General features: G+C 39.3%; 4 protein-coding genes across 13 annotated transcripts; 2 read left to right on the top strand and 2 right to left on the bottom strand.

Annotated features, from left to right (window-relative positions):
- Positions 1-11,335: 11,335 nt before the first annotated feature.
- On the bottom strand, positions 11,336-25,376 carry fam210b (family with sequence similarity 210 member B). 2 transcript variants are annotated; one of them, XM_047346992.1, is made up of 3 exons: positions 25,018-25,376; positions 16,230-16,420; positions 11,336-11,813 (listed from the first exon to the last, which is right to left on the bottom strand). In XM_047346992.1, the coding sequence occupies exons 1-3, from the start codon at positions 25,195-25,197 to the stop codon at positions 11,597-11,599; spliced, it is 588 nt and encodes a 195-aa protein (XP_047202948.1). In that variant the 5' UTR covers positions 25,198-25,376; the 3' UTR covers positions 11,336-11,596. The 2 variants fall into 2 exon arrangements, with proteins under 2 accessions (XP_047202948.1, XP_047202947.1); XM_047346991.1 differs by having other exon boundaries at positions 24,742-25,373.
- A 12,033-nt stretch (positions 25,377-37,409) lies between these two features.
- Positions 37,410-148,246, bottom strand: ppp1r16b (protein phosphatase 1, regulatory subunit 16B). 6 transcript variants are annotated; one of them, XM_047346985.1, is made up of 11 exons: positions 148,085-148,245; positions 110,821-111,252; positions 76,965-77,035; positions 64,797-64,942; positions 58,427-58,530; positions 50,149-50,273; positions 43,488-43,616; positions 43,325-43,400; positions 42,983-43,112; positions 42,735-42,861; positions 37,410-40,661 (listed from the first exon to the last, which is right to left on the bottom strand). In XM_047346985.1, exons 2-11 carry the CDS (start codon positions 111,086-111,088, stop codon positions 40,188-40,190), a joined length of 1,650 nt encoding a protein of 549 aa, XP_047202941.1. In that variant the 5' UTR covers positions 111,089-111,252; positions 148,085-148,245; the 3' UTR covers positions 37,410-40,187. The 6 variants fall into 6 exon arrangements, with proteins under 6 accessions (XP_047202941.1, XP_047202944.1, XP_047202942.1 ...); XM_047346988.1 differs by lacking the exon at positions 148,085-148,245 and adding an exon at positions 130,418-130,538; XM_047346986.1 differs by lacking the exon at positions 148,085-148,245 and adding an exon at positions 113,260-113,320.
- A 22,654-nt stretch (positions 148,247-170,900) lies between these two features.
- Positions 170,901-204,108, top strand: LOC124857426 (rho GTPase-activating protein 40). Of its 4 annotated transcripts, XM_047348684.1 has the most exons (16): positions 170,901-171,096; positions 175,742-175,896; positions 187,261-187,487; positions 189,173-189,393; positions 191,696-191,774; positions 192,285-192,433; positions 193,519-193,684; positions 195,208-195,299; positions 195,548-195,625; positions 196,825-196,984; positions 197,618-197,700; positions 199,054-199,260; positions 200,134-200,274; positions 200,421-200,572; positions 200,779-200,834; positions 201,257-204,108. In XM_047348684.1, exons 3-16 carry the CDS (start codon positions 187,280-187,282, stop codon positions 201,361-201,363), a joined length of 1,899 nt encoding a protein of 632 aa, XP_047204640.1. In that variant the 5' UTR covers positions 170,901-171,096; positions 175,742-175,896; positions 187,261-187,279; the 3' UTR covers positions 201,364-204,108. The 4 variants fall into 4 exon arrangements, with proteins under 4 accessions (XP_047204640.1, XP_047204639.1, XP_047204638.1 ...); XM_047348683.1 differs by lacking the exon at positions 175,742-175,896; XM_047348682.1 differs by lacking the exons at positions 170,901-171,096; positions 175,742-175,896 and adding an exon at positions 180,804-180,960.
- A 24,901-nt stretch (positions 204,109-229,009) lies between these two features.
- slc32a1 (solute carrier family 32 member 1) lies at positions 229,010-235,766 on the top strand. The gene is made up of 2 exons (XM_047347671.1): positions 229,010-230,065; positions 232,256-235,766. The coding sequence occupies exons 1-2, from the start codon at positions 229,673-229,675 to the stop codon at positions 233,441-233,443; spliced, it is 1,581 nt and encodes a 526-aa protein (XP_047203627.1). The 5' UTR covers positions 229,010-229,672; the 3' UTR covers positions 233,444-235,766.
- The last annotated feature ends 2,765 nt before the right edge of the window (positions 235,767-238,531 follow it).

Here is a 238,531-nt window from a genome sequence, read left to right as displayed (position 1 = left end):
GCCATGATGATAATCTCCGCAGGCTGTCCTGAAGTTTTTCACTAACTACAATACTGCTCTTGTCCGATGTGTAAACAATGGTGTCATCGGCATACATTTGCAGGTTAACTTCAGGACAAATTTCAGGAAGACTGTTAACATACAGACTGAAAAGGACCGGTCCTAGGATAGTTCCTTGTGGAATCCCTGTTACTATTTTACAAAAGACAGATTTACTATTATTAATGACAACACATTGTTCACGATCTTTCAAATATGATTGAAACCAAGACAATGCACGTTCTGAGAAATTAAATAATGAAAGCCTTGAGATCAGTAAATTATGATTCACCGTATCAAAAGCCTTTTTCAGGTCAAGGAAAACTGCACCAGTAATTTGTCCCCTGTCAAGTGATTGTTTAACCTTTTCAAGCAGTAGACTTATAGCCGTCTCTGTTGAATGATTATGTCTGAAGCCAAACTGAAGAGGATGCAAAAGATTGTTATTTTCTAAATACTATAATAGTTGTTCTAGAATAATTTTCTCCAGCACTTTTGACATGACCGGAATGAAACCTATTGGCCTGTAGTTGCTGATTTCCTGGGGACTTCCTGATTTAAAAATCGGTTTCACCAAAGTTTTTTTCCATGCATTGGGGAATTGCCCTGTTCTGATGGAAATATTAACTATGTGAGTTAAAGGTTCTACTAGAATATTACTGTATTTGTTTAAGAACATAGCGTCTAAATTATACATATCCTTTGCGTAAGAATTGCTTAAGCTATTGATTGCTTTTTGAACATCAGAATAATGAATTTCCTTTATCTCAAACAAATCGGAACACTTTTTCGTCTGTTTTGTACCATGTATATCCATTGGAGCTGGTAAGAACTTTGATGCCAAGTCTTTAACTGAAAAGAGCAAAAAATCATTAAACATTGTTGCTAGCTGAGCAGGATTAGTTATGATTTTTCCTGCTACCGCAAGTTCATATTTGTCCTTAGTGCATCCACTGGGATTCAGTAAACTGTTTAATTGTTTCCAGATCATCTTACCATTCCCTCCTGCTTCTAACAATACATTTATGCAATATTTAGCTTTAGATTTGAACATTTCTTTAACTACTCTGTTCCTCAAACTTTTAAAAAGCAGCCAATCTGTGGTCCTTTTGTTTTTAAGAAAAGATTTTAGGGCATAGTCTCTCTTTTTCATTAACTTCTGAATGTCATCCGATACCCAAGGTAGCTGTATTTTTCTTCGTCCCTTCATTTGAGTTTTAAGAAACTTATTCATAGTATTACAAACTTTGAGAATATATGTATTACAGCAATCATTTATCTGATTCTGGTTTGAGACGTCATCCCAATTAACCCTTGCTAATTCGGCCTCAAATTTGGGTACGTCCTTTCTTGGAATTTGTATTACAATCTGTTTCTGTGTATTATAACGACTGACAAAACGATTTCGGGGTAATTTTCTTCCAATGAGAGTGATATTATGGTCGGATAAGCCGCACACTAAGTTATAGGCTTTTATGATTTGACCAGGTTTATTTGAAAAAATTAAATCTATTAATGTTTGACTGTTTTTGGTGATACGAGAGGGACCATTGATTAATTGATGAAAATCTAATTTTGCTGCCAGTTCTTTAAGTGGTTTTTTCAATTTATCGTCTATCCTGTTTATGTTAAAATCTCCCAAAATGATTACTTCATTGTTGTGTTTAAATCCTGTTAAGAATTCTTTTAAGTTATTATAAAAAGTTGAGCTGCAACATGATGGAGGATTGTACACTACCATAATATTAAAATTCATACGAGGTGAAAGACAAACATTTATACATACACATTCCATTAATATATGCTCATCTATTAATATCTCATTGACGTTAAATAAGTCTTTTATATAAATTAATACTCCCCTTCCTCGGCCTACAACTCTGTCCTTTCTGAAACATGTATATCCCGGTACATCAATCATATTAATAGGAATGTTATCAGTTAGCCAGGTTTCACTTAGATATAAAACATCCAAGTTAGATCCAGTTAGCAATGTTCTTATTTCCTCGCATTTGGGTATGAGACTTCTTATATTTAAATGTCCTCCAAATATACCTTTAGGTTTAAGTGCAAGGTCCCAGACCACTCTAGCATGGTTAACAGTTTGAAAACATAGATAATGTTTTTGTTTGTTTATTGCCTCAGTATATAATGTCTTTAACTTACGTCGGTCCGGTCTCTGTCTCTTGGTCTTGTTGAAATTGGCCATCAAGTTCTCACTTTTACTTCTTTGTAACAGTTCGTTGTTGATAATCCCAAAACTAGTATTCAGTGTAACAGGAGGGGCGATCCAAAGATCTCCAAGATGAAAATGGTCAGTATCTAACTACAATGACCATTGCTGTTATAAAGGATAAAGGAGAAAGGCTGTAAGCCAGAGATAACCATATCTACTGTAAAGTATGGGAATGAAGGCATCATGTTGGGAAGGGGTTTTGCTACAAGAGGCACTTCACAAAATAGATGGCATAATTAGGAAAGATAATTATGTGAAAATATTGAAGCAACATCTCAAGGCATCAGCCAGGAAGTTGGAGCTGGGGCTGAATTGGGTTTTCCCACTAAAAAAAGGCCACAAACATAGTGTTAAAGAAGTTTATTTAATAAGAAGTGGCTTAAGGACAACAGTCAATGAGTTTGAGTTGCCATAACAAAGTCCAGTGCTAGAACTCACAGAGGATTTATGGACAGAGTTGAAAAGGCACACTGGAAACCTGTCTCAACGATACCAGTTCTGTCATAATAAAATGGGCCAAAATACCAGCAAACTTATATGAAATGATCCCGAACACATTTGCGTTGTAGAGTATAAAGGCAATGCCACCAATTACTAAAGAAATGTATCAAAACCTTTCAGTTTGCAAAAAAAAAAAATATTTCACTATGTTTTGGCAATAAACAAACAGAAATAACTTAAGTAAACCTAACTGAACTAAAACAGTAAACATTTAGATAGATATATTTAGACGGATATATATTACAACGTTCACATTAAACATGTCTGTGCTGGTAGAAAAATACCTGTAAATCCAGCAATTTGAAGAAAAAAAAAAAGAACAGCACAATCAACTGGATTAGAGCAAGGGCGGAGAATCAAACCTTCACTAAGTCTCAGTATTCTTCATCTGCTGATCTGAAGTCAGTCATTAAGAAGCTCGGACTATTTGACAAGCGTCAGACTGCTGGGTTTTGAGGTAAACTTGCAAACATAATCCAAAAACCACTTTAACAACTCACACCTGCTGCCTCCTGTCAGTTATAACCGACTAGATAAACTCCCAGCCTCTCCCTCAGCTAGGTTCTAATTACCAACATTTAACAGTGGATATTCTAAAGCAACGAGAATATGTGGAGGCAGAGCACAGACGCTCAAATGCACACAAAAAAATAATAAACGCACGCATGTCTGGTGAGAAACTGGCACTGGTGTTTAAAATAATAAGATGCAGCTGTTGATCGTAGCTACTGTCTCCAGGTTTACTTCCATGTGGCCTCGATGGCAGCACAGGAACCGTGATGAAGGCAGACAGCTGACAGGTGCTCCAGGATGCTGCTGCCATCAGGTGCATCTGCTAAACTTAACTCCGTGACAGGAAGATGTAGAGGAAGGAAAAATAGCAAAGAAAAAAGGAGGAGAGAGTGGTATAGGGGGGGACAGAAGAATGGCCAAAAAGAAAAGCAGTGAGGGGGAAGGGTGTAAGGGTAAAAAAAAAAAAGGAAAGATGCAGTGTGTGCTCCTTGAAACTTTATGCTGTGTGTAAAGACATTCACAGAATTGCTTTGAAGGTGCGAGGCTGACATTGAAGATGCCTCTTCGTCTAGACACTGACACTATGAAGGGCTAACAAGTTTACTGAGCAGGTCAGGAGATGGAGAAGCAGAGGAGAAAGGAAATCAGGGGGAGATAATGAGAACGTGCAGGAAATAATGGAGAGGGGATGGTAAGGAGTAATAGAAATAGCGAAAAAATAAATAAATAAAAGGTGCAGGAAAAGAAGGCGGTTTGTCAAGAGGTAAGTTTGAGTGTATGGTAACAGTGTGTGTGTGGCAGAGGATAGGCACTTTCCCATATGTGTATATATTACTGTCTGCATCAGCACTTTGCAGCTACATGCCTTCCAACTCTTGTCAAAAAAAAGGAGGCAGGGTGTGAGTATACAGCTGTAATGCGACAGTGGGTGACGCTTGCTGTGTGTTTTTGACTTTAATCAAAGGTGCACAAGTCAGGCATTAAGGCAGTGGTTTGAGCCCTTCATAAAAGCAAAGGCTGAACACAGATCATGTGATCTTACAGACCTCTATTCTATTGCATGTCCTGCTTTTTTTTGCGGGGGGGGGGGGGGGGGGGGGGTACTGTGGAAAAAAACCTGATGAAGCCTGCCGCTTTTCAGGTAGTCCAACAGAGTGGCTCGGAGCATTGTCACCAATTTGTTCCTAGCCATGGGGGACATGCAGGGGTTGGAGAGGCAGTGGCAGCTCCCTGTTCTCGTCATGGCTAATGAGGCCTCGGCTTCTCCTTCTTCCACTGTCTGTGTGCGTCTGACAGCAGTTTGTAGAAGTTTGTGTCAGACTGCTCCCTTTTCTGAAAAATCATGACTGGTATCTGACTCAGACCAGCATGTACTCTTACATGCAAGTCTCCTTTCTGGATAATTCACCTGATCAAGACTCACACATTTACACACTAGAAAAGAGGGATCAGGTCTTTAAAGGCAGTTACAATTCAATACACAATTCAGGAATGCCACGCCAGCCGAGGCTTTCTTTCTCAGCTGAATTATACAGTAAATGCTTGAGAAATCAGGACAGAAGAACAAGGTGGCACCTGCCTATGATAACTGAAACACAATTTCTACTAAGAGAAAATCTGAACAGTGTATTATGATCTGAACCATTTGTTTGAAACAAACAGTCCATCTTTAAGCTGCATGGAAGGATGGAAGTATTATTCCTTTGTTTATTTTGCACAGAACTTACTAACTTTATGGTTGTATATTGTGCTGTAATGTGAGAACATGATGCTATATATGTTTAGGCTATAAAGAATGCAAAGCCATGTAATCTACAGACGGATACTGACTGAAATAAGCACAACTTTATCTGTAGGTCAGGAGCTCCCCAGTGTGTTCAAAAGGTGGAAGTGCAGCCTTTTTCATACTTTCACTCAAAAAAAGGATTCATTTGGATCTTTCTTTAAAATGCAAAAGAAGAAAAATCAATTCAAAATAACTTTTTTAATCCCAGAGGGAAATTAACTTTGTTGTAGCTCATATTATGCAGGTTTCTTCAAAGAGCTGTTGTAGATCCTGATGGCTGTGGGCAGGAAGGATCTCCTGTAGCAGCCTGTCTTAAAGCAGATCTGAAGAAGCCTCTGACTAAAGACACTGTTGTTGTAGGACAGTCTGATGAAGAGGATGCTCAGGGTTCTCCATAATGTTCTTCATTTTATGAAGAATCCATCTTTCCACAATGATCTCCAGAGGTTCCAGAGGAGTCCCCAGAACAGAGCCAGCCTTCTTTATCAGCTTGTTGAGCTTTTTTAAGTCCCTGGCTCTGATGCTGCTTCCCCAGCAGATGATGGCAGAAGAGATCACACTTTCCACAACAGACTTATAGAAGATATGCAGCATCTTGCTGGAAACACCAAAGGACCTAAGCTTCCTCAAGAAGTACAGTCTGCTCTGTCCCTTCTTGTAGATGTCTTCACAGTTGCATCTCCACTCTAGTCTGTTGTCCAGGTGAACACCGAGGTATTTATACTCAACCACCACCTCCACTTCTTCTCTCATGATGGAAATAGTGTTGGACCTATTCCTGTTTCTCTTGAAATCTACAATAGTCTTCTTTGTTTTATGCACGTTCAAGATTAGATGATTGTTTCTACACCATGCCACAAAGTGGTCCACCAGGTCTACTCAGCATCTTGTGCATCTGTGATACATCCTATGACTGCAGAGTCATATGAGTCTACTTTTTGTAGACCACTTTCTGAACTGGAAGTCTGAGGTGTACAGAGTGAAAAGGAATGGTGAGAGTACTGTCCCCTGTGGTGCTCCTGTGCTGTTGACTACCTGGTTAGACTCACAACCCTTCAGTCTCACACACTGTGGTCTGTTTGTCAGGTAGTCTTTGATCCAGGAGATTGTTGAGGCCTCCACCTGAGTCTTCTGGAGTTTCTGACAAAGCAAATCATGTTGAATTGTATTAAATGCACTGGAGAAATCAAAGAACATGATCCTCGCAGTGCTACTGGCTTTGTCCAGATGACAGTGGGTATGTTGAAGCAGGTGTATGATGGCATCTTCAACTCCACCACAGTAAGCAAACTGAAGGGGGTCCTGAAAGTTTATTGTTTGCTTAATGAGATGGGCCAACAGGAGTCTCTCTAGGACCTTCATAATGTGAGATGTCAGGGCAACAGGTCTATAGTCATTGAGGACTGGTGGGTGAGTTTTCTTTGGTACCAAGACAGAAGGTCTTCCACAACACTGAAACCTTCTCCTGGGTCAGGCTAAGGTTGAAGAGGTGCTGCAGAATCCCACAGACCTGCTATGCACAGGCCTTCAGTTTCTTCAGCTGCCTCTTCACCTGACTTTTTGAGACAAACAGGTGGAAGAGGAAGGCAAATGGATCATCAGAATTTTCTAATTTTGTTGAAGACAGGCATGTAGAAGCAGAAAGGTCCATGGCTAAAGTGGAAGTTAAATTATTTCGGATGTGACAGGAAAGCTTTGGGTCAAAGAAGTGTTGGATGTCTGTTTGGAAAGCGTCCGGCAGGAGAACCTGACGCTTAGCCTGTTCCTAAACTGAATCTGTTGAGAATGTGTTTAGTTCAATGGCTCTGTCCGGACATCCAGCCAATCGTCCTTCTGCTTGAACCCTGTGATCTTGATATTGTTTTGCTGGAGCTTGCTCTCCAGCTTCTTCCTGTACACCTACTTGATGTATCTTCTCTTGACTTTAAATTGATTCCGTACACTCCTGAATAATTCCCGGTCTCCCTCTCTGAAGACTCTTTTTTTCTTGTAAAGCAGGTCCAGGGTGATCCAGGGTTCTTCATTGGAGAAGTATCTTGTCGTTATGGTGGGGATGGTGGTATTCACACAGAAGTTTAAATAGTCGGTCATGGCATTGATGTGCTCTCCATGTCGCTGGCACAGTGCCAGTCCCAGTCTTTAGCCTCAAAGCAACCTCGCAGGGCTTCTTCAGCTTTGCGTGACCATCTTCTCACAGTTCTTTTTATTACAGGTTGCATTTGGACAAGGGGTTAATTTTCAAAGCACAGAAAAAAGAGATTGTGATCTGATTTGCCTACAGGAAGTCGTGTTTTAGAGATGTATGAGTCCTTGACATTTGCATTAAACAAATCCAACGCTTAGTTTTCTGTGGTAGAGCAGCTGACAAACTGTTGAAACGTTGGGAGTGCAGCAGAGTGAGGTGTGATTACAATCACCAGATATTGCCACAACGCATTGGGGTATTATGTCTGTAGGTTAGCAACGCCAGAATAACACTGGTCAACTCTCTGGGTAAATAATATGGGCGAAATCTTACTGCTAACAGTTAAAAGAGTTAAATCAGGAAACAATTAGAAAAGGAATCATATTTTAGCGGCCCGCACTTACAGTAGTCTAGTATTATGTTTTGATATGTTTATGTCTGTGATGTCAACTTTGTTTTTCTCCAAAACATGAAATATACCCCTAACATCCATTAACCAATTATTATGGCATAATAATAATAAAAAACTGGATTGAAGTGAAAAAATATAAATAGCTCCAATAATTTAAGCAGTGACTGCCTACCTGCTGAGTTGAACTGTCATTTATTTAAAAAGTGTCAAACATATGGGTGATGAGGAAGAGCTTTTAATTTTCATGTCACTTTTTCTGTCTCTTTTTTTATTTAAGACCAAATCAATCTTATCAGTATAAAAAAGCTTTTCATTTGTATACCCAACATTTTACTTGCACTACGATACTTCATATAATTTGAATGTACAGAAAATATCACTGTCTGTTAAACAAAGTCTCAGACTTATTTATGGTATGGTATTTATTTGGCAATGTCATGCTATAGATGTCAGTCTGTTGCATGCAATCATGGAATATTTATGTCATGGATGTTGTCATTCTTATACAAAACAGGTTGCATAGCCGTGCTATTGCTTTTTAAATTTTATGACAAAAAAATACATAGGTGAAGATCATTTCTATAGCAGTCCACACCACAGGAATGCAACAATCCCTGGTAATGTGGAACAAAGGAACTTGAACACCCATCTGCTCTCTTGAAACCTTCATTGATTGGACATTCTGGGCATCTAGTGATCTACAAATGCAGTATAGAGTGACTGGTGAACACAAAGAAAGCCAAAAGGGTCACAATGTCACACAGGGTCACAATTGCTTTGCAATACATGGTGGTCAATAATAGTGTGCTCAATATGTGTTCAAAAGAGAGAATTTCCGAGCTCAAAGTTGTAAAGCTTAACTGGAGTGCTCCTTGAAGTCCAAGTCCTAACTTGGAAAGGTATAGGTTAGTTAATGTTGCAGAAATAAACACGGCTGATAGCTTGCATCTCGTCAAATCAGTGGTACACATAGTTTGACTCTGATTTCATTGTTCAGTAAAACATTGTTGTGTTTCTTTAGTGTTTGAATGCACAAAATACAGAGAAAAGGTTGCCAGCTTGTATTACTAATGCTGATAAACTTGGTCATCTAAACAATGTCAAACTAGGTGAATGGTGAGGATGTAACATTTTTTTGTCTATTTTTACATTTGGAAAAGTTACTCAGTTCTATATGACCTTTTATCTTGTATCAGGTTTAAGGCCAAATAAATAGAAACAAACCTACACAAAGACATTTGTATATGTACTACTTTTGTAATGAGAATTACATTAACCTTTTGTTTTATAATTAAACTTTTTGTTTGACAGTGAACTTACTAGAAGACACATCCTGCTTTGCTGTGTACAGACCATGAAAATCTAATTAGGCTTTGTTCCCATTGTATTGATCTTGTACAATAATGAGACACCGAAATTGAGGTATATACAGGACCCCGACAAAATGCATACTACTAATACCACTAAAGTTTGTCTAAAAACCCTGAATCAAGATACCACAAAGTTTGTGTTTTGTTTTTATGGGATTGCAATATATAGATATACTTCATTGCAGGGCAGGTCATTTCGCTCCTTTTACCTTTTCATTCATTCCTTTCGTGGTGGCATTTATTTCTACGTGTTTTGAACTGACCACACATCAATGTGTATAAGCCTTGACAGGATTTAGAGTAATTTTGTATTTTCAACTGATAATCTACTGTAGGGAAATATAGTTATATGAGTCCATGAAATAACATCTGATGGCAAGAGGTCGCTCAAAGCGAGTCATCATTCATAAGACATTTGATAAGTGTCAACTTATAAAATAAAAGCATGTGTTAATGTAAAATCAACAATTGTAACAATTTACCCATGAAATGTGAGGATGTTTATGATAATTTATCTCCATAATTCTTGAAGACATCTAAACTTCATAAAAATTATACTCGATGGCTTTAGTACATGGGTATGAAATGGGAGTACAAATCTGCCAAAAGTGGAGAGCTGACCTAGAACCATAATCTTAAAACTAAAGGTGATTTATGCAGACTGTTCACAACCCTAATTACTCAGTTTGCAACATTTTCCTGAGTGGTTTTGAAGGGGATTTTTGTTGTTGTGTCTGCTGTGACCTCATTTATCTTTATGATTATGTTTTAGGGGCTGTTTTGTACGGCGCCCGGAGACAGACAAGGGGGGAAAATATATATATATAGCGTGTGCACGAAATACTAATTTATGCCCACGAAGTACTGATTCGTGCCCACGGAGTGGGCTTCAAGTGACCTGTGTTGCAGATGTGTAACTCATAAGTGATGAAGCTCTGTGTACGGTGGGTGTGTAAATGTGCATGTTTGCGGTGGCGCTGTGAGACTGGGACCACGAAAAGAAGAAAAGTGTGCTTGGGTTGCGTGTTTTGGCAGTATGCACGATGGCGACCGTGTAGGACGTTCAGCTGGCCACGGTATATTTACCATGCAATCAGTGTGCAGTACAGTTATTAAAAACTCCCCGTGACACGCAAGTACATGAAGTTAACCCCGTAGTGAACAACCAGTTTGGCCCTGGAGGAAGCATCGACCAGTCAGGAAACGGAAGCAGGAAGCAATGAATTTTCAATATGCCAGACTTTTCAGAATCTCTTTGTAAAAATAAACTCTATCAGACTATCCCTGTCCATCCAGTTGTTGTTCCTCTGTATGTTTGAGAAAGTGCGCTGTTTTAGTATTTTGTGCGCACTCTATATATTCTTTCCCCATGTCGGTTCCCGGACGCCGTAGTTTTGCATCTGTCTCTTTTTGATGTTTTTTTTTTTTTACCACCATAGAAATGCTGGCAAAAACAATCTGAAGAAAGTTCTCAGCTTTCTGAAATCCTTCTTTAAGTACTAAGTTGGATTTTAAAAGGCATGGTCACTAATTATACACTTACCAATGGCATACCAAAAATGAAGAGCTTATTGAATTTAAATTAAGTATATGTGGCAACTTTAACACTCAGTGTTTGAAATTGGTAGCTCCTTATCTAATGACAAAGTGATTTATCCATTTTTCAAAGCGCACATAACTGGAAAAAATGAGAGATAACCTGAATAGGTCATAAAATCTAAAGAGCCAGCTGAAAATTTCTGAAGGACAAACTGGGCTAAGAAGCCCTGAGTACTTATTTTATTTTATGAATCATTATTCAAAATGTTGATTGACTGCATCAGGTGGGCAAAGGATTTTGAGGCAGGATTTTATATGAAAAATATAGTTTGTTACAATTGCCTCTAAACCCCACAAGATTTTACTTTTAAATTTCATGTTGAAAGATTCACTCAGGGATCAATGTGGTATCACTACTTGGTTTGGGACATTTTTGAAAAGAAAGGAAAAGAAGAGAGGAAGTAAAGAAGACTATACCAGGGAGAATATGGAAAGGAGAAAAGGGGTTAAAGGTTTAAACACAGGGGACCTGAAGTTTCCTGCTGACAAACAAAACACCACAATACAGCAGAGTCAGCTGCTAGAGTAGAGTGGAAAATGAGATCAGCTTTTTTTGTCTTTATCCCCACTGGAAACTTTTACAGCTTTAACTCATTAAGACCCAACCAGAAGGTGTCTCAGTTCAGAAAAGGTCAAGAGACAAATCTGCCAAAAAGCTCAAAACTTAAAATCCCCAACTGTAAATAAACAGACATTATTTTCTCTCCTTTTATTTCAAGAATGAATAAATATTAAGACATAACATCAGACCTTTCATGGTAAAAGCGATTATGTTACAGCAGCAACAAATGCAGAACATATTTTACCTGATTTCACAATTGCAAAAAGACTGTATGCTGTACAGAGCAAAAGGGAAATGGAGAATAAAAGAATAAATTCTGGGCTTTTATTTTATGACCATTCAGGATGTTTGCTGTTTCATGAAGCAGCGGAAGAGAAGAGGAGAGGAGAGTCATCAGGGTGCAGGTGTGGGCGGTTTAAAGAGTCCGGTCTTTCTGAAGTAGCGAACGATGAGAGGTACCGACACCACAGTGATGCTCATGCGAACGGGAGCAAAGAGCTTGTGGATGGCGTAGGCAAGGACAAACGTGCTGGTTCCTGCTGCCATTTTAGACTGAACCAGCTCCTCGCTGAAGCCCAGTTTGTACAGCATAGCCGTCATGTCGATCCCACTGCAGAGCCAAAACACATAACTAGTTAGAAAGTGCATAATTAACATACTGGCACAGTTTCTCTTCATTTACTACCAATGAAGGATTGAATTCTCCTCCATATAGAATTTTTAGGACATGCAGTATGTTAAACAGGTATCTAATATCAGAGCTTATACTGAACCCTTCTGATAAGAGTAGGACAACTGAGAGCCTTTTGTAACAGAATCAGGCCCACAGCATCACACATCACACATCCAACACCATCCAACAATGTTTTAGCTAGTTATCCATATATATTTATCCCTTGTTTTACACCAGACCCACCTGGAGCATTTGTTGCCAAAAAGTTCAATTTCAGTCGCCCAGCTCCAAGTTAAGAGTTAAACTAACTCCACATGAACCGCTTTTCCAACAAACACGTTCCAATGCTAAACTAGTGCCAGTGGTTGGAACCACCTGATTTTTGTGTTTCCACCACAGCAAGCTCTGACTCTAGAGCTGATAAACTGTTTCCTTTTATTGCACCACCTCTGCGCTGAGCTAGAAGACGGAACTACCTTTGTCAGGAGCTGGTGGTGGGCCTATGGAGAACATTCAATCAATCGCAACATTGTGAACTCCATGTTTGTACCTCAGGAGTTTGTTTCATTTTCATCTGCTTAATTTAAAACAAAATAATAGAAAGAAACATTGGCTTAGCATATTAACAGCAATTGTGCCTCTGCTGTTGGGGTTTGTGGTAAGAAACCACATATTCTATCTTGGTTGTGTGGTTTCTTAATTTGAATGCAGGTAGCTCGTTTCAATGTTTGTATTTATGGATACTGCCGCGTTGTCACACATTATTTTAAAAGGCTGCTTGTGTTTCAGTCAGCTGCATGTGGGAGTGATGATGTGACAGGTATAGAAGTTGTTTTTATGGTTATTAAATGAACTGTACCTTGAAGTGTTACCAATTTGATTTTCATGTTTTTGAAGTTTCGACAGCCCTGCTGTCCTTTTTGAGTTGAATTGAATAAATTGCTTTTGTTAGTCCACCCCAGCCTATGGACAAAAAACCTGCCAATTGATACTGTGAGGGAAGACTATTTACTTTGTTTTGTTTTGCCTTTTCTGGGCACCTCCCTACGGGACAACAATGAAACTTAGAGCCACACGCCCTTTTGTCTAAGAGACCTGAACTTGTATTTGTAATTAAGGTGTGAAGTCATGTGGGATACTAATGTTTGAAATGTTAACTGAGGTGATTATTGATTGCTGTGGTTATTCCCTCAGGTTCATTTCTTCGTCTCCTTTGGTTTTCAGGGTATGGTGGGTTTTAGGCTTAGGCTGTAAGTGCCACATTTATGTATCAGTACATTTGTCTATGTTGTTAACTTGAGGGAGTGACTTGACTTTTTGTGTTGAACTTGCTTTGCAACATTTTACTATCGCCTGCCAGGCTGTTTAAGTGGGTCAACGTGTTCACAGCTATGCACACAGCTGCTATTTTCTGCTGAATCAATCAGCACCATTTCCTAGACCTTAAACACTGTTGGTTATACAGTATCACCATGTGGTGTTAACAAACCTCCTGTAAACATTGTGTTTAATTTTTCCACTATGCCACAGAGATCCAAATATTAGAGTTAGGTAGCAAACATTTAGTGGATGAGACATTTATAGTGAGGTAAAGACAATGCAGTTCTTTTAAAGAACCAGTTAAGAACTGGCTCTAGAACTAGCTCTGTTTAAGCACTGGAACTGTTTCCCATTGGTGAAAAAGCCTGAATAATCCACACACTTGCAATGGTAAAACAGATTAAGCCTTATAGTGGTATCTCTTCCAAACAAACCTGTTGGCATGTAGATGTATCTGGTCATTCTTATGGAGACTCTGTGACTCCAGGGTGCCACTTTTTGCTGCAGATCTCTAACTGTGAGCTTAGCAGGGTTTTTTACTAACATGTTTTGCATGGTGGAAAGATAAGTATGACTTTCCATCCAGGCTAAAGAAAGGAGAAGGGTACATCTGCAAACTGTAAGTGGGAGGCTCGAAACTTTAGGCATTTTGTCCACACAAACATTGATTGGTTTGTTCAATTGGCTTCCAACAGTTTTCCCTTACTTTTCGGCAGTATCAAAGCGGGACAAAAAGAATGAAGGTAATGCATATTTTAAACATGAATTTTGTGTTTTTAGAATTATATTTAAAATTGTATCAGTTTGTGTTATGTACATGTATAAATATCTGTAAAAAGGTAGCTAATCAGATACACCCTTAAACCAAAGATACGCCCCTGGTGACATGCTCATCCAATCACGTGTTTTGCTTTACTTAGGTTACGCTTTCCCTTAACTTGGAAACGCATTCACTTGTTGCAGATGTACCTACTTGGAGATAAATAAATGGGACCTGGTGTCATGTCATGGTTCACTAATTTAAAGTTCATAGAAGCACATATCAGCTTCTAAAAGTGAAATAATGCTTCAGATTCATTTATTTCAAGTGTTAGAGGTACCAACAACTGTCCCATGTGAGTTTGTTAATTATATCTTAACATGGGACTTTTTTTCTGCTCTGAATAATTTTACTTACATTAAAAGGTTGGTCTTTTATTTATTTATTTTACTGTAAGATCATGTTGCAGCATTAAAAGAGTAATTAATGTTGAGCCTCTTTACACATCCTTACCAAGGGTACTAATAAATGTTTCTTTATCTGTATAAAGGAATAAATAAATAAAACATTTTAAACATAAAAATTATATCAACTGGGCAAGAGGAAGGGACTTTCTCACTTATCACCAAATACAATTTAAGATTTAGCATTCATGATTATATGAAGGTGCTTCTAGTGGCCGTGACATGGGTATCTTCCACATCAGTGAACATCTGTGAGAGGATCCTGAAAAAGCATTTGAGAACCTGGTCTAGTCTTCAGAACATTGTTTTTACAACCTTTTATAGACACCACCTCCCTGTTGTGTCAATGCCACCACGAGGTGGTGACAATGCTCAAGCTAATAAGGATTAGCACATTGGAAGAACTGATGGTGTCAGCTTTAAGTTGAAAAACTGTTGCTGTCAATAAACACAAAGTGGTTGATACTACTTTTAAACAAAAGGTCGATAGATGGTTTTTCAAAATTGGATGAAATGGAGAATTTAATATGATTTGTATTCTATTTCAATAAAATTAAATAAGATTACAGATGAACATTGCATGTATAGCAAAACTGCAAATGCTGCTCTCAAAAGTGTTAATCATATTTTTGTGCTGTTGCAGTAGTTTGAGGTGTGATTCACGTGTCTCTCCACAAGAACCTCACTGAGAACTAATGTGCTTCTCACATCTCTTTTCACACAGTTGACCTCCGCTTTAATTGTCACATAAATTCCAAGGACTTTAACCAGCTCTGCGTTTCCCTGACCTTATAAAACCGGCTTTTGTTTTGTACAGTTGTGGCCTTTGCGTCAGAGCTGCTTGGAGAAATAAATATGCAAGGAATGTGGCTTCAAGCTGCTTCTGTCAATGCAGCCTTTCTCATGCTTAACAGTTCAGCTAAACTCAGCTCACTGAAGTCTGCTAAATATGTGGTGTCATTCTGCACCATGGCAAATGTTTCCCCTACCACATGGCAGGGCTCACAGTGATAATGCTTAAAGTCACTGTACATTACAATGATTATCACCACTTACAGGAAGAACTCTCTCCAGCCCACCAGGTTATGTTTTTCTAATCCCTCTGTTTTGTGGCCACGCAGCCACAGGATAAGCCCAAAACATGTAGTATTGAACTCAGGCCAAAAATAAGGCATGTTGTGCTGCTTTGGTTTCTTCATTGTGCAACATGATCAACAGATGCCAACGAAGCTCAGGGGAAATTAGAGACTTTAAGCTCTGCACACAACAAAAACCCTTTATTTTAAGAAAATACAGATAGGCTCTGTATCCGTTTAAGGCAGTGGTAGCATTTTAAAAAGAATGAGCCCAGTAATATTTGACACAAAAGATATTTTGAGGTACTATTTACTTTACTATCACAGAACAGGCCACATTTGTTGCATTCGTGCTAAATGTATTAGCATTCCTCAGGGAATGAGCACCACTACATTTGGTTTATACTTTGCATTGTGCTCAAGAAAAGTAAAAATTACACCAGCATGCTCTGGCACTGCTTAGTAACATTTTTAAAATAACGTTTTGATTCATTAAAAATAAACCTGGCCTTATGTGGAACGTATTTTTTGTATTTACTCATGTTATCTTTGTTTAATAACAATTTCTCAGAAGCATAAAAAAAGCCAGAAAAACAAGAAATCAGTGAACACTTTGTCATGGCACGGTAAAATAGCTTTTGAAAGCTTTAATGGTTAATTTTTTTCAGGGTTTAAGAGACTTTAATAAGATATACGTGAACTGCGTTAGACTTTTGAAAGTCAGTGATGTTACCTGGATATAAGGAGGTAGAACATTCCCAGAGACATGAGAGAGATTCCAATATGAAAGGAAACTCCCACTGCTCCGTATTCTTTGAAGACCTTCTTTAGCTGCTGGGCCTTGCTTGGTTTTCCTTCCTCTGGGTCTGGTGTGTTTCCTGGGTCTTTTTCTGTGCTTGAGGTAGAGGAAGCCTCCTGGAGATCCTGAACATATGGCAAAATGACATGAGGTAAAAAAAACGAGAGTTAAGTAACATTTCAGAATGAGTCAGGACTGAAGGACACACAAAGTTGTAAGAAATGTGTTTGAACCAGTTCTTTGTCCTGTGAATGTGACTGAACAAAGCCTGGACTTTAATGAGCTTCCCTGGTAATGAAGCAGAAGAGTCAGCTAAATAAACACATTCAGCTGCTGCTGCTATGTGCTTTAGCTAATTCACATTAAGCAAGTGAGTCAGCATCTCCCACACACACAAAGAGCCTCTCATCAGCACACAAACAGACATGACTCAGTTCGCGACCTCCTGACACAAGCACCACATCACCTGCAGCCGTCTGACACGTTGCCAGGAAAAGGCAGGTCACTAAGGAGCGAGTGTGGGGGAGATTAGTGAACCAACATCACACAAAAGGGGCGCTTCAAGCTGCAAGCTGTACCAGAGTGCTGACCATGAGGAGCTGTGGAATTTTACCGACATATAACAAACATAATCATCCATCTGACAAAAGTAACATGAGCTGCATTTTACAACTTTAGGCACAGAATCTGTGCAATACGATTCAAGGACTTAAGGAAATGTAAAGCCCTGAGATACCAGTTTAAGCCACGCACAAGACAAATCGAAGCTGATCTCACTGAGCAATGAAATTGAAGTTTTCTGTTTGAAATTGATTCATTGATTCGTAATACCTATTTAAATGACAAACTAAATGGGACTTTTTGGACCAATTTTTTATAAATTTACGAAAATAAATGACTGAAATGACTGAATCCACATCAGACGTTTAATAATAGCAGTGCATCGATTTGTACCCGGCCAGTGGGCATTTTGCACCCGCATTGACAAACAGGCTTTCTGTCAATGTACCTACAGGTTACCCATTTGTCCCTTCCTACTTTCATAACTGTAAAACAAACTACTTAGTACCCATGTAATGATGCTTATGTCAATCTAAGGCTGTTCTAATGGAGTACATGTCCCAACAACACACTAAAAGAGATTTTCAGAAAGTTACTTGAAACAATTGGTTTATAAAGCAGGTACCAAACGTCCGCCAGGTGGGTATACATTGATGCATTGTAGGTACCAAACGTCCTGTGGCAAGCGGCTCCTTTTTGTACCCAAAACAGTCGGGAATGAAGCCCAAACAGCATAAGTATGAAATGGTGAAGGGTTAAAAAAAGACCAGCACCAGTCATGGCCAAGGGACATTTTGGACTGCCTGTATGTCTGCCTATATGCTAAAACTTACAAATGAGCATTCATCACTTATTGGTGCAAATATTTTTTTTAACTCATATACACAGCATGTGAAATACATCTGAGAGACAGGATAAATAAGTCTGGCTGAACTGATAGGCATGCAGTACACAAAACGATTTGTTTACAGATATGAAATTGCAATGCAGGAATATAAAACAGGGACATGAAGTTACAAGGGGGTGAATTGGCCCGGAGCCTATTCAGACTGTTTATGAGATCTAAAGTTTACATTTGTTTCTTTAAACTTTTTCTGCATGAGAAAAGTTTATTAGGTTTAAAGCTTCAAGCTACTTGCCTAAGAAAAAACTGTAAATAAAACACTGCGATTACATAAATTGTATAAAAATATAAGCTCTTCTTATGGCAAAGCCACCAATGGTTTTCCTCGTCATCTTGCCGTATAACAGTTTTAGCTAAAGATGAGTCACACTCCTCCTTTAGGTTTTCACATTTTACCATTTAATGCACATATATTACCTTTAGTTCGGGTTATCGTGATATACTTCTTGGTGAAATAAAGCAGCTTGGTATCAGCTGGTAAGAGGGCGTCTTAACTAGTGGTTGAATTTTTAGAGCATGCTATAATAGTTCTCCTCTGCCAAGATGAATGAGGATTCTCCGTGAAAACAGGAAATGTCTGTGTTCTATTTTCAGGCCAACACTGTGTGCTTTTAAAGCTGACAGAGCTCCCACTGAACTCTTGTACCTGTAGTCTTCTAAAAGCTCATAAAACACTAAAATACAGCAGTAAAGTCAAGATGCACACACTGATCAAATGTGGCACTATTTTTTGTGGGATCAGCTTGGATGTGGTATATCTAATTTCTTCAGACTTCAATTAAAAGGTCAATTGCAGACAAGGTTGTTTGGCCTTGCCGGAGACGTATCGGCATATTATTCATGGGCGCAACCTACATTGTCAACTCTGCTGCTCAACTCACACATAAAACTGACTGTTGTGCATGGTTTCATTTTAAATCATTTGTTACCTTATGAGTGTTGGAGCCCTTTGAAAAAATGTTAACTGAAACTTAAGTGTAGTCTTAACATACAGTAGCTATTATTCAAGTCTTGTACCATGTTTCTTTGCACTGAATGCAACTATTTATCTTTTTCAGGACATGCTGAACAATACGAAACCAGCTGATCTTTTCTTTTAGCTGAATTCTGTCTTGTTAAAGTTTGGCCCAAGCTTTCTGGATGAAGCCATAGCCTTGGTCACATTTTCACTGTGCTGTCATCAACAGACAATGGAGGACTCCAGAGAGAGTGAAGCAGCAGAGCCCTTTTACTTGCTTTTCAGCACTGGGACAGGCCAAGCTAAAAGTAAAGGCGGGCACCACAGTGAGGAGGGTCATGTGAGCGAGCGGCTACAGGGAGCTGTGCCATGATGGTTGTATAGGACAGGAACAGTGGGACTGCTGTCTGTGAGAGCAGCTTTTCATTGCCATGAAAATACATGTGACATGCAAACAGAGACAAAGGCACACTCAGGCTCTGAACAAACATGCACAGACTGGAAGGGAAATGGTGAAGTGGTTGTTCCCCCAGCCAGCCTGCTGAGTGTCCAGCAACAGAATGCTCTGATTTACATTAAAGGGATGTTTGTACATTTTTAAGTGCAGGTCAATTCTGGAGAGCACATCTTTCTCTTGAATAGATCACATAGCCATTGTTGAAATTGTACAGAGTGTGTCATTTCAGCCAGTCCTGTATGAATTTAAATGATTAAACTTTATGCTTTTTTATTGGGAAAATTATTGGCCCTTTTTAAACCCTCTTTACTGGATACTTTTCAGATTCTGGATCTTCATAAACTTCCTATTTTATTATGGAGAACCCTGAGCATCCTCTTCATCAGACTGTTGTACAACAACAGAGTGTCTTCAGTCAGGCTTCTTCAGATCTGCTGTGAGACAGACCTCTACAGGAGATCCTTCCTGCCCACGGCCATCAGCATCTACAACGGCTCTTTGAAGAAACTTGTATAACAACGTGAGCTACAACAACATTTTGGGATTAGTAAAGTATTTTTCAATTGAATTGAATTATTCAGTGAATGTGCAGTGCCTTGCAAAATAATTATGACCCTAGATTTTAGGTTCCACATTTGTATGTTACAACTTGAATTTATTCTGTTGGAATTTTGATAGACAAAACAAATTAGCGCCTAACTGAAGGTGAAGAAAAAGGATTTATTTTTCACAAATAAAAATCTGAAAAGTGTGCTGTGCTTATATATGTTCAGCCTCCTTCAGTTGATACTTTGTAGAACCACCTTTGATGGCAGTATGGCTGCAGGTCTTTAGGCGGAGGTCTCTTAAACCTAAGCACATCTAAAGACTGAAACTTGTCAACATTCTTCATTGCAAAATGGTTCAACCTTAGTTAGATTGGGTGGAAACCATTGGTGGACATTCCTTTTCAAGGCTCGCCAGAGATTCTCAATTGGATTTAGATCTGGACTTTGACTAGGCTATTGCAATATATAAATATCATTTGCTCTAAACAAGGGTCTGTGGAGTAAAGGAAATGCATATTCTATAGAGCGAATTTATCTTCTACCAGAAGTGTCCATGTCCTTTCATTGGCGCCCTTGACAAGTAAGAAGGTACACAGTGGATAGGGAGCAGGAAGACAAGCATCTGAGCTGACATGGAGGAGGGAGCACGTGGCCGTGGCCAGTTAAATTGATGTTTCTTTGTTCTTGTGTCGTTAATCTATAGGTAGGGTTGCATTTGTGTCATGCACCTGTCTCTGAAGTCTCTGTGGTCTTAAAAGCTTGAGATATTGTTTTATAACCTAACCCTGCTTTTAACTTCTCCACATCTTTTTGTATAACTTGTCTGTCTGGCATGTTCCTTCTAAACATGTACCATTTCCTTCTACTTCAGTCATTCTACTTTGTGTTGAAATTCCTTCATAGATGTTTGTGTTGACATCTGAAAATATTCCTGTTATATAACAACTTCTACAAGGCACTAAATGTGTGTCCAATTTGCATGAGTTTGCAGCAGGAAATTGTTTTTCATAATTTTATCTCTTGCAAGCATTGAAATTTGGGTCTCACAGGGCAAACAATTTGACACACCTAAAACTACTCATAACTTTATACTTTTGGTAAAATTTTATTTAGAATTCATCTTGTATCAAATGTAAAGGCATGACTATAACAATTTAGATTCTAATTAACTTTACAGGTTTTTACTAAAATGTGTCATTAACTGCAAGGCATTTACTCGAGGTGAAGTGAACTGGAGAATTCAAGCCTCTCTTATTTGAGCCTTATCTCTAATGAACCTTTGATATTTCACTGCTGTAGTTTGTCAGTCAGTTTCAGTAAAATGTTGCTCCAAAGTCCAGACTTTCTGTTAGCGTCCAGAAGAGTCTCTGTCAACATATAAATATATATTTTTAGGATTTTAGCAGTTTCTTAAAGCAAAATCAGTTTTCTTTTGTTCGTCAAGCGTCAGCTGACATTTTCTAATACTGATTTGTATCCTGTTGTCCCTTAGTGTAGTTTGAAGCTGAAAAAATTTAAATAAACTTGGACACTGCTCATTATCTCAAGGACAGTTATATTGCTGTGTATGTCTGCCCACAAACCCAAAATTCAAGCTGTTACACAATGTACAGTACTGTGCAAAGGTTTTAACCAACCCTAATTTCTTCTAATCTCCTAATTTTTCTTCTAATCAATAAATCAGGTTTTCTAAAAGGTATTTTAAAGTTTTTCTTTGGAGCTAGACTGTTTTATTACCCACCCACTGTCCATTTCTGGTCACTATGATAACAGTAGAGCTGCTAGATTATAATAAATAATAATTATTATAATATAATAATTAAATAAATATTTGACATGATTACTCGTTATGTTTGAAAAGTCACCGCCTTTATATTAATATAAAATATAAAAAAAAGCAAACTAATTTGAATAATAATATATAGCTTTTGTTGATTACACCATTTTTGTTTTGAGTCCAAATCCTATTAGGAAGTGACTGAACTAAAAGAAATAATGAAAAGAAAAGGTTGAAAGGTGAAAATCATCGAAATCACATGTTGAAGGAAGCAGAAAACTATTAGTCAGACCTGACACAGGACCTATCAGAATCAGCCTTTTTGCCAAGTTTGTGCACACAAACAAGGAATTTCACTCCAGTAGACTTTGCTCTGAGTGAAGATTTTTTTTTCCCCAATATAAATGGACATAAAAAATATAACTATTTTTAAAATGTAAATGTATACACAAGTGACTTTACAGAGAAGATAATGTGAGATCTGTGAATATCTGTCTATAGATAATGTACGCCAAATTATCAAATATCACCTCCTTTTTTGTGCGAAGATACTGTTTTCTAAATCTGTTTCATTTTTTATATTTTTCATAGATTTGATTCAAAGTAATAAAAAAGAACTGGATGTGGCAGGCTCCTGGTACCAAAGGGCCTAAAGAGATTGTTTATCAGTGGAAACAACACTAGTTCCTCCCTTAGGTTTCAAATGTTGAAACAGATTTCCTTAAAAACCAAATAAGATCCAAAGGGAGAAAAAAAATTGCAACACCTGCAGAAATCTCAGAACCATTGATCTGGTAAGAATCCCTTTTGTTGACTTGAATACATACAGGTCCTTCTCAAAATATTAGCATATTGTGATAAAGTTCATTATTTTCCATAATGTCATGATGAAAATTTAACATTCATATATTTTAGATTCATTGCACACTAACTGACATATTTCAGGTCTTTTATTGTCTTAATACGGATGATTTTGGCATACAGCTCATGAAAACCCAAAATTCCTATCTCACAAAATTAGCATATTTCATCCGACCAATAAAAGAAAAGTGTTTTTAATACAAAAAACGTCAACCTTCAAATAATCATGTACAGTTATGCACTCAATACTTGGTCGGGAATCCTTTTGCAGAATGACTGCTTCCATGCGGCGTGGCATGGAGGCAATCAGCCTGTGGCACTGCTGAGGTCTTATGGAGGCCCAGGATGCTTCGATAGCGACCTGTAGCTCATCCAGAGTGTTGGGTCTTGAGTCTCTCAACGTTCTCTTCACAATATCCCACAGATTCTCTATGGGGTTCAGGTCAGGAGAGTTGGCAGGCCAATTGAGCACATTGATACCATGGTCAGTAAACCATGTACCAGTGGTTTTGGCACTGTGAGCAGGTGCCAGGTCGTGCTGAAAAATGAAATCTTCATCTCCATAAAGCTTTTCAGCAGATGGAAGCATGAAGTGCTCCAAAATCTCCTGATAGCTAGCTGCATTGACCCTGCCCTTGATAAAACACAGTGGACCAACACCAGCAGCTGACACGGCACCCCAGACCATCACTGACTGTGGGTACTTGACACTGGACTTCTGGCATTTTGGCATTTCCTTCTCGCTAGTCTTCCTCCAGACTCTGGCACCTTGATTTCCGAATGACATGCAGAATTTGTTTTCACCCGAAAAAAGTACTTTGGACCACCGAGCAACAGTCCAGTGTTGCTTCTCTGTAGCCCAGGTCAGGCGCTTCTGCCGCTGTTTCTGGTTCAAAAGTGGCTTGACCTGGGGAATGCGGCACCTGTAGCCCATTTCCTGCACATGCCTGTGCACGGTGGATCTGGATGTTTCTACTCCAGACTCAGTCCACTGCTTCCGCAGGTCCCCCAAGGTCTGGAATCGGCCCTTCTCCACTATCTTCCTCAGGGTCCGGTCACCGCTTCTCGTTGTGCAGCGTTTTCTGCCACACTTTTTCCTTCCCACAGACTTCCCACTGAGGTGCCTTGATACAACACTCTGGGAACAGCCTATTCGTTCAGAAATTTCTTTCTGTGTCTTACCCTCTTGCTTGAGGGTGTCAATAGTGGCCTTCTGGACAGCAGTCAGGTCGGCAGTCTTACCCATGATTGGGGTTTTGAGTGATGAACCAGGCTGGGAGTTTTAAAGGCCTCAGGAATCTTTTTCAGGTGTTTAGAGTTAACTTGTTGATTCAGATGATTAGGTTCATAGCTCGTTTAGAGACCCTTTTAATGATATGCTAATTTTGTGAGATAGGAATTTTGGGTTTTCATGAGCTGTATGCCAAAATCATCCGTATTAAGACAATAAAAGACCTGAAATATTTCAGTTAGTGTGCAATGAATCTAAAATATATGAATGTTAAATTTTCATCATTACATTATGGAAAATAATGAACTTTATCACAATATGCTAATATTTTGAGAAGGACCTGTACTGATTTACAAAGGCACTAGCTAAAACTTTCATTCTTTGAAAGCAATGTTCAGAGTGATATTTAAGGTTAATTTAATCATTCTGCTGCTTCTTTCAGGGCTGGGTCACATTTTGTGCATACTTCAACTGTAAAATCAATGTGTAAGTGTTTTATCCCCTGTGTTTGCTAGTGAGCAAGACCTTAAATTTTGCCCCTCCTCCCCAACTCCACTAATACAGCAGTTATTGCAATGGGCTAATCAGATTGGAGACATTAAAATACCTTGAGCTGTGTCTGGATCAAGACCGCTTTAAAAGTTTGCAAGAAAGTCTGGGTCCTTGAAAGGTAAATATGAAGAAATATGGGACGTTTTTTTTTTCTTCCTATGATGCGATTTTGTGTGGTTGTGCCCCTATGAACACATGTTAAGTGTCTGTTGCCCTGTTGTTGACTCGCCAATAAAAGCCACGTGTAGGGAGCAAAGTAAGCCTGTATTTTATTCAGCTGTAGGTGGGTTTGAACATAATGAATCACTGAGCTGTGAACTAGTCAGGCATTAGTGCAGCACTGAGCATGTGTTTTGCTTGTAGTGCAGACACATTAATAACATGCACAACAGAGAGAGTTGTATAACAAGCCTGTTCGCTTACATGTGGTCTTCTTCAGTATAGCTGAAGGCGCCACAACCTTCCTGCTTACTGAATATTTTATGCTGAAGTTATGAATCCTGAGCAAAGGGACGGAGAAACAGGCGTCACGTTGAGGCTCGAACCTCTGAGCTCCCAATAAGCTGGTCCTTGAGTGAAACAAACACTATTAATTACCGGTTTGCTGCTGTCAGTCTGCTCCTCGCTCCTCTTTGTGGCCGCAGCTCTGGTCTGCATGCTTCTGCTGCTGGTTTTACCTGTAAACAAAGCGGCACCCTTCGCGTCTCCTCCGAGCCTTGTCTTACAAAATTCACCGCCCCCTTGGTGCACGCTTCTGGACAAATTCCCAGCCAGGGCTGCAACCCTGTCCAAGAGTGCCCACTCTGTTATTACCAAACAAGCCGACTCGTCCCAGTTCTGGACGGGTTCAGGTTTGTGGGGCGCTCGCTTTACCTCGAGTCCGCCGGTGGACGCGCTGAGGAAGCGGAGACGCTGAAACGTCGGGCCTGTCCGGACTGTCAGCGAGACGTACCTCGGTCCGTTTGCTTTGACCCGCACCAGAAACGAGCCCGGACGTTCAGAAGCCTGATCCAGAGCCGCTACTAACAGCCTCCTCGTACGGCACAAAAACATTGTCGGCGCGCCTCCACGGGCGAGTTTAGAGTGTCTAGAAAATCAAATAAAGCGAGTTAATCGACCCGAACAACTAATTATGCGAGAGGGTGGCAGTAAACATGTTGCCCTGTGCCCTCCGGTGCCCCCCCTTAGGTCCTCTTGTTGACCGATTATTGCCGACAGCCAATCCGGAGTGACGCGCAACCGCAGATAGTAAAAACCAAAGAGAAGGGAGGGGGTATTTAAAGGCATAACCATGCAAAATTATCTAATAGAGTTACATCATAAACAGAACATCAAACTGAGAGCAGTTTATCTTATTTTAAAGTACTGCAAACAGATGTAAACTGAGCTGCAGGTTTCCAGGCTGTTAATTTTAGGTTATTAGTTTTAAGCGCAGGTTAGAGGAGCATAACTCGTTTTACTGTTAAAATAAACCACAAAACAAACACGAATACACACTAGCCTGTTTTTAAGCACATAAAAGGTTAAATAAATATTTAATGAGACCATAAGTCATAACATGTCTTAGGATATTTAATTCCCAAACATCCTGAGTTACAGCAGACTGTGTTTGTAAATTTTAGTGATGTGTTCTTTCTTGACCTTGGTTTTATTTTGAATACCACACCTGTAATATAAGGGTAAACACAAAATATTATGACTAGATTTTCCCATACAGGTACATCTCAAAAAATAATGTGATAAAAAACTCTATTTTTTACTTAATTTGCTAAAAAAAAATCAACCTCTTATAATTAGATTCATTACTCAGAGTGATACATTTAAAGGGTCTATTTCTGTTCATTTTGATGATTGAGGCTTATAGCTAATGAGAACCTCGTTTTTTTAATTTAAATGTAGAATTAGAATAAGCCTACATGAGATCAAAAAAGGAGGGGATCATGAAGCAATGTCCATTCAAGAGTTTGGAACAGATTAACAAGGTGTGGACTGCGGCTGGAGTCAGAGCTTAAAATGTCCACCCACAGACACATATGCAGGACATGGACTGTAGCATTCCTTGTGTTAGGTCACTTCAGAACCAGAGATAAAGTCAAAAGCGTCCTTCCTGGGTTAAGGAGAAGAAAGGACTGAACAATTGCTCAGATGAAAGTAAGTCTTGCACTTATAAACAACCTTACTGTTGCATTTAATGGGACCCCAACAATACATTGCTTTTTCTCACGGACATTAAATCAGACTATATTTTTCCTGCTTTAGGTCAGATGGATTATCAAAATGATTTCTAATTGCTAAAGGACATCATAATAATAAAGTGAGAGAATGCATAGTAATTAAGATTCCTGCACCTTGTCATTTTCCAAGGTAAACAAGTCCTGTCCCAACATGAGCTGATATGTCCCTCAGAGAGGAAGAATTCATTACTCCAAAAGCAAGTTAAAAAGCTAGAGTACAGTTTGCAAATGCACTCAGGGACAAAGATCTTATTTTTGGAGATATGTCCCCGTAGTCTGATGAAACTAAGATCTAAGTGTTTGGCCCTAATGAGCTTTGTTGCATTTGGAGGAACAAGTGGAAGCTTGCAAGCCTGAGAACACCATCCCAACTGTTAAGTATGAGGGTGGCAGCATTATGTGTGTTTTGCAGCAGGAGGGACTGGTGCACTTCACAAAATAGATGGAATAATGAGGAAAGAACATATTGAATCAACAAGATATCAAATATATAGTTATGCTGCGTTCTATTTGTAATCAGAAGTCGGAATTCCTGACCTCTGAGTAGGAAATTTCAACTGGAACGCCTGCAAAATTCGGAATTACAAGTCGGAAATTTGGGCCAACATGACCATACCCGACTTCCACATTCAAGATGGTTGCTACTCGCATCAACAGTAGTAAAACAATCTTACTGTGACTGTTTTTAGCAGTTTATTATTTATGCAACATGTAGTCAGTTGTACATTTCCTACTTTTCAGTGTTTATAAGAGATGTTTCAACGCTGTTTACATGCATGAAACACATACAGTGTTACTGTCATTACTATTATTGTAAGATTGTTGCTAGCAAAAGAAACGAAAACAAGCAGGAAAACTGGAACACTATGAGTCAGAGATGACGTAAACTCCTACATCCCAGTTCCGACTTCCGAGATTGATGGAACGCATGCTTTAAAGCTTGGACACAGATGGGTCTCCCAAATGGACAGCATCTTTAATCATACTGCTAACTTAGTTGCAAAGTGGCTTAAGTACAACACAATTATCATTCAGCATTGATCTCAATCCCGTAGAAAATTTGTGGGCAGAGCTGAAAGATGTGTGAGCAAGGCGGCCAACAAACCTGACTGAGAACATATGACCCAAGTCGTGCATTTAAAAGGTCATTTTACCAAATACTAAGGAAATGTGTTTAAACTTGTGAAATTGAAGAAAGTTTTAAAGCATTCTAAGAAACCTATCTTGATCATTATTCTGGGATTTAGCAAATAGAAATAATTATGTTAATGCTAACTGAAACCATTTAGTTTTAGCTCTGTGTTAGAGATCAGAGTTTTCAACCTTAAATAAAAATGCTTTTTAAAATACGTATTGTTGTCCAAACACAGAAAGATGTTTTCACATGTTTTCACAATGAATGATTGTGTCTGTTTTCACTTGTGTTGTGGAGAAAAGGTTTAGGTGGGAGATCACCTTTCGATGAAAGCTCAACATCGACTTTAACACCCTAGTGTATGGTTGTTATCCCCTCAAACAGCATGCTGTCACATGGCCCATCCCTGTTACACAGCCTATTAGATGCTGTGTCATGATGAGATAAAACTGCAGAGGACAGGAAATTTAACTGAACGTGCAGATTACACAAACCACATTCTGAGAAAGACTGTATCGCAAACCGGACATTCCTTTGTGTTCTCTTAATTGCAGTCGTGCAAAAAGTCAGAAATGTAAACTAAAGAACTCCAGCTTTTAGGGAAGTGGTGAGATAGACCTAATCATTTCAGCTCCAGAAACTTGACCGCTGCTCTAATACAGCACACTTCCCTAATTATTTCTTGTTATCCAAGGATGCTGATGCATGTTTGAATTCAACAGCTTGTCATGTGTTGAGGCTGACTAGTTTCTCTGGCATTTGAACCACTTTATAAATAACGCACATCTGCACATTCATGATGTGAAAGTCAGACAGAAAAGTGATAGTGAGTAGGAGGTGAGATAAAGAGGGTGGGATGTTGGCAGGAAGCTATCAAAAACGGTCCGAAGTGGTGGAGCACCTGACTTTACATCAGGAAACCCACAAAATCAGCACGTGGGATGATTCAAAACTGCTACTTGTTTGAGCCATTTTAGATTGTAAAAATGGAACGTTTTTCTGCTGTATCTCCGATACACAATGGATTCCTGGCAGCAGTGGAAGATTGTGTGCCTGACAACAATGTCAGTCAAGGACAAGGAAGATTTGTACATAATTGGATTTCTGATATCAGGATTTCTGTTTTTTGGAGTTGGCGGTTACCTGGCTTATCGAAAGATTTGTAAAACATTGGCAGCTGTTCAAAGCACTCCAAAGCTGCCTGGGATGTTTGAAGGGATCTTTAGATCTCTCAGCACTCAGACTGATATGTTAAGAGAGCAGAATCGCAAGCTGGACGCGATCCTTGAACAGAATCGCAGTCTGGCTGCGTTTCCCGGACTCAAAGGTGATATGATTTAATCTTGGAGAAAGTTGTTTGCTCAAGATCTACTGAAAGTACCAGACATTTAGCTATTTGGATTTGAAATTGAGAATGCCAGTAAGACTTTGAAGGCAGGCGGAAAATCAAATCACAGCCGGCCTGAACCAAAACTAATTCAGGCGCCCCGATATGGCCTTCGCAGGCTTCTTATCAAAACATTTCTCCTGGATGTTCTGTAAATACGACGCTCTACCCCAGCAACTGTATGGCCGTTTGATAAAACTTCCATCTCTTTTTCAAGGACAATGGCACCTTCGTCAGTGTTGACAGTCTAATTCTTCGCACACATGATCATACTTAAATATTGGCACCCTCACGAGTCCACCATGCCCCTGCAAAATCTTTGCTTATGTGTGTTGCTTTCCCATGCTCCTTTTTTTTTACCTAAATGTGGATTTCATTTCTTCTCCTTTTCATAGATTTTTAGATTTACCAGTGAAAGGAAAATAATACTAGTTTCTTAAAAATTTGAACAAAACCTGTTTTTACACCAGTGGCTCAGCTTCCTTAGTTAGAACTCATTGATTGCTTAGTTAAATTTCAATGGATGCAAATGACTGTTATTATTGGACTACAACGGCATTATACCAGCAAACCCAAGGATTAATCTCTCTTAGCACAAGATGCTTTCCCCTATATAGAGGACTTAATGATAGAATAACCTCTTTAGAAATATTGGTTTAGAACCAGCTCTTACCAGTAAAACCCAAATGATTATTAATGTTATCTGTATCATTGTAATGTTGGCCAGAGATTTTTAGATTACTCAGAAGGATTCATAGATTTTTAGATTTCTTAGAAGGATTGTAGTATCATTTGATTTGTTTTTCTGTGTCTGTATCTGTGTTTATTTTCTTTGTGATTGTATTGTAATTGTATGTACAGCGCTTTGAGTGTCTCGTTGCTGAAAAGCACTATATAAATAAACATACCTTACCTTACAGTAGTGAATACAAATGTTAGAAAATGAGACTAACTTATCTGAGAGCAAAAATGCTATTTTTATACACAACTGAAAACATGCAAGTTTGAAAAAGTAGAGTAAAAAAACAAGAAAGAAGGGAAGTCAGTAAAAATCGGAAAGTGATTTAAACCGGATTAAAAATTAATTTAAAGCAATTTGATTGCAGTGGAGTGTCACGCTCTATTTGGGTCAAATGCTAATGAAATGACAGGTTTTCAACTGTCTGAGGTCTGAGCAATTCACATATTAATAAGTAAGTTGTTCTAAAGGCACAGTATCTGTTTTGTGTCGGGTTTGCAGAGCATCTACAAGAATTTATTCATTAGATCTGAGTGTTCTTCCTGAAACATTTGTGTGCAGCAGTTCCTCAAAGTAAACAGGGCCAGCACATTCAGAATAAGTGATCTAAGCCTAGATACAGTGACTTATGGTAGTTGACAAGTGAGAAGAAACAAATATAGGAACACTTTTTCATCTTTTTGAGCTATATTGGGGTTTTGCTTAAGTAAGGGTCTTATCCACGAGAAGCTTATTGGAAGAATTGCGCTTCTGTGTTTCGCAAGTTCAAAACATTAAAATAATTCAGCAGGGGCAACCCGTCGCGTAGAGGCTTTTAGTCCTCGATGCCGCCATTTGGGGTTAAATTACCGACCTTGGGACCTTTGCTGCATGTCTTCCCCCATTTTCTTTCTGCCCATTTCCTGTCTGAATACTGAGCTATAAGGCAGATACATTAAGAAAGTTTAAATTTAACCTCTTTTGAGGTCATTTAACGGAGGCTTAAATTTAATCTTACCGGTAAAGCAACACAAAAAAAAATCGATCCAGTCCTAAAAACTATGTGCTCATTCTAACAGTAACAGTTGGAATAAATACCCTAATTTATGACGGTAAATGTCACGAATTAGGGGATTGTCCCGTGATGTCGAAAACATTGTAAGGATTATGTCACATCTATCGCTGTAGTTTTATTAACTATAACTGCATTGTATTTTTTGCCATTCTCTGGGATTATATATCAATTCAGTTGTTCTCCAATTTTAACCTCAAGGTCTCTGTAACTTCCTCTTTTTTCCCACTGAACCGTGTGATGTGGTTAGTGTTGTTCATCCACTGCTAACAGTTTTCATAAGTCCTCTGTTTCATGTCACAACTTCCACAGTAATAATAATCATAATCCGACCTTCTTCCTCTGGATTTTGTTCCTGTTTTTTGTTAGTTTTGCAGAGAGTAATAACTTTTAATGTTAAAAACTTTGATAAGAAAAAGAAGACTAAATCCACCAACCCATACACATTAAACTTTATAAATATTTTGCAATTCTTTTTTTTCTTCCACTGATTCAACATTTCATAACTATCTACCAAAAACTGTTCTTAAAATCCTGTCCAGGGTGAACCCCGCCTCTCGCCCATAGACTGCTAGAGATAGGCACCAGCTTCCCATGCGACCCACTATAGAATAAGCGGTAGAAAATGACTGACTGTTCTTACAAGGAAATAAGTTAAGAACTGTTCGTGATGAGCTTGAAAATAATGTATGTTGCTTTTGGTCTAAAAGTGTCAGGGTTTTAACATGCTGGCACAGTGTGGTGGGTGGCTGTGGTTACTTGTCTGTTTTCTTTTACATGCAATCCCTAAACACAGACATCCTTACGACAACCTGAAAACAACAAGTTATGCCATGATGACTGCCACAATGAGCTGCTTGGTTTGATTTTGGCACAAAACTACATGTTCATGTTGGATCAAGCATGTCTGCTTTTACTTTTCCCTGTTATTTTTCTAGTTGTGCGTGGACAGCTTGCAGTAAATTCACCAGCGACAAAGGCCAATTCAAATTAAAAACTATAGCTGTTTCAACTTCAATCAAATTCAGAAATAATGAGTTGAATATCTAAAATTGTGGTGCAGTGCGTCTCCTACTGGGTCATGAAAAATATGATTGATAGGAGATTTTAATTAAGTGGGGCTTTAATATGTCTCACAGTTCCCTGAAAGGGAGTAGATATTATAACCAGGACTGAGGACCCAGGAGGAGTTAATCTAGGTTCTTTAACCATGGCAGGCGGGACAGACAAGCTAGCGGAAACTGGCTGTGAGGACGCTTGGGTAGAACCCAGAGCCATGGTGCGTAGCATGGAGATTATTTCACTCATGCCGGAATGAAGACGGGCAATGGAGTTAACACAAGCGCGCCATTGTTGTGCTGGCGATGGGTACATTTTTGGCCATATTTTTCTATTATAACCAGGACCGAGGACCCAAAATTTCAGCCAGACAAGGAACAGAGAAGTGAATAAGAGGCTAGAAAGAATTTAGATAAATCTAAAATCAGCAAAGCCACTAACCTTCTCGGATCCTGTGTGAGAACGGGGACAAGGAAGTGGCTTCTCAGTGGGAAAATGGCTGATCCGGAAAACAGTCCAGAATGTCCGTGTGTGGCGGGCAGCTGTTTGATGTCGGACTGCCGACTGATCGAAAACTAAGACTCCAGGCAAAGAGGAGAGGCAGGCAGGCTGAGGCATACCAATCCGAGGGCTGGGCAGAAGCATAATTCCAGAAACGGGAAATCACATAGGGCTTGATTCGAGACACGTGAAAAGTAGGGTGAACCCTCATGGACTGAGGTAACTGGAGGTGAACAGCCACTGGGTTTATAACCTTGGGGATGGGAAAAGGACCAACAAAACGAGGTGCCAACTTGCGGGACTCCACCCGTAGGGGAAGATCTTTAGAAGACAGCCAAACCTTTTGGCCCACCTGGTAGTCCGGTGCAGGAGTTCGCCGGCAGTTGGCCGTCCGGGACTGCACCTCCGACATCCTGATCAAGAACCTCCTAGCCTTCCTCCAGACCCGCTGGGACCTTAAGGCCGCAGCATGAGCCGAGGGTACTTCTGCCTCCTTTTCCTGGACGGTGAACAACGGTGGCTGGAACCCAAACACAACATGGAAAGGGGAAAGACCAGTAGCACTAGATGGAAGGGTATTAATGGCATGTTCAACCCAAGGTAAATTGTGAGACCAGGTAGTGGGGTCGGACTCACAGAGAATGCGAAGTTTGGTCTCCACTTCTTGATTAGCCATTTCGGTCTGGCCATCGGAGGACAAACTAATGGAAATCCCCAGCATGGAGCAGAATTCCTTCCGGAAACGGGAAACAAACTGTGGTCCTCTGTCGGACACTATGTCCGTGGGCAGCCCATGGAGACGGAAGACCTCTTGTGCCAAGACCTCCCCCATCTTCTTAGCTGAAGGCATCTTCTTCAGGGGGACCAGATGGACCATCTTGGAGAGCCTGTCGATAACAGTTACCGTGAAACCATTTGAGGTAGGCAAACCATTAGAGGTAGTCACAAAATCCATGGCGATGTGAGACCAAGGACGAGATGGGATTGGCAAAGGCAGCAACAACCCAGCGGGCGGGCGGTGTAACGACTTAGCCGGGCAGCATTGGGGACAGGCGATGACGTAATCCGTAACGTATTTGGTCAAAAAGCGTCCTGCTGACTCCAGGGTGACAAACAAGGCGAGAGTTATGACAGAACCCTAGTACCATGGGCACGAGGCGCTCCGGAACAACGCACCGGTCGGGCGGATATGAAGCCGAGGCAGGAAGATCCTTGGTGGTATCTCTGACCTCTCATCTCCCTCCTTAATACGGATCAAATGGTAAGCATTTCGTAAATCTAATTTAGTGGAAATCTTGGCACCCTGTATGTGGTCAAAAGCTGTATTCATGAAAGGAAGGGGGTAACAATTCTTTACAGTAATGTCATTTAAACCCCTGTAGTCAATACACGGTCTTAGGGACCCGTCCTTTTTCCCCACAAAAAAGAAACCGGCCCCAGCTGGAGAGGAAGAGGGTCTGATAATCCCAGCTTTAAGGGAGTCTTCTACATACTTTTTCATGGCTTGCTGTTTGGGCCCAGACAAAGACTAGAGACGTCCCCTAGGGGGAGACGTACCAGGAAGGAGATCGATAGCACAAACATAGGGTCTGTGAGGTGGGAGAGCGGTAGCCCGAGACTTGTTAAAAACCTCCCTCAGAGTGTGATATTCGGAAGGAACTTTGGACAAGTCTGGGTAAGTCTCTTCAATGGGGTTATCGGGAACAGCGTAAGTACTGGCTGAGGATAAACAGGTAGCGGAACAGGTCCTAGCCCAGCCCAAAATTTCGTTGGCCTGCCAATCAATATGGGGGTTGTGTTTCTTGAGCAACGATGCTCCCAAAACAATGGGCAGATTGGGAGAATTAATAACCATGAACGAAACCACCTAGTGTCAGACTGACCTTCTCCGTCAGCAAATGAGAATTGTTCATGCTGTGTCCATCCAGGGCCAGAACCTAATGGGTGTCAGACATAGGAATGAGTTTTATGCCATGACCCTTGGCGAAGGCCTTGTCCATGAACTCTGTGTCGGCACCAGAATCAATAAACACCGACACCTGATGAGTGGCAGAGGAGATAACAATATTAGCAGGGAAAGAACACGAGGATACACACAACAGGTTATGGCTCAGTAGAGTTCTCCTCACCTCTACTGAGCCTGTACCTTTACCAGACACTTTGAGGCAATGTGGCCCATACCCCCACAGTAGAAACACAGATTAAACTGTCTTCGACGAGAGCGCTCCTCCAAAGAAATCTTTGTCCTCCCAAGTTGCATGGGTTCAGGATCAGGAGTGTGTGCTGTAGGGGAAGAATGACTCATGGTCTCAGGACGGAGAACAGAGCCGCGGGCTGAAGAGGCCCGAACCTCCCTGTGGCGCCTCTCCCTTCTTCTCTCACAGAGCTGGAGATCAATACGAGTGGCCAGGTCTTCTAGTTCAGAAAGAGAGGCAGGATCATCTCTGGTTGCCAACTCATCCTTAATATGTTCATTTAACCCCTGCATGAAAGCATCCATCAGAGCCTGTCAATTCCAGCAACTGTCGGCTGCCAAAATATGAAAGTCGATGATGTATGAAGTTACAGTCCTTTTTCCCTGCCTTAAGGAAAGCAAGCCCCTGGCGGCCTCACGGCTGGGGAGAACGGGGTCAAACACCCTGACGAGTTCCTTAGAGAAGGCAGTGTAGGAAGCACAGGCCACTGAGTCATTCTGCCATTCAGCTGTGGCCCACTGTTTTGCTTTGCCGGACAATAAAGAGATCACACAGGCCACCCTGGAGCGCTCTGTAGGGAATGAGGAAGGCTGTAATTCAAAATGAATCTCACACTGAGTCAGAAAGGCACGGCACTGGTCAGGATCTCTTTTAAAAACTTCAGGAGGAGTTAATCTAGGTTCTTTAACCATGGCAGGCGGGACAGACAAGCTAGCGGAAACTGGCTGTGAGGACGCTTGGGTAGAACCCGGAGCCATGGTGCGTAGCATGGAGATTATTTCACTCATGCCGGAATGAAGACGGGCAATGGAGTTATCAACACAAGCACGCCATTGTTGTGCTGGCAATGGGTACATTTTTGGCCAGATTTTTGTATTATAACCAGGACTGAGGACCCAAAATTTCAGCCAGACACAGGTAAAAGTTAAAGATTTATTTTGATCCAGGAAACAATCGCACTGGTCACCACCAATAAGCTTCCAGGAATCACAAGGAACAGAGAAGTGAATAAGAGGCTAGAAAGAATTCAGATAAATCTGAAAATCAGCAAAGCCACTAACCTTCTCGGATCCTGTGTGAGAACGGGGACAAGGAAGTGGCTTCTCAGTGGGAAAATGGCTGATACGGAAAACAGTCCAGAATGTCCGTGTGTGGCGGGCAGCTGTTTGATGTCGGACTGCCGACTGATCGAAAACTAAGACTCCAGGCAAAGAGGAGAGGCAGGCAGGCTGAGCCATACCAATCCGAGGGCTGGGCAGAAGCATAATTCCAGGGGCAGAAACGGAGTCGAAATCCAGGGCTGGAGACGTCCATAAAGGGGCAGGCAGGAGGGAGAAATCCGAGAAACAAGACTTGGTCTGGAAACGAGATCAGGCAGGAAATAACGCTGGATATCTACTCACTGTGAAGCTTTCAAAGAGGCTCTATTTAACTGCAGTTCAACAGGTGTGTGGCATGACAGTGATTACTCTGAAGCGGAGCAGCAGACCGGTGAAGCAGATGAGTTGATTACATGCAGGAGAGCAGGGCAGAGTGGAGCAGAGCAGGCAGATGGGCCAGAATCACAACAGTAGATGGTCAGGGCCATACATCCATATATGCATTTGCACTTCTTCTAACAGTCCTCTAGGGAATCTTCAATCATCTAATAAGAAATTTATTTTTAAATGACATTTAAAAACTATTTTCCATTGACCAAAGGGCATTATTTTAAAAATGACGGGAATAAATTAAATAAATATCCAAAATTGATCAACTATAACTATGAAATATAAAAGATGAATGTGAAGATGTTCTGCTCAACTAGAAAAAAGTGAGAGAAAATTAAGAGGTTTTAATCAGGGATTTGAAATGGTCAACAGTCTGACCTGCTCAAACTGAGAACGGTAGACTATTCCACAGATATGGGAGCACCACCAAAAAAGCTGTGGAATTTGATTCTGGTTTTGATTATGGATCTGGGAATGTTCAACGGTATCTGGTTCGTGGATCTCAGAGCTATAGCCTTTGACTGATGGTGGAAAGTGAGTAGAGGATTGGACCCAAGATAGAGCCCTGATTTACCCCACAATTAAGTGGGCACACAGTAGAGGACCTTCCTAGAACCGAGAAACTCCTACATCATAGATATGACCAAAACCATTTAAGTGCTGTGCCTTTAAAGTTTATTTTACTGGCTCTTCTTGACAAACATCTTTTCATTATCTTTTCACTTTCTACCATTGCTTAATTTCAGTCTTTGATCCAACACGTCTGTAAGTGTTTCTCTGTCTTCTTCTTTTAGCACTGAATGGTTGGTATATGTTTGTACATGATTCCAGATTCGATCCGAGCCGCTTTTCAATGAAGAGGACAGAAGGAATGGGATCAGAGCCAGCTGGCCTAGACTCAATAAGGCTCAGACACAATGGCAAAGACGGGTAACATGAGGGAGGTTAATGCAGTTCAGATTACGTGTTTTCAGCACCACTGTTCTCCACTCAGACTTTATGCTGTGGATACGCTCGCCGTCCAGAGTGGGCTTCTCTGTTCATTTGCTCTGACAACATTACAGACTGTAAGCTGATATAGATGTTTGACAAAGGAGTTTTAGGTTTTTCTATTGCTTCCTTCTTTCAAATCCTTGAACTGACTGAAAAGCCAATAGTGTTATTTAATGAGAGGTATGTGTATAGGTTCTCATGACTTCTATTCGCTAAGAACCGACCCACTAAAAACTAGCAGTAAAAGCACGGAGGCTCAAACAAACATGGAAATATTCACAATGCTACTGCTTTGTTTTCAACCATGAATATATATATATATATATATATATATAAACCAAATTAAATTGAAATCATAGGCCTTCAGAAACAAAGAAGAAAACAAAATCATGAAATAAGTAGCCAACATTTGGCTTAACACCTTAACAGCTATGTGACAAAAGGAGGAGGCATAATGTGGGCTTTACCATTTCAGACACCATTTAAAACTTTCAAAATATACAATTTATTCAAAATATGTTAATGCAGCCATCAATATATTCCAGTAATTACAAAATCAGTAGTTTTTGTTCATCATTTCATCCTTATAGATAACGGGTCTTGCAGAAAACAATAAGCATTGATTCAGGCTTTAACAGGTTGCTGCCCCTTTCTGACTCATTATAATAACACTTCATTAAGTCACAACTTTGACCGATTGAGTTTCATTAATAAAATATTACATGTACTCATATTCACGGTTTGCAGAAGCTCAAGCATCAATGTATTTCAGATAACTCACTATAAAAAGGTATAAAAATAAGCAATGATATTCAGTCTACAGTGAACAAAAACAAAAAAGCCAAAAAACGTTACTTTTCTAATCCAATTTAAAAAAGAGCTTTGCTGAATCAGAAAAAGATTCAGTCAGACTTTTTTTTAAATTGGCCTAAAAGAATTTGACCTTTTTAGATGATGTAAAGAAATCAGTCTCAGGGAGGGGGGGCCACGTGGATGCATGCAACAGACTTATAACTACTGGATGACTTCAAAGGGGCACTAAATATTTTCTGCATTCCAACCATGAATGTGGGGATATTGTTTATTAAGACAGGTGACAGTATTAGTTCCCCGACAGCAACACTACAGACATGTAAAGGCAAACCATGAGAACAGATCCTTTAACACTGATACAAACATATTTCCACACTCATCTGTACACATCTATATAACACTGTACAGGTAATTATGAAAGGAAAATGTTTTTAGGTCAATTATGAAACTGCAGTGGGTCCTAACATTTAGGCATCAAGACTGAAAATAAAAGCAAATTAAAAAAAACTGCAACCCACCAGCCGTTCAGGGATTATGGCATCAAAGGGGCGGGGATTACAATAACCTACGATCAGAACGTTGTTTGCACAAAGTCATTCAAGATCTGTAACATCATTAAGTGACTTTGGATAGTCCAGTACTGACAGATTATCATTTCTGACTAAACCAAAGTTACTCCAAAAAACATCTGCTTGTAGACATTATATATAACAAAAATGTCATACAGTAGACAAACATTTTGGACGACTGCTTTAAACTGTCAGTTGCCAAAGCGGGTACGGAACGTCCTGCCGGCAGGTGTGATTAATGCATAAAATTGCACAAAAATGATAGACCAATGGTCTATTTCATATCTGATAAAAATCAGGTAGAAAGCAACCAAAACTATAAAGGTGAAAAATGGCAAAGAGCTACAATTAAGCATCTGTTATACTGTCATAATGTGGACATAGTCACTTAACCTTACAGAAACTCTCAAACAAATATGAATGACATAAAGAAGATTTGACATTAATTATGGTAATTTACAATAAACACTTTTTTGGTCTGCTAGTGGTAGGATGTAGTGGGCATTGGTCCCTACCACATTATGCTTATTAGGTGGGATGAGCTAATTGTCCAAACTAATGAACAGAGAAAAGGAAAGGACAAAGACTGTATTTCCAAAAATCTGACACTATTCCTTTACTTTCATGTCTTATTTTAACTAGAAAGTTTGTATTTTGAATTTGAGCCATTTGCAGAGTACTTAAAACGACAGCATAAGCCTCTGAAAACTCTCACAGTAATTCAGGAGAATTTCTACTAACAGAAATACAGTAAATGGCAAACAGTAAAACCACACAACACCTACCAGAAAAACAATAAAAGCAAACAAGCCTCTTATTCGTTGAGATACAAACAGGACTCCACCCTAACAGGATGGGTTTGTATTTAACAAAATGTACACGCGACGGACAGTGACTTACTTCTCTACCATCAGATTTTTTTTTCCATGTTAAAAGGTGCTCATCTCAAACTGCATTCATACTCTCCACACAGCATCCAAATAATAAATACACTCAACTTTAAAGAACCATAATGTTTTTACACATTTATCTAATAAATAAGGACATGTACATCAACCAAATTTGCTTAAATTATCTATAAGAGTGAGCACAAAGTGGATTATAGAAAATGCACAGAATGGTCTGCCAGTTTAGGTTCTAAATAAGAGGACGGTGAGGTGAAGCTGAAGTATAGCCAACATCTTATAGTGACATTTTTAAACAGTGCAGGTGTCTTATTTATATTATCCACTGTGCAGTAAACGTTTTAGTTAACACTGTTTTCTGGTATTTATTCCCTTTTACAGTTTAAATGCAAAGGAGTTCTGAAGACATCATGCTACGCTTTACTCTTCCTCAACAAAGTGTGTTACAATCTTCCTGGATGCCTCCAGCTTGGTCTTCCTGCACATTCAGAAATGACAAAAACTATTTAAAAAAGCAGACCGATGGAACTGGACAGGAGATTTGTCCTGGATGAAAATGTTTCCTGATCTGATAAAGGTCAATTTGATGGAAATTTCCAATAAAATAAGCCGTTTCCAGCTCAGTTTGAGGGCAGAACATGCATCACACTGGGGAATTTTTCACTTTACTCCATCAAGATTTTTGAACCCTGCACAATCTCTGTGACTCTACCAAAGATACTCAGGCCCATCCTACTGTACCTCTGACCTTCAATCAAACAGCTCTGTTCAGCTCTTTTCCCACTCTTTCCCTTCTTTAGAAAGATCTCTCTGACTGCAGGAGGATTCGCACACAACAGAAGTCCAACTTTTTTAGGCCAAGTTTAAAGTGGAGAGGGAGCATGATGTCAAAAACAGGAATACTTTTCGTTGACTTCATTCTTCTCCTGCTTTCCTCTTTAGTTTTTCTGCTTTGTCAACAGTCACATGAGGCTACGACACACAGCAGCAGGTCCGCGCCTTTGGCTGCTCCTCCTCTAAGGGCTGTTTAAACTTGAGGAGCGGAGGATCGCCGCTGGCAGGCGTGTAGTAAACTGCGTTGCCGTTGGAGGAGACCAGGGGCATCCGAGGGTCCTCAGAGTAAACTTTGGCATCAGAGAAGGAGTCTGTGGAGCCGTTGCCAAGGTAACCATTAAACAAGGGGTGATTCAGCAGTTTGGCTGCGGCCCTCTGCTTCTTTAACTCCGACAACGTCTGAGCGCGCTCCTTCGGTGCAACCTCCTCCTGCGAAGGCTGGGAGGTGACGACAACGCTTTCGTTGGATGTCGGCGTGCTGCCATTGGAGGGCATCTGAAGGGGCATGGATGTTGTTGTTGTGATGAGACCATTCTGTTTAACGCTGACATCTTTGAGGATGGTGGGCAGCTTGGGCTTCTCAGACAGCTCCACAGTTATGACAGGCTTCACCTGCAGAGGGTCAATAAAGGTTACTATGATCCCTCTGTAGCTCAGAGATACAGTGCCATGTATTCAGTTCATACCCCATTTTTTCATGTTCCAGCCACAAACCTATGTTGGGATTTTTTTCTGATAGACCAACAGAAAGTAGAACATAATTGTGATACGGAAGGAAAAAGATACATGGTTTTCAACATTTTTAACAAACATAATTGTAAAAAAAAATCCTTATTTTGGTCTAGACTTTGACTAGGTCATTCTAACACATGAAAGTGCTTTAATTTAAACCATTCCATTGTAGCTCCGATTGTATGTCCACAGTCACTCTCCTGCTAAAAGTGAATCTCCTTCCCAGTTTCAGGTCATCTTAATTTGGCATATGAACCTCCCTGTTCCAGTACTGAATAAAAACATCTCAAAAGCATGATGCTGCCACCACCATGTTGCACAATTGGGATAGTCTGCCTTATGGTGATGTTACGTTTTGACAGTTTTTACAGTATTCACATAATTTTCATTTAGACCAGGCATCACCAAATGACTGATCTTGGTCCGGATTAGGACCGAGTGATGGTTCTGTCCTGACCAATGCCCAATCTGATAAATTCACAAAAATAGATCATTTTCTTGGAGCCTTTTTTCGACGGTCACGACTATAGACAGCTTAAGGGCAGCGCCAAACAGAGATGCGGGCGGTGTGTTTTTAGGGTTCACCTCTACTCCAGGTATTATGGCAACCAATCAAATCTTTTGTTTTCCCAGCACGGGCAGCGCAGTGAGCGTGCCGGAGCAGAGTGGAAGAGGCAGCGGAGACTGCATGACTTGCTCTAAAAAAGTAAAGGTAAAATAGCTGTTTACTATAATGGTGCACTTTGTTAAGAGTGAAAATGTGAACATATGCATATAGGGAAGACACGAAAAGACAAAAGCTGGACTTCCGTTCGGAACTTTTACGAGGAGGAAATTTTAATACCTGGACCTCAGTGAGTTTTAATTGAACTAAACTGATTTAGACCATAAAATGTAACGTTGGTCTCACCAGGCCAGAAAGGAGTTCTTCCACATGGTTGTTGTGTCCCGTACATGGTTTGTGACAAACTATAAACAGGACTTCTTAAAGCTTTCTTAATTAATCGCTTTCTTCCTACCACTCTCTTTCATAAAGACCACATTTGTCGAGTACACAGCAAATAGGTGTCCAGTCTCTCACCTAAACTGTTGATCACTGAACTTCCTCCAGAGCTACCAGGGGCCTCTTGGATGCTTCTCTGATTAATGATCTCCTTAGCAAGTTTAGATTGACAACCATGTCTTGGTAGGTGTGTAGTCATGCTATTCATAGGATGAACTGAATAAAGCTCTGAGATTTTCAAACTTGAAATATTGCTTTATATCCTAAACCTGCTTTAAACTTCACCCCAACTTTCTCCCTGACATTTCTGCTGTCCTCCTTAGACTTCACGATGTTGTTTGTTCAGATGTTTTCTAACAAACCTCTGAGGGCTTCACAGAACCGCTGGATTTATACTAAGATTAAGTCAACAGATGGACTCTACTTCCCAATACGTTTACGTGTGAAAGCAATTGGTTGCACTATATTTTATTTAGGGGCATCAGAGTAAACAATGCTGAAAAAAATGCATGTCAAACTTTTCAGATTTTTATTTTTCAAAAATTTTGAAAATCAAGTAGAATTTTTCATCCATGCACTTGATCTTGTACAGAAGAGATTGAGTAAAAAAAAAATACTATAAAACTTTTTTAATTATATATTTATTTCCTAAGAAAATGCTGCTATGCATACATTTTGATATATTTCTATGCAACCATAGTTGAACAAAAGTTCACATTTTTCATATAACTTTCACATAATTCCCCTTCAGCGCATTGCTGAGTATTTTTAGCCAGCCTGTGTGGCTGTTGGAGGAAGTCCTTATCTCTCACATACCTACAGCCAACCTGACATTTATGAGAGATGGTTTTCCTACAATCCTTTTTAAAAACACTCATTTTAATAAGAAGGAAAAACTCATGGCGATAATTAGCTTCTTTACACCTTTCAAAAATTCTCAGATTTCCCACCTGATTATTCTCCTGATCAGACTCCTTCTCCTCCTCTCTTCCTCCCCTCCACACAATGGCCTCAGTCTCGTATTCCTTGCGACACAAGTTATGCCTGTCGGACAAACTAGCTCGCCGGACCACTTTCCTGTAAACACAGATGGAGTTCCAATGGATATAAAATAGAAAGATAAGTGTTTATCTTCCATCTAAATTCAAACCCAAACTATGTAGTAGCAGACTAATGACCAGCAGGTGGAAGCATTTACCCACGACTGCCTGCGCTGGATGTTCGCCTGCACAGTGAGGTCTTGTGTTTGAGCTGAGACTTCATGATGGTGTCGTGCTTGTGTTTCAGGTCCAGCAGGATGGCTCGAAACTCCTCATCCTCACACAGATCTTAAGGAACAAAGATGAAGCACATGGTATATCAGCTTGGCTTGGGATATGAGATTTGAAAAGATTAATACAGAAAATTTAAACAAAGACCTTATATAGTCAGGGACAGCTTTCCTTAAAAAAAACTTATAAACCAGTTTATAGTGGGAATAAACCGTTTATCTCAAACATAAGTGAGTCCCTGCAGAAATGATTTGTCTTCTTTAACATACCTATTGGAGTCTCTTCCAGGAAGGTCTTGACATTGAGACTGGCTCCATGTGACACCAGCAGCTCTGCCACATGCATCTGAAACAACAACCATGGAGTAAATGACACTGATGGTTCCATGTGCATGCTCATCTTTTTTCATGCTTCCTGCTGTGTTTGCCTTACCTGACCCCAGCATGCTGCAGCATGAAGAGGCTGCCATCCATCCGAGTCCCTCAGGTCTACTCGAACTCCCCCCTCCAGCAGCAGCAGCTCTGCAGCTTGCACGTAGCCATTTGCCGCTGCGATGTGGAGCTGCAAAGACAGAGTACAAATGAAGTTTGGATTATTGTCAAGTGACATGGATATACGGTAGATTTGCTCTGGGGTTTATATATTGTGACTTCGGACTTCATGCACAAATATTGTTGCATGAACTCCAAACTAATGGCCACAGAAGGTGTCAGTTTGGATGAACCATATTACATCTAAAAAATTTCAAAAGGCTCTATTATATTAGATTTCAGCTGAAAACGTTATTAATATTCAAAAGTATTTTTAGAGAAACATGATTAATTTGTGCTAAAATCAAGGAAGGACTGCAAGTAACGACTCAGCTGCAGTAAATTGGCATAGAACCTACAGAGTTTCTTATGCTGTTAAAGCTTAGAAATAAGTTGCATCTTTTCTTTGATGGAAAAGCCACAGGAGGCCGACACAAAAGCCGATACATAGAACCTGATACAGTTATTAATAAATAACTACTGATGACAGGAAGACTAGAAAAAGCTAAACAGTTTGTGTTATTATAAGAGAGATAATTCAGCTGCTTCCCTTCCTCTGCAGGTCTCACCTCCACATGTAGCCAATCAGCTATTACTATTTAAACGATATGAAGATCTGCTGACAGACACTCATATAATGTGTGCGTGTGTCTGTCTGTGTGTGTGTGTGTGTGTGTGTGTGTGTATAAAGAGCCCATAACTCTGAGTCTGCAAACAGGTTTGTGTGCAAAGGTACTAGACATCTTTTCAGGATAAACCAGGCTGCACTTTAGAGCTCCTCTCCTGTCAGCAGAAGAAAAGCATCTCATCCCATAATTTTAGTTTATAGATCATTCCTTTGGTTTTGTAATATGTGTAGATAATTATCCTAAACTTGTATTAAGATATGATATCTATCACATATATTTTCCTTTAGCCCCTCTGTGCCCACATGTAGGTAAAATTGAATATTTGGAAGCAAGCTCTTTCTTTGGCAGATAATTTTAGTAGCCCCTCCTTGAACCGCCACCTTAACGTGGTGGAGGGGTTTGAGTGTTTGAATGATCCTAGAGGCTATGTTGTCTGGGGCTTAAATGCCCCTGGTAGGGTCTCCCATGACAAACAGGCTCTAGGTGACGGGTCAGACAAAGAGCGGTTCAAGAACCCCTCATGATGACTACAAAATCGAGGCACTGGACGTCGCCCGGTACGGCAGAGCCGGGGTCCCACCCTGGAGCCAGGCCTGGAGTCAGGACTGGTCGGAAAGCGTCTGGTGGAAGGGTTGCTCCTCGCAGGACCCGGCCGGGCAGAGCCCGAACAAGACACGCGAGACCATCCCCCAGTGGGCCCACCACTTGCAGGGGGAACCGTGACGGACCAGTGCAAATAAGATTGGGCGGCGGATGAAGGTGGAGATCTTGGCGGCCCAATCCCCGGATGCTTAGGCTGGCTCTAGGGATGTGGAATGTCACCTCGCTGGGGGGAAAGGAGCCTGAGGTTGTGCGGGAGGTCGAGAGATATCGACTAGAAATAATCGGGCTCGCCTCCACGCACAGCGTGGGCTCTAGAACCCATCTCCTTGAGATGGGCTGGACTGTCTTCTACTCTGGAGTGGCCCACGGGGAGAGGCGGCGGGCTGGTGTGGGTTTGCTTGTTGCCCCCCAGCTCAGCCGTCTAGTGTTGGGGTTTACCCCAGTGGATGAGAGGGTCGCATTCCTGTGCCTTCGGGGTGGGGGAGGTCTCTGACTATCATTTCAGCCTACGGGCCGAGTGGTAGTGCGGAGTACCCGGCCTTCTTGGCGTCCCTGTCGGGGGAGCTGGATAGTGCCCCTCCTGGGGACTCCATTATTCTGCTGTGACACCTGGAGAGGCGTGATCGGGAGTAATGGCCTCCTCGAACAAATCGTGTTGTTATTGGACTTCTGTGCTAGTCACGGATTGTCCATAATGAACACCATGTTCAAACATAAGGGTGTCCATCAGTGCACTTGGCACCAGGACACCCTAGGCAGGAGGTCGATGATCGACTTTGTTGTCGTATCATCAGACCTTCGGGCGCATGTTTTGGACACTCGGGTGAAGAGAGGGGCTGAGCTGTCCACTGATCACCACCTGGTGGTGAGTTGGATCCGCTGGGGGAGGAGAAAGCCGGACAGACTTGGCAGGCCCAAGGGCATATTGAGGGTCTGCTGGGAACGTCTGGCGGGCCCCTTGGCCAGGGATGTATTCAACTCTCACCTCCGGGGGAGCTTTGACCAGATTCCGAGGGATGTTGGAGACACAGAGTCCGAGTGGACCATGTTCTCCGCATCTATTGTCGATGCTGCCGCCCGTAGCTGCGGCCATAAGGTCTGCGGTGCCTGTCGCGGCGGCAATCCCCGAACCCGGTGGTGGACACCGGCAGTAAGGGACGCTGTCAAGCTGAAAAAGGAGTCCTATCGGCTGTGGTTGGCTTGTGGGACTCCTGAGGCGGCTGTCGGGTACCGTGGGGCCAAGCGTGCCGCGGCTCGGGCGGTGGCAGAGGCAAAAACTCGGACCTGGGAGGAGTTCGGTGAGGCCATGGAGAAGGACTACCGGTTGGCCCCGAAGCGATTCTGGCAAACCGTCCTGCACCTCAGGATGGGGAAGCAGTGCTTCGCCAACACTGTTTACAGTGGGGGTGGGGAGCTGCTGACCTCGACTGGGGACATTATCGGGCGGTGGAAGGAGTACATCAAGGATCTCCTCAATCCTGCCATCACGCATTCCCTGGTGGAAACAGAGGCTGGGGACCGGGGTTGGACTCTTTCATCACCCAGGCTGAAGTCACCGAGGTGGATAAAAAGCTCCGCGGTGGCAGGGCTTCGGGGTTGGATGAGATCCGCCCTGAGTACCTCAAGTCTTTGGATGTTGTGGGGCTTTCATGGTTGACACGCCTCTTCAACATTGCGTGGAGGACGGGGACAGTGCCACTGGATTGGCAGACTGGGGTGGTGGTCCCCCTACATAAGAAGGGTGACCGGAGGGTGTGTTCCAACTACAGGGGGATCACACTCCTCAGCCTCCCTGGTAAGGCCTACGCCAGGGTATTGGAGAGGAGGGTCCGGCCGATAGTCAAACCCTGGCTTCAGGAGGAGCAGTGTGGTTTTCGTCCCGGCCGTGGAACACTGGACCAGCTCTATACCCTCTACAGGGTACTCGAGGGTTCATGGGAGTTTGCCCAACCGGTCCACATGTGTTTTGTGGACCTGGAGAAGGCATTCGACTGTGTCCCTCGTGATGCCCTGTGGGGGGTGCTCCAGGAGTATGGAATTGGGGGCCCTTTACTAGGGGCCATCCGGTCTCTGAACAGGCGGAGCAGGAGTTTGGTTCGCATTGCCGGCACTAAGTCGGACCTGTTCCCGGTGCATGTTGGACTCTGGCTGGGCTGCCCTTTGTCACCGGTCCTGTTCATAACTTTTATGGACAGGATTTCTAGGCGCAGCCAAGGGCCGGAGGGTGTCTGGTTTGGGGACCAGAGGATTTTGTCTCTTCTTTTTGCAGATGACGTGATCCTGCTGGCCCCCTGTAGCCAAGACTTACAGCACGCACTGGGGCGGTTTGCAGCCGAGTGTGAAGCGGCAGGGATGAAAATCAGCTCCTCCAAGTCCGAGGCCATGGTTCTCGACCGGAAAAGGGTGGCTTGTCCTCTTCAGGTTGGAGGGGAGTTCCTGCCTCAAGTGGAGGAGTTTAAGTATCTCGGGGTCTTGTTCACGAGTGAGGGAAGAATGGAGCGGGAGATCGACAGATGGATCGGTGCGGCTGCCGCAGTATGGGGGCTCTGTGCCGGTGCGTTGTGGTGAAGAGAGAGCTGAGCCGAAAAGCAAAGGTCTCGATTTACCGGTCGGTCTACGTTCCTACCCTCACCTATGGCCATGAACTTCGGGTCATGACCGAAAGAACGAGATCCCGGATACAAGTGGCTGAAATGAGCTTCCTCCGTAGGGTGGCCGGGCACTCCCTTAGAGATAGGGTGAGGAGCTCGGCCATCCGGGAGAAGCTCGGAGTAGAGCCGCTGCTCCTCCACATCGAGAGGAGCCAGTTGAGGTGGCACGGGCATCTATACCGGATGTTTTCTGGACGCCTTCCTCGGGAGGTGTTCCAGGCATGTCCCACCGGGAGAAGGCCCAGGGGACGGCCCAGGACACGCTGGAGGGACTATGTCTCTCGGCTGGCTTGGGAACGCCTTGGGCTCCCCCCGGAGGAGCTGGAGGAGGTGTCTGGGGAGAGGGACGTCTGGGCGTCTCTGCTGAGTCTACTGCCCCCGCGACCCGGTCCCAGATAAAGCGGAAGACGACGAGTACGACGATAATTTTAGTAATCACTTCTACAACAAACTTTACTGTTGTCAAAATGCGGAAAGGCAAGTACCATTCTCTCGGCAACTGCTAAACCCAAACCTGTCCATTGGACCTCAAGAAATCATGAAGTCTGAAGCTATTGACGCTGCAGAAAATTACCAAGCTATGGACCTCAGCATTTGCTGACGCCACTCTGATTTTATATAGTCTACTACTTCATGGATAAGTTGATGTCATTTCCAATCACTCCTACTTCATTATAATGCATTAACAGTTCACTGTGAAACATTACGTAGTATGGAAATTTCACAACTGGACTTATTGCACAGGTGGCATCCAATCATGGTACCACTCTGGAATTCACTGAGATCCTGACAGCGAACCATTTTTTAACAAATGTTTGTAGAGGCAGTCTACTTGCCTAGTGGCTTAGTTTTATACACTTGTTACCATGAAAGTGATTGGGACACCTGAATACAATGATTTTTGTATGTGAAATAAATAAAAAAGTCCCATTATCTGTTTTTGAGCTCATTCAAAAAACAAGGACCCAAATTAATTTTACCGAAAAACAAAAGATCAGTGTTACATAACATCCTAACCAATTCCAGGTTTTTCCCTGTCTTCCCTGCCAGTTATTTTAATAAGGCATGCTCCATTTTGCTTCATCATGCTCAAACAAAGATTAACAGGATGCAGAAGGCAAAGGGATGAGCAGCTCCAACGGACAATCTGTAGTAAGTATAAAAAGCTTAATGAGGTTATTTTGGGATACTACCATCCTTTCGCTATTTCCACCCAGTAATCTGCCACCATGTTTCCACATTGTAGCTAAATCCCTGATACACAATAAAGACTTCATTTAGGCCCCTGACATTATATCCTTCTTTGGAAATTAAATGCAGATGATTCTTTTCATGCCTTTTTCAGTGCATCGCTGCACTGATCTGCTAAGTTTGGTGGAACAATTTATTCACCGCACCCCAAAATACAGAAAAACTGTAATAGAAGTAAACAAAGAAATGTTTTCATAGTTTTTATGCAGGTATACACTTAAATTCTTTCTAAAATGACTGAGCTAAAAAAGCGGATAAACTACATCAGTACAGTCATATTCCGTGTTAAAGGATCTATAAGTTATTAAATAATCCCCACAACAGCCACATGTTTTATAATTTATTAACGATTCGTTTTATGCTGCATTAAAATGATGTTATATTGATTACTTTCACGCATTACCTGTTATTGTTGCAGGTTTCTTTACATTACTGATGTTCACCACTAGATAACTAGTGTATCTGCAGAGCATTTTAAAGCTCACAATTGATTTGCCTTTAAGAAGGTTTTAATGAGTCTCTAATGCCTGATTAGCTCAGAAGGTTTTATAGCCTCCTGAGACGATGCTGCAGAGAATATAATCTTAAAAAGGTTAATGCATAATGAAGAAATTTCCTGAATATTTACACACAACACTCATTTCTTTATCATCTCGCTGTTGAAGTCCTCTGTGAAGTGAGTTTGTGTCTGCAGCCTATCACTCACATTTTGCCCAAAAGTTACAGAAGAACTTTTTTTCCTGCACTTTAGGTAGTCTTTATTAAATTGCTTTGAATGCTTAGTGGACTATTACTGGGAACTTAGGCTTGTTGACAAAGACTACCAGAAGAGCACAAATAACTCCCGTTCTGGAATCCCTGCATACTTGAAAAGTAATTTAAAAAATTTGGTTTTAACCTTTCGTGACTTCATTGCTAGGCCTACAAATGCATAATGAATCTTTTGAAGCCTCTGTCTCTGCCTGGGACAAAGGTCTTTAAGTCAAATGCTGGTGGTGGTACCACGAACGCCTTTCAAAACCCGTTGACACCGAGCTTTTCAGGCGGTGGCTCCAAGGTTTTGTATCGCTCTCCCACTGTCTCTGCACTCCGCAGACTCTCTTTAGAAACAACTAAACACATTTAACTTCACTTAACAGCTTTATAACCACGTTTTGTACAGGCTCTGTGTATGAGGTTTATAATAGCTTGTTATTAGTAGTACTAAGCAGTACTTCACTGAATGGGTGCACTGACTTCACAGGCTTAGTCTTAAATCCTCTTTTTGTTAGTTTCCATACAGTAAATATTTACCTAACTTATTTATTCTTTACTGATGAACATTTTAATACTGAATAAAAAGATCTATTTTATATGAAGTTTAAATGAGGAAGACGCTTGAACATAGAACCCTTACAGCCAAATAGTTACGCCTTTGAGAACGTCTTACCAGCGTGGCTCCCTGGGAGTCCTGTTGGTTGACCTCATCTCCTAGTCTCAGCATCTCCTGGATGTCTCCCATCATCTTTCTCTCTGTGGACGCTCGTGTCTCATTGATCATCTCCTGAGTGATGCCTGTGCAAATTGCAAACAGAAGCCCGCTTAATAAAACCAGGGGAAAGTTACCCAATGAACAAGGTGTCCTCGATTAACAGCAATATAATTTTAAATTAACACTGGAAATTTCCTGCAAGCAAAAAAAAAATGCTTCAAGGATAAATAAAGCTGATTTAAAGAGACTGTAACACGCTCTACTTTTTAATGTGCTGCAGAGATGATATAACGGCTCTAAGAAGAAGAAGAAACATGGCATTTACCTTTCTATAATTGTTTTAATTTTTTATTATTATTAGGATTTAGATACGTAGGATAAGTGAGAAGAACACATATTTTGTTAAGTTCTGTTGCATCTTCCTGCTGCCAGGGAGCACATGAATATTTTGCAATCTAGAGTGTCTCCTTTCATGGTCCAGCAGTAATAAACTGGAATATGTAAATGTTAATAAGCAACCACGTGAACAACCTCTGAACTATACAGGTCATGTTATTAAAACAAGAAAGTGAAAATGTGAAAGGTTAAGATTAATCTAATTACAAAAAGATGACATTATGACACAAAAACTTTGAGTAAATATTCACATTAGATTGTAAGTTAAGACAGGGGTGCGTTATTGCATTTCTTTAGGGAGTTGTATAGAAGATAATCCTGTAAAAGTGGCACTCGATTCAGAAACAAATAGCAGAAGCCAACAGGTTTCACCTGACTATGCATATTTTACTGCCAGGATCTCAGCTCTGCGACCTTTTCTATGAATTTCATTGCAGAATCCAATCCACTCCTCCAGGGATCCACCTTCCAACCCAACAGATTTTTAGTTAAACCTCTAGATTTTCTGTCACACTCCTGACTGTAGCAGGAACCCACATAGGACTCAGCCAGTGATTGTGGTGAAGACTTGAGTGTATTTGCAATCAGGCTCTCAGTGAGAGAAGCACAGAAATCAGAACCTGTTGTTGGTTTCATATTCCCTCACATTTTTCTTCTTTTGGTTTTTTGTTGTACTTGAAAAAAAAACAAAAAACGTTTTCGTTACTGATGTTAAAAATCTTACGTACTTGTTTAGAGATTTGGCCAACATTGTGTAAGCAAGTCTTTGTATTTTAAATTTGATTTTGGTCTAATAACTTTGTTTTAGGGGAGATGATGGTTAGGGAGACTATGATTACATACAATTAGCATTTTTGTCACAAACTTATCTGAATATTATGTTTAAGTAATATTGTTAAACCTCCTTCTCAGTAAAACATATCCAGCTTTAAGTACAGCTGCAGCATCACCTTTCTACTGTAGAATACATGAACAGATAAAGCATTTGCAATATATACTGCAAATAGGTATCAGTGTTTCGCGATTTTCATAAATGCTGCGCAAATTTCACAATGTTGACACAACACTAACATCCCCCTATCTAATGCAGGAGTATGCCAAAGCTCTGTCGGTAACGATGAAGATTCACTCACCTAGTCATGCTGTAAATTTTAAACCCTTCACTGAGATACGTAGGTACTATGCAAAATAGGGGCCAAATATAATTGGCACACACCCTTCATAGATGTGAAAAGACTGAATGTGCTTCATATCTTTGTATTTAGACGAAAGTAAAATGTCTTTAGATAAACGTTCATGGTAAGATAAGAAACAGAGTGACAGCAGCATTGGTAAATCCTGTCATACATTGAGCTGCTTTAAAAAAGTCTGCTTTTAGGTGATGATATAAATACCTCCTACTGTTAGCATCATTATAGGTTGTTACATGGTTGCATGCTGGCTTTCTGCTTCCTTAAATGCAACAAGAGCTGGTTTAATTTTCCACAGCCAGATAACCGGTTCCAGGACCAGCTGTTCTCAAGCGCTGGAACCACTTTGGTGGAAAAACCCTGTAAGAGATCACGTAACCATTGTCATGTGCATCAACTGTCAACATACATGTATTTTAAACTAGAGATCCTATGTTTACTTGAAGTAAACACTGCCTCGGTTGATGCCAGATTGAATCTAACTAAGGAAGAACCAAACTCCATTAGTTGTTTGTGGTGCAGCTGGTTGACTGGACAATTTTCTTTTTCACATCCAGGTAGACGGATCGCCTCATTATCACTGCAGCTCATCGCAGATTATCTGCACTCTACAGGGGAAGGATCAACGCAGAGTCAGATCAGTAGATGCCGCATATTAAGCTCTCTGTGTGTGTTGGAGACAGTCTGTATGTGTGCCTGTCCCTGCAGTGTCTCTGGAGATGGAAGTCTTATCCCTCACTGCTGTGATGAGAACATTACCACAGCAATTACAGTGCCTTGCGAAAGTATTCGGCCCACTTGAACTTTTCAACCTCTTGCCACATTTCAGGTTTCAAACATAAAGATATAAAATTCCAATTTTTTATGAAGAATCAACAACAAGTGGGACACAATGGTGAAGTGGAATGAAATGTATTGGATGTGTCGAACTTTTTTAACAAATAAAAGACTGAAAAGTGGGGCGTGCAATATTATTCGGCTCCTTTACTTTCAGTGCAGCAAACTCACTCCAGAAGTTCAGTGAGGATCTCTGAATGATCCAATGTTGTCCCAAATGACTGATGATGATGAATAGAATCCACCTGTGTGTAATCAAGTCTCCGTATAAATGCACCTGCTCTGTGATAGTCTCAGGGTTCTGTTCAAAGCGCAGAGAGCATCATGAAGACCAAGGAACACACCAGGCAGGTCCGAGATACTGGTGTGGAGAAGTTTAAAGCCGGATTTGGATACAAAAAAATGTCCCAAGCTTTAAACATCCCAAGGAGCACTGTGCAAGCAATCATATTAAAATGGAAGGAGTATCAGACCACTGCAAATCTACCAAGACCCGGCCGTCCCTCTAAACTTTCATCTCAAACAAGGAGAAGACTGATCAGAGATGCAGCCAAGAGGCCCATGATCACTCTGGATGAACTGCAGAGATCTACAGCTGAGGTGGGAGAGTCTGTCCATAGGACAACAATCAGTCATACACTGCACAAATCTGGCCTTTATGGAAGAGTGGCAAGAAAAAAGCCATTTCTCAAAGATATCCATAAAAAGTCTCGTTTAAAGTTTGCCACAAGCCACCTGGGAGACACACCAAATATGTGGAAGAAGATGCTCTGGTCAGATGAAACCAAAATCGAATTGTTTGACCACAATGCAAAATGATATGTTTGGCGTAAAAGCAACACAGCTCATCACCCTGAACACACCATCCCCACTGTCAAACATGGTGGTGGCAGCATCATGGTTTGAGCCTGCTTTTTGTCAGCAGGGACAGGGAAGATGGTCAAAATTGATGGGAAGATGGATGGGGCCAAATACAGGACCATTGTGGAAGAAAACCTGTTGGAGTCTGCAAGAGACCTGAGACTGGGATGGAGATTTATCTTCCAACAAGACAATGATCCAAAACATAAAGCCAAATCTACAATGGAATGGTTCACAAATAAACGTATCTAGGTGTTGGAATGGCCAAGTCAAAGTCCAGACCTGAATCCAATCGAGAATCTGTGGAAAGAGCTGAAGACTGCTGTTCACGAACGCTCTCCATCCAACCTCACTGAGCTTGAGCTGTTTTGCAAGGAAGAATGGGCAATAATTTCAGTCTCTCGATGTGCAAAACTGATAGAGACATACCCCAAGTGACTTGGAGCTGTAATTGCAACAAAGGGTGGCGCTACAAAGTATTAACGCAAGGGGGCCGAATAATATTGCACGCCCCACTTTTCAGTTTTTTATTTGTTAAACAAGTTTGACACATCCAATAAATTTCATTCCACTTTACCATTGTGTCCCACTTGTTGTTGATTCTTCACAAAAAATAGAATTTTATATCTTTATGTTTGAAGCCTGAAATGTGGCAAGAGGTTGAAAAGTTCAAGGGGGCTGAGTACTTTCGCAAGGCACTGTAGCAGAGCTGGACTCCCTTTGATCAGCGTAATAATCATTCTTCTCATCTACTGTACCGCTACCTGCATTCTGCAGCTCCACTGATCCTATTGTACACAGAGAACCTCATATTTGAGTGTGTGTTCACCCTCTTCAAGCCCCCCAGTCTGTTTGTGCTTCCATTACAGGCTCCAAACCAGGATGCAACCAACACAAGGTGGCATCATGTGCCCCATTAAAACAGTTTAAATTAATCTATTAACCCCGCTCCTGTTTACAATACAGAGCTTATCATAACAGAGGATTTCTGACCTTTAATTATCCAAGGAAATATGAAGATTTATGATGCTCCAGCATCCTCCTGCCTTCACCCAGTCATGGACAATGAAGGGCACTTTTAAGCAGAAAGAAATGACTGATTTTTTTCATACATGTTTCTTCTTAAGGAAGCAAACAAGCTGAACAGCTTCCGACAGGCGTACACAGGTACAATAATGATAAAAAAGAAAGCACACCTCAATTTCACTTATATTTTATGTTTCCAGGGTTTCTTTCCACAAACGTTTCCTCTTAGCCTTTATATTTGTTAAATAAATAATGAGATGGTCAAATCTGGGATGTGTAGTTTTGTGCACATCGGGTTAGTTGATACCACAAAAGCACAGAAATGACAGAGGGATTTCATCTTTTTTTTATTATGACTGCATATAACAACAGGAACATGTGTAAGCGCAGAAAATGGGTACAAACTGTGCTGAGGTTCAAAGAAAATCTTCAGAAAGCCTGAAGATTACAAGGAAATCTGACTCCTTGGAGGCAACATATAGTTTAGGGTAGAATACTTTTTTACCCAGTATTGTGACTGACATCCAGTCAAACTTTACGCCCTTTGGTCCTTCGTTCATTTTATTTGAGTTTCAGTTTTGAAGCACATGCGACAGTAAAGCTTTCATTAGTTTGCAATGTCACTTAGGGTGGATCTTTGGTTCAGAGCAAACCACCAGTTTTGCCCTCCAACAGACAGCTTTGAAGATTTGCTTTCTTTCATGTCTCTTACAACCCTCCTCACTGTTTGTGCTGGCAAGAGAAACGTGGGTTCTTGTTTGGTGCAGCTACATTTGGTTCAATCTCTTTAATTACTGTTATACATATCTGCCTTACTGGAAAGGGAAGAGAGGACCCTTGTGTTCACACGCTAGTATAAAGCAGCATCATGAAGTGTGGGTGTTTTGCTGCAGGGAGGACCTGTGCACCTCATGTAACTCCAGTTATGTGAGGAGGAATGGGACAAAATTCCAGGAAACTCCAGTTAGACCCTCAATACCCAAACTATTTCTTAAACTGAGTCTCAATATCTACATATCTAGTTTCAACTAAATTTCAGCTACTGATGAATAACAGTTCATGGTATTGTACCATTAAAGGGAACCAACATCACAGGCAATCTCAAAAGCTACTGCCCTTTATGCACTAACACTAACTTAGGTAAGGGTTAAATATCCTAATAGCTTCTAATCAGTTTGTGGGGGAAAACAAAAGACCTTCAGAGATCCTTTTTGGAAGAGAAAATGTTTTTTCCTCACGCCATATTTAACACTGTATCCCATTTACACAAAATCTACATTTACACAAATCAGTAAAGAAAAAGGACAAAGGATGTGTGTACTGGACTTTAAAGGCCAAACTATTTCCTGGCAGGCGGCAGCAGCTTCCTGCAGTTTCTGATCCTCCAGCAGATGGTCCTGGTCCTGGTCAAGTCTAGCAAGCAACCCAAGGTGCTTATTTCTGTTTATGAGTCATATTAAACTCAGAATGCTAACATGTCTACCAAAATGCCAAACTACTATGAAAGCAGATTACCTTTTAGCACATGTCTCCATATCTTAAATGTAAAATCACTGCCAGCTCAATTTTCTTCCTTTGCCGGCGGTATTCACATATGGCAGTCTGTAAACTATTTACCAAAGAGCAAAGACAAAAACATTGACAAGCCCTTATGTGGATTTTACTCCAAGCTAAATAAAGCTGTATCTCTCCAAACCACACATTTGAAGCACATCACAAGCCCTCCCCCTCGTTCATTCTTGCTGATCTGCAGTCTGTTTGTTAGCGCTGCTCTCCTTAGACTCTCTCTCACTAATATCACAGACAAACTGCGTCAGCTGCAGCTGTTTACTGCTCCGCAGCATGAATATGCTGCCTCCTAATCTGCATCCCATCGGGAGAGAGCATGTCAGCTGTGAATATGACAGCTTACCCGGAGAGCTGGTCCTAAATCTGAGCGGGACGGTAAAAGCTATGTGCGGTCACAGCTCTGCTGCCGTTTTCTTCTGCAATCTGTTCCTGTTCCCCAGAGCAGGAAGAGTGCCAAAACAACACCAAAGATGCAAGGGGAAGGACGATTTTTTTTTCGAGTTCCTATCTCCTGAATGTTTCCTGTCTCAGAAAATGTTTATTTCGTTGAAATCAAAAACATGAGAGAAGAGTTACTAATATTGGATTAAATTGTTTAGCTGCCATCTATTGCAGAAAAGGGAAAAAGGTTAGGAAGGTAAAGAAAGAGCATTTGTAGCTCTTTCATTTCAGTTTAAAAGCCTTTTCTTTCACAGCAGTAAATGAAGTGCTTTATTTAAAAATACAATAAAATACAATGGTAAATGGTAAAATTTACCATTTACCATTAACAGCTCCTTTGAGATTATAGTTCTGTAATAAACACAAAAACAAAACCTTCCTTTACAGCTCACTTTAGCATCCATAGCGTAATTGTGCACCAGAGGTGTTAACATAAATCAATTCACATCGATACACGGATGTGCACATGAAAGATGCATTAATAAAGCCGCTGTGAAGAGATGCAGTTTTGGGGACTTGATCTATGTTTTTGTTTTTATTTGTTCACATTCATCAACATGATTATTTCAATCTATCATGTATAAATTGGATTTAGAAGCTGATTTTCATCAACAGTGCCTGGCTTGTTGGTGCTTTGGAACAGGATCAAAACATTAAATCACCTATTTGTTAAAATGTATAATTACTGAAAATGAAAAATAAAATCAGACTCTAATCTGCATATGATCACAGATGTGATTGGATTTACCAGCCACTGTTTTATGAATTCAAAGACAGTACAGTATTCCAACTATCAACTGCCTCTATTTAAAATCTCTAATGGAGAAACTTGGAGCTTGTTAAATAAAATTATTTAGAGGAGGAGCGACCAGACCAGGTAAAATTTTATATACTAGTAAAATGTTTTTATGTTTTTTGTGGCATTAGTGGCCTTTATTTTTTTATTTTTTGACCGGGAGCTAAATTGGAAAGAGATGGAGGGAGGGGGGGCACATGCAGGATTTGGTCAACAGGCTGAGACTTGAACCCGTGACAGCCGGCCTCCAAACATGGGTCGTGTCTTTTATCCCTGCGGCGCCGCTGTGCCCCAGTATACTAGTAAAATATTTAAGTATTTAATCCCATTTCCTCAAGATGGATATTTATACTTAGTAAAAGCACAGAGGTGATGGTATGAGTTAGGCCTTTAATCCAGTTATCCACTATTTTTAAAGTCTGATTCTACAGTCCTTCTATTTATTGCTATGGTTTTATAGTTTATATTTAATTTAAATGTTAAATCTTGTTATTGTTCATATAATGTTTTCTCCCTTTGTTTTTTTATTTTCCTGTACAGCACTTTGAAATACTCTGCGTATAAATGATATTATAAAAAAAAAAAACTAGCCTGTAATATTGTTTTTTTATTTGGATATTTTTGTTTATCTTTTCTATCACTGCTTTTTTAACAGTGTCCACATCTTATGAACGGACCTCCTGGTTCTGGCTTGTTTTAGCTGACACTGTCCGTTAATCTCATAATTTAAAACTGAATGAGTATTTCAACACTGGCCTTTAAAAATAACTACAGCTGAAATAATTTAAAACCAGTCTCACAAGAACATGAAACAGCTAAGTGTATATAATATATAAGCCAAAAAATCATATTGACATTATATCAGTCTGTAATACTACTTCAGTAGTAGGAGATTGATGGATGATTTCTTGGGTTTTTTCTTGTTTTCTTTTCTCATAAAATCATAAGATCATGTTGAACATTTTCCATCTTATTAAATTAAAACATTAACTCTGGTATTTTACTAAAGAATAAAATCCTTGGTAACCAAACCCAATCATTCATTCTACCCAGATGTAAAAAAAAAAAAAACAAGTCTCTGCTGCAGATTCACCATCTAGTTAATTTTTTACACCCCTACCTCTGTTGGCCATGGCTGTCTCTATGATGTCCAGTGTTGGGTCGTCCTCACACAGGTCATAGGGCATGTTCCCATCTGAGTTGACTGCCAGAAGATCTGCACCGCTGTAGAAAATGAGCAGATTAATATTTAAAGCAATATGTAATATTCATTTGCAAAGGATAGTGTGTGGATTAAACAAGAACAATTGTTTTATATATTAATAAAGGCTCTAGCTATGACAAATATACTCAGAAGGTGACTTAAACAAATGTTGAAACCTCATATTTAAACTGACCCAAGCCCAAGTGAGTAAAGATGTTAATTGATGACACAGATAAAATAAAACTTTCATTAATAAGCAACAATTTAGATAGAATGATAAAAACAGATGTCAGCAGATGGGATTGGCGCTTTCGGTTTGTATAGGCTTTATTACAGGTCTCTGCATTCATAAACAGAAACAATGTGGGTGTGAATGCTTCACTTTAATTTCTCTGAGGTTCCTCTAAGTGCCTGCACATATCATGATGTTTTATCTTCATTAGGCTATAATTAAAACCTACTAAAAGCCATCTCATTAAATCCTGAGTAAAATGTGAATGTGTGGGTCACACTATCCCAGGTATTTACTGTTAATTTAGATGACAAAGACAGGAGCTTGTGTCAGCAGTACTGAATTATTAAATTAATATTAATTCTTTATAATAAAGATGGGTGGCAAGTCGATTGGTGACTGTTCCTTTTTGACATCATGTGTCAGGAATATATGCCACTTTTGTTTTTAACATATATCACATTTCTACCATGCTTTCTTAAATATCCTTTGTTTTCATCATGTTATCCAAGTGGGACTGGAATTTCTTTACTGTTATGTGCATTACCATCAATTTTGTCACCAAAGTGCATCCGGTGTTGTTTTTGAGACAATATATTGTCCTTTTTTCCTGCTAAGAGGTCAAAGAAAACCAGTTCAGGCACCAACAAATTGCTATTTAAGTATCCACTGCTGCAAATAAACGAAAAAACACACAAGCTTAAAATGTAACAATGCTGTTCTTTGCAAGTCTTACCCTTCCTTTACAGCAACCATCACTTTTGAAAGTGCAGCTTTAAACTAAATAAAAATCTCTTGGTATTTTCATGTCCAATTGGAGATATAAAACTAGTGATAGGTGATATTAACCTGAAACTGTATTGTTATATTTTGTTGCATTTATAGCAGAAACAATAAAATTAAAGATAAAAAGCATACAGTCAGAGTCTCACAAAACAAACACTTCTAAAAACAATCATACCCACAATCAGAAAGATAATTTACTATAAACTTAGATTGGGTAGTGCAGCTGTACTGCCAAACAATTATTACATTAAATCATATACTGTAATTGTTTATACTTAAATTGAAACAACAACAAAAAATATTCAAACACCAAAATTACTAATCTAAATCCTACTGTTAGTTTTGGGGAATAGCAAGTCTCAATATTCAGAGTTTATTGTTAATATTAGAGGATGACGTAACTGATGCAATAATTGTTTACCCCTAACCGAAACCCAAAGTTTAAATCCCTGATTTATTTTATTCTTAGGTTGAAACTGTGATTTCCTCCTCTGATCAACCAGATAAGCCTTTAGCATGAATGGCGTGTAAACCTAGTTTTTTTGCTGTAACTCCTATTGAAGAGACCCTGTTGTGCGTTTAAAATCCATGCTGTGCACTGGATCAGTCATAAAGCTGGCACATCCAGAGGCCTGGATGTCTACATACATCCCAACAGCATAGCATTTGCATGATTTTCAGCTTGATATTTGCTCTACTCAGGTGCCTTTCCTGTATTCCTCTGTAGTCTATGCTGGAAAAGCACTACGAATGCAGAGATAGTTCAGTTAAAACACTCTGCAGATTCAGCAGAAAATATCTGGTGCTCAAGCATGAAAACAGCTGAGCTCAATTTAAAGAGTAAAAGATTTTCTTTAACCCATTAAGAATGGTGGCACCCTAAACGATGGAAGGTATTAATCATTTGTTTTAATGGTTAATTTTATTGATTCAATAACCTCGGGTTATCATCAGGGTTTTTACACATATTCATATTCCATAGTTTTACAGGCTCAAACTGAAGCCTTTAAAGCCTGATAACATGTATGCTGTGAACTACTGTAGCTCATGAAAATGAAAGAGTTGTAAAACTAACACACAACCTTTTGTTCATGCAAGCATCTGGCAGCAGTGAGTCAGCTAACCGATGCCCACTACAGTTAACTTATTTTGTCTATTCTGAGATCTTTTACGCTGGTTAAATATTTTGATTTAGCCATATTTCCTTTCTCACTTTTATTTATTAACAAAAAATTTGATAAATATCGAAAATTTCAAAACATCTGGCCATCTTATTCATCTACAGAATCAAGATGCATCGATTAGGCATGATTTTTTGGATTTTTTTTAAACCTCAAAAAAGTGCATTAAATTACACGCTGTTGGTTGATGTCTAAAATGTTGGAAATTTTTTATTTTGATGCAGTTAATTAACTTGGGAAAAAAATTATCTGTTTTTTCAGTTACTGATCTACCAATCAAAGGTCAGAGCTAATCAAGGAGAAAGTAGCCAATTTCAATGTCTGGATGATTTTGGTTAATCTCCAACTGCATCATCTCCAACATCATCTGCTGGGGAAGCAGCATCAGAGCCAGGGACTTAAAAAAGCTCAACAAGCTGATAAAGAAGGCTGGCTCTGTTCTGGGGACTCCTCTAGAACCTCTGGAGATCATTGTGGAAAGAAGGATTCTTCATAAAATGAAGAACATTATGGAGAACCCTGAGCATCCTCTTCATCAGACTGTCCTACAACAACAGATCTTACAGCAGATCTGAAGAAGCCTCTGACTGAAGACACAGTCAGAGGCTTCTTCAGATCTGCTGTAAGACGGAGCGCTACAGGAGATCCTTCCTGCCCACAGCCATCAGCATCTACAACGGCTCTTTGAAGAAACCCTCATAATGAGCTACAACAACATTTAATTTCCCTTTGGGATTAATAAAGTATTTTTGAATTTGAATTGAATTGAACTATAACTTCAGGTCTTAAGCACAAGATTGACTTCTTTATAATAATACTACAGTCTTTGTGTTTGCAACCACATCTACCTCAACCACAGACTGGAGCTTCATATATTGTTAGAGAACGTGCCCGTGTTCATTTCTAAAATAAATTAGCTGCCCTTTATATATTATAGTTTGTGCTTTTAAGAACAACATAGAGAGAATTGTTTAAAAATGAAAATGTTTTCACATTTTCACCTTAAATAGATATGAAATCTACTTTTTAAAACTATTCAAATTTTGAAAATTTGTCAAATTATTAAACTATTCCCCCAGTGGGCCCACCAGCTGTAGGGGGAACCGTGAGAGACCGGTGCAAAGAGGATTGGACGGCAGACGAAGGTGAAGACCTCGGCGGCCCGATCCCCAGATGCTTAGGCTGGCTCTAGGGACGTGGAATGTCACCTTGCTGGGGGGGAAGGAGCCTGAGCTGGTGCGGGAGGTCGAGAGATATCAACTAGAATTAGTCGGGCTCGCTTCCACGCACAGCGTGGGCTCTGGAACCCATCTCCTCGCAAGGGGCTGGACTCTCTTCTACTCTGGAGTGGCCCGCGGGGAGAGGCGGCGGGCTGGGGTGGGTTTGCTTGTTGCCGCCCAGCTCAGCCGTCTCGTGTTGGGGTTTACCCCAATGGATGAGAGGGTTGTATCCCTGCGCCTTCGGGTTGGAGAGAGGTCTCTGACTATCATTTCGGCCTACGGGCCGAGTGGTAGTGCGGAGTACCCGGCCTTCTTGGCGTCCTGGAGAGGCGTGATTGGGAGGAATGGCCTCCCCGATCTGAATCCAAGCGGTGTTTTGTTATTGGACTTCTGTGCTAGTCACGGATTGTCCATAATGAACACCATGTTCAAACATAAGGGTGTCCATCAGTGCACTTGGCACCAGGATACCCTAGGCAGGAGGTCAATGATTGACTTTGTTGTCGTATCATCAGACCTTCGGCCGCATGTTTTGGATACTCGGGTGAAGAGAGGGGCTGAGCTGTCCACTGATCATCACCTGGTGGTGAGTTGGATCCGCTGGGGGAGGAGAAAGCCGGACAGACTTGGCAGCCCAAGCGCATAGTGAGGGTCTGCTGGGAATGTCTGACAGACCCCTTGGCCAGGGATGTATTCAACTCTCACCTCCGGGAGAGCTATGACCAGATTCCGAGGGATGTTGGAGACATAGAGTCCGAATGAACCATGTTCTCCACATCTATTGTCGATGCTGCTGCCCGTAGCTGCGGCCGTAAGGTCTGCGGTGCCTGTCGCAGCAGCAATCCCCGAACCCAGTGGTGGACACCGGCAGTAAGGACGCTGTTAAGCTGAAGAAGGAATCCTATTGGCTGTGGTTGGCTTGTGGGATTCCTGAGGCGGCTGACGGGTACCGTGGGGCCAAGCGTGCCACAGCCCGGGCGCTGGCAGAGGCAAAAACTCGGACCTGGGAGGAGTTTGGTGAGGCCATGGAGAAGGACTACCGGTAGGCCCCGAAGCGATTCTGGCAAACCGTCCGGCGCCTCAGGAGGGGGAAGCAGTGCTTCGCCCACACTGTTTACAGTGTGGGTGGGGAGCTGCTGACCTCGACTGGGGACATTATCGGGCGGTGGAAGGAGTACTTCGAGGATCTCCTCAATCCTGCCATCACGCATTCCGTGGTGGAAACAGAGGCTGGGGACTCGGGGTTGGACTCTTTCATCACCCAGGCTGAAGTCACCGAGGTGGTTAAAAAGCTCCGCGGTAGCAAGTCTTTGGGGTTGGATGAGATCCACCCTGAGTACCTCAAGTCTTTGGATGTTGTGGGGCTGTCATGGTTGACACGCCTCTTCAACATTGCGTGGAGGACGGAGACAGTGCCTTTGGATTGGCAGACTGGGGTGGTGGTCACCCTACATAACAAGGGTGACCGGAGGGTGTGTTCCAACTACAGGGGGATCACACTCCTCAGCCTCCCTGGTAAGGCCTATGCCAGGGTATTGGAGAGGAGATTCCGGCCAATAGTCGAACCCCGGCTTCAGGAGGAGCAGTGTGGTTTTCGTCCTGGCCGTGGGACACTGGACCAGCTCTATATCCTCTACAAGGTACTCGAGGGTTCATGGGAGTTTGCCCAACCGGTCCACATGTGTTTTGTGGACCTGGAGAAGGCATTCGACTATGTCCCTCGTGATGCCCTGTGGGGGGGTGCTCCAGGAGTATGGAATCGGTGGCTCTTTACTAGGGGCCATCCAGTCTCTGTACGAGCGGAGCAGGAGTTTGGTCCGCATTGCCATCACTAAGTCGGACCTGTTCCCGGTGCATGTTGGACTCCGGCAGGGCTGCCCTTTGTCACCGGTCCTGTTCATAACCTTTATGGACAGGATTTCTAGGCGCAGCCAAGGGCCGGAGGGTGTCTGGTTTGGGGACCAGAGGATTTTGTCTCTTCTTTTTGCAGATGACGTGGTCCGGCTGGCCCCTCTAGCAAAGACCTACAGCATGCACTGGGGCGGTTCGCAGCCGAGTGTGAAGCGGCTGGGTTTGAAAATCAGTTCCTCCAAGTCCGAGGCCATGGTACTCGACCGGAAAAGGGTGGCTTGTCCTCTTCAGGTTGGAGGGGAGTTCCTGCCTCAAGTGGAGGAGTTTAAGTATCTCGGGGTCTTGTTCACGAGTGAGGGAAGAATGGAGCGGGAGATCAACAGACGGATTGGTGCAGCTGCCACAGTAATGGGGGCGCGGTGCCGGTCCGTTGTGGTGAAGAGAGAGCTGAGCCGAAAAGCGAAGCTCTCGATTTACCGGTCGGTCTACGTTCCTACCCTCACCTATGGCCATGAACTTCGGGTCATGACCGAAAGAACGAGATCCCGGATACAAGCGGCTGAAATGAGCTTCCTCCGTAGGGTGGCCGGGCACTCCCTTAGAGATAGGGTGAGGAGCTCGGCCATCCGGGAGGGGCTCGGAGTAGAGCCGCTGCTCCTCCACATCGAGAGGAGCCAGTTGAGGTTGCTTGGGCATCTATACTGGATGCCTCCTGGACGCCTTCCTCGGGAGGTGTTCCAGGCACGTCCCACTGGGAGGAGGCCCAGGGGATGGCCCAGGACATGCTGGAGGGACGTCTGGGCGTCTCTGCTGAGTCTGCTGCCCCCGCGACCCAGTCCCGGATAAGTGGAAGACGACGAGTACGAGTAAACTATTCAGTTGAATAATAATTTAGAGAAAATTTAACAAATAAAGGTGTAAGTTTAGGGATGTTGAAGAAACATTTCCAGACATCGGTGGAGATGGGTTTTATTTCTCTAACATAAGACAACAAATGAGGTTTCTACATGACTTACTGCGCGATGAGTATTTTGACGAGTCCTGCGTGGCCGCAGGTCGCAGCAGCGTGCAGCGGCGTCCACAGTTCATTGTCCTGAGCGTTAACGTTGGCTCCTCGGTCCAGCAGGAGCTTCACCATCTCTTCATAGTTGTCTATGCAACACTGTGGGGAATAAGGAGGGATGAACAAATTCCACATTATTTTTCAATATTTATCATCACATTATTACCTCTTGGACACATCATACTAATATTTAGAGAATGAAGAACAGCAGGAAGGACATATTGTGTTTGAAGCTGCTGTTTTTATTCAATGACTCCTAACATGATGTGAAAACACCTGTGCTGATCTGATGGCTCATGGAGAGAATAGTTTATCTCTGTTCTTTTCCCACTGTGATCGCTCGTCTGTGCGTCACAGAAGAACAAGAAGTTCATAACAAAACGTCAGGCTGTGTCTCTTCAGTAGACTTTTTTAGTGGCTTAATGCTGGGTGGAAAACTGAGAATGAATTAAGGCCTGGAGACAGAATTCCTACATGTCAGCCATTGTGTGGGCTGCTTCCTGGATCCCATACAAAACTGGAAAATCACCCAGAACTCACACCCATCCACAGAAACAGACAATGGCAAGGAGGGGGAGGAAGCATTTTTCTAGTTAAACTGGGTGTGAATGAGAGGCTGGGAGAAGTTTCCATTAAAACCGTCAGAAAAACTGCTATTTTCTTCTCCATCAGAGCCAGTTCATGTGAGCATGGCTCTGCTTAGCCAGTGAGCAAAGACTGAGATATCAAAACAACAGTAGTAAGAGAGTAAGAGACTGCAAAAAGCAGCAGTGAAGGATGGGATTATTCTGTCACAGAAAACTCGAAGCTTTCTACAGGTCTCTGTTGTCATCCTCATAATAACATCTTCAGTCAACCTGACTGATGTGATCTCCCTGCTCTCTGTGCTGAAATGAAGAAAGACATTAGTCACAGCAAAATACAAAACCTCTTCAGAGAAATTGCTGATAATCCTCATGAATGATTTCAATGAAGATTGAGACAGAAAGGAGAAAGGAAAACAAGAGAAATAAGGCTGTCAGTGGGTGAAAAAATACTGACTACTCATACTAAGGCCTCCATAAAAGGGAAAAAATAGTTGTTTTTCATTAAAGTATATGATGCCAGACCATTTTTTTCCTGATTAACTTGGCATTTTTGAAGGCTGAAACTCTCCTTAATTCAGTGAGGAAAAGAGATATTTGATTTAATAAATGTATAACCTTTTTTTAACTAAAAGGTGAAAGAATATTGCTCCAGTTTTTTTCCAGGTTATACTTGAGAGACACAATTGGGAAACTCTTGGAAATGTGTATTTTATAATTTTATATACTCTGACTAAGCATAACATCATGACCATGATGGGCACCATGATTGATCTGCAGCTGTGCAGCCCTATACAAAACAAACTCATATAAGGTAATGATTTGTACATGAAATAATAATATTGTCCTTCTAACTTTGCTTTCATCAAAGAATCTTCCATTTGCTGCAATTGCAGACAAATTGTTAAGGTAATCTGAGGAAATATCACAAAATCAAGTGTTAGCCTTACTAATTCAATATCCCTTTTACCCTGCACAAATCTCCCACTTCACCAGCACCAAAGCCTCCCCAGAGCATCACGTGTCCTCCACCATGCTTGACAGATGGCGTCAAGCACTCCTTCAGCATCTTTTCATTTGTTCTGCGTCTCACAAAGGTTTATTTCTGATCCAAACACCTCAAGCTTAGATTAATCTGTTGGCTAGTCTCAGATATGGCTTTTTCTTTGCTACTTTCTTTGGTCGACATTGAGGCTGGTGTTTCGCGGGTATCATTTAATGGGGCTGCCATTTGAGGACCTGTAAGGCGTCTGTTTCACAAACTATTCAATTCAATTCAGTTTTATTTATATAACGCCAATTCACAACACATGTCATCTCAAGGCACTTCACAACAGTCAGGTACATACATTCCAATTAATCCTAACCATTGAACAGTGCCGTCAGATTCAGGTATTTATTCAAATTGGATTGGTTTTTTTGTCTAAGGAAACCCAGCAGATTGCATCCAGTTAGTGACTTGCAGCATTCACTCCTCCTGGATGAGCATGTAGAGACAGTGGACAGTCACTGGCGTTGACTTTGCAGCAATCCCTCATACTGAGCATGCATGTAGCGACAGTGGAGAGGAAAAACTCCCTTTTAACAGGAAGAAACCTCCAGCAGAACCAGGCTCAGTGTGAGCGGCCATCAACTAGAGACTGATGTGCTTATCGTCTTGCTCACCTGGGCACCGGGGCCTCCCATCTCTTCTACTATTCTGGTTATAGCTAATTTGCAATATTTATTGAGAGTACTACACACTGTTGGATTATACTTAATTTTTCAGAACAAGAACAGACTTGACGAGTTTCAGTGGAACGTTATTTTTGTACGGCCATTTTGAGACTATAATCAAACACAAATGCTGATTCTCCAGAAATTTAACTGGCCAAAGGAAAACCAATTGTATTACTCCTTTAATCAGTACAACAGTTTTCAGCTGTGCTAACATGATTGCACAAGGCTTTTCAAACGATCAGTTAGCCTTTTAGCATGATAAACTTGGGTTGTCTAACAGAATGAGCCATTGGAACATGAGTGATGGTTGCTGAGAATCGGCCTCTGTCCACTTATGTAGATATTGCAACAAAAAAACGATGTTTCCTGCTATACCAGTCATTTACCATATTACCAATGTCTTGACTATATTTCTGATTAATGTAATGTTCATAATGTCATTGTGACATTACCAATATTATTACATGTTCTCACATTATCGTGTAGCCCTCTAGTAAAAACTTAAAAGCAAGTGGAGGTCCTCCTCCATTTCAGCAAAACAACGACCCAAAACATATAGCCAGGGCTACAGTGGAATCATTTGAATCAAAGCACATTCGTGTGTTAGAATGGCCCAGTCAAAGTCCAGACCTAAATCCCAGAGCTAAGTCCCATTTAGGATTGGTGGCAATACTTGATAGTGGATGCTGACAGATGTTTGCCATCCAGTCTGACTGAACTTGATTTATTTTGCAAAGAAGAATGGGTAAACATTTTTCTGTCTCTAGATGTGCAAACCTGGTAGACATACCACCCCCGAAGACTTGCAGGTGTGATTGCAGCAAAATGTAGATCTTTACATAGAATTCCAATAACATACATTGTTTTTGGTTATCATGTGACAAAATGTGAAGATTTTCAAAGGGGTATCAATATTTTTGCAGGGACTTTAAACTAAGTGTGTCACATCAGAGTACATTTATAATTTCTTTAAAATGAAGAAATTGTCAGTTTCCTTAGGGAAAGATGATGACAGACATTCAAACTAATATGATCATTAATCAATGTAATGTCCGTGTATGGCTCTCAGTCTTTCTGCAGCCGTTAGAATGAACAAGAACCACATTTTACTTGCACACCATACAACTTTGTTGGTTCAGAGTGGATGCTTCCTTTTACATGGTTTTACACAGAAGACGAGCTGAGGTGCAATCTCCAGAGGTTTGCGGTGTCTGAGAGAAGAAGTGGTAGCCGAGCAGAAAATAAAAACACAAAGAGGAACAAAGATAAATAAAAAGCAGACAGACACACGGATGTCCCTCTGGGAAATGCAAACAACAAGCAAACAGAATCTATTGTGAGTCAGATGTAAAAGATTTAGGAAGACTGTTTGGTTCAGGCCACCTCCTCTAAAACAAAACATTTCTTGGTCACTTGTGCTACATCTGTGACGCTGCCGTCCTATACTCAATATAAAACTGCGTCCAAATAAAACAACAGTCATTCAAAGCTACTTGCATAAAGCAGCTCTGATCTGAAGATGTAGTGTGGGAAGAATTAATATACAACACAAGTGAAGGAATGAAATGACTACATCGAGAGGTGAGAGGAAACAGAATGCTGACATGACACACGAGTGACTGACAAACATTTCCTCTAAGCAACACATTTCCTCGGGTGACGATGTAAATAAAGACTTAGACATTTTCACACAAAACAGTTACTATTTTAACCCCTAAAACCGGACAAAGCTAAAACAAAAGTATGACACTTGGTAAAATGTCTGTGCGGAACCATAAAACGGCTACGTTTCTGTGACGTTTGTTGTTGAAGTTTGTGTTGAGAATGCAGATTTAAACTTGAGACTCCACACAAAAAAAATCCCAAACTGCACCTGAAAAAGAAAATTCCCTACTAAATCTTCTTTGACTATCCGACAGAACTGTTCATCCACTGAAATTACATTTGTTTGTTTACTGTTAGAAATGCAAAATGCTGGGGAATATTTAGTTTTTTGCTTGTATTGCTAATAGCAGTTAGCCTTATTTAGCACTCCTAACAGGTGTTCAGATTTACAGCTTTATAGCAATTAGGTTGGAAGAGACGTTATCCCTGAGATCAACAGATTTTTCCTCAGAAACCCTGGTGGTGTACAAGTGTGGCTTTATTTTTTTTAGCTTTTGTTTTTAAATCTTCATGTAAAAAAGACAGAGAAACTAAAAAACAACACTGTCCCTTAGTCTTGTAATGCAAATATTGTATTTTCATATGCCTTTTTGAATTAGAGAACCTTGTCTCTCACCTTCTATCAGCAACGGAAATCTAACTCGTACTCAGTGTGATATGACATCATTTACTGAACACAATGAGACCAGCATGTCACAAAAAAAATGAGCAGCAGGACCACATCTCTGTGCATTCAGAAGCAGAACTAGTGGCTTAAATATGTCGACTGCTTCCTGAGCTCATGACGGAAAGAAAACCAGGTTCAAAGCAGAAGAGCATGAGTCACACATTTCCTTGTTTCAGCGTTTTAGTGGGCTTCTTGTGCAATGCTGTTTAACTGACTATTTTATAAACTGATGACATGCCAGCACTATTTTTACTCCAAATATGGGTTCATTATCAACGTTAAAAACAGAATACAGCCCGGAAAGCATCACGAAAAGAGAGGGCAGAGATTCTTAACAAATATCAAAAATCTCAAAGACACTGATGGATCAAACACCATAAGACTCCAGCCTACAACTTTTGCATGAAAGATATTATCCAAAACAACCTATAAGTTTGCAACCTATTCACCAGTTAAAAAGCTAGAATAATCTGTCTCTGAATAAACCTATAAACCCCAGCCCACCTGCTTACTAAATGCTAAATTCATCAGTCTTGCTAATAAAAGAAAAAAGTACTCACACCCACAAACTAACAAGAAAAGGGCAAGGAAATAATCTGCGTAAAGTCTCATGTAAAGTACTGACAGGGTTGAGAGTGTGGCCCAAACAATGGCTTGGATTATTCATGTGTGGCTGGAAAACAACAGCGGCAGTCTTGCTGGGAATCTTCAGTGAGCCGACAGAGGACTGCGGTTCAGGCCTGAGGAGCAGAATGACGAGGAAACAAGGCTGACATTTGGAAGTTTAAACGACTGAAATCGGTTCGAGGCCACAGCTGAGAATGCTGAAGGCAACAGAGACGGCACTAAAACTGAAATAGTGATGTGTTAAGAGGCAGGGAGCAGGGCCAGGTGGGAAAGAGTACAGCTGAGAGTGACACGAGCTTAAAAGGGCTTTAAATTTTACCAGAGCTGAACAAACAAATGCAAATCATAAGGATGGGAATCTAAGGTTCAGCTGTTGAAAGAGAAGATTTAAAAAGGCTAAATTGTTAATGTGAACAGTGACAAGCAGCTGGAACACCGGATGAACAGTTTACCCGGAGTGAAGTACTATTTGAATCAACCCTGCCATGTTATTTGTCTGTCTGGAGGAAAACTGCCTCTCTGAAGAATGACGGCAAACATTTACATTGTCTTGCAAATTTATTCATACACTTTCTATGTAGCAATGTAATTTTTTTACATAAAGTTTAATGTAGTTTTGTTGATTTTATGTGAGAGACCAACACAATGCATTGCATAACTGTAAAATGGAATGAAATGGGATTCAAGATTTTCTAAATATTTAAGAAATTAAAATGTGAAAAGTGTGGGGTGCATTGTTATTCAGCTGCCTTAACTCTGATGGTCCTAAATAAAACTAGATAAAAATTACTAAATACAATCCACCTGACCTGAGTGAAAAACAATGTGTGGTGGAACACTGCACATCACCCTCAACACACCATTAATGTGTTGAAACATGGTGGTGACAGCATGGAACAGGAAAGCTGGTCAAATACAAGGCAATCCTGGAAGAAAACCTGTTAGAGGCAGCAAAAGATTTGGGAGTGGAACAGAGGTTCACCTCCCAGCAGGACAACAACCATAAACCATAAACATACAGCTACAGCAGAAGGGTTTAATTTAAAGCATATTCATGCAACAAAATGGCCCAGTCTAACTCCAGATCTAAATCAAATTAAGAATTTCTAGCCAGACTTGAAAACTGCAGTTTATGGTCAGTCTTTGTCCAATATGACTGAGCTCAAGGTACTGTATTTTGCAATGAAGAATGGGCCAGAAATGAATTCTCTGGTAGAAAAATACTCCTTAAGTCTTGCAGCTGTAACTGTGGTAAATGGTGATTCTACAGATTATTGACTCAGGGAGAGTGAATATATATGCATGCCACAGTTTTCATATTTCCATTTGTAAAAAATATTGAAAACAATGATTTTTTATTAATTACTGTTACCAATTTGTGTTGGTCTGTCACTTATGGTACTGTAGATAGGTACAAGCAATGAAAGTACTTCTTTTTACTGAATTTTAGGGAGCCAGACTCAAGAGGAACAAACTGCTGAGCTGGCGGGTCTGAGTCCCCAAAAGCTGAAGTAAAGCAGAGCAGAATTACTGATAAAAAGGCTGATACCTCACAGGAATACAGACTGAAGACTTCACAGCTCAATATGATCAAACCCTGCAGATGATCCATTACAGCCCGGGGAGTCTGTCATGTCTGCATAAATATTTGAGCTCTAAATTTGCCGAAATTAATGTTTTTAAACACGGCTCCAGCAATCTGTTGATGTTCTGGGTCATCGTGCCCACCCGGCCACAACGGGTTCATGCACACGCAGCAAAACACAGGAGATTACAGCCCAATGACAGCTGGGTCGCTAAAATATAGGACAACATGAGGCAGGTGAATTTAGGAGCTTAAACTGACAAAAAAATGTTGATGGAATGAATTTACATTTGTTTACCAAGAATATCTATCTGGCTTACACTAAAACTGCTCTGGTAAAGCAGAACATTTCTTTTATGCCCCTTTTTAAGTACAGTACAGACTAAAAGTTTGGACACACCTTCTCATTCAAAGAGTTGTCTTTATTTTCATGACTATGAATATTGTAGCTTCACACTGAAGGCATCAAAACTATGAATTAACACATGTGGAATTATATACTGAACAAAAAAGTGTGAAACAACTGAAAATATGTCTTATATTCTAGGTTCTTCAAAGTAGCCACCTTTTGCTTTGATTACTGCTCCGCACACTCTTGGCATTCTGTTGATTAGCTTCAAGAGGTAGTCACCTGAAATGGTTTTCCAACAGTCTTGAAGGAGTTCCCAGAGATGCTTAGCACTTGTTGGCCCTTTTGCCTTCACTCTGCGGTCCAGCTCACCCCAAACCATCTCAATTGGGTTCAGGTCCGGTGACTGTGGAGGCCAGGTCATCTGGCGCAGCACCCCATCAGCCTCCTTTTTGGTCAAATAGCCCTTACACAGCCTGGAGGTGTGTTTGGGGTCATTGTCCTGTTGAAAAATAAATGATGGTCCAACTAAACGCAAGCCGGATGGAATAGCATGCCGCTGCAAGATGCTGTGGTAGCCATGCTGGTTCAGTATGCCTTCAATTTTGAATAAATCCCCAACAGTGTCACCAGCAAAGCACCCCAACACCATCACACCTCCTCCTCCATGCTTCACGGTGGGAACCAGGCATGTAGAGTCCATTCGTTCACCTCTTCTGCGCCGCACAAAGACACGGTGGTTGGAACCAAAGATCTCAAACTTGGACTCATCAAACCAAAGGACAGATTTTCACTGGTCTAATGTCCATTCCTTGTGTTCTTTAGCCCAAACAAGTCTCTTCTGCTTGTTGCCTGTCCTCAGCAGTGGTTTCCTAGCAGGTATTTTACCATGAAGGCCTGATTCACACAGTCTCCTCTTAACAGTTGTTCTAGAGATGTGTCTGCTGCTAGAACTCTGTGTGGCATTGACCTGTTCTCTAATCTGAGCTGCTGTTAACCTGCGATTTCTGAGGCTGGTGACTCGGATGAACTTATCGTCCGCAGCAGAGGTGACTCTTGGTCTTCCTTTCCTGGGGTGGTCCTCATGTGAGCCAGTTTCTTTGTAGCACTTGATGGTTTTTGTGACTACACTTGGGGACACTTTCAAAGTTTTCCCAATTGTTCAGACAGATTGACCTTCATTTCTTAAAGTAATGATGGCCATTTTTCTTTACTTAGCTGCTTTTTTCTTGCCATAATACAAATTCTAACAGTCTATTCAGTAGGACTATCAGCTGTGTACTGTATCCACCTCCTGCACAACACAACTGATGGTCCCAACCCCATTTATAAGGCTTGAAATCCCACTTATTAAACCTGACAGGGCACACCTGGGAAGTGAAAATCATTTCAGGTGACTTCCTCTTGAAGCTCATCAACAGAATACCAAGAGTGTGCGGAGCAGTGATCAAATCCAAAGGTGGCTACTTTGAAGAACCTAGAATATAAGATATTTTCAGTTGTTTCACACTTCTTTGTTCAGTATATAATTCCACATGTGTTAATTCATAGTTTTGATGCCTTCAGTGAGAAGCTACAATATTCATAGTCATGAAAATAAAGACAACTCTTTGAATGAGAAGGTGTGTCCAAACGTTTGGTCTGTACTGTATATCCAACACTGACTCAACAGAACTGCATTAAACTCAACTGAACTGGACTTAACTGTTTCACTTGAGAATAATAATGAGAAACTTTCTTTGTCAGGATCCCAGAGAGACCTATATTTTGAATTGATATTATGTAATTATCACACTACAGTGGTGATAGTGTGATGGTCTGGGGCTGAGATGATTCTATAGGATGTAGGCGAATTGTCGTAAATGATGGAACCATAACTTCTGCTCTCTAGCGGAAAATCCAGAAAGAGAACATCTGGCCATCAGTTTACGACCATCAGCTCATGCACACTCGGGTTATGCAGCAGGACAATGATCCAAAACACACCAGCAATTAATTTGGGTCTGGATTTGAGATGCTTTGGCATGACCTTAAAGAGAGCGGTCATGCCTAAAACCCTCCAGCAAGGCTGAGTTAAAATATTTCTGCAAAGAACATGTAGGCCTAAAATTCTTCTACAGCGACGTAAAAGACCTAATTCCTTATCTCAAACACTTGACGGCAGCTGCTGCTGCCAAGTGTGGCACAACCAGTTATTGCATTTAGGGGGGTATTATTCCTTCACATAGGGCCAGGTTGAATTGGTTAGTTTTTCTTTGTTAATAAAAATCAGCAATTGAAAACTGACTTTTGTTTATCCTCATTGTAAATTTGTGTGATATTAAAATTAGTTTGATGGCTTGAAAAATTAACTGCAAAACCCTTTACATCATTTTTTGACTCATAGAACACACAACAAACACTTTTGTTTAAATAAAATGGAGCTAGGATGAAAAGAAATAATAAACTGGAACATGCATGCTAGTATTATTCCTGCTTTGCTGGTAGGTTTCAAAATAATTCAAACACAAACCATGGCACAGATAATCCATCAAGTTATTCCAACTAAAGAAGCACTCTTGTGGCTTTGGTCACAGGGAAAAACCAATGCTGAGGAGTTATTATATGTTTGTGATTGCATGCACTGTATATTGTGTGTGTTGAGGAACATACCATGATCCTGGAAGCCATCTTTTTGATTAATGTCTCATATTAGAGAGGTGAGAGCTGGCCTGGACAGATATGACACCCCATTTAGAGAAACAGCAGCAGGACCTTTTTTCATTTGTATCACCTTCTGAGTTTGTGTGATCACAGTGTTCCTTGTGTTCTGGGGACCTAAACTGTTTACACAAGCAGATTGTGAGGATTTTTTCTTCTCTTTGAATATGTCCTGAAACTTTAGGAAATGAATCTAAATGTCCTCTGAATTCACAGCTAACTGGACAGTAAATGTCTGGCAGTTATTGTGAAATTTTCCTCTTAAAAAGGGTCCCATCTCGGAGCCAGTGTGGAGTCTGGCCCATCCAAACAGCATATAATCAGAAACATTGGAAGCTGAAAGGTCATTCCGATCACTTGGCTGTGTTTAAAACAGCAGCCTCACCAGTGGTGACTGATGGACTTCAATTTTCTCTTCCGCTGTTCATTTCACTGCCTCCCAGCTGCAGTGTGAATATTAGGCTTTGCACAGCCAGAGGGGAAAAGAGATATGGCCGTGTTAGCTGGGGCAGAGAAAGAAGGATGGAACCAAATGAGAACCGAGGGAGGAAGAAGAGATGGAAAGCAATGAACATTTCTCCTTCAGAGATCCTTAAGATAAAGAACCATTCCTGTGAAAGTCAGACCCTCTATTAAAAATAAAGCTAAAGCCATCTAGCATTTAGATCTATCCTTCAAGCTTCGCCGGTATTTGACATTTTAGTTTAAGTGGAGCAAACAGAACGGTTCCCTCAGTAATAGAAGCATCTTCATGCACATCCAGCAGCTTCACAGGAAATAAAATGTGTTTCCCAGTTGTGGCACTTTGAGAAATCGGCTCGGATGGTGTGTAATAGCTTCTACCAGACAGGTGCCATATTTCAGTTTTCAGATGAAAACAAAACTAATGTTTGTTTCCTGACTGAAGCATTAGTTCGCATGAGATGGAAGCTCTCATTATAAAATCAGTAATGATTTTAATTATCATGAGAAAATAGGCCTGATATCCTTTATCAATTTCCTACAAGTCAGTAAATCAAAATGGACTCATTTTCCCCGGTAATGAACTCATTTCCTCTTTAGAATTAAATATTACTTTTCAATTTCAAAAACCTCAACACTTTTTTCTAATACCCCTTTTATTTAATTTATTGTGTTCAGATGCTCAAAGCAGCAGAGAGATATTAGGGGTCAGGGTAAGGTGGTAAGGAGCTTGCACAGAGTTTAAAGTATTATCCATCTTTCCCTCTATTCACTGGGATATTTTAAAAGACATACACACCCACACACACTATTCTGTTGTGGCCTGCTGTTACTGTTCTGGTAAAACTTCATATACAGCCTCAGCATGTAAAATTCAAGGTTTCTCTGCTCTCATCAGCTTTTTTCCTTCCCTACTTCAAGTAAAAAAAATAAAAATATTACATGGCTGACATTTTTTATGCTTCATCCCTCAATTCAAATTTTCTTTTCTGTTTTTCTTTGATAATCCAACACAAAGACATGCACAATTTTAAGGTAGAATAAAAAATAATTGTCTTTTAAAAGAAAACTGGAAAAAAAGTTAACTGAAAAGTGTGGCCTGCATATGTGTTTAGTCTTCCTGAGTAAATACTTAGAATAGTCTTTTGTTGCAATCACAGCTTTAAGTCTTCTAGTATACTGGCCTTGCACAACCTCGGTCCATTTTCAAATAGATTTAGATCATTCTAACAAAATAATATACTTTGATCTAAACCATTCCACTGTAGCTCTGGCTATAACTTTAGGGTTGCTCTCTTGCAGCAAGGTGAACCTATGTCCCAGGCTTAAGTCTCTTTCTGCCTCCAACAGGTTTTCTTCAGGATTGTCATATATTTAGCTAAATCCATCTTCTGATTAACTGACCAGCTTCTCTGTCCCTACTGAAGAAACGCACCGCCACAGCCTGATGCTATTAAGTAAGTCTGAACATGCATATCTTTGCTCACACTTTTTTCTTTTTTCTTCATACTTATCCAGACCTCAAAAACATAAAATCGGGTTACAAACTTTTCTAGAAGATTTCTGGAACACTTTGTGCCAAATACATATCTCTTTGCTCCATTGGTTTACAGTGCAGGAACATAAAATGAACAGCCTCAAAAACCTAAATGGTTGACAATTATTTTTCATCGGTTTGCTAGTTTCAAAGGGGGAAAGCTGCTCAGACATGTAAATAAAAAGGAGAAAAAGATGGTGGAACAGATGGACAGAGATGATCTTACCTGATGCAGAGCGGTGAGACCATCTTCATTACAGAGATCTGGACTCACATTGTTCCTCAGTAGGTAGCGAACTAATGAAAAAAAGACAAAGAAACATAAATAAATACTTAGAGAGCTTCTGACAGGCCTCCGCTTTACATGTTGTAGCATCATCAATAAATCTGCATCATCTATTATTCATAGCAAATCACTAAAATGTCTCTGCATCTCTTAAATTACCGTGCCTGCCAGAATGTTGTCAAACTAAGCTCAGAAGTATAAATGAAATGTTGGGAGGATGAGGGAGGACTGGTGAGGTAGTGTGATGTAATGAAGCAGAGGACCACACGGTCTGTCTGACTCCCAGTCAAACGGATAACACCTTCAAACTGGAGCCTAAATACGTGGCGTGGCAGTTTAGCATACATGACAGATAAAGCCGTTTGGGAGGTGGCAACAAAATGTCAGTGTCCTGTTGTTGCTTTGGATGTCATCTGTCTTTATTTCACACACAAATATATAAAAACAGTTTAAATTGAGTCATATAAAGGAGATGAGCCAAGCAAAACATGAAACAAAGAAAACATATACTCAAGATGGTGTTATTTTTTAATTCATTACAAGCACACTGTCCTTTCACTGCACTGGCTCAGGTTTTAGTTCGGCTGAAATGTATTTTCAGGGGAATATTACGCATAAACAAAATAAAATTAGCACATGAAGACAGGACTGGTTTGTGTTTCCAGCAGAAAACTACTCATTCTATGTGAAATGTATGCGTGCCTCAGAGAGGAGAAATCCTGGGTAGGGAAAACAGTACCGATAAACTTCAGTTGATGGATCAAGATTAATCAGTGAAGCCAAAACAGATGACAGTAATGCAATTTTCAGCTTCCTTCTCTGTTTTTCAGTAGAACACTTTTTACAGAGATTGAAGAAACAAAGAACACCAAAAACCTTTAAACAGCAGATCAAAAGGTGAGACTCTAGGAGACAACTTACCTGTTCAGAGCAAAACATATTTAAAAGGCCACAATAACAGCAAGCCGGCGTCTTAGTTTATTTTTGAACATGTAATGAAGAAAATGGAGGTAAGAAATGCTATAGAGGGAGGTCACAATAAAGAGATGAATATGAATGAAGCTGGATGAATGGCATCCAGACATGTTGTTACTGTAGAAATTAGGTCAAGATTTTAAAAACGTATGGCTTCAAAACCAGTAAAAGTTAGCATCACGCTGCTCCTGCAGTTTAAAGGTATTTTTTGCTGATGTCTATGAACTGAAATCAACATGCCACTAAACACATGTTTTAAATTACATTTCAACAATAATAATCAGTGTGTCGTTATTTTTGCAACTGTAGGTAAAATGCTTGCTTCCTTGTTTTCAATAAAAGCAATTAAAACATATTGTGAATTTTTGTTTTAGATTTTTGTGTAAATAAAATGAAACCATTGTATTTTTATTCGGGGGTGTTATACCATACCATTATATAAAATGTCTCTTTCTCTGACAGAGTTTACAGTCATGGTTGAAAAAGGTGTACTCACTTTAATAATAATGATGCAGTCTTTGGTGTATAGTTTTTTTATACTTAAAGTTAGATTAAAATTATTCTGGACCCCGGAAAAGACCAGATGATTTATAAAGAAAAACTCTACAACTGACTGAGGGTACTTTCTCTTTTTCATGACTGTAAATTTGATGTACTTGCTGGTTTCTTTTCATTTGTAAACTCTCATTGGGAAAACCTCTTCAAATCTACTGTCAATACTACAGAAAACTGATTGAACTTTATATTCCAGTACTTTCATTAATCTCCTAATTTCCAAAGCTCACATCTCCATTGGTTCATCTTCTGTTCAATATTTGGCTGAAAGTGAGCTCGGCTCTTTTATTACATTCATCGCTTCCAGGAATTCTTTACAAATAATAACCACGAAACGCTGCACTTGCTTTGAGCCACTCATGTTTAATATGTTGCTATATTGACTGTGAAATCAGACATTTCTGATTTAGGGTGTAAAATTGTTCTTCCTTTTATGCCTTTTAGGTCAACTCATTTTCAGTTGACTCACCCTGAAAAATATAGTTTAATTAAAAATTAATTAGGATTTCTATAATTAGTAACAACAAAAAAGAAAAAAAACATATTTTAAGCTTAAAATAAAGTTTAGAAATTTGTTGTGTGAGCTCAAATTAGAAACAATCTTGGCTTCCCTCCCTATCATCTTCTCTCGAAAGACTTCATTAAAGACTAATTGTGAAAAAGATCATATTCAGTCTCTTTAAAATATGTTTAAATGAATTATTGTTAGAAACAAATCGAGCTGGTCATTTAGAACATAAACTACTCACAGTTAAATACGTCTCAGGACGTGCATCTTCTGTAGTAAAGCAGAAGGATGAAAGGAGCAACTATCATAAGTTAAAGTCTTTTAGAGAACATCCTTAATCCTGCGTTTGTTAGACCTTCATTACTCTTTTTATGCACATCACCGTCAAAGCTCTCTTGCTGTGATTTTGTTTCATTTTTTCAGAACATTTCCAGCATATTTTCACCACCTGCACAGCAGCAATCAGTCGTCTATAAAATCTGAGGCCAAACCAAACAAATTGAGCCACTGCAGTGGCTGTTGGTGGCTTCATGCACTCTCGTAAGCTTCACGGAGAAGAAAGTGAACTATTGCAGAAACTGACTCAAGGTTCTAGAGTGAACAATTAGTCTGGCAGCATCTGGTAAGTGCCACACATCATCCCTGCAGTGCTGTTTTTTTAGGTGTACACAGATCTCAGGGGAACTGCCAACATTGCCTCTGTAGCTAACATCATCATATCCCTGGCGATCTACTGCCATCAGGTTTGTTTTCTTTAAAGGCCATGATTACCTCCCCATAGAGAGAATAAGACCTCATTTACATTTATTTCAGGGTATCATCATTTCATCCCGTGCATATGTGGGCTTTCTCTAGGCATTCTAAAAACATGCATAGAAAACAGATGGACATTGAGCAAAGCAAAAGTCTTGAGTCATCTGTAAACTTTTTATAGTTTACTTCCAAACCACCAGACTATCATAATCTTTCAAAGTGGTTATGATCAATAGTTATCCAGGGTTTCTGACAGTCTTGTACAGCACCTCCACATTTATTGATTACTTCTGGTAAAGATGCGTAAAAATCCTTAAAATGAAAATGTAACCTTTAATTAGACTACAGCGATTGTGTAGAAAATTCTGCTTTAAGAATTTTTTTCTTTACAAAATCTTAATACCACAATTAGTGGCACCCCGAAGAATTCTTACAAAGTAAATGTAATTGAAGCAATTGTGGTATAAATCTCTTAGCCATGTTTCTCATTTATTAAAATTAGAAATTAAAATAATTTTCAAGCATTGCTTATATTTATGTGTATCTGGGTACATTCCTGTCTCTGCTGCTGATACGCTACAATTTCCCCACTGAGGGGCAAATAAAGTGTTATTCTATTCTATTAAAAATGGGAAAGACAAGAGAACAAATAATCCAAGAAAGACAGACCAATGCTGATCTTCATAAAGTCAAGAAATTGCTACTTGTCTACCTCAAAAAAAGTTGGTGGATATTCTGATCAAGGCTACTATAAACTATTACAGAAACATTTGGATGCTTGGAAATAAATTTTTAGGCTTAAAGATATTTGCACAGAGATGAGATCTTGATGTATTTTTCAACCCAGATCATCTGAAGGAGGTTTGGTATTTTTTATGGTTGTATAATCATTTTTATAGATCATAGGACATGCTGCTATGCAAATAAATAAACATGCTGCATGAATTATTCCTGATGCGGTGTAATTGTTGAGACAGAAAAAAATGGATTTGCTGTATCGCTGTAGTGTTATTTAGGACAATCCTGATTCATAACAATTTAAAGTTAAGAGACTAAACACAACGACAGCAGTGCTTTTAGATGCTGAAAAACCCCTGTGGCACAACTAGGAGTTTTGCCTCAGGGCAAAAATGCATTATTGACTCCTATTTAACCTGCTGAGATGGTCAAACCATAATTAATAATAAACTGTCTCATTTTTCTACATCTTTAACAAACAGATCATTTAATTACTTTAGTATTGATGCTTTTTGTTAATTTTTCATGCAAATATCAAAGGTTAGCAGTTCAATGTGGTTCTCCTCCTGTCCGCATGCTGACATGCCCTTGAGCAAAATCCTCAACGTCTGTTGGTCACCGTGCAGCATGCAGAGCGGCTCAATCTCCCATTAGAAGTTGTTCGGTATTTGCAAACTACTTAGGCAAAAGGAAGCTGTGTGCCTGTCTGTTTTCTTTTTTATTTACTGCGCTCATGAGTTTCACTCTGTGTGTCGAATCCAAAACTGTCACGAGAGGATTTCAGGAGTTCCTCTCTTAAAGCTTTTCCTGTTCATACACGGTTCCAGCAGATCAGAGTGAGGACGTTGTCTGCAGAGACAGCGGATTATGGTGGAGACCTGCTCTATAAACAAACAAATCTTCCAGTTTAAAATGACCAGTAAACAAATTGGTTCAGAGCTTATTTTTCTAAACGTTTGTTTGAAACTTTTGCAGTACTTAAAATAATAAGAAGAGACGACATAAAAATCATAAACAAAACGTATCCACAGCCTTGAAGCGCATTTGAAGCACGTTTGGCAGCAGCTACAGCCTCTTGTCTTGCTGAGTATGATGTTACATGCTGGCATATTTTTACACAGTTTCTCTCACCTTTCTTTGCAGAAGCTCTCAACCACTATTTCTGTTGGAAGATGAACGGTCCGGAAGAGATTATCATCAAGCATGCCTCGGTAGATTGATGCAGTCATCCTTACTTAGAAACTGACTAGTCTCACAGTGGCTGCTGCTGAAAAACATCTCCCTGACCTAATGTTGCTACCGAGATGCTTCCCTGTATTGGCCAGGTGATGAGCGATGCTTAGATTCCTTCAGATGACACAGGATATTTGGGCCAGAGTTCAATTTTTGTTTCATCAGACCAGATAATTTTGTTTGTTTGCACATTTAAAAAAAGTCTGAAGCTACTCACAATATTTTTGCATAGTGTTGTTGAATTTGTTTCCTGCAGGGGACACAATGGGACCCAACGGGACATGAGGAGCAGATGGAAGCAATTCCATCTGAATTAGGATGTACTCCATCCTAATTCATCCCAAAAGTGTTATTTTGGGTTAAGGTCAGGACTCTGTGCAGGCCAGTCAAGTTCTTCAACACCAAACTCACTCATTCATGTCTTAATGGGCCTTGCTTTGTGCATTAGTGCCAAACCCAGGCTCCTCCACTGGGTTACCATGATTTGTCACTCAAGAGATCCTGTTTCTATCGCCCTTAAGTCTAGTGGCAGAGTTCTTTACACCACTGCACCCAACGCTTTGCACTGCACTTGGTGAAGTACGGCATGGATGCTGCTGCGTTGCCTTACAATCCATCCCATTAAGCTCTACACACTGTTCTTGAGCTAATCTGAAGGCCACATTAAGGTTGGAGGCCAGTAGCTTTGCAGAAAGTTGCCGACCTCTCCGCACTATTCGCTTTAGCATCCACTGATCCCACTCTGTTATTTTGCGTGGGCTACATCTTTATGGTTGAGTGGCTGTCATTCCAAAATGCTCCCACTTTGGCATAATATCACTAATATACTATGGAATGTTAAATCAGCTTTCCTGACTTACTGCACAGGTGGCATCCTATCATTCCATGCTGAAACTCATTAAGCTCTTTAGAGCTATTCATTTTCACAAATGTCTGTAGAAGCAGTCTGAATGCCCAGGGCCTGGAGTTTATATACCTATGGCCATGGAAATTCTTGGTACACCTTAATTCAATGATTTAGACTAGTGAGGGAATACTTTCTTCACTGTGGCGAAAAGGTAAAAAAGCACAGCCAAACGTCATGGCAGTGATTATAATTGGTTTCTTGGCGCTAACAATCCTAAATTAATGCAATGGTGCTGAGTTTTTGCTTTTTCTGTGAAATGTGGCCAGAGATTCAGCTGTTCAGATGAAATGTGAGTACTGTTGTGTTAAGCATCTGGTGTGGGTTGGGGGGTTGATCTGAGGAGAAGACCACCGCAGTCATCACCACCCACAGGAACACTGAGTTTTACAAATGTATTTAATATGGGTCTGTTCTCTCTTAATATTCATGAATGTTTTGGTTTCAGTCTTTTAAATGGCTATTTTATGTTGAGTTTCTTTGTCTTCATTGTAAGACCAACATATGATTTCATTTATTCTTAGTTTGTCTGCCCAACTTTCTGCCCATACAACAAATTAAGGCCTAAATATGGGAATCATTTCCATATACAAACATTTCTAATAAGCCAATTAAATAAGGAAACACTGTTTGTAATTAACTTTAAGATTGTGTTAAAGATATATTGTGGACAAATATTTTTAGATCTAATTTGGTTCATGGAGATTGCATCAAAACTACCAATATGCCAATATTAGGTATTTTATTGCTAAAATAATTTTAAAAAGCAGCCAGTGTCCACATTTTGTATTTGGTTAAAGCAGACATTGGGCTCCCAAATAGAGAATTATTATTTATCATTATTGGAGGAAAAACTATTACGATACGGTTATCAAGACAGGAACGTCTGGTCTGCAGTAATGAAACGTATGTGTGAAAATAAATAATCTGCATAAAGGTCAAAAACCAAGGTTACGCAGCCGAACATTGAATTATAAGATGATGATCACTGTTGTTTATTCACCTCTAATTAGATTATATGCTGGGGCTGAGATGACTGAACTTCCTCAATGACATCAAAATCTGTTGATATCCTTACAGATGACCCTTTAAAAGGTTATGTTTTATGAATGGATGCAGACTCTTCCAACACAATTCCTGAGTGATCGAACACTGAAACAAAAACATTAAAAAAAACAACAAACAAAATCTTTGATAAGCTTCTGCAGCAGGTTGGCTGCATATTACAATTAACATCCTGTAACCAATCTGCACAGAAATGAAATCTCTTTATTTACAAGCATCAGTTTTAGTGAGCTGCAGGACAGATGTGATAGTCAACTCAAACAGCAGCAACATAAAGTAAATAACCTTCAGAAGCGTGCTGTAAATGTGTGAAGGGAAACAGTTCACAGAAGCAGAACCACACAGCTGAAGTCAAAGAGTCTGTCTAATATAAGTTCACATTTCAGATAGCATTAGTCATTTTCTCTTTCTCCCGCATGTCGTTACACCACTGAAAATACACTGCAAAGCAATGGTGACAGTTGTAAGCTGCAGGGGCAAAATGACTGAGACATCAGCTGGGGTTAAATGCTTGGTGCACCAAATATTAGTTGCTTTTCAGATGAGAGTAATAACAAATTAATCAAGGCATCAGGGTTCTCACACATTTTTTCATGAAAAAATGCCCTACTTTTCCTGACATCTCAGTCCTTTAACAGTAACTTTAAAATAGAAAATCCCCAATTTTACAAATTTATTTCAGATATGTGTACGGACGTCAGGGCGGGCCCATGGTATCCGCAAAACCAGAAACTGAAAGAAAGCAAGGACACAAGGGTGGAAGCATGGAAGGAAGAGAAGAATAAAGACACAGAAGAAAGAAAACATGGAAGGGAGGTAAGATACAATGGAGAAAGGACAAAAGGTAGGAAAAAAGGAAGGACCCAAGAAAGGAAAGAAATACAGACATAAGTAAAGAGGGGTGGAAGGGGGAACGGTGGAAGGAAGGGAAATAGTAGACACAAACTAGGAATTAAGATAGGAAACCAGGATTTAGGAAGGACAGAATGAAAAAAGAAAAGACAGAGGGAAAAATGTAAGGGAACAAGGACTAGTGGGAGGAAAGAACGGAAGAAAGGAAATTAGGAGGGACGACAGGCAGGAAATGAGGGATGGAGAGAGAGATAGGACAGTTGCACACAAACAAAGGATCTTTATGAATTGGATGGAGACAAAAGGAAGAAAGGAAAGTCACAAAGAAGGAAGAACGTAAAAAAAGATACAACATTAAGAGAATGGAAAAGGGAAGAAACCTGGAAATACAAATATTTTTTCATGCTCGTATTTTCTTTTTAATACCACACCTTTGTCAAGATCTAAAAAATGCAGACTTTTCCAGACTTCATTGAAACCTTGTGACATGATTACAAAAAGTTAAATGTTACGTATAACTTTACTTCCCTGATGGATTCTGATGTAATGGCAGAGTAAAACTGAGTTGGCAACATGCAGCAGGAATGTGATTCCTATCTGATCCACCGCCCAGAGGGACGGAGCAGGCACATGAACAAACAAACAAGTCAAAGAAATTAAAAAAAAAATAATGAAAATGCAATCCATAGCAACCATGGTTCACCATAGCGACTATCTTCCACCCTACAATCCAGAAACACAACACTGCAGAAATGTTATGCACGTCTTCCTGGGCAGGTTGTGTAAGCTCTTATCAAGGGAGGAGATGGATCTGGATGAGATGCTTCCCAAAAGATAAAAGACACATCAACAAATAATGACACAGGAAAAGAAGCCTGCCCTTTCCTTCCTGTTATCTTACAGAGCCTCCACAATGAGATCTATTTGTGTGCTCAACTGTGTGCTGGAGATGGAGCCTCGCGATAATTTAGGTCATAACTTCTCAGAGTGTCATGAGATTATTGATAAGAGGTCATTTACAAACAGCTGAGGGCTCTGAGTTCAAACACAAGTCAGGAAAACTAGCGTATATAGTGAGCTTTATGATGTCATCTGTTTTTTAAACTATTAAATTTATTTAAGTATGATCAACAAGAAAAAAAAAACTGAACAAGAAAGGTAAATCTTTGAGATGGTTCTTTTCAGACCGGATGGTGATTTCTAGATAACACTGACAATGAAACACATTTAGATAGAATAGACAGATATTGTTTTTTTCACCTGGACAACAGCTCAAGATGGTTACAGCTACAATGAATATATCTAGGGTACAACCTGGACAGGTCGACAGTTCATCACATGGCAAGACAAAGACACACAGGTCAAACAACCATGCTAACAGACACTCATCTTTAAGGAAAATTTAGAGAAACCTAATTTACTTAAGTGTTTTTGGACTGTGATACAGTGGGAGGACTGTGGGAGGAAGCTGGAGTACCTGGAGAGAACCCACGCATGCATGGGGAGAACATGCAAAACTCCATGCAGAAAGACTTCAGGCTGGGATTCAAACCCACAACACTATGCAGTGATACATGTTAAACAGGTAACATAGGATACTTTGTAAAAATGCTCTCAGAGTTCAAAGATCAAAGCAAGTAAAAGATCTCCTGTAAAACATTCAGTGCTTAAAATGGCATTATTTCTATATTTTGTTTAAATACCAAGTTCCGGATTTATTTCAGTAATTTTACTCTGTTGATGAAAGGTCTGGCAGATAACTGGAGAGTGGCCCCAAAATCTGAATGGACATAGAACTTGAAAGAGTTTCTTTTAATTCTGCAGCTGCCATTAGAAATACTGAAGCTGAATCTCTTCTCTACGTCGCAGTAACAGATTTGACTCTCAGTGAGGATAATAGCAGGGATCTTATCTTTTGGGTTTGGCTAAGAAGCCTGAGTAAAATGGATACTCTTGAAAGCTCATATCTTACACTCACTGTCTACTGATAATCAGGTATTGAGGATAAAGATTGTGACATAAAAGAGAGTTTTAAGTTTTCAGAAACAGGAAATCCCAGAAGATGACAAGATCTTTGACTTTGTGTTTGTTTATGTAATAATTTTATTTTGCTTTTCTTTATGCTCAGTAGAATAGTTCCATTTTTCCTGTGCTACAATCTAGGAATAACAAACTGTATGTAATTCCCTGAAATAGGCAATGATTTTTAAACCTTCAGTTAATTGTCACAGGACTTTATTTCACTAATTCATCTTGACTGTCCTGTTTTTGATGACAGCTGCCTGTTATGCATTGCCAGCAACCACAATGGGAGGCGGTTAATGCATTAATGTTGGATTAATGTTGGATTTGTCTCGGAAGTCAGGCATTGGAATGATGTCACACCCAGATTGGGAGCATTCCAGTTGCAAGTCGGAACTGGAATCACTAATTGTTGTGGCACAATCAGCCTAACTAGTTATAGGAGATGCAGAAGTGCTGGTAAATGGTTTATTTTGGGCACTTTCACTAATTATAAATGTGAGTTGCCATTTAGTATACTAAAATTGGGGTAGCTTGGACTTTCCAAGTCAAATTTCTGACTTCTTCAAGGCTTACAACTGCTAGTAACATGCAGCTTTTACCACATGAAGATGGTAATGGACCAAATGTTGTTCAATAGCCAACATTATTTTAGCTATTTTAGAACTTTACACTTTTATCTTTTGTTTTATGAGTTTAATTTAAAATTCTAACTCTACGTCCTTAAATTAAGTTTCAATTGACTTGAATATTTGTGCAGTGGTCAGTGGCGAGAGTTGGAAAATCCAAAGAGATTTTGTAAAAAGGTTGGTTTGCATAGCTTTTTTCCCTTATCAAATGGAATCACTATTTAAAAACAGATTTTTTTTATTTACTACATGTTTCTTTGTCAAATATTAACATTCATTTGATGATCTGAAAAAGCAAAACCTAAAGAAATATGTAAGGGATCACAGTGTGTATCTTATAGCCAGATCGTGACTTAGGACAAACACCTGTCTTATGTAAATGGCAAGTTCGTGTCTTTTCCCTTTTGGCTGGGAATAATCTATTATCTATAATAATCTATGGTCTACAAATAAAATATAAAAGGTTTTTAAAAATTAATCTTGTTGATAAATGAGAGGTTTTTGGGTTATTTCTTATTTGGAAAGTTTCAATATTTCAACCCAGGAACAAGAATAACCGATTATCTAAAAACATTTTTTCTTCCTCAAGGAAGTGATTGACTTACTCTGTTCATGTCTCAAAATGTTTCCTCTTCAATTTTTTTTTTTACCAACATGTAAATTGCTCTGATGATTCAGTTTTTCATAATATAAAAAAAAATTGGTAATATTTCTCCAACTGTGACCCTAAACTGATGTGGAGCTGATTCCCAGTGGGTTTATTTTTATACTCTCTTTCTCTTGGATTCCAACCAGGTGGTTGAAAACCTTGCTTTTGCTGCTTCATCTTCAGAGTTGAACGTTCTGGTCTTCAAGGTCAGAGCTTTCCACCTGCATGAAAGGACTGCTCCAGCTCCTCATCATCAGCAGATATCCTGAATTACTTACTTTAAGAGACACAACTCTGGAGATTGGAGCTTTCTCCTATTGTGTCTTTGGTAACCTTAAGAAAAAAGGTATTTTCACTTATATGCATTCTCTGATATTTTGGTGGTCTTTCTGCCACAAGCTAATTTCCAGACTTGTCTAAATAGTTTAAAAAAGGCATCAAAGAAAAACATTTTTAGGACTTTATTTCCTGACAAACGATCAGCTTTTTTAGTGAAGAAGCTCACTTTATCTGCTTGTGGCAACACAATAGATATAGAAACTATCCGATGATCCTATTTATGCATCTGAAGCACCAGACTTTAAATATTTTAAATTAACATCCATCCATCCATCCATTTTCTATACCACTTCTTCCATAGTGGGTCGCGGGGGAGCTGGTGCCTATCTCCAGCAGTCTACGGGCGTGAGGCGGGGTACACCCTGGACAGGTCGCCAGTCCATTGCAGGGTAACAGGACAAACAACCATACACACACTCATTCACACCTAGTCGCAATTGAGAGAGACCAACTAATCTAACACAGTCATGGACTGTGGGAGGAAGCCAGAGTGCTACCAACTGCGCCACTGTGCAGAACGGTTTTTAATTAACATTTTAAAGTAATTCTTGGAATGACTGAAATTGTCCCCTGACTAATTCATCAATAAAGAGATCGAGATAATAACATAAATATAAAACCTTTGCTAGAGGTCATTATTGCTCTGCTGAAACCCAGTTCCAAAAATTTTGCTGTGACTTACAGCAAACAGGAAAAGGCTGATGCAGTGCACACAATGATCCGTTCCCACACATGACATGTTATTCTTGGAACAAACAAATAGCTCTAAACAATGTCCGCGTAGCAGCTCTTCAGGCAAGGTGGCCTTTTATGCATTCCTGTCAGCTGTGCAGAAAGTAGGCCGCTCTGCACGTACATGCACTGAGTTAGAGCTAAATGACATTGGTTTTAGTAGGACGATAGGAGAGGAAGATATTTGATATAATTAGCAGGCGTTATAATTATCACCCACAAGATGAGCCATTAGGTATGTTACCCACCCCTGACAGATGTTGTTGAACAGATGCATGGGAAAGAGAAACTCAACACACCAAGTAGTTGCAATGCAATACAGCAGGATTTTATAAGGCTACTGTGTACAAATTAAAGGCTACCACAGAGTCCGGCGTACTGTGCGTGTACTGCGAGTGGCGCAGACTTCATGCGCTCTGTCCGCAGACATTTGAGCTTTCATAGTCGAGCATACTAATTTCGTAGACAAACTCCTACATTTTCCACACTTCTGCCATGGCGTCATCAGACTAGGAGGAAGAGCTAATTTGCATTGTAGCTTTGGAGAAACAAAAGGAAAAGTGCTACATAAGGCCATTAAACACGACTAGGGACAAGAAAGGGCACACAATAAGCTGGTAAAGGACATGAGACAGTGAGAAACACTTTAAATGTTTCTGAATGGATAGTAGCAGGTTTGAGGAGCTAGTTGGGCACCCAGCCCTGTTTCTTCTCCTCCAGGGCACCCACTTGCCTAGGCACATCAACCGTGTCACAAATAATGTTGGAGGTCAGTCTTGGAATAAACGTATTCATATTTTTGGCCTGATTTTTATTAATGCCAACTGTGGTGAAGGCAGTGCTAAGGAAACTGAATTAACACGGTAGTTTTCCAGACTTCTATCCGATTAAAATCGGAAAGTATGCATGTATTGTTAAATGCTCAGAGTCACATATAAAACAGTTAGATGTTATGACTTTTTCCCGCCGAGCAGTTTATTATGTGACATCGAGTATGCGTAAGTGGTCATAACAATGTAGCTTTACACAGACGTGTCTGGCGAACATCCGCTTTGAGTCCACATTGAGTCCACCTCAAGTACGCGCAGACGTCTGCGGAGTCAAGTGCGCCCAACTCTGTGGGAGCCTCAACTCTGAATACCAATAAATGTAAAATAAATTGATGCTCCACAAACACAGTACATCCACAATCAATTCTCAAGTACCACTACCTTGTTGTAAATATTTGTACAAATAATTACAGCATTTGCTTGAGAAAGTGATAGAATCTCTACAGCCATGTTTTTTTTTTGCTCTGTCCATTTTACTCTTGTATCCACTTGCACTAAACGCTACTTGGCTGACAATGAGTGGAAGGCAGTGCTTTGCCTGAACCCATTGAGTGGCATTAACAATTTAGATAACTTTAAACTTTAAATGCTGTTTTTTACATGAAGAACTTGTACTAAACTTTCTGGTATCACTAAATTGTGCTCTACTAGGGAGCGAATGAAAATTGCAAACTAAAAAACGTTTAGGAAAAACCTTTTCTTTTTAATGCAGCAAATACATTTACTCTTAAAGATAAGACTATGGTTAGTGATTCTTGAACAGTTCAATCTACTAAGCCGACTTATGTAATTGAAACCAAATATTTATATACACTGTTTAAAAAGACACATCAACTTTATTTTTTCATTAAATCAGACTTTCCTGCTTAGGTCAGTTAGAATTAACAAAATAATTTTTTTGTTGCTAATTGGTGGAATAATGAGATTTCTCTCATTTTATGTATGAGTAGTATTTGTTTTTTTAGGTTTTTTTTTATAATGGCAACGATTGGGATGGTCTAGCCGGATTTGTGACCCCCAATTTAGGAAAAATGGCTTTTTGTCCTTGAGCCACTTAAATAATCTGCCGGTCCGTCAAGGGTCATTGTGTATTTGGAACCAAAACCAGTTTTGCCAAGAAGTTAACTTTTTGCTAATGTCTCTGCAATTTGTATTTTCATATTTGCGGAAGGCTGTGTTAACCAGAGTTGCATTACCTTAAAATCACCTTGTTTGAACCTGAATGAAGATAGCGATCTCCAGCAGCTATAACAGAAAGTAAATGCCTTGCAGTAACCTCTTACTTTATTCCCTGTTTACAGAAGTAAAGGATCTTATTGTTCATGCCTTTCTAAATCAAGAACTATATTTGGTTACATTAAGAGATTAGTCACTTTTGAAATGAGAAATGCACATAAAGACCGGAGGTGATAAATGTGCCTCTAAGGGAATCTAAAGCTTTGGGAGGGAATTATTTTTGGGGATTGTTGTTTCCATTGATTGACAGCTCCTCTGTGTGTAACCAGCTGTTCATCGCAGCTTAGACCCCTTTGTCTTTGCCCTGTTTCGATTTGTGGTTTGAATTACCCAATAAAGGTGGCAGGAAGTGTATGTGTTAATTCCTAAGTATAAACAATATTTGAGTTTTTCATCTAATATCTTCTCTTGCTCCATACTTTTTACTTTTGTTTCAAACTCCTAATGAATAACATCACAAGAGTTGCACAAGGTTTTCCTACTTTTAAAAAACAACTCACAGTTTTAACATTATCCATTTGAATTTTGTAGTGCCCTCTTTCTAGTCTGCCAAGGTCTAATCCTTGGATAATCCTGAATGGTTCGGCGGGATTTATAGCCGAGGGCTGTTCAATCACTACGAGCAGGTGGACAGACTTGGGAAGATGTTACGAGGCGCTTTAAATGGAGTGGGAGAGCAGCGGGGTGCTGAACAAGCATTTAGGGGATTGGCAGCAGGGGATCAACCCCCCGACTCGTGCTGATATACCTTTGGCAGTCCAGGACCCAAGCAGGAGGGCTTCAATCACAGTCACTGATAAGATGGATTCCTGCTGATAGATTTATCCACCACTCAATTGAAGTGGCCCCATTTCAACTAATGTTTCCTGTTCTAATATTTCTTCCTGTTTATTATGGATCCATCAGGATTCTTTGGAAGTTGAGTGGTATTACACTAGTCCAATTATGAGTTTTCCTGGAAAGAAGAAAGCAAGGAAATTTGTATTTTATATTAAATTAAATATGGTAAAACCAAACCTCAGCTGATAATATTACTGGTTTGAAAAAAAAAAAAAAAAAGCACTTATACTGACCTGACCTCAGCCACACAAAGTATGTGAAAGGATAATAAAATGTGTTTGGGCAAACATAAAGTTAAGCTTTTGAATAATGTCTTAGGTTTTTGTAGATGATGGTGGAATCAGTCGAATTAGATTTCTCAGAAAAATCACAGTCCTGGTTGCATTTCAGACCTTTTAAATTTCAGCGTGGCTTGCTGTTTGGTTAGGATTGGTCATCAACAATGGCTATGTTTAGGCTTTAAAGCAATTTTGTTTTACTGCACTTTGCATTGCTCCACTGCCATTATTCTAGATCGATATGAATTGTAGAGGTTGAAGCTCTTTTTTAAGGCTTTGGCAAACATTATTCGTCGGTCAGTGTTTGTTTTTAGATCTTCATCTTGAAGACGTCTTAACAGTTACATTTCTGGATACCATTAAAAACATGGAGGAATGTTGCATTATTTTGCAATCAGTGTTTCTGATACTCAAAAAACTCTTGATCCTACTCAATAAAGTGATCATTGGACGACCCATTACCAAGGCAGATAGCTATAGTTTTAAAATGATTTTTTGTTATATAAGGTAAGGTCTTGCAGATTAACACTTTAACATTTTAAGAACTTAGCATATATTATTTTCTTTCTGTAACTTGCCCAACTTCCACCTAATACATAGTGTGACGTAAACACAACTTTGTCGCTGACCACAATTTTAGTAGGCAGAGCTGCAGACACAGATGAGTAAGTTTGACCATCAATGAGTAATTTTTACATAAATCGCACAGTTTTTGCTACATCCCAAAAGTCAGGAAATACGAAGGATCTCAAACCGAGGAGTTGCGTGTCGGACATCAGCTGGTCTGGTATGGAAACATTGACCACAAGGACCAGCCTTAGAACACATCAGGAATCTGCTCTGATCACTTTTATTCCAGTAAACAAAAAAGTATATATTAATCATTTTGTTAAACAGTGTATGAGTATAACTGTATGTGTGCTGGAACGATTCTGTTCATGATTTAGTATGTCTCTACTGTTGTTAGCTTAGCTATGCTACAATATGTGCTAAACCACCACATTGTAAACAATCGCTCTGCCTGCATTAGACACTTATATTGTACATTTGAGCATTAGCTGCATTGGCACACTTTAAAATGTCAACATAAATGTCCTAGCCATTAGTGTTGATATGTTATTGGCATCATGATGGCTTAGTGGTTAGTTCTGTCACATCAAGACAACAATGTCCTGGGTTCTAGCCCCGCGCTGGGCAGTCAAAGTTTGAAATATCAGTGATATTTACTGTAGAACACTAAGCTAATGTAGCTTGTATCTGCAAGCTATGAGGGACATGTACGTATCTGTTACGTACTCTGCCAGTCACCAGAACTTTGTTATTCACATGAAGAGTTCGGACGTCCTTCACAAACCCGTTGAAACATTCATTGTGTGAATTCATGAATTTACTATATGATAATAAGAGATCGGAGGAAAATTATCTACGTCGTCTGACATGTTTCCTTTGTCCACCTCAAACTGATAAATGCAGACAGCAATGATTTTTATGGATATATCTTTCTCTTGCACATCAGTCGAGAGTATCAATATACTTTGTTGAGGTCTGTCTGAAAGCTTGCCTATTAAAATGGCGGCTAAATGGCGTTGCTCACTTCCGGTTGAGACATGTGGGAACTAAATGACATCAACAAATACCACTCTAAATTCTGGTGGGAAAACCAAGGCAAGAGAAATGTTAACAGATGCACCTCTGCAGTATACACAGAAAAACTGACATTAAACACTCATTCCTTCACAGACAATTGATCTAGACCAAATCCTGGAGAAAATTAACTGTTAAATCTTTATTTACAGTTTAAGAGTTTAACTGCACACACCCTATTTTTCCTGACATTTTGTTCCTGCTTTTAAAGCCAAATATCTAACTTTCTATGTTCTTATGTCTAGTGTAAGGAAATGTGTTCATGTTGCTTTAATAAATATTAACTGGCTGCAGAAGTTCACCCTTAGTTATTTTAGATTGATCAGGGGTCATAATGAACTGTTCCTCGAAAATACAATGTAATATAAAATCCTTAGGAAACTATACAACTAAATGAAATCCAATGTAATATCTCAGCTTTAGGATTATTCATCTCCACTATTCACCAAAAATACTAAACCACCGAGATTAATAAACCGATATACAATTGTTAGGTTTATGCGTACAAACTGTTTTTTACAGCAACAAAATGGAAACAAGAAAGTAAGATATTTTTCAATAAGCAGACACAACTTGAGTTTTATTTCTTTGTTCTTTGTTTCTTTGTTTTTGTTGTCCAGAATATTTCTCCAGAGGTCATTTAAAATCTTTAGTGGCTAATACAAATTGCTATTTCCACCCATGCCTTGTTAAAGTCCAATTAAATTGTTTCCAACATATGATCCTATGAACTAAAAGCAGTGATGGTGCTCAACTTGTGACAGGTGAGTAGCTCTGGGCCACAGCTGCACAGACCTCTCCCTGTCTGCCTCAGTTACCATGGAAATAGGCGTTCCCACAAGAGACGGGGTTTTCCCAGGAGATATAACTGATGTAAAAGAGATGAAGTGATGGAGAACTTAGAGACCCACTCTGCAAAGCATCACTTAGGAGAAAATGGCTGACTATGGTAGCACCTAAACAATGGAATATTAATTATAGTTATCATAAAAAAACCTTTTAGTCAGCAATTTAAAAAAGAAGGATGTGAATGGAAATAAAAAATAAAAACAAATTGTAGTGGCGATAAGGCCTCAATGGAGGAGGGACTGTCAGCCTGCTCAAGCTCAACAAATGACTCTGTTCTTTTGATATACAGAGACTATCAGAAGACATGTTCAGATAAAAGACTAAATAAGCCAACATTCTGATAATCTTTCGCTCTACTGCATCTCGTTCTGCTAACTGACTCCACCAGCCACTGACGCCATCTCCCAAACATTTAATCTCCGCGCAGCATTGTACATATTACCCGGCAATATTTCACATTGCTCTTTACTTTTTCCAGTGTTGTTGAGTCATTTTTACAAAGAAGAAGGCATGGACGGGAGGAGACAGCAGTGCCGGTCTGTGCCGGGGTGAAGCGATTAACGCCCGGAGGAGCCGAGTCTCATGAGGGTGAACAGAAATCTCTCAGAAGGTGAGGAGGAATGAAAACAGCAAAAAGAAGAAAAGTTGAGTTCTGCTGAGCTGAAGGCTGACAAGAAAACTCCCTTTATGACACAGGATTGAGAGGAAAGAAAGGACAGATCCAAAAAAAGAAGAGCGTAAGTGGTGAGAAACAGCAGCTTTTTTACTCTACTCATGACAGGAGGGAACGTTCAGACCTCCTAATCACAGGAGCATTTGATAACCCACACAAAGTTATTGGTCATTGCTGCAGCCCTGCTCAAGGAAATGAAATGCAAAATCCCACTTAAGTAATCAAGCTCCAGGAATGTAGCATCAAATCAATGGTGATGGTGAGGATGAGGATAAAGAGGGAAAAAAAAGGGGTAAAAGCGTTGGAGAAGGAGTCTTGATTTGGCTCTATGTGAATAATTTGGTTACATGAGAAAACACAAGGGCTCATTCAAATTATTTAATTCATGAATTAAGCAGGCACTGGTCTGGTCAGTGTGTTCATGTGCACCAGTAGGTTTGGTACAGCTCAGCCTGCAACTTATTTACAACTTACAGTGCCGGGAAAAAATTTAAATCTTTTACAGATTTCCGTATCAAATACATCATCCACTTAATTTTAACTTCAGACAAGAATAACCTGATGATCTGAAACATATAGGTGTGACAAGACAGCAAAATGATGACATTTTATTTCCGAGCTAACCAACAACAACTACCAGATAATAGAAAAGGAGCAAAAGCTGGAAATGCATAAGTCGATTTGCACTCGATTGGAATTGGTCTCCTAGTCGGACAAAATCCAAAATGTATTTTTTCTTCTTTATTAAAGGCTGAAAAACTAAAAACAGACAGGATTTTTAGTCTTTAAATCCGTCAGCAAACAGCATTTACTCTAAAATTTGTTTTTAAAGTTTTCCAACAATCAAATGATGGATTACAACTTATACCTGTACACTGATGTACATGTAAGGACAATTTGTTTTTTGTTTTTTTATTTCCTGATGAATTCAAAACTTGTTTCCTCTTTCAGGTGTTGTAGTGCTTAGAAGCAAAACTGGAATCAGTAGTCAAGACCTCAAAGAAACCTGGAAATCAGTGCCAGCAAAGAAGAACCTGATCAGTGCACCTCTTAACAAAGCTAAGGAGTATTTGCAGCTCAGATCCCCACAGATCACTGCTCAGCCTTTACTGTCATTGGCGTTGCAACACATGACCCAGCTTACAGCTGCGGCTGTAAGGGGTCATGCCAGCTTAGTTAGACATGTGAGCAAACAACCGCATGTTTTGGATAAGTAGCTAATTCTGACTAGAGAAAAATCTTTCTTTACAGGCTTTAGAAAGTCTAAAAAGACTTAATAAAGTTAATAAAATTTGAATCTGTGTTTATGTTACAAATGTTACAGCTTCAACACACAACTAGTCAAACTGAAGGTTACTGATTACTTATGAAGCATTACAAATAAATAGAAAGAAAAGGACATGGAGATCCAGTGCACATGCAGTACTGTGCAAAACCTCTGATCCGCAATAAAATTCTGCTTCCAAGGAGGCTGATGAGGTGAATTTTAAAGCTATTTTCAGAAATAGCTTGCAAGAATTTTAAATAGAGGTTGTTCAGTGTTAGATGTATTTTGATTCTTTAAAAGAATTGACTTGACCTATGGATTACTCAAGGATAAAAGAAAAACAAAACTTCAAGGATGACCCAGTGTTGTGTGAACTAGCAGAAAACTCTGCAAGCAAGTAAAAATAAAACTGTGGACCTTTTTTTGACTCAGTATGTCACAAAGGCACAAATACTTAAATTTTTTACGTGAATCTATGAAAAACATCACAGATAACACAGTTTAACAGACCTATAATAACATTTCAGAACAACAAATTCCCATAGAGGTATTAGCTGAAAACATGTTGCAGAAGCGTCTTTAAAAGAAATGTGAAATGTGACTTTGAAATTAGAAAAGGAAAGTAGACAAATAAAGAAAAATAGAAGTGTCAGCCTTAACAAAACCATTTCAAACAGATATCTGAAAGTCATGTTGATAATAATTATTCAGAAGACCTGACAGTTTAGTTTTAAACTCCTGGTTTATGACTCTCAAACTGTGACATATGTGGCATTTTAATGGGATCTCCGGAAGAAATAGGAACAAACTTTTTCTTTGTGACGGGTTGTTGTCAACAATGCGTATTAAAATCCAATTTCAACAACTGTGGTTTATTACTTTAATTCAAGAATTCTTTAAATGCCTCAATGATTTATAAGTCACATAGAAATGTTCCTCTGAAAATTTAACGAGAGGGAACAATAGTATATATCGTAGAAACAGAAATGAAAGGCTTTTAGTAAGTTCTTTGAGTTCTAGAGTTGAATGTATCGGGACATTATAAATGTTATGTTATCAGTGTTTAAGAAATTCTAAAGGAATTTAAATCTAACCTAAAATTCACAAAATGCACAACAGAGTCCATACTATCATTATTTAATAAACCTAAATCTTAAGATCAGTGGGCAAATTATCAAACAAATGTCAGAAATTAAATGTTTGGTGTCATCTTGGAATCTCATTTAAAATTTGGTAGGAATGTGCTGAGATGTTAACAAGAGCTGCAAAGAAATTTCACATACCAGACAAATTAGAGACTGTCTACTATTTCATGCCACAAATATTTTCATGTTGTCTGTTTTTTTTTATTACTCTGTGAGCTCTTGGTATAAGAAACATCTATAACAATCAAGTCACGGATGATGACATATAATCAAGATTAAGATCTTGGATGACAATTTTAAATCACTGTCATGTTCCTAAGCAACAGAATATGATTTAATTTCAAAAATCAATCTCATTTTTATAGCTTACAAGGTGAGATCCCTCAGGGGGTCAATGACCTTTGGTTCTACTTAGAGCAGAGGTGCCCAACTCCAGTCCTCAAGGTCCGGTATTTTTTAAATGTGTCCCTGCTCTAACAGACTAATTACTTCCTCAGCAGGTCATCAGGTTTCTGGAAATGAACTATTTATTTCATTCAGGTGTGCTGAACAAGGAAGATCTAAAACATGCAGGACAGTGACCTTTGAGGACCAACTTTGGACTCTGTCTTAGAGCTGCTGGTTCAGAAACTCTTGGGGGATTCAGTAGAAATTTTGAGGAGACTATACATAAAACCTCTAGAGGGAAAACAGTATTTTCTGTAGTAGAGGTTAACATTGGAATCTCTCTACCTGCTCAAATAACAATGAACTGAATGAAATGCCTGGCATCATTTAGATTAAGGTGGAAGCCTTTTCAAGACAAGGACTAGTTATGCTGTCATGAATGATTCCAAACAGTTTTTAATCAATTTGATTGTATTATGTGTTGGTTTACTTTTAGTGTTTTGTATTGTGGGATCATAATTTATGTTATGTTTTTCCTTTGAGTTGTAATTGCATTTCAGTCATATGATATTGACATACATTGCAAATTAGCTTAGGCTATAAATGTTATAGTGTTTAGTATTTGTTGATGCCAAACACATCCATGCCAAAATGAACCAATAAATTAAATGAAATTAATTCAAACAAACCCCTTACCTCTAACCCTAAGCCAAATTCAAAAGAAAACTGTGCACAACAAAGTACAGCCTTACTGCATCTATAACATTTAAGAGGGAAAATAGCAGTTAGCTGCCTGTAGTTAAATGCACTCAATAACTGATAATCATCAGTGTGACCACCTCTATGAAAGCAGGAGTTTTGGCAGCTTGCTCAAGGAAAAGCAGAGAAGATATCAGCAATGGCCTTAGGGAAGCTGCTGTCACTTTTTATTAATCTGGAAGGGGCTCGCAATGTCATTTCCTGACTATTTAAAGTCCATCATTCTTTGGTGTAAAAGATTACTCACTAATTAATCCCGTGGTCTGACCATGCAATGCTCAGAGAAATGACAAAAACCCAAGAAACCCACCTCAGACTCTGCAGGACTGTTAGTGTGTTCAATGTTAAAAACCAAGACACTGCAATATAGAAAAGATAATCACTGAACTGGATGCTGGGTGAAATAATGTGTAGAGAATAAAGGTAGATCGACAAACCAAATCAAGCTCCCTCATCAAAAGTTTGTAAGTGAGAATGCTGGTTTCCGTATATTAACAAACTGGAGGCATGGGGTCATCACCTTTAAATCTGGTGTGCAGATCTACTTTTATATTCTCTAAATGTTATAGTCCAATTAGAAAGAAATGAACATGAATGGCTTCTTTAAAAAGGTTAAAAAATTAAAGCAGCATGACCTGGATTTGCAAAGCTCTACCTAAAAGGACTGCAAGACTTCAGAAACATTGTCGTTTTTGACAAATGAGATCAAAGAAGTGATATTTGGTCATAATACACAGCTAAATGTTTGGGGAACAAATATAATGGTCCCAAAAACAGGAGCAAATCCAGAACAGAATAGCTGAATAAGTAAAGAAGTTATTGTGGTGGCCCAGTGAAAGTTCAGTCCTCAAGCTGAATAAAATGTTATGGGGAGAAAACAAATATCTCTAAACCTCAATATACTGAAGCAATGTGGCTGCTTCACAAGGATGTGACAGCCTGTTAAAGTCATTTAGAAAATCAATATCTTAAGTGAATACTGTTAAAGGTGGTTCTACTTTGGACTTGCTCCATCATTATCACTGTAATCAAAAAGAACAGGTGCATTGATGTTGTAACAGAGCGACTGACATCATCAGCGCAAAGACCCGTTTGTCTTTCATTGCCAGACCTGTGAGCAGTTCTGTTTCATATTTTGAGCTCATTACTCTTTCATCATGACATGATAAGGACGCTGTCTCAGGAACAGACTAAGATACTTCATACAGGTAGACAACAATGGCTATTTCTCAGAGATTTTCTTTATTATTTTTTACCATTTATTTATTTAAAAAATCCACTAACAGGAAGGGAAGAATACATAAGGAGTCTGAAACTACCTTTGAAATGAGAATTAGAAGTGAAAGGGAGCTGCAAATGCAACAAAAAAATTAATTACTATTCAGTGTTTTTACTCTTTGCTGCAATTTAAAATTAATATCTGCAACAAGTCTAAATCAAAGTAAGTTATTTTGGAGAGATTATATTTCTGAAAAAGGGTCACAGGGAGGCATTTAATCCCTTTGTATCAGGGTGTGATGAACTCTACTATAAGGTGCAGTATGTATCTGCACAGACTAAAACCAAGCTGATGCATATAAACTTCTCCTGTCAGGATCTTAGCGGTGTTTTCTTAAACAGAAAGTTGTGTCTGACCACATATTCAATTTGGTTTCATCAGAGATCATACTCTATCATAGTTCATAGAAGTCAACTGAACCAAACTGGATCAGAATAGAAGTAAATGGAAGTGTACAATCTTTAAATGTGATACCCAAAGTTATAGAAAGACGTTGAGTCAAAGTTTCAATGCTTGGATGAAGGAATGGGGTATGAATCGGGAAAAAGAGGGGAAATTGACCCGGCAACTACTGGAACATATCTGCTGTTGCTGGAAGACCAAATACTGCACCTGCACAAATGTGATGAAACACAAACACATACAGAACAACAAGGTTAAAATGATCGCTACGGTTAGCCGGAAATTCTCACAACCTCAGGTGCAACATTGAGTGTAACATTTAGGAGCACTAAATAAAACTGCTAAAGAAAAGGTGGTTTTAAAATTTTTATATATAACTCAGAATAAAACAATGTGTCACAACATTTTTCATCTGAGCAGTATGTACAGGAGTCTTGCCTTAAACCAGACTTCTCTCTCACTCAGAAAAGGTCACTGACTGTGCAGATCTTACAAAAAAAGATCCAATTAAATTTCTCATCTTTTTATTCTGATTTATACTGCCTCGGTGAAGGGTGTTAGTGATATCTTTCCACTGGAATTTGAAATGAGAAGTGAAGATAAACCACTTTGTGTTATGTTTAAACATGAATCTTAAAGCTGATGTTAAAATCAGTGGAGAACAAAGAAGAGGTGATGGTCAGTGTTTTTATAATGAATCCCCCCCTCTCCTTGCATTTCTTCCTGTCTCTTTTCACTTTTGCAAGTATTTTTGATGCCATTCTGCTACTGCCATATGCCTGGGAGCAGCTAAGCCTATTTTAGACCTCTGAGGAGAAGCCCTTACCACTCTAATAAGACAGCAGAAGAAGACAAAAGCTCCTTTGAGGCCTAATTTGCACACAAATAACTAGTGAAAGAGAAAAAAAATTAGACTGAACCACACGAGTATTCTCCTTCCAGGAGGTAAAACACACTTGTGGAGTATTTTTTTCTATCTCCATTTGTGTCTTTATAGCGAGGATATGGTGGAGTAAAAAGACAGTGAGAACCCAAAGTAAAAACCGCGTGTCTAAAACTGTAATGTGTATTTTAAGGGCGGCTTCTCAGACTGCAAAGTTAGGAGTTATGAAGTTTCAGTGGGGGGGATAAGTGGTAATTAGAGTGCTGGGTGTTGTCCTTGTGAGTGGGTGGAAAAATGGAGAGCATGGGCGGAAAGAGGACAGAGTTGCAAAACAAAGACAGGGTTTAACGAGAGGCACGTCTGAAAGATGTGTAGAGTCCCAGGACAATGAGGACACTTCAAATGAGGCTAAAAAAGCTTCTCCACTGTTGTTCCACTAGATTTTCAAATCATGTACATGCTTCGGCGCCTTGCTAAAGTATTCATACCTGCTGAACTTCTTCACATTTCATCACATTATAACCACAAACATTGTAGATTCACATGCAAATTCAGCCGCAAGTTGTTTTTGATATGCCTTCACAGCTTTGTACGAAACACTGATTTCTTGTGTCTAGCCTTTGCAAAATAACTCAACCTCAGTAAGACCGCATGGAGAATGAACAACAATTTTCAAGTCTTGCCGCAGGCTATTCTAACACATAAATACGTTTCATCTAACCATAATAATGCAGCTCAGGCTTCATGTTTAGTGTTGTCCTGCTGGCCTAAATTAAAGTTTTTTGCTCCTTGTTTGAACAGGAAGGTGGTGTGTCCAAGGGTTTGATTTTTTTGCAGCCTTACAGTAACAGCATTAGTACTCACTTAAAGCCATCAAACGCAAAGGATTTTGAAGATTGGAAATGTTTCTTCTTAGCACACATCATCATTCTTTTTCCATTTCTTGCACAAATGTTTGTGGCTACAAGTAGGACTCCGTTTAATGGCAAGTCTACAGGACGACATGCCATAAATGTTCTCTTCTCTACAATAAATTAGCCATAAAGATTCACAGAAATCACAGCTCAAAAGCATTTTAAAGACCCTGCTCTGCTAATGGACACTTTGGAAAGCAGTTAGTGAAAGTGCTGTTCACCATCTCCACTTTTACCACCCACTAAAACTCAGCTAATCACCCAAAGGAGTCAGCTGCATCCAAACCCGATGATGATGAACAGCAGCTGAATAAATGTTTGTTTTCTTCTTGAAAGGCGTACATATTGTACATATGAACTCCAACACATGAGCTCCTGAAATTACACCCTGCTTTTACAGGGAAACGTCATCTCAGTCAATGCTGAGTGTTTGTTGCTGACTGTCCACCATGACCCCACTGCTCTTCAGTGGGATGGTGGAGAAATCCCATCAGACTCAATGGCCTCACAGCCACACAGAAAGCAGCCGAGCTGATTCACAGTAATTTCACAGCCATCAGCCCTCGACGCAGTGAGAGGATGCAGGGTTGAGGAGGGAGGTGGCCTGAGAGCAAAGAAATGCTCTCCCCATCCCTCCCCTGAAGTCTTTTCCTCCGTCTTCTTTGCAGTGTTGCTCTGATTAGCAACAACAAATACAGTTAAGACTAAAATTACTGTGTTATAACACTTTTGTGTTTTAACACTGACAGATTTAAAGTTTAAAGTCCTCTTTTAATTATACCAACATGTCTCTTATGACTGGAAGTGCTATTATCTCTAGGAGTAGCTCATCCAGAATCCTGATCAGAATCTGATGGAGAATCTGTGGAGGAAGGTAAAGATTAGGGTGATGCAAGGAGGCCTTCTACCTCAAAGACTTGGGGAGTTCATCACCAACGACAAATCGTCACAATACCAGTGGAAACATGCAAAAAGCTGGTCAACAATCATAATGCCAATAAATATTGCTCTGTTGATTATTAATAAAATGTAAATTATTTTATAATCCACAAAGAGAAACCTATTTCATTTCCTATCAGAAACAAAATAATTTCAATTCTCAATCTGCCAGAGGTATGAATAAGTTTGGGCTTAACTGTCCAGCATTCACTGGGAAAAATATGGAAGCTCTTGTTGAGATCGTCAGTCAATTATTTCACTTTTTAGCAACAATATCTTGAAGTACAGACATTACACTACGCTATTTAATTTAACAGCTGAACAATCTGGCTTTGGTAAAACATAAATAATGTAATTCATACAGCTGCCACTTGCTTATCATAAACTGAATTTCACCATTAAAGGGCAAAAACGAATTTTACTAAAATAATAAATTACAATTTAATCAACGATACAATGCGTCTTCTAATCAGCTATTTAAAGAAATCTGTAAGACTGGATTAATACATTTATAAATAACGGCACTATTTGAACTTGCCAAAAATAGTTAGTTAATAATTAGCACCAATTCACCAGCATCTGAGCCAAAGAATCAAACTGGTTAAAAGTGTTGAAACTGAAGATGAAGCTCAAACTAAGCATCTGTCTGATGATTTTAACACCTCTTATCCAAATATATTTTTTCTTTTAAAAAGTACAGTACAGACCAAAGGTTTGGACACACCTTCTCATTCAAAGAGTTTTCTTTATTTTCATGACTATGAATATTGTAGCTTCACACTGAAGGCATCAAAACTATGAATTAACACATGTGGAATTATATACTGAACAAAAAAGTGTGAAACAACTGAAAATATGTCTTATATTCTAGGTTCTTCAAAGTAGCCACCTTTTGCTTTGATTACTGCTCCGCACACTCTTGGCATTCTGTTGATGAGCTTCAAGAGGTAGTCACCTGAAATGGTTTTCCAACAGTCTTGAAGGAGTTCCCAGAGATGCTTAGCACTTGTTGGCCCTTTTGCCTTCACTCTGCGGTCCAGCTCACCCCAAACCATCTCAATTGGGTTCAGGTCCGGTGACTGTGGAGGCCAGGTCATCTGGCGCAGCACCCCATCACTCTCCTTCTTGGTCAAATAGCCCTTACACAGCCTGGAGGTGTGTTTGGGGTCATTGTCCTGTTGAAAAATAAATGATGGTCCAACTAAACGCAAACCGGATAGAATAGCATGCCGCTGCAAGATGCTGTGGTAGCCATGCTGGTTCAGTATGCCTTCAATTTTGAATAAATCCCCAACAGTGTCACCAGCAAAGCACCCCCACACCATCACACCTCCTCCTCCATGCTTCACGGTGGGAACCAGGCATGTAGAGTCCATCCGTTCACCTCTTCTGCGCCGCACAAAGACACGGTGGTTGGAACCAAAGATCTCAAACTTGGACTCATCAGACCAAAGCACAGATTTCCACTGGTCTAATGTCCATTCCTTGTGTTCTTTAGCCCAAACAAGTCTCTTCTGCTTGTTGCCTGTCCTCACCAGTGGTTTCCTAGCAGCTATTTTACCATGAAGGCCTGATTCACACAGTCTCCTCTTAACAGTTGTTCTAGAGATGTGTCTGCTGCTAGAACTCTGTGTGGCATTGACCTGTTCTCTAATCTGAGCTGCTGTTAACCTGCGATTTCTGAGGCTGGTGACTCGGATTAACTTATCGTCCGCAGCAGATGTGACTCTTGGTCTTCCTTTCCTGGGGCGGTCCTCATGTGAGCCAGTTTCTTTGTAGCACTTGATGGTTTTTGCGACTGCACTTGGGGACACTTTCAAAGTTTTCCCAATTGTTCGGACTGACTGACCTTCATTTCTTAAAGTAATGATGGCCACTCGTTTTTCTTTACTTAGCTGCTTTTTTCTTGCCATAATACAAATTCTAACAGTCTATTCAGTAGGACTATCAGCTGTGTACTGTATCCACCTCCTGCACAACACAACTGATGGTCCCAACCCCATTTATAAGGCTTTAAATCCTACTTATTAAACCTGACAAGTGAAAACCATTTCAGGTGAAGTGAAAACCATTTCAGGTGACTACCTCTTGAAGCTCATCAACAGAATGCCAAGAGTGTGCAGAGCAGTAATCAAAGCAAAAGGTGGCTACTTTGAAGAACCTAGAATAAAATACATATTTTCAGTTGTTTCACACTTTTTTGTTCAGTATATAATCCCACATGTGTTAATTCATAGTTTTGATGCCTTCAGTGAGAAGCTACAATATTCATAGTCATGAAAATAAAGAAAACTCTTTGAATGAGAAGATGTGTCCAAACTTTTGGTCTGCACTGTATAACATGCTTTTTATGTAATTTTGAGAGAATTTGTTTGGGGGCAATAATAACATTATTTTCTGGGGTCAAAAGAACTCAGTTGTTTCTGTCATGTCAAATTAGTCCTGAATAAATGTGATTCCAATAAAAGACTTAACAAAACTGTCTGTTAAATAGGATTAAACATGGCAAAATAGATTATTTTGAGCTCCTTCTATCCTCTGCTGATCCAATCTTACACAACCTGTGTGTGCTTGGCATGTTAATATCAGTGCATAAGACCTGCTGTCAAGAGGGAACAGACTGCAGTGACATCTCACCTGATTTACTCTGCAATCTCACCTGAATGGCAAATATCACATGGATACTGAGAATCTCCTCCAAACTCTCATGAGTAAGTCTGAATGACAGGTGAGAATGTTACAGAAAAGCAGGATCTAGATGAATAATATAAACAACCTGGTAATGTTATTTTAAGCCTGAAAATTAGGTATTTATATGATTTTGCTTTTGCTTTGGTCCAGTTGCAAAACAAACACATGAACTTGAACTTGTGTACACATTGTTTGAAATATAGGTCTCCTCTCTGGCTGGAGAGTTTGCTCCCAGAGCTTCCAGAGCGGATGTTCTAATGACAGGAAAACAAACACACACACACACACACACACACACAGAGACATATATTATGTCTTTCCATCTTAACAAGAACTTTGCATTCACTTCTATTTATTTTCCATTGATTTCTTTGGTCTAACACTGACCCAAACCCTAAACATTACCATTACATCCCTAACTCTAAACCTAACCTAAACTCAATTCACACCTTAGCCCTAAGCCTATCCCCTAACCCCAAAACAGCACTTCTTCATATGGGACCCAGGCTTTGGGCCCTAAAAGGAGAAGTGAAACCTTACATCGTAGTATGCATTAGAAAAATAGACCTTTCACTGTAACAATTGCTAGGACACACACACACTAAATAGGCACAACTGCATGCACACAGATTCAGCTTTTAACAGTCTCCGCTGATTCACCGCTGTGCATGTCTGAAGTTCACAACAAACCGCAAGTGATTCATTTATATCGCATGCATACCTAAAATGAGCATACATATGTCAACACACTGAGAGCCAAGAGATAAAATAAAGAATTACAGGAAGCAACAGATCTACTTCGACATCTCATAGATTAAATGAGAGTCTCTCCTGCATCTCATCTCATTACAGCCTCAGGTCGATGTTTCAACCTCTCTGATTTGTTTACATGTGTCTAAACGCCCCGAAGATGCCATCTGCTGCAGACGTTTCATTTATAGACATGTTGGATAATTAATGACATTTTAACATTACAGAGATTCATGTTTACAGATTTTTCATCTCTGTTCTTATTCTGTAACTGTCTTTTTGCTTTTTTTTCTGTCTTCTTGAGCTCTTCATAAAAAAAAGAGGGAATCGTGCCTTATTTCATTTCTATCCTTTATCAGTATCTTTTCTCTGCTCAAATCAGCCTATAAGTCACTTGAAGGTTGGACTAAATGTCAAACTGATTTTCCAGAAAGTCTGATTTACTTTTCTTCAAAAATGTTAGAACACATTCTCACAGATATCTCTTTGAATAGTATTTTTCCAGTCTTGACCCTATATGAAATCATGGACAAGTGAAACCCTGATTCCGTCGTGAAATATTTCTGTGAAACAGGCCGGCAGCTCTTCCACAGTCTGCTGGAACAACACAGCGTGAGGAGACACAACGCCTGATCGAGCATTTGAGGACCAGAGGGAATGAGGGGGAAGATTATCAGGCTCCAGAGCCAGCCACCTGCCACTGGAGCTGTGTGGGCAACACTACATCCTGTCTTCCTTCTGCTTTTTATCACCCTGCCTCTTTCATGGTCACCCTCATTAAACAGCAGCAATAGCAGACGTTTGTGTGCACGGGCACTGCCAGCAGGAAGGATAACTGACAAAAGCTTCTGCATATCAAGCGTGTGAAAACCGAGCCAAGAAATCTTCTCTAAGTGTGTCTCAAGTTTGGAAATTAGGTGTAATGTGCACACACTTCCAGTAAAATTATTCATGAAAAGGTTAAAACTACTAATTAGAGTTTAACTTGAAGTTGTTTTAGGCAGATGAAATGACAGTACATGCTAAATGGTAAGAAAGCTTATAGAGGAAAACATTAAGAGACTAGTAAGCAAACCATTTTTAAGAGTAAGCCAAATATTAAACAAACTAAAAAATATTAGGATCTCTGTAGGTACTCGGATGGATGCCCTGCCAAAATTCATATGGAAGCCCTATTATGATAAAAGTTTATGCCCAGTGATGGTAAGAAGAAAGTACACCCTCTCTCAAGTCTGGGGTTGTTTATGCACAGCTCTCTTAAGGTTCCTAGCACAACATATCAATCAGGTTGAAGTGTGGACTTTGACTAGGCCATTGCAAAACTTTGATTGATTTGATTTTGTTGTAGACATTTGGTTGTAGGTTTACTGCTGAGGGGGATCACTGTTCTGTTTCATGAACCATTTTCATCCAGTCTTCAGTTGCTGGACAGATGGCCTCTCATTTGACTCCAGAATACTTTGGTATACAGAGAACCTCATGATCAACTCAGTGACTGCAAGGCACCCAGGTCCTGTGGCTGCACAAACAAGCCCAAATCATCACCCCTCCACCACTGTGCTTGACAGTATGAGGTTTTCGGTTTTCTCCAAACATGACGCGGTGCATTATGGCTAAACATCTCAAATCATTTGTCTAAAGGAGCTATTCTAGTACAACTTGCACATCTAAAGAGAAGATGTCTTTCCCAGGCAGCATTTTCACTCCCATAGATTTATGAGTTTGTGGAAGATTTTCACTCTAATCTGTAAATTATTGTGACCTATGAGTACAAACTGATTCAAAACACACAGTCTGGGTTTATTGATATTCAGCCAGCTGTACCATGTACCACAAAATGTGTCCCAACACAGAACTGTTTTCATTCATTTGACCAGTGCTGCTGGTTGGACAAAAGTTAAAATACTTGTTGAAATTTTGATATTTTAATTTTACTCATTTAAACATAAAACATTACCTTTTTAGCATTAAAAGCTAAATCCAAATGTTTCCCTCATTGGAAGTGGACATAGATTATTAATTAGCCTCCTGTGGTTTTTCCAGGCCAAACTGACGACTCAGAAGGAAAGCTGCAGCTGATCGTCTAAGAGCCCTAAACTGACTTTCTGTGAAATGCACCCAGCAGAGCAGCCCAACAACAACCTTTAAATGTTATTTAAACCATTTCCTAAATCAATCTGACACCACAACTCCAGTAACAAGAGTGTCTGTACTACTTACTGAACTCCACAGTTCTCAGCTGATGTGCATGTTTCAACAAGTAGATGAGGTCTGTCCTGTTATTATAATTATTATGAAAATAATGCAGCTTTGGGGTGGCTTTTCAATCTGTAGGACAGCTTGCAAACAGAAAGTATAATAGCACCACTGAAGGCTGTTTTGTTGTGATAAAGAGTTCAAACCAATTTCAGGTAAAAATGACGTTAAATTAGACGTCATATATGAAAGATAGCAGCATGTTATCATTTAGGCGTCACAGAAATGCTGCCAAAGCATCGTGGGACCATCTCTACTGGAGAAAAACAATTATTATCTCCAATAAGAGGGAAGGTTTTTTAATTAAAAGACTGGCAGAGTTTCCTCTTAGTGTGACACCTCTATTATTACAACAATGATAAAGCGGACTTGTGGCAGAACAAATTTGGTTCCAGAAACATTTTCAGCAGGCAGGCCGAGCTAATTGTTTTCCTGACATCTTGATATCTGTGAGATGAACAGGTTTAGGCTGGAAATTTGTGTAGATATTCATACGTGGAGTCACAGTTTTCAGTCAGTTCAGGAACAAAGCATAACAGAAATGCAGAGAGACCAGTAGGTGACTGGAATCTGGCGATTTTCAGCTCAAATGTCTGACTGATAACCAGATAACCAAAAATCACAACTTTTTCCTATCAGTGAACGCACCATAGCTAAACGCTACCAGGTGACGCAGACAAAAACTCTTTAGAAAGAAAAACAATCAAAATGAGCTATATTCAGTTTTAGTGAGATGTTTAAAGATGAAATCAGAGGACTCAAAAGGTGTCGGAAGATATTTGAATGGAAACAATATTTTCTGTAGACATATATCCACAGGCTACTATATACAGGGTTTCTATATGTAGGTTTTATGTTTTGTAATGCAAAAAGCACAAAGCTGAGGTTCTGTTCTGATCCAACAGTGTGGTAAATGGTACTGCCTTATGTATATATATTTTTTTGTTAAATCAGCTCCTCTTTAAAACAATGCCTTTACTCTAGTCTACACTGTATTTTCCCACACTAAATACTGATTCTTTAAAGCACAGTTTACACTTTTTAGAATCATTATTCTATTTGTAAAAGTTAAAAGAAATTAGGGGTTTCAGTGCTTTGTTTGATGCCTAAACCAGATCAAGCTTTAAAATCACACACAGGTCCAGTCTAAAACCTTCACAGAGGAACTTCTAAATGACAAAAAAGAAGCAAAATGACCCTTTTTCGATTTTGTTTTATATTTTTCTGTTGAATCTCTCAATCAGTAACTCTGAACTGATCAGAAGGTTTTACAAAAATTAAAGTTGGTATGTGGCAAATCAAAGATAAAATACATAAATATACATCAATGTAATAATAAGTTCAGTAGAAGGAAAGAAGATTTTAAATGCTGTAAAGCTCAGAGCTCTACAAAAGCATAAATCTCTGATTGGTGCATTTCTAATTTCAGTCAGTCATTTTCTACCGCTTATTCCATCATGGGTCGCGGGGAAGCTGGTGCCTATCTCCAGTAGTCTATGGGCAGGAGGCGGGGTTCACCCTGGACAGGTCGTCATTCCATCGCAGGGCAACACACAAACAACCATGCACACACTCATTCATACACCTAAGGGCAATTTAGAGAGACCAAGTAACCTAACAGTCATGTCTTTGGACTGTGGGAGGAGGCCGGAGTACCCGGTGAGAACCCACACATGCACCGGGAGAACATACAAACTCCATGCAGAAAGACCCCTGGCTGGTAATCGAACCCAGGACCTTCTTGCTGCAAAGCAACAGTGCTACCGACTTACTTATAACAATAATGTTTATGTCTCCATGTAATTTACAAAATAAATTACCTTCATCAGGATCGTTCCTGGCCGAAGCCTCCAGAAGTGCCACACTAGCAGCGAAGGACACCCGCCTCTTAGACTCTGACTGCTGGAAGCTGATTAAATTGCGGCTCTTCTTGTCGGCCTTCCTCTTCTTGTTCTGCATCTCCTTCTCGTACACAGCCCACCTCTTCAGCTGCTGGGTACGGCGCTTCTGAGCTGCCCGCAGCCTCTCCAGACTGGGCACCTTGTCCAGCTGCTGCAGCTCCTGGATCAGCTCCAGGTGGTTGGCCATACTGCCGGCGGGGATGGATAGCAGCAGCAGTGGTGGATGATGAGGATGGTAATGGTGGAGGGGACGAGCTGTTGGGGAAGTTGGGATTCTAGCGAGGTCTGCACCTTCGGCTGTGGCCTCCTCCTTTTATCCGCATCATCATCCTGTCGGCACCAGTAAACGGCCTGAGAGAGCAGACATAGAAAATTTCATAAATTACTAAGAAATGCTGTCTTGCAAGAGTATTCATGACACTTGAACTTGTTCAGTTTGTTACATCACAACCACAAACTTCAATGTGTTTTACAGGGATTTTCTATGACAAACCAACACAAACTAATACATAATTAGAAGCAGAATACACTATTACACGGCTTTATTTTTTTCTTCTAGAAAGAATGTCATGGATCCGTATTCATCCCCTTTGAGTTTGCAGGACTTGGTAGAACCCTCTTTCACTTCAATGTCAGCTGTAATGGGTTTTTTTGTTATGTCCCTACTTTGCACATCTAGACTGTGAGGTTTGTGCCCTTTCTTCTTTGCAAAATAGCTCAAGTTCAGAAAAAAAGCTCTGTGCACATACATTTTTAAGTCCTGCAACAGATTTTCTTTTGAATTGAGTTTTAGATTATAAATGGGCCATGACTATGTTTTGATCTAAATCACTCCATTGTAGCTCTGGCTGTATGTTTAGCGTTGTTGTCCTGCTGGAACTTCAACTTCCATTTCTTTGGCAACCTCTTACTGGACTTCTTTCAGGTTGCCTTGTATCCAACTTCCCATGAACTCCGACTATACCCAGAGCATGATGCAGCTACCACCATATTTTACCATTGAGATGGTGTGTTCAGGGATTTCTGCAATGTCAGTTTTCTGCAACACATAGATGTATTTTACATGAAGGGCAAATAATTTAATTGCTGGACATCTCAAGGCTTTTTTCCAACATATATCTGTGGAGTTGTGAAATTGTGACAGATTATCCCACCTAAACTGTGGATCTCTCAACCCATCCAAAGTTATCATGAACCTTTTGTATAGTTCTTTGATTATTGCTTTCACCCATCAGCAGCTGTGACATAAAAGCAACTGGTTGCACTGGTTGTAAATTGGTGCATATGAGGAAAGGGGACTGAATTTTTATGTGTAAAAAAATTATTCAAAGTGCTACACTAGAGTTTAAGCTAAATCTGAAAAACCTAAAAGTTAGCAATTATAGAGAAAATTTGGTTCTTCGTTTACTACCATTAGCACAGATTAATTTTTTCTGATTTAAGAATAATATTTTTGCACCCTCTTTAACAATAAGCAAACTAACCAAAGTGTTTGTGGCAACTTAAAGCATCAGAGAAAGCTGCAGAGAGATCTATCTAGCCCATGTGGAGGATGGTAAACACCTGAAATGTGTGGAGTCATAAGACTGAACAAAAGCCTTTCTTTGAAACAGCCCCTTACTAACCATCAATACCACAGTCACCAGTGTAAAACGGCCGATGAACATTTCCTCAGGTCTGCAGCTGTTTACTAACCAAAACATCCTATCCTGCAGCATTAAGAGAACAAAATGTTTCACAATGTAACCGATAACTGCCTCCAGTCTGCCATCAGACTCATGTTTCCTCTGCACCTCATACCCAATTTCTGAAAAACATGGACAGGAAACAAGCTGAACAATCACTTCCTACAGCATCACTTTCAGTTATGGGGTTAACGGTGCACAAAGCTTGTGTGTTAGGTATCTTTTTTACAATGAATCTACAGCCAAACAAACTCAAACTAGAACTATAGAGAAAACGCCACTTTGTCAGTTTAGCATTCTCTTGCATCTCATAAAAAGCACTTTAAAACAGCATGAAAAGTTAAGTAAAACTGGAAAATAATTTACATAAAATCTTCAGAAACTTTCATTCTCCTTCCCTTCAATATCATGTTCCCTCCATAATATTAATATCTTGGTCCGGACCTTTTGTGCAGATGTGAATACACTCAAGCGAACCCTGATCCGGACCAAACAACCGGACCGAGACCCACTTTTTGAGGTGGTCTCGGTCCGCTTCCAAACGGTGCGGTACGCTTATGGTCTGAATACAAACCGGCCCCGGTCCGAACCAACTACAAAAGGTGTACGTCTCTTTGGACATAAAAAGCCACCGTAGCCGGTAGCAAAGCTGTGTGTTGTAAGGTAATCATACCTGATAAGCTGCGTGTTGCTTAGCAACGCTACCGGCTTGTTGTGGGACAAGGCACGTAGAGAACGTCGGCGTTCAGCACGTATTCTCCGACGGGGTTCCAACATTATAAATATAACGTCTCAAAGTCTGTGTTGAATGAGCTGCTCTTCAGCCTCACAATAATATTGCAGCTTTAATAACGGCACAAATATGGAGAACAGAGGTGCAGCACGTCTACAGTTGTTTTCCTACATTTCCGGCTCTTTGCTTTGTCCCGCCCCCTTTCATTTCTGTCCATTGGGAACAATGATCGTCACCTGCGTGGCTTTGTTTACAAGTAGTAGTTCACTTGCAAAAAGTACAATGTGAAAACAAACCGCACCAAATGAAAAAAATAAAGTTAGCTTTTGGTTCTGGACCAAACAAGCGGACCAAAGGACTTTCCTGGTGTGAATACACCCTTCCCTAATTATTATTTTACTAAACGTAATAACTAATTAAACACCATTAAGACCCATTTATCCAAAAGATTTGGTTCTTATTCAAAATATTTCCTTAAATATTATTTTAATATTTCCTTAATAATATTTCCTTAAATATTATTTTAATAAATAAAGGCAGCTAATTAAACACCGTTGAGAATTAGTCATCCAGAATGTTGATTTTATTCAGCAAATCATTCTTTTAAATATTGTTTTATCAAAATAATGTATCTGAGCTTGCATAGTGAATGGTTGTTTAAAGGTATAAGTTAGTTCCAAGACTAATTTAACTTCATTTCCAGATTCTTCAAGATAATCCTTGGTTCTCAAACATAAATAACATTGCGTGGTTATGTTATATCTTTCAGTCATGGTTTTCAACCATCTTTGACTCACTTGTTTATATTGTACATACCCCATTAGTCTTCCTTATTCTTTCATTTTGTTTGGTAGTTTAGTTTGATTGTTTTAGCATAGCAAAGAGTTTGTTGATTGAAATATGTTTGATTTTGAGTTGACTTATTTTTGTTAATAAATTCTTGTATTTTGCGAACTTGTGTGAATTCATTCTGTGTGTGTACAGAGTTTTGCTGTTCAATTATGCAACCGCCTTATTGGGCTGGTATTTACAGGACAACCCTTAACAGACAGAAATATTATTTAATAAAATACTAAAGTATTAATATTAAATAATATACTCATAATCACAACAGTAAAATATAGGTCTGAAGAAGACAGTTACTCTTCACTGCTGATAGGTGTCTATTAAAGCTCACAGACTTTAAATGAGTTTGCCTAACAACAAATAAAAAGCGTCTGAATACACAGTACTGGAAACTTAATGCATTATTGTGATTTGTAAATAACACACCTTTGCTGTTCAAAAGCAATCAGAAGAAATAAACTGAGCTTCGCAGCAGATGAAGGAAAATGCAGACAAATTACTGTGACCCAAAAACACTGACGTCTATAAAATACCTCACATAAGGTGATTTATTTTATTTAAGGAAGTTTTTGGTGATCGAAGTGGACAGTGAATTAATTTTAGACAGGATGTGTGACAAACACGGAGGCGGTCAGTGTTTGATTTAGCTGTCTTTGATGGTCAGAACTATCAGTGCTGGGAATTTAAAACAATTCAATTCAATTCAATTCAAAAATACTTTATTAATCCCAAAGGGAAATTAAAAGTTGTTATAGCTCATATTATGAAGGTTTCCTCAAAGAGCCGTTGTAGATGCTGATGGCTGTGGGCAGGAAGGATCTCCTGTAGCGCTCCGTCTTACAGCAGATCTGAAGAAGCCTCTGACTGAAGACACTCTGTTGTTGTAGGACAGTTTCATGAAGAGGATGCTCAGGGTTCTCCATAATGTTCTTCATTTTATGAAGAATCCGTCTTTCCACAATGATCTCCAGAGGTTCCAGAGGAGTCCCCAGAACAGAGCCAGCCTTCTTTATCAGCTTGTTGAGTTTTTTTAAGTCCCTGGTTCTGATGCTGCTTCCCCAGCAGATGATGGCAGAAGAGATCACGCTTTCCACAACAGACGTATAGAAGATATGCAGCATCTTGCTGCAAACACCAAAGGACCTAAGCTTCCTCAAGAAGTACAGTCTGCTCTGTCCCTTCTTGTAGATGGCTTCACAGTTGCATCTCCACTCTAGTCTGTTGTCCAGGTGAACAGCGAGGTATTTATACTCCTCCACCACCTCCACTTCTTCTCCCATGATAGAAATAGTTTTTGACTTATTCCTGTTTCTCTTAAAATCTACAATCATCTCCTTTGTTTTAGTCACGTTCAAAATGAGATGATTGTTTCCACATCATGCCACAAAGCGGTCCACCACCTTCCTGTACTCAGCTTCTTGTCCATCTCTGATCCACCCCACGACTGCAGAATCATCCGAGTATTTCTGCAGATGACAGGAGTCTGTCTTGTACTGGAAGTCTGAGGTGTACAGAGTGAAAAGGAATGGTGAGAGTACAGTCCCCTGTGGTGCTCCTGTGCTGCTGACTACCTGGTTAGACTCACAACCCTTCAGTCTCACAAACTGTGGTCTGTTTGTCAGGTAGTCTTTGATCCAGGAGATTGTTGAGGCCTCCACCTGAGTCTTCTGGAGTTTCTAACAAAGCAAATCAGGTTGGATTGTATTAAATGCACTGGAGAAATTAAAGAACATGATCCTCACAGTGCTGCTGGCTTTGTCCAGATGACAGTGGGTTTGTTGAAGCAGGTGTATGATGGCATCTTCAACTCCAACTCCACAGCGATAAGCAAACTGAAGGGGGTCCTGATGGTTTACTGTTTGCTGACTCAGGTGGGCCAACAGGAGTCTCTCTAGGACCTTCATGGTGTGAGATGTTAGGGCAACAGGTCTATAGTCATTGAGGACTGATGGGTGAGTTTTCTTTGGTACCGGAACAAGACAGGAGGTCTTCCACAACACCGGAACCTTCTTCTGGGCCAGGCTAAGGCTGAAGAGGTGCTGCAGAATCCCACAGAGCTGCTCTGCACAGGCCTTCAGGACTCTAGGGCTGACATGATCTGGACCTGCAGCCTTATTCCTATTCAGTCTCTCCAGTTGTCTCTTCACCTGACTTCTTGAGACACACAGGTGGAAGGTGGTAGCAAAGGAAGCATCAGCATCTTCTGATATGGTTGAAGGCAAATATGTAGAAGCAGAAGGGTCTAGGGCTGAGGTGGAAGATAAAAAATGTGAGGTGTTACTGGACAGCTGTGGGTCCTGTGGGTCAAAGGAAGATGGAATGTCTGTTTGGCTGTGAGCAGGAGAGGAGGATGCGAAGCTGGTTGCTGAACTGAACCTATTGAAGAATTGAATTGAGCAAATGCAGATCAAATCAGGGGGAATCAGAGCAGATGTAATGGTGTTACTCACACACAAACACACAAGTGAAAGTGAAGACAGAGACATGAAAAAAATAAGAATGACACAAACAGATCCACACAAACAAATAGCTTGAATGATGGTCTGAGGCTGATTTTTAAAACCAGTTGTCACTGCTGTCACAACATGTTCGAATATCAACATTTTTGTTTTTCCGCATCATTGGTGGGTAATAAACAAAGATCAATTTCCTACAGGAATGAATGCTGGTCATCATTTATTCAGAGGAGCTTATTTTAATGAAGGATTAAATAATAAATGATGCACTGAAATTTCAACAGAGATCAAAGTTTTAGGCCAAATTCAAGAAGAAGCTCTGGGTTATTATTTCTAATAACTACTAATTACTAAGTAGAGGAAACACATTGGAGTAAAACACACTGCCTCCTCCTTTCTCAAGTTTTTCTGGTTGGTTGCATGTTAGCAGGAAAGATAAAAGGTTCTTCTAATTCTACTGTTTACTATTTTGGTAATATTTTTCACAATTGTGTACTTTTGGGTTAATTTTTGTTTAAAAAGTATTAAACTTTTCCATATTTCACAGCACTGGATTGTTGTAAGGACTAAAGAAAACATGAATCACTCAATGAAATCTCAAATTTCTAATTTTTATACAAACAGAACAGGCTAATGAGGAAAAGCATAAAAGACTGAAAGTGCTCTTTGGACCCAAAGTTATGTTTACTTGGAATGCCTTAAGTGCTACTCAGAAGACATTTTGGTGTGAATTATTTGCAAGGTATTTGCATAGTAACTAACTGGGATTTCATTGGTTCATCAGAAGGTTATCGGTAGAGAAGTGAAGTGGAGAAGATTTATCGCAGGTGAACAACAGCAAAGCAAGGAGAAGTAGTGTTGGTGGCAACATACGCTGTTTTCTGTTCATCCCTGAAGTCAGAATCTGGGAATGACATAAAATCCAACTTAGTTGTGTTTAAGTTCAGATTCTGGAAAACCAGTGGGATTCGCTTGTTATGATCATTGATGAGGCTAGTTGCTGTTAGTAAAATAAGCTACCAATGTGTTTCTCTGCATTTTGTACTTTTGAACACAGTTGCTACATGTTCACTAAATGAGGTGGCCATGTAAGTGAATAAATTTATATGATGTAAATAATGCAAATAAACCTTTTTTTCTTGCAGCTATCACTGTCTTATATGAGAAGCAGCCATGTTGGGTTTTAAGACAGTAGGTTGGAGAAAACTCTGTCTTTTCACCTTCAACAGGGGATATCTCAAAATTCTGAGTTAAAATTAATGTTTTTTCATTACAGTTTTCTTTTTTGTTTATATGACATAAGATAAACTGAAATTGATGATATTGTGATCTCTTTGTCATATAGTCAACACATCCTTAGCTTTCATAATTAGAACTATAATATCAAAAGTGCCAATGGCCAAAAAATCAATAAAAATATATATTTTTAAAGACATCCTATATAACCACACAGTGGCAAACAAAGAGCAGAGGTGCACAGCGGTACAATCAAAGACTGCGGCACGGAGAGTGAAAATAAATTTCCATTTGATGACTCGATGGGCCCACATGCTGATATGCAGCTTTGTTTCCGTTAGATCAAAAACAGATGAAGAGTCAAATTTGGTGAGTGCAGCTTTTTTCCCCCTGCAGTTAAAAATAGAACTCAGTAAATAATTTGTAAATTCAGAAGCAGATTATATCGCCGTTGGCTCTTTAAAAGTGCTCGAAGAAAGACATCCGACAATGAAAACCTGCCATGATGTCATGGCGGGAGCCAAGGAACTTTTTGATATCATGTAAAACATGGGGAGTTGTAGGTAACTGTAAGCCCTGCAGCAACAACACAGCCGTTACCCGAGGCAAAGGCAGCAAATCACAGATTGACCTCAATCAGCTCCCTGGTTGCAGACATCAACATTCCCCTGCATTCACTCTGTTTTTCATATTATTACATAAAAAAGCCCAAACCTAAATGTTATGTTGATTATCCACAAAAAAAGAAGGTCAGACAACGAGCACAAACTTGTTTGTATCAGTAAACGGTTTTCTGCTCAAAGAGACCTCAGAAAAACATCTGCTGGGAATTTTTAATTACCATTTTGTTTCTCCTGTCTTCATAAATTGGCAGCTGCACAGCACTGCGCTTTGCTGTGATCAAAAGGTCAACCAGAATGCAACCAATGCCACTGCTACGAATACTGAACCAAACTTGATGTAAAAAGCCCTCACATTCTACATTAAACCCAATCTGCCTTTTTATTTACTACATTCTTGACACTTATTGGCACCTCTGGTAAAATGTATAAAAAGTATTCAAATAAAATTAACCCTCGTTGAAATATCATTATATCACACTGTCCAAATTAAGACCATTCTTACCTTTAATTGAACCACATTTATTCAGTGGAAAAAACAATCAAACTTTTTCATGAAGTACAATCAAATTAATGTAATTTGTATATTTATTTTAGGTTAATCAGAGAGTCTAGGAATATTTAGTTAGTATTTTATGACTTCCTGGTGTCCTGCGGTATAAATATACCTGTTTTTCTAAGGCCCTCTTCAAAATGGGAAAGAATGCAGAACATATCATTCATGTCAGGGTACATGTTTGTTAATGGGGGAGCATGGTAAGGGAGATAAAACCATAACCAAAGCTCACTGTTAGAAAACTACAATGTCTTGTGGTCTCTATTTCTCTCTAACCATTAGACTTTATCTATGCCAACCTGCTGACAAGAAAAACCCTATTCTGTCTTTCCATCTCAAATATAAGAGCGTAGAGTTCGCTGAATGGATACTGTTACTTTAATTGGATTCCCGCACTTCAGTAATAGGTATAGGACTGAGCATTTCACCAGCAAATATCCTTGATAATCTAGTACAGGTTTGGCCCACTGCATCTAAAACATGCGGGACTTGAGTCTGCATTGGGTTACACTAAAAAGTTCTACAAGTATAAATAAATAAAGACTACCTTTGGAAATGTGGCATCCATACTCTATATTTAGGGGCCTGGCTCTCTTTCACCATAGAGTTTCTTTTTACTGTTTTAATCTTGTTGATTAATAGAGTTGGCCACCCCTGGTCTAACATAAAATAAAATATAAACATGTAGAAAAGTGCCCCATGATCACTGTTAAGTATGATGGAGGACGTGTGATGCTGTGGGCCTGTTTTCAACGTGTACTTAGAAATCCCCAGACATTTAAGCTCTAAATCTTGGGTACTATGCCACTAAACTGGTCTTTCAAGAAGATAGTGAATCAACAAAGACATCATAAAAATGGTTCAGTAGACACAAATTTTTCATATTTGCAAAATGTAATTCTAAGTATTAACAGCAGAAGTACCAACAGTTGTGGCACCAATCGTCTGCAAGATTAAAACTGTAAAAAGAAAGTCTATGGTGAAAGGGAGACAGGCTCGTAAATATAGGATAGGGATGCCACATTTCCAAGGTAGCCTTTATTTATTTATAATCGTAGAGTTTTTTACTTTAACTCAATGTGCTGATTAATAAAACTAAAGAAAATACAGCAGATTACAGAGGCTCCTATCGCTGAGCATTCACATCATTAATATTCATTTTCTTTTCACTGACAGTTCTACTAAATATGTTCATGAGTTTCCACATATATGAGGTCCAGTCCTTGCTTCACTGTCAGATTGAAAGTTTGGTAATGACACTGAAAACTGAGTGCATGAGGGCTTCTTTCCGTTTAAATAATATAATTTTCACAAACCAGCTAAACTGAGGTTCACCCAGACTTTCCATCTATATGATGAATATGGTTTGACACAGAGGGCAATACACTACAGAAATATAGATAATAGCATTGAGTGCATCAAACCACCAAATAGCGTAAAAGCACCAGAGGATTTCCTGTAAAGCTCTTAAGAACATTAACTGTCCGGCTGGAATTTGGTGCACTCTATGTTGTTTTTGTGATCCTATTTATCTTGAGAACAGAAAAATAAACCTGATGAGGACATTAAATACTATTAGAAGTTTCTAGGATTAAAACAACTTAAGTGAGTCCTAACACATAAAATAGGTTGGCTAATATTATTAGGTAGTATCGGGATTTCACACATATTTCAGCAAATGATCTACAGTACAAGCTGGGATCCAAGTAAAAAAGTGGTTGTGACAGTATTCAGTGGGAAACATCTGAGGAGGCAAAGAGGTTGGGAATAAAATTAACAACTAAATTAGCTGTCATAAATGTTCAGTCTTTTTATATAAGCAAGCTGGGGTTCATTTATTCATGCATTGTTTCATCAAGTTTAAACCTGATGTTCCTGAAGTTTTTTGATTTATGGCAAATTCTGAAATATGCAGAAGCTGTTTTTAATAATATTCAGTATATTTAAAATTCCTACTGATCAATTTTCATTTGTATTGGCTAGAAAAACAAAAAGAAAACATATCATTGTGAAATGATTGCATTTTTCTCAGTTTTCTTTCATAATATTTGAAACTTCATGCGATTAGCATCTTGGCCACAATATTTAAATCTGGTGTGGGGAACAAGGATAGTGCGTCTATGAGATTGGCCAAATATAATGTAAAGTGCCATTCGCTATTATTTCCACCTTTGGTTAAGCTGTGTAAAAAAAAAAAATTTAAAAAAACAATCATAAAAATAAAAAGTTGTTATAGAGACTTGATGTCCCCAACGTGTTACTCGAGTTCTCTTTCCGGTGAGCATCCAAGAATTTTACCTCTTTCACCAACCTGTTTATTGTACATGTTGGCAAGATAAACCTGGGTCCTCATCTGTGGCTTTTAAAGCTCTAGCTTTTAAATTATTGCTCTACACTCAAAAACATTTTTCCACGAGATCAGAAACCACGACGCAGCAGACAACCCGGCGGGTATATTATTTGTAATTAACGTCTTCTTATTCCTAGCTGTTAAAGAAGTCCTTAACACACCAAATTTAAATTGAGCAAAGTTATTGTGGGTTTGTGAGGAAACAAGTCAAACACAAAAGCAGTGCAAAGGTGCATTTTCTGTTAATTTGTCTTTTTAAAAATAAAAAAATACATCTGTGTGAGTTGTGATCATAAGGTATATTCATTATCATGTGAATATCCTCCTTAACATCTGAAAAACGAAGCATTTCTAAAAGACTTTTTTAAAAAGGGGAAATTGCTAGAGGATACTTCCTGACTACAAAAACAACATCGGAGTTAGAAAACAATGGATATCTGGGAGCAACAGAGTGGAGGTCATCTGAGAACAAACTAATCGAATTACGAAGACATTTCCATTCAAAAGACTTTCAAAACACTTCAAATGGAGCCCATATTTTTTCAGACTCCATTTTCCACCACTTCTATCCCATTAACAATGCATAACATCCTTACAGAGATGTCATAATGGTACTGAACTATCCTCAGACTGTAATAAAGAGCCATAAAATGGAAAAGGAGTCTTCTTAGTTATTACAAACTGCAGAAATAAGCTGCTGCCAATATAAAACGACTCCCCTCATAGAGGTTGTGACCCCATCAATCAGCAGCTGCTTATAAAGAAAGCTGAGCACAAAAATCAGCATGTCTGTGATGTGTTCAAGTGTGTTCTGGTGTACATTTCATGGTTGTAAAAGGAGCTAAACTAATGCACTAGTGCACACTCTGTATGAGATACGAAGCACAACAATCAAACACACAACTTTTTAAGAAATAACATGACAGATTAGCTTGATAAAATACAATTGAAAGTAAAATTCGGACTACTATTGTAGAGCCACGTTGGTTTCTGTTATCAAGGTACTGTATACCAAGGTTTTAATAGGTTACAATATCTTTCCATCATACAGTTCTTACAGTTTGAAGCCCTTTCAAAAAGATGAAATAACTAATGCCAAATGGTGCTATTCCACTGGCACCATTTAGGCCGGCTCCCCTCCACTCAGAACGTTTTGTGAGAGTTTTCATTACTGTTTTTACCATATCGGTACCTACGTTTTTGTTCCCTGCTCCTGAGCAGGTACAACCAGGGCTGAGTAGGGACTACATGTTATGTGAACAGACTGCTGTTCACTGATTAGCCATCAGGGGAAATTAGAGAATTTCTGCTGAGGTAGTGCAGAGAAAAGTCAACGAAACTGAAGAGCGCCTATAATAATTTTAGGTTTTCTCTAGTTGCCCCTTCCTGCTTGTTGTTGTGCACTGTTTGTCAGCTGGCTGAAAGAAGGCTACTGCACTTTTCTCTTAGTTGTAAGAGAGACAAATTGAGCTTTTTAGGAATATTATTGAGCTTTTTAGGAATATTTCTAGCCAAATATTAAAATAAAGCATCATGGTGTGAAAACTAAAGGAGCACCACCCCTCACTCTTATTGTGGTAACCCTGTTTTGAAACTACTGCTTGTAAGCCTTGAGAGGCAGGTCTTTATGATTTTATGAATTAACAAAGAAAGTGATACTGTAAGCAATTTTGTTGTCTTGAAAATGTGTTTCTTAGTTCATATTAATGCTTAAGGCTCTTTTTTGCAAAGATTTGTCTCATGGACGGATGGATGGATGGACGGACGGATGGATGGATAATATAAATATTCCATAATTTGTCTTTTCTGTACTTTGGAGACTATGAAGGAACACTGCAGACACAATCAAATCATAAATTAATCTTTTTTTTAATTAAAACGTACTTTTCTGCCCCATGATCTGCAAACAAGAAAATTAAGTGAGGTAATTAATGAGCATAAGTTCAACTTCAGCAATCAGAATGTCCCATTTCTGATTCATCTAAATTTTCTTTTTTGTTTTACAAATGAAAAGACAACTGAATCTGTTCTTAAGAAACAGTTTAAAGTCATTGCAAGTAAACTGTGAAAAGTGGTTGTCATGCAAAAGTTATAAAATACAAATTTAGTGGTGCATAATTAAATAAATACACAGTGTTTAGTATTGTCTTATTATTATTGTCTTCATATTAATACTTAAGGATCTTTTTTGCAAAGGTTTGTCTCATGGATGGATGGATGGATGGATGGATGGATGGAGTCCCACAAAGATTATTTCTTGGGTCAATTGAACACCTATTTTATTCTGGCATCTAAAAAGCTAAATGGTAAAAACTGACTGCTATGCTTTTATTTTTTGGATGGTGGACTAGAAATTCACATATCAAACAAAGTACTGCATCAACACAAACAAATACCACATATCACTCGAATTGTTACTTTTTAAAATTTTTTTAGTTCAAATATAAACAAAATTTAACATTTTTCTTGCTGTCTAAATAAACCAAGCCTAAAATTTCAAAGGCATGCTTGCCCTCTCATGTCTGTAGGGACCTGTTCAGATTGAAAGCCAAACATGGTGAAATGGCTTTTAGCCATCAAGCTGCCAAGGGCTGGAATCAGCTTTGCCACAACCATAGCCATTTTTAAATACATCAGACATTTTTTATCTTTTACTGATTTAGCTCGTTCTTTAAATTATTACAGAACACTGTGTTCTATACCTGAACACTTATATCTTTGTTTATTTTGCTTGCTAAACAGTTTGAATAAACTCATGTTGAACAAAAAGAGTAAACTGCGAATAGAAAAACAAATCTTGTATTTCAATGATTCGAAGTTAATCGGTTTCAGTCATGATGATCCAAGACAGCTTGCTTTTTCATTAAAAACACAAACTGCAGTCAAATCACTGTTCTGTAATGTTTACACAGCAACAATATTCACATAGAATAAATAAAAAAAACATGTAAACACCAGCTGCGTTCTGCATCAATAACAAAAGTCAGTAACATCGTATGACATTTAGCAGAGACAAGGAGTGTGCTGTGTCAGGACGCTCCGTGTGCAGAAACAGAAGCCTCCACTGTTGCACACAATGGCTCTGTGTGTCCGTAAGAGCATGAGTGTCTGTCTGTTTTTTTATCTACACGTGTATCTATTCATGAGAGTTGTACAAACCCATCTATGTCATTACAAAGTATATCTACAATGTGTCGGCATGCAGACTCAGCAAAATCCCAGTTGGCGGAGACACTCCACTGTTATGTATTCCCATCAGGCCGGTGCCCCCTGAATCCCTGGGGCCCCTTGTTCCAGGTCAGCACTAATTTTCCCAGGCCTTATTAGCTCATTTATTCACCACGCTAATACCACAAGCTGATTAAAAAGCCCACCAAGACCACTCAGTACGACAGTAGGAGTTACAGCTGTGACATATATGATGCACACAATCCTTCACTGTACAGATACAAACAGTCCCTGTGCTATTACAAGAGTCAAAACAAACGCACTGACTTGGTTTCCGGTCTTTGTAATAAGGTATACCATATTGTTCTCAGTCACAGTAAAAAATAAAGAATGCAAAATTGGATTTCTGCAAGGGCTCAACATGAAACTAAAGATTTATATCGACTCTTTACAGCAGTTCTGGGTAAACAAAAACAATAAGATTATTTCATGAATTTACAAGGAAAAAGATCAATCCAATATTCATTTTAAGAATGAGCAGGAAAGCTCCCGAAATGAAACATGACTTTGCTTTCTAAAAGTATTTGTGGTTCAGCTAAGTTAAGCTGTGTCTGCTTTCATCCGTGAGCCTTACACAGTAGCATGCACCAAACAGAACAAAAAATCCAGAACATGAGTCATTTCCTAGCATTCTCTACTTCTGTGCCAGACAATCGTACCGTGTAGTTAAAGTAAAATTAAACTACAAATCACATCTTGCCAGAAAAAACAATCAATCATATCTTGGGCGCTCCATTGATGTCTCATGTAGTACATACATATACCTCTATGCAGTACGCACAAGACAGAGTCACTACGTTGTATTAAATTCCACATAATATGATGTTAACTCTGAATAACAGCATACTTTAACAGCCAGTTAATGGTGTTTTATTACAATTTCATATTTAACACTTCTGACAGATTTTTACCGATAAATCCACCGCCTATGCAATTACAAACATTTTCATAATGCCTCTTGAAAATAGGGAATTTACAATCAATACAAAAGGCGTTAACTTTATACCGGGGAGTAATCCATATTAATCCAAAGCATAATGCAGGCTTGCAGACTGGGTCTTTGCAGAGTTTAAGTATTCATCATCTTTGTTTGTCACGTCACACCCAAAGGGCTGAGAGGGAGGAAAGCTGCAGCTCTCCACTGCTTTAACAGCATCACTTTTCAAGTTTCTTTAAAGCTTTCCATACTTTTCCATGTCCGTCTTTTCATTGTATGAATTTATATTTACTGTTGTTTTTATGTGACAACAATAAATGACAACAACACCTAATTTGTCCAAAATACCCAGAATATGCTCCTCATTTATCAGTAGCAGTGAACTGTTATTAGTTCTAAGTAATTCTGCCTACTCTCTGATGATTTGATGCAAACGTTGAAGCACCCAGACATAAAAGATCATTTTTAGTCTTTGTCACATAACCAAAAATTTCAATGTATTTTGTTGAATTGTTTTGTGATAGACCATCACAAATGACAGCATTACTACGATTTGGAAAGAAAAAGTTAAATGGTTTTCAAAATCTCCTACAATTTATAAACTAGAAAGTGTGCAGTGTGTATTCAACCTCAATGAGCAAATATTTGTGCTGCAAAAACCTCCATCTGAAGTTAAAGTAATAATTTATAGAATGTTTTATTTGGAGTATGTCTTGTGCAGACTTTTTTAAACCTTTGTTTTTCCATGAAAGAAATCCATTGAGATTAATAATCTCTTACAAGGATGTCCTGGCCAAGATAAAAAGCAGCACAATATACAAAAAAATAAATGAATAAATAAAAAGCTATTACATTTACAGGGTAATACTAAAATGGTTTCCAGATTTAAGGACTGAAATTTCTAGCTCTTCTTGCAAAATTCCTCAGGAAGATTGGATAGAGAATGTTTGTGAGCACCATTTTCTAGTTCTTTTTTTTTTTTTACACACATTCCTAAATGGATCTGGGTCTGGACTTTGACAGGGCCATTCTAATATATGAATATGCTTTGATCTAAACCATTTCATTGTAGCTCTGACTGTATTCTAAGAGTCTTTGTTCTGTAGAAAGGGGAACCCCTGTCCTGGTTTCAGGTGGTCTTTTGCATCCTCTAACATGCTTTCATTCAGGATTTCTATGCAATTAGCTCCATACATCTTCCCCTCAAAAGCATACTCAAATAATGATGCCGCCGCCACCACCATAACTCAGTGTGGAGCTGAAGTGTTCAGGGTGATGTGTTGTGCTGTTTTCCACTGGCTAAAAATGTTCATTTTGGTCTAATCTTACCAATGAATTGAATGTGTGCTGAATCCACTATATGGTAAAGTGCACACTTAATAGTTTTCATGCTACAGATCATCCCAACTGAGCTGATAATCTCTGCAGCTCCTTCAAAGTACCCATGGGCCCCTTGGCTGCTTCTCTGATTAATGATCACTTCACTTGGCCTGTATGTGTAGGTGGACAGACATGTCTTAGTAGGTGTGCAATTGTGCCATACAGTTATATGGAGATTCAAATACACAAAGAAGGACCCTGTTTACCATTAGGTGACTTCTGAAGGTAACTGGTTGCACTGGATTTTATTTAGTGGTAAAAGATTAAAAGGGGCTGAATGCAAGACGCACTATTCAGATTTATTTTATGCATCACACCATGTTTTATTTTTCGTTGAATTTGCAATTATGCATTACTTTATTTTAATCTACCACAAAATATTCCCAAACAATGTACAGAAGTGTGGCTGTAATGTTACAAAATGTGAAAAAGATCAAATGTGGTATTATATTAAGCCATGGGTGTTAAAACAGCAGCTCTGAAACTAACTCTGTAAGTCAACATTATTTTCTCAACAAAATCAGAAAAACAAACTAATCAACGGGTTTAGACATATTTGACCTTCGTGTAATGTTCCATTTAAGCTGCTAAGTAAATTGTTAAAATAAATGACAATAATAATTATTTTTCATTATCAAATTCTGACACCATCCTTTAAACTTTGGTGATTTTATCTTTACAATAACTTAAGTTTAACCCTACGGTCTCATTATCACATACAACCAATTATCCTGAACCTTTCGGCTGGTGTTGAAGAAACACGCGCCCATTAAAAACAGTGAGGGCTTAGTTCTAGCTGTTACACTCAGATTGTGACCTTTCTGACAGCCGCGTTCATTAACCGAAACACGACCCCTGGACGTGTCAAACTGAAGTCGTTGGAGTCGAGCTGATACAAACCCCGGCTGTGTTCAGAGAGTAAAACAGATGCACACCAGCTCACAGAGGTAGGTACTTCATTCTGCACAGAGATTTAATATGTTGGGACAGTACCACTTTTTTATATTACTGGTCCTGTGTGTGTGGTTTACAAAACTGTGTTCATGCAGTGTGTATAATTTAATATTAGTGAACATATATTCCACATGCAATACTCAAAAAAATATTCCCTATGCAACAGCTTGACTTCCTTTCTGCCTAACAGTTGTCCTAATGTAGGCTGCCTGGAGTTGCTGGTCACACCGTGAGGCGAGTTACAGAATCTGTTTCAAAACCATTGTCTTATCATATGCACAACGTTTTTGGCATTGATTAAAGTTGACCATGTATTGAGTGGATGCACCTCATCTTGCTTTTTCAATGTCTCAATAAAAATAGTTTTATACATTCTAAAAAAAATTAAATAAAATATATATATATATATATATAAGCACTGCTCAAAAAACAAAAGGGAACGCTTAAACAACACAATATAACTCCAAGTAAATCAAACTTCTGTGGAATCAAACTGTCCACTTAGGGAGCAACACTGATTGACAATCAGTTTCACATGGTGTTGTTCAAATGGAAAAGACAACAGGGGGAAATCTTTGGCGATTAGCAAGACACTCAATAAAGGAGTGGTTCTGCAGGTGGGGACCACAGACCACTTCTCAGTACTTATGCTTTCTGGCTGATGTTTTGGTCACTTTTGAATGTTGGTGGTTCTTTCACACTCGTGGTAGCATGAGACGGACTCTACAACTCACACAAGTGGCTCAGGTAGTGCAGCTCATCCAGGATGGCACATCAATGTGAGCTGTGGCAAAAGAAGGTTTGCTGTGTCTGTCAGCGTAGTGTCCAGAGCCTGGAGGCGCTACCAGGAGACAGACCAGTAAACCAGGAGACGTGGAGGAGGCCGTAGGAGGGCAACAACCCAGCAGCAGGACGCAACCTCCGCCTTTGTGCAAGGAGGAACAGGAGGAGCACTGCCAGAGCCCTGCAAAATGACCTCCAGCAGGCCACAAATGTGCATGTGTCTGCACAAATGGTTAGAAACCGACTCCATGAGGATGGTATGAGGGCCCAACGTCCTGCACGGGGTTGTGCTCACAGCCCAACACTGTGCAGGACGCTTGGCATTTGCCAGAGAACACTAGGATTGGCAAATCCCCCCCTGGCGCCCTGTGCTCTTCACATATGAAAGCAGATTCACACTGAGCACATGTGACAGACGTGACAGAGTCTGGAGACACCGTGGAGAGCGATCTGCTGCCTGCAACATCCTTCAGCATAACTGGTTTGGCAGTGGGTCAGTAATGGTGTGGGGTGGCATTTCTTTGGAGGGCCGCATGGCCCTCCATGTGCTCGTCAGAGGTAGCCTGACTACCATTAGGTACCGAGATGAGATCCTCAGACCCCTTGTGAGACCATATGCTGGTGCGGTTGGCCCTGGGTTCCTCCTAATGCAGGACAATGCTAGACCTCATGTGGCTGGAGTGGGTCAGCAGTTCCTGCAAGATGAAGACATTGAAGCTATGGACTGGCCCGCCCGTTCCCCAGACCTGAATCCGATTGAGCACATCTGGGACATCATGTCTCGCTCCATCCTCCAACGTCATGTTGCACCACAGACTGTCCAGGAGTTGGTGGATGCTTTAGTCCAGGTCTGGGAGGAGATCCCTCAGGAGACCATCCGCCGTCTCATCAGGAGCATGCCTAGGCGTTGTAGGGAGGTCTTACAGGCATGTGGAGGCCACACACAATAGTGAGCCTCATTTTGACTTGTTTTAAGGACATTACATCAAAGTTGGATCAGCCTGTAGTGTGTTTTTCCACTTTAATTTTGTGTGTGACTCCAAATCCAGGCCTCTATTGGTTAATAAATTCAATTTCCATTGATGATTTTTGTGTGATTTTGTTGTCAGCACATTCAACTTTGTACAGAACAAAGTATTCAATGAGAATATTTCATTCATTCAGATCTAGGATGTTATTTGAGTGTTCCCTTTATTTGTTTGAGCAGTGTATATTGAATAGAATATTGGCAGCAGAAGTTGAGGACAGGTTACATTTACAGCACAGGGGACAGAAGATTAAAAGAAAGTGGACATATACACCACAACCTAAGTCTGAGAAACCATAAACAGCTTTGATTGGAGTCTGATGTTTCCCTATCATTTCATAAACAGCAGAAAGCATGATTCCCATATCCCTCCTTTTAAAGCTTTTTACTCCATCTGAGCGTAATTTCCTGAATAAAATATAGCCTGAAACTGAGCATTTAAAGCAACTTTAAGATCAAACACTAAGTTAAGCAACAAGCAACTACAACCAATTTATATTTAGTGCTAAAGATGCTCAAGTTTAAGACAAATCCTCAAATATGACATTTTTATCCTTCATGAGACTGATCAGACTGCTGCAAAGTTTGAAAACAAACTGAAAAATAACTACTGCTGAAGCTGTCAAGTAACAAAATTTGCTTTCTTTCTTAACATTCACTTCTTTATCCCTCTGTGAGCGTCCTCTAAGAGGACGTTTTTATTCTGTCTGGATTACTTGTCCTACTTGGCGCTGGGCGTCCTGGTGGGGCGAGAATTTATTTCCTCTGGTGGAGTCTTGATTTAAAGCGCTCAGGTCAACTCGATTCTGGGTCGTCGTCTCCCTTGTCATAGCGATCCAGGGCGTAGGCTGACTAAACCCTGCATATTGAAAAAAGCAAGGTGCTGCGGTACCAACATGATGCCTTCACTGACCACCTGCCAAGAAGAGTTACAGCAATCAAATCACTTTAGTTTTAAAGCCTGTAAGTATTCCAGCTTTAAAAATATGTAAAAATAAGCTCAACTCTGTCATAATAGCTGAAATTACACAAGAAGAGATAAGCTGTTTACCACATGCATGAAGATATTAAGGCGGTAATCTCTAATATGTGGATCTCTAACAGGACTGATCCTACAAGACCTACTAACCAACATATAAGAGAGCTAAATTTTAAATCCTGCAGATCCACACTTAGAGTCATGCAAAGTATATTTCTTGCTAAACCTAATTTATGTTTGCAAACACAAACTGCATAACCTCCAATTCATGTATTAAAATCTAATCTGGAGACTTAGCTATCACTACTGATGTCTTGGTGGATATTGTGCTTTATTGTGCGTTTGGTGTTAAAACATAATGTCACCACCTTTCTGCATCTTTTGGCAGGATTCTAGGCCGCCTGGTGCTCACGTTTTTAATTCATGCTTTTAACATGGTTCTCGTCTGGAAAAGGGTGACCTGTCCTCTTCAGGTCGGATGGGAGTTCCTGCCTCAAGTGGAGGAGTTTAAGTATCTCGGGGTCTTGTTCACGAGTGAGGGGAGAATGGAGCAGGAGATCAACAGACAGATCGGTGCGGCTGCCACAGTAATGGGGACGCTGTGCCGGTCCATTGTGGTGAAGAGAGAGCTGAGCCGAAAAGCGAAGCTCTCAATTTACTGGTCGGTCTACGTTCCTACCCTCACCTATGGCCATGAACTTTGGGTCATGACTGAAAGAACGAGATCCTGGATACATGCGGCTGAAATGAGCTTCGTCCGTAGGGTGGCCGGGCACTCCCTTAGAGATAGGGTGAGGAGCTCGGCCATCCGGGAGGAGCTCGGAGTAGAGCCGCTGCTCCTCCACATCGAGAGGAGCCAATTGAGGTGGCTCGGGCATCTATACCGGATGCCTCCTGGACGCCTTCCTCGGGAGGTGTTCCAGGCACGTCCCACTGGGAGGAGGCCCAGGACACGGCCCAGGACACGCTGGAGGGACTATGTCTCTCGGCTGGCCTGGGAACGCCTTGGGCTCCCCCCGGAGGAGCTGGAGGAGGTGTCTGGGGAGAGGGACGTCTGGGCGTCTCTGCTGAGTCTGCTGCCCCCGCGACCCGGTCCCGAATGTAGCAAAAGACAATGAGTACGAGCTTTTAATATATTTATCAGTTTTGGTAATGAAGATTTACATAATCATCATGAGCTCCAAGTCTGAACACAGCTACAAACGAAACATTATGAAATATGGGAAATATAAAATGAGATGTAACATCATGACAAAAGTAACATGTCCTGCCCTTTCATAGTAGAATATTGAATTTTTCACCCTCCTTCTCAATACACACGGATGCTATGTGGGGCAATTTAAAAGCAACCCCACATACTTTAAATGTATGAAAGGAATTCATGTGCCACAAAATTTTCTTTATTTCCTCACATTTAAACACATGACATGTTTTTGCATTCGCCAACATGCATGGCAAGTATGACAGTAGCTTAAAGAGTAAATCCATATTAAGTTTGGGTTGGGATATTTTTAACTGAATAAAATGCAACTTAGATCCTGTTGAGAACATACTAAACAAACCAAGACAGCTCTGCATTTTGTGCCTATGAGGGTTTAACAGCCCTGTCTTGAGGACATATACTGGTGTCACCAGTCATTAACTCAAACAGGCCTCCAGAAACACTCTGAAGAGGCGCTGAAATAACAACTCGAATTATCATATGCCTTCAGTAATGACCCATCTGCTGCATGATGGAGGAGCATAAATTTTTAGGTGGCTGAATGATAAAAAAAACACCAATGAAGTCTGCTAAAGCCAGCACACACAATCATAAGGCTGCTTCCACTGTAGTGGGCAAGGTGCAAGAAACTGCTGTCAGACTGATTTTGGGCTCTAATAAAGGATTCAGAGTGCCACATCTTCTAAATTGCTCCATCAAACTGATTTCATGTCCTTCATCTAAAGCGCATCAACAGGACAAGCAAAAATGCTGATGAGTTTTACAACGAATCAAAGTCAAATAAAGATTGTTTTAATACAAAGTGTGTATTTGCTTTTGCAATGTAAAACCACCTAAAGATTTCAACAAGCAGTGAAATGTGAAAAAAAGTAGGACACCCTGCAAAACTTTGTCAAACATATTTGGACATCTAGATATTCATTATAAACAGTGCTACAGAGAAAATCAAATATAAATAAAGCCTAAAAAAAAACTCATAATTTCTGTAAATGTTATTAAAAAAAATTCAATTTCTGCCGAGAAAAAAATTATGACACCAACATTTATTCTCACCTTAAATTGCAAAAATGTCACACAAACCTATCACATCTGGTGCAAATGGTCAAAACATTATTACTCAGTATTTTAAAGGTTTGTTGTGTTAAAACCTACGTAAAATAGTCAATAAGTGAAGGACATTCAAAATAACTGTCACCTTGTCTAAGTCAAGAGTGTGACTTGGACAGTTTTACAGGCTTTTCAAAATGGCGAACACTTCAAGAAAAACCAAAATCTACTCAACCACTGAAGCTATTTCCATAATTCAGGGCTCATCCACTATTGGTAAGTGATGAGGATTACCATAATATAAGCTAGGCATTAAATATTGCATAACTATTTTGTATTTCTCTTCTCCTGGATGAGCATGTAGCGACACTGAGCAGTCGCTGGCATTGACTTTGCAGCAATCCCTCATACTGAGCATGCATGTAGTGACAGGCAAAAGGAAAACTCCCCTTTAAATAGGAAGAAACCTCCAGCCAGAACCAGAACAAGGTTCAGTGTGATCGACCATCTGCCAAGACCAACTGGGGGTTTGAACACAAAAAGAACACAGAAGCACTGATCCAGGAGTCCTTTCTATGGGAAAGAAAATAAAACATTAAGGGTAGTAGGTCCTTTAGTGGCTTCCTCTAGAAGTGAAAGACAGCTAAGCAGATGAGCTTTGAGCCAGTTTTCAAGTGTAGAGTATGAAGAGAGCCCATGCAGTTGGTCACAGTAGAAGCTCAGCCAGTAGCTATGTCTAGGAGAGGCAGGGTTAAACACTGTATATGGTTATTAGGCAAGAATTACCAAAGGAATAGTTTTCAATTCTTTAAAAAAAATCATATGCAAACCATTTACACATATTATTACATCTAAGTAATCTAAATATACTATATACTTGATAGGTTGTGAAACATCTCAGATACTGAGTTCTGAGGTCTATATACGCTTATGATTAATGCACTGATGCTTATAGAAGTCCTCAACATTACAGATTTGCATAGTACGAGTTATTCCATTTGTAATAATTTCAATCCAAAGAAACATATTTTCTTACCAAAACAAAGACTCCTACAGGCAGAAAGGGTTTTTGTCAGTGTAAGGTGTCTTGCAAATTAAGCAAGTCTGATTTGCTAAAGAATCATAAACATTATTCTAAACATTTATCTTAGTCATGCATCATACAAAAAACAAAGATGTGATTTAAAACAGGAAAGACATTCAGAACATGTCTGCTTGACTTGATTTAGAAGAAAAAGAAAGTAAAACATAAAGCAAACATCTCAACAAGCTCTAACAAGCTCTAACAACCCATCTGTAAAGGTACGTTTGAATACAGTATTACCCTGCTTTGTTGACATTTATGTAGGCTGGTTTGAAGTCTTCTGCAGGCAAAGTCAAAACAGAACAGCATACAGTTTGCAAACATTGCATGTAGAGGCATAGATACATTTGATTAACGCATCTCACGATAAAACCTTTCTGTTTACCGGTGTGGGATGATAGAATTGTTTGGTTTCTGGTGTAGAAAGGAGAGGTGACCAGGGTTCAGGAGAATGTGCATGGTACTTCTAATGTGTAAAAGCACAGCAATCATTTAATTCCTCAGATTTCCATAATGGTAGTTACAAACTTTCATGAAATTAGTCACTATCTACTTTGAATTACCATAAAGTAGAAATATTCAGTCTATTTTAAGCAGACCTGAGCCTGACATATGACAATGCACACATTACGCAACAAGCCAACAAGGAATTACTTGGTTGTCAACCATCAGTGCTCCCTTTTCTGTACTTTGGCTAATAGATAATAAATTGTCCTGAAGACACTAAATTGTTGCAGTTTCAAAAGCATGTCATTAAACCAGTGCACACCACATATAAGAACGCCTAATGCAATAGGGGACTGGCGCCAGATAATAGACCAGTTGAAGTCATGTGATAACTTCACTGACCCTCTTTTTCTGTGTCTTACAGGGCTTTTAGAGGCCAACATTAAATAAACCTATCGTTTTCTATTTTATTATTCTTAATAAAGATGCATTTAGTGACTGATAGGACATTTCGAAACTACAAAGGTAATGTACACGGACAAGTACTTAAAGAGTTACCATAACCCATTTATTTCTGAAATGAGGAGACCAAACTGGATAAAAAAATTGCAGTTATTAGCAAACACTAAGAGCAAAAAAAAACAACTTGTCACTTCCAAGGTTCATCAAAGGCAGCATTATTTGAAGTCAGAAGATAAAAATATAGATTTTTCCCTCTGAGATACGAAGGTAATGTGCTTTCCCCTCTGAACCACACTGAATATTCAAACCCAAGGGACCCAAACAAAATGTCAGGGAAAGGACTTTTTAAGTGATCTTGCTGAAGCACAGAAAGTTTAAAACATTTTTAAATGAAAATAATATGTAACCTGCACATTAAGCCATTACAGAGAATAAACTTTATAATATATAACTATAATGATGCAGTGCTTCTACCCATATTAAAACCATGGTAAATCTTAGCTCTGTAAAACTTCATGAAATATTGTCATCTTTGAACAAACAGGTTTAGATGTGTGTGAGACTGTTTGGTGCAGAGCGAGAAAGACTTAAGCCAAAACCTTTAAGTTTATAAGAAACCTACTCCGTTTTTTTTTTTTAATCTCACCAAATTCTTGAACATAAATGACCTAACATTAACAACCAACCAACCAACAATCCCAGAGACCAACTGGTTCAATTAAAGTATATAACACCCGAAGCTAAACTTTGAAGCTTGAAATATGCAGTCCAGTCGTACACAAAACAATTACACATACACATGGCACAGCACAGAACTGCTCGAAACAGAGCAGTTCTCTCTCTTAAGGTCAGAAATAGTAAAAAAAGTTAGTTGTTTTAAGAGAAGAGAGAAAGAAGCCATCAGGATCAGGAAAACTATTATAATACAGAGGAGACGGCCTCTAATTTTATCAATAAACACTTATATCAGCTGGTTTGATTAGCCTTTACAGTTTAAAAAAATGTCAACAAGTCACATGTTGGCCTTATTAGGAAGCATTTAAACAAGTAATAACTGATGTGATCTTAGCAGCCCAATTAGTTGTGATTGTCCTAAAACAATTTTAAAAACCTGAAACGTCCAATCCATGATGAGAAGTGAACAAACATTTTTGAAGAAACAAGACACAGGAAAACAAGTCCCATTGCCTCCTGTTTAAGCACCTTAGATTACCATGATGGGAGAAAATATCTCAGCACAGAATCAGACAATGATGGGATTCTCTTTGGAGGGAAAAATAATGAAGGCAGCAGATAAAGGTTTTCAGAGAGCAGAGGAATGGGAAAAAATAAATCCATGTAGTTTTGTTTGTTGTGGTTGGGGTTTGTAATAAATAGTAGGGATTATTTCAGCCTTTTGACTAGATGCACCAAGAAAACTACTAATGACCAGAACTGGGGGGTTTTCGACAGCCGGGGACTGTCCAGTTACTCAAAAATCAGATCCTCTCAAAGTTTGAATGGAGCAATAAATCATCCAGAGATGAAAACCAGACAGTTTTCACATTGATCGTCTCTGATCGGTGATCAACGGGTCAAACAAAAACAAAAATCTGATTTTTTTTCTCCCTCTTTCATTACTTGCATCAAAACGAAAAACTCCATCAGTTTTGTTTGATAAACATGTCAACCAACAGCATGTTTTCTAATGTTCTTTTCTCAGTTTAATAAACATCAGGTTGAGGCATATCCTTTAATGCATAGATAGGAATAATCTTGTAATCCATTCATTTTCTGTTGGATTAAAATCTACTAACCTCTAGCAAAGAATCTTCAGCACATATTTCTTTCTTATATATGTGTCATAATCCATAAAATTTAAAATATGAATCAGTCAAAATCAGAATCAGCCTGGAAAAGCCTGATCAGTGCATCTCGACCAGCTGTCTCACATGCTATGTGTAAACAGCTGTGCCCAAAAACTCCTGAGACACTGTATTAGGAGCTCCAGTCTTTAGATCTGAAACCATCCCTCTGTATTCATGCTGTAGAGTCCATTAGGCTACCTCAGGGGGGATATAATTTACCTCCTCTCTGCAGCAGTTATGTTTTGACAACGACTCATGCCTTGGCGTGACCAAAAACTAGTTAATTATTTGTTTCAAGCTGTTTTGGTATATGTAGGCTACATTTGCTTCTCGTTGTTTTCTTCTTTGCTTTGTGGTGGCTCCTTCTATTCTTTTGTTACTTTTATTTTATCTGCCGCCACATGTCTATTGCTTTCTGTTGCATCAGGAGAACAGCATGCATGTCTGCAGGGGTTTACAAAGGAAAAGACAAAGGTTTAAAGCTCCAAAATGACATCCAGAGCTTTCAGAATTTGAACATTTCCCAGGGATAGAGCCCGTTGATCTTCTGTCCCATTAATTGGACAGTTTTATGTCTGAGGAGCAAAAAGTGGACCAGTGCAGATTCTCTGGACAGCAGCAGAGGAGCATGTGGTGAGGCCTGCTGTGCTTTTCCTATCCTGGGTGAGTCCATTTGTCAATCTGCTTCAGACCAACCAGCGAGTCGTGTTTATGTTAGACGTATCTGTTTATTTTTTCAAAGGGTTTGACCACAACACGCCTTGGCCCAGAGGTTCCAGGCTCTCCAACCTGCAGTAGCCAATCAAGTCACTTTAGGAAAACTGAGAACATTTTATCTTATTTCATGTTTCCTATTTTCCTCAGAATGGTTAATGCTAATCTTTTTTCCCCTCTGTAGCCACCGCTCACTCTGTATTTGAAGATCTCTCCCAGTGTTGAGTCATTTTGCTGCCTAATGATGGTTTGAGTTCTCGGCTAAGACCCAGTTAGACTAAACAAGGCTTAAACACAGCCAGCCTGCAGTAAGTGTCACTTCTAATCCACTGCGAAACGAAGAAGTGTGCACACTCATTCCTGCACTGTCCCAGTGTTTGCATGCATGAACAGAGCAGGAGTAGGCGATTTGTCATTTCACTTATCAGAAAAGCAAAGATGCAGTTGTTACTTTCAAAGAAGCAAAGTCTGAACCAAGGCATGAGATTATACTTCCACAGTTTGTTCCTCCCATCTGCCCAGTTTAACTCTCCTAAATGAGCATAATCTGCCTGAGTTCATAGAGTTGGGATTTTTATATTGTAAATCTTCCCTATTTCAGTTCATGGATCATTTCGCTGATATATCTGATTGTCTGTTTCTATTATTTTCTAAATCTATAATCTATTTTAAAGACAAAGAGAAGGCAGAAGTCACTACCATGATGATGATGTTGGCAGTATATTGTTTAGCTCCTCTGGGTTGGGAGATTAGATATCTGTTGTTTAAATTGGCGATCAGTGGAGTTTAGTGGAGGTCAGGGTCAACGCCTTTTGGCTCTTTGTGTTGCCTCTGCCCACTCTTGAGCATTGTTTGCGGTGTGTGTTGTGGGAGGCTGCTGCCATCTGAGACTGCAGCTACCACGAGTAGCGTGTTTGGGCAGAAACAAAAGCTCCATTTTGACCTGAATACCAAGTGATTTCAGTCCCAGAAGGTTTTTTTAGGAATTAAAACACAGGTTTTTATGGTTTATCTCTCACTTATAAAAGTCTGTCCAAAGAACAATGATGACGCAAAGAGCAGTAAAGCCACAATAAAATGGAGCAGGTCTACCTCGGGTGTGTGTGTATATAGTCTGTATAAGTGACAATCGTCCTACAGGAATGGAGTACGAAAATAAACTCAACCAGTTGGCTGACTACACAATGAATCCAGCAGAATACATTTAATTAAAGTGCTGTCATTTACAAATACATTTCTAACTTTAAAAAGTCATCCGTCTTTCCAAATTTTAGAACAATATCTGTCTTAATTCGTGATGCATTTTTAGTTGCTCTATTGCAGCCAAAGTCACTTTTCAACTGAAATAGTATGTAACAGGATGCAAAAATCATAAAGTTGTGGGCTGTTTTTTGTGTTGTAAAGCTTTGACCTACTGATACCAATTTTAGCAGATTCCTGTTTTCTTTCAGAACTACTATATAAGAACATATTACCGGGCATCTTACTGACAGCAGTTATTAATTACCTATATTAGAAGAGACAATGTTATGTGGCATGCCTGTGAAAGAGCAGTCACTCTAAAACTGGGTTTTCTATATGAAAACAAAGACAAAGGGATCACAAAAATGACATTTTAAACTGCCCATAGCGTTTTATATTAGCAAGTAGAGCCAATAACATTGATAGCTTTATTAAAACATCAGTCTACTCATGTATTCCTTAAAGAATGAAGATACTTACCTTAACCCTGAGATTTCAAAAAAGTTGCCAACATTTCCAAATCCAGCATGTTCTATGACAGATGCTCAAAAGTCCAAAAAAAACAAAGGAAAGTTACTGTACTCCATTCAGCCTTTCTGTTACCTGCTCTCTCTTGCTCTCTCATAGCTTTAGTGAAACGCAGACATGCTTCAACATGACCTGAAAAATAAATGTTTCCTGATAAATTACTTCTTACACCTTTTATGTCTGACTTTATTTTTAAAAATCTCACTAATACTGAAAACAGCCTCAATAACATTTTCTAAAACCAATTGTGCTGTTAAAGGTAAAGTGCATTCAAAAATAAAGATTTTTCCTCTCAGACCGGCAAACTGTTCAGGGCCAATTCCAATCACCAGTTTATTTCTCCGTTTCTCATTTGGTTGCAATTAAGGCGTTTTAGCATCAGAACTATTTGGTTCACTTCAACTGGAGCAGATGTCCGACAAGAGTTGGAATACCTTATGCTGTCACTCTTGTTCAAAGCGGTTGACATAGTTTTTACAGAGGTTCTTCAAACAGGACAAAAATGAAGTGGACTAAATCTGTGTGGGACTGTGAATCACAGCAATGGATATATAACCACATCTCTGTATTTCTGGTCTGCCAACATAGTTTTATCAGATTAAAGCAGAAACCTCCACGGGCCAGGAAGCATATATGGGCATCGAGATGTAGACACCATCTTAAAATGAGATGTGAAAAGCACTAGCTAGCCACAGCACCACAGCAGAACATTCATGGTTAACAGTGTTCATCTTTGAGGTGTGTGTGCAGGGAAAAAGTAAGCACTGAGCCAAGCTTAAAAATAGGCCACAAGGCAAACATGCAGAAGTATCTTTGCTCAAACTTACAGTATTTAAGGCCTACAGAGAAGTAGCATCATGAGAGCACAAACCACAACAAGCCTCTTACGGACACACACATGCACAGAGTAACAGCAGTCTCGGCACAGCCAGGAACAACCAGGCACCGGAGCATGCGGTCAGTGTTATGCCATTGTGTGCATGGTGCAGACACTGAGGCAAGACAGAGGAAAGCTGACATTAAAGGGCCTATCTCTATCAAAAAGCACACACAGAGACACACACCACGCTCAGTCCTGACTGAATTTTGCCTTTGAAGCTCAACAGCTGTGTTCATCTAAGATAAGAGACTTTCTCCTCATCAGGAGAACAGAATAAGAGCCCTAGCCTTAATGCACCCTGATGTACTATAATGCCATATTATGGCTCATGTACTAACACAAAGCTAGACTCGAGAAATGTTCTGCTCTCTACACAATGTGAGGAAAAAACTTTTTCAATCCCCCCTCGGTCAAACACCTTCCTGAACAAAGACTGCAAGCCACAATCTCGCTTCTTTGACTCCCACTGGTGGATCAGTCTCTGCAGCAGATGCTCGAATACAAAAACATGCAATGAGCTGTACACACAGGGCCAGGTCAGAAAGAAAATGCAACTAAATTTTGATGTGCCAAAGACACGGATTATGCATGAAAGTAAATTGAGGTTTCCCTTTTGCCATAATTGGAGCCCAACCAACTGCAGCACAGATGTTGGTATGCAAACATGGAGGTTGATATAGAGTCGATCTGTACTTTTTAAAGCAAAACAGCTTCCTCTTAAGCATGCTGAGGATGTAATTTTACAGATTCTCACCATTCTAAGCTACAGCTCTAAGATTTTCCATATTTAGAAGAGAAAAAGCAACAGCAAGCAATCGGTTCATGATGCAAGACTTGGCTTTATTGCACACTAGGCAGATGGTGAGAAGAGGCTGACTGAATACAATTCAATCTACTCTGGACACAGTAATGGAGCTGGAAGTCAAAGCTAACCACCAATTAGAGACAAGTGTCAGACCCTTCTCTTCTCAGCTGAATAGCTTGGACAGTGCAGCACAGAAAGTCACCCCAGGCACATTAAAAGGCCTTTTAGAGACTCACTGTATGGGTGACTTTGCTGTAGGAAAGCTAACAGCTCTATTACTTTTATAGTGTTACTATTTGATACAGGCAACATTGCTGCCCCTTGAACCCAGATATAAGGCAACTATCCAAGCACTGCACCATCTGAAGACTGTGTTCCTAAAGGACACATTAGTGTTTTGATACTTTTTATTCATGTTAAAAAGTTTTTTTCAGGTTTAAATGATGCTGGGTGCTTGGTGAGACCAAGACAAGTCTTACTTTTTCTTAAAATAAAGTTTGTCTATCCAATGAGCTGATCCAGCTTATTGATTTAGTTACAGCCTTCAGTCTCCTTGGGATCACAGACCTTCAATCATTTACAGCAAATCTGATTAGCCTGAAGCAACGTTTAGATGTCCTGGTAGGACTTTCACATTTCTTCATCTGTATCCTCAGCCAAAGCCATGGCTTGCACATAGGTTACAAAGGATCAAATAGGTCTTGTTATACAAAGGTATCAGTCAGGAGAAAGATACAAAAAAATCCACCAACATTATGCAGCTGAAACAAGATGTTAACATGTACTGTATTCATGCACTGCATTTCCTTTGTTTCCTCATTGTCTGACACCAATGATTAAACTAAACGTTTCCTGTTTCAGGTCAGTAAGCATTGAGAAAAGTAAGTCTATGTCCTATGTGCCAGAATAATTAGCATAATAATTAATAAAGAAATTTTATTTTTACTTTCTTTCAAATTCAAAGTTTTACATACACTTCTTTATTAAAACTGCCAGGTAAATTGTATGACTTGGGTTAAACATATTGGGTTTATGTCCATAATCTTCTCCCAAATGTTTGCTAGAACTTTGCTTGACATCAGGGCAAAAAACAAAAACAAAAAAATCACTTTGTTGTCCTTAAGTCCCTTTGTCACTAATGTGATGGCAAGCTTAGAGTCATTGCCCATGTAGTGTCCAAGCTTTAACTTTCTGCCTGCTATCTTCAGATACTGCCTCAATATTTCCAGATAATGCTCTTTCCTCACGATACCATCTGTTTTGTGAAGTGCAACACTTCCTCCTGCAGCAAAACATCCCCACAACATGACGTTGCCTCCAACATACTTTAAAGTTGTGTTGGTGTTTTTAATCTTGCAAGCTTCCCACTTTTCTTGGTATAACGATGGTCATTAAATCCAAACATTTTTGTATAATTTAGTAATTTTAGTTCCATCAGACCACGGGTCATGTCTGCAAAAATGCAGGTCCTTGAATGCTTTGTGTGTTGCTCCATGAGTGGGACAGGACTTAATTCACTGTGATAATGAAACTGTTTTATCAGCTTCAGTCAGGATCTTCACAAGGTCTTTTGCTTTATTTCTGAGATTGATACATTTCACACCAAAATGCTTTCATCTATGAGGAACAGAACCCATTTCCTTCATGGCCTCTACGATTGCAGGACATTCCCATGACCAGGTAAAGGCGGCACCTTCAGACATCTGGAAATTGTATCCAAAGATGTACCAGATTTTGACATCCAGAATTCTCTTCCTGATATCTGACCAGATGAATTTGTTTCAATTATGTTCCCATAAAATACATTCACGTGTGTCTCCAGATTTTTTAACTGTTGTGAATTACCAATCAGAAGCTTACAAACGCCATCTTGCCTTACCCATCATGTTTAAAAACATAGACATCTCACTATATGTAAACTTCCAAATAATTTTTGAGAATGATCTTGTTCATTATACTGGTTTTTAACAAATAAATAAAAAAATATCATAATAAATAAACAATGTTGGCAATCCTAACAGACCTAAAACAGAAAATAGTTAGCCTGACATAACGCCAGACAATGCGAAAAACATGCTATGTGTCTTTTTATACAGTGAATGTAAATATTTGGTTTCAACTGTAGCTTTCAGGCAACAGTGGCATCAAAGGAAAATGAACATTTCTACAATATTTATTAACAATAAATAAATAGAAACTGGTCAGGGAAGCCCCCAAAGGGCCAACAGCAAACTGAGGTAGCTGCTGGAGTTTTAGCCAAGTTCTGATTATGTTCTCCCTGTGACAAAAATCTTTGCAATCTCTGCAAAACAACATATTCTTCCAAAGAAACTATCCAAAATTGTTTTAACCATGTGGGAGAATGTGTCCTTGTTAGATTTGACAAAACGTGAACAAATCTACAAGGTATCACTAGACGAATCCCATACCCACAATACCAAATGACTACCTGCCAATTTCTGACCCATGACATTCAGGGGGAGGGATTTTATTTTCAGCACACAGTAAGTCGAAGCACACATCTTCTACAGAAGAAAAATAAAATTAAAGAGTCAGGCTTAACCTGAGTCTACAACTAGAGCCAAGAGAAACTCTTCGGAGTCCTGAAGAGGGCAGAAGGCATGAGAGGTCCTGTCCATTTTCACTGATTTGGAGAACTTTTACAATGAAAAGTAGGAAATATTGCCAATTCAGCATCTGGCAAGCTGGTAGACTGCTACATTTTCCTATAGCACATTATAGAAATACAAAAAACCGACTGGATGTTTGTATCTGTGTATTTTTGTTCTGGGATTTTAATTCTCTTACAAATTGAACAAAGTGACTACTAAACCAAACCGTCTTTTAATTAATTGTCAAAGTTGAAGACACATTAAGCACATAAGAAATGACAAAAATGTGCTCTTTTGGGGCCTCTTAGGACCTCAGTAACTGCCCTGAGATTCGCCTGTCTCTGTATTAACACCACAGATTAGCTAGTCTGTGGCTCATCGCTGTCTCTAATCAGATTGCTGATCTACTTTAATCTCTTTTCAATAGCGAGCAAACATATTGGTTGTAGGCACTGCTTACAAAATACTTCTTTAGCAGCAGGAGGTTAAGGTAAAGATTTTGCACTTCATACCAAGACACAAACAAATGTTTGTGCTCCTTTACTTCTTTTGCCATCCAATTCAACATCCAGTCATATTCAAAGTACTCAAAGACAGGCCGATGTATTTCGCTGTGTCTCCAGGGCTACTTCTGTGTTAATATTTTATAAGCTACAGCCAAATCACCATGTTAGAATAATTAAACATCAGTTATGCTACAAAACTACAGAGAATATATTACGGAGGCAGTTTATCAGTGAAGAGAGAGTAGTGAAGGAGAGCAGTGGGGCTCCTCAGAGATCAGAGGCTGCTCACTCAGACACTCAGAGGAATCTAATTCTGCCATTACAAAATGGTTTAGAAAGACTAATGATTTACTGCTTTAAATATCAGAGCAACTGCTGCCTGTAGTCTGGAGGAGTACCCAAGTCTAATAATCTGTGTAATAAAAATATATTAAGTTCATATTTCAATGTTTTGAAAAGTGCAAAAAATCATAAATAGCTTCTTTGAAGGCATTTTGGAAAGACTGAATCAGGGCTTAAATGGCTTGGAGGGAGAAAGTCACCATTGGCACAGTATCAATTTCAGTTTTCTTACACAAGCATGCATTCATTTTGTGAATGTTGCCACAACCCCCAAAACCACGGGAGGCTTTTTAACAACTGTCCCCGAGTTATAAACCGTGTGCACTCTTACAAAATCTAAATTCCAGAGGAATTATGATGCCCTATTTAAACTTAAAATCAGGGCCTATATGATGGTTAAAATAGTTATCTGATTAGTTTTTTCTTTAATTAAAAAGACACATGTACATATACAAACAGACATTCCAAGAGGTTAAAGCACCAAACTAAATCCACATACAAAATTTTATATATATATTCACATATATATTGTGTTATTTTTTTGTAGTAATAGATATAAATATGTTCAGATAAATAAAGCTGACTGACTTACTGAAGGGTACATGTGGTGTCCCACAAGGTTTTGTGCTAGGCATAAAAGTATTTATATTGCACATAAGTAAGATATGTAGTGTATCTGAAATTCTCTTTATTTGCTAAAAACACATGATATTGCTTGGGTAATTGTCTGAAACTGCTTCTGGGTGGATCGGAAAGGGAACTGATAGTTTGAAAGAAATTGAATAAATAAAACAAAATAAAAATTATTTTTTTTTTAATATTTAATAATAGGTAAATCAAAAATAAGGCCAGTCTTATGATGAATTAATTAATTAATTAATTAAAGCAAACAAATTCAAACAAGCTTATCAACTTTATTTATGCAGGACAAGACCTGCTTCAATGCAATGTTTCCAAGCTAAAATGACAAACGGTTTATTTTGTGGCCATTCCAATTAGACCTTCATATATCAATGTCATTAAGTCCAGTGAATACTTGCCATACAGCATATAAATCCGTGAGCCTTGAGCGAGCAAAAACAAAGCCCATATCTGACATCGGAAAAAGATTTATCCAGCCATGAGTTGTAAATTTTCACGTTTTGAGGTGAGCCTGTGGGACATTTTCAGGTATGTCTGCATGCATAAATGCCAATCATCAATGCCACACACTTGCTCAATAAATAGGCTAGGGGACTGCATGTCTCTCTCCAACATGAGCCAAAAGCTGGTGCAGATGCTAAGAGAAATTACAAGGAGAGCAATGAGAACGGCTTTACACATCAGAGATTTAAAGGGCCACCACAGGAAGGAAGGAAGCCCACCTGTCTTAACTAAGTGCACATCAGACAACAAGGAGACCAACAAGCTGAGAATACTTCGTGAATGCTGGAGAGTGAACAGGGGACTGAACTGCTTAAAAGCCCCATCTGAAGAACTTGCATCATTGAAAGGACTGTGTTACCAGTTCTGAAAATTTCACACAGGTGAAACAGTCAACTCATTTTTAAAAGGTATTTACATTTAAATATAACATTAACTAATTCAAACAGATTGCCTGCTTTATTTTCTGTAACTGGCAACCTCCATGTCAGGCATTAGGGTGTTTGTTGGATAAGGAACATTTATTTTGCCGTATGAATACTGTTCTGCAATGTTTACAAGATGACAGGATGATTAATGCAACAAACTTTTCACCTACAGTTGCAGAACATCTGTTATTCACAATCAAAACACACAATTTCCCTAAAATCAAATGTAGCAGCAATATAAACTTTAGATATATCTAGCTATTAAAATTTTTTTTTTTAAGCGTTCTCAAAGATGCACTGATCATGATTTTCCTAGCCAATTCTGATTTCCAGTCTTCCTTGAGCTCTGATCTTCTGGGCTGCTCATTATCGGGAACACATGACATTGACTTTATTATTGCTAAATATTGTGATGAGGATGTTTATTTATTATTTTCCTCACTACTCTCTTTCTTTTCCGTCATTAAAATGGCCTAAAACTCTCCCTGAGTTGAAGAATCTCTCTCTAAGATCTAGATTTAGGATGGGCAAAAAGGACAATAAATGTCCATCCAGCTGGCCAAATGTTATTGGCAAAGCAGAGTTTCAATGCATGGCACATAAAATATAATACCCTACCAAAACTTGCATCAAAGCTGTTTGTGTCCTTTGTGATATTGCACACATTGACACTGCAACAATGGTTGTGACTCAATATAATCTGCAGCTCTAATTGTGACCGATTCCACTTATTTTTAAGGAACACAAAAAAACAAATTGTACAGTAGGCACTTTGATGAAGGTAGCTGTTTTGAGCCCAAAAGAAAATGAGACGATTATAGGATTATTACCATTTTTACATTAATGTAAGGCTGCGTAATCCATCAAATTATAAAGATCAGAGAAATATCAATACATGCAATATCACTATGCAAATGTAGGTTACTGTATTCCAAATGCCATGTATGAATGCCCTGCATGCTTAGAATATGTTTGACCAGTTGGATGAACTTTCAGAACTTTCAAAGAGGAAAGTGATCACTTACAAAGTAGTTACAAAGAATTTAACAAGCCCAAATCCAAAAGCATGCCACGATGTTTAGTGACAGCATTGTGATGATGCAAATTAGAGGCAAATGAGGGAAATGTGGGTTATCTGCAACCAGTATAATCATTACAAGAACAAAATTTAAACTCCAAGTTTTCCTAACCTAGTGAAGCTCTAAACAATCTTTGCCAGGGTGTTTTAAGCTCAAAAAAGTATATCAGAGTTCATTTGTTTGTTCATTTGTTTATTTATAGACAGAATATAATAAGTAGATTTACATTTTACATTTTTTGGATTGGAATAAATATATGTATACTTTTTTTTTTTTTATGTGGTTTGAGCAGCCGATCACCAATTAAAGGTAATCAAGTGAAAATTGCTCAATATGATTGGAGTATCTCAAGGTATATAGCACTTAAGTAAATTTTAGGGATTGCTTTTTATTCCACATGATAAAGTTTGAAACAATAAGTAATAAAATCAGTGATTAAACTAGGAAGATTTAACTTCAAGCAAAATAAGCAGAATCTCATGTTCACATTGCTACATTTCCAATTCCAAAGTTTATCTCCTCCAGGGAAGATTTGAGGCTTAAAAGCAAACAAACAAACAAAAAAATAACCTGCAAATGATCGGTCAGCATCCTAAAAAGTTATCAATCTGTGCAGGTCCAAACATTCCAGACAGTGTTTAACCGTCCCAGCTATGGACCGCATCAGAGGTGAAACACTGTAGTTGCAGGCAGAGCCATGTGTAAGTACAGTGGCGTAGAGGCAGCATGCAGGAGATGTAAGAGCTGCTCTGCTAATCTCAGACCGTGCTGCTGAATGTAACAGACAGCGGAAGCGACGTTTTTCTCCGGCTTAACTACAGGTTGATAAACCGCTTGTTTACACACGAAGAACGACAAAGTCAGCTTCCAACAAGCCGGACATGCCTCCCTCTTCCTCCAGTGGAAAAAAAGGGGGAAAAACACGGCTTCTTCCCTCAGTTACAACAACCGGTCCGGAGCTCACCCCCCGGAAAAATATAACAAAACAACCAAAACTGGCAGCATGTTTGAATTTATGCACTCACCTCCTCAGTCCGGGTTAAGATGTTCACATTGGAGGCGAGGGACGAGAGGACAGTGGTATCCAACAGGGTTAAACTTGTCCCGTTAGAGAAGACACGACATTACTGGCAAGAAAAGCTCCGTGTGTAAGCGTGTGTCTGTGTGTGTGTGTGTGTGTGTGCGTGTGTCTGCAGGGTCCGCTGCCTCTCCTCGCTTCAAGTCACTCCTAGGGGGCGGGGTTGAGAGGGAGGAGGAGCGGCTGCAGATCCAGAGGAGGACAGGGGCGCACCTAGAGGGGGCAAGCATCATCAGGGAGCCCCAGCAAGAAAAAAAAGACACAAACAGTTTCCTTTCTGAACGTACATGTGTGTAGCTTTGAAAATAAAATAATAGTGATAATAAAAATTGCATCTAAACTGACTGTGACCCATTTACAGTTTAGACCAGGGATGGGTTAATTTGTCCTAAGGCCACAGGAGTAATTAAACGCATGTTCGAAAATGATACCCGAAATGTTTTTTACCAAACTTTTACCTACCCTGGACATTTTTGTGAGTGTTGTAAGTGTGTTAGCCTGCGGTAGTGTTGACCAGTGCTTTCACAGCTGTGGAGGGTTTAGTAGACAGGCTGCTGTTTTCTTACCATAAACTTGTGATTTATTTTTACCAGCGTTTACAATGAAAATTAAAGTTAGATGGAGCTTGTGAAATTCACAGATATTTCATAAATAGGCTAAAGCCTGAGAGATGTGTTTCAAATTAACATTATCTACATGTAGCACCTCTTACAAACATTGGATTGTGGTTGTTTCTATTTACACCTCAGAAAATAAGCTGTTTAAAACACAAAAAATATTACTTTGACTGCAGGAGCTACTCCTTTTTTCTTCAAAGATGGCTGTAAATGAGCTGCAGATTTGTAGGGTATGACTATAAATATAAATATAAGGTTGAAAAAATTTTCATCTAAACGTTTCTGGTAAATTAAAAAGTACTACCCTCCACCTTGAACCGCAACCTTAACATGGTGGAGGGGTTTGAGTGCTCAGATGACCCTAAAAACTATGTTGTCCAGGGCTTAAGTGCCCCTGGTAGGGTAGATTGAAGGAAAGTTCCTGCCTCAAGTGGATGAGTTTAGATATCTCAGAGTCTTGTACACAAGTGAAGGGAGAATGGAACAGGAGATCGACAGATGGATTGATGCAGCTGTAATTTGGACGTTGTGCCAGTCCATTGTGCCAAAGAAAGAGCTGAGCTGAAAGGCGAAGCTCTCAGTTTACCCGTCCGTCTACGTTCCCACACTCACCTATGGTCATGAACTCCGGGTCATAACCGATAGAACGAGACCTTGAATACAAGCGGCTAAAATGAGCTTCTTCCGCAGAGTGGGCTGACACTACCTTAGAGATAGGGTGAGGTTGCTTCTCCACATTGAGAGAAGTTAGTTGAGGTGGCTCAGGTATCTGTTTGGAATCCCCCTTGGACGCCTCACTCGTGAGGCCCAGGGGACGGCCCAGGAACGCTGGAGGGACCATGTCTCCCTGCTGGACTTGAAACACCTTGGGCATCCCGGGGAGGAGCTGGAGGAGGCGTCGGGGAGAGGGATGTCTGGGTATCTCTGCCGAGAATCCAGCTAGCAAGAGAAACAAAATTGGTTGCCTTCAAAGTAAAATATGATTTTTTTAAAAGTCTGTCCTGATACACATTAAATTGACAGTTTTTGTGTTTAATTTTGAATTCTCTCTTCACCAACACAAGCCTGTCCCAGACATATAAAAGGTAGAAAGTGACCCCTGTATCTGTATTGGCTGTTAAATGCTCAGGACTGGTTTTGTTTTGCAATTGATGTATTGTTTATGTAATTGTTTTAGTTTTTTATAGTCCTCAACTTTTAAATGTCCATCACTCACCTCTGATGGCATCATAATAACATTTCTGAAAGTCTGTTATGGCTATTAGGTTTGGAGTTCCAACCCCAGACTGTCAGCGGACCCCATCTGGCCATTTGAACATTTTCTAGAGGTGCCCATATTTGGTTTCTTTCCATGTGTGCAGTGCAAGCAGCAATAAATGCCAGAGGGGATTTTTGACAGAAGGATAGCAAGCAAAGTTAAAACAAAAGCTTTACAAGATGCTGGTGGAATTTGCTTTGATACACAATTTGACAACAGTTTCACAAACAAAAGGACAAGAGACAAGACAGAGAGCCCAAGACAATGTGGATATGTCCTGATGACAGATATTGTAAAAAAAAATAGACACTGTTTTAAATATAGAGCTTTTCCACTGTCATGAGCCATAAAGGAAGCAACTGAAAGAAAAGGAAGATCAAATGTGTAATGTTACCTTGTATGCACTGAAGCATTGTAGGTTCTTGTAGGGCTGGATTGTAGGCTGCTCTGTGTTCCATTGATTTAAATAGATGGCAATGAAAGATGCAATGCCACAATGTTTCATTGCTTTGAAACACATTTGACACTGTAGCATGCACAATTTGAGCAAGATAATCCAGGCTGCCATATAATTCTTAACATGTTGAAAAGTCTTGCTATATTAACGCCACAGCTCTCAAACGCCATGTACAACTGCACTACTGCTAAATCTATGCAACAGTGAGTCAAATATCGCAAAAGTGACCGAATAACAACACTCACTATGCCAAGCACACATTTTATTCATTTCAAATGCTGAATGCTTGATACTTATAGTTAAACTGATGACATCAGTTACTGGGTAATAAATTAAATTAGACCACGTAGGCATATCCATAGAGCTTTGTGTTACGGTTTACTTGAGATATAGGACCCCAGAATGCAGATGAGCAGGCAGAGTGATGGTATGTGAAAAAAGGTTTAATAACAAAAAACTCACTCACTACAGGAGGCAGGAACAAAACAAACGGGCAGGCAAGACAGGCATGGCATGATCAAAAAGACAAGACTTGGTTTGCAAACAAGACATGAGCATGAGAAATGTTTCCACGACGACTAACAGAACAGGTGTGAATATATGGCGTGAAAACCAGGTGGAGCAAGGAGACAGATTAACTTGAAGCAGGTGAATTGAATAAACTTAATTAACAGAACAAAACGTGACTGGAGCAAAACAGAGACTCTTGAACACAAACTAGAAAAACATGAAGCAAAAGCATAACCAGATCCGAAAACCAAACTTGACAAAACATGAACAAGACGACAAAACAAAAGCATGACCAGGAAAATAATAAACAAAAGCATGATACGAAACTTGAGCAGTGAAAAACATATAAGTAAAAAACCTGAAACCAAAAAACCCTAAATCATAACACTTTGTCATTTTATTCCCAGATGGTTATTGGATCCTTAAATATGAAAAAAGCGGACAGTGATGTCACAGAAAAGTAATACTATTCATGATGCAGCAAATCACTGTGAATTTCACATCTTTGATTCCAATATGCATGCACTATTTAGAACTGCAATTTGACTGGACGGATGTTTCACAAAATCTCTTTCATTTCCTCACATTTAGACCCTTGTAATGTGTGTTTTTTAAAACAGTAGCAAACTTGGAAATAGTGCGTTATCATCTTAAGAAAGATTGATTTTGGGGCTGGGGAATGTTGTAATTCCATCACTGGCGAGGTTTTCCAGGTATTGTTTGATCTTGGAACTCATATGTTCTCAAGTTTAAATGGAACAGCTCACAACACAAATAACATGTTAGCTTGAAGCCAAGAGTCTTGCAAAAAAAAAAAATTAATGGCAACTTAGTTTGCAAGCTTACACTGAGACATAGGACACGGAACATGGGGACGTACTGGCATGGAGCAGACAGGCGAACAGTAGAATCCAGAGACGAACAATGAAAACCAAACTACTTGTAAACAGAGAAAGGGAGGAGAAATGACCAATCCACCAGAACATGTAATCAGATAAAATATGGAGAAGCTGTGGCATGGAGAATACAGAGCAACTGAAGGAGGGAGGCTAGTTAACACAAATGAGTAGGAACACAGAGACATCCAGGAAGGTAACAGAAATATCTAAATGTAGCAAAACACAAGAAAGAAAAACAAACCTAATCTACAATGAATGAACTTGAACAACAGCAACTAAAAGACATTAACAGGGAAATGCAGTGAAACAGACAAGAGGGAAACTCAAAACTTAAACACCTCACACAGGTGAATCATGACAGGTTGTTGTTATGAAAAAAAAAAGGCTATTATTAAGTATTGGGAAGGTTAAAGAAGACTGACAAATGAGCCAAATGTTCACCCAGTTCTAGAGCTGTTAAAGTGTTAGGTCATTTCAGAGTACTTCTCTTATTTGTTTGGAATGTAATTTTATTTATGTTTTATTTTCCTTTTATATGCATGTATTTTTTGTTTTGTTATTTTAACTCTCTTTCACCCCTATTTACATTATCTTTCTGACCATACATCAAACTCTCATTAGTCTTAAGTCTAAGATCAGTTGTAATTTATTTTAAAACCAAATGTTTTTGGGGGGGAGTTGTAAATGAGTTATTTCATTGTATGTTTACAAAGCAGTCAGAGGAAAGCACAGTGCAAAAACTTTAGTTGGCAAGGTTTATTTGTTTTTACCTTGTTGTAAATTCTCCATAGTATCTGATTATATTCCAGGGCTTTACAGTTCAGACCTTGTGCCTGGTGCTAAGGTGAAATTTGAATTGGAGACAATGATCTTTGATCTACAAAGAATACATTTTTTATGTCTCAGGCTGTATGTAACTGACCTTTTCCTTCCTTTCTCTCTTGATTATTAATAATTTAGTGACTTTATATAACACTGTAACAACAAAACATCTTAGAAGTATCTGTTTGAGGACTAAACAACAGTATTAACACTTTAAAGGATCACTTCAAAATGTCAGACATTTATAAAATGTATGATGTCAACCTCAGAAAATAAAATAACAGCAACATTTCATTCAGCAAACAAGAGAGAATAGACAAAAATACCAGTAAATGGTGAAATATAAGTTCTCACTCATTCAGTGTGGGCTAAGATGTATGTAGGTCAGCTGTAACAGTTAATGGAGTAACTTAATTGTTCATATATATCCACCATCACCTCCTAACCCAAATCCCTCAGGTCACCAGCTGGAAATGGTCTGCAGGTTCAGGACTTTTCTTACATATTTCATGGATTTGCACTTGGCCTACTTCTCCTTAGGAGCAGGAAAAACATTTTTTATGTTGGCATAAAAAATAAAGCCTGAAAGTGCTTTTATTATTTAAGTTACCAGATTTGAAGTAGAAGACCAAGCGTAAACCCCCCAAATTTCTGTCTGAAGTTTGCAAACACCCATTATTTGAATTTCAGGGTTATTTTAAGCCCAAATAAAGTTATCTGATGTATATTAAAGCCATTATCTTTGTGCGACTATGTAATTATGCAACATATGTACATATATAGATAGAAAAGCCTACATTTGTTTAGACTTGTTTTATATATTAAATTGTAAACCAAAGTCATGTAGTTTGGTTAACTGTGCTTTGCACAACAACCACCAAACATTACCACACAAACATTCAGGCTGATGTGCAAACCTTTTACAGTGCTTACCGTCTGGATGCTTCTTCTCCCCATTTTTGTCAATATCCTGTAATTAACTGATCATTTACCTCCAATGATTCAAGAGATTTCCATGTTACCAAAAAGAAAGTAACTATTAGAACTAATAATAATCTATTCCTAAATCCTAAGGAGAAGAGTGTAAGGAGGATTCTGCTCCTGCCAATGTGCTTGATCTAAATCTGATGTAACCATAAAGTTCTTAATTGAGTTTTTAAATGTGAATCCTTAATTTAACAGATTTAAACTGCTGGTGAACAAATAGAGGTGTAAGATAGAGAGTGTTCGTAATGCTGCAGAACCTCTCTCTAAGAGGCATTTTAGGAGAGATAATCTTTAACGGTGTGATATTAATGCAATCAGAATGTAAGAAAGCACAGCGGTTCACAGATCCACCCAGTCAATCTCTCCGCCTTCTCTGTCTCCAGGGAACAAAATGGATAAGCCCCAAGTAGCTACCGTGGGGAACCATGTATTAATGAACCAATGAGGATAGTGCAAGCTCTCGTTTTCACTTATCTTTTTACAATCCACTGCATATCAATCACTTAGAGTCTTAGACTATCATCCTAGATGTAAATTACCTTTCAGCACACACCTCATTTAAAAGGGGCTGCAGCTAATTTCAACCTACCCCATCTAAAGCACAGAGAAATCAGAGATTATAGTGCCTCAATGGGCTTTTGCATTGAGGGCACTTGAGATTTACATTGAGGCAATATATCCAGGGGTACCTCCAGACAGTTTTCAATGGGTTGCCCAGATGGAGCCCTTTGATAACTCTTGGATGGCACATTGAATCAAAACATTTTAACGTTTTTAAAAAATTATGTTATATAAGTATATTACTATGAAATGGAGGTTCAGGAATCACATTCTAACAGGCCTAATTCAGTTTCCTGTTTTACAGTAGTTGATAATTTAACATCACAACATTTATAGGGGTTGCCATTATTGATTGCCTTCTTGAATATTTATTAATTTACTGCTTTATTTTAGATTTGCTGCAGCTTCAATGGCGTAGTTTAAATACTTTTTTTTACAGTAGTAAGTGGCTGTGAGGTGGAACTTGTTTAGCCACCTAATATTAGATGGTGCTTTATATCCTCATTTATTTGGCTCGACTGTAAAACACTTTCCTCAACTTAAAGTTGGTTTTTAATCGATAATATACATTTATTTGAGATTGGCATTTCTGCATTGCACTGCTTAACAGTTGCATTCCACCAAACGTTTATTGATTAACCCATACAAAGTTTATTGGTGAGCAGCATGGAGGAGAGGACGTTTGCGCTGTTGGTAAACTATAAATAGTGTTGCTTCTGGATGGTCAATAAATTATGGTACTAATATGCATTAACAATTTGCTTTTGTCAAAAATGGTCATAGGTCCAGTTTGATATGGTGGTAAGTTATTGATTTCAGGGTGCCTTCTATAGTGTCCTATACATAAAGAGGCCAAAGTTTGGCATGTCTTATTGTTTGAGAACGAATAGAGGATGTTGCTTTTCTGTTCTCACTACAAAGCACCAAATGCTCCCTTTGAAGGGTGACCTCAGCTTTTTTTCGTCTCTAATTGTTTTGATCTTGAAATAAATATTCAGTTCTTCTTCACACATGTAGTGTTTTAGGTTACAAAATGAAAGTATTTGTTTAGCATTAGGTCTGGCATCAAACTCTCAAAAATGGCAACAGCTGACGTTTTTAAACACATATCAGACCATAATATTTCACACGTCCGCTCTAAATCTGATGTCAGAGGCTCAAATATGTAAAAAATAATAAATGAGATTGAGTTTATGCTGTTCAAGCTTACTTCTGCCGAAATAAATGTACATATTCCGACAATACTATATATTTTTGAGGAAGCCTTCCTTGTTAGAATGAATATCTGCAAGCTAGTGGTTTCTGGACATGTGTAGTTCTGTGTTTTTTGCTCTTTTTGCCTTGCAGTTTTATTGTACTTTCAGTCTTTGGTATATTGTTTGAAATTGCCATCCTCAGTCACCGTTCCTCCTTATAAAACGTAGTTCTCGTTTTATTTTGGTAGCCTGGTTCCTTTGAAGCCCCCTCCTTGAACCGCCACCTTAACGTGGTAGAGGGGTTTGAGTGCTCGAATGATCCTAGAGGCTATGTTGTCTGGGGCTTAAATGCCCCTGGTAGGGTCTCCCATGGCAAACAGTCTCTAGGTGACGGGTCAGACAAAGAGCGGTTCGAGAATCCCTCATGACAACTACAGAATCGGTACGGCGGAGCCGGGGTCCCACCCAGGAGCCAGGCCTGGGGTCGGGACTCAACGAGAGATGCGAGACCATCCCCCAGTGGACCCACCACCTGCAGGGGGAACCATGAGGGACCGGTGCAAAGAGGATTGGGCGGCGAACGAAGGTGGAGACCTCGGCGGCCCGATCCCCGGATGCTTAGGCTGGCTCTAGGGACGTGGAATGTCACCTCGCTGGGGGGGGAAGGAGCCTGAACTGGTGCGGGAGGTCGAGAGATATCGACTAGAAATAGTCGGGCTCACCTCCACGCACAGCGTGGGCTCTGGAACCCATCTCCTCGAGAGGGGCTGGACTCTCTTCTACTCTGGAGTGGCCCACGGGGAGAGGCGGCGGGCTGGGGGGGGTTTCTTGTTGCCCCCCAGCTCAGCCGTCTCGTGTTGGGGTTTACCCCAGTGGATGATATTAATTAACCCCACCTATTCTTGATTGCAGTGATTATCCCTTGCAGCATTTAAATCACTCAGTTCAGTCAGGGCTTTGGAGACCAGTTGTTTTCTAAATTCAAGGTTCAGATTCAATACTGTTGTTTCCCTCCCTTTTTGGGTTTTGTTGAGTCTGTGGACTTTGTAACGTCTTTGCCCATTTTATTTGTTCTATGAGAATACTGACATTGGATTTGGTTTTGGTGTAGACCAGGGGTCTCAAACTCCAGTCCTCAAGGGCCTGTGTCCTGCAACTTTTAGATGTAATCCACATCCAAAACAAAAAAGTCAGATGGCTAAATTACTTCCTCACCATGTGATCACATTCTACAGAGTTCTGCCATTGCTCTAATCACGTGAGTCAGTTATGTTGGGGCAGAGACATATCCAGTAGCTACAAGACACCAGCCCCTGGGGACTGGAGTTTCAAACACCTGTTGTAAACCAACCAATGTTCACTGACAACATCACCCACAGCTCTTCTCAGGAGGGAATGAGTTTGCCTACAGGTGTGAGATGGACAAATCAGGTACCTGGAGAACAATCTGGAGCTTGATGTGGTCTAAACAGTGCAGATGATTGAGGATTTTAGAACTCAGCCACTTCTCCTCCCTTTTTCACTGTGCACTTTTCCACAGCTATCATTGAGTCCATCCCATATTCATCCATCACTGTCTAGTCTACTGCTGCAAATCTCAGATAAAAGGATGTTTCTGCATGTCTTCTGATCTGCTGAGAAACTGATTGGCTCCAATCTGTCAAATTTGTATGACCTGGATGTCTCTAGAACTTTATGTCAGCCAGGAAAGATGGTGGTTGATCCCTCCCACTGTGGGGAAAGAAACTGCTTACGCAGCCAGGGAGAAGTTTCTTCCTAGCTGCAGCTGCAGATTTAATGCATCTAATAACCTCCCACCATGTCTCATCGCAACCCCCCATCTTCAACAAAAAAAAAAAAAACACTGGTAACAGCAAGTTTGGTGCGATGCAGACTTTCTATCTGCAAGTGATTTTATAGCAAGAAGACTAATTTTGACCTCTAGCCACGTCCACAACCACTGACAAAAACCCAGGCTTTTCAAAACTTTTAATTCCCCTTACCCTGATAGCATACTGAACAAGTTCAAAGCTAATGCCTCTAAATGCTTTAGAGGAACTCATTAAAATGTAACATATGTAAATCATCAAAATAGCATCTTAGGTCAAATATGGGTGACTATCTGTTGGGTTTATATGCCATACATCTAAAAGACTCTGTTGTCTGCCCTGCAACAACTATGTATGCATACTGATTTTTAAAGCTAAACATGAAAGTAGGGTAGGAAGGAATGTACTTTAGGGGTTGCCTTGGAAAAATCGAAATATATTTTTTCTTTTCTTGCAACCCTTAACAGTAAATTTAACCCCCAACTGAGGTATCCAAAATTGTATGTTTTAACAATAAACAGCTATGTAAATCATAATAACCAGAACAGATTTTGTTTTAAGTGAAAAATGACTTTTTTGCTTGTATAGCTGCTCGGTGTACTTCAAGAGCACATTAGTGTCTGAGTATAATGATGCAAATTTGACAGCTGCAAATGGCACACTTTGTCACTTGCTCCAGTGGGGGAACTATTTCCTGCAGGCAGAGGAGGTATTTTTATATGTAGACAAGCTTCAACACTTAACTGGGAATGTACCAAACTGAGTGTGCATTGGGAATAATAGATTATCCTTGTTGTTATATCTTTTATTTATCCAGGTAAAGGTCAAAAAGTCATAATACAAAAAGGTCACAATACCAAAAGAAATACAAAATAACTGGAATGAAAAAAGAATAATTGAGATTCAAATGTTAATTCATGTTAAAATTCAGAGATTTGGAACAGGTTCAGACTGCAGCAATAGTTCTCAAAGCAACTATAGCGTCCTCCCTGTTAAAGTTCAAATGATGTTTGTTAATGGAGCTGGAGAATTTAAACTGGGAGGGATGCACATTCTAAACCGTTTTCTGTCCAAATAGACTTGGAAGCTTTCTATTTGTTGAATGAAATAGTGAAATGGAGTCCACAAATAAAGCAATGCTCAAACATCATCCAGTGCAAAAAAAAATTATAAAAACACAACATTCACTTTACAGGCAGGAGGATAACCTTCAATTAACTGTCCTCTCAAGTTTACATCTATGGTTAGTATATGTATGTATTTACATATTTGTGGTAAAACTCTGAATATAGAGGTACATGTGTGTACAAACATTAGCATATTTACGCACATATGAATATATGATCATTTCTATGTATACACTACTGGTCAGATGTTTTAGACCACCTCATGAAGCTCATGGAGAGAACGCCAGGAGACCAAATCAGTAATCAAAGCAAAGGGTGGCTATTTTGAAGAATCTAAATATAAAAATGTTTAAAGTTATTTCACAACTTTTTGTTTACCATATAATTCCATGTATGTTCATTCACAGTTTTGTTGCCTTTGGTGATCATGAAAAAAAAGAGAGCCTTTAAGTGAGAAAGTGTATCTAAAACTTTCAACTAGTGGTGTATATGTGTGTGTAGACTCATGAAAAGCATGTTTGTGTGCAAATGTTAATGTAAGCCTGTTCATACAGGCTTCTATGTGCATAACGTAAAGTGAGAAAGGGGTAGGATTAAAAAAGCTTTTGTTCATTCTGCTACCTTTTATAGATATACATGTACCTTAATGCATAAACTGCAAATGTTTGAAATAAAACCTTCAATCAATCAATAAATGAGGAAAAACTGAAAGAAATATTTATTTCCTCAGTGTAGTTTTGAGGGCTGCACACAATAATTGCCGTTAATACTTCACAGTTCAGATCCATTTAGCTGCCAAAAATAATTTTATTTAAAGAATTTTGAATGTTTTCCCGAGCAGAGAAATCTCACTATTAAACCCTTCTGTAAGTATGTATGTGTTTGCATAAAAATAAAGATGCTGCTATCATACAAAGATAGACATGCAGGTTGAAATAATATTGTAAAACACTAAAGGATAAAATTCCAATAAGCAGCAGAGCTGGAGAATTATTCTCTTTCACTGCCTGCAGGCTGTATGTATTCAGTATGCATGTATGTATTCGGATTCTGCCACTTAAAGAGTGTTTCAGTTTCTCTTCATCTTGTTGCAGAGGCAGTGATTACCCCACATACCAAATGTCACACTGAGAGGAGCAATATTGCATCTCTAGAGAACATCGTAGTTTTTTTATCCTCCTTTGAAAGGTTTCACTGAAAACCAGATTATGCTGTGAGTTTTCAATAACATCAGTCTTTTCTTTATACTTTATCCTTTCTGATATGTGCAGATATGCAACTACTGATATTAAAATATGTCTTTGTGAACAGATTTTGATGATAAATATCAAAAATGTTTGCAAAAAACAAGACTTCCATTTTTATGTCTGTGTTAAAGAAGGTGATATTATACTTTTAAAAGTCTTAAAAGTGTGTTATTCCATGCTGAAGTCAGAATCTGCACTGAATCATCTCTGGGAGCAATATCAAACTTTTAGACGGAGTTTAGGCACTTCCAGTGCAACGTTTGTAAAAGTTTGAGAACTTTCCTTTCACTCTGACTGAGCTTTGAAGGAAGAATTTATTTTACAAACTAAAGTCACTTAATCAATATCAGAGAAAAAAAATTTTTTTACATAAACTAGAAGGTCATTTTTGTTCCTCAGTCAGTCCAACTGGCTCTTTAAAATTGCCTGGAGCAAAACAGAAGCTCCATCTGGTTCTTTATTCCCTCTTAGTGGAGCTGATGGAGCTCGATAAAGTTTAGAAACTGATATTTGCGTGTGTGTGACGGTATGTAAAACATATCTTTTACATAGCTTGAACCCTTGCAGGCACATACACATACGAATACGTCATTTGCATCTCGCTGAACATTGTAAGGGGATAACTCCCTCTGCTGGAACTATGGGGATATTGCATAACAAAAAATTTACATTTTAACTGAAAATTGCTTCATAAAACTTGGCACAAATATTAATGTTATCCAAAGGTGAGATATAGATAGTGTCATTGCTGTATATGTTTGATTTGCTCATTACAACATTTGAGATTTTGTTTCACATAAACTACAAACCAAAGTTTCTTTTTCACCTGCATGATAAACACTGAGACACAAGGGGGCTCAAGTGGGCTGCTACAACATTGCACTAAAAACAACAAACTTTCACTGATTATTAGTCTTTCAATCAGTTTAGCAACAATTGAACTACAGCTTGTACAAGCAGTTAAACAAGAGAATGGAATTGGAAATGAGCTGACACTGCAGCACTTCATCCAACTGCAGCGTGTTGATTTTGTACAAATACAACAGCGCTTAAATGCTGAAAACACATAATTAAAACTATTGACTTTTAACCTTTACAGTCAGAACAAAGTAGCATGAGTCACATTTATTAGGAATAAAACAGTATTCAAAGTCAGTGAGGTGGAAAATATGGAATAATAAGGGTCTTATCGTATTAGAAGTTAGAAGTAATTTTAGGAGCAGCTAAATAAAGTTAAGCATGAAATTTAGTTGTATTGTCTATTGTCAGGGCAATGTCAAAAAAATTATATACTGATCTTTCCAAAACATTTTTGTGTGTTTTCCTTTGAATAGCAGTTTAACAGTTCGATTTTATAAACAACCATGCCTTAAAACACATGGCTTTAAGACATGTTTTCTCGTCTCTACGTCATATGTATTATCTTATAGCACATAGTTAATATGATTTATATTGAAATGAAAAGAAAAAAAGGTTTAGAAAATGAACTCAGTAGTGTGTAGTAATGAGTAATGAGTTCCTAGACACTGTGAATTCAAGTGTACTGGTTCATCATTTATTTCTTCATCCTTCTGAAACAATTGAATTCCCTTTTCAAATGTCAACACAACCCGCGCTGCTAAGCTCACATCCCACCAGTGCCACACTGTGTTACCCAGTTCAAATCAGGGTTAATCCACAGCAGGATATTAGTCCGGATAAAAAAAAGACTTAGTTTAAATATAGCAAGGTTTACTTGCCCGGCTTGAATGACATCTATTGTGTGCATATTTATGTAATCGCCCTACTCCTGGTAAACCTGTTGCTTGTTATTTTCTTTTTCTTTTTTTTTTTTGCTTATTTCAGCTTCAATAGAATCCAAAGTGAATAAAAGGCTGTTAATGATTTCATTTGGATGTATTACGGTAATTACAGCCATGCACCTTACAGTTAGGCAGTGATGCCTGTTCTGAACACAAAGTAGTTTTTGATACTTGGTGTCCTTTTGTTACAGTGTTCAAAAAATATTTCCTAAACAAAAAAAAAAAGTTTTTAAGAAGAATACTGCAATTTAATCAAAAAGAAATTATCTTTTGAAAGCACAAGTTTAACTGAATGAGTTGATTGAAAATTCAGAAAAGTTTCAACTAAATTTTATCACATAAAAACAGGACACCTTTGTTTAAATTAATAGCAGCGTCAATTATGAGCACACATAAAGGAGAGGTTTCACATGCTGTAATCACATGAGACAGAGTGAGCAAGATGGCGGATGTCTGGACCTTTTTCCAGATTGACTGCTGCAAAGCTGAGGACCTTAAGGAATTTAAAAATCCAACTTACTTGCTTGTATTTTTGTGCCTGCTATTAACTACGCTTCGCCCCTAGGTGCTGCTTGTGCTCTGTTGGGTTAGGACAGGCGTTCTCCATCTCCGTAATCAAGCTGGGAGGTTTAAAAGGAGCATGCTGCCAGCACTTCGACGCCTGAGTGTTTTGCTTCTGTGGTAACATTCAACTGGCCAAGTTTTAGACAGTCATGTTTTGCTAAGCTTCGACTTATCAGTCTTGTCCTTGCTTATTTCCAGGTTCGGCTTTGGACCCAGTTCAAGCTCCTTTGAAAGTACCTACCTGACTTCGCCTTTGCCAAGATTTCCAGTCAGACTTTGCTGGCAGCCATTGGACTCCATACTCTCAGCTTCCCCGAGCGAAACCTGTCCACCCTCCAGCGAGCAGCACCTCTGGACTCCGTCTGTAAGGAAACACCAGCTTCACATACAAACTGTAAGATACCAAACACTGCAAATCCTAATTGTTCCCATCCTCTACTTACCAGTTACCCTTCTATGCAGCCGAGAGGTTCCAGTCCCAGATCCCCCCCTTCATCGGAGCTGTGATAAAATAAACACTTAAAACTTCATAATCTCTGAGTGTTTTCTGCATGTGGGTCAGATTGGCTACAAACAAAATGACACAGATAATGACATGTAAGGTGGAGTTACTGAGTTACAGAACTTGGCTGTTAAAGAACCTGACCAATACCATGGCTTGCATTGGATATTTCAGGTAGTTTTCCAGTTAGCTTCCATCTTTTGTTTGACACATACCAGAACATCCCAGTGCATGCACAAATGTAAACCAGTTGGCTGCAACAATAAATCTACACATGATCTCTGAGTAATAGCAACCACTGGTGACTCCACTCATTGAATCTCTCCCTATTGTTTTCTTAATGGTTTCAATCCCAGATTGTGCTGTCTCTTATATCTTCCAGAAGTGCCTCCCTGTAGGCAATGCAGGGCATGTTCTTAACTTCCATGGCAACACCCAGCAGCCGTAGGAGGGGATGCAAGCTGCCATCTATAGCAAGATGAGTCATAATATAGTAATAAAGGAGAAAAATCTTCTGAGCAAAGATGAGTGCTGATCATTTAGCCCATCACCATTTTACACTTTTGCAGTTTTCCTTTTTTCATACGCAGCCACTGCTATTCAATACTAATAGTTTATGAAGAACATAGGGTGGTGTGACAACAAAAACATAATACCTACCAGCAGGAGATTGCTCAGAATAATTTTTTTTTTTTTTAGGGGCCATCATCTCATTGAAGAGTCAACTGGGTCAAAAGGGCAAACCAATGTCGATGCAAAAAGGGGGGAAATATACAATGTTCTGAAAATAATACTCAAGTGAATTAAATTCTATGTGAGATTTTAGCATTTTATGATATTCATTGTCATAATTAATTGAAAAACTAAGAAAAAAATAAACGAAAACACTACTGCCATAGGTACATGGGTATGAAATAAAAGGAAGTTGGGACGAGTTGTTCATGTGTGGTTATAAACTTGCTGAAGGGGCAACCCAACCCCTTCCCACAGCCAACCTACAGCCAACATAAATATATAATTCAGTTATTGCTGGTCAAAATGAACTATTTAGATTTCCAGAGAATTAGAAATAGTATTAGGAGTCAATGTTTGAGATATGTCAGTCATTCCAACACAAATTAGGTTTCTTTTCCCATTCTGTAAATTGGGCTTTTCAGTTCAGATATCAAGGATTTTTTTTAATGTATCAATACCGTAGATTTCTGAAATTTAGAAGGAAAAATTCACATTTTATATGTCTACAATTCTCAAGTTAGACATCCAAAATGAACACACATTTCAGATGCTTTGAAGTAACCTTTAAGGTTAGGCAAACTATGTTTCTTGTTTTCTGAGGAGCCTAATTTTCCATTAGATGTAATTTGTTCCAGGCAGTATAATATATTATCTGAAATGTTGATTTTGAAAAGAGGGAAAGATGTCCTGGATATCTGAAAAGTTTGTTTTGAATACAACTCATAAAGCTGAATTAGGGATACCAGCATGATATATTTACTTTAAATTATAACAACTTTTTTGTAGAAACATTTCTATTTTTGGTATCTTAAAAGGTCCTTTGAGATAGGATTGTTGTTTGATTATATGCTACATGGCATGCCATATCGATTTTCAGAAAGCATAGCAAAAAGGAGCCTCATGAGGGTCCATGAGAAGAAACAATGGCAGGAAGAGAGTGGGGTGCTTTTCTGGCCTTCTGTGATCTTGACTTGTCGAGTTTTTTTATATCCCTATCTCAAACACACACATACACGGACTGTAACTAACTAGACCATCTGTGAACAGGCTGTGACAACAAAAACAGGATGTCAGAAGGAATATATCTGTCCAGGAGGAATCTCATTCCATCTAACAGCTGCAAAGAGTCACAATGCAGAGGAGGTGTGAAGGAGTCACTGCGAGCTTTGCAGTATGTTAGGAATGAGATGTCTGTCTGGCTCCTAGTCATTTCAGGTGCATTAACATGTTTGCATGATGAGTGATAGTCATTGAACTCGGTGCACATTGTTTTTACATGAGTCAGTGAGCACCCAAACACAGGGCTGAGGGTTTTTATATTTTATCTGTTCTATTTGGGTACATCAGTTTGCTCAACTTCAAATGGACAATAGGCCAGTGGTCTCGCCTTTATTCAACATCAATATTGTAACTGTAATTCTTGACTTGAGTCATAAATTTTGCGTTTGTTTCAAAACAAAACATTAGAAAAGCATATTCCTCAGTGTGGTTGAATCCCTTGCCTATGACACCATCTGAGATGTTGACTTTTAAACTGTTTTTACCTTATTCTGATCGTAAGATTGTTTTGTTATTTTAGTAAAGGGTTGTTTTATTTTTGGTCCTATTGATTGTATTACTTGTTTAGTTGTGACTGCTGTTTTATTCATTCATTCATTCATTCATTCATTCATTTATTGTGTACAGCACATTGATCCTGTAGGTGTTTGAAGAGTTCTAGGAATATAGTTGGTATGATATACACTAGCCCAATTGCAGTATAAAACACCTGACACATTGTTTGAATTTGTCCTTGATTATTATCAATTTCAGTAGTTGGACAATATGTTAACATGCTTGACAGTTCCTGGAATTGGTCATACATTTTGCAGCATCTTGTGGCCTTCATGAACAGATGAAACTCTATTCACATACTGGTCCTTCTCAAAATATTAGCATATTGTGATAAAGTTCATTATTTTCCATAATGTCATGATGAAAATTTAACATTCATATATTTTAGATACATTGCACACTAACTGAAATATTTCAGGTCTTTTATTGTCTTAATACGGATGATTTTGGCATACAGCTCATGAAAACCCAAAATTCCTATCTCACAAAATTAGCATATCATTAAAAGGATCTCTAAACGAGCTATGAACCTAATCATCTGAATCAACGAGTTAACTCTAAACACCTGCAAAAGATTCCTGGGGCCTTTAAAACTCCCAGCCTGGTTCATCACTTAAAACCCCAATCATGGGTAAGACTGCCAACCTGACTGCTGTCCAGAAGGCCACTATTGACACCCTCAAGCAAGAGGGTAAGACACAGAAAGAAATTTCTGTACGAATAGGCTGTTCCCAGAGTGCTGTATCAAGGCACCTCAGTGGGAAGTCTGTGGGAAGGAAAAAGTGTGGCAGAAAACGCTGCACAACGAGAAGAGGTGACCGGACCCTGAGGAAGATTGTGGAGAAGGGCCGATTCCAGACCTTGGGGGACCTGCGGAAGCAGTGGACTGAGTCTGGAGTAGAAACATCCAGAGCCACCGTGCACAGGCGTGTGCAGGAAATGGGCTACAGGTGCCGCATTCCCCAGACCTGGGCTACAGAGAAGCAGCATTGGACTGTTGCTCAGTGGTCCAAAGTACTTTTTTCGGATGAAAGCAAATTCTGCATGTCATTCGGAAATCAGGTGCCAGAGTCTGGAGGAAGACTGGGGAGAAGGAAATGCCAAAATGCCAGAAGTCCAGTGTCAAGTACCCACAGTCAGTGATGGTCTGGGGTGCCGTGTCAGCTGCTGGTGTTGGTCCACTGTGTTTTATCAAGGGCAGGGTCAATGCAGCTAGCTATCAGGAGATTTTGGAGCACTTCATGCTTCCATCTGCTGAAAAGCTTTATGGAGATGAAGATTTCATTTTTCAGCACGACCTGGCACCTGCTCACAGTGCCAAAACCACTGGTAAATGGTTTACTGACCATGGTATCACTGTGCTCAATTGGCCTGCCAACTCTCCTGACCTGAACCCCATAGAGAATCTGTGGGATATTGTGAAGAGAACGTTGAGAGACTCAAGACCCAACACTCTGGATGAGCTAAAGGCCGCTATCGAAGCATCCTGGGCCTCCATAAGACCTCAGTGCCACAGGCTGATTGCCTCCATGCCACGCCGCATTGAAGCAGCCATTTCTGCCAAAGGATTCCCGACCAAGTATTGAGTGCATAACTGTACATGATTATTTGAAGGTTGACGTTTTTTGTATTAAAAACACTTTTCTTTTATTGGTCGAATGAAATATGCTAATTTTGTGAGATAGGAATTTTGGGTTTTCATGAGCTGTATGCCAAAATCATCCGTATTAAGACAATAAAAGACCTGAAATATTTCAGTTAGTGTGTAATGAATCTAAAATATATGAATGTTACATTTTCATCATGACATTATGGAAAATAATGAACTTTATCACAATATGCTAATATTTTGAGAAGGACCTGTACTATGATTTTTCTTTTTTTTTTCTTGAACAAACCTTGCACTAAGAATTTTCCCACACCCTATTGTTACTGACACATTTCAATTCAAGTTGTTTTCAGCTTTTAAGTGGAAGCTGACACCATGCCTACAGCTGCATACTTGGATGGGTTACAAGCGGATCTTCATTTGATTCCAAACCTACTGAGAACTTCTGCATTAGAGTCACTTTATCTTTACATGTAACACAAAAACACATATCTAAACTGATCTCCATTCAATATACTGTTTGCAAATCTTCTCTCCACCTTCCTGTTATAATATCAATAGGACCACTACATGAGAGAGTCATGCAAGGCTGCTCTGTAGTTATATGTACCTCAGTATCATCAAAGGTCATGCAAATGTTTTCATTTTACAGTGAAATACTCAAGCCTTTCAGTCACAGAGACAATATTATCAGGGCTTAATTTGCTTACACTATATTGTGTATGCTGTACAAACATGTAATTAGTGTGATAAGTGTCCAGTCAGATGGGTGTTACCACCAGAATCTTTTCTCCTGCTGTAGGAGAACTAACAAAGGCACAGATGTATGTAGAATGATTTAAAGGTAAAAACTGCACCAATAAATCATAGTCAAAATCTAACTTATAAAAGTAAAATTACTACGCAGGCCTAGCAAGTTAAAGTAGTTAAATAACTTTTTGTTGTAGGTATTAATTGATTTCAAATATGGGAGACAATGAGAAAAACGTATTAAATATGGATGTAATTAGCATAATTATATTTTCTGTTTTATTGATTTGTCGTTTTTTTCCCACACTTCCAATTTCCATCCAGTTTCTGTTGAAGTGTGTGACATTTACTATTTCAAAATAAATTATGTTGAGACAATATAGACTTTAATTTTGATGCACTGGTCTATTTAGTTATTTTGGATTAGATAATTGTCACCTCTGCTTTCAGACAAATACAAAAAAATTACTCAAAACCCATATTTCTGCCACAGCAAGTTAGTTGTGCAACTTGCAGCAAATTCAAATTTTTCATGCTTCCTTGTTTCTTAAACCTGAATTCAAGAAACACTGTATAAAAAGTAAGGAATGTATCTTCTAACGTTTCCAAATTGTGTTTATATTTATATAATTACGGCTTACTTTAACAAGATGGCGAGTAGGGCCTCTTTGGCCTGAGACCCTTACGTTGATCGATTATGGCGCTAAAATAACCCTTCTTGAAAGCTTTATTCCAGTATTAACATATATGAAAACCCCAATGCTTTTGTGGCAATTTCTGGTGATTTTAACCATGCTTCACTCTCTGCTACACTTCCAACGTTTCAACAGTTTGTCAGCTGCTCTACCAGAGAAAACAAAACATTGGATTTGTTTTATGCAAATGTCAAGGACTCATACATCTCTACAGCAAGACCTCCTCTAGGTAAATCAGATCACAATCTTGTTTCTCTCTGCTCAAAATATAAGCCCCTTGTTCAGAGGCAACCTGTAATAAAGAGGACTGTGAGAAAATGGTCACAAGAAGCTGAAGAAGCTCTGCAAAGTTGCTTTGAGGCTACAGACTGGGACGCATTGTGCCAGCCACATGGAGAGGACATCAATGCCATGACTGAGTGTGTAACCGACTATATAAACTTCTGTGTGGATAACATCATCCCCACCAGAACCGTGAGATGCTTCCCCAATAACAAACCTTGGATCACCGGTGACCTGAAGGACCTGCTTAACAAGAAAAAAAGAGCCTTCAGAAAGGGAGACAGAGAATTATTGAGGATTATACAGAAGCAACTTAAAGTCAAGATAAGAGACAGCAAGGAGGTGTACAAGAAGGAGCTGGAAAGCAAGCTCCAGCAAAACAATATTAGAGATGTGTGGACAAGGATGAAGAATATCACAGGCTTCAAGCAGAAGGATGATCAGACCAATGAAGGTCTGGACAGAGCCAATGAACTGAACACATTCTTCAATAGGTTCAGTTCAGAAACAAGCTCAGCATCCTCCTCTCCTGCTCACAGCCAAACAGACATCCCACCCTCCTTTGACCCACAGGACCCACAGCTGTCCAGTAACACCTGACATTTTTTATCTTCCACCTCAGCCCTAGACCCTTCTGCTTCTACATGTTTGCCTTCAACCATATCAGAAGATGCTGATGCTTCCTTTGCTTCCCCCTTCCACCTGTGTGTCTCAAGAAGTCAGGTGAAGAGACAACTGGAGAGACTGAATAGGAATAAGGCTGCAAGTCCAGATGGTGTCAGCCCTAGAGTCCTGAAGGCCTGTGCAGAGCAGCTCTGTGGGATTCTGCAGCACCTCTTCAACCTTAGCCTGGCCCAGAAGAAGGTTCCGGTGTTGTGGAAGACCTCCTGTCTTGTTCCGGTACCAAAGAAAACTCACCCATCAGTCCTCAATGACTATAGACCTGTTGCCCTGACATCCCACATCATGAAGGTCCTAGAGAGACTCCTGTTGACCCACCTGAGTAAGCAAACAGTAAACCATCAGGACCCCCTTCAGTTTGCTTATTGCTGTGGAGTTGGAGTTGAAGATGCCATCATACACCTGCTTCAACAAACCCACTGTCATCTGGACAAAGCCAGCAGCACTGTGAGGATCATGTTCTTTGATTTCTCCAGTGCATTTAATACAATCCAACCTGATTTGCTTTGTCAGAAACTCCAGAAGACTCAGGTGGAGGCCTCAACAATCTCCTGGATCAAAGACTACCTGACAAACAGACCACAGTTTGTGAGACTGAAGGGTTGTGAGTCTAACCAGGTAGTCAACAGCACAGGAGCACCACAGGGGACTGTACTCTCACCATTCCTCTTCACCTCAGACCTCCAGTACAAGACAGACTCCTGTCATCTGCAGAAATACTCGGATGATTCTGCAGTCGTGGGCTGGATCAGAGATGGACAAGAAGATGAGTACAGGAAGGTGGTGGACCGCTTTGTGGCATGATGTGGAAACAATCATCTCATTTTGAACGTGACTAAAACAAAGGAGATTATTGTAGATTTTAAGAGAAACAGGAATAAGTCAAAAACTATTTCTATCATGAAGTGGAGGTGGTGGAGGAGTATAAATACCTCGGTGTTCACCTGGACAACAGACTAGAGTGGAGATGCAACTGTGAAGCCATCTACAAGAAGGGACAGAGCAGACTGTACTTCTTGAGGAAGCTTAGGTCCTTTGGTGTTTGCAGCACGATGCTGCAGATCTTCTATAAGTCTGTTGTGGAAAGTGTGATCTCTTCTGCCATCATCTGCTGGGGAAGCAGCATCAGAACAAGGGACTTCAAAAAGCTCAACAAGCTGATAAAAAAGGCAGGCTCTGTTCTGGGGACTCATCTGGAACCTCTGGAGATCATTGTAGAAAGACGGATTCTTCATAAAATGAAGAACATTATGGAGAACCTTGAGCATCCTCTTCATGAGACTGTCCTACAACAACAGAGTGTCTTCAGTCAGAGGCTTCTTCAGATCTGCTGTAAGACGGAGCGCTACAGGAGATCCTTCCTGCCCACAGCCATCAGCATCTACAACGGCTCTTTGAGGAAACCTTCATAATATGAGCTATAACAACATTTAATTTCCCTTTGGGATTAATAAAGTATTTTTGAATTGAATTGAATTGAATGAAATGCCTCTCAGAAGTGTTCTTGCACTTTGACAGTTTTCATGTTTTGTGACATTAAAACCACATATTGTTTATGAGCAACACAAAGTGATGCAAATGTCTGAAGTCAATGGAAATAATAAATATGTTTATATTTTTTTCTTTTACAACTAAAAATCTAAATAGAGTGACCTCTTTTCACTACCCTCTATTTAGCTGTAACCATATTTTTGTCAACTCTAACCAGCTTCCCTGTCCCTGGTTTAGAAAAACATTCCCACAGCATAATGCTGCCACCACCATGAGCCACATTGGATTTTCATTTTAGTTTCACAATTGTGCACTACTTTGTATAGTTCTACCATCTAAAATTCTGATAATGTACATTAGTTTTTGTTTTAACATGACCAAATGTGAAAAACTAGATACTTTAGCAGCTCTCCGTGATTTTGAAAATGTATTTATTGTAAGGAAGATTACATAAATTCTGCAATATTTTTGCCAGACTGTAGTGTAGGCTTTACAATAAGATGAATGTTGCCGAGGAGCCCGGCGTTCTGACGTCAGACTTAAAGGCGAGTGGGATAAGGAGATGTTGGCGGAGAGAAGCAAGCTTTCTCATCTCTCACGTCCATCTGGCTGTTGTCAGGACTATCAGCAGGACTCGTTGCTGTTGTTAAACCTCATGGAAAACGTTTCACTTCACGCTCAGTCGAGCCCTCACTCGCCGTGTGGGAAGACGGTGTTTTTCCATGTAAGTAAGCTGCCATATTGAAGCTTTTTGTTGCTATTTGTCAATGTGTACGCGTTACAGAGTTTATTAAAAGCATTCAATTATTATTTTAAACTGGCATGCTGTTCTACTAGTTGACTGTATTTTAAGATGAACGAAATGTTCTTGTTTTTAGGCTAATTTTACCGTTACTCATTGTACTGCTCCCTTGGCGTTTGTGGTTGCTAAGGTGTAACGATTTGTTGCTAGGGGCTTTTATTGCGTCTGCACGTGCACCTTAGCAGGAGTGAGTGCGGTCAGCAGCACGAAACGTATTGTATTATATTTGTTATAATAAGATATCAGTTTTAACTCTCATTGCAATGTGTTTTTTGGGTACGTAACCATAAATGCCAAATTTAAATGTTAACAACAGCCTGTGCTTTAATATGTTTGCAAGGAAAAAATAAAACTTTTTAAATATTTATACTGAAATAAAAGGAATCAATTCACCATTTTTTAAGCTGCCAATGTTTTCCATTTTTATTTGTTTTAGGTAGTAGCTAAGCAATTTTCATTTGAAAAAATTTCCCTGGCAGAAAGTTTTGACCTGATAATATCACTATTTGAAATATACAAATGTGCCTAATAACCTAAATAAGCAAGGCTATAATGACAACATTAAATACCTTAGCAACCACAATACTGCATATATCCAATTTTGCCAAATTTTAAGTAATTATAAATGCTGTTAGCAATAATTTCTAAATTAATTTGACCTTTCACCTAATATTTCTTAACCCACAGTTTACTTCTGACCTGAAAAATGGTAACCATTTACTAAAAAACTGCATACAGTTTTGATAAACCGAGAGGCCAAAGGGTGTGTGCTACAAAACAACAAAAGTCACTGCAAATCACCAAGGTTGTTGTAATCCACTTTAACTCCATGTGACACGAGAGGAGAAGGTTCCCCAGCTGTCATTAATAGCTTAAGCCCTGCAAAGCTCAGCTGGGCAGCTTCTGTGATACTCGAAAATTATTTACGTGGACTCACTTGTTTTTGTTTTAATTGACGCAAGGAACAATCTGTTTGCAAAACAGAGACAGATTCACAGATCCATCTGTAAGTGGGGCTTTTTGATATGGGCAATATGGCTCAATTCCCAGGGCATAATAAGGGAGGTAGCCTTGGGGGGGCCCAAGCTCTTGACAATTTTTAAACTTATCTCCCAATTGCATTCCAAGGAAGTTTTACATTGCTTGTTCACAAATTCTGTCAATTGGGAGTAGGCGGTCCACATTGTTGTGCACAGTGTAAGCAATGAACAAAATGAATACCATGTACTAAAGCTGGTATCTAATTTCGCAGCTTTTGGTTCACAAGGTTTTTAGGATATTTGGACAGTCTCTAGTTTTAAATACTTGTCAAAAAAAATGCTCTAGTGAATTTGGGCTGTAATGCAACAGGAGTAAAGCAACACGAATCTTAAAACTAAGGAATGAACTACCTTGGATTGTTTGTGGGTCACAGAAGGACGGGCTTGCAATGGGCGCAACTCTGGCAAGAACAGCCACTGCCTCTGTCCATATTCTATACCCTTAATCCTGTTCAAAGTTACATGGCGATGGTGCATATTATCAAATGTCAATAGATGAGAGAGCGGCTACACCTTTGACAAGTCACCAGTCCATCACAGGGCCAAAACATAAGGATAACAACCATTAATACACACACATCTATGGGCCATTTAGAATTACTAATTAACCAAATATGGATTTGTTTTTTGGACTGTACCAAGAAACAGAAATGCCAGCAGAAAACCCATGCCTGCTCGATTAGAACACAATTCACACACCCACGGTTGAGCTCTTAGGGTGTGTTTTATTAAGATAACAAAAGAACAATTCCCTAACAAAACTAAACAACAGAGGCATATTACACCTTTATTCCCACTTTGTGAAACAGAAAAAGGTCCTGCTTGTACAAGTAATTGAAAATCTGCAAACATTCATAATGGGAATTAGCAAACAAGTTGGTTTTGACTTTTAGAAGCAAAATTTTGAAACAAAGACATTTTAGAAATGTCTGAAAATATAGATAAGACAAGAAATGTGCAGCCCTAAAAAAATCAGTATCTATATTTATTAGACATCATGAACTTCACAAAAATACAAATATACAAATACATTAAACAAATATTGTTTATTAGATGTAAATAAGCAAAGATAAATGCCAGCTTTGATAAGATTTGCTGGAACTTTGTTTCACTCGTTTCTTTTTTTTATATACATTTGAGATATTTTCTAGTATCTATAAAATGGAACTAAATTTGTATCCAATAATTGCCTTAGCTGGTGTGGCGTATGGAGTTCATACATCATATAATGCCCCTCCGAGCAAATTTTCATTGAATAACCAAGTAAACGCTGACACTACCTTGTGTCTATATGTTGTCAGATTGTGGTTGAAGTATGATGGTTAAAAGACGGCATTGTAAAGACGAAGGTACATTTACGAAACGATAGAGAAAAAAAGTAATAAATAGCATAAAATAATACAATTTATTACCTAAGACTAATTTGAAATCTGATAATGCAGTAAAATCTAAACATAAAGACGGCATCTAGAATACAAACAAACAGACAATGAAAAGAAGAATTCAGAGTATGATCTATTGCTTTTTTTAAAGGCACATAAAGGGTGTTGACAGATTAAGTTTGTCCTAATCACTATGAAGCATTATGGTTACACACAGCAGATCCTGTTTCAGTCTTTTGTCATGGTTGATATGACCATGCAGGCGTAGGGTTTCGGGAGAACATGCTCACCCCCTATGTATTTTCATGATTTTATTGGTAAATTAAATGTTCAATTCAATTCATTTTATTTATATAGCGCCAATTCAAAACACATGTCATCTCAAGGCATTTCACAAAGGGTTTTGAATGGTGCAGGGTTGTTGGGGAGGTTAGATTAAACAACTGAGTGTTAGAGTTTGGCCATTTTAGAATGGGCTATGTGTAGGGGTACTAAGTAAAATAATAAACTGATGACGTTTGTCCCTCTAGAGCCCACTGGTGGCCATTGTTATACTAAAAACCACAAGGATTGGGGGTACCTCTCTCTGTCAGACTGATTATAACCATTGGAAAAGAGAAGGGGTCGCACAGGTAGCAGAAATGGAGGGTGTGTTTGCGCCTGAACCATAACTGAGCCGGTTTAGGCTAAACCTGACTCCCCTTACTCCATCCAACAGGGAGGGAGGAAGGCAGAGGTAAAAATAATTGGAGAGTGTTGTTTCCTGTTGCAATGTGTGAAAGGTGGGTAACTTTAAAATGGGCTAAGTCAGTTCAATCGAATCATATAGATTTTAAGTCAGGTACATACATTCCTATTAATCCTAACAATTGAACAGTGCAGTCAGATTCAGTTATTATTCAAATTGGATAAAACGTTTTTCTATCTAAGGAAACCCAGCAGATTGCATCCAGTCAGTGACTTGCAGCATTCCCTCCTCCTGGATGAGCATGTAGAGACAGTGGACAGTCACTGGCGTTGACTTTGCAGCAATCCCTCATACTGAGCATGCATGTAGCGACAGTGGAGAGGAAAAACTCCCTTTTAACAGGAAGAAACCTCCAGCAGAACCGGGCTCAGTGTGAGCGGCAATCTGCCACGACCGACTGGGGGTTTGAGAGAACAGAGCAGAGACAGAAAAACAACACAGAAGCACAGATTCAGGAGTCCTTTCTATGGGAAGGAAAAGTAAATGTTAATAGATATAGCTCCTTTAGTCGTTTCACCTAGAAAGAAAGAACAGATAAACTCTGAGCCAGTTTCCAAGGTTAATGTATGAAAGAGAGCACATAGAGTTAGTCACAGTAAAAGTCAGTAGCTATGTCTAGGCGAGAGACAGGGTTAAACACTAAAAGACAGGGCCAAGTGTATCATCGGTAGAAGGTGAGCATTAAGTTGTTGCCAGCAGAAGCTTGGACGATGCCCCCCTCCAGAAAGGTGTCACAGGTAGACACGGAGTCAGGCCAGGTGGAGCTTCTAGGAAGAGAAAAGAGAAAGAACATAAAGTTAGAAGCTGAAATAATAGCAAATAATGCAAAATTGGAGAGTAGTATGAGAATGTAGCGAAGAGGTTGAAAGTGGTCATTATGTCCTCCAGCAGCCTAAGCCTATAGCAGCATAACTACAGAGATAGCTCAGGATAACCTAAGCCACTCTAACTATAAGCTTTATCAAAAAGAAAACTTTTAAGCCTAGCCTTAAAAGTAGACGGGGTGTCTGCCTTAAATTAAAGGTTGTGTGATTATAGAGCAATTAGTAAAGCTCAACATTAAAAACAAAATGATTTCCTAATCACGTCTCATGTCTTATGTTGACATAGGAGTTGATTCCATCAGACAAAAAATGTTTATTATCTAAACCAAAGGGTGTTATTATAGTTCCAAACTAACAAGGCCTGAATAACTTTGCAATCCGACAAGAAATCCAAACTGTAACTGAGAATATCAGGAGGTTTCAATGGCATCAACCACAGATCATAGTGTTTGATAACATTTATTGAAATGAAATAAAAATTTAGGAGCTTTATGTTGCAACACGTTCAGATTGGATTTGATTTGTCTACATGAAGCAAGCTCCTCTTTATTACACTTTTGCTCTGTGCTTCAGGAACAGGTTCAACTACATCGCCCGGATGAATGAATCAATGTGCAAAACTCTGCTGTCGTAAAAAAATGATTCTAGGACACACGCACATCATTGTGGGCGTGATCCTGAAAATACTTCCAGCAACTGAGTGTTACCTTCAAGTACCTTACCTTGAAGTACGTATGCATCGGAAATGTCTTGTGCATACCATCAAGCGTCTCATGTTCTTGACTCAAGAATTCACAACACATTCAATTTTGGAATATTTTTTGTTTGATTTGGCTGTTAAATAATAAGCTTTCTTGCATCAGCTGAATTATTGTATTAGTTCATTACACACCTTCTCTGTTTCAGTGGGTTTTTGTATGTGTGTGAGCATGTGTGCATCCCAGCAGTTTGACTAAAAAGTGATATCCGGTCATCATTTCCACTGTGTCACCATTCACCATCTGGAGGTGTTCAGCTGTCCTCTTTCTGAGATGCATTGATGTTCTAGATTGATGCATGTGTTAAATACTCCTGTTAATACTAAAACCCGCAGTTATTGGCCCAAATCACAAAAATAAAAAGCAAAAAGCATAAAATTGATATTGAAAATAATTTTAAAAAGTATTTGCCTCATAACAGATTTCTTCTGTTTTTGCTTTTTCTGTCACACTTAGATGTTTCAGATCATCAAACACATTTTAATTCAAATAGGATAACCAGAGTAAATACAAAAAGCTGTTTTCAAATAATAATGAGGAAAATTTGGGGGCTTCTTTCCTGCTTCAGGACCTGAGCAGCTGGCTGTAATTGATGTAGCCATGAATAATGCTCTCTAATGGAAAATCATGAAGGGTAATGTCTGGCCATCCATTTTTTACCTTAAGCTCAAGCACACCTCGGTTATGTAGGACAGTGATACAAAGCACAGGAGCAAGTCCACCTTTGAGTGGCTCAGAAACAGGTTTTGCAGTGGCCTAGTCAATGCCTAGACGTAAATCTGATTGAGATGGCGTAGCATGACTTTAAACAGCTCATGGTTGAAAACCCTCCAATGTGACTAAATTAAAACAAATCAGTAAAGAGTGAGCCTAAATTCCTTTAAATTCAGGTAGAATACTTCTTGCAAATTATTGCAAACACTTGATGGCAGTTGTTGTTGTTGTTGTTATTAGGTTTGAGGTGCTATTACTTTTTCACATAGGGCCAGTTTGGTTTGGATAGCTTTTGTTTGACTTAATAAAGTAAATGATTGTTTAAAAATGTTTCTCCACATGTACTCAGCTTTCTTTTTAAATTATTACAATTTGTTTGATGATCTGAAAAATATGTGACAAAAAATCTAAAACAAGAAATCTAAAGGGGACATGATTTTTCAAGGTGTTATATGTCTTCTGCTATGGTCACATCCTTCCAGTTCTTTAAATACACTATAGTTGTCTTTGATATCATATGATCTCTTCTCTGTGGTCTCTGTTGCGTCTTGTTCAACTCTACATTCCTTTAATTCCACAAATGCCCTGCTGGCCAAGAGGTGGATGAGCAGGGCCACGAGACTTGGCGGGTTGTCACATACCATCTGCAGGGTCACGTGAGGATGTGCCCTCATGTTCTACACTCTCCTTTCCCTCTGAGCGTCTTTGTGAGCTGAGAAAGATTGACAGAATAGGGCAGAAGCGGCAATCCAGGCCAGGAAGGACAGTCAGAGAAAATCTAAGAAAAAAGACATAACAAATCTTTTGACATTTTGAAGAAGGGGAGAAAATAATATGCCTTTATATAATAGTATCGTGAATCATTGACTAGTTTTACTTAAAAATGGAGGTACAGCATTGAAATGACTACAAATCAAGGAGACTACTTCTGCCTGTAGATGTACTACTAAAACACCAAGAGAAACAATATAATGCAAATAAAATCGGGTTTAAACCAAGTGGTTAAAGAGATTATTTAGGATTGGGCCCTTGTATTAAGTAAGTAGTAAATTAGTTTAGGCTTGATGGAGTTGGTGAGAATGGCAGCTTTCCAAGAGGCATCCGTGTGGTCCATGTAATCTGTGTTGACCTGGTCACTGGGAATAGTGCCAAGATGACAAACAGAGGTTTATCACTCCTTTTAATAAGAGGTCAGACTGACCAATGATTTCTCCAAATGTATGGAGCAAAGAGTTACACGGTGCCGCACCTTCCCCTGTCTTGCTGCACACTGGCAGTCAGCTGGGTAAAAGACGACCACTACACTTTTCCCTCACTTACAAGACAAATTCAGCTGTTTGGAAATGACTAACACTAGCATTAAAGTAATGCTGTTTTAAAAACTACACAAGACAAGCTTAGATTGGAATTTCTGTTAAGCACATTGTGGCTTATCACCCAGCAGTACCAGCTTGATATATATGAAGCTAAATTGGGGCCAAAAGGTTTGCTCAAATGAAAAAAATTTGAACCTGAAAAATTATTTTGAACCTCCCCCGAAAAAAATGTGAAACTGGAAAAAAACAAGTTCAAAACTACTTTTCAGATTCAAGTTTTTTTTTTCGAACTACGAGCCGGTACCAAATATCCTTGCATAATTAAGCCTGGACTTGTTTTCACATGGACTGGACCCGGATTTCGGTTTCTGGTGCATTTTTGATTAAAACGTGTTTGGTCTCCATTTAGTGAAGTGACTCACAGCCAGGGGCAAACTGGCATACGGGGCAACCGGGGAAATCCCCGGTGGAGCCCGGGCTTTTTTCTGATCTCTGCTCGTCATTGTCAGCTCAGCTGGCCGCCCTGCAGCGCATGTTCATGTGTTACAGATCAGCTGTTCGCCAGCGCGCAGCAGAGTTGATCTGCCTGACTGTTGGGGGTCAGACCTCTCGGAGTTTCTCCGATCCTTGGTCCCCAGAAGCGATCACATACTCTATCTAACGCTGACTCTTAAAGGAACGACTCTCAAACAGTTTCTAACTTTCAGCTCCTTTAATCTAAATTAGGCAGAGGAATGATTACAGAGATCAGCGCTGAGGCTCGTCTTGGACCGTCGCCGTCTGTGTAAAGATAACAAAGAGCCCCGAAAGAAGGTCACATGTAGTTTTATATCTGGCACTCCGATGCAATGGATGTTCCCTCCCTCAGTGTTTATCAGTAGACTATGTGTCACCATTGTGGTGTCTATCTGGTAGGTTGTATAGTAGCTGGTGTCCATCCTTAAGTGTGCTGCTGCATTCTAATCAAACCAGTTACAGCCTGCTCCACCATCAAACCCAGTGCCCCAGCCACAGGTCATTCATGACAAACCTTTGGCCATTTATCCTTGTAATGTGTGTCGATGAGCATTCTTATCCTATTGTAACAAAAAGGAAACATTAGAACTTATGCTTTATATCATTATGGTATAAATAGGAAAAACAGCTATGAGTCATATAAATAAAGGTTATCCTTAACAGGTAGATATGGCATAGTTTAGGGCACAATGGTTCAGAAAAATATCAGCGCCCCAGAAACTGTCGCCTCTTGCGTACTTGATGTCGCCCTGCGGTGGGCCGGTGGTTCACGGGCTGAAGTGAACCACTGGCCCTGCGCAAGGCGGTTATTAAAAACTAAACATTCACAAAATAGGAAATGCCTAAGCCAGCGGTCCACCAGGGATTTCCCCGGTTGCCCCGGATGCCAGTTTGCCCCTGGCTGTGAGTCACTTCACTAAATGGAGACCAAACACGTTTTAATCAAAAATGCACCAGAAACCGAAATCCGAGTCCAGTCCATGTGAAAACAAGTCCAGGCTTAATTATGCAAGGATATTTGGTACCGGCTCGTTTTGCATCTGGTTTCATTCCTGCCGCTTAGTCTGGCGGTTCTTTTGCTTTATGTTGAGAGCATGGGAAATCTCCAACACGGACTTAAAATGTTGTGCAAATCTGTCAAGATCATATTTTCTCCTCTGAGATGCGCGTCGTGTATACACGTAAGCTGCTTTTATCGGTGAAGCATGTTATCTTTCAAAACCAATCACATATATATAGAATATTGATTATGTATTACAGATAATTCCAGTTCCCACGGTCCCTGAATGCAACAGCTGGGAATATGTTGTTCAGCTGCTGTGTTGAGCTGTCAGTCATGACTCCGCACCCCCGTGATCTGAGGCCCCGCCCCCCCACGCCAGAACAGAGCCAAAAGTTTGAAGCCGAAAAAAAATCTGCAAGTTTGAAAAAAAAAAAACTTGATTCTGAAAAGTAGTTTTGAACTTTTTTTTTTTCCAGTTTCACATTTTTTTGGGGGGAGGTTCAAAATAATTGTTCAGGTTCAAATGTTTTTCTTTTGAACAAACTTTATGGCCCCAATTTAGCTTCACAGATACACTCCCAGTGTTATTATGAAAAGAGTAGAGTGTTAGAAAACTGCCGAATTTAGCAGGTGTATATTTCTCTCAAGTCTACGTATGAATAACTAAAAACTAAAATGTTAGGAATTTGATTAATATATCTATAGCAACCAATGTTAAATTCAATTAGGGGCAGCAAGAATAATTGGTGCTTTCCGGTTTTAAAGAAAAGCATTTATATCATGTTACACTTATATTTTTTTTTAAATGTTTGTGTACATACCATGATAAAACTGTGAAATTCCTTCAGCCAGCCACTTCAGCACTTTCTTTGACATCTCATTAAAAAGGCCTTTAAATCGTAATAATGGTATGATGGAAAATGTTGGTGTCTTGGTCAGTTTTTAAAACTTCAGTTTACCCTGACTGGATTCTGGTAACAGGCTCAGGTGTATATAGAAGTATGTTTCACACATATTTCTCTCAGTAGAGCATAGATCTGCAAACACAAAGGTAGTCAGGGAACCTAGAAAGGTGTCCTGAAAGGGCTGCAACCGTTACTCTTTCTGTTCTATCTAGGTAGTTCCCATCTCCACTGCTGTCCATATCAGTCATTGATACAAAACTGTATTCCCCACTGTTGGTCCCAGCCCATCATCAACTCAGCCACTCAACTTCTCTCCTTTTTCCAGCACCCTTGTAGACCTCCTTTCCTGCTTCAGGATGCGATATAGCCACGTGCTTGCCAGCACAGGCAGACTGTCCTTGTTCTAATGTGTTTGCACATAGAAGAGATTACAAGGAAACAGCTTGCCAGGGGCAGGCAGCTGCTGTTTCCTACAGTTCTCAGCAATCTGGGGGGACAACTGCAGGATGCCATGGGGGAAAAGTGGCTCGGCGGCTCTGCTGCTGCTCACAGGGAAAACCCTCTGGCGGGGCAAAACCAGGTAGGATCAGGCTTTTTGTCCAGGTTGTCCTGTGGTTTAATGGCCAATATATTAACAATTACTTGGGTGGTACTTTGGTTTCAAGGTCCCTGTTATTAAGGTTTGAAAAACCTTTTTTTCAAGTATGTTTAAAAATTCTTCCACACTCCTGATCCATAAAAGTCAGTTAGTCAGTGGTTTTTACATAATTAATTCGATTGTACATGTGCTATCAAGGGATGATAAGAAGTGTTTTGTTAATATTATTTTTGTGTTTTTAATTCTTTGAAAATTATATGGCTTTGTTTGGAATTCATCCATGAATCTTGGTCTGCTTAACAAGCTCATTTTTCAGGTTGTTTATTGCAGGCCCTGAAATTAGCTGTTTGTTGTGGTTACTTTCTGTTTATTCTCACAGTCCCCAGTATGAAGATAGACTGCTTTATGTGCCCATTCTTCTCTGAGTCCATGGCTTCCTGTTGATTCTTTGTGTTACTGCAAGGTCCATTCAACTAGAAACAATCCCTAAACACCCTGACATTTCAGTAGTCCTTTTTTTAAGTTAGAATGGAACTTGTGCTAATTGTTTAGGGTACAATATCATTGATATTGTTGCTAGAGCTCCTGGCATTTTAGTTTGAAGTTTAGCTCAGTGTTGTCATGACTTTATTTGTTACAGATCTTACAAAATATTTCCAAGTCCTTCTAGATAAAATTCATACACAAATCAGGGTCTACTGACAGACTACAAATTGAAGGGACTGATACGTTTATTATGAGCGAGCTTCAGACTGCGTTCCAGCAGCAATATCATGGGAGGTCATTCCCAGGTTGTACAGTGTCTTGCAAAAACATTCACATATCTTAGGCATATTTACAGTTTGTCATGTTACAGCAACAAAGCTCAATTTTGTTTAATTGAGATTAAATGTAACAAACTAAGAGAAACTGGTGCATGATTCTGTTGGGGTTTTTTTACACATAAAAAATCTCCCTTGAGTCAATACCTTGTAGAATGGCTGTTCTCTGAAATTAAAAATTAAAGTGTTTTGGGGTAGTGCTCTGGTATGCCAAACTGAATGTCTGGGCCATTCTTTTTTGCAAAATAGGTAAAGCTCAGTAAAATTGGATGGAGTTTGTCTGTGAACAGCAAGTCTTGCTTAAGTCACACAAATTTGCTTTGATTTAAGCCCTTCCACTGTAGCTCTGTCAGTATATTTAGGGCTATTGTTTCACTGGAAGCTAACCTCCACCCCAGTCTAAATTCTTTTGCAGCCTCTAACAGTTTTCTTCCAGATTTACCCTATATTCAACTCCATCCATCTTTCATAAACTCTGACCAGATTCTCTGTTGCTGGATAAGAAAACAATCCCACCAGCATGATGCTGCCACCACCATGTTTTACCACAGAGATAGTGTTTTCAGGGGGATGTGCAGTGCTGGTTTTCTGACACACATTGCCTTTTTCATGTAGGCCACAAAATGTCATTTTGGTCTCATCTGACCAGAGGACCTTAAGAGGACAGCTGTGTTTATACTGAGATTAAATTAAACAATTTGCTTATTAGGTGATTTCTGAAGGCAGCTGGTTGCAATGAATTTTATTTAGCAATAAAATATTACAAGAAGCTGAATGAATTATCCAGTTTCTGATTTTTAAGTATTTTGTATGTATCACGCCATGTGTCATGTATCACCATAAATACGAGTAAAATGCTAATTCTCAGGCATTCTTTTCAGGGTTTGTTTTTCTTCCCCCTCTAGATTGCTTGCTACTTTGTGTTGGTCTTCCACATCAAACCCCAATAAAATATATTGAAATTTGTAGTTGTAATATGTATTTATTTAATCCTCACATTAAACTATATTACAAGCAACAAAAAACATTAATAAAAATCATGACACTGAAAACAGAAAAACAAAAAATAAGACTGGAATCAATGAGGGGCATGATAATAGAAGGCAGATCTGTGGCAAAATATGGAAGAAATTGTGAAGGTTATGTCATGAATAAATTATATAGATAATGACAAGAAAGGCTGTTGGAATTGGACCCAAATGCAGACAGACATGCAAAAACAGCATGGTGAGTAGAAAAATTGTATTAAACTAAATTTAAAATAAATTCAATTAAAAGAGAAAAACGTATAACCAGACATAGAAATGGCAGAATCAGACGTGGCATGAGTAACACAGTATGTATCCGGGAGCAGTAGACAGAACTGCAGAGTGTAGGAATGCATGGCGCAGGTGAAAACAGAGAAACTGACTGGCATGATGCAGGTGGACCGGATGAAGTCGATTATGGTGGCAGTGGCTGAGAGTAGAAAAAAACATGATTGGAACTAAACAGAGATACAATGACACAATAAAACCAAAGGAAAAATCTTACAAAAGTAACAGAACTAAAATGTATCATTAACAGAATAAGTCAGAAAGTACACCTAAAGGAATGAACTAAAGCACCACTTGGAAAATATAACTATGATCGCAGACAAGACCCAAAAACAAAACTCAAACACCCTCAAGTCATGACAGATAAAGGACCTAATTTTATTTCATATCTATGTCTCTGGAATATTTCCTTTCCTTTCAAATCCCCCTATAACTCCTTCTGGTGATGTGAAAGCTTCCATGAGTTGTACATGAAACAATGGAAAAAAACAGATAAACCAGTAAAAAGCCAGTGGTATGGTGGGGTTAAAGGGTACAGCGGTCTTCTCACAGGTAATGTTGACAGACCTAAATGTTTTATTAAGAATTAAGTTCCGTTGAAACTCTCAAAACAGACCTGTTGCACTTGTGTAACTTAAAAAATGTTTGTGCTGCAAATGTACCTTCATCTGCCTCATAGTTATACACATACATCACCTGGACACTCTGCGACCTTGGAGTCATCAGTCTGGAGTTTATTTAGGTTCAGGTATGAGGTTGAACAAGGACATTTCCTATGAGATCATAGATTTTGCAGTACAAACTTTGTCTTTCTGCATATAAGGTATGGTTTGATTCAACCCATCACTTTGTAAGCTGTTACTCATTAGGTATGTGTATTTTTAATGATGACTACAAGCTTCCCAATGTAAACTTTAAAAGTGTTAAGGGGTTTGAATAATTTCTCTAACTTCCTCTTTTGATCATTTTGATTAATACATCTGACAACATAAAGCATTGTTTCTTTGAGTGAGTCAACTTTTATCCTTGTATTGAGATAGTTCATGGTCATTAGAATACAACAAGGCCTGTCTTTGTTGTGCTTCAGTCACAGGGCTTATTGGGTGGCAAGTTACAGGCTCCAGTTTGAACCAGAAGGAGAATGTGATGGTTGTTTGGCATGTAGGGAGGGCGTGTCTACACCTTAAAGTGACGGGGGAGAAGACAGGTGTGAATATTTTGATAGTAAGAACCTCCTTGCATTCCAGCAAGCTGTCACAACTCAAAGGAACCCATACCACTGACAGATTTAGATCGCTCCCACGTGATGCCCAGCCAACAACACTGGATAAAGCTAGATTTTGTGCAGAGCTTGTAATTCCTGGATTTCTTTGGCTGTGTGGACATGGGAGGCAGAGGGGAGGTGGTGGTGCTGAGCAAAATTGAGCCCAAAATGCAGTTTCCACACGCCCGATCAAGTTGTTTCAGGCTCCGGTCAAACTACAATCCTGTTTTGGGAAAAAAGCGTGCTAAGACGACAATCGACAAGAAAAAGGCCAGGTGGGTGTTCGAAGGACAGTTGTTTCTGGAGAATGTAAGACTGAATTTAAAATTGTGTTTGATATTGTTCGTAACCTCTGTTGTAAATGTGAAGCTGCATAGATGATAGCTAGAATGGTGTACAAGGAAGCAAACAAAAAAGTGCAACATGAGCAGAAATATCATCTGTAATGTTCATAATTTAAACTGTGTAATCTGTTTTACCCAAACCCTGTTATTAGGGAAGGGCCTATTAATAGCTCTATGTAACAGCGTGCAGACAATTTTTTCCTAAAGACTGCAAAATAAGCAGGCTTTAGAGAACTATAACATGAATATTAACACCCAGGTGTTAAAACAAATATTTTTTGTTCCTTTTAATAATTTTTGTGTGTGTATTCTACTTCTTGGTCATATTATTCAGATATTGCAAACATAATTTTATAGTTTATCTTAATTTTGTGTGCTGTTGATAAAAATGTTGCGGGGGTTGCGGCCCACTATGGAAGACGCTGTATAGAAAATGACTGACTGACTGACTGACTGACTGATAAAAATGTGTTTAAATTTCTTTTACATACTGTGAAAATGTTCATATTTTTACACTTTTATACACAAGAAGAGAATCAGAGTATGCCAAACGATTGTAAGACTGATGATAGAAGTTGAGAAAAAATCAGCAGCGTCACTGAAATTCAGATTTAACTGTGTAGTTCAGCTACTCAGCCAATGTATCTAACAATTTAGGCATGAAAGCTTGCAGAATGCTTAAGTGTAAAGAATGTGGCTGTTATTTCTGATAATCACTTTAAGCCTGAATTTTTCTCCTTTGTTGCTGTTTGCGGAATTTTTAAGATTATTTTTAATGTTTAGAAAAAAGTCATGTCTGAAAACAGCTTTTATTGAAGGCAGCATTAGCTATAAATTGATCAGTTGGGACGATGAATATTATTTTAAAAATGGAAAATTTGAAAAATGGAATAGACTTATTTGAATCGAACAGAAATAAATGTATAAATGTTCCTTTAAATGAATTTATTTTAATGCTACCTTTGTTGTTTGAAATCATTAGACACAGATTGGTTCTTGAAATATTAATTTCAGTTGACAAGTCGGGTCAGTGTAGTTGTTACAAATCCAGTCTGTGAGAACTGCTTCATTGAACTTTAAAGGTTGTTTAAACAAAACTCCAGTTCTTTTTATCTTCTTGTACTTATAGTCTCTTTTTTTTATTTAAATAGGTCTGATCAGTTTACACTGTTTGATGTTATAACAGTTATGATAACTTAAATGACAAGACTTCATTACAAAATTCTGTTTGTTGCTGACAGATTTTCTTGATAACAATTAGCTTCTTTTTTTTTCAAAAATAATGTCTGTAACGCAATGGTAGGATGGCATGATTTATGCAACATCTGCATATAATGCTGTAAACACGAGGACCTCTGGACCCTAACTGATGAAGGTTATTTAGGGCTGAATATCCTCTGAACCTCAATGGTGCTTCTCAGGTTGCAAAACTGATTACAGTTTCATTTACTCTCAGTCAGCATGATATGCTGAAATTTTAGATATTAAAAAAAGGTTTGAACAGACCAACGGGATAAAACCTGCACATGTATAAAAGTCCATACATTCGATTTGACTGATTTTGACTGAAGTTCATTTTAAAACAAAATTGAACTAATAGCTTTTTACTTGAAAAAATACTAGATGTTAATACATATCAGTCTAAGTGTTAAAGTTATTTCTTTGTCTATTCCTCTCTACAAATGTTTTATTAAGAATTAAGTTCCGTTGAAACTCTCAAAGCACCTCCCCCCTCCATCTCTGCAACAATGAAACTGGTTTAATCAACTTGATTGCATCATACTTTGGCTGACTTGCAGCTGATGTATGAGGAAACTCTTAATAAAATGGAAAATATGCCAGTTATTTTTTTATTTATTTTGTTGTTGTTGTTTTGCTTATCATGCTAGCAGCAGCTATAATTGTTTTGTTCCTAAAATGCACATAAAGTTATGGTTTGGTCTGTCACTTGCGGTTTGGAATAAATCAGCAGACTGTTTCCTTACTCTGTTATCAGGAGGTCACGTTTTATTGCTAAATGGTTGGACTATGCCCCATTGCTGGCAGGGAATGGTGTGCTTTTGCACTACAAGATGCTTACTTTAGCAGTACTTTTGTTCAAGCAGGAGACTGTAAGCAAATTGGGGGAAATTTATGATTTATTTCTCCACAAATCCTAATTGCAGGTTTCACATTACATTTTTAGAGGTTTCTATTGTGGGAAATGTGCGAGTAGAAGGAAGGGTGTGACCTTAAAGAAGGCAGATTTCATGTTGTTACAGTGACATCTAGTGGATCTTCTTGGTATGTTTCTTCCAGGCCACATTTTGCAAGAACAATAGAGACCCCCCTTTTTGTCCGCTCTCGCCATCTCTCTCCTTTCTCCGCTCCTACCTTTTGTCTCTCCATCTTTCTGGCCTCTCCAGACTAACCCATCTTTTCTTTTCTACTTCTGTGTTCATCATTCCTGCTTTGTTTTTTTATGTGCCTTTGTGTCTCTGCTCATTTGATTGCATGCATGCGTGTGACTTCTTTACGTGTGTGTATGTCTGCACCAGAGATCCAAGCCCCACCGAGATGAGCGTGGAGCCCTGGGCCAGCCCGCAGGACCAGGCAGCCGCCGAGGACACTCACAGCACCCACTTGCCACCCTTCCAGGACCAGGAGCAGCAGCAGCCAGATAAACTGTGCCTGGAATCATTCTGGAGCGAGGTTGAGACCATCCGACAGGGGTGTGGCGACACAGATCTCGACTCCACCAGGAGAGATTCCAGACAGTCAGAAGGTAATCACTGTGATTCTGGTGCAGTCTGATTAAGGACAGAGAGGAAGAACAAAAGAAGGATTGTTTATTTCTGAGGGTTGCATTGAAATTGTGTGTCTGAGATCCTTTGTGAGCATCCATGAAATCATGCATTTGCCATGGCAACATGTTAGGATGCTTGCTTCATCACAAAGACAAACACTATCAAGTGAACCGAAGTGAAGGAGCGTTTGAGCAGAAGCCAATCATGAATGTTGATTTTGATTAATGAATATTTATATTATCCACTCAAATGATTAGATCCATTTTTGGCTTTTAATAGATTCTTTTGATGTTATGTGAAGCAAAGGTTATATTTTCATTGATCACTGCTTAGTTATTGAGGTTAAAATATTTTCTGTGGACTGTGTTTAGGGTCCAAGACCACTTCTTATCTACAAATAACTACGTTTAGAGAATCCTTTACTGGTTTAATGTCAAATTATTTTTACAAAGAAATGAACTGATTATTTATTTTTACTATGCGGTGAGTGCTAGTGTTGATAATTATAACTAAGCGAACGAGTAGAGAAAGCTAAAATTGCTGTTTTTTAAAATGTGATTATTTTAGAGTTACAGCTCTATCACAATGTTTTCCCTCTGACGTATTGACATCTTACATCATACTTACTTGTGAGTAAATGTTAAGTGAGTTTGGACCCAGTTGTAAGCGATCCAGGAGAAAATTTAAATGGTCTACATTGTATATAGTGAACATGGGCCAGTTACCTGTATACCAAAATCTTATCTCATGAATTCATTTCAGTTTATCTATATAACACCAATTCACAACAGCTGTCATCTAAATGCAACAAACCGATCTAATTTACATAAAAATATGTAATCAAACCATTGTCATTTATTATGTACGGAGATTAAAATTCAATTAGATAAATATGAAATATGGTTTTAATGCTAATTGGTTAAGTTGTCTAAGGAAACTGAGCTGATTGCATCTAGTTATTTACTTTTGGCAGTCCCTCATCCTGAGCGAACATGTGGCTCAGATCAGCTTGTTTTATTTGTGTTACTTTATAAAGACCAGAATGATAAAAAGGAATAACAGTCTGCACAGTAAGCATGTTTATGTGAAAACTACTACTAACTTTAGCAGAAGTTTGTTCTATATTTTTGCTTAGGTCTGTGTGTCAAAATCAAAATAGGAAAAATATGTTTTATGCAACAATATAATAATTGTAAGTATAGAATCAAGGTACTCTGCACATCCTCCAACAAACAATGGCTAAATTGGGTGCTTCACAGCTGCAGGACATCAAACTTGCTAAAGCAGAGAGCCAACATTGTGTCTTCGTCAGTCTGTCGAAACGTTAGTCTCCATGAAGTTTGCACACTAAAGCTGAAAACTGATCAGTGACGTCCAGCTCTTTCTGCTTTTGCAAGTTTGATATCAAAATGTTATATTATTTCAAAGAGCAGGAGGAATAACAGTGCCTTTCCTGTTTAAAAAAAAACATTTAAACAATCTTCCATATTTTTGTTGTAAATTGTTGTCCTGATAATCGTGATGCTTTAAAATTTTTGGATTTTTGTACTCAAGGTTTTCAGAACCGCTGCAATCTTGTGTTTAACATTTATTCGTCCTCTTCACATGCACTTTTCTTGGCTTGTATTTACATCTCTATACCTGCTTTGTCTTCTTGTCTCAGAGGGGGAACAGGAGGAGCAGTGGCTGGCCGATGCTGGCTTATCGACTCTTATCAGCGAGGACAGCGAGGATGTAGACAAGGCCGTGCTGCTCTCCACTCTGACTCGGACACAGGCGGAAGCTGTTCAGCGTCGCCTGGATTCCTACACATTATCCCGCCGCAAAAAGAACAAGACACCACCCCGAGACGTTCGGGACATCTTCAGCTCCCCCATCGCTCAGGTGAAGACGCAGACAATATCAAAGGCATTGTTGGAATGGCTTTCTTACTTACTGTTGTGCACCATATTAAAACATACACACACTGATTTCCAAGACGTGTATTTTCAGCCTTACTGTTAAATGTCTGCAATTAAAGCATCCAGATTTATGGTAAAGAAAGCCTGTTTCTGTCAGCGGAAGTGGCACAAAAAAGAAACTGGAAACAAAGGATGTTTTTTTATATATATCATGGAGAAATTGTCATAATTCCCGTGTCCTTCTTAAGAATATTAGTTCTATTTTTAATATACCCCAGCGACCAGCCTGAAAGCCTCTGCTGACGTGTAATAATTTCCTTTGTTTCTTTGTTAACAAGGTTGAGTCAACCAGGTCAGACATAACACCTTCTACACATGACCTGTCAATTTTTATTTCAATTTTTATTTTCTCTGCAGTCTTAAATCAGTTTGAACGTGTTTCATTTACATTTCGTAAAGAGAGGGGTTAGTCAAAGGAAACCTTCAGGTTCTCCTGCTCTGGTCATCCCTGCGTATCTTTTCAAGGAGGTTTTCTTTCCATTGAAACCTCAGTCCTTGCATTTATAAATAGTGGTGTTACTTCCAGTGTTGTCCCCGATGTTTTTAAACATACAATTGTAAATCTTTTGTTTAAAAAAAACTGGTCTTGGTCCCTTAGTTCACTCAAAGTTTAGACTAATATATAAACTTTCTTTCAAAAATATTGGAGAATACTGTTTTTAACCAATTAAATACTTTTTTGGGCACTAATGGCATAGTGGAGGTTTTCAGTCTGGTTTAAACATTTCCATTGTACTGTAGCATATGATACTCTGAACCAAAGTATTCTTATCTCCTGCTGGGAATATTGGGTTTGGATTAAAGGTTCTGTATTGGCTTCATTTCTATTTGAGTGATGGAACGTTTAATGTTAATATTAAAAATTCTTTGTCCACCTCAACCCCTTTTTTTGTGGAGTTCCTCAGGGCTCAATTCTTGGTCCTCTTTATATCTGTTCTCTTTGGGGTCTATTCTTAGAAAACATGGCATCTCCGACTGCCAAGCTGGCGACCACCAGATTTACCTACCTCTAACGCCTAATATTCCATGCCTTATCCATCCCCTTTTGAATTGCCTTGAAGAAGTCAGACATTGGATTGCATTAAATGTTCTGACTTTCAATGAATGCAAAAGAGAGGTTATGTTATCCAGGCCTAATAGTACCTCACGCAACTCTCATTAATTATTATTGCCTCAAGCCATACATCACACAGCATGTAACAAATCTGGAAATAACTATGGACTCAGATTTTAAATAAACATCAGCTCTGTTTTGCAAAAAAGGTTTATTACGGTTAAGGCAAACAGCAAAATTTAAGCTAGTTTTGTCGAAGCATAACTTGGTAAGAATAATACATGCCCTTATCTTAACACGTCTCATTTACTTCATTTCACCTTATGCTGGTGTTAGTCAAGCATAACTGGTACACACAGACATGAGCACATCTCACCTATATTGTCCCCCCCCCTCATTGGCTTCCTGTGAATCACAGAATTATTTTAATGTTGGCTTATAAATGCCATAATGGTCTTACTACTCAGTATCTCTGGTTTACTTTAGCCCTAACGTCCCTCACGTGTCCTCTGATTAGCCAACCAGCTGCTTTTAGTTGTCCCAGAAAGTTGGTGGAAACTTAGAGAAGATCAGGTTTTTTCAGTTTTGGCTCCCAAAATATATTGCCTTTAAATATTATACAGGGATCTTTGCTTTCCGTTTTTAAGTCTCTTTTAAAAACATATCTTTATTAAATAAGGTTTCACTCAGTATGAGTTGAAATGCTCTTTTAATGCCTTTGTTTTATTATCTGTTTTATGTCTTAGTTTGACCGGCATTTTGAGAAAACTTGCTGATTTGTTTTTTTTTTTTTTTTTTTGTTTTGGATTTTTTTTTTTTTTAAATGCACTTTACAAATGAACTAGACTTGGATTTTGGATTTGAATTGACTGCATCAGTGAGGGAGGTTTTACTCCAGTGTTTTGTTTCTTACACCAAGACTGACCTATAACAATAACGGCAAATCACATGTAAAGGCCACTCTTTGTCCTCGGGGCTCCCTGTTTGACAGAGGGGACAGGAACAAGGTTCCTCCGATCATTATCAGTGCTTTATCAAAGGAAACACCCTGTATTCCTGTGTGCATTCACTTCCCTGCAGTGGAGCAAGTAATAAAGATTTGATATTTATAACTGTTACTCTCTGTAAATGAAGGATTGTTATACTAATAGTTAATCATTTGTCCCTCCAGAATCTGCTGCCAGAGACTCAGAACAGCAAAGACCTTCCCCACAACAGTATGGCATCAGTTGGCAAAAAAACCTTTTCAGGTAAGAACTGCATTTTAGAATCAGCCGAAGGGAAAAGAGAAGATAAACAACCCATTTAAAAGCATGTAAAATAATGCAGCTGTCTTTCAAATTATTCAGGGTTTAGATGTAAAGTTAGGTAAGCAGTAAATTCAATGCTTTGATGTGGACTGATAAGATCACAGTTCTTTTCATTGGTTCAGATGAATCCCTGGTTAACTGTTTACTGAGTCACTGCCTGTTTTGTGCCCCTGTGATGAGGAAAAAGCTACCAAATTATTATGCAATCATTTTATCATGAAAAAGTCAACAGATTGGCATTTCTAAACAAGGAACTTCTAGATCAGAGTTCAAGTTACATTTCCTTCTTGTCATGTACACCTTCTGTTGTTCCTGTGTCAGATGTTGATTTTTTTATTTTGTTTACCTTACTTGTGCGCCCTTGCATCTCTAGGTTTTTTTTTTCTTTAAGAGATCTTTGCAGCATATTTCCTGCACTAAAATAATAAACCAACATATTTTTGTGTTTAGCGGTGACACCGGAACATCAGCGGGTCGCTCCTAAGGAGGAATTTCTCATCACTGACATTGCTTACTGCGAACAGGCTGTGATCTTCATGAAACAAGCCAAATTTCCACTGAACAACATCCCACATAGGAAAGAAGACGGCACCCTACCTGTGAGCTTGCTTCTCATTTCCTTTTTAATTCCCCGTTTTTTAAGGAAATCTTACTTTTTAAAATGTCGTTTCTACCTAGAAAGTTAACCTGCTTCAATTAAATTTAAAAAGACTTTTAACTAAATTGTAAAACAGAAACCCTGACATGTATCCAATGGCTTTTAGCCAAGCTGAGACCAATGGTTTCATAAAAATGATTAAAAAAAAAATATATATATATATATATATATATTTTTTTTTTTTCTAAACAAAAAGCCAAAGTAATGACTTTCGTTCTAACACCAGGATGACAATTACATTCAGTGCAAGTCTATTGAAAAATAAATATATAACATAGACTGTGGCTTTTAAAGCAAGATAAAACTTTGTAGGAATATCTGCACATTTTAATATGTAAACATACTTAATCTCATATGTCTGAGCAGGCTTTTTAGGTTAATGTTTGGTCAGGAGAGCTTCTATATTCACTAGCTTTCTTTAATGAAAAACCCTAACATTAACATTTCAAAATGTAAGGCCAGTCAGGATTTTACTTATGTCACAGTCAATAACCTATAATCTAAGATTTACATTTCCTTGTTTTATTGTTTACTTCCAAATCACAAAAATCAACTTGCAGTAACATGTCTATTTGTGTCTGTTAGTTAAACTTGAACTCAATTAATGATTTTATTTTTACAGAAATTACTCTGGGCTACAGTCCTAGCTTGGAAAAAAGTGTTTTTGAGTCATAACGAGTTTAAATTCTCCAGCAAATCTGATAAATGTTACTTTCAATCCACCTGTGCTTTCAATTGGATAATGAGGTTAAGAATATAAGGAATTAGTGGAAAACAAAGGGAGAGTTGTTGCGTCAGAGTCCGGCAGATTTATGTTTTTCTATTTCAGGCTAAACAGATTTCCTCTGAATATGGGCTGAGTCATGGGCTTTGATTATTGGTGGTGTTTAGTATTAATGGACTCCTCCCTCCTTGAGTCATTTCCCTTTCTTTCTTTTTTTTTAAATACAAATCTTCCCATCGTTGTTTTGTTTTCTCTGTCTCAATCTTTATTTTTCACCTCTGCGTCCCATTTAATGTCCACAGCGGGTGATATGCCCAAAGTGCCGCCTCGGAGTAACTCGTATTCAAGATCTCTCCCACGCTGACATGAAGAAGGTTCGTCAGTTGGCTCTCATTGACATGACGGCGCTCTGCGACCTCTTAGAGCTGGAGGTTAAAAGGAACAAAACTGGAAAGAGGAAAATTGCAGGTGTGAAAGCTCTGTGCCACATTAAATGTTCATAAGACATTGCAAACATGGTATAGATAGATTTTATCCTTTCTTTGTTAAAAAAAATATGTAGGTGTTTAGTTTTTGGCACCGATTGAATTACTGAGCCTACAAAGAAGTAGAATTCAGTATTAGTCATGCACAAACAGCCACCATTTACTTACAGTACATGTGCATCTCAGTGTAGTAATATGTAAAACAAATAATAATTGTAATTTTCCATACTCTTACAAATAGCATTTTGCTGTTTATTTATGAACAAATATTAAGACACATTTTGTACAGTTTTAATTATCACCTTGAATAAAAACACAGAAAATCTAGAAAATTATCTTTCTCATTTATTTCTTTGAATCTGAGTAGGCTATTTTTAGTGTACGTTATTTTTTTCCTTATGTTGTAAATTTGCCCTTTTGTACAATCTCTTATTCATATTATATTTTGCCTTGTGTGAATTTGCATGTTTCCATTTGCCTGTCACTTTGCTGGTGGTACACAGAATTTCCCCATTGTGAGTCAATAATGCACATTTCTGTTCAATTCTATTCTAATATATAAATTTTATGTTATGGACATGTACTGGTCTACACAATCATTGGGAACACTAATGACACTTATCCAGCAGACAGTCAATGACACCCTCAATACAGAAGGTAAACCAAAAGAGAGTGCTGTATCCAGGCATATAAAAAGAAAGTTGAATGGAAGGAAAAAATGTGGTAGAAAAAAGGTACTCAAGCAACAGGGATAACCACAGCATTGAGAAAATTGTGAAACAAAGACCATTCAAGAGTTTAGATTCACGAGGTGTGGACTGTGGCTGGAGTTGGAGATTTAAGAGCCACCACACACAGTTGGACCACAGCTGTCATCTTCCTTGTGTCAAGCCACTCTAATCAGGCAACATCAGACACATTTTATCTAAACTAAAGAGAAAAAGACTGAACTAATACCTCTTTTGAGATTAAAGCAAAATTATACATTTATCTTGGAAATTAAGGACCCAGAGTGTGGAAGAAGAGTGGAGAGGCACAGAACAGTTGCCTGTGATCCATTTAAAATTTTCCACAGTCAGTAATAATATGGGGAGCCACGTTATCTGCTGTTGTTGATCCACTGTGTTTTATCAACTAACAGAAACAAACATGTCAAATCTTCTTGAGATGGACCTCGATTGAGATCCTTTTGGATGTTTTCCCTATATCAGACCATCTCCTTCAAATGGGCCATTTATAGATAAAAGCATTCCAGTCAGAAATTTATTTGCTTATCCTTTTAGTTTGATTTTACACATGCAGCACGTTGTTGTAGCTGTGGTTGTTTTAAAGTGCTTTATAGATAAAGTAAGTATGGATAGTTACTAAATATGAAAAGTATTAATTATAATCTTTCTTGCCATAACATCAGTAATAACACATCAGAGATAATCCCGGCCCACTCTTGTTGTTTTTGGACAGAGGTTTCTGTATGACACTTATGGTAGATGTGTCGATCTGTTACAGAGAGCACACTTTTTGGGGTGCCGCTGGCCACACTACTGGAGACTGATCAGAAAGTGAGACCAAACACCTTGATTCCTCTCGTCCTACAAACGGTACGTTTCTGTCTACTGTGCATGTATAACTCAGCTTTTCACATAGTTGGATTGTAAATAAAGGATTTCGGAAGCAGTTTGCCTCTGCTAACATACAAATCCACCAGAGAACATTAAAAATCCCAGTAATCTCTGTACATTCGGGGCTTTGACCACACCCTGTTTGTAGAGGCTGATTCTAACCAGTAGAGGTGAGCAGGAGATTCACAGCTTCTGATGTCTGGTTCTGTCGACGTTTTTTTGTGTAGCTGCTTTCGTTTCTGGAGAAGAAAGGACTCGATTCAGAGGGGATCCTGCGGGTTCCAGGATCTCAATCCAGGATAAAGGTACAGTATCTCAGTACTTCACTGAAAAAACTATTTGTTTTTGTCATATGAAGTATAGATGAAGTGAGTTGGGTGTAATGGCTGTCAAAATGAAATAATTGAATGTCAATTGGCTTTTCTGAGATTAACTACAGCTGACATTTAAAGTAACAGGGTCCAGTAAGACAGAATCAATGATGGTTTTTCAGCAGCTGCAGCCAGGTGGCCACTTACCATCCTGTACTTTAGTTCTTCATTATAATACCGCAGTTAAACTAGAGTAGCCACCAGAGGGCGCCAGTTAGCACTATATCAGTCTAAGAGACCACCTATAATGACTGATAACATAAACGTGGACTGGACAACAATGATCTCTTTATGAGAATCAGCCTATTTTCACATTTATTGATTACAAGATACCTTTTTTCCTTTTTATAAACACAGTTACACGGGATTAACTAAATACAACATTTGACATTATTAAATATGACTTTTTTTTTATCATCAATAAGCCTTCACAAGGACATAAAAAATCAGTTATTCACTAGTTTAGAATTCTAATTAACTAAAATTGTTGGCCTTTGCAGAAGAGTTTTTAAACCTAAATGTAAAAAGACAGCTTTTTGGAGAATGTGATAAGAGAAATCAAATTAGAAGGTAAGCAGCTTGTAATAATTTTTTCTGCCCTTATTTAAAAACATAGAGATTGCGTTGCAAGAAAGGTAATTTTATCTACACTCTTTATCCTTTATGTGGTTGATTGTCATTAATCTAAATTTTATATTTGTTTAAATTAAAACAAATTAGTTCCTTCAGAAAAAAATGGTTTTCTTATAAATGAATATACCCATTCAGACAGGCAATTGCTTCAGTGTAGAAAAAGTAGAGATGCACTAGTCAATGGTTCAGAGATCAGAATCAGACAGTATAACCTTAATCAGCTCGGTAAGTCAAAATCTGAAGGATTTTTCCCCTGTTCATTAACAGTATCAAAACTAAGTACTCCTACCATTTTCAGTCAAACTACAAAGCATATTCTTTATTTTGAAGTAAAATCAAATAAAGAGTTGATATGTTTTGATGCATAACTGTAAATAATCATGTTTAATTATGGTCTATTGGATTTAAAACTTCTACCTCAATCAAGAAACCCTAAACACATTATATCAGTCACACTGTTGTCTTGTTTTTATGATGTTAACGTTATCCACTGTCTGCAGCTGCTGCAGCAGAACTTAGAGGCCAAGTTCTACTCAGGGCATTTCAGCTGGGATGAAGTGAGTCCAAATGATGCCGCTGCGCTCCTGAAGAAATTCATCCGAGAGCTGCCGGATCCGCTGCTTACTGCAGAATACCTCAACACCTTCAGCGCCGTGAGAGGTCGGTGGACATAATTCAAAAGATCTTACTGGTTCCGTTACATATTTCCACTCCAGGTTACATTCCTTTTCAGGTTGTGACCAGTACTAGAAAATGTATCGCTTGATATTTTATTTGATGGAGTCTGAGATGTTACAGTATAATTCAATGATATGCAATAATCTGATGGCCTCGTTTGCTTGACTTCTGTTCTGGGTTTACATAAGCACTTATGTTTCTTTTATTGTAAATGTCCTTTGCGCCTCTTATCTTTTCTGTTTCAGCTTAGAAATCAATCTTAACATGAACAATCTGATATCTTTAAAATACATCCAGTTCTCTTACAAATACAGAAATACACAGCATCTCCAAAGATCAGCTGTTTTCACAATAGTTGAACTTTAATAAAAAAACAGATTAATATTAATATCATCTGACTGATGGCAGCTGAGATGTAGTTTGTAAGGAGGATCACTGCAAGTGATAAACGACTTGTGACCACAGAGACATAAGCTAACAATCCTAATGGCCTCTGGTCACAATGCCATTAATCTCTGGACATCCCATTACTCTTAGTCAAACACAGAGGAAATGAGCAGTGTTTGTGTTTGGGATTGTGTTCAGTTTTTCTTGCTTTGTTGTTTTCTTCTGCAGACATCACAGAGCTGAGGCAGAAACTGCACATGTTGAACCTGCTCGTTCTGCTGCTCCCTGAGCCCAACAGGAGCACACTGAAGGTAAATACATCACAGCCCCTAAACACTTTGTCTGTTGAATGTGATACAAAAAGATCAAATATTCTTCCTGTGGGATGTTAATTTGGTGCTGTTACAATAACTACATTCAGAAACAGCAACAGTTCTGGAGAAGTATAGACTAAGAAAATAGAATAAAGGAAAATATCCATCCATCCATCAGGAGGGTAAGCAGGACTGGCATGCGTCTGGCGGTTTTACTTTGTAACACTTTCTGTTCTATGTAAGATATCAAGTCTTTTCAAGTCAAATGGCTCAAATCTAACTGAAGTAATGAGTCATTAGTATGAAAGTTAAGTCCAAAGTCTTTTATGATTTCATCAAGTCGAGGAAATTCACTAAATGTGTGACTCGGATCCATATCTCTGCTTACAAGAGCATCCATTCCCCTCAAAGTTTTTCACATTTTGTCACATTTCACACACAAACTTCTTATTTTATTGGGATTTCATGTAGTGGACAAACAGAAACTAGTGCATAATTGGGAAGTGGTAGGAAATTTTGCATAGTTCTCAATGTTTTTACAAACAAAAATCTACAAAGTGTGTGGCACACATTTGTATTCAGCCTCCTTTAGTCTGATACCCCTAAATACAATTCAGTGCAACCAAGTGCCTTCAGATTTCCATGGGTCGAATTTTATGTCAGTAGTGGTTGACATACTAAAACTCATGGAAGGTAATGGGAGCCTTGCGATAATAGGACCATAGGGAAATTAGTTAATCACAACTGATATAGTCATCTCAGTACCTAACAATAATAGGGTGAATACGTGTTTTCCTGATATAGTCCAGACCTACCTCCCTTTCATGTTTGATGACTCACCAAAATAGTGCTTAATTTGAATGATGCGTTTGCAGCTTTTACAGAGTCTCTGTAGCGTTTAAAACTCTCCAAAATGTACCTTTGGTTAAAGACCTCTATGTATAGGTTAACAGTAGACAGTAAGTATACTAGATAATCTTCGAGCACACTGCAGTGTGTTTGCCAGAAATCTGACCCACTTGACCAAACCGCTATTTCATGATGTCGTGTTGAACTCTTTTACTCAGAGTTTCTGATTTAAACTCTCTGCTCTGTTATATAACATTCTGCATCTGTCATGACTGGCTTTCACCAGTCCAACTGTGCAGTCAGTTCTACTTATAGCTAATAGGAGCGGCACAAAAACCACCTCCACTAACTACTTTAACTTCACTGGAAGCATTTGAAAATAATATGCCTAAACAAACCTATTTTTCAGCAGAGGTAATCCGTGTAATTCATTCTCCTTGAGAGTTCACTGCAAAGTCATCCCTGCCTCATGTAATTGGGATCATTTGTGTTTTGTTTCAGGCGCTGCTGGAATTCCTCAGTAAGGTGGTTAACAGAGAGAAGAAGAACAGGATGAACCTGTGGGCCGTGGCAACCATCATGGCTCCTAACCTCTTCCTTCATAAGGCCGTCCCGAGCCGACTGACCGATGGGACAGAGAAAGGACAGGCAGAGAAGGCAGCTGATGTGATGAGGCTTCTCATCCGTTACCAGGACCTGCTCTGGACGGTAGGAACAATTACGTACACAAACCAGTCATCTAGTGTAAATCTACACCAGTGTATTCTCTAGTGTGTAATTGGATTTGTAAAGGTGCTACAGATTCTTTCACTAATCTGTTTGTCGAGAAGATGCGCATAAAAAATGTCACAAAAAAGTTTATTTTCTACGTTTTTAAAGCTGAACATTCCTGGGAAACATTTTTTGTATCTTATTTTTATCTCATATAACTAGTTAGTTCCTAAATATTAACATTTGTTATAGAATGTAAATAGCAGTGATGCACATAATTAAAAAAGTGGAGTGTTAAGGAAGCAGCATCCATATATCCTAAATGTCACCACAGTTATGAATTAATACAGACCCTATTTACATAATAAAACCCACGTCCAACCCTCAGGTTTCTTACAAAATGCTCACTGTGCTTACTGAAAAAAAGGCCAAATAAGGAAATATTTGTAGGATGATGTTTTCTCAATGCAGTCTCCCCCAAGATTGGAAACACCAACGTTATCTGAGATACAGGAGCAAATGTTTGGAAAACAACATTCACTTTTTTGTTTTACATTAAGAACCAACTTCTCCCAGAACAGTGATAGCTACAGCAGGTGAAAGGCAGTTTGAAGCTTGTCAACAGCCTTCTTTAGAGTAGGACCAACTAAAGGTAGTGTCATCTGCATAAAGGCTCATTTTTTAATAGATGTGTTCACCCCAATGTTATCAATAAAAATGGACAATAAAGCAGGGCTTTGAAGGACTGCTTATTAAAAATCTTCAGAAACCACAGCATGTTATAAGATGTTTTTATCAGTGTTGTCATACTGTGTTCATTTGTAGGAATGTTGATTTAAAACGTCTGTCATGTTGCCCTTCTTTCCTCAGATCCCCAACTTTCTAATGAGCCAGGTGCGTAGGCTAAACGAGAACAGTAACCGCCGCTACCAGTTCTATGATCGCCGCATCAAGAACCTGCTGAGAAAGATCCAGCCAGACACTAGAGAAAAACCTGAGAAAAACTCAGAGGTGAGCTTGTTTAGCAGCACTACTCTGTCAATTTTTAAACAATCTATAAGAGTAAGAATCTCTTATCATCTTTAGGTTGTTTTATACGTCTAGTTTTATGTCCATGTTAAATATGGTAATAATCTAACAGGTTTTCTGTTCTCTAGCCACGTCGTACTATAAAAATCCAAGTGGCAGATCTTGTGAACAGCACGATGGAGTTTCAGCTCAACATCAACTCCAGAACCTCTGACCTGCTCACCCAGTTTTACCGTCAGTTCCTCCGCAGTCCCGAAAATGGAAAGGGGAAAATGCGAAGGTATGAGACTCGGGCAGTTTTAAATAACTCTCAAGTGAGCTCTGCTACATGAAATCTTCCAGCTAAGATTTCGATCATTTGTCTAGTGGTCAGTCATTTTCATGTCTGCCACCTGATAGGTGTTGTCTGTAAGAATTAAACTCGTATGCAGTTTCTTAACACTTTATTTTAAACAAAATATATGACAAATTATTTTCTGTTGACAGAAACGGCTCTGTAGGATACCCAGATTGTGCCCTGTATGAAGTGGGAGGGAATATCGGTGAGTTTTTTTTTTTTTTTTTTTGCATCTCTTTCTGCTCACTGAGCTGATTTAACAAGGTGAATTGTTCAGAAGACAAAGATGCATAAGCTGTGCATCTGCAGTTATCAGAGCAGATAAATGCTTATTACAGACATGTCTCTGCACTCACATCAGTGTGAACTATGATAAACAAAGGTTTTTGTTAATTAACTACATCAGGAAAATCTTTCAACTTAGAATTTTATTGTTTGGATTCACATGAAGACAAAAATAATCAGAATTTTGTAACAGAATATTTTTGATCTGCTATGCAGACTAAATAAACATTTAATGAACATGTTTTCCATTAGGAGTGACAGTTCACATATCTATCTCTAAATTCAGAGAGCTACCAAGTTTGCTGCAAACACTAATTCAGTGAAATTCCTGTGTTTCTACAGGAGAGCACTGTTTGGACACCGAGACACATCTCCTGGATCTGTACAACAGTAACCCTGGAGGAGAATGGATCATCAAAATGAAGCCCAACGGAGGCAGAGGACAGTGACACGGAGCCTGTGCGCGACTGACTGATGGACAGACCAAGGAACAGATTTCAGAGGAGAGATGAAGACGTCTTCCTGAAATCTCCACATAGCTCCTGCTCTTCCTCTGAGCAACAAGCAGGAAGAAGGACAGATGGACTAGACAGAAGCATTTATTCGCCTGGAGCGGAGTTGAGAAATTCTGATCCCTGCTCTTTCTTTCCGTCTCTGCTTTTCACTCTTTCTCTCCATCTTCTCGTAATTCTTTCTCTCTTTGGATGGATCATCTCCTGCGATGCTGCACTGCTGCAAGCAAAAAGCTGCTAACATGACTCATTGCTTCCAGCAGAGAACCTGCTGCACAGAAAACACAACAGAACAGCAAGGAGATGGAGGGTTGGACAGTTGGCTTCTCCAGCAAACAGATGGGGATGCAGAGCACCTCTGGCTATCCTGAGCCCCCCTCACCTCCACCTCACCTCATGCCAGCTTCTGCTCCATTTGCACAATGTTGTGGATTTACTGCAAAGGGAATACAAGGATACAGGGGTTTTCTGTGTGTATTCTAAACAAAAATGGGACCACAAGTTTAAAATTGGCTGTACCTAATGAGTGTAGGTAGTTAGTTAAAGGTGAACATTTAGAAAGAAAGCAGAATAAAAAATCTTTCCAGCAGCTGGAGTTCAAATATTTTCTATTTACAAACAACAACATAGTGTCTTGATGCCCCTTTTACTAGAGATGCACCGATCATACAGCCAGAGATTGGAGTCCGTCTTTGAACAACTCTGATCAGTCATCTCTCTTCCCCCAATTCATTAAATGCATCAAAACTAAGGACTCCTACTGTTTTCCATCTATAAATGCAGCAATCAGCAGCAAGTACTTTGATGTTCTTTATTTGAGTTTATACAAAATCCATATGCCATAAAAGAAGATGCTCTTGTCATTCCTTCATTTTCTGTCAGATTCAATAGTGCTTCTATCAAATAACCTACCGCATATTTTTCTCTTTTATGTCATATCCTCCTTTGGAAATACAATAATGGAATTGCTTCAGATTGGAATCTGCAGATCTGACCTTTAGAAAAATTGGAAATCGGTATTGGCCAGGAGAAGCTTAATTGGTGCATCTCTTTCATCATTTTATCTGTGTTACTTAACGTTACTGTTCTGCTCCTGCAAAAAGGAGTAATAATTCAGATCATGTCAGAGAAATAACTCTTCCGGGTAAATACAGGTTTTTGTCGTGAGTTAGGCACAGAAAACCCCTATTTCCTTCGTTTTTCTTACACAAATCAGGACAAGAAAAGACTGAAGGTGAAGAAGAAGAAGATAACTAGGACATGCTCTTAAGAATCATCCAAATCAAGTAGTTAATTAGCCTCAGAAATCACTTGTATTTCTCTGCTGTTGTGAAGAGACTCCAAACTAACTCCTTTATCCATGAAGCTGGCTCAACTTTGGACCTAAAAATAATTTTGCCACATCGATGGCTTTGATGTTGCGTCTTCAACGGCAACCTCTAAAGGGAGTTGTTAAGGACACACAGTGAAGCTGGTCTTCATTTGTCATATTTAAACATATGAATGAAGGAAAACAGTGCACAGTGACAATATAATTATTATGAATATTATTTATCTGATTGTAATACAGTTGTTGCTTCGTTGTGAGTATTGTGTTAGAGAGACTTGGAGAAGGTCAGCCCATACTCAGTGTGGGGATCTAACATGTTTCCATACTTTTTAAATGGATCTCTTTAGAGCTGTAAGTTTGATGTTCTTCCTCTGTAAATATGCACACTGTGCCATGATGATACATCACTAGAGAAGCACGACTGTTGTTTCTTGAAGCTTTTCCGAACACACACAAGCAGCAGATGAATGTTTCAACGTTTTGTGCCGATCATCAAAAAGTAATTGTTTTCGCTCCTTGCAACCAGAGCCATGCTGTGGCACGGCGGCCATTTTGTTGGGGTGGTGTGTCTCTCAGGCTGCACTCGATAAACGTCGTAATGGCAGCGGGCCCCTGCACCAAAATCCGTCAACGCCCTCTGCTCCATCTCTGTCACCTCCCCATAATGGAACATAATGGCAGCATTAGAAACACATGGAGGAATCACATTTCTCTGATAAAGCAGGAGGTAATAAATGGGAGTTATAAATGTTGCCCCCACCTCATACTCAACACAAACAGTCTGTTTGTGCGTGTGTACACGTGTGTGTGTGTACACGTGTGTGTGTATACACGTGTGTGTGTGTACACGTGTGTGTGTGTACACGTGTGTGAGACAGGCTTCACTACACATCCAATGGGCCCGTTACCGGGTCCTCCCTGGCACAGTTCAGTGCTTCGACACGAAGTGAAACGATAGGACGGCCTTCTGCTGATGATCTGGAGGACTGTGTCACCTCTAGAGCAGCTCCCCCCCCCCCCCCTCCCCCTCCATATGTGCATAAACACATAAAAGTGGTGTCACCTCTTCACAGTACAAGAGAGACATTTTGTGTTTGTATATACATGAATGTGTTTGTGTGTGTGAGAAAGAAGCTCTGAAACAGTATTACTACCAGAAAACTGAATGGACTCCTTGTTTCCTGCTGATTTAAGGTGTAAATTGTAGACATCAGCCAGCAAACGTCAGAATGTATATTTATGCTCTTTACATTGTTTTTAACTCGTCTGTGAAAATACTTTTCTGTAGAAAGAAAAACTTTTGAAAACTGTTACATTTTTGACAATAAATGTGAGCCTAATGCTGTGCTAAACATGATTTATTTTTTCATTATGAGCGAATGGATATAGTGGGAAGATGATATCAGCAAAAGCATCATTCATCAACCACAGAGACACATTTGTGCCTCCAGAGAAAGCAGAAAAACATGCATGTGTGAAAACAGAAGATTTGGAGTGAAGTATTGGTTTATCCTGCTCCTGTAATCAATAGAGATTAACCTTGTAATGTGTTTGCGGATGGAGCAGCCAGAGCGGCTCAGGTTGCTGATTAATCATCAGAAGCGATCATGGAAAAAGAGCATTTGTGACTAACTACTTCATCAACTTGGATTATTCAAGGTCTCAACGTGTCCAAGCATGAACCAGGAAGACTAAAGGGACAAAACAATTGCATCATTCAGCATTTCTCCTACACAGATTAAACTACAGATTTGCTGTTGCACATATATTTTTGAATAATTTTTGGTAGAGCTTATTGTTTTTATATCTTAAATAAACGATGAATTAATATCTTTAAGCCCATATATATTTTACTGATGTTTAAATGTTCTTCCTTGTATGCTGGGTTCTTTCTTCCAACTTATTGAAAGCAAACCAAACTGCATCCAACATTCAGCTTCAGCAGCCAGCCTACCAGACGCAGCCCCCTTTGGCCTGCTGCAGATTTAAATTACTGTAATCAGTGGATGAATAGCAATCAGCACCTTTGTATGAACTACTGGCAGAACGCCTGACCTCCAGCCCTCTCCACCAATCAGACCGCAGTGTCCCATTCATAGCTAATCACCACGTGCACTTAGAGCTTCACCACTTACCTCACATTTGACGGAGGAAGCTCTCTTCTCTGTCTTTTTGTGTCGTTGCTGACCAGATTGATGTGATAACATTTTGAGATGAAGCTCTTTCCTTTGCCTAGTTTGTGGTGGCAGCTGACATTTAGTAACAGAGCTGCCATCTCCGAGAAGAGGTGTTAAAATTAAACTCTTTAGAGTTTCCTTATCCAATTTTGAATAATTCATAAATCTGTTAAAGTCAGAAAAGAGAGAACTCTTAGTGTTTAATTTGTAAGGGTTTCTGATAGAAAAAGTCTATATGTTCAAACCACTTGTGGAAAAAGTAATACTCTCAGTTAGTGAATTTCTACACTGCATTGACATGAGTATTGACTGTTTCTGATATGGCCAGTAACCCAGGGTGGGATTAGAAGGGCGTCAGGTTACCATACTGGCCGGCACAACAGTTTCCACCTCCCAGCATCTGAGAGGATTTCCTGGATTTTGAATGTTTTTTGGTTTTCAGGAGGCATGGTTGTTTGTTGGTTTCAATAAAACAAAGCCCAGGTGGGGGGAAGTGCAAGGTATCAAAAAGCAAAAAGTAGAATGTTTTTTCAAGCTAAGGTGGCATTTATTTGTTAGGGGCGGTGTTTTGAGGAGGTTGGCGAGAGAGGTGCTCTTCAAGGGCAAAATCATGCAAAGCCACCTCTGACCTTGAGTAAAATAAGGGGGTTTAATTACTGTAAATATTCAGTTTTATTAAAATACTCAATTTTGTTTCTCAGCACTGACATATTTGTTTGTTTATTTTTTTTGTTTTGTTATTCTTCTCTGTATATTATTAACTAAGTTGATTTAATTTATGGACATGTGGAAAAAATGAGGACACCCCACATTACCCTGTGTGTTTTTCAAACATATTTGGACGTGGATATTTCAAATCTATTTCAACATTCATTCATTCATTCATTCATCTTCTAATGTTGCTTAATCCATAGTGGGTCATGGAGGAGCTGGTGCCTATCTCCAGCAGTCCACAGTCGAGTGGTTTGTTTGGGTAGTAATGTAAGAAATATTCTGGGCCGGTATCAAAAGGAGTGCAGTCCTGCACAAATCATGAAAAATAGTCTCCATATTTTCAGCAGCAAGCAGGGGGTGAAAATGTCCCGGTGACTTCAGATGCATAAAAGCACAAGAAAATTTGAGACAGCTCACAGAATAAGGACACTTTTTGTTGTATGTGGTGCCCTCTTTCTGGTGCCACCCTGGGCAATTTCCCATAAGGTCCAAATCAAAAACCGCCCCTGGCTTTGGATATAAAAGTTGTGCATGAAAGTTGAACCCAAACTGAGTTTTAAACATACGAGGCAGATTTTATTGTATTAAAATCATAGTAAGCGGCAGTGTTGGTTGGTTTGAAGCAAACATAAATGTGAAATGGGAACAAAAATGTATCTAGCACCAAAAAACAGACTCTAGAGAGCTGGCAAAATATTGTTTATATAGAACAAAATGTTTATATTCAGAATTTTAAAAGAATGAAGACTTAACACTGTGTTCAGGCAATTACTACAAGGTGTGGGTGAGTAAATGACAAACTTTGGCAGATGACAGAAAACAGAAAAGACGCATAGGCAGGGTGACGGGGGTGGGGGTACAAGCCTATCTGCCATGGATGATGGCTGAGGACGCCTCTGTCATGTGACTCAACCCCTACTACCCCCCACTCCACCCAGATCCCCTCTCCCTTTCTTACCTCCTGCCTCCCCCCCTGACTCTTAGCCACATTCTGTTCGCTGCCAGGGGTGGATCCCAGCGTTTATCTCCAGCATCCAGCCCCAGTGTCTCCTAGCAACAGAAGACGGATCATTTAACTGCTCCAGCATCCCGCGTTTCATCCACCCAGTTCAAATACACAATATGCCAACTGCTTTTCATCCACATGTTTTGTGCTTTTATTTCCCAAAAATTCTCCTCTGGGCCTGTTTGTTGGTGCTTTTGTTGCTCTACTTGTCTCTCAGACAGGCCTGCAGCTCTCAAAGCATATCAGTGCCACACTTGAGGGCAAACAGACAGCCAGGAGAGGCTTTTCTGTCAGGATGTGTCTTTCCAGGAACCAGCAGGTGCACACACACACACACACACACACACACACACACACACACACACACACACACAACCAATGGGGAAAGACATGACTTGGCCCTCAGTCTGAAAGGCCCTCGCAGAATCAATTAGCATTGAGATTAATGAAGCGCGTAATGAAGAGAGTGCTATCGCTCCTGCAGACAGGCAGAGAGATGATTGTGAATCTGTGTGAGGAAGACACATGTTAAAAAGGAACATCAAAGATATTCAAATAGCCACTTTAGCCTTTATGTTTGGCAAGAAAAGAGCCAAATGAAAGCAGCACAGCTTTAAATAAACCTGCAATATGTATGTAGTTTTAATATGATCGCATTTACATTTAAAGAATGTCATTAATAAAACACATAATTAAAGATAAAATGATTGCATGGAAAAAAGGTTGTTTATATCTCCTAGTATCCATCAGTGCTAATATGCTGAAATGAGATTGCTTCCGGTGCAGATAAACCTGCGTGATCCTGTCAAATAGACATTCTGCATTTATTTAAATCTGTGCAAAAAGTAATAAATTGACATTTTAAAAACCAACCAGCAGCCTGTGTCATCTGTCATAAACAAAAATAACTTTGTGTCACTGAAAATGCATTCCAATCTATCTCTCTGCCTCCGCATTAGGCTGAATGCTCCATATTTTGTACTATCCTATCATAGGATAGTGGTATTTAAAAATTACCCATTAAGACTGTTTGCCATGGGCGAAAGAGGGTGAAGTGAGGTGCCCAACAAATTTATAGGGCTAGCTATGGCTTCCCTGGTGTCACTGTATTCTGCCTTCCAAAGTCGTTCAAACCCTTTGACTTATTGGATAATTTTTCACATTGCAACCACAAATTTCAATGTATTTTAGGGTTTTGCATGTGATAGAAAAGTGATGCATAATTGTAAAGTGAAGAAAAAGGATCTATGGTTTTCAAACTCTTTAGAAATAAAAATCTAAAAAGTGTAGCATGCCTTTGTATTGACCCTCCAATTACTCTGGTACTTAATAAAATAAGCACAAAAAGCACTAACTAGAGCACCTCTGTGTTTATTTAATTTAGGTATAAATACAGATCTTCTGTAAAGACCTCAGTGGTTTGTTAGAGAACATACGTGAACAAACATCATGATGAAGACACCTGAATGGTTTGTTACTTTTTGTTGCCGTGTGCTTGTTTTTATTAGGTCTCATCTTCATACCACTTCTCTAAAGTCCTGATAATTATACTTATTATCTGCAAATCCTGACAGATGTCCTCTGGTGTGATCATGTGGTTATGTGCAGAATATTATTGTTGTTGCAAAGATTACAGTACGTAATGTTTTTGTTTTATGTTGGTAACACCTTACCAAACTTGGAATCAGCTCCACTCCTTTCATCTGGTTGATATATGATGAAATAATTCAAGAACATCCTAGACTTGGCCATAGAACTTATTTTGAGGAGAGATTTTGAGTTAAAAGACAACCAAGGCTAAACACATTAAGGCTGGCCTTTTCTCAGATATTAATGTGAATCTATCGAGTAATAAAAGTCACTCCCAAGCAAGATCTCTTTGAACAGACTTAGATAATACAGCATTAACCATTATAATATGAAACTATGGTCAAAAAGGCAATGGTAAAAAGATGTTCAGATGTGGTTGAAACATGTTTGGGGTTGATTAAATGTGCCAGCCAAGCTTGACTTTAAGTGTTTAAGTTTGGCCGAAATTTAGACACTTCCTCCCCCCATGGAGGATTTCAAGATTTCAGCACTATTTCTCAAGTGGATGTTTATTGCAACATGTTATAACTCTAAAATGGCACAACGTTAATGGTTGTGGGAGAACTAATCGCCAAAAGCAATAGGTCCTTAGTCGACCACTGAACACGCTCAATATAGTGATTTTTAATTTCCAGCCACAATGGTTAACACATAGATAAAAAGGAAAAAATCCGTCTTTTGAAGCAATGGCCCATGGGGGGTTTGAAATCTTACTTTTCTAACTTCTTGCCGAGGTTAGCTATGCTGCAATGCTGATGTTAGTTGGTCTTTCCTGCCTCTTTGGTAAGGTTATGGTTGAGTTCGGTTTCTGGAGATGACCACCTCTAGGTGGGGCTGCAGCCACCAATTTTCCTGACAATGACAAATGTAGAAAAAAAGTAGGTTCCTGTTCTGCGATCTTTTGCCACATTGCCTCAAATAAGGTCAACATTAATTGAAGGTAATCGTTTCATCACCTGATTAAGGTTATGACTTGTATATGGGGAAATTTAGGGAAAGGCTCTTTTTTATCTGATAGACAATAGTGTGAAGGTCCTCAAAATCTGGCACTGCATCCTGGTTGTTGCAGTATTTTTACAGGAATCCCAAACACAGACACTGGTTGTAAAAGTGTTCATAATCACAAAGACAGATGCTCAATCCCCCGAGCCTCACACACACACAAACGTTCAGACTGACAATCTGAACAAATCTGACTATGCAGACACAAAGCGAAGCCTTCACACTTCAAAAGAAGAATTGAAAGGGTTATGTGTGTTTTTGCATGCCGGCACATCATTTTGACAAACACACACACACACTCACACCTTATCACTATGACACAGTGACAATAGGCAGCTTTTAGCCTGAAGCGTGATGTTGGTGCAGCCTTCCTCTTTTCGAAAGCGCCACTAAGGGGAGGAGGAGGAGGGCTCATCATGACTCATGACTCTGGACCAATGCCCCCATCACAACCCACCTAACAAGAAGCATCAGGACTCTGACAGTACTTCAACTTGATTACTCATCAAACACACCCATTCCAAACCCAACCCAACCCGGTTACTGTAACTGTTTCTCTTCTTTTGCTGGTATCACTTCATTCAACATGAAAGGGAAAGACTAAACAGAAATAGCAAGGAAAGACAGAAATATTAAATGGAAACCAGGGAAGAGAGACGAAAACTTTCAGTTCTTTCAGTTTTTCCTTCCTCCTTGAACAAAAATTGTGATCAAATCCAACATCCAAAGAAGGACCATAGCCTCTCCATACTCCCAGTACGTCATCTCCTAATCGTCTTGACTGTCTCGTTATTTTACAACATGAGCTTTAAGAAATATCCACACTGCAGCTCCCCCTCTGTCTCTTGGGGGGCTTTTCCTGACCGGAGCGCGAGGATGTAGGGAGAAGACGTGGGTGGACAGTAGTAGAGCTGACAGCGGGATGCCGGGGGGTAGAGAGCCAGTTTCAGATCTGTGTGTGAGTCATGGTGGGGGGAAACCCCATGGTCTGAGACTGTCAGAGGACGATGATTCTGATGCTGCTTTGTTGTAGCAGACAGAAGGGATAGTGTCCTTCATTCAGCTACAGACAGGCTAGGATAGGAGCTGGCACATGCAGAAAACAAGGCTTCACTTTCATTTTGTTCAATACTTCAGCTATTTGAAGTAAAGCAAAAGCCCAGACACCTCCTCCAGCTCCTCCGGAAGGAGCCCAAGGTGTTCGCAGGCCAGCCGAGACATAGTCCATCTTGGGCCGTCCCCTGGGCCTCCTCCCGGTGGGACGTGCATGGAACACCACCCGAGGAAGGCGTCCAAGAGCCATCCGGTATAGATGCCCGAGCCACCTCAACTGGCTCTTCTTGATGTGGAGGAGCAGCGGCTCTACTCCGAGCCAATCCCGGATGACCGAGCTCCTCCTGGAGGAGAACAGTCGCGGCATATAAGCACAAACATTGAACAACTGCAAAGCACTTGCAATGACAAGACATGTACCTTTCCAACAGTGTACCAACCAGAGGTTAAAAAGCATTGGTTCACACAGCTGGCTAGCAGCAAGAAAGTCCTGGGTTCGAATCCCATGCACGGCATTTCTACATGGAGTCTGCAAGTTCTCCGAATGTATTTGTAGGTACTCTGGCTTCCTACCACAGTCCAAGATAATGAATGTTAGGTTAACTGGTTTGACTAAATTTCCCTTGAGTGAGTGTGTGCTTGCATGATTGTCTGTCCAATGTGTCTCTGTGTTGCCCTGTGATGGACTGTCACAGTTTATCTGCCTCTTGCCATATGATCGTTGGAGATATGCACCAAGCTCCCACGACCCTGACCAGATGTTGCTCATCTGAGGTTCCTTACTCATTTTTAAAACTTGGTCAAGGCTAGGTGTCTTTGTATTGTCTTCTTTAATGATTTTTCCTGTTTATGATTACACTGTACCTCCATACAAACTAAAGGGTACTAGTGATGACAAAGCCATAATGTATTTCTTTTAACAATACTAAAAGTTTCATCTTTAATTCAGAGCCTTTGTGAGCACTGATGAACATCTGGTAATGTAGTACCATTTCCTGTTGCTAGACTGCAGTGTTACATCAAGCCTCCTCCTCTCAAAGTCAATCATTCCCTTTCTCTGAGTCTTTCTTTGTCTCTCGCTGTGTCTCTCTGTGTCTGTAGACATGAGACAACATCAGACACACACACACACACACACACACAAAGACATTCACACTCCTCTCTCATTACTCTGCCTCCCAATTTTTGTGACCATGGCAACTATCTTGGAATATGGCCTGTGGATACATTCACCATTACCAGGTCACTGCCTCACAGCCTATCTATCCTCCCATTCACTCACTCACTCACTCACTCACTCACACACACACACACACACACACACAGGCTCCTTCTAGCCGCTGTCGGCTCTAATCATCGGCCACTGAGGAGGCACAAAGCTTAAAAGAGAAATGAAAGAAAAAGAACCATGGCAACAAATTTGAGGCAATTTCAGTAATAATATGAATTAGACGCCGAGCTGAATTATGTCCTGCACAAAAGGAAAAAGCTTTCCTCTTCTCTTTTGAAGCCTTGTGAATGTAAAAAAAAAACATGGCAGGGCATCTGTTTGTGTCTACGTTTGCTATTAAATGCAGAAAAACTGAATTTTTGACTTTATGGTGGTTCAGATGAAAACATTCTGCTACAAAATGACCCTGTTTTTATTCTAAGATTGAGCCTACATTTAATTGACCAAAATAGGACACACACACACACACACACACACACACACATAGAAAGAGAGATACACACATAGTCCCTCAATCAGAATGAATGTCTGAGCATAAATGGCAGCTGGCAAAACAGGCTTAGCCAAGCGTGAAAAACAACACAAATTCCCATTCGGCTGGAGCTCGATGCCCCGCTGTGACGCTCGCCTGCGACCTCGTGTCCAAGTCCCCTGACACCTCTTCACACCGTGGAGCAGAGAGCCACACCACTTCCTGAGGCGGAAGTAATATCCGGGAGCTCAGAAACAGAACAGAACGGATCTGAGATGATCTAAAGTGGAACACTGCTGTTATTCTGAGACACAGATACTGACATAATATCCATCTCAACTGTTTGCTGCGGTTAATTTTTCAGTCTGACAGGTTTTCTTTGTATACTGTAACATCATAACCTGTGAAAATACTTAGTGTACAGTCATTTGTCTTATATGCACAAAAGCCTAATATGGCTCTTTGGCTTCTTCACAAATGCTCTTAATAACTTTGACCAGAACTAAATAGAAATATGGAAATAGAATGGCTACAGCTCTTTTATCAGTTTGGGGTACAAGGGATTTGGGGATTTTTGTTTATTTTGTGTTGTCTGTACAATGACCCAGTTTTATGTTGGCTTTTATTATCTGCAAGCCATAATCATCCAAATTACAAGAAAGATAGACTTCGATGTGTAAAGAGTCTAAATAATATGAGTTTTACTTTCTGAAAAGCCTGACAAAAAAAAGTACTTTTTCACAATATTCGAATTTTTTTTTATATACTTGTAGTTTAATGAAAAGGCCAAAGCCCAAAAACTTACAGAAATTGAAAACTAATGAACCAGACAAACAAAAGGAAGACGCTAGACGTAATGGTAACAACAGGATAATCATAATAAATGAATGAAAGAGAGAGAGAGCATGAAAACTGCAAGGAATGATTGGTGGAATGACCAAGTGAGTCTATTTACGTGAATGCTCAAGCTGAGGGGGCACATGAATTGAGATACTGAGGTTATACTTCAAAATGGACACCAATACAAAACACAGGAATAACTCACATGACCAGAACAGACAAAACTAAACTTCAAGTCCCACAGATCACAACAATCGGAGTTCATTGCTATTTGACAGCTTCATTTGTTTCTTACATTGTGAAAAGTTAAAATCAAAACCTTTTAGCAAATTCAAAAATGAAAAATTGTAGAAATGTTGTTCTTGTCTGTGCAAAAAGGAATAAATCTCCAGCACTGACTCTCTGTGACCGCTGGGATGAAAGAAGCAGTGATGTGTTTGCATGTCCCTGCAGACTACACTTCCTCCAGCTCCCCCACTGAGTGATGCAGGTGCATTATGTTGGAGGGGAGATGACTGGATTCCCATATGAGCAGAAATTCAGCCATCAGAGACACGCTCAGTCAGTCAGAAGCAGAATAAAATGCCAACACTTGTATAATCATCTCACATCAGTGAGATCTGTTAGACCCCAATCACCCCCCCCCTGAGTACAGACAGGAGCAACAGTGCTGCAATCTAAACACACTGAGCTGCAGGATGAAAACAGACAGACAGTAGGGACTCTGAGGAGCTGTATGCTGTGATTTCTTCCAGAAAATCTGCCACAGAGACACATTTACACAAGCAAAGAAAATTTTACAAATTAGCATTAAAATAGTTGCCTTTGTGACTTTATTATACAATCCTCATGTTATGAACAAAAGGATACAACTAAAAACATGTAAATGAATAAAACAATAATAATAACTATTCACATAACTTTTAGACCACATGGCATACTTGTTTTAAATGGTAATACTGGGTGTTTAAACCATGAAAAGAAAAAAGTTTATGGAATTTTTATGAATACCAAAATCCACATGTTTTCTGGACTGATTTTTATGCTCATAGAGTCATCAGCAGAGCAGCGACTCTAATTTGCTGTTTGTTTCTTTTAAATTTTGCTTGCAGCACAGCATAAAATAAGCAAAGTATGAACGTAGCACTGTTCAAACAAAATGTGATTTTCACTGCATGTTAATAAAACATTTTAGAACCTCAGGCTACATTTGAGAGTTTGGGTTTTTAACACATAAAAAAAGCACATACTACAAAAAAGTATAAATAATATTTTTAAGGTATTCTTTGTTCCTCTGCTTTAAAAGATGACAGTAAAATCTTATCACTCATAAATATTCAAACATTCTAATATTATTCTCCTTTTATTTGAGGAAATTTGAGATTTTGCAAACGTTACATGAAATCAAAAGATGTACTTCCTTCTACTGACCTACATGTTTTAGTGAAGGGGGAAAAGAGTTACAGAAAAAAATGTTATCAGCTCTGTCTCTTCTCTTTTTAACTTGAAGTCAAGATCGTTGGGTCTGTGATAAGAGGAGTAAACTCTTATTTTAGTAGCAGCTCAATCCATTTTGAACAATTTAAAAAGCAAAGTTTATGAAACAGTTTAAATTACAACTAACTTAAAATCTCTGAAGTAGAAGACATTTCTAACACATTGAGTGTGGGCATTTTGCAGTGGCACAAAAATGATTGTGTTACACAACCCAATCGTTTTCTCCCTGTAAAAACCGTGTATTCATAGCTGCTCTTTAGCTTATCCAGAAAACTGTACTCAAGTGTCTCTTACTTCTTTCACCCCACTGAATGCAGCAGCTGTTGGGAAGCACTGACAGAAAGTGGAGGCAAGGAGGGAAAAAGAAGATGCAGAGAGTGATGGGTGCTGCCATTAATTTCTTTTGGTCATTTAGAAATCAATGAATTGCAGCTGTGGCTACAAATAAAGTTTCTATTTTCCTTGTACAACAGTCAGAGGACTCAGGAAAAGAAGAGAGGAGCAGAGAAAGAGCAACTGAGAAAAGACTGTAAAAGGGGAGAGTTGTTGGCAATTATATCAAAAATATCTGAAAGCCAGAAATAATATGACTTAGATCTCCTTATTTTGGCCAATGAGTCTAGGCAGTAACTTTTTAACCTTTCATGAACATCAGCAAATGATTGAAATGGAAAAAAATATTCTGCAAACTGCACATTGAGAAAAGCCCATAGTTTGATGTAACTAACATTGTTTAAGTATTTCCTTCTTTCCACTTGTGATTATGAATTTGTCATGTCCATAAAACCTTGCTCTACTGTTAACCCTTCAACCTGAATAAGAGATGCATGCTTGCTTGAAGCGAAGAAAAGGAAACACAAACTGTAGACTCTAAAGGTTTTCCCTTTTAAAGGTTTTCTGTAAAGTTATTTCCAGAACTTTCACTGTAAACTGAAATGTTCATTTACACCAATCCCTATAATGTAAACAAAGATTGAGAATATATTTATTGCCACTGTAATCCACACAACCTAACAATGCGCAGAGATTAGTTTGACAGCAGAAATAATAAATAAAATAAGGTGAAGCGGAGTGACGCACTTGGCTTTACCGGCCAAGTTTGTACTCAAAAACAAGTAATTTGACTTAATTTCCAGTTTGCTGTCAGTCTATACACACATTAAATACAAATATATAACTTTGGTGTGAAATAAAAAGTAATTTGTAAAAATATGCATAGTTTTAATTCCCGGCAGAGTAGCTCAGCACTCTCACTGTTTTCATCACAGATCAACCTGGAGGAAGACACTGTAAGGTAAAAGTCTAAACAGTTCGTGTCCAGGATGTAACGTCTGCCAAGATGTTAGCTGCACCTTTCCTGACCCTAGAGCTGTAAAAGTCCTGAACAGAGGGAAGGTCAACCCTGATGATCCTCTCTGCAGACCTGAGTGTTTGTTGCAGTCTGGACCCGCCCTGTTTGGTGGCTGAGCCAAACCACGCAGTGACAGACAAACACAGGACAGACTGAAGGATGGTCATGTAGAAGATGGCCAGCAGCTCAAGAAGTACATACTTGGAAGGTTGTATTTCTTGAGTTGCTGCAGGATATACAGTCGCTACTAGGCCTTCTTCCGAACAGTCGATGTGTGAGGACCCAATGAGGTGCTGAGAAAGGGTGGTTTCTAGGAGCCAGAAGTGACTCATATTAGACACAGTGTTGTTGTGTTTGGGGGAGGGAGTTTGGGGGATTGTTTTCTGGAAGTCTAGCATCATCTCTGCAGTCGTAAGCGCGTTAGGCTTCGGGTGTTTCTGCCCACACCAGTGGACCATCCCAATCCACCTCCTGTCTGAATGCAGATTCATAATAATCCTGGAACAGACCAAAGGCAGTGGTGTCATCTGCTTACTTCAGGTGTTTCACAGACGGGTCCGCTGAGGAGCAGTCTGCTGCCGTGGATGAGTTTTACAAAAACACACTGGAAACAAAGTCTTATGATAGTCAGCTGCATCTCTACATACAAAAATGGTGTGACGTTGTGGAATGAAATAAATAGTGAGGCTGCATTGAGGGAAATAGCTGGATTGTGTCAGGAGAGAAAGGGTAAGGAGCAGATAGGGAGGTGTTTAATATTGTTTGCTGTTTATCTCAACTAAACAGAAGCACACAATAGAGATGGTATCTTCAGCCACCAGTGGGTGAGAAACATTTCAGATGACAGTGGAAATGCGATACGACACATTTAAGATTGAATTAGAAGGAGGTGTGATCTGATTGCTAGATGTCTGCTGCTTCTCAACGGGCAGCAGGAGGAAGGTGTTTCATCCTGTTGTTTACAAGAATTATATTTTTTTGTTTTCTTTTTACAATTTTATGAAAGACATACTTGCAGCGTAAACAAACCTTTGGATTTGACCATTCATTTACAAAGATGCTTTGCCCTTCTGCCCACTTCAGCTGGCCGACTGGATTTTATGATTTAGACGTAATGAACTCTGATTATAGCCATTTCTAATAAAATGGATGTATGCTTTATTGTCTCGAATGTGCAAAACAATGCTTAACTGACAGATTGTTTTAAGATAAAATGCTGTGGGTAAAAATCTCATCAGTGAAACTCTCTGAGGGAAAACAAAAAACTTCCAGTATTGTGCTAACTCTTGGCTGTAGAGGTCCCATGGTGATCAGCTCAACTTCCGATTAGTTAAACAGACTTGGTTGACCTCCTCTAGTCCTGATAGAAGAGATTTCCTCAGAACTGTACTCACAGTAAAGCTTTTGTCTATCACACTCTGCTTCCACCCAGTCATGAGCTCAATCAGCCTTTGTGGACTGCAGTTGGGTTTGATATTTGTTTGCATGATTACACAAATTTGTCTATTTTTGAGGGAATTGCCAGACTCTATATTTGTTACCTGATCTTGGATGTGTGTTTAAGCCTACAGTAACATTTTGAGTCTGCACTGTTTGCACTAACAGCATGCTTCACAATTCAACTTGAAGAACCACCAGGGCATCCAAGAACCAGTGCCAGAAGAGTCCAGTTCAGCTTTAAGATTGGCCTGTGGCAGACAGTACTGCTGTTGCAGCATAAAAGCGGAATATCTCACTTTCACAGAGGAGGAGGCAGAAGTATCAGAACCTTGATGCAGAAATGCTTATTGGTTTAGAGAAAAAATGCAACTCAACTGCCTCCTAAAACACTGGTATCACTATTATATTACTTGAAAGTTGACAAAATATCCTGGTGAACTTGAACTTTGGGTTACCCTTGTTTAATTGTTTTTCCCATTTTAATTTCCCCTCTTAAATTAAAACCATAGAAGTTTGAGTTAAACCGTTAAAATTACTTTCCTCTGGACATGTGAGGGTAAGAGAGATTATTGATAACTTGTAGGTCTTTAATCAGATTCAGTTCCGATACAAAAGAGCGTTCGTCCTTAATTAACTCTTCCTCAATAATGAGAAGAGGAATTGTTGGTCTTTTAAATTAATCATGGGTAGACGTTAATTTGTTTATTTTAGAATTGATTTTTATTTGAATCCCTTGTAAACTGTTTCAATGTTAATTCTTTGAGTAAATAACAATCCTAAAAATAAAAGAAATCTCTTCTTCCTGATGTGTGCAGTTATTAATTCTCTAGACCTCTAGAATCTGCTTCAGATGGGATTAATGGTACTGACAAACAATGAGACTTGGCTGAGTTATGAAGACATTAAAGTTGCTAATTTTCAATACTCCAAATAAATGCAACGTCTGGCAACCATTGCATGTAATATAGTGTTTAATAAGATGTGAACTAACATCATTCAACTGTCCACTGGAGACCTAAAGCAAATGCTGCGTTTGGAGAGGTGGGATGATGCTGACAGGAGCTGATTTGTGTTTCTGTCAAACCTCAAAGATAGATGACCTGAAGAAAAATAGCTCCTAATTTGCATATCACAGTTTGCAGTTATCAACAAAATCAACCTCTTTCTTTACATTTCTGATATTTCCCTCAGGCATACCATGTTTATCTGTAAAGGTAACCTGGGAAAAATATTGCTTCGACCTTGGATGTCTGAAAAAGCATGTTTATGTGTGTGTGTGTGTGTGTGTGTGTGTGTGTGTGTGTGTGTGTGTGTGTACACCTTGCCCTCTGCAGTCATGCATGTGTTTCTCATTGTTCTTCTGAAATTGTACAAGAGGGAGACCAGAAAGCAATCGGTGGTGGATTGTAGACACTCACACTTGGAGAAAAGGCCTGAGGGCTGGGGCTGACGTGAGTCTGAGAGGTTCAGCTTATTGATAGCTTTTTGCGAGACGTGTAACTGCAGTCGCCCTTTGGGAACTAGCTCGCTATAGCGACAGGAAAAAAACAGGATAAAATAACCTCTAACATGTCAGTGAATAAGAAGTTCTTTACTGTGTTTACATTGTTTCAATCTCCTATTTTGTCTGAATAATGTGAAGAAACAAAATACTTTCATGTTTTCTACAGTAGCAGATATTAGCAGTGCATTAGATTATACTATTGTATAATTAATAATCTCATATTTATTCAGTTAATCTATATCAATCTGGTGTGAAATATTTTCCTCCCCATTGAATGATCAGTTATTGTACATCAAAGATAAGAACAGCCTTCGAAAGACTATGAGACTATGAGAAATCTAACTGAATCAAAGTGTATGAATTATTGATTAGAAATATAAGTAATAAACCAAACAAACACAAAGATAAGGATGAACAACTAACAACAATCTACATCTGCAGAGTATGGCGCAGCTCCAAACGTACAAAGACAGGACATCCACCCACACTGACAGGCCAGGCAAGAAGGGTGATAATCCAAGATGCCCATAGTAACTCTGGAGGAGTTATGGAGATCCACAGCTCAGGTGGGAGAATCTGGCAACAGGATATCTTTTAGTTATGTACTCCTGATATTTGTCCTATATTGACGACTGGCAAGAAGAAAACCATTGCTGTAGAGAACACGGCAAACATGTGGAAGATGTTGCTCTGCTCAGAGGAGACCAAAATTGAACTTTTTGGGCAGCATGCAAAATGCAATGTACGGTGCAAAACTAACACTGCACATCATCCTAATTGCACTTTACAAAGACTTTATAATGTATGTGGAAATACATTCTCAATCATTTCTTACTGAATTTGAAATAGAAGAATGGATACATTTTTTAATCTCCAGATATGCAGAGCTGGTAGAGGCATAGCTCAAGATTTTAAACACCTTTCCATCAAAATAGCCGCACACATTGAGAAACTGCTACTAAAAGCATTGTACCTGAAACATCAGTTTTCTGGATAATCAACCAATTCAATGTGAGAGGTTCAACTGGAGTGAAGAATGTTTCAGGACATCAAGAGTCCACTCAGCACCAAGCTGTGTCCTCCTGGGGGGTACTTTACTGAATCGTGTTGCCACCGTTGCAGAGCTTGTGCAACCCCAGCAGCATCCAGGTAGGGGTGGGTGAGGTTGGTTCTAAGTGCATCTTATAAAATACACTTAGTTCTGAAGGTTTTTAGAGTTTATCCTTTTCACAGTTCATCATGGAAAAGTCTTATCAGAATATAAATAGTAAATGATACAACATGGTCTATCATTACAATGATCATGAGATCTGTGTGGCATTAACAATAAAACATTATGATAAAACGCTGGAGCAATTTTTTGTCCAGCTGAAGCCCAACAATTAAGGTCTCCAAAGACAGAAACACCTTTTGGAGCTGACATTGCTTCTATTTTTGTGCAAAGTCTCACACATCAGCTAAGAAATCAATAGTAACATCTATTCTCCGTGTGCACGTTGTGCATTGTTTGTGTGTCTCTGTGCCTGTTTCTGAGCTCATGATAAGTGCCAGAGTATTTTTCCCCCTCCTGCTCTTGATTTTGCTGCTGACAATAGCAGTTAATGACAAGCCCAGAGTGGCTGCACAGTTAGACTGTGGGGGGAAGGGCTGACGAGGAGGGGAAAAAAAAAAAACATTTTCAAAAGCAAAGGTGGTTTTAATTCATAAATCTGCATACACCATTGCCAGCGGTTGCCTTTATAAAGCTCTGAGCACTCACTGTGAGTACTGCGACTTTCAATTAAAGCAGAGCCATTTGAAGGCCCCGCCGACATCACAGCGGCAGAACAAAAAGCTTTCAGCAGGTTGTGAACGTAGTCAATTACAAACAAGATGTGCATTTCAATGAATCATTCAGGCTGGATGGGGAGAGGAAATGGAGGGGTTACACTAATAAAAACAAGTGATGCATGTGTTGGACTAAACAAAGACTCCCAGATATTTCTGCAAAAGGGATTCCCTGAATTGTTCCATTAAACATGTTTCATCCTTTGATTCAATTTATTTTTAAAAGAAAAAAGAAGAAGCACTTGTATTTTTTTAGAAATATATAAAGCAACAATGAAAGCATGTAAATGAGAAATATGTTTTTTAAATGTTTCCACAGAGATTCTTGACAGGTTTTTGCCTTTTGTTGCTGATAGATCACTGCAGTTAAAGCTATATTTGGTTTCTTTTTGTTATATAAATTCTGTGACTCAGTTACTTTTATTTTATTTTACTTATATTAATACATTGAAGCGTTACCCCTTCTTTCTGGAAATTAAATTAAAAATGTTGTTTAATTTAGGCTTTAATTTAGAATTGATTTTTTCATTTTTTTAAGGTTGATATAAAAATAAATTATAAAACTTTTTCTTCTCCATATTTAATTAGTTGCAAATTCTAGACCCCTTTAGCGCTTCAAATGTGCCGCCAAATGTATGAATGACAACTGATCACAAAGCCAAATGCTGATAAGAAAACTGAAAACAGGGAGCATAATTACTGGGGAGTGTGATTACTGATGGGAGACCGGCAGGGACTGCAAGGAAAGAACCAAACAAAACCAAAAAATGAATTAGCTAAGAATGTAAACTAACACACAAACTCAACATTATTGTACATGAGGCCTAAATGTAAACCCAATAGCCTCACAGTGTTATTATTATTTTTTTTTAAATGCTCTGAAAATCACTAAACACATCCATCTTGTTTTGTCCTGGGTCAAAACGAAAATGGATTACTAATTATTTATGTGCACCTACATTTATGAATTTCTAAATAAAAATGATGCATGGTAAATGTTTCAACAACTAAAAATCTAAGAAGTTCTGTCTTTGCTCATTTTTTGGTGTCTGCCAGCAATAAAGCTGACAGACACCACCCCATAGTGATGTCATAATATGCTGCCCACAGAGGAGTGCATTGCCACTTTATTATTTCGGAAAAGAATTACTAGTCTTTCAGATATTTTTTTACAGTTTCCAAGTAGTGCTTCATAATAAAAGATGACAACTGGCTGAAAGCAGTGATCAAGGTATTAGCGTGTAATGAAATATTCAAAGCGGTAGCAGACACAAGAATGCATTCAGTTTATAATCTAAAACATGTACCAAATGTCAGTCATTGAGGGCCGGTGCCCCGCACCTTTTAGATGTCTCTGCTTCAACACACCTGATTTTAGTCATGAGGTTATTAGTAGGACTCTGCAGAACTTGACTGCATGCCTAGAAAATTGATTTAGGCGTGTTGGACCAGCAACACATCTAAAAGTTGCAAGACGTCTGCCATTGAGGACTGGACTTTGATACCCCTGGTCTAAAGCGTATAACTAGCAGAAAATGATGATTAACTTAAAGAGCATTACTTAACAAGTATTGAAATGCAAATAAACAGACAGTTCATCATAAAAGCTTCAGAAACATAAACCCTGCATTTGGACATGGTTTAACAATCATACAATCATTATCTGCTGGGGAAAAAAAGGTTATTTCAGGCTAATGTAATGCTGGAGCTCTTTTTGCACAGTTTTGGTGTGTGTCAGTTTGCCCAAGTATTTCTATGCTACAACAAGTAAAACAATAAATCATATAAAAAACAAATCATATCAAAACATCTAGCACTGTTCTTATAGGACCGTTGACTCAGAGCAAACAGTCCATTAGTTTTGCTTTAACACTAGTTTAACACTGTTTACTAACGCTGCCTATTGTGTTTGTATTAGGAGACTTTTTCATACATTTAGTCATATAAATATGTTTAATATTAGATGTTTATGAAGCATTGCTACTGTTCTGAATAAATAACAACACATTTGTAATACAGAATCTCTCTGAGCCCTGTCTCTACTACAGTTACATAAAGATATTTAGGTTTAGGTAGGTATGTAGTTAATTGCAATTTGAAAATCTGTGTAAAGAAGCTGTATTTATTAATTAAGTCCATGTGGCATGCAAAGACACATCTGCAGAGAGATACTGTGTTTGTTTTTTCTATAAAATCTAACTTTTTTACTTATTTACTTTCTGTAACATGAGTGAAAAGAGGTGCTGAGTCAATAGGCTCGCCAGTCAGTAAAGAGTGAGGCTTGTTTGTTAAACTACTTAAATCTTATACGTTAATTATGTACGCATAAAATCCACTTCAGCTCATGGGATAAACCTGTGTTGTGTGCACTCACAATAACATAGCAAAGAACATGAGAACTTGTTAAAAGATGTTGATCAATGATCTACCAGGTCCTGTGTCAGATCTTTAATGTTTTCTTTTTCATTTTTCTTTTCAAGGATCTGACTTTTAGATACTTTTCATCACCTGTAGACATTTTTTAGGCCTGACTTATATTCTTTTGTCCTCCATTTGTCCACTTTTGAACGCAAACAGAGAAATATGCTGTGAAGAACTGGACTGGAAATGGTAGGAAACCCAGTCAAAGTCCAAGGAAACCCATCGGAGAGTCCGGAGGACCAACGACTGAAGAAACAGACACCATTAAAAATTACATTTATCTCTATCTGTCTAAGGTAATTAGAATCAGATGTTTAATAACACAATATGAGTAATGTAACCTTCTATGACTTGATATGATTAGATCAGTAAGTTATGTGAGTAAAGTAGACTTTTAGCTTTGCATTCATGCAAACAAAAAGCAAAATGAGCTTTGCACATGTGCACTGGTGCAGCAGGACTCTCCAGAACCGTCCACATGGACTGAGGCCATAACTTCAGAGCTGAGAAATGCTCTTCAGCAGCAGGTCTCACTTCATCTGTCAAACTCAAATCTTTGGAACAAGATTTTGATTTAGATCCTTCACATTTTCCATTGTTCTTTTTTCTGTCATACAGCCTAAAGGTTTATACATGGGTCCCCTCATAAAATGTCATAACACCAAACAGTCTGGTTAACCACACACACAACTCAAACAAATCAGTCTGCACTTCATGCATGTTTTCAGCTTTGTGTTTTTCTAGATGACATAGAAAAAATATTTTATGAAAATAATGTATATGTATATAAAAACATATTTGAAATGATGAATGAAAAGAACGAATAAATTATATCATTTTTATAGCACTTTTCCTGCAGGGACCCCTTTAAGTCTCAGGATCCAAAATGTGAAGGGACTCCACTCTGAACAACTTAGGAGAACAACTTGTATAAACTTGATATTTTCAAGTCCTACATTTCATTTTTTTAAGTAAGAACAACTTGTTTAAATTTACAGAGTAAGATGGTAGGCCTATAGATGGACTCTTGAAGCTGCAACCTTCTAAGTCAGGATTATCAGAGAGTCTACTTCAGCATGTGTTGTCATTGTGATCCTTTCAGCCTGAGTGAGAGAAGTCCTGTGAGAGCTGACAAGATGTCACTGTTTTCTTGACATTAAACTTTAATGAGAACAAAACTGTTACACGTCAGCAGAGCAGCCTCTAAGGTCTGAGTTAAACGTCCACCCTGTGTGGACCTCAGGGTGTGAGTACAGTAAGGAGTTCTTACTGGAGTGGGGTAGATTAAAAGTGATGGATATTGATTATTTTTGCATAACTTAAAGCCCCGATCAATATAGTAAACATGGATCTGTCTTTGTAATCACATGTACTTCCAAATTATGTCTGATAGCAGCAGGGCATGATAATGAACATTTGAATGGAGCATTTCAAATAACAATTAGCTCGGTTTTCTGTAACAACTCATCAGACTTCCCTGCCTGCAGGCAGGCGTCAGATGTTCAGCAGAAACCCGGAGACAAAAACATTATGCATGTTCAGATCGGGTCTGTGTTTGTTGATGGCTCTGATTTTTCTTTCCTTTCTCCAACAACGACGGCGGCAGTGAGAAGCGGTGAGTGTGAAAAATCGATGGCAGGGCTTTGTGCCAGCTCCCGGGGCCATGCGGGTCCCAGCGGACCGGCTCCGTTTATTGTGCTCAAAAAAAGGCAATTACAATGTTAATGTGTCGCAGCAGGAGAGTGGACCCGGGAAGGAGGACATGAAAGGTTGATGGAGAGAGCAGAGTCACTGTAACAGCAAAACGGCGTCTGGGGAGCGCTTCAAAGGCACCTCACAGTACGTGTCCGGTTTTATTTAGATAGATAGATAGATAGATAGATAGATAGATAGATAGATAGATAGATAGATAGATAGATAGATAGATAGATAGATAGATAGATAGATAGATAGATAGATAGATAGATAGATAGATAGATAGATAGATAGATAGATAGATAGATAGATAGATAGATAGATAGATAGATAGATAGATAGATAGATAGATAGATAGATAGATAGATAGATAGATAGATAGATAGATAGATAGATAGATAGATAGATAGATAGATAGATAGATAGATAGATAGATAGATAGATAGATAGATAGATAGATAGATAGATAGATAGATAGATAGATAGATAGATAGATAGATAGATAGATAGATAGATAGATAGATAGATAGATAGATAGATAGATAGATAGATAGATAGATAGATAGATAGATAGATAGATAGATAGATAGATAGATAGATAGATAGATAGATAGATAGATAGATAGATAGATAGATAGATAGATAGATAGATAGATAGATAGATAGATAGATAGATAGATAGATAGATAGATAGATAGATAGATAGATAGATAGATAGATAGATAGATAGATAGATAGATAGATAGATAGATAGATAGATAGATAGATAGATAGATAGATAGATAGATAGATAGATAGATAGAAGGGTAGAAGAATTTCTCCTGCTATTTGTCATTGTTCCTGGGCAGAGAGAAGCCACCATGCAGGACTAATTCAAACCCTTCTCTGAGAAAACCTCTCGGGAGCCCATAATAAGCCATTAAACAGGCGCATTAGGAGTAATGAAAAGGCTCTTAGTGGTTTACCACTGCGGGCCACCTGGATCGGTCTCTCTGTGGAAGTGGGCGGCGGCTGTGATTATTTGATGGCTCTGCGGCTGCAGCAGCGATAGGAAGAGAGAAAAAATGTGTCTGCATCAAAAACGGCCGTGTTATTTAACAGCACCAGTAGGAATGTGGTGGGTAGGAATTAGTGTATGGATACGTTTGGATAAAACAGCCAGTTTTTCTTTAAACAACGCAGTCTCTTCAGGCGTTCAATAACTTAAAAAGTAGCTGATATAGAATCAAATGTTCAGTCCTACTTTGATTAGTTTTCTGTTCCTTGAAAATAATGGAAACTTGCTGCTGACACTATAAAAGTACTGGAATTAGAGCATTTTTAGTTTATCTCCCGAAAATTCGGTTTCTGAAATATATTGAGGCCTCATGTGATATCCTGAATAGAATAAAATAGAATAGAATAGAATAGAATAGAATAGAATGTTTCATTTAAAACAGGTTTGCAGCTCAGTGGATAATAACCGGTAGTCAGTTCTAATGAATAATAAAATAAGTAAACAATTACATTTTAAAAGTAATTCCAGACATTACATAAAATGGGCTAACTCCACATTAAACGTCTAACCTGCTTAATCTTCGGTCCAAAATGCGTCACAGACGCAACCAAACTCTGCCCATGGTGCTGAAAACCTGTCCGCACTGAAATATTTCTGCAACCACTAAAATCAGTTCAGTGAAAACAGAACAGAGCGCTACCGGCCACAAACACTTCGCTATACTTGTGATTGTGATGCAAATGTTAATGGACTCCGAGGTCCTCTGATTAGGCCTGATGCTGGCTAATTTCCCTCCTCTGCGCTCCCCGGAGAGCGCAGAGTGCCTTTTCAGCATCCCCCTCTCAATACAGGAGCGTAGATGGTATTTTCTGCCTCGCTGAGCTGATGGATAGGCGCTGCCCACAGAAAGACAGCCAGGTGATCATAGGTTAAAAGGCAGATAATGTGGTTCAGTTTCCCAAAAAATCTAAACCGACTGCATCGCTGTGTTTGTGCATCTCATTTTACCCAGAAACTCCTTTTTTATTGGCTCAGTCTGGGTCGTGAATATTCTAGCAACACCCCTAGGTCTCTTTTCGCTTTTACGCACATAGCTTGCCTCATTATTACCTTATCTAAGAGGAATCTTTTAATATCTGGAGTGAAAAAAGAGATCAGCGAAATTAGCTAGGGGAACCATAAGGATCACATGCTAGTTTCAAAATACAGCATTTGAAAAATAAAATCCTGCATAAAGCATGTTTTCCTTTTTATTTTTGCTCAAGTCTATGTTTTTAAGCCGCGATTCATGGAAGAAATGCTGCAACAAATCGAAAATAATTTTGGAAATTTTGGGAAAACACTAGGGGGCGAAAAGGGAGGGTCTGGTTGGGGTGCTGGAGTCGCATGGAGGATGGGGACGGTGAGGGCGGAGAACCTTGTGCCAGCTCACCCATGTGTGTAATGCGAAAAGGGAGAGTCATGGAGCTGAAATATTGAGGAGAGGGGGAGGAGGATGAAGAAAAGGGGAAAGTGTGCCCCTTGGACCACAGAGGAAATAGATCTGACCACAACATGGTAGTTTGGATTTGTGTTTATCACCATCGGACATGTGGATCAAACACAATACCACCTAGATAGCAGCGATAAGCAGCTATGATCGCTCATATCTATATCGACACGGATGGATCCTCTCGGGACTTGGCACCCTGACCCTTTGGTGACACTCGGCATGGGTGATGAACTGCAGGGAGCATCACTCGCTATAGTGTTTGCAGACCGAGAACATATTCATTGCACCATTTACAACAAGTTTTGGAAATATGTATCACCTCTGAAAAATCTAAAGTCTCTGTCATGAATTCGAGTCAAATATATATTTTCACAAAAAACGGTTATTATAATAATTTTTATCAGTATTATTATAATTATAATTATTATTATTTAGTGGAGTGGGGTGCTGGGAAGCTTTGCAGCCGTTGTGACCTGCGGGCTGGTGGTGTCAGAGCTGCTCTTTTTATCCTACAGCGCACTCCATCAGACAGCTCAGAGCGCAGATCTAAGCAGGTCTGCAGCCCGCTGATAACAGCTCCGTCATTAACTCTTTCATTCAAAGCTGCAGCCATTTTCGTTCCCACGCAGCTGAAATAAAACACACACGTTCACACAGAGAGGACAGGACGGACAAAGCAGAGCGAGCGATTTATTGGCCTTGTATTTGTAAGGTTTTACTGGTGATGCACAGGCCTGATAATGCTCAGCAGGAGCTTGGGAGCGTCAGATATATAGTTTGGCTTTTGTGCGTGTATCTATCCAAAAAATATTTAATTATGTAAAATTGAAAAACAATATTTTAAGTGTGAGGTTTCCTATTTTGCTAAAACCAAGACCAAATCTTTGAAACATGTATTATAGCACTGTTTTCTATAATCTAACCATGTGGGGAGCCATTTAAACAGGCTTTACAAAGAGTGAAAAATAGCTTTTACTATTGTATAACAGCAGCCACACTAGGAGATTTAGACATATTGCTTTTGTTTTCTCAAGTATAAAAAACAGCAATATTAGAGCAGCTTGTCGTGCAGGTTACTACAGGCTGGGGTGGCGCACCGAGCCGAATAGGCCGCAGCTTGGTTTCCTGGCGAGACTGTGATTCTGCAGCCTGAAGACACATTAAGGACACAGAGAACACAGAGTACTACTGACAAGGCACCGGCTACAACATGATTACAGGAATGTGGGTCTGTGTTACACAGCAGCTCTATGAATACACATTTTAATGAATGGAATGACGAGAATATGCTTCCATTTATCACCTAAATTCTGTAAGCAACCAATATAATTATTTGTTTTATTATTATTATTATTTTTTTTTTGCATACAGACCAAGAAATGTGCCTGTTTGGGGTGCGCTTTTGTTTTAAGTAAACAATAATGATCATTTTCCTTTTTAAAATTGAAAAGACAAAAGCATTCCTCTCGAACCAGAATGAAATTTCACAATTCTCAACAGCTTTAATCTAAAAACAACTACATAGTGGTTGTTTTTTGCTCCGGAGCTGGAACAAACATTTAGAAACACATCAGAATTGCATGAATAAATGCGTCCTGAGATGAACAAAGGTCGAAGTTTCCATTCAATAAAAGTATTAAGCTCTCAAACTTTGTGCCATTCCGACTTTTTGCTTGCCAAAATTTCACCAAAAACAAAGAAAAATCCCTTTGATCATCGACAAACCTAACGCTGTTCAACGCAGTCCAGAATAATCCCATTGAGGCTTCTTGCTCCTCTTCTTTGAAAATATGTCATAAAATATTACAAATTTAAAATCAAAAGCTTATAGATGTGGGTGTAATATTTTCTGCTACAAAGAGTCTGGTTCATAACATTCCTACCCCCCTTTATACCCGTAAAGTTATGCAAGATTTGAGGCCCTCGGAATGCCATTGGATGTTTGGGTAAGGTATTATAGATTCTTGGTTGGGGAAGGGGTGGTAGGGGTACAGCAAGCACCTCCCCTAGAAATGCAGCAAATCTCTCCCGTTTTCTCCTGGCGGGGCACTGGGAGGGCTGGAGACGTGCTTTGCATTGGCAGGCGGATGAGGACACGTGCCTCGTCCCTTCCTTTCCCTCCCCGGGCTCCACGGTACCGCATTGGCATCAGTAGAGACACCTGAACTCCTGGGGAAAGCTGCCTTCCACCTTATAGCTACCCCCTAAAAGAAAGAACTCACAGCACAGACCCCGCAGAAACCTGTGGCTCGCCTTTTTTGGTTGCGCGTAAAGCTTTTGCGCACAGCGCCTCGGAGACTGAAAAGGTGCGCTTACTCAAGCGTCAGAGCGCAGCGCCAGGATGCAGAAACACAGCGGCGACGTCTGAAGGTGACATGAACCTGGGGATAATCAAGAGCATCAGCCGCACACTTAACAAGAAGTGGAGATAGCAACTGAAAACCGTCGTGTCTTTAAGCCAAGCTTGCGCTTTTCCCCTGTGGCTTTATCTCATGCTGAGAATAAGGAGCTGCAGAACACAGTAGCCTCATTTTTTTACTGTCTGGGAAAAAAAAGAACAACCTCTAATTAATCAGCGGACAGTTTAAAGTCGACAGAGGAGGAAAAATGGCGACGTTAATAAGAGGCAAGATATCTAATAAACTGTCAAACGCAGCCACGGCCGTGTCCAATAAATCCACGGCAAAGGTGAGCGGGATGTTTGCAAGAATGGGCTTCCAGGCCGCCACGGACGAGGAGGCTCTGGGCTTTGTCGCCTGCGACGACCTGGATTACGACCACCGTCAGGGCATGCAGATGGACATTCTGTCCTCCGACGAGATCGGAGGAGAGGGTGGCGGAGACGGCGACGGGCTGGAGGGGGACAGCCACTACCAGAGAGACGGCACCGGTCCACCGCACTCAGCCTCCAAGGACGGGGGCTCGCCCAACGAGTTGTCCGAAGTCAAACCAAAAATCACCGCCTGGGAAGCGGGCTGGAACGTCACGAACGCAATCCAGGTAAAGACTCGGTTCTAATTGGCTTTACCGCCTGTGCAGGGGACCGTGAAATGCGAGATTAATGTACACCTGCGAGTTGATGAACAAAAATTTGTCAATAAGTACGTTTTCTTTAAAACAAAAATCACATTTTCTTCAAATACGTGATATTTGTCGTTTGATTATTATCAGAGTGCAGAAATTTAAGACTTGCTCATGTATTTCGGAAGAAAATGGAAGATAGATGATGTCCTAGCACCTCTAACCCTCCCCTCCTTCAACTCAACACACATTCTTTGTCTGTAGTAATGTCGACTGTCACTGATGCACCTTCCTAATAACTGCACTACTCTGTGGGCCAATAGGGAATGACAAGTTCTAACCTTTCCTTTTATAAGAACCCAACCCATTTTAATGTCCTGTGTAGAAGTAATAGCAAGGATCATTTACAACATTTAAAGCTTTGCAAAAAATGGTGATGCAAGAGGAAAAATAAAATGTTTACGAAATAAAAGAAATTGCCAAAAAAAAACAAAAAAAAAAGATAGACAAAAGTTGCAGAAATTACGCATAGAGACTGGTGAGTGCGCACTGCTGTAGGGGGCTATGCGACAAAAATTCCTCCATCCACGCAGTTCCTTTTATGCTGTGTGGTCATGGCCTGACGTCAGAGTGTGTCTCCTCCAGCATGTGATGACGTTAGATGCGGGCGGATTCGCTCAAAGCCATGTGGAAAACCCGCAACATAAAAAGCATGACAGCTTCTGTGGAGTCACACCGTGCAACCGCACATAAACACGCTGCAAGCATACAGGGCCGACCCAAGATTGTATGGGGCCCCAAGAGATTCTTTTAATTGGCCCATTTAGACCCATTACCCACCAACCACCAAAGTGCCACTAATAATGTTTTACGGTTTACAACAACAGTAAGTCAACAATTAAATTAACCTTGTCACTAAATAAACTGTGCTTGGCCCTCACATCAACAATATTTTTATGTATTAATTAAAAGTAAACAGTAAATTAAAAGAGTAAATAAATTGTGTAGAAAGGTTAATTTATCTCTCCTGCTCATTTGCTCCGATCTTCAGTTCCAGTGTATCTCTTTTTAATACAGATTGTGGGGCTGGAATAAGAGGGGTTGAGTTTAATTTATTGTTCTTTCAAGCAGAAAAATGATACATTTGATATTCAAAACCCGTCTTTGTTTAAAGAAGGGGCACATCCACAAAGTCCTGAGTGGGGTAGCCAAATCGGAGCTGATAATAATTTTGGGGTGGCACACCAAAAAAAATAAAACTCTATAACAGATCTGAAGGAGTTATATTTAATTACACTGCTGTAGCAGAACTTAAAATTTTGGGTATGATTAAAAAAAAAAAAGTCTTGATCTTTACCTTTACATGTGATTGTCTGGGGGCAGGTCCAGGACTGACTGATTAACATTCAAGAATGGGAGAAATATTATGCATATTAATGTAAATAAATAGGTGTTGGGTCTTATCGATGTTTGTCCCTTGGTCTCTTAAATAGGCTCATTTTGGATAAATCCTACAACAAATCAAAAGTTTGGGTATTTATATTCTGTACAAGGATTCAAGGGTTCTTGAGGGTCCCTCTGCTAGGAGCCCTAAGCAGGACCGTCGTGGCGTCACCAAGGGTGGGTAATTGCCATTCCTTATAGACAATAAATATTCAATAATATGAGAGAATTTATGAGAAGAAAAGACAAACCTCGATAAGCTGTAACTCATTTATTTAGCTGTTATATGAATTGACAGTATTTAGTAGTCTTCCATTGCCCCACTTTCTAGATGTCTGTGATTCAGTCTGGGCACTGCACTCAAATAATACCAGGATCACTTATTTACATGAAAAATCACTAGAAACATGGTCAAAGGGTCAACATGACAAATCAGTAGATCTTTTGGTGTATGGGTATTAAAAATACTAACTTACAGACTACTAAGTGGCTATTTAATAACAAAATAAATATCATCGGAATTTGTATGTATTTTTTTTTTTACAAAACTGTCGATTTCCACATAAGCACCTACATAAAACTCCTGAAATTATGCTATTACTTTTGGTTTTGGTGAAGCCACCCCAAATATTATTACTGGCCCCACAAAGCTTTCTGGATGTGCCCCTGCGGGCCTGCTCTATACCCTCATGACACCACCAATAATTTTGTACTTTTTGTTCTCAGGGTATGTTTGTTCTGGGCTTGCCCTACGCCATCCTGCACGGAGGATACCTCGGACTCTTTCTCATTATTTTTGCCGCTGTGGTGTGCTGCTACACTGGGAAAATCCTCATCGCCTGCCTGTACGAGGAGGACGAAGACGGGCAACTCGTGCGTGTGAGGGACTCCTATGTGGACATTGCCAACGCCTGCTGTGCGCCCAGGTTCCCAACGCTGGGCGGTCACATTGTGAATGTAGCTCAGATCATAGAGCTGGTGATGACTTGCATCTTGTACGTGGTGGTCAGCGGGAATCTCATGTACAACAGCTTCCCCAACATGCCAATCTCCCAGAAGTCGTGGGCCATCATCGCCACCGTTGCTCTGCTCCCCTGCGCTTTCCTCAAGAGCCTGAAAGCCGTCTCCAAGTTCAGCTTGTTGTGCACGATGGCGCATTTTGTCATCAACGTCCTGGTGATAGCCTATTGCCTTTCCAGGGCGAGGGACTGGGCCTGGGACAAGGTCAAGTTTTACATCGATGTCAAGAAGTTCCCCATCTCCATTGGGATTATTGTGTTCAGCTACACCTCGCAGATCTTCCTGCCATCCCTGGAGGGGAACATGCAGAAACCCAGTGAGTTCCACTGCATGATGAAATGGACTCACATTGCTGCCTGCATCCTCAAGGGCCTGTTCGCCCTGGTGGCCTACCTGACCTGGGCTGACGAAACCAAGGAGGTGATCACAGACAACCTGCCGCCAACTATCCGAGCTGTGGTCAACCTCTTCCTGGTGGCCAAAGCTTTGCTGTCCTACCCGCTGCCGTTTTTCGCTGCCGTGGAGGTGTTGGAGAAAAGTTTCTTCCACGATGGGGGCCACGCCTTCTTTCCGGATTGCTATGGAGGCGATGGGCGCCTAAAGTCCTGGGGACTGACTCTCCGATGTATACTTGTAGTGTTCACCTTGCTTATGGCGATCTATGTGCCACACTTTGCCCTGCTCATGGGCCTCACCGGCAGCCTGACAGGCGCCGGGCTCTGCTTTCTGCTCCCCAGCATCTTCCACCTCAAGCTCTTATGGAGAAAGCTGCAGTGGCACCAGGTGTTCTTTGATGTCTCCATCTTTGTAATAGGAGGTATATGCAGCATATCCGGTTTCATCCACTCCATAGAGGGGCTCATAGAGGCCTTCAAATATAACATAGAAGAATAGAGGCGAGCAATTGTAGGAAGCACAGATGCACCTCAATAAATTAGAATATCATCATAAAGTACATTTATTTTACTAATTTGGTTCAAAATGAGGAAACTCAAATATATTGATTGCATACAGTGAAATATTTTTAAAGGTTTATTACTAGTAATTTTGATGATTGTTGCCTACAGCTAATAAATGCCCAAAATACAGTTTCTTTGAGAATTAAAATATTACAGAAGACAGTAAAAAAGATTTTTAACATAGAAATGTAATTCAATCACCAAACCATAGCATACAAAGTCATGGGGAAGACTGCTGACTTGAAGGCTGTTGAGCAGACAGTCAGTGACACCTTCAACAAAGGAGAATAAGCCCGAAAAGGTAATTGCTAAAGAAGCCGGCTGTTCATAGGGTGCTGTTTAAAGGCACACTCATGGAAAGTTGAGTGGAAGGAAAACCTATGGAAGAAAAAAAATGAATTAGAGAAGATACAAAGTTGCTTAAGCACTTCAGATCCAGTCTAGACAACTCAGAACTGTACTAGCTGAGATAAGAATAAAAACAACTGGACTTAGTGGTTCAAAGTTCTCTTTCCAGAAACACATACATTTCATTGAGAAATCAGTTCAGGTCCAAGAGTCTGGAGGAAAAGCTTTGAATCCAAGTTGCTTAAGGTCCAGTGTGAAATTTTCCAATACAGTGGTGATTTGAGGAGTCACGTCATCTACTGGTTTTGACCCACTGTGTTTTAGCTAGTAACAACAGCTGAACCAGAACCCCTTTGAGACTGTTTCTCTAATAAAACAATTTTTTTCAACTGATCCTATCTAATTTTCTCAGAAACTGAATGTGGGTTTTCATTACCTGCAAGCCTAAATGATCAAACGCAACGGCAATAAACGCTTAAAAAATATTATATATAAATTACACTGTGGAATTGAATTGGTGACATAAACGAACTTTTCGGTTATGTTTTGGTTTATAGAGATGCACCTGTAGGCGTTAACTGCAAATCCCCATTTAATGAAAACATTAAAAACACACACAAACACTAAGCGGCGAGTGCTCCTTTTCCCTCTGCTTGATTCATGCGTAAAAACCGCACACAAAGCACACACACACACACTCACATTTGCGCACTAACTCTCATCTTTTTAAAAATACTCCAGTAAATCTAATAGCAACGAAAGAGTCTAATGCGTCCGCACAGACAAACATATGTATACATAAGCGGACAGAAGTAAAATCGACACATTTTCCAGTGGAGTGAACGTTTACAACAATAACCTTAAGCAAAGTTGCAAAATGAGAGCAGCCTGCCTTTTTTTCGTCGCTCTTGTGGTGCTTCGCCACATGAGACCTCACTTCGTGTAACTATCGAGTTTGGGGCGCTTGGAGAAAGACAGGATAGTGATACAAATTTATTTTAAATTGCAACATGACTGTAAGGGCTAAATGTGGTGTTAAAGCCTGAAAATGCCCGAGGCAGAATAATAAAAAAATGCAATAATCAGTAGTTTTAAGCTGCATCAAAACCGAACAAAAGAGTTGAAAAAATGTTTATCTGGATATTTCTGATTATAAAAACTGGCAGTGGAAAAACATCAAACAGAAGGCAGCAGCTGTACAAACTATGCATTGAATGTATGATACAGGCTACAGAAAATGGGCGTATATTAAGGCGAAAAAAAAGAAAAGTGATGTTTCAGGTTCTTTTGCGTGGACGTGTTGATGCTTTGGCAGGCCTTTTCCCCTCCACAAGACTCCTCGTTTATGTTTTTGAGCTTATCAATACGCAATAACAAAATCCCACCTGAAACTCGTCCTATCCAGTAACACCCCCCTCCACACACACCCGCCCAAAACCTCCACATCACGGCCCCGTTTTCTCCCAACATGGGAACTCCGAAATGAAACTGCACACTGAATTAGTAACGCATCATTTAGATCCTTACGTGGCCTGTTTATGACAATTAATTTGACACGCACCAGTCTTGAAAAATTTCGATGTCTAAAATAATAAAAATAAAAAAACTGAAAGTCATAATTAATAACAAGTGAGATTATCAAAGAGGAAAATGTGCATACAGACATTTTTCATGTGCAATCCAATGGGTCCTGTGGAAATGTTCTAAAAACCGTATGTGTAGTGTGTTATTGTGGTTTCAAAAAGATGGAATGTATATCTCAAAAGTGGTTATCATATATCGTGAAATTAATATTAAAGAATAAAGAAATAAGTGAAATTATATTGTAAAAAATGTGTGTGGTTTTATGTAAAAGAAAAACGGTCAGAACATGTATTTTTTTTTTCTCTATAATAAAATACAGAAAATGATGGTGTTGGTAGGAGTCCTATTTTTTTAATGAAATGTAAAACGTGGAGTTTTTCTGTTGACTTTGACACTAGCTGTAAATTCGCCTGTTTTAACTCTGCACTCATATCTCTGGAGAGCTTCAGAGCATGTTTGCGCTTGGACAGATTTTCTGCTGCAGGCGGCCATCGGGGCCTTCGTGTTAATCCACTCTGTTGATTCCCTGCTGAGCATGCGGACAACATCTGGACGAGCTGTTTATTTGTTTCCGGGTGGCTTCATTTGGAGATGTTAGGAAATCACAGCAAATGCAAACGAATTGAACTAACAGTTGGGCTCCATCTTGCAGATCATGCAAAAGACGGCCTTGAATAAATAAATGTAGGCGTTTGAGCTCAGAAAGATCCTACAGTCCTCTTCTCTTATTAAAGGATTAAGCATCCGAAATGTGAGGTCATTTCAAAGGAGAAAAATAATAATTTGGTTTAAGTAAAATATGCAAATAACGTCCTGAGAGCTGTTTCTTATATGAACTGTAAGACCGATTTTTTTATCATATATATGAAGCGTAATAAACAGTCTGCACCCAGATGACAGAAAAATCCCATCAAAAACAGATACATAGCATATATTTCTTATTATTTTGTCCCTAACTTCTCCAGTAGCTGCATATTGTCTTGGGGAGCCACCTGGCGGACAAAAGATTAAACGCACCAAACGAGACAGCAGTGGTGGTTTAGTAATAAATTTAATTGACAAAAACACACTGCTGTGAAAAAGCGATTGCCCTCTTACAGATGTCTTCTGTTTCTGCTTTTTTTGTCATCGAATACATTTTAATACTGGATAAAGACAACCTGAGTAAATACAAAAATCCGTTTACAAATAATCATTTCATTAATTTAGAAAAAAATAACTTTCCAACCAACCCGGGCCTCTTTGAAAAGGTAACCCCTATTCCCCTGAATTAAATAATTAATGATCAATTACTAATCATTAAATATTATTATTAATGCATGATTAATTGACTGTAAATCATGAATTAACTGTGTGATTAAGTGTGATTAGATGTAACTTTTTAAATGGTTGTGCTCTATTTTATAACCAAACCCAGGAATGATTATTACCCTGACCCGCAGATAGAATAAATCAGTTTCACAGAACCATGCAAATATGCATAGTATTGATCTGGGCTCTCTGACCATTAAGTGTTCATTAGAGAGACAGCCTGGGGAAAGAAACTGTCTCTGAGGCGGCTGGTTTTCACAAATAGCGCTCTGTGGCGCCGACCTAAAGGTAAAAGTTGGAACAGTTTGTTTGCAGGATATGTGGGATCTGCTGGCATTCCCATGACCCTAAACCCAAAAAGAGGGAAGGTATAGAAGGTCAGCCCTGATAATTCTATCTGCAGGCTTGATTGCTTATTTTAGTTTGGACCTGTCCTGTTTTGCAGATGAGCCAAACCACACAATAATGCACAAACACAGGACAGACTGAAAAATGGCAGTGTAGAAGATGAACAGCCTCCATGGAAGGTACTTCTAGAGTTGCCACAGGAAGTACAGTCTCTGCTGGGCCTTTGTGTCTGTGGACCATCTCAGGTCCCGAGAAAGGGAGGTTCCTAAGAACTGGAAGTGGTCCAAAGTAGACACGGTGTTAAAGATGCTGAGGAGAGGCAGTGTGGGAGTGGTGTTCTCTGGAAGTCCACCATCATCTTCACTGTCTTGAGCGGGTTACGATCGTTCTGATTGCACCAGTGGACCCGCCGGACTCGTCATTGCTCTGAATCAGACCAAGTGGTGTCATCTGCAAACTTCAGGAGTTTCACAGAAAGGTCCGCTAAGGTGAAGCCCTTTTTGGACAGAGAGGAGCGGGAAGAGAACACATCCCTGGGGGGTGCCGGTGTTGATGGTCCTTGTGTTATGCTCCCCAGATTCACCGGCTGCTGCCACGGTCACTCAGAAGGCTGGTGATCCACAGGGTGTTAGAGCTAGGTGAGCTTCTGGAGGAGGATGTCTGGGTTGATGGTGCTAAAGGCTGAGCTGAAATCCATAAACAAGATCCTGGCACGTGTCTCTGGGTGGTCAAAATGGTGCAGGATGAAGTGTAGTCCCAGAATGACTGCATCATCTGCCGACCTGTTGGCCCAAAGCAAACTGCAGGGGGTCCAGCAGGGGGCCTGTGATATCCTTCAAATGATTCATTTTTTCAGCACCACAGTGAGTCCAAGCATCCAAACCAACAAAATGACTGAGTGGAAAATTTAAGTTTTGAAATGGCCCAACTACCCACCTGACAAAAAGTTGAAATTAAATCAAAATGTGCTTCAACAAAGTTTTAGTTTTTCATTTTTTCTGCTAAAAATAGTTTTTCAGTTCAATTGTACAGGATAAATGTTACAATAAACGTGGAAGATGGTTTTTTTTAATATCTTACTTATGCCACAGAAACCTGGCATTTTAAAAAGAGATGTGTACACCAAGAGCCACTGTACTCATTTCCTATCAGACACTGAAAAACTTCAGAATTCAGGATTAGGCAAAAATTTCAAACGACTAGGCAGACTTCCTGTAAAACCAAACTCATTGTAGATAGTCTGTCACACATACATGCCACAGTCAGTATTTATATTAGTGTTGGTATTTTGCCATAAAAAGCTAAATAATTGGGATGAAATTGACCCTGCCAAAAACAAGCTTCCCCAACACATGCATGTAGTGGCATTACAAAAGGTTGACAGCAGCTACTTGGATTACATCAATTTGCATATTTCTTTTTTTCCCCTCTT

The sequence above is a fragment of the Girardinichthys multiradiatus genome, chromosome 20 (genome assembly GCF_021462225.1).
Source record: "Girardinichthys multiradiatus isolate DD_20200921_A chromosome 20, DD_fGirMul_XY1, whole genome shotgun sequence".
Lineage (NCBI taxonomy): Eukaryota > Metazoa > Chordata > Actinopteri > Cyprinodontiformes > Goodeidae > Girardinichthys > Girardinichthys multiradiatus.
This window is presented reverse-complemented; position numbering and strand designations above follow the sequence as displayed.

Coding starts and splice junctions, on each gene's coding strand:
- fam210b (XM_047346991.1), bottom strand. CDS start 25,197: ATGTTTTTGTGCCGTACGAGGAGGCTGTTAGTAGCGGCTCTGGATCAG. Junction 16,421..24,741: donor AGACTGACAGCAGCAAACCG/GTAATTAATAGT, acceptor CCATATGTTCAG/GATCTCCAGGAGGCTTCCTC. Junction 11,814..16,229: donor TTCTACCTCCTTATATCCAG/GTAACATCACTG, acceptor TTGGCTCTGCAG/TGGGATCGACATGACGGCTA.
- ppp1r16b (XM_047346985.1), bottom strand. CDS start 111,088: ATGGCCAACCACCTGGAGCTGATCCAGGAGCTGCAGCAGCTGGACAAG. Junction 77,036..110,820: donor CAGGAACGATCCTGATGAAG/GTAATTTATTTT, acceptor TTTTTTCATTAG/TTCGCTACCTACTGAGGAAC. Junction 43,401..43,487: donor CTGCAGCATGCTGGGGTCAG/GTAAGGCAAACA, acceptor TTGTTGTTTCAG/ATGCATGTGGCAGAGCTGCT.
- LOC124857426 (XM_047348681.1), top strand. CDS start 184,500: ATGGGAGGCAGAGGGGAGGTGGTGGTGCTGAGCAAAATTGAGCCCAAA. Junction 197,701..199,053: donor CCAACAGGAGCACACTGAAG/GTAAATACATCA, acceptor GTTTTGTTTCAG/GCGCTGCTGGAATTCCTCAG. Junction 200,275..200,420: donor AACCTGAGAAAAACTCAGAG/GTGAGCTTGTTT, acceptor TCTGTTCTCTAG/CCACGTCGTACTATAAAAAT.
- slc32a1 (XM_047347671.1), top strand. CDS start 229,673: ATGGCGACGTTAATAAGAGGCAAGATATCTAATAAACTGTCAAACGCA. Junction 230,066..232,255: donor ACGTCACGAACGCAATCCAG/GTAAAGACTCGG, acceptor TTTTGTTCTCAG/GGTATGTTTGTTCTGGGCTT.